Consider the following 288,358-nt stretch of genomic DNA (forward strand, 5'->3'; position numbering starts at 1 on the left):
CATGGCTCTCAGCTCTGCTTCTGATTTGAACCTGGATCCCTCATCGTTCAGGCCCAGTCTGTTGAGTTCACTGCTATACAAAAGCGCGGTAAGATCCACCACAGGCACCCCACCAGCACCTCAACTTATTAATGAAAGCAGGTCTAATGAACATTGTAATCAGCCCTCATGCATAATTTGTATGCAAATGTAAACCTGAGAACATGGCTTCCTGTCCGTGGTGGAAGCTGCAGCCCCCGACGGCATATCAAAGTTTCACGTTCAGCGTGTAACAATGTGGACAAATATTTGATTATTTCTGATATAATTAGAGGTTTTCTCAGGCTGACTGGGCACCACTTTTCTTCTGTCTTGAAAGTGCACAATAGTATCATAAGGACCTTTGCTCGTTTATGAGCACGAGTCTAATTAAAATTGTAATCAGAATCACGCATAATTTCCCAGTAAATGTGGGATGTAAACCTGAGAACATGACTTCCTGTCCTCAGTGGCACCTCCTGAATATTAGCATGATATTAAAGTTTCACACTCAGCTTTTTACCTTGTGAAAATTATTTTATTATTAATGTGATTATATATTTTTCTCAGGATATTGTTCTGCTTCCTTTCCTGTTCTTCTGCCTCAGATTGTTTAGTTTTGCTTTGAGCCTTTCAGACTTGGACTCAGCTTTGTCTCAGTTAATGAGGGGAAGAGGGAAGCTGTCCTTCCAGTCTCTTCACTTATCGCAGGACTACAAAGCCATACACAAATCTTTTATCCTGGTTCTTCCTGGAAGATCCTTTTATACTAAATGAGATTTATAGTATCTCCAGAAAGATCTGTTCCTGCGTCAGAATGCCATCCAGGTAGTCATCCATGGAAAGCTACTGAAGGACCCCAGCTCCTGGAGGAGGAACACACCATCTTATTTGTCTGTTTCATAGATGGTGGCGTCCACACAGTTACCATAGAAACAGGAGCACATAAAACCTTCGCATCAGCTTCATAGATCACAGATCCTGAGAGAAGTCCACAAACAAACACACACACATGATTGGATGTGTGAAGGCTGAAGGCGGGTTGTCGGGCTGAGAGGCACACTGTGTGTCTCAGGAAGCTCTTCACTGTTTTCACACTGATTTAAATGTGTTTATTCTGGGTGGAGGTGGGCTGTTTGTGGGTGTGTTGGCTCTCCTTCAACCCGGACTTCTTCTCCCTGAGCTTACCTGACCTTGTCTGGTGGCTGATGATGGCTGCTCCATCAGGAGCTTGGAGCTCAGCTGACATTAATCATTAGAGTGAATGTCCACACGGTTAAACTCCTACCTCACCCGCCACCAACCTGCCGCAGCAGGGTGGAGCAGCGAGGACGCTGCGCAGCAGCTACAGATGATTGATCTGCAGCTCTTTGGATTCAGGATGAAATATTTCAGTCATTTAGTGTAAAAGACTGAAAAGATCCTGCTGTCCTAGCGTGATGGTTTGAGGCTTTTAATGAAAAGCACAGCCTGACGTAAACCTGGAGGATCTCTGAGTAACTTCGTCTCACCTTGTTGTGTGTAATTGCTTTAATCAGCCAAAACCAGCAACACACACAGACACACACATACACACAGAGCATGTTCTGGTTGTCACGTATGACTTGATGCCCACTGTCACCGGTTTCAATCCCGGCTAGTCCACAGAGTGTTTCACAGCTCCATGCTTAGTTTGACTTTGTTCCTAACTAGATCCACCTGAGACAGACCTGAACACTCTGCAGTGGAAACACAAACTCTGAGTGTCTGCTTCATCTAACAGAGCCAGATATTTTCCTGGTTAGGTATGGCTGAAGGAGGCAGTAAAGCACAGCCAGCGATGAGAGGATAATGAGAGGGAAAGACAAAGTGATGAGGAAAGGGCCGGCAGATGGATCTCAGGAATGAAGACACAAAGGAGGCTGAAGCAGACGTGACAGGCGGATTCGGTGTGGAAATGGAGGGAATGGAGATGGATGGAAGGATGATGATTTCACACAACCTGCTATCAGTGTCGTCTGAATCAAAGTGAGAGAATCAGGATTAGCCGGGAGAGAGGAGGAGATGTGACAGAGCTGAGAGTAAGGCAGAGATAAGAGCAGAGAAGCAAAGACACAAACTCTCACGTGCACATCGTTTCTTTTTATTCTCCCGTCTGCTCACTAATCTGTCTCACGGTGTTTCAATCAGCAGATTCCTCACGCTCAGCTAAAAATACGGAACAGCAAGAGTCAGGTCAAAGTTCACATTTAAAAAGCCTCTTGTGAGTACATCGGGGGAAGGGTGCCTCTCACTCTATTCCTGAGAGCTGAACAACGCAGAGAGGTTCAGCTAAACTGGGAAAGGGTTTCTGATGAGCTGCAGCTCCAAACGAGCGAAACACGTTACATAAAGTCTGCATCACCTCCTCAGACTGTGACCTTCAGACGCATCAGCACAGAAACACTTCATTTACCTCCTGCTAATGCTCAAGTTAAACTGACAGTGTCTAATAAAGAGCGTGGTCAGTAAACACTGTGAGCCTGAAGCTCCAAACACTCCGGCTATCACAGTTTCTTCTGCTTGCACATTTTTATGATGTTAGTGAGGGCGGCTATCCTTATATGACTATGTCAGGGACACAGCATCCCCGTGTGAGCACTGAAACTTTCAAGCCTTGCGTTTATGAGGGACAGCCAATCAGACTAAGGTTGGTTAAAGGGGGAAGAACTAAAACAGCTCATTTCAGGCAGAGGATGAAATAAGGAGCTGCAGGTTCAGGATCACACACCGGGACTAAAAAGTACAGGAAATTAAAAAAACTAAAATAAAATCAAGCTTGATGTCCATCTATAGCTCGTAATCAGGATCATGCAGTAGATGTTAGTGCTAACGTTCGACACTAACATTACAGGTACAAACTGTGAGGCTTTAGTGCAGCTTCACAGCCTCAGACACATCAGATCTGCAGAGCTGTGCTCGAGTCAGAGACCTGAAGAGTTTCCAAAGCTTTCGAATGTTGTTAACAGAGCAACAATTTACAAAATGAGCCACCCCATATGGAAAAGATATATATAAATCCTATAAAGTTTGTATCTGTCTTGTGTGAAACTTGTATAAAAAGCATACAAGAGTGGAAACACATATATGATGCCTTGAAAAATTATATAAATGAAACTTGTATGTTTTGGATACTTACTAAAACAATATATGAAAGTGGCCACTTTTATGAGTAAATCATATAAGCCTAATATGATTTACAATATGAAGGCCACATCTGATGCAAGACTTTTATAAGTTTTTTCTATTTCTTTTTCATATGGGACAGAAAGCCTAAATGTGTAGATTAAAGCCATGTTGACTGTTTCTGAAGAGAGAGTGGTTTTTGAATGAGTCAACAGAAGCCTGAAGAGATGTGTTTGGAGCCAACAGCATGGCTTCACTCTGATTTCAGCCTCCAGCCACCATAGTTCCCTCTCGGCTGCACACATGTAGGTTAGTTTGATGCAGAGGAAACCTTCACCAAACTGTAAGACCACACAGAGGGATTTCATCAGGCTAGGGGCAGCACTTTACTGAACACCTGTGTGACGTGTTTGTGGCCTTAACTCAGCTGTCACGGTCCTGGGTCTTATGACCCAGTGTTTTGAGTTTCAGTTCTTTTGATGTTCATAGTGTATGTTTAAGCTTATCAGGTTTCCTAAGTTTATTTGTTATCATGCCTAAGTGTTTCTAGTTCTTATTATTTCCCCCTTGTGTTCCAACTATGTTAAATCTCCCTTGCCCTTCGTGTGTTTCATGTCTGTTGTCTTATGTTGTTATGTCTGCCTCTCATGTTCCTGTTTCATTTTGGAGAGATCTCGTGTTTTTATATTATGGATTATGTTTTGAGTCCTTTGTGGTACTGTTTCGTGTTTCCCTAGATCTCAGTTATGGTTATCTTAGGTTTTGCTCTTTGGCTTCGTCATATGGCTTCCCTGTGTTCCATGTTATGTCCACTGTGATGTTTTTGTACCATATTTCAGGTTCCTATATTCTGTCTCCCCAGTTGCTGTTAAGTTTGCATGTTTAGAATTCAGTCAGTGTGTTTCCTGTTTTACTTTGAAGGTCCATGTCTCATGTGAGTGTTTCTAGTTTTGCTTCCCTTGCCTCGTCCTGCTTTATTACCCTCAGCTGTTCCTCCATGTGTTCCCACTTCCCCTAATCACCTCCTGTGTATTTAAGTCCTCTGTTTTCAGTGTGTGATTGTCAGGTCGTCTGTTGTCCACGCCATGTTTCCAAGTTTCTTGTCTAGGTTTTTCTTATTGTTTGTTTAGATTTCCCAGTTTAGGTTTGTGTTAATTTTGCTTCAGTTTGCCTTGCCCTTTGTTTGTACCTTTTTTTTTTCCAGCCATATTAAACGGCTCGCTTTTTGTTAACATTCAAGTTTTGTTCCCTGTTCCTTGGAGTCTGCATTTTGGGTCCTTTTTCAATTCATACAGTCTGCCCTCGCCAGACTGTGACATCAGCACCCACAAAGACAAGTGTAGACTGTGTCAGGTACTCAGGCAGAGGTCATCATTCAGAGAGGCTTCAGGAAGACGAAGAACTTAAAGAAGAAATGTTTGTGGACAGCTGTTGTTACAGATGTTACTTTTATTTCCAGACACATATTTCATTACACTGCTGAGCGCTGTTAAGTTTACAAATAGATCAGCAAATTTACAACCTTCCTCACCGTCACCTTTGTCCTCATTTTACTCTTTCCCAACACACGGTCGTACCAGCACAAAGCCCTGTTCAGTCATCCTCAACACCAATGTAAAATCAGACATCCATCCTGAACAAACAGTTCTTTGTTTTCAAATACAATTAGTAATGAATGAATTGTTATGAATCAGATATCATGGTGTTCCACAGGGATCGATCGTTGGACTTAAATTTAAAAAACTTAAATTTTACACTTGCGTCAGTGATTTGTTTTAATTTTAGTTTTTGCTGACGATACCATCCTATTCCTTGGAGATAACCACATTTATACAGGAAGGAAATTAAGTACAAATGTGAAAGATAAACTTGCCTGCCAACATTAACAGAAGTTACTGTAAATATTGCATTGTGACATTTCTGCCATTCATTTCAAATATTTTTCTCCCAAAATTTGAATTCTTCTACCATTAAACAGATAATTTTGTGATTTGTGTGCTGCTGAAATCGAATGTTTTCATGTTGATGGTGCTTGTAAAACAGGGGAACATCAAGCCTGCCAGAGATCATCTTCTGGGGATCATGAAAAGTTACAGTAAAGTTATGGAAATCGATTTTAATATTTTGTTATTTATAAAGTTCTGCACTATCTCAACACTAGCACTTTAATTCTGAAATAAAACCTGAAGCTTCAGCAGCACTAAGGCAGTGGAGGGATGAACTGCCCCTCTGGGGACCATGGATTATCACACTGCTAATGAAACACTCAGGATCCCGATGTGCAGGGCATCATGAACAGTCAGCGTTACGTTAAGTTAACAGCGTTACGCTGAGTTAATGAAAATCACATTTTAATTCACATTTTAAGCGAAAAAAGGTGTCTGGATGATGCCGATGAGAAACTCCAGGGAAAAATGCTCCTGGAATAAAAGTAGATGAAAAAAGCAACATGATTACGGGACAAGAGGAAGGCCGAGGTGATTAGAAATATATGACTTCATCGTCCAATTTCAGACACAAAAACAAATCTGTCCTAATAATGATACTGCTGAAAGCCCAAGGGGAAATATCACAATGTTTACAACAAATTTAATAGCAATCTCACTGATTTGGACAATTGTGTAATGACCCTTCACACGGTAATACGTTTTCCTGACTGCTAGCAGGGATGACAGTAATAATCACACTAAAGTAAGGACGCACCAGCGCCTCTGGAACTGATCTCAGGTTTTCCAGCCCACGGATGGCACAAAGTGACGACTACCTCGAGCTTCAACTGGTGACAACCTTGCAGCACAACAGTTCATTTTCTGCATCCTGGTAGCTTCTATGAAACATAAAAAATACCCCACAGAGTGGCCAGAGGTACTGTACACACTGAGAACCCCACACACACTCACATATTAAACACATTAAGGGAAGCAAACGCAGGAGGAAGTGATCCAAATGTTACAAACAGCTGTTTGCCATCCACCTGTCAGTCAGAAGCCACGCCCCTAATAATGTAAACTTTAATACAATTTAAACAGGTGAATCATAAAGAGTGATTATGAAGGGGAAATTATCTATAGAGACCAAACAGTTTGTGTATCAGGCTGTACATGTGTTTTTTTGGGCTGACTGCAGAAGAACCTGAGCCAGTCTGCTGGAAACAGTGACCCTGCCCTTTAACACGCTAACACTAGTGACAAATCCTTTCCTTGAATTATTGATGTTTTCAGTCACCTAGTTCTCTTGGAACTTTCATTTTCTCAGAAGGGAGTTTTTCTTCCCCACTGTTGCCGAGAGCTTCTGTCTAATTGCAGGGTCTTACAGTATAAACACCCCTGAGGTGACTGCTCTTGGATAGTTGAAGCAGTTTTACATGTTTTTTGTGTTATTAGGCTTAAAAGAGAAAGCCTAAAACCTACAGTGAAATGAAATCAACCAACTTGTAGGGACAATAGAGGAAAAAGCTCCTCGAGGTGAGCTAGTGATAAGTTCAGCTTTTCTCCATTCTAAGTGACTGAAGCCGCTACCAGAGGAAGTGACGACAGCCTGATAGCATCGCCTGCTAACATGGTGCCAAAGAAGTGCACTCGATGTCTGGAAGCTAAACATAGATCCAAAAGAAATGTGGTCTACTTAGAAACACGGTGGCTCTGAAGCAGGTACCACTTCATATGATCGTATTTGAACCGCTGATGATAAGAAGCAGCGTAAGAACACAAACAACTTTTATGCTCTGAACTGAAGAGTCTTTGTCAACAGCCCCAAGAGCTGCCAGGACAGAGGATGGTTTCATACAGGTATGAATATAGTTGAGTCTTTGGTGCATCTTGGAGACGGTACATTTGAAACCAGAAACTCCGCAGACATAAAGCTGCTGTGAATATGTCAGGTGTCAGCTGCCACCCAGCTGCCTGAGACTCTGCAGCTGTAACGGGTGGTGGGAGTCACTTTTTCTGATAGTGCGAGCATAGCTGGTGATCATCCAGAAACTGTGTGAGGAAGCTCAGTAGCTATAAAACAGAGACTCTGGGAGTAAGCAGGGAGTAAACATTTTCCCTGCCCATTCTGCTCTTAATCACCTATTTTAACCGCCCGCTGCGTGTGTGAAGAAGTACAACTCAAATCTCCAAATCTTCTAATGAGCAAGTGAATGTAGGTCCGACTTTCATCACAAAGGACAGACTTTTATTTGTTCCCCTAACCCAAACCAACGGGATCCAAAAACCCATTGGTTTGGGTTCGAAAAAATGCAGTGAAGCGGCGAGCACTGACAAGAAGTCTGGTGGGACACAACCCAACAACTGTGCTTCACCCCAGACTGCAGTCACTCTCACTGTCATTTCTAACCTGAGTCCGTCTGTGCTGAACAGAGTGGCTCGTCTTTGCTTAGCAGACATGACTCGATGGGCAGGTCTCTGGTTCTATCCTTATAGAAAAACCAGTTCTGCAGATTTATCGCTGTTGTGCAGAAATGATGTCACTCTTTATTGAGGAATTTCTGTTTCAGGCCGCTGAGGTTCAGGCTGGACTGTGTGACTGAAGACACCAACATGTTTTTTTGCCGTATTATTAGGAACAGCTTGCATTTAATTGCCAACCTGACCTGTTCAGTCACAGAAGGACAGCAGGCTGTATTGCTGTGTTGGTGCTCCAAAGTTGCTCCAAAGTTGGATCTGATTGTGAGCGGTCACAGCATTGTTCCCCGTCTCAGCGCGCTGATCTCTACAACTTTGGTGGGTCTGTGTCCACCACCACTGTCTGCCCTGCTGTAACTGCAGCACCAGCAGCACCCATTTAAACTGAGACTGTGTTAAACTGACAGGGGCTTGGCGGTCTAATACCATGATAACAGCTGTAGCTTTGTTAGCAATACACCTACAACCAATCAAGACAAGAGGAGGAAAAAACCTAAAACTCCCAAATTTTGTTTGGTTGAGAGTACACACACATCGCTGTGTGTCCTGCAGCTGAGTCCTTCTTCCTTTGTTTGCTTCCACATGTCTGTACATCCACATTCAGCCACCGACACTCATGCACAAACACACACACACACACACTCGCACAATTTTACACTTACATTTGTGAAATATACACTCTTTTTTCATATTCCACATTAAATGAAGTTTTTACAGAATGTTGACAACAAAATGAAGAGAAAGACCTGCGAAAAGCACACTGGTGTACAGCATGAATGTTTGTGTCCTTGTGGGGACCCTGTTTGCCCGCTAACGAGGTCTAAGGGGAGGGTTACAGCGTGTGCGTTTGAATGTATGCAGTATAGCTTTCTTGCCACCAGAGAGGTCCAGGGAAGTGATAAATTGAGCTGACAAACACAGAGGAATGATCCGTCCCATCTGTCCAGCTCTGTCGTCTCTCTCACCATCGCGCTGCCAACTTTAAGACTTGTTCTCCGTGTTTGTGTGTGTGTTTGTGTGCGTGTGTGTGCAGTTCCAAGCTTGAGCCAAAGTCCCTGTGTTTCTGAGCCCAGCTGTCTCGGATCTCAGAAAGCTGGAGGCAGTGAGTCTGAGCCGGGCTGCACACAAACTCTGCAGACACCGAGCTTTGGAAACGAAGTCAATGTGATCGAAAATCCCAGGAGTCTCTCTGTGTCTGCCTCTCTCATTCTCACCCTCGCTCAAACACACAACACACCCTCTCACGGTGTGTGTGCACTGTGTGTGTGGTGCAGAGAGCTGGCTAATCCGAACGTCCTCCAGAATAACTTCCCTCCTCCTCTGAAAGGCAGTTGTTGATGCTGGACGTCTGCTGGCTGACATTTAGTGTGTGTGTGTGTGTGTGTCTGTGTGTATGTGTGTTTGTAAATGTCTGTGTGTGTGTGTGTGTGTGTGTGTGTGTGTAAATCTGTGTGTGGGCATGTATGTGTGTATGCTAGTTCACATTTATGAGACGTGGAACAGGAACGCTGGCAGGATGGACACACACACAGTCACAGGGAGGAGGTGGAGGAGTGGGGCTGATGGCCGGCTGCTGCTTCTTGGCCCTGCAGAGTCCTGAGAGTCTATCGAGCCCTGGGCCAACAGAGCCTGAGCACAGAGGGGGGACAAAGGCACGAGCATTAGTGCACAAGTGTTTGTAATGCCTCATTCTGTGGTGTCCTGAAAATCTTACAAATGATGAAGCTGCTTGTTAGCTGGAAATCAATATACCTGTAAATCTATCCATGAAAGTTTGTATAAAGTCCCTCTGACCAGCTCCCGTTCTAATTACAGACAGCCACATTTCATTCTTCAGTACTAATATTATAAATCCAAAATTCGTGTGTCACTGGTGACTGCAGATTTCTGAAACAAAGCTTTTCTATCGAGCGGGTTCAGTTGTGGGCGGTGTTAGAACGCCTCATACCTCATATCTGGCTTCAGATAAAGTTTTCTGCAATTAAATATTAATTCTTCATCAATATATAATTTCCTACTTTTTCAGATGTGTACCGTTTAATCTTGTCCTGCTATAATAATATAATAATAAATCTACGTACGGCTGTGTTAAAGTCTCTCACCACTGACTGCATGTCAAACTCTCAGATATCCAAAATTGAATTTTGCTATCAATAATTGATTTATTTCTTTTGTAACTGTCAGCTGTAGATGGCGGCGTCACTTAACTAGAGCAAGCAACTCGGAGCGTGAACCTCTGAAAATGAAGCTGAAGAGGAAACATAAAGCGTAAAATCTGTGGTATTGCACATTTGTAACATCGCTTCACTTTTATTCTTTATGTTTATTTTGTTGCAGGAGGAGCAGTATCCTACTGTGGTCGCCGCCCTCAGCACAGATGGTGTGTGGAGGCCGAGCAGGAGAGGTGTCTGCAGGAAGGTAAAGTGAGTCACAGAGCTGAGCTTTTATGGGCTGCTAAATATCTGAGTCTAACTCTCTTGCTTGAGTTTCAGCAGGTAATTCATTTTGTGTCTCTCTGTTTTACAGACAGATCTCCACCGAGGCGCAGCCGCTCCTTTTCTTTGCCGCCACACTCTCTGCAGCTTCTTATTCGTGCATATTTCATGTTGGAAGTTCATCTCCAGCTTCAGGTTTGGCAATAATATATCAATAAATTCAAACAAAGTGCTCCCATGTTCTCCATCTGTCACGTGACTCTCCTCTCCAACCTGGGGTGGTAACAGCTGCTGATGAAGATATTAGTGTGGTGATCAAGTGTTAATACAGAGCAGCTTATTGGAGGGAGCCTCACTTTGTTTCCTCACACTACACTTTACAGTTCAGCTGTGGATCTTTAACCCGAAAACAGATGGAGGACACTCAGTGAACCGGCCACAGGGAGGCTTACACAGGAAGTCTAGCAGCGAACTCTTAGAAATGAGAGTGGGCGAAAACACTGCTCGCTTTTTAATGTGCCAGCTGTGAAACTGAGAGCTGAGTACACACAGCATCCCATCATACACCGTTTCTAAAAGACTACAGACACTACACTCATACGGTCAGTCACAGGTAGCCCCGCCCTAAACCCTTTTCTGGTCCTTTCTGAGCAACAGGACCTGAAACTCCAAAATGGACATGGTGCTTAAATCAGGCCTGAAAGCAGCGACTGACACCATAAGCTCATTGGGAAAGAGTTTCCTGAGCTCAGAGCCAGAGGCAGTTTCACCCATCCTTTAACAGTCTTTCCTGAAGATCACATCTCACCTCAGAATGATCTCCTCATAATCTCACTCGACCAAAAAGCCCATGCTGTAATAAAACACCACTTAAGTTTACTTTTTTCCATTATGTTGACCAATAATAAAAGCTTTCTCTGTGATGTAATAGTGGCCCTCTCAGACACACAATCAGAAGACGTCTAGCAAACAGGTGTCAAACTTCAGTTCTTGAGGGCTGGTGAGGTGGCAATTCAGCCATTTGATTCATGTTACAGCAGCTCATGAGTGAAAGCACAAGGTGCAATAAAAGTACTTTTAGAAGTAAAAATTTCCAAACACTTACATTTACTTACATTTATTTAAAATTACTTGAGAAGGGATAGGGGTTGCCACCTCAGCATGCAGTCAAGTTCTATTGAGTCTCGCTAATGACCTAATTTTATAAAAGGTTGCAGCAGGGACACATTTAAAAGTTTCAGGACACTGGCCATTGAGGACTGGCGTTTGACACCCCTGGTTTAGTATAATCAAGAACTTCCATTGTCTGGACTTGACTTCCTGTTCCATAAGGGGCGCTCTCAGGTCTGTCCAGAATGAACTTGCTCAGATGATTTTAGTGAAAGGGCTCTAAGCTGTCTGTCTCTGATAAAAATCATCTGTTCATTTTTCATCTCATCGTCTGATCTGATGATGCACGTCAGCGTCATATAAACAACCTGAACACCACATCAGCTGGTCCAAGTGATGGGGGAGATGGAGACCCCTCCACCCATTACTTCAACCATCGTTTTTAAAGTTTTGATCAGAGCTGCTCACCTCCTCGCACTCGAAGTCATCAGAGGGGATGCACTTCTGTCCTCCATCCTGTAAAACAAGAGCTCACTGTGAGAAAGTATCAGGCTGAGTATTGAATAAGATCCATCCATCCATCCATTCAGATCAGTAATAAAATGTGTGAGTGAACAAGGTGCTTTCTGATGAGTTTCAATAGAAAAATCAAGCCATGGTGCTGGACTGAGATCTGCAGGAATTTGAAGTGTGATCTCCCTCTGCTGAGAGTCTTCATCTGTAATATTGTGCAGAAGCTTGTCAGCGAAAGCTGAAGGCTTTAGTTGATCTGTAAAAACTCTCAGATTCTCTCATGGTGCACGCAAAGACCTCCACAATATTTTCAATAAATGATGGCGCCATTTTCCACAGAACTGACTGGCCAGTGCATGGGCTTAATCATGCTGTAACCACTGTGAACCCAGAGTTAAACCTCCCTAAATTCCAAACCCTGTATCACAGTACAGACCACAGACTAATAATCATAATGATTTTTGTACTTATACTGAGGTTTTGATGCATATGCTCAATAATCCAGGTAAGTAAATCCCCAAAAGTTGATTCTGTTCATGTGGACGTAGCGCTTTCAGTGGGAGAAACGTTTCGTCACTCATCCGAGTGACTTCTTCAGTCTCAGCTGACTACAGGTTTCCCCAATCTTATAATGATTCACTTGCTTAAATCAAAAGGATTTAGTTCCAAAAAATACTCAGAGTCAGGTCCATAAATACCTGGACCCCACAGAGGTTTGAAATGCAGCATGCACACTTCAGCTTTAATTCAGAGGTAAAAATTACAGTCAGTGTTTTCAAAGGCTCTCGGGTTCTCTGCAGATGTCTGTCAAACTGAGTGGAAACAACAGATTCCTCAGAAACAGATCATCAATAATTAAAGCAGATGGTCAAAACCTGAAGTAAAATGTGGTGTTTGGACCACTGCTTCTGTGAGACCGTTAAAGGAAGCAGCTCCTCCACATTTCAGCCTCCTCGGGTTTTTAAATCGAGCTCCACCTTCATTAAAATGCAGAGTGCTGATGATGACAAGGATGCACACTTATTTGTCCTCAAACACACACATGCCAGCATTTATCTCCGGCCTCCATCAGCTTCTTTGTCAGTGCTTCATTAGCATATCTCCTCCCGCTGCCTGGGTGGGTGAGTCAATCAGATCTTATCGCTCAGCGAGGAGGAAGAAAATTCTTTTCAGCGTCGGGGAAATCATCGCAAGTGGCCAGATCATTATCATTTCCCTGAAATATACATGCGCAGAGCCACAAATAGGCATCCATGTGCACGCGCACAGGCTTATTTAACCTGATCATTAAAGCGTGCAGATGATTTGCTATCATATGGACATCTTCTGACGCCGGACGCCTCTGCATGTCTGCTTCCTTTAAAAGAGCTGAAAATGATCGCTGTATTCACGAGCTTTGGGGAAAAGACACCATTATACAGTATGCATGAGGTGATATACAGCATCAACAGAGACGCAGCGCACAGCAGTATCACATTCCTGCCGATCCCTTTCTCTCTTTATCTGCCTGTTTTTCAGATGTAACTCCATCTGCACTGCCGGCTGTCCACAGAGCATTCAGACCCACTCCAAACATGCACGCTGACATCGCAGGTCTTTAGAAAGAGGCTTTGAAAGTGCTGACAGGTAGCCGTCTGCAGCTCTCTGCACTTGATGGAGGGCTGCAGGGTGAATTCATACTGTCACACTATGTTAAACGTGCAGTACAGGTGCTGTGAAATTGGATCATCTGACTGAGGGTTGGTCTCCTGTGCATTTACAGGTGCTCAGAATGCTTCTGCAGGCACTCTGGCATAAAAGGGTTGGTTGAAGAATGGAGACAGGAAAATAAACCATCCATCCATCGTTCTTCAGCAGTAGCCTTCAGCAGATCGCTGAACTAGAATTTAGTTACAGGTTACAGGAAGCCAGAGGTCACATCCCATTTGGACCTCTGTGATTTGAACATTGTTCCACTTTTTAAAAAAACAAAACAAAAACCCTGTTTCCTCTCACTTCTGCTCAGTGGTTCTCCTTACTGTCAGCTAGTGGGTTAGGTTTAGGTGGGACTCTGCACCTCATGAAACTTGATGAAAACTTGGGTCTGAGCAGACCATCACTGTGACCTGATGTAGTGTTTTCCAACTGAGGTCCAGGGGTTGTGGGAAACACTGAACAGAAATTCAGAAAGACAGATTTTTGATCATGATCTTTGTTTGCGTTGTCGTTTTTAAGTTTGGTTTTCTGACTTTTAGAAGAACTCATCCTTCCTGCGATGATCTGCTTTCACCTCGGCTCTTTATCCTTCCAGCCGGTTTCTCAAAGCCACATTTAACACGCCAGAGTTTACTTTCCATCTGTTTGCCTTCTTAACGCTTCCATCTTGGCAGTCTGTGAACTTCAAATGAAAACACTAAGCTCAGAACACACACGTCTTCATAAAGATGATCCACTGCAGCACTATGCACCCACTCAGACATTACAGCTGAAATGCTGGCCACGATGTGCTGTGCTGTATGTGGACTGGATGCAGACTCATATCTGTGCTACAAGGATGTCTGCAGGCTGGACATAAAGGGAAGCACCATCGACCCTGAGGCCCGGTTGAGTTCAGACGACCATCACAGTGATCAACGCTGCAGCTGGACTGAGAGATGGGAAAACAGACACATGAGCTCCAATTCATCCGAACACTGTGCTCTGTGCAGCAAAAGAATTAAACAGAAAGAAATAAAAATGAATAGAAATGGTCCAAAAAGCAGGGACAATCCTCACGAGGAGGAACAAACTGAGTCATCTGCTCTTTATCTTAAGCCGAACAAATCCAACCCGTAAAGGTCCCAGAATCGCAAACCCTGGTCTTCATTCTTGCTGCACTGAAGAATGAGAATTACAGAAACTGTTTCCATTCCAGGAAAAGAGGACCAGAACTTTGTGCACTTCCTGTCACAGGGACCACCCTAGTGGGACCTTTTTTACCTCACTGTCACCATAAAGCTGCTGATCCTAAAGTTGGAACCACAGTCATCAGAGGCCATGTGAGAAGTAACTGCAACAAATGCAATAACTGGCAGATGCAGCCTTCAATTTCTAACACCAAAATTTATAAACAGTATCATAGGTGGGCGGAGCTTCTGGGTCTGAAGACTGCAGCCACAGGGGGTGATATATGTGGCTGCAAAACAAATCTACACCCTCTGCAAACACTTCTCTGATTTTATGCTCAATACATTATTTTAGGTGATACTGAATAAAACAAAAAGTCACTTTTGTAAATTTTGGTCGTTTGATGTTTCAGAACGGTTTATCTGGGATACACGCACTGGTTAACTGTCAGTCCTAAATCATTAGCCAATGAGAGTTCCCTTTCATAGTCTCCCCCACCCCGTTCTCGTCACATGTCGTTTGAAAACACCAACATGTCAACAGTGGAAACTTTCATCTCGAGCCTTCAAACTGGAACCTCACAAACGAGTAGGTCAACTGAGTACATGATAATGATATGTAATCTCAAATCTGCTAAAAGGGCCTCTGGTTAAACGTCACTAAAGCACGCAGTGCACAGGGAAAAAAAGAGGGTACTCCAGGGTCAGAACTTCTAAGAAACTCTATAAAACTGCAAGGCAGGGTTTCTCCTCTCAAACCAATCACCACCAGTTATTTGACAACAATCAGCAACCACCTGGAAACCACAGTTACTGTCACTAACAGGACAAATCATCCTTCAGTTTCAAAGATCTGTAATAGAGGTAGTAGTAGAGGTATATACTTGCTTGTAGACACTGTGGATGGGCACATTGGTTGGCATGAAGCCATGCTATTCTGACATGGTAGCTGGTACATTGTAGTCTCGGTGAAGTTTGGTAGAAGCTGGAGGCCACATGTCACTCGAAGGTGAACTCACCTTCCAATGACAAAGCTCCAAGCTCACCCAGCCGTAACCAGAACTTCAAAACTTAGCATGGCTTAACTTGCTTCTGCTTCTGTTGTTGGGATTATGTGTGGAATTTACAGTGTGACTGAAGCTGTTACCAGTTATCAGAGCCTTTGAGTCCAGTGCAGTGGAAACAGGCTGAAGAAGTGTCACCTTTACAGGCCTGATCACTATGCTGTACACCGGCCTTTGGTTAGGGTTACCAGACATTGATTATTACAGTCAGGGATGCATGGCTTTGTAATTGGAAGATGGAACAACACTGCTAATTAAAGGTTCGTGGAGCCACCCGTCAACCTGAACCTCCACCTTAGGTGTTCTTTTTTTTACTAAAATATCAGCTGATTTCCTGTTTTTGTCCCATCATGAGAATTCTGACCACTGGAAAGCTGCTGGTGTTTAAGCACAATTTCCAGAAATGCCTGAGATATCTGCACAAAATAGAGCTATTGCTACTTTTAGCTGCTCCCTCCTTCCCAGCGGGGACCTCCATATGTTTGATTTGGCAGAATTTCATATTGGATGCTCTTCCTTCAACCCCAGAGGGATTAGTGTCTCCTCCGCACAAAATATTAACTGTAAAACTCTTTCTCTACTACAAAGACAAAGAGAATAAAAAAAACCCATATGTTTAGGTGTACGAGTGCACCAAAATAAATGAAAGTCTTCACATATTCAAGGCTTACGATCTAAAACAGAATGCCAAAATCCACAAACTGCTCCACAGCAGACAAATAGGAAGAAGACCCCAGTCTGCAGAACTGCAGACTGGAGTTTATTACAGACACATCAGCTTCAGCTCCAGTTTCAGTGATACTAACTCAGTATTTTGTGACTCCAAAACTGAAATGTATTAGAGGTGTTCCGGGATGGCATGAATGCTGGCAATGTGCTTAAAAAATAAGAACATTGCAGCTTTGGCTCAACCTTTAATTTTCCACATTGGCACAAGACTGCCAACACAGAGCTCAGACAGACCGAAAGAAAAAAATCTGTTAGACATTTGGCTGCATGTGAGGAAACCATCACATAGAAACAGCTGAAGCCAAAACCCTCCAACAGAGGATGGCTGGACTTCAAGACTCAACATAAACTCTATAAAAAATCCAGCATTTACATTATAATTATAAATAAACTAATAAAGTAGCCCTCATGTCTGTTTCAAACTAAAGAGAGGTATCAGCTTCTGCAGCTAGTTGAAATCATGGCCCTGGAAATGTGTTGAGGACATTCTGCGGTACCAGTCAGTGTATGCTGGGTTCACTGGTCCACTTGTGTCTCCTGCTTTGCCTCTCCAGTCTAACACAGATAGTTTTACACATTACACGTTTCTGTGTGTACGTGTGTATATGGTTTTAAATATGCATTGCATGTTTTTTAGAGTATTTTTGGAATGGTAAAGTATATGATACCATGTCATAATTGAGAACCAACAGCAGGAAGTGACATTTATGGACTGGTCATTTAGTTCAGTCCTGAGGGTGGTGCAGTCTTTGAGCATGCTGATGTTGTTTAGCTGTCCAGGTTTAAATAAGAAGATTCACTGATTCATTGAGGTGTGTAAATTGTTACACATCTCAGAAACTCATTAAACTCATTGGTTTGTTGCAGAATTCTCTCTTTTCTGTATTTGAGCCCACATTAAATGAAGCTACAAACTCAGTACACACTGACTTGGATAACGTGCACACTCATGATCAGCAAAACTAATGTTGGGTATTTTTTGTAGAGTTTTCATTTCTTTCATCATTAAAAGTTATATGTGTATGCAAGTGGGTTAAAAATGTAAAAGTTCAGTAAAATGTCACATCCATCCCATTATATGATGAAGTTTTCTATAATTCATGCTTTAAATCTCTTTCATAATGCATAGCAATTTAGTTTGGCCTATATAACCTCCAGCCTTGCACCTCTTCTCTGTACATAATGGATGGAATTCCACTTTCCCACAATGCAGGCAGGATGACGCTAATGTGTGTGAAGGTGAAGAAGAGCGACGCACATAAAGCTGCAGTGCTCAGACCTCCTCAGTCATACCTGCTGTCTGCATTTCTCTTTCTATAACCACCCGTTTTTATTATACTGCTATAAAAAAATTAGCTTTTTCAGATTTATCCCTTTAGAACCAAATATTCATATTTTATTTTTTGAGGCGATCCACACAGTTTGACTTTAGTCACAGTGCTCCAAAGGTACGCGTTCTCCTGCTTTCGTGGTTTAATCGTGGCTATGAAACATCTTCAAAAGGAGAAACAAAATGAGGGCAAACATATATGTTTATGTGTTTTTTTATTGCTAATAATGAACAGACTAACTTAAAGAAAGAAAATAACACAAGACCTTCCACGATTCTTGCTTCCTACTAATAGCTGGTTTAATTTTCCAAAAACTGAAAGTTATCTCAAAGATAAAAATATGCTACTGTGGATGGATGAGGTCAGTTAATTCATCCAAACTCGTGGGGCTGATATGAATACTTAGCCAGGAATCTTCATTTGCTTCTTTATCAGCTTTCCTCGCTTAACCACCACCTGATTTACAGATTTATAATCCGCGGTGTGCCAGCAAAACACCTGTGACTGAGCTCCAGATCTCCTCTCCACACAGGAATGTAAGATGCACTGTTTGCCTACCTGCTAGAGTTCTGAGACTGAGCTGAAAACACACAGACAGAGCTATCATGTCCTAAGCTTAAACACATTTTTACTGAGCCCCGGCATGGGAAGTATGAGAGGCATGCTCCTGTGGATTATACTGGACTGAATACAACCTAATATTTGTTTTTAAAGAGAAACTAGATAGTTATATGCTCCTTATATTTGATATAGATTTAAAATGAACAGTAGTGAGCTACCTGGCATGGATTTAGACTACCAGCATGGTACAGCCAACAGGTCTGTAAGAATCACACTACTGAGGTGAAGGTCCACTGGGGTTGGATGGATGGGTGTAAATTTCAGTATCAGAAAGTAAGTTTGAAGCAGGAACTATGCATGCATTCTTGGAGTGGACTGAAAAATACCGTAATGAGAACGGTTTGTCTGTGGTGTCTCAGTCAGCTCTGGAAGTGTTTGGTTAGCTGAGGGTAAACTGCACTAAGCTTTCAATTATTGAAAACTCAAACCAAGTTCACCATGTCCTCTCAGCAGAAACACAACCATTAATAGCACAGCTTCTATAATACATTTGACCACCTCAGCCTCTATACTCCTGCATCCTTCTGTAATTAATAATCCAGCTGAAAAAAAAGGTTAGGTCCTTTGGACTTAAATTTTCAAACATCTGGCAAACATGGTGGCATAATCTCTGCACATACTGCACATACATTTTTATGCAGATTACACTGTTTTATATGCCACTGGCCGTTCCTCGGATCAGGCCACTGCAAATGTACAGTCTGCTTTTGGTACATTTCAAAATTCTCTGATCACACATAATCTTATTTTAAACTCTGATAAAACAAAATGCATGAGTGCATTTAAGGTCAACTAAAAATATCCAGCATACAGTCCATACTAAAACTCATCATGGTCATTAAAATTGTTCTCTGTTATAAATATTTAGGACTATGGCTGGAAGTTAGACTCACTTTTAAAAACCACTATTGAGGAAAATTAAAGATGAAGATTAGAGTTTCACATAGAAACAAATCTTGTTTCTCATTCACAAGCACATTGCCAGTCTTGGTAAATGGACTGCTTCTTACAAAGCGCTTTTCTACTGTACCTGAGCACTCAAGGCACTTTATACAACTTGACTCATTCACCCGTTCACACAAGCACTTTTTCTATGTAAGTGCTTTCTATCTGACATTCACACTCCGATGGATGCATCAAACAGCAACTTGGGTTTAGTACTCTCCACGCAGACTGGAGCACCAGGGCTTGAACCACCAACCTTCCAGTTGGCAGATGACCTGCACTACAGCCATGCCAAAAGGTTTGTGCCTTGGATGGTAATGTGATTGATTTGGTAGATTTTCCATTCCTTCCTGCCCTGTGTCTGTAGAGAACCTGTGACCTTTTGCTTGCCATGCAAATGTGTCAACCATCACATTATAAGCAGAACACTAACGATGATATTGTTCATATGCATGCTTCTATATCCACCTCGACGCCTCTTGATTTTGTGTATTCTGTGCACTGAATCATGTGTCTTTCCAGGCTCTGCTGCTTACCTCTGCGCCTTTGCTGAATTTAAACACAGTACTTACAATGTCAGTTTGCAGGACATTTTATCAATAGCTGTGCCTCTTGAAAACTGCATTTAAATACTTCGCTGCCTATAAATGGAATAAGCTAAAAACAAACCCAAGAATGGTGTTGTCTGATTTCACAGGAACATTTTAAAGGGTTGCATTTGTTTATATGCAACTACTTGAGTAGGTTTTTCTTCATCTGTGATCATGTGTAATGGCTTGTTCTATTGTGTAGCCGACTGTCTAAATTTTTGAATTTTTTTTGTACTGACATTTCTCTTGAAAAAAGATCTCGTTCTCACTGAGCTTACCTGTTGTAAAGAATATAATAAATAAGGCAGCAGCCATGTACTGTAGCTCAGACAGAAACCACAAAAAAACTATATCCAGACCAAGCCTCTCATATATTCATCGAGTAATTTAAATAACTCAATGATAAAAAAATCGTCACAGCAAATTTTTTTCTTCAATGCTTCGTTCCATCATTACCATGTAAATACGAGCGACACATAAACAGGCCAGAGATTTATTCAGGAGTAGTGAGTGAATAAACCACATTAAGAACACACAGGCCCCAGTCTTCAACAAAAACACTGGTAACAGAAGAGCAGCAGAGATGATGACGCAGGCACAGTTTAACATGGAGGAGATTTGTTTCACACAGAGAAATCTGCAGTGAGTCTCTTGAAGTTTATTAAAATCTGCAGATGAAATGTTAACTTAGTCTGATACATGTTTAAATTAAATCATTAAATCATTAAATCATCGCAGCCACCACATTTTATTTGTAAGCCTTTTCTTTAAAGGCTTACAGATACAATCTCACTCACTCTCGTGCATAGTAAAACATGCAGACACACGCGCACAAAAACTCATAAACATAAACACACAGCAAATCCACCTCATCCAGGAGATAAAATGCCGTCACAACTCTTTCTGCCTCCTGTTTTTATTATTGCTCAACAATAAGACAAAAGTACTTCTTATCCAATTGCTTGATTAATCAATGAAATAATCACTAGAATACTCGATTACTAAGGCCTAATCCAAACTCACCTGCAGGTTCGCACAAGTGGAAAACATACAAGCACTGTCCAGGGGTTTGATTGCATTTCCGTGCAGAGAGGGAGCAGGTTTGGCGATGACTGGAGGCCCGGCAGGGGGCAGGAAAGTGGATGACGGCTCGGTTACGAAAAGAGTCCCTCCCTCCGAGCTGTAACCAAACGACTGGATGGCATTTTCTGTGTGGAGATAGAGACGGGCGGTCAGAGAAAGAGCGAGAACTTTCTACACCTGCTGAGAACCACACTGACCTGACAACCAATTACTGTTTTCTCATCAAGAGGCAGCTGCCACCTGGCCTTCCTCCAGGTAGGTAACAAGAATCTGACGCTGGTCTGTATCCTAAATTTAGATCAGCACACATGGTTCACTGTTGGGTCCTAAATTCCCCCCAAAACAAGCCAAACCCTCCAAGCTCAATCAAACTGGTAATTATTAGCGAGTATGTCTGTGAATGTTCTAAGTCAACCAGGTCATCGTAGTCTAAGGAGCTTGGAGAGAAAAGTGTCTGGACTTCTTTAAGTTGCTTGAAGATGTTTCACCTCTCATCCGAGAAGCTTCTTCAGTTCTAGGGTCACATGGTGGAGAGTCCCAGATTTAAACCCTGTGGGAGTTTCCCCCCAAAGAGGGACAAAAGAACCCCCTGATGATCCTCTACCTAATCACATGAGCCAAGGTGTGAAAACTGGTGTGGGTCACAATCAGCCAGGGTTTTGGGTGAGCTCATTGTGAAACCTGGCCCCACCCTATCATGTGATTTCCTGAGGTCAGATGGCCCAGGATGTGAGTGGGCGTTAAGGCGTCTGGGAAGGGATCTCAAAACTGGATTATAGATGGCAGACAGTTGGTGTCGTAGGCCACCACCTCTGTTCAAAGATGGTCGCTCACAGTGGACATAGATGGCTTCTTTCACTCCTCTTTCAAACCATCTGTCCTCTCTGTCCAAAATGTGAACATTGGCATCCTCGAAAGAGTGACCTTTGTCATTTAGATGCAGATGGACTGCTGAGTCTTGTCCTGTCGGTGGTGGCTCTTCTATGTTGTGCCATGCGCTTGTGAAGTGGCTGTTTGGTCTCTCCAATGTAGCTATAATCTGGTATGTTTACATTCATGTAATTTTTTTTACATTTATGTTCATTAACATGCACTGTCCTAAATAAATAAATAAATTTATGTCCACTGTGAGCGACCATCTTTGAACAGAGGCGGTGGCTTACGACACCAACTGTGACCCACACCCGTTTTCACACCTTGGCTCATGTGATTAGGTAGAGGATCATCAGGGGGTCCTTTTGTCCCTCTTTGGGGGGAAACTCCCACGGGGTTTAAATCTGGGACTCTCCACCATTTGACCCTAGAACTGAAGAAGCTTCTCGGATGAGAGGTGAAACGTCTTCAAGCAACTTAAAGAAGTCCAGACGCTTTTCTTTCCAAGCTCCTTAGACAATTATTACTGAGGCACACCTGTCAGAATCCAGCCCAAGTGTGCCCAAGTCTAGCCTGAAGTGACCTAATTCAGCTGGTCACCTGGGTGTCTGGAAACCTTTGCTATATTATATATAATACTTACCTAAAGTCATATTCATAACCAATGAACCCGTTTCTTCCTGCTATCTAATCTAATGCTCAGTTCGAAGAACTACAAATCTAAATAGCTGAAATAACTTTTTATCAACAGAAACAAAAGTCATTGGATTTGTGTCACACTGGAGGATGTGTAGTGTTTCCAGTGTGTGCCATCTTTGTGCCATTGTTTCATCTGAGCATATTGTGAGAGTCTTTGCAGATTCTGCAATCATTTATGGTCATGCTACACTCTTAGCTTATCACCTCTACTGTCTGCAGACGTCAGGCAAACATAGACACAGGTGTGGTGACTGGGAGAAGATTATGATTATGTTGATTATGTTGCTGCTGCTTTGTGAAAGTCTGCAGAAGATCTTCTTCTTCCAGCTGATTCATTTAAGGGTCGCCACAATGGATCATCTGCCTCCATCTATCCCACCATCCTTCTCTGTTACACCAACCTTCCGAATGTCCTCCTTTACAACATCCATGGGCGTTCTCTGAGGTCTTTTCTCTCTGTTTACCATCGTAGTCCCACATTTAGCATCCCTACTCTCACCTCCTCACTCCCGCCTTTCCTTCTCTCTCACTGCCTTCTAATATGCCTTCCCCCTCTGCTCTATGGCCAACAGGAGCACAGTTTCCACCAGCAACCTGTTAGCTAACAGAGGCCGAGGTGGTCATTGTTAACCTGGTATTTGGTATGGGTACAGTTTAGCCAGATACTGGGGCATACTGGGGGATACTGAGGCGGAGCAGCCTCGAATAAAGTCATCTGTCTACCAGTTAGATGTTGACTCACTCCACCTCTCCTTCATTCACAGCCTCCTCCAAATACCTCAGTATCTCACCATCAATTAGAAGGACAGCCATGGCATTTAATGCAGATACCCATGGTTGATGGAGGATGGGGAATTTTGTTGAGCTAACATTTACAGTTTTGGGTGAACTGTTAACTCTGTGTCCACCCAGGATCCCCTGAGGATGATTTGGGATCACTTGGTTATTATCTGCTGTTTCTTCATTTGAAGGAGTCCAAATACTTTGATGTTTACTGCACTGAATAATGGGATTTTTGAGTACTGAACCTGAAAAACCTTCACAGTAATAAGTGACGCTATGGCTTCAGACCAGATTCAGATTCGATGTAAGACTTTTAAGGGTTAAAAATGCAACTCATGATGAAATTCAAGGCCAGCATGACAACTATAAAACTAAAGAAACAAACAGACACAGGGTTGGAGACACAGGTGTTTCTTTCACTGCAAAGACTTTTAAAAGATTGATTTAACCCCAGTTATGTCATTTTTGGTTTAATTAATTAAAGACCTTTTATGGATTGCAGGAATCCTGGTTTATACATATGAATAATGCACATTGAAAATCAAATTTTAACCTTCTTTTATGGCTTTGAGTGTTTTTTCTGGTCTTTTTTACATTCTGGGGATCCACTGGCCTTGGAGATGAAAATATAACCTAACAAACTGAAGACGAATGACTATCGACCATTTTCACGAGGGCTGAATACAGAATAAAGAATATACAAGTTAGTATTTACACCACAGTCTGGCTGAACTGTGTGTGTTTATGGGAATTCATACTGAGACCAGCACAGAGATACACCAACAACTTTTTAAGCCCAACACACTGGTCTGTGGAGTCTGTTGGTAGGATCCATGGTGGTCTGTTTGGAGAATGATTAATGAACACAGTGGTGCAATGCAACCCACTCAACACAAGGCAGAGGTTGCTGCTGCCTCAGTGCAGCAAATCACGTTCAGATAACTGAAGGTTATTCTTGCATCTGAACACAAAACGTGTTTGTCCAGGTCTGACTACACCTCGACTGCAGAGAGCATTCTCCGCCCCTGTTAAACGTTAACGTGCCGCCGCGTCTTCTGACAGACCGGGAGATCATGGAGAGGGTACTCGAGCCCTGACGCTGTGCTCAGGTATCTGCACCAACATGCAGGTGCTTTCAGGCCGTAACCTGGGAGGTGGACCTCCATGGATTGGAATGTGGGTCCGAAGTTCACCTGATCCATGATAACTCCCGCACACTAACAGGAGCCGTGATGAAGAGATAATCAGTGTTATTCCCGTCACCTGACAGAGCTCACAGTTTTGAGCCTGATCAGAGCACAGTCCAGTAATCTGAGTACTTTTGGGTTTGAACATTTGGAGACATGTACATCATAAACAGGCTTCATCCTTCATTAACTGACTGACTTTCACATATACATGAATGCATGAAGTTCAATGTAACGGCATGGTTGTGTTCTTCGCTGCCTGCAGCACATGGATATGTATGTTTGCATCCACAGGAGGAGGAGGAGCGGATGTGTGATGGAGGAGGCGCAGAGGTGATGTTGGAGCTGGGTCAGTGTTATTTAAAGAAGGTATCTGGGGATCTTCAATACATCGGCTCGTACTTCTCTGTTTTTCCTCCTCCACTAACCTTTCCCCTCAATTATCCGCCTCACTCACACCTCTGTTTCTTTAACCATGCCAACGTTTTCAGCATTTCATGTGCTGAGACGACACATTTAACAGTAACATGTATCATGATTTTATTCATTGATTTAACCTCATACTGCAGTTCCACACCTCTGCACAGCTTGGGTTAGAGTTTGATAACATTTCTACATTAAAGTCTGAAAGTCTCATTATTTATGAACCATTTAATGGTTTCCCAAAATGAAGCCTACTTTTAAATGTAATAATTTCTACAATCAATAATTAAGACATTTAAAAATAAGAAATTATTCAGTGTGAATATTTTCTGCTTTTCTATGCTTCATATTTGTAAACTAAATTATAGTGCCCAAATCACTCTCCTTTTATGGAATAATCAATTAACAGTTTTTGGAAAATGCATAACCTAAACAGGCAACATCATTGATAAGCAACATAGAAATGAAAAATTCTGTTCTGAGTTCTGTAATATGATAGAGCTGAAATTTTGAATTTCCATGAATTTCCACCCTTTCAGTGTAAAGGGGGAAGATACATTTCTGTTAGCAGCAGCTTCATAAACTCAGATCCATAAATGACTGAATCCATCAGACAACAAACAGAAAACATGGCATAAAACTACCTGCAGGTATGTTCACATGTTGTTACAGCAGTGTGAAGGCTGATTGGCTTATAACCTGTTTGATTAATAATTTTGTTTTCTGGATTATTTAGGTAAATATTCTCCAGACTAACTGGAGAGGATCAGCACTTTACAGCTCTGACTCTCCTGATCAGGCATGCAGCACTCACTGAGGCAGGTGTTGTGTGTGAAATCGCGGTGGAAAGCTTCACACTCGTGCTCCTGGTGGCCGGTGCCCCTGCAGGTGCACCACAGGCTCATAGTGATGTTGGATGGGCTGCTGTCGCTGTAGTTTGGCGTTACATCCGAGCCTGAGGCAGGGAGGGGGGGGGAGGAGAGGAATAAGAATTAGGGTGGAGATTAGCCGGGAAGAAAGGTAAAGAGGATTTTTGCAAATTGGGAATTGAATCATTGAAAGATTTCCAGAGAAGAAATGAGTCACCAGTAGAATGTTTCTCTGCTCTTAATTCTCAACTGAAAGATTTAAATAACGGTCAAGTGGCTGCTGATCACAGCCATAAACGAACAGGCTGGCTTCACTAAACAGGTCATGTGGTAAAGTTAGAGGAAGGCACAGTTACCTGAACTCATTAGATCTAAACAACTAACTCTGTGCTGGAGGATCTCTGTACCAAACACCTGTCACAGGTTAGGTCAGGTTCTACTATAAACAGGAAGATATTTTGAGAAAGCAGAATTAATTACTAATCTACGGTGGCCCTGAGAGGCCAAACAGACTGCAACTTAAGAAAACACCAGCAATTAGTAAAACGCTCCAAAAGCACACAAAACACAATAGAAATAGGAAAAAACAAAAACAGAAACAGGAAAAATCTGATTTCCAAAAGCACAAGGCAAGTGTTTCTGTGGAGACAATAACCCGACGGACCAGTTGCAGGAATCAAAATGTGCTAAGAATTGCACTGGGAGACACTTAAAAGAAGTGGAGGATCTAATGGTTTTGTGAGGAAAGAAAAGATGAGAGGTAAGTGTGTTAGCCTAACTATTAGCCTAAGAATCTGTCATCAGTATTATATGAATCATGATAAAACACACCTACCATGTTTTGGGTTTCTGCAACTGGTCCGTCGGGTTATTGTCTCCCCAGAAGCACTTCCCTTGTGCTTTTGGAAATCTGTTTTTTCCTATTTCTGTTTTTGTTCTTCCTATTTCTGTTTTGTTTTTTCCTATTTCCGTTGTGTTTTGTGTGCTTTTGCAGCGTTTTTCTTATTGCTGGTGTTTTCTTAAGTTGCAGTCCGTTTGGCCTCTCAGGGCCACCGTACTAATGAAGTCATTCAGATGTCAGTTTTCAGCATGTGTGACCCAAACTGTGATAAAAGGCAAGCAGTATTGTAACGACAGTCTAACCGACTCCATCAAACACTTTAATTCTGTTTCCAGTATTTGGGTTAGGGCCATCACCACTGATGATGTACACATCAGAAGGTTAGCCGAGTTTAGGCTAGACTTACCAATGAGGCCGACATAGGACATGAGGCAGCCGTGGTAGTTATCGTGAGGGCAGGTGGTGACGGTGTGTGGTGTCACCTGGCAGTTCATGTGGAAATCAGCGAGCCGAGACCTGCAACAGGAAGCAACACAACAAAAAACATCAGTAACATGATGTAATTTGGCCAACAGCTACCAGCTGTGTGTGTGTGTGTGTGTGTGTGTGTGTGTGTGTGTGTGTGTGTCGGGGGGGGGGGTGCTGTCAAGCTTGCCTAGAGTGAATGGGGTTCTTTGCCTCTGGAGAATAAACCTCCCCCAAAGGGCTTGAGACAATCGAAACACTTCTATTTTTAGATGTTCATGAAAGACCTTTCTGTCAGTTTACGGAAACGGCGTCCCCCATCTTGAATTGGGGTGTAAAGCAAGCAGCAGCCCCCTGTTAGCATCACCTTCAACCACCACAATCAGCTGCTGCTTCTACACACATGGTAGCTTCTGCTGGGCTTTAACGACGCTGCTAACATCTGCTAGAGTCATCGCTTCGAAACGGACACCATTGAGGGAGGAAGACCTGCCCTAAATCCTGAACCAGCTAATCAGCACACATTAGCAGAGTGCTAGCATTTTATGGCAATCGCTGTGAGAAAAACTAAAGGACAGAAGAGTAGTTTTCCTTCATGCTGGACTTATGGAAGCAAAAATGAAACAGACTTTTGTGTACAATCAGCTGGAAATAACATTTTGTTCTATTCACTCCATCGAGCGCCTCCTGGTGTGCCCCAGCTGAACTAGGGTTGCCAACTCCCTGAAAAATAAATAAGGGACACCTCGTGGCCAGGGCCGGGCAACCTAGTTGTCTTCACCCTTCCCAGTGTGGTAGCTCTTTTTTGTGTGTGTGAAATTATTTTTTAACCATTTGACTTGAACTTGATTTAAGCAGATGCATATTCTTTGTGATATGACCATATGTGAAACAAATGATCATTTAGCCATTTATTTTTAGCTCAAAATGACAACATTAACACAGTAAAACAGGTCTCTTTCTTAAACAGAAGCCTGTCATGCTTAACTTTTGAGAATAAAAGTAAATCTTTCTTTAAAAGAACTCCGTCCTGCTTAACTTAAAATTATATAAATTAATAGAAAGCAATAGAACAAAAATATTCTTGTAACTGTGCACATTTAGTGCATTTAGTACAGTTGGCTTCAGTTGAGGTATTATTTCAGCTTTTCTAATGCTAATCAGCTGCTCCTGTTTGTAAACCCGCTTGTTCCCATGATTACGCATCATAACTCATCATCATTATTCATCTATGTATTACTTTTATGTATTAGTCATCTATTTGTTGTAATCATTTATCCTTGCAGTTGTTTATTACACAAAATAAATTATATTATCACACTTCTGGCCACATAGCGCTGATATTCACTGCACATGCCCATATTAACCTTAACCAGAGGGTTTAAAAAACAAACCAGTGTTTACATACCATATCTGCTTCTGCCGTGGCCTGGTGGACAAGAAATTGGTTAAGGGTTCCCTGAGCTTTCACGCCCCTCATGTTCTTCATGTGCCCACCATTAGAAGCATGCCTATGGAAAAAGTGCGCCAGCACACAGTGCAGTGCGCTTTATAGGTGTTATGGTGACCTTTTCCAGCCAGGTGTTTCCCTTTTCCCATTCCTCCCTGTGCTTTTGCAGCCTTTTTTTCTTTCTCTGAGCGAACAAACATTGCTGCTCTAATTCTGGGCTTACACTGTGCGATTTCTGGCCCATTTTGAGACGATTTTTGAGTCGTGCGACCGATTTGGTGATCGGCCCAATTTTGGCCTTCATCGTGCATCGTGTAGTATACGTGGGGTAACGAGAAGCGATTAACACCTCGAGCAGCTCCCGATCATCAATCGCTCGTGAGCCGCTCACACTGCTCACGCGCAAACACGTAAACGTCGGTGAAAAAGACGGTGCAGCACGGCTGTGCAGCGTGTGATCTGGACACAAGCGATGGAGGCACAACTTGTAGAACTTCGGAAAGCTCATCCGAGCCTTTTCGATGTGGCATCACAAAATTATCACGACCACAACAACCGTGAAAATAGTTGGATTTACACTGCTGCTCATTCACAGCTGCCTGATCAATGTTTTTCATTAGCAATTTAGCAAAGTTGATGGTGGTGGTTTGTGTGTCTGTGTGAGTGAAAGACAGACAGAGAGAGAGAGCGACAGATTTTCTGTTATAACCTTCATGTTATGGAGGCACAGTGTGAGCACTCGGGTCGCATCAGAGCATCGGGCGGTATAGTGTGAGACCTGCATCGTGACCTACCAACTTCTAACCCCTGCGAGTCAATCGTGCAGTTTGAGCAGGAGCTGAATAACGCGACTGAAAAAATCACACAGTGTCTGCCCAGCTTTAGGTGTACTGTCATCCGAGACCGCAGTGTCGGCGTTTGTTTCCCTGTTGGCCATGCTTCTTGTTGTGGTCATCTGTTGTCTTCCGGTATTTTCTCTGCAAGCGACCTTTCCTCGACCAATGAGATGAGCGGTAATCTGAATTGTCATAAGTGTGCTGTCAGCTCATTGGTCACAAAGCAGGAGAGGGGCTGGGAGTTATGCTTTCAAACAAAGTGTTAATTCCATTAACATTTATAGACTACTTTTGATTCTCACTGTATTACGGGACAAAGTGCGTCCCTTATTAGCTCAATACGGGACGTGTACTTTTGTTTCTAAATACGGGACGATTCCGTATTTTAAGGGACGGTTGGCAACCCTAAGCTGAACAGGCACAAGGGACAGGCAGTGTAATGCTGTGGGTGGTTCAATGAGAGTGTGTTTTTAAATCCTGCATGCTGCTCGTCACGTCTGCAGAATCATTCCCGTGAACATTGAAAGCAAACACGTGTCATTTTGGGGGGTTTTGCAGGAAGGACTGATGGTCACATGACACTGAGTGGTCCTTAGTAATTAAGCCTAACAATGGACTGTAATAAGCAGCAGCTGCACAAACAACCTCTGGGGTTGACTTTTTTTTTTATGGGATTTATCATCGGTTGATGGAGCACAACAGCTGGTGGAGGTGATTTAGCAGGTGTCATTAAACCACAGAAGAAGAAAAGAGTGTGGCGAGGTGACGTCAAAGCCCCAGTCAAAGCGCCAACAATGGAGGCGTGTGGGAAACATGACGTTCAGCTCTGTGTAACAGTTTCGATGCTGAGGACACGCCCTGATTATCGCTGAGCTTCACCCTGCATCTCGCTCAGATCAGCAAACTTTTAAAACAGATGGATTTACAGAGTGACTAACATAAAGAAAGTAAGAAAAGAGCAATTTTATTTAGCTGAAAATGATTCACAGATGGCATCATATGCTGTAACAGCTACAGAAATGGAAATGAATGGGAGCCGACTCTCGCAGATGTGAAGGGGACAGTTTTTCCTCTCTACATTTATCATACAGACCTGTCCCACACTCACAGACGAGTGGAAGTAAATCCAACAGATTATGTTTGAAGTCTTTCACACCAAAATTTCCAAAGACAAAAAGTGGCTGATTTGGACTCTTTGGAAAGAAGACGGGTTGTTTTGGCAGCAGCGTGGATGCTAATGAGACACTGGGGGAAAAATATCCTCCCCTCATGAAAGATGGGCGACGGCAGTGCCACAGTTGGCTGCTTATGAGAGATGAACAAACTGTGTTTAATAAGCTTCATGGGCTTGCCTCTCATTGCCTTGCAGTCTGGACCTCACGCTGAGTCCGGTTCGGCCCTCAAAACAAACTGATGAGTCAGCTTTTGTGCATGTGTAAAAAATTCAGACCTGACTGAAGAAAGAGAGAGAAGGGCCAGACTCTGATGGACTCTTTGCAGTAAGTGATGTCACTGTCCATGCATGCATCCACTTCCTGCTATTTATGAGGGCCAAATTAATGTTAAACCACAGTCCACGGCCTCGCCCACAAACCAACCAGTAATTCTCAGTTAAAGGTGCAGTTTATCAACACATGTTTAGTCAAGAGGAAGGGCGGCACACCAAAGATGCATTAAACATGCATCCCTACATGACACCAAACTCCATAACTGACTGAACACAGGGGAAAACAACCGCGGTGAGAGAGCAGCCATTTAAACTACACAATTTAGGTAACGAGCAGGGAGCAGAGCTACTGTTTCTCCATGTAAAACATTGAATTATCAGAGGTTTGGAGATCAGGGACAGGACCAAAACACTGCTGCTGGGAGCAGGCTTTTTAAAATGGCCGGATGTAGACAGGAACCATTTAGCAGCTGACATGTGGACAGACTAGCCCATGGGTTTAACCAATCAGGTGGAGAACACATTCTATCTGTTTTGTCCTCGGTCTGTTCCAGGATCCCATCCCGCTGTCTGGATAGGTGATGAGCCACCTCGGCTGACTCCTTTCGATGTGGAGGAGCCTGCCTCTCAGGCCGAGCACAGACAGCTTTGAAGGAAGCTTTATTTCTTTTGTTTGGATCATCTGATAATGCCACCATCAGGAAAACTGGACCAGACTGTGAATCGAACAAAGGCAGAGGGTCTCCCCAGACAGATGGGCTTATGGCTGAGACCCTGCCTGAAAGAGCCTGCCCTGCAGTGTTCCCACCACCCGGCTGAGGTGCTATAGGGGTCTGATGATTTGTCACTGGGAAGGTAACCAAAACAGCTTGTAAGGACATGATTTACTTTATTTCGATGACAGATTAATCTGCTGATATGCTTCCAGTATTTTCTGATAACAGGGAGAGGATAGAGTCCTGTTTCAAAGAGTCTGCTCTTCTGGATTTAGTTCTTCTTGAGGTAAAAACACAGACATTTCCCAGTCAACCAGTTCAAATCATTCACGCCATGCCCAGTTTATCCACTGAGCAGAGAGATTTCAACACAACGCCTGTGTTAATGCTGTTTAAGTGCTGTGAATGGAGTATAAAGTGGGTATGTAGCACTCAGACTGCCGTTATTTGCACTGTCGAAGTGTAAAGTCCTTCAGAAATGCAAACATTGTTAAAAACAGATCGAACAGATGCCCAGCAAACTCTCCTGAGAGCTGAAAATCCTTGTGGAAATATCCGCCTGATTCATGCAGTAGTTTGGGAGATTATCTGCTGTTCCTGCGTGCATGTCCTGCAGTATCCACTACATCATGCATATGTTAATGCACAAGAAACTGTCACAGGCAATAAGAGTAAAGCTGCTGAGCTTAATCTACTGCCTGTCCTACTTTTGTGTTTCACATCCCGTCTCTCCTCTTGGTTTCCTTTGTCTCGCTCTCCTCTTAAAGCCTCTCACCTGCTTCGTCTCTTTAACGTCGCTCTTCTTCTTCTCTCTTGAAAATTTTTGACAGACAGGTGAGGTGAAAGGTGGCGTGTGGTGACGGAGACGTGTGATCTTGTCGCTGTTTGAGACAGCGTGATGGGCTTTGTGTTTACGCCGAGCTTTAGCTGGCTGCCATCGCAGGACTGCATCATGTCCTCAGAGAGGACACGAGCGCGTGACACGGAAGACATGACTGTGTGGTGGCTGTAGAGAGTGATCAGGTGTGACAGACAGAGGCCACTGAGTGTGTGTCTGTGTGTGGGTCTGCGTGTCTGTGTGTGCGTGTGTGTTTACACAGGCACATTATGACAAAACTCACTCACTTGAACACATCCTCTAAGCATCTCCAAGGAAGGCTGTCACTGATGAAGGTCAAGTGATCTCAGCTTTCTCAGACCTGCTGCTAAACTTCACAAGTTCCCGGGCCTCAGCAGAACCAGACCCTCCAGAACTTGGTGGAGGCTGGACCAAAAAAATAAAATTCACAGGAATGCAGTGCTTCATCCGTCCATCCACTGCAGGCCTGTCTCTGTGAGTGTGTGATGATGTTGCTGTATTTCTGTATTTTGAGTCCCATGTGCTCGTGTCCCGGCCAGTCCAGCTCATAGAAACTATGCGGGGACGTTATACTCTCCAGGAAACTGCTGACATCTGTGAGTCCTTCTGTTGATGATTATGATTATTTTTCTTTATGCTAAGACAATGACCGTTTCTCTCTAACTGATAGAGTTACAGGAGGAACTGTTGGTGCTGAACAGACAGTAGCTGTAGATCTCTAAAAAAGTGAAAGGTCAGATTACACCGCTGGTTATGGCGCAGATTTCCAGCTGAAGCATAAATCCTCAGTAAGCTTGGAGCCTGTATTACAGCTTTATGCTGAAATACAGGCAGAGATCGGTGATGATGGTGCGGACTGGTTAGTGTGGGTCTGTGAGTAACTGCACAAACATGAGACCTTACTGAGACTCAGACTAGTTTATAAGCTTATTTTTGTGTCTTTGTTAAATCTGATCTTTGTGTTTGAATCGCCTGCACATACCAGCACACACACCTGCTCTCACATGAGAGACCAGAGCTGTGTTTATGAGAGGACCATCCTGACCTAAACCAGCCTGCCAGTGACCTGCGGCTAAACTGAGTCTGCACCCTCAAACCTCACCTAACCTTCAAACTGCTCATTCCAGAGACAGAAGTACCATCACTCACACACACACCGTACCATCGCACACACTCACACACACCTGCCCCTTCGCCCTTTGCTGCCTCGTCGTGGCAGATGCCATGTGAGGCATGAGCCAACTGCCGTCGAGCTCTTTGTTAGTTTTAAGGATGCATGAGGAGAGGGTTTACCACACGAGGCTGGTTTTTAAAGGACATCACCACCATCAGCCCATGACCTTCCTGCAGTTTTCCTACTAATAATTACTTCGAGTGACCTGAGGATCAGCTCCATCTGTCTGACTTCAAACCTTCACGTTTACTGGGTGAAAACTTAAAAAGTAGGTCTGCACCTCTATAGTGCCTTTTGCTTTGGGTTTTATGAAGGGCTTTCATTTATGCCTCCTTCTGTCATCACACAGTCACAAACGTGCATGCATGTACGAGGCTTTGGTCGTACATGCACGGGTACAATCGTGTTCTGGAGGCTTAGGAGACCTGGCTGTTGTCAGCTCTGTTACCTGCTCAGTCTTCAGCTCAGTCTTCAGCTCAGGCATCAGCTCTGTTTCCAGTTCACCCATTAGCTCTGTCACCAGCTCAGTCAGTTGCTCAGCCATCTTTTCAGCCACTTCCATCCTCTGCTGGAAGCTCCGGTGAGCTCATTCAGCCAGCAGGGGACTGCATCTCTGGTGTTGGCCAGAGGGGCCGATGGCGCGATATGGCAGCCTTGCTTCTGTCAGTCTGCCCCAGGGCAGCTGTGGCTACAACCGTAGCATGCCTCCACCAGTGTGTGAATGTGAGAGTGAATGAATAGTGGCATTGTAAAGCGCTTTGGGTGCCTTGAAAAGCGCTATATAAATCCAATCCAATAATAATAATAATAATTATTATTATTATTAATAAATCCCGGACAGACTGTTTGCACTGCACTGCCCCAGCCGTTGCATCCTGTGCCGGCTGTGTGCCCCATGCAGCTACAGTTAGCGTCCCTTCTGCTGGAGGTCTCCATACCTGCTGGCCTTGCCTTTGTTCCTGCTGGAGGCCCAGGAGAGCCCCTTTGTTCACCTGGAGTCAGGGTCAGCTCCTGAAATGTTTATTAACTGTTTCCTGGGCTCCTGTGCCTTTCGTGGGCCTTTTGTTTCGGACTGTTTGAGTTCCAGGTTTTCTTGTGAACATTTTTGTTTTATTGATCAGTTTCAGGGTCAGTTTTAGGTTGTTTATTTAGTCTCCTCTTGTTTGCCTTAGTATTTTTCTATCAGTTCATTCGTGTCTGCATTTTGAGTCCACTCCTTACTACATACAGTCTGCCTCAGCCAGACTGTGACAGAATATTTGCTGAAGTTTAGGATGCTCAGTCAAATTAATCAGCTCTTCAAACTTAATACAACACGCATGGAAGCCATGACCCAGAAAAGTGGATTCACATCAAATTTTAAACCTGGCTTTAAACACTGAACATCTTATTAATCTCTTAATTAATATTTTACTCATGAACAGAAAGACTGAGCAGGCACAGGTTTGGTTTTGACTCATCTTTGAGACCGGATGTTTCAGACTCTTTCCTCCACTCTGTGAAACCTGAGAAGACTGATGACAGGAACCTGAGGGCATCAGTAAAGGCATTGACGGGTTCATATCCAGACTCATATCCACCACCACTAAAATAATCAGAGTATTTTACCCTGAAACAAAGCGCTTTACCCGTGCAGGAAGTAGTTAGCATGGTGACAAATGAAGGTCAGAGAGCGATGATGGCAGAGCCAAAGACAGCAGAGGAGTTGGGGCAGATTTAGCTGAGGAGTGCAGTCTGCTGCCTCAGAAACCACTTGATCAAATCCTGCCGAGCACTCATCTCCCTGCAGGGCTCGTTAAAGTTTCATCTCCACTAATCATCAACCGGCAGAGAGATGGAGCAGATGTACTGTACGCTGCCTGACCTAAGATGTTTCCTCTGAATTAGACTCAGACCCTCGTAATACCAGGACTCTGGAACAGCATGCATGAAAAAATATGTTTGAAAAAGTCATGCCTGCAGGTTACCGCGCGGAGGTGTTCGTGTGACAGCGGCAGGAAGTTCCCGAGCGTTCAAGTCTTTCTTTGATTTGATGTGTTTCCATCGTCTCGTTCATTACATTTAGCACGCTCTTTGAATTTTGGTTTAAAGGTACCGGCTTTACAGCCACCGCTCAGACGCTCCAGGCAGCAGCCATCATAGAAGTCCTGGACTCAGCCGTCTACATCAGATGACAACCGAGGCCTCGGTTTGCTGCTCCACTTCGTGGAGATTTATTCCATTAAGGGACCATTTTCAACTCATTAGCCTCTGTTTAGATAACACTTTTATTTGTAACATTAGCTAAAATATTTTTCCATATTTTCTTTAATAAACGTTAATATTTTTATTAGAATTTTAGACAGCAAGTGTTCATGAGTCACGTCTGCCCTGCAATATCTTTAGCTGCACTTGTAGCTAGCCTTTCATACCATCTGTTCAGATTTGTGTTCGATCATTTTATTGTATTACATTGAATTTTTACAGGCTGTGTCCACAGGCAGGGTTTTCTCTTCAACTTCAACTTCATGAACATGAAGCCAATTTTTTGAGTACAATGCAACTGAAGTATATAAAATCAAAGATTTATTTATTTATTCAAACAATTAATCTTTAATTAAAATGTGCTCAGTGAGAAATGAATGTGTAACAGTTGAGTAAATTTAATTAGAGCAGAACATTTTATATTTTACAAAATTATATGGAAAATTTCAAATTAAAAAGTGAGAATTTCAATGTGAAGTTGAAATTCAGAGTCTTTTCAGCACAGAGTTTTTTCCTTGCTAAGGTCACGACACAAACACAAAATATAACCAATCAGGATCGAGAGTGTGCAGACATGACAACATCAACACTGTAAATACCCACGGAGCACGAATGCATCACTTGTTCCCAACTAATAAATAACACATTCACACAGGACACACTATTACACACACACACACATGCACACAAACTCACACATTAATATTTAGTGTTTCTCCGATAAATCAGATCGTCTGTTTTCCTGCTCTCATTTATCGCTGTGCAGTGTGTTTGTGTCTGTGTGTGCATGTGTGTCTGCGGTGGTGTGTGTGTGCAAGTGAAGGTGAAGAATATTAAAATGAAATTACAGCGAGGCTGAGTGAGTCTAAATGCCCTCATTACTGACTGTCAGGCAGCACGATGTATTCGCAGTGACAGACACACACACTCAGGCCCTGCTGGAACGAATGAATCCAATTAGCTCTGCTGTACATCCTGACAAACACACATTAAAATTGTATATGGTGATTTATAAGAGCTTCCATCAGCCGTCCATGCAGAATGTATGTTCCCTTATCCTCCCACTCTGACCCTGACTTGTCAGTCATGGTGTAACAGACTCACAGATCCCTCAAGAGTTATTCAATTATCAGGTCTGCATTAACGGGGATAAACAAAGCACAAACACACACACACAGACACACCTATGTGAATACTCAGCGCACATTAATGCTCACTAAACAGAACTGTGTGGCGTGGCAGAAAAACAGGATACCAGTGGAAATAAACTTCCTCAAACCTGGAGAAGCTTTCGTGAGTGGGGGAACAGAATGTGTATTTAGGCTTTAGGGGGCTCACACTCTTCTACAGTGAGGTGGGTCCATCCTTCAAGAACCCAAGAGGAGCAGTGCAGATCATTGAACCAGCTCCTTGCAGCCTCGAGGGCGTGTGAGTTTTTCCAGACAGTCTGCTTGTGTTTTCTGGACCTGGAGAAGAAATCTGACTGCAGCCCCTGTAGACGTGCTTGGTTTGCATCACCATAATGGACAGACGGGTGGGCCTCACAGCCTGTTTGATGTGTTTCTGTGGGTGTTACCAAGCAATGACTCCACTGCGGCACTTTTGCCGGGGTGAAAATCAGCACCTCCAAGTCTGAGGCCAGGGTTCAGAGAAGCAGAGCGCTGGGGTGAAGACTGAGGAGAGTGTGAAGGATGTTCTGCCCTCACCTGCTGTACCGAGGTGTGGGCGGTGACTGAGGTGGAAATGGGCTTCCACTGAAGGAGTGTGAGGGCTGTCCATAGGAGAAGAGCCATTGCTCCTTCACATCAACAGCCGACCACAGCTGGGCTGGTTTGACAGCTGGGCTGCATGGCGCCTGGGTGACCAGCACCGGGACATTACGTCTCTCTGCTGACTTGGGAACGTCTGGAGAAGGAGTACAGTTTATGACCTTCAGATGAAACTGCTAAGCTGCTGCTAACTTTATAACTCAGCTGAACCTGAATCCTCTCGTTCAGGGACGCCTCGATTGGCTGTGCTAATCCTGTTATTGGAGCCTTTCAGTGTTTTTAACTCAGCCATGTCTCAGACTGATTTTGTGTGCAGAACTGTTTGTTATCAGTTAGAGGATAATCAATGTGACATGTCATAAGCAAGCGATCATGAAGTGATCACAAATCCATGGTTGATGAATATGAAATGCAGATTTTGTGATGGGCCATTTAATTATGATTAGTCATCTACGGTGTGTAAATGCTCCACATGTCGTCATGAGTTAGGCACGCAGTTTGAAACCTGCGAGTGAGTTCATTCATTCACTCATGTGTAATAAATGATTTATGATTTGAGTACTTGTTGGTGCACATGCCTCGACAAACTTTTGATCTGATTATGAGATTTATTGTGCATGAAAAATTAAAGTGCAGACACTCCAAGGAAAATAGACAGGTTAACACGGCGGAGTCACACCTGTTTAAAGAACCACCCCATCAACTCATCAGCACAGAGAAAACACAGGAATAAAAGTTCCACACAACAACAAGACGCAGTGAAGCTCATCGCTCCATCAAGAGCACTGCAATCGCATCATCACACCCATCACTGCTGACATTATAACGAGTTCAGCTTTCAGCAGCTCAACATTACACGTGTGAATACTTCAGGGTCCCTGGACCACTGCAGAACCCCCACATGTTCACTGATGAGAGGATATAAAACTTGAATAAAAGTCTGTGGATGCAGAGTAGTGAAGCTCAACATCAGGTTCCATGTTCAGAAGCAATCAGTAGCGCAATTAGTGCTCACATCAGAAATGTCTGACAGCAGGATGGACTGTCCCTTTAATCCTTCCAGCTGCAGCGTGCTCCTAAATCCAGAAATAATCCAGGACCAACAGAGAGCTCTCGTGTGCACGTTTCCTGTCCCTGCCCTTGTAAAGACCTCAGGACACGAATGCGACACCGCCGGGCGCTGCACGTACGTAGATATAATTAGAAAAAGATTTAGTGCATGAGAAAGTGCAGAGAAAAGCCCCGCAGCATGAGGGTAACTGAAATCAGATAACTATAAAACAAGCAGGATGCTCACATCAGTAACACTGAGCTGTAACAGTGGATCATAAATCCATATATATTATATAAGTGCTTGAGTATATGAGTATCACTTTGCTTTCTACTCATTTAGATGAATAGAGCACCTGAACAGCAGTGTGGTGCTTTGAGCAGAGTCTATTTCACATGAATCTGAGGACGTATATGAGGTAAAGTGTTGTGGGGTTCCACAGGGATCCATTTTGGGTCCCGTGTTAATCACCATGCTAGCCCTAGGGCTAATCGTGCAGAGCGATGGCCTTGGCTGCCTAGTCTCTGTGTCCTGTTAAAGCCCATCAGCTCTGATGACTCACACACTCGCTCTGCTTCATGGTGCAAAATAATCCCACCCAGCCATTGGACCTTTGACTCAGAGCAGGTCATCCACGCTGTCCTTTGTCCTCCACATCAGTCATCCTCTCACACAGTTGAGCTTCACCTGAAATCTGAAGAGCTCAGACAGACGAACTCTGCAGCCTCTTCCTCTTCCTCTCTTCTTCTCTCCTTAAATTTTTTAAAATAATGAAAGCCTTCTAAAAGTTTGACCTCCTTTTTTTCATGTGTGTGATTGTAAGAATACTTGCTTTCTCTCATTTCCACTGAGTTAATAGTGATAACAACTGAAATAGTCACTTAAGGTAACTAAAGGTAAAGTAATAAAGGTCCCGTCTTTGTAAAGTTCCTGCTGATGATTAACTGTGCAGTTCTCTGCAACTCCAACACTACTCAAATTTCATTAGGAGCCATTACTCTGACATTACCATTTGTAAGGCGAGTAACTACAGACTGGGGCAAGGAGGTTCATAAATGATTGGGAGGGTAAGTTAGCTCATGATGTCAGTGTGTTTCCTTCCTGTCCTCCTCAGTATTTGGAGCTGTTATGGGTCTAAAAGCAGAAGAATTCCTTTTTCTAAATTCTGTGAACTGATCCTTTAATAACTTCTAACTTAACTTGTGATAGACTTGTTGGAGCTTTCCGCCGGGACACATCTGGCAAATGTGAGGATTTATGTGCATCAGATTCCTTGTGACCCCCATCAGACTGAGAATGCTCGCTGTAATGACAGCGGGGCGTATGCAAACACATACACACACTCATTTGCCGAGGTGCATGGCACTAAACTGCTTCCCCAAACCCACCAGCAGCGACGGAGGCGGCGGCTCAGTGCTGCTTTAAGGCGAGCGAGCCAATCTAGCAGCGGCAGCGCTCCATTACACGGTCAGTGAGGTGGGGTGGTGCCGTGATGGAAATAGCTGCCTCTTTTCTGTAGGTCACAGAGGACGCCGGTACACGCACCAGGCCCGTCCGCTCGCGCCGACGTGCTTGTGATTCATCTCATTTCCTCTGCACTCGTCTGAAGCCTGCTTTCCAGGTTGGGGGGGGGCAGTAAGACGAGCTCACCCTGTGAAGATGGTGCAGAAAGCAATATAACCATGAGTGTGACCGAGGGCGAGCCATCCTGATGCAGACGCTGGCTCGTCAGCTATGCTAATATGTAAATATGCAAATGAGCATTCACACTCAGGGACTCTTAATTAAAGAAACAGCGAGAGAAAACAAAGCAGCAAGATCACCAGACACAGACAGGAAATTGTGTGCACCCAGGTTAAACATTCAGGAGGAGCGCCACGGTGATGCCACCAATCAGAGAGCAGCCCCTACCTGCCGCTCGCCCTCATATTCAGAACAAACAGCGCCATGTTTGCTCATCGTAATGAGATCCAAACCAGGATCTAAATCACTCCAGAGTGCTGTTTGCAGTTCAGAGCAGCTTCAGTGCCTTGCTTTGTTCTCAGCCCCAGAACCACAGCCGGAACCACAGGCCCAACTAAATACTCACGCCCGAGCCCTCGGACCAAACCGCCACCATGGCCGCCTCAGAGAGACCACACCTCTGATACCGGACGCAAACACCACCTCTGTGGAAGCACTGAAGAGAGAACATCCACCAGGTCACTGCAGCCACGTGCTAAACAAGTTTCTAAAACCCAGTCACGTCAAGTTATTCATGAGCATGGTGGACCAACGTGCCACACAACTAGCTGGAAAAAAGCAAAGCAAGAAAATACTGAAGACTAGAAGAAAGAAAAGTGTCAGAAACTAAAGATGTAAAGACTTCAAACAAAGATTTTAAAGATGAGTGTTGGAGAGGTCATAATTTGAAGAGCCAGACCGCTGAGCTGCTGACCTTAACGAGCTGTTAGCACTGTGCTTAGTTAAAGTTCAGAAAGGTAAGAGTGCTGATCCATGTACTCACTTCAAAACAAACAATAAAATGTTAAAATCAATTCTAAAGCGCACTAAAGTGAAAAAGAGGGAAACACAATCTCGTTTACGAGCGCCTGTCCGGAGAAGAGCTGCAGATGCTGGAATCAATAATCAAGTCTGGACGAAGTGAAAGCATGAATTACTTCATCAAAGTCAGCAGATGAGAGAATGTTTTTAGTCTCTGCAAGTCTAAAAGATGATTCCCTTTCAAGTCAGGTGTTATAAGTACAGTTATGTATACCAGGCATGAACAGGTCCACACCTGTATATGGACAAACCCTCAGCAGCCATGATGGACACAAGGACAGCAAATCATGTAAATTAACAGGTGGTGTATACCAGCGGTCCTCAAACCCCGGGCCTCGGAACGGTACTGGTCCGTGAGTCGTTTGGTACCGGGCCGCGAGAGTTGAGGCTCCGGTGTGAAATGTATGGTTTTCAGGGTTTTTATCGGTTTTCAGCGTTATTTTGTTATCGTTTTTATTGTTAACTCGGTTTTCCTGGGTCTTTTCACGTGTGTTATGAATAAATCTTCTTTTTTTCGGTGCCGGTACTAGTTTTATTTTGTTGTATTTATCCGCGACACATTAAAGGCCGGTCCGTGAAAATATTGTCGGGCATAAACCGGCCCGTGGCGCAAAAAAGGTTGGAGACCGCTGGTGTATACCATGACTCCGTGCAGAGATCTGCAGGTGAAGCCTGAGTGCACACAGGTGAGTGTGTGCACTCAGCGGGAGCTCTGAGAGGTGCCGCCGTCTTTGGCTCAGTGAAAATGAACAGTAGGTCTGACTGTGCTCTTATTTGAAATGCAAATAAAGTCCAAAAACCTTTTAGAGCACCCCGTAGGTTTCTCCTACATTACCTGTGGCAAAGGCCATATTTAATTACTCCTTCTGTCACTCAGAGTCCCTCTCCCAGCAGTCGTTTCATCCCGGCTGCTTTTCAGCCTCAGTGGGAGGCAAGCCACCCTCCGAGGCCGCCGAGACCCGGAGGACCTGCGGGATTCCCATGATTATGCAGCTCTCCGCTCTCCATCCATTAACCCCAATGGAGGCTAAAAGGAAAAGAACGAGCCTGCTCCGGATTCTTTTTACAGGCAATCAAACACGATTCATGCTCCATGTGTGATACCGGTCGTCACCTGCAGTGCACTCTGAGGGGAGGGAGGGGACTCGTTGGGGGGGTCGTGGGGACATTTATTTGGATTTTTGCCTTCTGGCTTTCAGCTTACTCCAACTCCCACTCACTGATGTATCTGCTGCTTCTCCATAGGTCACACTTAGACACCGAAACCACAGAAACCTCCTGCTGCTGTCACCGAGAGGAGCTTGTAAAAACCTGGGAGCTGTCTGCAGGGGCAAAGGATCATCTAAATACTCCACCAATAACCACGTCATGACTTTCGGGCCATGCCGCGCCCACCCAACAGCTGACATAACCTCTCCATATGTGGGCAACCCAACATGAGCCACTGCCCGAACTGGACTCTGGACTTCTCTGCCAGGTTTCTCAGTGAGTCCTAAAAGCAGCCCAGGTTAGGTCCCGAGGAGTCATCGAGGAGTTGAGTTGCTGAATCAGCTGATTGAAGAGTGGAGGAGCTTTCCTGCATCATATGTTGGAAATACACATTCTTAAAAACAACCTTTGCACATGTGGGAGCAATAAGAGCATCAATCTATCACCTTCACAGGTTCTTCACAGTGAAGAGATCCAGCCTGCTGTGGAGGAGCATTGCTGCTGCTGAAGCAACAAGCAACTTTTGATGGGAAGAGAGCTCAGCCCAGCAGGCAGGTCAGCTGTTTACATGCTTCTCTCTAAGCATGCTCAACCCGCTGAACTGATACCCACATGGAGGACAGAATATGTGACTGAAAGCTGACAGCAGGACGGATAGAGACGGTAAACCCCGGAAAACTGGCAGAACAACCTCGGGATGAGTTCTCTCCGGCCACCGTGTGAGAATTAAATATGCCACTGGTGCACTAACAAATGATCTCAGTTCAACCTTCAGGTGTTAGCACCTTTCCTCGAGATTACCAAACCGTCCCACCTGCATCGCTGTTTGTTTCATCCAGATGGTTTGAGGTCTGGATTCTGGGAAAACCTTTAGCTTGGAGCCCCTTCTGGGGATTTTAAAGGTTGCCTGGCATTTACATGTAAACAGCCAAGTGACTTCAATGTGAGTCACTGTGATTCTTACACCTGCTTCAGAGGTTTTCCTCTGTATTTCTATATTTCCTGTATTTTTCAGACTATAAGGCACTTAAAATTCTTTAATTTTCTCAAAAATCGACAGTGCGCCTTATGTATGAATTCTGGTTGAGCTTACTGACCTCAAACCGATTTTTTGTGGTACACGACACTCAAAAATCTGCTTCAACATAATATTATGGTGTGATTATAAGGACCCCAAAATGGCACCTTTTAAGAGACATGCTTACGGGCCGAAATCGCCCACCTGTCAAACTCAGACACTGAAGATCGAGAATTTGATGGATTTCTGGACGAAGAATGAACTGAAAAAGTGAGTGTTTTGTTCTGTATTTTATGTGTTACAACTGAACAATGTTGAGAGTTATCGTGAATGAGTTGATTAAAGTTTGAATTATGTAACAGTTTTGTTTTGCTTAATGCACCTTATAATCCGGTGCGCCTTCTGTAACAAAATAGACCCGTTCATTGATATTGTGCCTTATAATCCGGTACGCCGTATAGTCCAAAAACTACGGTACATTATCAGTTGTAATCACACATAAATAAATCCAGGACCAGGACAAGAGTGGGAGAAGATCCACACAAGGACCCTCTGGCTGTTTGCTGACCACTGTTTCATTATCAGCTCATTTTAAAAAAAGACCTGATCTCCTCTTTAAAGGCTGAAACTGAAGTCCACATGAAGAGGTGGTTGCATGAATCTTATCTGGACCAAAGCTTCACTTTGTTCACTTTACTGTTTCACCATAGGCACCAAGTGTACTAGGGCTGGCATCTGGAACAATACACAGCTAAAAATGTCATATTAAATTAAAATGTAATATATTTCCAAAGCATAAAGAGTACTTTATGAAACGTACCTGTACATAACGTTAACATTCATGTCACAGAGCTTGAATTTCCACCAAACCGCACCAGCGGAGCTCAGGCTGCACTCCCGGTCATCAGATACATGCACGAAACAAACGTTTGACCTTTGAACTGCACCCCGACACTAACACAGAACCAGTGAAAGGACGCTAGCAGTCACAGTGATTGAATGGTTCTGTCTGCTCGAGCAAGTAAGCAGCCTTGGTATTAGCATTCAGAACTACCTGAAAACAATCCAGGGCAGATTTACTAGTTGAGGAAAACAGCGATCGACAGAAATCCATACAGGACAAGACTGAGTACATCAACTTACACCATCTTACACCCCAAAAATCCCTCCATAAGCTTCAACTGGTTCAAAACTCTGCTGTTCGCATTATTATCAGAATCCCCTCCTACCAGCACATCACCCCTGTTCTTCAGGAACTTCACTGGCTCCCAGTGAAATTCAGGATAATATACAAACTTCTTCTGCTCACCTTCAAGACCCTTCATAACCTTGCTCCTCCTTACCTTTTTGACCTGTTAAGCACTACCTACCCGCTACTACTGCCCACTCACTTTGATCTTCTTCTTCTTCTTCTATCTCGTGCCTTCTTTCCACCTCACCACAGTGGGAAGGAGAGCTTTCAGCTGCTCTACTCCCAGGCTGTGGAGCTCTCTACCCCCAGATTTAAGAAACATTGATTCCCTCCCCCTGTTTAAATCTTTAACTCAAAACCTATCTGTTCAAATCTGAATATTCACTGTGAACCCACTGTTTGTTTTTGTTTTTATTGTCCTTCATTTTGTCATCTCTATTATATGTTTTATTCTATTGTTAAGTGTCCTTGGGTGTCTTGAAAGGCGCTTTTAAAATAATTTAAATAATAATAATAATAATAATAATAATAATAATTATTATTATTATTATTATTTTATACTTATTATTTTATACTTATTATTATTAATAATTATTATTATTATCATTATTGTTAATATCTATAGAAACTATATACCCTGGCAGCAGTCAGGGGGCCCGTTAGCATCAATAATAACCCGATCGATATATCAATGACTGATAAACATGTGTCAGAGTTGACTGTATGTCCACTGTGTTCGCTCATTATCTTCGTGCTGCTGTGACGGCTCGCCCTACTCTAACTTCAAGTTCCTCTTCATGTTGTAAGCCTGACTCATGCAGGTAATCAGTCCTTGTTACAGATGTCTGTGTTTATTTGTATGAAACATCTGGAAACACCGGCCTCACTGTGTGACTGCACATCTGATATTTCTGTTTCTCTGCTGAAGCAGCTTCATCACTCAAAACCACGAAGAGACAGCATGTGCTCACTTTAATCAGACAAGTCCATCAAGTGCTTAACCTCCACCCTCAAGGCTGAGTGCGCACACACACATACACACTAACACACACATACACACTAACACACACACTCCCCACTCATACATGAATAAGCTTGATGAGATGAGTCTGACCTCAACTCTGTGCTGAATGTATGAAGGTGCTGGAAGGAAACAGTTTGAATCATTAAATGATGGCAGTGAGCTCTGTGAGCTCAGCCTCAACGGCCAGGCTGAACCAATGAAAATGCTGAAAATGTGTAGCAGGAAATAAAAAACCAAACAGGGACTGACGGACTGAAGGTGGCGATAAAACTGACCTACAGGAACAGGAGGCCTGATTCCAGCCTGAGATCTTCTCCCAGAGCTCGACTAACAGGTTCAGGTTCAAATGGTCATCAATCCAAACAAAGCTCTCGGATATTAATAAAATGACTGACCTGTAGTCTATGAAGAACATCCTCACGTAGCTCTTCCTGTTCTCCAGATGGCTCAGCACTCTCTGTGAAGGGCGATGGACCGATTTGCTCTGTAAGCAAACTACTACCCCTCCGTGGAGGGAGGGGGGTAAAGAGTCTCTGATGTACAGTTTTCGTCATATTTTCTCACCACTCTGGCTCTTTTCTTCTCACATTTTCATATTTGGAACTTTATTATATTAAGATAAACTTGATTTTTCTAACTGAGGGACAGGAACATATGCACTGTGAGTGCTTTTGAGGTGATGATGAGATTAAGCTTGACTGTCTTCAGATGCAGCTACTTCAATGGAGAAGCATAAATCCAGATGTTTAGAAGACCCGACCTGCACATGTGGAAAAATAGAGATTTCTTCTGTTTCAGAGTGTAAATATTTCCTGCAGCTGTGGGTTTGAAACTGTGCATAGCGTTATTTCTGATGATTCCTCTAAGTGTGTGGCACCTTTGCAGTATCAGTCACATGACCTAGCAGCTCTGTCTCAGGTCAGGTGCTGCCTCCATCAGTGGATTCAGCTCATACTCACGCAGATAAAAAAAAAAACATCCAATCATGTGTGAGCATTTTCCCGGCAGTGCTTCCTTCTCAAGGACGCCTGGCCTGTAGTCGCTAAAGGGGGCAGGTGTGTGTGTGTGTGTGTGTGTGTGTGTGTGTGAAATGCTGACTGGCCCACTTTGAGCCTCTCTCACCTTTAAAGCCGGTGCTTACCAATCAAATGTGTAATTTGCACCTGTGCGTCTATGAGATTTCTCCCCATTAAGCTCTTGAGCTGCTGATTTCATTGATTAGCTCCTCCTCTGGCTTGGCGGAAATCATGCTGAGGAGCCCTAACGAGGCCTAACAAGGGTGGCTCACCTGCACAGGGCGTCCGAGCGGCAGGTGCGCCGCAGCTCCAGACAGCTGGCTTTGTGCCTCTCCTGGTGTGAGCAGGACGGGACAATGGTGCGACGGCGACGCTCAGCACACGCCTGGTCCGGGCACGAGCAGAACAGCAGGGGGTAGCTCAGCTCCCATGACACCCGCTCGAAAAACTGTCGCAGGGCCTGAAACACACGACGCGAAGAAAAAGGTAAACAAGACGAGGAATGTGGTACAGGTGATTGAGTGCAGCGAAAAAGCTAAAAGCACTAAACTATTATTCCTTAATATGAGAAAAGAAGCCTGCATTAACAGTATAGCACAGCCTGTTAAATAATAATATCACTTTCCTAAGTGCCGAGGGAGACAACCGCCTGGCCGGGACTGGTGTCTGCATTTATCTGGAATATAAACTAGGAATTCCCAAATTAGGAAAAAATATCTGGAAAGAGAAAAGTGGCAAAGTGGTCTGTTTCACTGAGGAGGGATCTGCAGCATCACTGGTCCCTTTGATTTAATACTCACTAGCTTTACAACAAATCAGTGAGACTGGTGTCCACAGGTATCCACATGGTCGGGATGCTGAGTAAAATGTTAAAAAGAAATCTGAATGATTCAAAATGAGCTTAGATTTTTATTAAAACTGAATTTCCTCAGTTTAAACACGTGACAGGTTTTCTGTTTTATACTGAGAATAAATTCTAGATTTCTGAGATCACTGCATTCTCTATTTATTCACGTTTAATTCAGCATGAAAACTTTGTCAGGATTGGGGTTGTACACGGATAAAAGTTGTTCATGTCACACCTGCAGGAGGCCCTCAGCGTGAACCTCCTGGCACACAGCTTCTGTGCTGATGTTAATGCTGAAGGAGATCTGGAGCGCCGCAGTGACCCCAGTACTAACATAGCGTTCCACACATCTCACGGGTCTGAAACATCTGGGCTCAAAGATCAATAGGTCTAAATGTTTTTGTTAGAATCCCGGTGAAGGCCTAAACTTCTTTGGATGCAGCTCATTTGTTTTGCTTGTTAGACTTGTCAGAATTGTTTGCGGCTAGGGATGGGTACCGGTTCTGACATAAACGGTAGTAACCAGACCGAAAAGCAGCGCACATTTCGGTGCTTTTTTTCCCCTGAGATGTCATACACTTCAGATTCTAGCCAATCATTTTACCTTTGCAAGCGTAGTAGGCAGGCCCAGGTACGTACGTTCTTTTAGAGCAGAGCTACAGATTAAAAATGCCCAAGGTAGGGTTTTTGTTTTTTTTTATACAGCTTGTGAACTCACTGTCTGACCCATACTCCGGAACAGTAGGAGGCGGTAATGCTCCTTTACGTTGGTTGCCAACCGCCGTTAAACACAAAGAAGAAGAAGAAGAAGAAGAAGAAAATGCCCAAGGCGAAGCGGTCAAAAGTCTGGCTGTACTTCACAGCAAAAGATGCAAACTCAGCAGCCTGCAACAAGTGCTTTAAGGTGATACTGTGCAAAGGAGGTAACTCCTCGAATCTGATGAAACACCTGGCGACGTATAGCATTTTGTTAAAAGCAGAGAAATGCACCGTATTTGATAGCTTGCTGCGAGACCTCACATCGAGCACATCTACTGCGGGTGTGGTGCCTGTTATCAGACCGGAGTTAGCAACATCCCCCAAAAACCCGAATAGGAGAGTCCTGGCCCCTAGCCCTGCCAGTGTAGCAGAAATCATGACGGATGATGATGCAGCAGCAGCTGTTCTTCTCTGCGTGAGTAGCTTAATGTTGTTCGTGTGCAAGCTAACCACGTTATTAAATTAATGCATGTAAGGTGAACTAGCAAACACCGTTGTAGTTCCATACGGCTGTCTTCTTGTTTGATGGCAGATACTCCCTTCACCCTGGCCAAAAAGGCTAAAATGACCAAAGGAAAAGTGGGAAACAGCTAAACATGAGAGGTTTTTGGACAAAGTTTGTGTTTTTTTTCCATTGTTTAAGCACTGCTTGCAACCAAGAATGATACCCTATAGCTGCAGAAAAGGCTAACATTGTTATCTTTTTACAAAAAAAACTGCTAAACATGAGAGATTTTTGGACAAAGTCTGTGTTCTCCATTCTTTAAGCACCGGTTCGAGCACTGTTTAAGCACCGTCACCGTTTCAAAAGTACCGGTTTGGTACTGGTATCGGATAAAACCTAAACGATACCCATCCTTAATTGCGGCATCATTTGAAGACATAAACTGTAGATAAAAGATGGACTTTGCCTGCAGTCTTTCTCATGTCCATCAGGGGGTGATTCCTCAGGTCTGATTGGATAGAAGTCTGTTCGAGAAGTCTGAGCGTCCTGTTCAACTGGTCTCTGAGCTCAGTTAACTGTTTCCTGTCAGGTGTGACTGAATCAAACAGGATGTTACCTTTTGCATTATTATAATTGCAGGGTCGTGACCTTACAATATAAAACGCCCTGAGGCAATACTGAAGCCGAAACCTGAGTCTAGAATTACTTCAGCTGTGATGTTTCCTGACACGCTCAGAGAGGCTGCTCTGGATCCTCACAGTAAAATCTGCTGCACTGAATCTGTGTTTGAGCATCTTCAGTGTCACTGACTCACAGTTGGTAAAAACTCCTCACTACTCTGAGCCGGGAGCAAAACTGGCAGTTTTTCTGCAGGTGTTTGGCTGTGGCCCGGTGATGAGGACACACAGACTTATTGGATTTTCCCAGGAGTCTGTGATCCATGGAGCCCAGGGGTGTTCATCTCAGCCTCGGAGCTGTGGAGCTGAATTTAGATGCTTTCTCAGGTGAAATATAACCGTATTAAAAAAGCATTTTAAATGCTGCACTTTTACTTGACTATTTTTAAAGATTTTATTCCAACAAACAGTTTGTGTAATTCTGCCACTGACATAAAAGTGAAACCGAGGAGGAGGAACTTGAAACGTTAATAACCTTTTAGCCTTTAGAAAGCTTTTAGCATCACAGCCTGCGCAGCGCTGATACCATAACACCAGCTCTGCAGTCCAGGCGCTGTCACATCATCACCATCATCACCATCATCAGAGAGACCCTCGGACGGTTTAAACATGGAGGCCGTGAGGTTTGAGCCTCAGGTGCCACAAATGCTGTAAATGATGCTCAATCACTCTGAAGGGCGCTGAGACACGGGCAGCTGTCAGTGCTAGCTGTGTGCTTACTGCACACGTGCATATGTTTGTGCTGGTGGAGCATTTTTTTTAATGACATCATCTGACCAATAATATGGCTGCTATGAGGTTACTGTACTAAAAGCTCATCTGAGAATAATTACATAATTTACACCTGCAGGTATTATGACCTGGTAAACAGATCAGTCTGTGAGTGAGTGCTGCATGCTCTCAATTTACATGAACTAGTTTCAGTCAGAGGCTCAGAAGGAAAAACGGTTATTTATTTAATTTTTATGTTGGCCTTATTGACAGATACAGTGAAGAACTGGCAGGAAAGCAGAGGGAGAGAGGGGAAAACATGCAGCAAAGGGCCGCGGGTCAGATTTGAACCTGGGCCGGCCGCTCTCAGCCGTACAGCACATGGGTGCCTGCTCAACGCACTGAGCTCAACTGCCACCCTGAGCAGTTATTGACGAATCAGAAGGTTGGAGGTTTGACCCCCTGCTACTGCAGTCTGTATGTTGAAGTACCGTTGGGCAAGATACTAAAGCCTGGTGCATCCATCCGAGTGAGTGTGAGTTAAACCACTTGTTTCAATACAGAAAACTGTGCCCGTGTGACCAGGAGGATGAGGCCTGAAGGACCTTCAGCATAAAACAGGGCTTATACTGTTTTATGCTGCCTATACTGAAAAAGGACAATTTTGACAAGACACAAATGAACAACTACAGGCCGATCTCAAATCTCCCATTTTTAAGTAAGATCATTGAAAAAGCAGTTTCTCAACAGCTCAATTACTTCTTAAAACAGAATAACTGCTATGATGCCTTCCAGTCGGGTTTTAGACAGAACCACAGCACTGAAACCGCTCTGACCAAAGTGTTTAATGACAAATGTCTGAATACAGACAGTGGAAAAATGTCAGTCTTAGTTTTACTGGATCTCAGTGCAGCATTTGACACAGTTGACCACAACATATTACTCAAACGACTGGAGAACTGGGCAGGTCTTTCAGGAACTGTACTAAACTGGTTCAAAACATACTTAGAAAACAGGAAATACTTTGTATCAATAGGTAACTTCACATCTGAGCAGACAAGTATCACATGTGGAGTTCCCCAAGGTTCCATCTTGGGACCCCTTCTGTTTAACATTTACATGCTCCCACTGGCACAGATTATAAACAACAACAAAATAAACTACCACAGCTATGCAGATGACACACAAATATATATCACAATGTCACCAGGAGACCGAGACCCTGTACAGGCTCTTGGTAAATGCATTGAGGAAATTAATGACTGGTTGTGTCACAATTTTCTTCAGCTAAACAAAAACAAAACTGAGGTAATAGTCTTTGGAGCCAAAGAAAAACGATTACAGGTCACCAGAGAACTTCAATCTATACATCTAAAAACCACAAACCAGGCGAGAAATTTGGGTGTAGTGATGGATGCAGACCTAAACTTAGAAAAACACATTAAGACAATAACAAAATCAGCTTACTATCACCTCAAGAATACAGTGGGGCAAAAAAGTATTTAGTCAGCCACCGATTGTGCAAGTTCCCCCACTTAAAATGATGACAGAGGTCAGTAATTTGCACCAGAGGTACACTTCAACTGTGAGAGACAGAATGTGAAAAAAAAGAAATCCATGAATTCACATGGTAGGATTTGTAAAGAATTTATTCGTAAATCAGGGTGGAAAATAAGTATTTGGTCAATAACAAAAATACAACTCAATACTTTGTAACATAACCTTTGTTGGCAATAACAGAGGTCAAACGTTTACTATAGGTCTTTACCAGGTTTGCACACACAGTAGCTGGTATTTTGGCCCATTCCTCCATGCAGATCTTCTCGAGAGCAGTGATGTTTTGGGGCTGTCGCCGAGCAACACGGACTTTCAACTCCCGCCACAGATTTTCTATGGGGTTGAGGTCTGGAGACTGGCTAGGCCACTCCAGGACTTTCAAATGCTTCTTACGGAGCCACTCCTTTGTTGCCCGGGCGGTGTGTTTTGGATCATTGTCATGTTGGAAGACCCAGCCTCGTTTCATCTTCAAAGTTCTCACTGATGGAAGGAGGTTTTGGCTCAAAATCTCACGATACATGGCCCCATTCATTCTGTCCTTAACACAGATCAGTCCTCCTGTCCCCTTGGCAGAAAAACAGCCCCATAGCATGATGTTTCCACCCCCATGCTTCACAGTAGGTATGGTGTTCTTGGGATGCAACTCAGTATTCTTCTTCCTCCAAACACGACGAGTTGAGTTTATACCAAAAAGTTCTACTTTGGTTTCATCTGACCACATGACATTCTCCCAATCCTCTGCTGTATCATCCATGTGCTCTCTGGCAAACTTCAGACGGGCCTGGACATGCACTGGCTTCAGCAGCGGAACACGTCTGGCACTGCGGGATTTGATTCCCTGCCGTTGTAGTGTGTTACTGATGGTGACCTTTGTTACTTTGGTCCCAGCTCTATGCAGGTCATTCACCAGGTCCCCCCGTGTGGTTCTGGGATCTTTGCTCACCGTTCTCATGATCATTTTGATCCCACGGGATGAGATCTTGCGTGGAGCCCCAGATCGAGGGAGATTATCAGTGGTCTTGTATGTCTTCCATTTTCTGATGATTGCTCCCACAGTTGATTTTTTCACACCAAGCTGCTTGCCTATTGTAGATTCACTCTTCCCAGTCTGGTGCAGGTCTACAATACTTTTCCTGGTGTCCTTCGAAAGCTCTTTGGTCTTGGCCATGGCGGAGTTTGGAGTCTGACTGTTTGAGGCTGTGGACAGGTGTCTTTTATACAGATGATGAGTTCAAACAGGTGCCATTCATACAGGTAACGAGTGGGGGACAGAAAAGCTTCTTACAGAAGACGTTACAGGTCTGTGAGAGCCAGAGATTTTCCTTGTTTGAGGTGACCAAATACTTATTTTCCACCCTAATTTACGAATAAATTCTTTACAAATCCTACCATGTGAATTCATGGATTTTTTTTTCACATTCTGTCTCTCACAGTTGAAGTGTACCTCTGGTGCAAATTACTGACCTCTGTCATCATTTTAAGTGGGGGAACTTGCACAATCGGTGGCTGACTAAATACTTTTTTGCCCCACTGTATATCAAGGATAAAAGATCTGATGTCTCAACAGGACCTGGAAAAACTAGTCCATGCATTCATCTTTAGTAGGCTTGATTACTGTAACAGCATCTTTACAGGTCTACCTAAAAAATCAGTCAGACAACTACAGCTCATTCAGAACGCTGCTGTTCGAGTCCTCACTAAGACCAAAAAAGTGGACCACATCAGTCCAGCACTGAGGTCTTTACACTGGCTGCCTGTCCATCAGAGGATAGACTTTAAAGTTCTGATGCTGGTCTATAAAGCTCTGAATGGTTTAGGACCAAAATACATCAGTGACCTCCTGACCCAGTATGAACCTTCCAGATCCCTCAGGTCATCTGGATCCGGTCTTTTATCAGTTCCCAGAGTCAGAACCAGACACGGAGAAGCTGCATTCAGCTTTTATGCTCCTTATATCTGGAACAAACTCCCAGAAAGCCTCAGATCAGCTGAAACACTCAATTTATTTAAATCCAGGTTGAAGACTCACCTGTTCTCAGCTGCATTTGAATAAAGCACCAAATCCACACTTTTAAGCTTAAATTTCAAAACTAACATTTTAACTACTGATTTTATCTACTGTTCTGATTTTATCTGTTTTGATTTTATATACTGTTTTTTTTGTTTGTTTGTTAATTAGTTAGTTTGTTTGTTTGCTTGTTTTAATCAATTTTAAATCATGCTTTTCATTTGTTTTTGTTTCTAATGTCTCTGTAAAGCACTTTGAATCACCTTGTTGTTGAATTGTGCTATACAAATAAACTTGCCTTGCCTTGCCTTATTAAGCATCCCCTGCCTGTGACCTGCAGCATGTACCTGCAGTCTGGGTCAGAGCTATGTTCCTTGTCTTTAAACCACCTCCCTGCTACATTTCCCACATTCCCTGCCTTTGACGCTGGAGCAGGATGCTGTTGTGGAGTTTTTTTTTATCTACGCTTTGTGAAAGTGTGAAATTAAGCTGAGCTTCGTGCAGCTGAGCTGAACGCTGGGCAGTTTTCTCACTGCTTCAGGATTTCCCCTCAAACTTGAGGCGCTGCACCCACCTTCTGACATCGCTTCCTGCTACACGGCTCCTGATAGCCCGCAGAGGGCTGCGGGGGCGTGGTCTTGCTGCAGATGGAGTTATAGGCAGATCGGAGACGTTTACACGTCTCGTTAAGGTTACAAGCCTTCGCCGCATCCAGACAGGGGTTACAGGGTTTCCCTGCCTCGGAGCAGGGGCTCATCTTGGTCAGAGATGAATCTGCAGAGAGAGAAGAGATAAAAGATAAATTAAAGAGACTCACACACGTCTTTGTGCCCGAGCTTGCACTAATTTGTGCACTTAATGAAATAATCTGCTGAAAGATAATTGAACGTTTTCAGAGAGCGACTTGACTTTAGCAAGGCTCCAATCAGCAAGGCTGTAATCACTCCACTCGCGGCACTCTCGCGTCTCCCAAAAGACACTTTTAGACTGAAAGCTTCGATTTCTGTTTTTATGATTAACCGTGTTTTTCTGCTTCTCCACTTACTTTGAAAAGTCCGAAGGCCGGAGGTCAAAGAAAAACAAAAACAAAGAGAAACTCAGAGGAGGAACAGAAAGTCACCTTCGACAAAATAATAAGAACACTACTACAGCATGCACCATTAGACAGGTGAATTTGAATAATAACTACAGAGAAGCTTCGCTTGTTGTAGAAAAGTGAACATTTCGCCTCCTGTCTATTCTGGCCGGGCTTGTCCTCCAGAGAGGAGGTTAGCCTGGGAACGCCTTGATGGTTCTGGATAAGCTGGAGGACGTGGTGAGAAGGAGGTCTGGGCTTCCCTGCTGCTGCCCCCGAGACCCAACTTCAGATCAGCAGAAGAAAATAAATGAATGATTTAATGTGTTATTTTAGATTTGAACTTTTATTGAAGTGGATGAACTAGCTTCAATAATGCACGGCGCATTGCTCAGTCACAGTTTTAATAACACGTGAACTTTTGTACTAACATGTTTTCATACAATATTTAACATTAGTTTATTTAAAGTGTTTTTCTGCCTTGCTGTCTGGAGTATAACATGTAATGTTGATAATGAAGCGGCATGGTTCATTGTTGAAGAATCTTTTTTTTAGTAGACGAAGAAATTGGTCGCCAGGAACATCTCTGATTTATCTAACCTGCGATCTTTGTGTAAACCCAGTGACATGTTTGCACTGAATAACATATTAAAATCACACGAACGATGTGTGACTGATTGCTCCGTCAGCCCTCTAGCCTGCACCCGCATGCCCAATAATCACAGGATGAGAGCAGAGTGATCACAGATCACGTCCATCAACGTGATTGGACAGGTTAAAGGTCATCATTGTAACTGTGTTTCTTCCTAAAACAGAAAACTCTAAATACAAAGCTGAGATTTTATAAATGATATTTTTATCAGGATGTCTGAGTTGTTGTGATGAATTCAGATAAACTTAAATGAAGAAGAGCTGTCTTTGGTACGCTGTACGAGCTCATGTGACTAATCCTCTGTAATCCTGCGTAAACCACTTACTGCTTAAGTTTGCTCCATGAGTCAATCAGTCTGCATCCTTCTTCAAATATATAAAACGACTTTTATATATTGGACGTGTTTAATAGAGAGACTCAACATCCACACAGAAACATTTTAACAACTCAGACTGTGAAGAAAGAAAACCACACAAAACAGCAATCAGCGCCGCACACAGACCCACAAACAGACACAGAACATGCCTCCGTCAGTCAGGGCTCCCTGCTCTCAGAGCCAGCTCACTGTGACACAATCCTAAACAGCACAGCTGTCACGGTACTGGGTCGTGTGACCCAGTGTTTGAGTTTTTATGTATTTTTTTGTATTTATTTTCAGTCTAGTTAAATTCTAGGTTGCTGTTCAGGCCTTATTTCTTAGTTATTTCTGTCATCTCCGCCTGTACTCAGTCTCCCTGGTTCCTGCGTCTATGTTTCATGTCTATGCGGTTAAGTTCATGTCATGTTTTATCTCCATGTCTATGTCTCCGTGTTTCCTGTTTTATTTTGTAAGAGTCTGGTGTTCTTTGTTCATTGTAGTTAGTGTTTCTCTCCCCTGTATTGTCATTATGTTTCATTCGAGTCAGCTGTGTTCGCATGTGTCTCCACTTCCCCTGATCACCTCATGTGTGTATTTAAGTCCTCAGTCTTCCTTTGTTCGTTGTCGCGTTGTCTGTGTACTTCCCCTCTGGTCAAGTTAAGTGTTTTTCAGGATTCTGTGCAGTTCAGGTTTGCCATTTGGTTTCTGTTGTTTTTCATGCAGCCGCACGATGAGGTTCTGTGCAGGTCATGTCTGTTTCGTCATGCCATTTGGTTCACAGTTTCCATGCATCTGCACAGCATTCTGTTCACAGTGATCATAGTTATTCCTTACAGTCAGGTTAGTATTTTTCCAGTTTAGGTTTTTGGTTAGTTGCAGTCTGTCCCTGTTATGTTTTGTCTACTCCCTCCTGCATCAGCCCAAATAAAGGCTCTCTTTCAGTTTAAGTTCACTCCTGTCTCCTCGCCTGTGTTCGCGCCTGGGTCCACCACACACTCTCCACACGGTCTGCCCCCGCTGGCCGTGACAACAGCATCCACCTGCTCACATCCACCCAACAAACAGCAGCACAGAAGTCTGTTTTTCCTCCATCAACAACTTCAGCTCCATCAGTGCACTCACCATGTGACCTAATTAGGACTGTAACAGGAGGCAGTGTTTGTGGTTCTGTGTCCTGCAGCTGTGTTAGGGTTTAACAGTGAGCACGCTGCAGGAGCAGTGAAAGTGCTGTAGTCGTGTCCATGTCAGGTCTGAGTGCTGCAATCACATGTACCCACATGTGATTACATGTAATCACCTGCATTCACATGTACAGCGGTGCTGATTAGCATCTCCTGCCTGTGAGGCAGACTGCTCTGACCACCTTCGCTGTGCAGGACGTTTCTGATGAGCGCATGATACACAGGGACACGCCCAGACTGGCTGACCCTGGGTCAGCTGCTAACAGGCAAATAGTCTTAAGTGGAGCAGAAGCAGGCCAAAGGACTGGCGGCATGTCTGACAGGTCTCTGCTCACTGGCTACAGAACATTACAGGGAGAGGGGGTCAGCTGACGGCCTGTGAGGTGCTGATTAAACGATATCATCAGCAACGTGGTAAGACACCATCAGCATCAGTGCAGCTTCTTTGTTAACGAGCTGAGTTTCATTGAGTCTGATCTGTTTTACCTGAGTGCTGATTAAATGTGACTGACAGGCTGAGGTTTCTTCTCATGAGCGGCTTCATCCAAATACTGAACATCCTGAGTTTAATGGGTTTAAATGAAGCGCTCCCTGATCATGACCTGCTCCGTTTTTCACTCATGGAATTTATCAGAGTGGCTTTGCATGATTCACAGTTAAGAATCATCCTTCTGTATCATCCTGTTTCCTGATGGCCAACGTCTGGAAGCCTACTGAGGGACAGGACACAGTGTGTGTGTTCATTTCTTTACATTTACTTTATGCCGCCAATGTGTTCTTAGACTTTAATTAAACACTGGACACTTTATTAGTTACTCCTTGTTAGGATGTGGATGGGCTCTTTTCATTCAGAGCTGCTTTAACTCAACAAGCTGCTGGAAACGTTCCTCAGACTTTGTTCCATGGTATGACATCATCATGACATCATCACACAGTTTCTGCAGGTGTGTTGCTGCCTTTGTGATGAAGGTGAAGGTGCTCTGTTGGACTGAGTGCAGCGAACTTGTCATGTTCAGAAACCAGACTGTGTTGTAAGTCTGAGTTTCTTGTTCTTACTGACAGGAATGACACAATGTGGTCTCCTGCTGCTGCAGCCCATCTGCTTGAAGGTTCTTCTGTAGACGTTGGTTGTAATGAGTACCTTTCTATCAGCAGTCTGCTGTTTCTCTTCTGACCTCTGAGCTCAGCAGGGCGTTTCCTCCCAGAGAGCTGATGTCTGTGATGGTGGTTGGTGGTAAAATCGCAGCAGATTAGCAGATTGTGCAACACTCAGACCAACAACCACGCCGCCCTCAGGCCCTTAAAGCAACTTTCTTATCATTCTGATGCTCAGTTTGAACTCGTGCTGCGCCACTCTGCAGATTGGTGTATATCCAACGCCAGGTAAATACAGGGCCAGTACCACTGATACCGATGCCAATAGTGATATTTTTAACTATTTCTACAGGCAGCTGCTGTCGAGGAGCGCAGTGTGTCCTGATTTATGAGATGAACCATCATCAGGTTGCAAATTCTGAAGGCATTTTAAGTATCACTAAATCACTGTGACTTTTACTTTTAAAATAAGGAGTTAACACAGTAAAACACACCTTCCAGCTTTTATTTTGAAACTGAGCTGAATGTAGCGTTGTCTGGCTCAGCGTCTGTAGTTTAACTGTGCTGCAGGCTGTAAATAAAGCAGACAGTCAGCACAGACATGTTTCATAGCTCATGTTTGGGGTGTAGAATTTTATTTAAAAAATTACTTATTTAACACGCTTCAGTGAGCTGCACATAGAGGATAGAAACAAAGCATCGATCTGATACTATCGATACCTGGACGAGACCACCTCTAGTTTGAATTTCTGCATGTTTGCACACCTAAAGGCTCTGAGCTGCTGCCGTGCGATTGGCTGATTAGACATCAGTGTTAACGAGGGGTTGAACAGGTGTACCTAATAAAATGGGCGGTGATTATGTATTTAATGGTGTGCTCAGAGACTGGGTGGGTGGGTCGTGATGTTTGCGGCTCTACCTGCAGCAGCAGAGCTGAGCACATGTCTGTTGCCCTCCAACATGATCAGGATCTACAGAACAACGACACCTTCTCGTCTCCAGGGCTACGGTGAGATCCAATCAAGCGTGTGAATGTCACACCAGCATGTCGAGTGTGAACACACACGTGTGGACACCATTAAGTCTCAGCCTAACACATCCAATCACACAACTCCAATGGAAAAGACAGCTGTATCTGCGGCTCAGGGACAGATCATGAAGCGTGGCATCATGACATTTCCCTCAGTGTTTTAGCAAATTTACATCAGTGACTGACAACGCCTCCAGTGCTGAGCAGAGAAATCAAAGGCTTCCTGTGAGGCAGAAAACTGGGCACGATCAATGAAACCCCAGAAAAAATAATCTCATGCAGAGAATCCTCGAAGGAGCGGAGCCTCCAAACCTCAGAAATATGACTTAAATTGGCTTTTCCTCGGTGGAGGTATGAGCTCAGTGCGCCAGTTTCTTTGTTTACACAAAAACCATCAAGCTGAACCTCCTCAGGTTGAGAGCAGCACGGGACACCGGATGCAGATTCATCCACTCTGGAAGAGTGGGGGATGATGTCAATACTGCAATCTCAAATACCTAACATGCTGTGCGCTAAACCGAAACCTTTTAAAAGTCACTTCTTTTAAGATGATTCAAATTCATTAGGAAAAGGTGGAGGTGGTGGATTTTTAGGTAACAGCTGGTCCCTGCAGGTCTTCAGCCTCAAAGCTGGGAACATTTATCTATATTACACCTTCAGACAACTTCACCTCCAACTCTGTCAGAGGTCCAGTTCCAGAAGGAAGTGACCTTGGATTTTCATATTTATGCCATCTAGCAAAAACCACTGTCAGTATTTTATACAGCAACAACATGCTTCTGCTTATCGCTGATGTCATTTGCTTCCATGAAGACCCTCAACCTGTGATTGCTGCTCAGATCTGCAGCTATGCAGCAGCATCGTTTCACCCTTTGAACTTCTGCACCGCGTCTGTGTCGATACGGCCGGAGTGAGCCGAGGTGATGGAGAGGACACCGCTGTGAGCTGCCATCACCTCTGACTGACACCTCACTAATTAAATATGAATGTGGTCACCATCAATGCACCTCTGCAGGGTCCTATCAGCATCTTCACACTGCATAAAACACACGCACACAGACGCAAACACACATACACAGACATACACACACGAACACACACACATAGTTACACGCACAGACACACACAAACAGACACACTCAGGCTCTCCGTGTGCTACACATGTAGAAGTTTACAGGATGGGATGCTCTCTGGTGGTTTAAAACATTTTATTATCAGTGACAGAGTCGGCCCTCATGGAACATGTTCTTCTTTGAGCTCAAACATCTACTGACAGAGTACAATACACACACACACACACACACACACACACACACACACACACACACACACACACACACAGACACAGACAGACACACACACACACACACACACACACACACAGACACACAGACAGACACACACACACTAGCCGTTGTGTGTTTCCAAGAAAGCTCGAGCTGTTGAGGTGTTGCTTTGTGGCTCCATGAAAGCAGAAAGTCGAGCCATCGTGAAGACGTCTTCACCACCCACACGTCTTTCAGGAAACATCACTCATACTTTGAGTTTTTTCTCACACTTGTTAAATCTGATGCAGAAAAATAAAAACCAGAAGAAAGGTTAAACCCAGATCTGTTCCAGGTGCTTCCCTAACTCTCCTGTCAAGCCCTAAAGACTGTGGAATCATTCACATGTGAAGGAGTCAGGATGAGTTATTTGGAGCGAGTTGTCGGTTACTTATAAAGACCAATCAAGTTGCATGGGGAAACTGGACATGTTATCCTGCGGGAGTATTGTTTTTTAATTGTTCTCATTGTTCTCTACTCTGCTTCTATTTTGTGCTTTTACTTGCTGGTCAGCTTGTGGTTTTGGTTCTAAGGGTCTTAGCTGAATATTTACCCCGACACCTCCACAGCAGCATGTCAGGCAAACCCAAACCCACAGCAGGCTGTTGCTGGTTTGGGTTTGCAGAGGCTTTAAGGTTTGGGCATTGCCCACCCACAGATGTACTGAAAACTGACTTCTGATGAGGAAAAGAATCAATGATAAGGTCCTTCGACAGAAACTGATAATGTTTGAGAGGGTGAAGAGGCAGAGATGCTGTGACTGAGTGATGCTGCTTCATGCATAAACTGCACAACAGCCAGCGTCCTACATTCCCAGCAGATGTCTCGCTCATGCTAATGATCTGCAGAAAGTTTTTGTTTTAAGCACTTTCCCCAAAAACTTTGTCTGCCCATCATCTGAGTGCAGAGAGTGAGTCGTCTGGAAATGATGGAGCCGTCCACCGTCGAGCACATCCAAACTTTTCACTTTATCTAACTGAGCAGAAAACGTTTGACAGGCAGAGAGAGGAGGTGGAGGTGGAAGAGAAGTACGCTGAATGCAGAGCGATGAGCTGTAACTCTGTTTGTCTCCAACAGCAAACTTTGATCATACTTTTGGGTTGGTAGATCTTTCTACCAGATCAATCATGAATGAGCTGACCGGGCTGGCAGAGCTGATGATGAGGATGTTTCAGAGCCTCCTGAAGGGATCAACGATGTTGGAGAGGGCTGCTGATTCACTCGAAGGCAATTGGGTAGGATGTTGTTGACTGTAGTAGATGATGTTGTGCACGGCCTCAGTGTCTCCAACTCTGTAAATGTCTTACCTCGGAGCAACTCCCTGAGACTCGTTCCTATTCTCATTAAAAATTAACACTTTAATTATCTGGCTGCCCAGTTATTCACACAGCTACATGTCTGACTTATTTTGGAAGGTTGCTGCTTTGCCTGCTGATGGCGCTGAGCTGCAGATGTGACATGAAGTTGCTCTGATGCAAAAATAAACATTTGTATAAATTTGACTTTAATTTTCTCAAAATATTAAACTATACTATATCAATTGCTTTGATTTTGTTATTCATGCAAGTTTTTTGTTTTTTTATTCCATTAGATTCATTTCCTCATGAGGGGGCTTTGTGCTGTTGATAAAATTAGTCTGTCTTTGTCAGACGACATCTGTTCTCTGTTCTCTGTCACTGGTTCTCTTGTGGAAGACATACAGAACTTTTTGCAGTAAAGCAGAAGAAGAGCTGAAAGTTGATTGAAGTTCAGATAAAGGCAGTTAAAGGTACTGGGAGGTGCATGTTATGCAAAAAAACCTCTAAAATAAGTCTTTGTCCTTGAGCTGACAGCCACTTAAGGCCTAAAAGCCACTTCATCAGCGCGACATCAGCACCATTTAATAAGGTGAAAACAGATGACTGAGCCTACAACCAGGTGTTGGTCACACCTACTAGAGATATCCACACCAGTGATGCTGGGCAGCTAATGAGCTGATGAGGTAATCAGGTGCATTAAAGCCAGTATGCAAATATAACTGAGGACAGCGAGGCTGTTTGAACCTTTTTGACTTGCAGCTCATTTTCCAGCTTGAAGTTGCTTCATCACCCTGATCGGCCTGATATCACCTCTGCCTCCACAGCAGCTTTAGCAGCTAAACGCTTGCTGGCCTGGTTGGTTTCATTAAAGTTCAGCAGTTTGGAGTCGTTCTTGCTGAGCTGAATGTGGCGGAAACTCGACATCTTCATCCTTGACAGACAGCACAGATAAAGCCACAATGTGCTTATATTCCTGCAGGACAGCCGGAACATTCTCATTCTCCACATCCAAACAGCGCCGGCTTTGAAGTGGGACAAAACAGCAAGAGAACATGCACGAAGATTTAACAGCTTATGTCCAGAAATCGAAATGAAGGTAGCTCAGCGTCGCTGAGGTTTGTGCTGCGCTCGTTATGCACACTGTTTCACGGCACGTTCAGGGACATACAGAAAACTTGTGCTTCCAGCCCATGAATAATTTCTGAATTTATGCAGCCTTCTCAGTGTTTCCATAGCGCACTTAGTTAAATGGGCGTGTTTGGTCTCTGAGGGGCAGCTAACACCTCCTCACACCTGATTATATTGATTCTGTGAAATGAAGCAGGCTTCCTCCGCTCCACACGCACTCGTCTTAATTTTGTGGCTCTGCACAGCAGAGGCAGCTGCTCCCTCTGTCCAGATTAGAAACAGTCCATCACCTGGTTAGGCTGTCACTGTTAATATGACACTAAATTCTACATCAGCCTGAGGGAATGCATTATTATCAACTGCAGAATCCTCTTTAATGCTCTATAACTGAAGAAACAGTTTGGAAGCACAGAAAAGCTGCATAAAACCAAAAAAAGGCCACATTTGTTTTCAAAGGATGGCACAAAACAGCATAAAGTTGAGCAGAAGTTTTAATGATTAATGACATCACAAATCACTAATCATTAGTGATCTTAATGGGACATCTACGCAGGTGTACAGGAGGATGTTTCCATTTCTTCTCACAAGAACGTCATTATGAGAAAAAAATCATAAAGATCCTTGTTAATGCCTTCGCTGTACTTTTTATGCACTCCCTCTTCATGCTGCTCATTTGTTAAATAAAAGTGTTAGGTATTTTAGTACCATGGTAGCATTTACTGGATATTGTTTTATAGTGACATTATGCAGGAAAACTCTGTCATTCAATAAGGCCCCTTTGTTTTAGTTATTTTTCTCTTTGACCCAAGAATTGATGTGTGAGAATCACAGGCTGGTACAAGGTTGAAATACCACAGAGATCACTCCCTCAGCTACATTAGTTTCTTAATCTTTTAGACGCCTGTTGAAGGCCAAATGGTTTGTTTCAGATTTCACTAATGTAAGAACTCTTCGTTTTGTGCCTTGAAAATATGTCGCTGAGATAATCACAATTGTAGCTGAACTAATAAACTACACAAAGGATGCTTCTTCACCCAAGGGCAGGAAGACGCTGCCTTATCTTGGTCTGTACTGGTTTAAACTGATAATCTGCTGTCTCATGAATTTTACCCTCTATATAAACTGTTGTACTTGTGAATAAAGTTGAGTCACTTTGGGAAGACAATCTAAAGCAGTCTCTGTTTTCTTGTTCTCCCAAGCTGCTCCCGAGCTGCTCGTACTAACACGCTGAATGGCATGCTTGAATATTACTTGAGAATATATTTGACTGTGTTACAGACTAAGGGACATTCTCTGCTGATAGGTGAAGGTACATTCTCTGCTGATAGACGTCCACGCCTCGGAGGAAGTCGATCCACGGATTAGGCCCTGGAAACCGTTTCCTTCAAAAAGTTTGAAAGAAACTTTTCTGGGTCCCCTCAAACTTTTGAGGCATAAAAATAAAAGTTATTTAAAATGAGTAGTATGCACTATTAAAATATAAATTTTGAGACTACAGCAGGGTGCCAGATTTCCACTGACTGTTGTGTAAAAGTGCTTCACATTGTGCATGTTGCACTTGGATGTGATAAAAAAATAGCTGCTGGGATATTTTCATTAACTGTGAAATAACAGCTGCACATTTCAACAGAAACTCTGAGAGCTGCTTTTTTATGACTGACAACAGTTTTTGTTTTTAGGGACTTTTTTTTCTTTTCTTTTCTTTTTAACATGGAAGCTGCAGACACCAGTATTCACAGACTGGGGAGAGGACATGAATATGATGAAAAGCTGTGCATGTGATTTATTATGGAGCAATAACAAAGAAGAAAAACAGAAAAGCAGCAGAGGCAGCAGTGAGCCAGCCCCCATAGACTCCCATGTTAAATCTTTACAGTAAAAATAAACATGTTTACAGCCTGATACACAAACTTCTTGGTCTCTGTGGATAATTCTAACACCTTCATATCACTTGTACAGTGGGAGGATGTTTTTATAACTCACCTGTTAACTTGCACTGTGGTATAATTGCATGAATTTTGGTAAATTATCCAAATATTTGACATGGTGTCAGTGTCAAATACTGAAGGCATCCTTCAGTGTCACACAGAGAAGCAGAAAAGCTGTGGTTAAATGAGCACTAGACCTGCCATATGTATTAAGAGACTGAAGACTTCAAATAGCAGCATTTTTTGTTTTAGGAAACATGAGTCCACATATAAATGAGGGTTTTCTGGAAGCAGTAACCATCAGAGATCACCGTGAGTCACAAGAAAAGGGAACAGGGCATCACAGAGTGTTTTCTTGGGGCCGTGGCGTTCCACGGGGCTCTATTATTGATCCTCTACTTTTTACACATTTAAATCATGTTCTTGTTTGTCACAGCCCAAAACGTTTCCTCCTTTGTAACAATGTTATGGGGCAGAGTGTTTTTATAACTCACCTGTTTTAAGGCTTAAAGTTTGCATTATTAGGGGCGTGGCCTCTTTAACTAACAGGTGGATGGTGACAAAGGTGGCTGTAGCTGCTAGCTGTCTGCTAGGCTTTACCTAAACTGGACCTCTGGACCGTGTTTGTGCTGCTGGAGCCTTTTGGAGTTTTTTTTAATGACATCATGTGACCAATAGTATGACTGCTATGAGGTTACTGTGCTAACAGACCATGCAAGAAGAACTCCAATTTAGGGGGGTGAGGCTTTAATTAGTAGGTATTAGCAGGTGACCACCATGCAAATGTTGAGCATTTAGAACAGATCATCATACACTAGTGTGCAGCAACAGTTCAGTTATGTCTGTCTTTTATATACCATCCATACCATCCATATATACCAGTCAGCAAAGCCTGCCTCCACGTGTCATTCATGAACTGAACTTTCTTGTTAAACTTAACTTTAACATCAGCTTTGAACTAAGAGTAGAGAAAAGCTCCATGAATTAAAGATGTACAGGAAAGCACTTTTCCCACTACTGCAGACGAAAAGATTTCCAAACCTGACTCAGGTACAACGTTTAAATCCTTCCTCACTTCAAACTGCTTCACACCACAGCGCTGCAGAGCACTGATTGTGTGCTAGCACAAGCTGAATACATAACAGAGCCGCTTCCTCCTCCTTCAGAGTGACTGTTTCATTAGAGTCTGTCTCGCTGTTTAACCCTCTCGACCCACGGTGTCTTCCTCCCTCTACCCGGCTCTCTCTACCTTCCAGCAGAGAAGAAGAAGAAGAAGGAATGATATGAGCGCAATGTTTGAAGAGGAGCAGATATATATAGAGAGAAAGAGAGCGAGTATCCAGGGCAGGAGTGCGGGCCAATTAGAGAGTTGCCCTAGGTTGTCCTGTTATCTTCCTCACACACAGTCTCAACAGGATATACACACAGAGCCCCGCTCAGGGCTATACGCGCGCGCGTGCACGCACGCACGCACGCACGCACGCAGACACACACACACACACACACACACACACACACACACACACACATAATGTTTTATTAAAACACTGCTCCAGTGTCCGTTATAGATATATACACACCACGGAGACACGATCTAACGAGGTCAGAAACAGAACTGGAGGGAGGATGTGGGCGTAGGAGAGAGCGAACAAGCGGGGAGATGAAGGGGAAAAGGAAAAGAGGTCGAGCTGTGACAGAGTGAGAAGATGAAGACAAGAAGGGAAGACGTGACTGCAGCAGGATGGAGCACACCCACACCACCTGCAGCTCTGTCAGCTCCACCTTTCACAGGTGACCCCAAACAGCCTGAGGAGCATTTCTGTGGTACACCGGGAGGTTCGCACCTGCATTCAGCTTCATGTGGTGGAAGAATGATCCACCACCCACACAAACAACCTGCAGTCACAGCTACTGAGTCTGACTGGCTTAGCTCTTTGACTTTCTAAACTCGACATGTGACAAGTCTGTACCCCTAATGAAGAGTTCTGACACCTCCACATGTATGAGTGAAGATGTGTTCTGAGCACCATTTGAAGAGTTGCCGGGTTTTTGTGAGTGTAGCTACACTAATTTCTGAACAAACCCAGGCATGTGGTTCTTTAAGCACCCTGAAATACAACAGAAACCTCGCAGCTCAGCAAACAGCTTCAAGGGTTCCTGCTAGCAGGCTCTCAAGACTTAATGAGTTAATCATTTTACATGTGACAGAATATCATACCACAACAAGTTCTCCAAACTTCATACGGACACTACTTACCATGTCCGAGTCTAAATCCTCCTTCACTCCCTAAAAATAACTCAGAGTTAAAAAATAAAATGATGAGTGTCTGTGCTTCCAGCTGTTTCAGTAAAGTTCATTCTGACTGAACTAACAAACAACATACAGCACTGCTGTGCCTAAACTAGATTATATAAGAATGGATTAACTGCTGGCTAGCTACCTGCAAAATGGAGGATGAGGGTTACTCAGTAAAGGGTTAGGGTTCCTGATGGGCAGAGACGAACACCGCCACATGACAGGAAGACAATGCCGAAAACAGAGAAACCAGGTGAGAGAACATACGAGATGATCCATCCACAGCAGAAGGTCTGTCATTAATCTGCTGGATTACTTGCTTTGCAAACGTCCTGATTTTGAGCTGGGCACAGGTGGCAACACGTGGCAGCTGTTAGAGTACAGTCACATGATCATCAGCCAGAGCAGAGTGAAGACACGACAGCAACACACTGGGTCCCCGGTTCAAAGGCAACGGTTGCTATAACTGTGGTCTCCAACCGGTGTTCATATGAGCCTCTCATCTCTCACAGCGAGCATCACTTTGGAGCTGACAGCTCCAAACTGGTTGCCTTGGTGTTCAGTCAGCCTCTCTGAGGCTCTGTGTGACATAACGGGCGACCGTGGCTCAGGGGGTTGGGAAGCGTATCTGTAACCGGAAGGTCGCCGGTTCGATCCCTGGGCTCTCTGTCCTGGTCGTTGTGTCCTTGGGCAAGACACTTTACCCTACTTGCCTACTGGTGCTGACCAGAGGGGCCGATGGCGCGAAATGGCAGCCTCGCTTCTGTCAGTCTGCCCCAGGGCAGCTGTGGCTACAACCGTAGCTTGCCTCCACCAGTGTATGAATGCGAGAGTGAATGAATAGTGGCATTGTAAAGCACTTTGGGTGCCTTGAAAAGCGCTATATAAATCCAATCCATTATTATAACTATGACCAGCAAACTACGAATCACAGAGAATTTCAACAACCATATTTTCGTTGTAAGCCAATGAGTAAAAACTATGTGTGGTTCATTACATAACACTCAGAAAGTCTGTTTTAATTATGGAAGTGTTGAACTCTTAAATGAAGAACACTTTAATTTTGTCTTGTAAATATTTAAATATCACATGTTGTATTTGGGCTGCTGGTCTCCAAAGAGTAGCTGTGCTGCATCGTGTAGCACCGGGCTAATCCTCATCCTAATCCAAATCCTAATGCCAGTGCTAATCCTAATGTCCCCATTAAAGTCAGAATCAAACGGCTTTCTGTAACTATCGTGCTTTTCACACATTTTTCATTAGTTCATGCTGTTGTTGTGTCGACCTGACGGCGGCATGTCCAGCTGCCTGCTGCTGCTACACAGAACGTTCAGTGAGATTAAACCTAATCTGCTAATTTCATTATGACTGTGAAAGAGCAAAACACAGGAAATATGCTTACTCTGGCAAGTTTTTACTAAAAAAAACAAAACGAAGGGGGTTGAAAAATGCACATTAACAGAATTTTTCTGGTGTGTTGGTTTGACAGATGACTGACAAGGTGTGATGCGTCAAACAGGGACGAGTCAGGCAAATTCAACAAAGGGAAGGAAGCTGAAAGAAGCCATTTCATCTCTTTTCCTTAAAAACAACCTGAAGGGGTTTGAAGTGTCAAATGATGTTGGAAATAAACTGAAATGTAACCTCTGAAAGCAGATAAACAACACAGGAGGATAAAAGTTTAGCTGTTAAAGCACTGTGACAGCCAGAAAACTGCTCTTGAATCGAAATGAACTCTAAAACAAACTGTTAAAGACAAGTTTTCTTTCTTCTTAAAAACAGAGGCCGGGGAGGGTGCGAGCACTTAATCACTTAAAGCAGAGGAACTCACAGATTAAAGGACTTAGTGAAAAAGTTGAAATGAAGGTTCAGTTCAGTTCAGTTCAGTTCATTTTTATTTCAAACATTTCAAACATGTGCCTTCACAATCATTACAAAATATCATTCCATTATTTGTTTGAAAAGGAGTAGGCTGAAGTATTTACTTATTTGTCCCTACCCCCTCAAGTTTTACCTCTCATTCATTAAATTTTTTTTTGTCTTAAATTAAACAAACAACATATGAAACATATGAAACATATGAAGTAAAACAAAACATAACATACATAAATCAAAACAAGAAATTAGCAAGCCCCACCACAGTATAGTTTCTTTCATATGAAAAATACAGAATGTGTATATTTGCAGATACACAAGTTATGGAAAAACAACAACCAAAACAAAACAAAAAAAACAAAAAAGAACCGCAACACCATTTCCAGCAAGGTCAAAACAGGGATTCAGAGATAAGTTTAGGTGGAGCAGAAACTAGAAACTGAAACTTAGGCTGAAGTGGAAGAAGAAATCCAGACGCAGTGGAGCGGGAGTCAGCTCATGTCCCAGAGCTGAGGAAGTGATGGTGAAAGGTACAGGTGCAGGTGAGATGTAGCATGCTGCAGGGACTTCAGCGGATAAGCTGTGTGCTGATGGAGTAATGACATGTAAGCAGCTTCCGGTTGCGCCGTAAGATGGCTGCACTGACGAGAGCTCCCAGTCATCTCAGCAAAAATGTTATTATTTATTTTGTACTGCTTTCAATTTCTGTGCGCACAGCGCGATCATACACTCGGTATGACAGACAAACGCTTCTGGAGCTACATTCGTCAGCCAGTTCGGACTTTACAGCAAATCTCCAGTCTCTGGACAAGAAACTTGACGAGCTGCGTGCACGGATTAAACACCAACAAGACATCAGCAACTGCTGCGTTCTGGCCTTCACAGAGACATGGCTGGAGCCCAGCGTCCCCAACTGCGCCATCACGCCGGATGGATTCACTTTTTACCGGGGAGACCGAACGAAGGACTCAGGCAAGAAAAGGGGAGGAGGGGTGTGCTTTATGGTTAACTCCTTGTGGGCTAGAGATGTGTGTATCTTAAAAACTTACTGCTCTCAGAGCCTCGAGCTGCTGACCAAAAAAAAAATTAAAGTCAGGCCTTTTTGCCTCCCAAGGGAGTTCAGCTCAGTTCTCCTCTCAGCTGTTTACATTCCCCCACATGCTGATAAAGCTGCTGCTATGGACGAACTGTATGACATCATTACTGGACTTGAGAACAAAAATCCAGAAGCTGCCTTTATTGTGCTGGGAGACTTCAACAGAGCCAACATGAAGAAGGTTCTCCCCAAATACTATCAGCACATCTCCTTCCCCACAAGAGGTGATCAAACATTGGACCACTGTTACACTCCATTCAAAGAGTGCTACAAACCCCTCCCCCGCCCAGCTTTTGGTAAGGCAGACCATTGTTCCATACTGCTGCTGCCTGCATACAGACAAAGACTGAAACAGGAAAAACCAGCTTCCAGGGTTATTTACAAATGGGACAGTGAGGCTGAGGAGGTCCTGCAGGACTGCTTTGACACAACTGACTGGCAGATATTTGTGGATGCAGCTGATGGCAACATCAATGAACTCACAGACTCTGTCATTGGATATATTGGAAAGTGCATGGATGATACCATCACAAAAACCACTGTCCGCATATATCCAAATCAGAAACCCTGGGTAAATAAAGACGTTCGCACCAAGCTAAAAGTGCGGACCTCTGCCTTTAACTCCGGGGATGCCGATGCATATAAAGCAGCCAGGTACGACCTCCAAAAGTCCATAAAAAAGGCCAGAAAGGACTACAGGGACAAAATGGAGTCCAGCTACCACAGCTTTGACACCAGGCGACTGTGGAATGGACTGCGCAGCATCACTGACTACAAGAAGGTCAACACAGTCAGTGTTCAGCCCACTGCATCTCTTGCAGACGAGCTTAACAACTTCTATGCTCGTTTTGACGCGGACAACAGAGAGCAGATCCTCTACCCTCAGGAGGACAGTGAGGCTGCAACTTTAACTCTAAAAACAGAAGCTGTGAGGTGGACCTTTAAAAAGGTAAATCCTCAAAAAGCTCCAGGACCAGACGGCATCCCAGACCGGCTACTCAGAGTGTGTGCAGGCGAGCTGGCAGAGGTGTTCACCAACATCTTCAACCTCTCCCTGAGGCAGTCAGTGGTCCCCACGTCCCTCAAAGCATCCACCATCATTCCCGTTCCCAAAAAATCAGTGGTCTCCTGTCTGAATGACTACCGTCCTGTTGCACTGACATCCGTCATCATGAAGTGCCTGGAGCGCTTGGTCAAAGGTCACATCTGCTCCTCCCTCCCTGACACACTGGACCCTCTTCAGTTTGCCTATCGGACAAACAGAGCCACAGAGGATGCCATCGCCCTGGCAATGCACACCACCCTCACTCACCTGGAGAAAGGGAATACATATGCAAGGATGCTCTTCATCGACTACAGCTCGGCATTTAACACCATCATCCCCCAAAACTTGCCACGAAGCTCGTCGACCTTGGGCTGGGAACACCGATCTGCAGATGGATTCTAAACTTCCTCACAAACAGGCCCCAGGTGGTGAGAGTTGGTAAACACACCTCCTCATCACTCATCCTAAACACAGGTACGCCACAGGGTTGTGTGCTTAGCCCCCTCCTATATTCCCTGTTCACACACGACTGTGTTGCTAAACACGTGTCCAACATCATCATCAAGTTTGCGGATGACACAACCATCGTAGGCCTCATCACAGGCAATGATGAGACGACCTATAGAGAGGAGGTGATGGCGCTGTACGAGTGGTGTCTGGAAAATAACCTGACTCTCAACATCAGCAAAACTAGAGAGATTTTAGTGGACTACCGGAAACGACCAGTCAGGGAACACCAGCCCAGCCACATCAACGGTGTCAAGGTCGAAAGGGTCAGCAGCTTCAAGTTCCTTGGAGTCAACATCACAGAGGACTTCTCCTGGACCCTTCACACAGACACTGCTATCAGGAAAGCTCGCCAGCGACTTTACTTACTGAGGAGGCTGAGGAAGTTTAGCATGAACGCCAACATCACCTACATTTTTACAGGTGTGCAATTGAGAGCTTGCTGACGAGCTGCATCACAGTTTGGTACGGAAGCTGCTCTGCCAGCAGCCGTAAATCACTACAGAGGGTGGTGAAGGCAGCAGAGCACATCACTGGCACGAGGCTTCCTGCCATTCAGGACATTTATCTCCAGCGATGCCTCCGTAAAGCACACAGCAAGGACCACAGCCACCTCAGCTCTTCTCCTTGTTACCATCTGGCAGACGTTACAGGAGCCTGTCTGCTCGGACTACAAGACTCAAAAACAGTTTTTACCACCAAGCCATACGACACCTCAACCACAACACTTAAACACACACAACACAGTCCACAGGACGCACTCAGAAGCTACACTGCAGCTTCACAAGTACTCTGTTTAATCTGCACTGGTCACTCCACTTCATTGTTATTGATATTTATGTTTAAAAAGTGCAATACTGTAATTTTCTGCTGCTCATTCCTGTGCAATATCCCATCTGCCCCCCGTCATATTTCTTTTCAAGATTTTCTTATTTAATCACTAGTGTACATATATTTATATTTATAGATACATATATATTTAGTCATCTTTTCTCTTTTACCATGTCGCTCTAATATTTTGCTCCTTACTATTTTTCTATTTTCTTTATTATTTTCTTTTATTATATTTTCTCCTACCGTACCATGCTGCTGAGTTACTGCTGCTGTCAAACACATTTCATTGCAATGTTGACCCTGTGCTAACTTGCATATGACAAATAAAACTGAAACTGAACTGAACTGAGATCATGAGTCAGGTGACAGCGATCAGACTCCACTCGAGACTCCACTGGTCTCCATCCAGTGCTGTGGTGCAGACGAGCTCTGTGATCTGGGTCACAGTTGGAGCTTTCAGACGTAGACAGGGGTCAGAGGTGATGCTCTGTGCATCCTATCAGAGTCTGCATAAACGTTTGAGGTCCAACAGCTCGTCTGTTGGATCGGACCACACAGCCAGCCTTCACTCCCTATGTGCATCAGTGAGACGCCCGTGACCCTGGGTCACCGCTGTTCCTTCCTTGAGTCATTCTGATAGATCCCGCCCCTGCAGACCAGGAACGCCAACAGTGATGCAGGTTTGGAGATGTTCTGACCCAAACTGCACCCAAAATCTTCTTCTAATATCAACTCTGAGGACAACATGTTCACCTGCTCTCTGCTAGATCCCGCCCACTACCAATAGCCATGATGGAGAGCAGTCGCAGCGCTAGGCCTGAGGATCCTGCATGCTGACATCCCTGCAGCACCTTACCTGGCTGTCCTCTGACCTCAGCACCGTTCAGTTATATGTTCGGCTAACAGTGAGTGACCCCCTCTATATTAAACATAATTTCTCACTTTACTGTGATGATGAAGTGAACAGCTGCAGGGAAGTGTCTGAAGTCAGAGTGAATCTCAGAAAAACCCACTTACCTCCTCTGAACGTGGAGGACGCTGGGCGGACGGTGTCCTGCGCGAGCGCACAGACGAAGCTGCGTCAGAGGAAACGTCTTCCTCCCCTGTGGTTAAATTATCTGCCCCGCTCTCCATTCTGCTGCCATCAACTCTCCTCACTTTCTGCTTTTCCAAGCTCTCGTCTCACATTTCTCCTCCTCTCTTATCATCTCCACTCCTCTCGGTTTTCTTTCCTCCCGTTGCTCCCTCCGGACCTCTGGCGTCACTGTTTCCATGTCCTTTCCTCTATCTATCCTTTCATATTCTCTTGTCTCACCTCCTTTGTCTTTCTTTCTGTCCCTCTCATATCTCTTCCAGATATAATTGAGCCCAAGCTGAAGTTGAAGTGAGGACAGCTGCATCTTTGCTGTGTCTTTGTATTGTTGTTTCAGATGTAAACGTGGACTCTGAACAGGCTCAGACCTTGATCAGGTCAGACAGCTGAATAAGGGGAAACATCTGGAGCTGTAGAGTCTCTGAAAACATGCAGAGGGGTGTAATGAATGCAGATTAGGGGCTTTAGAGATGAAGATGAAGAAGATGAAGAGCCCTTTATATGGGTGAGTGGTGATGATGAGCCTGGCCATCAGCTGCAGCGTGATTGTGTCTGATTAAGTGAATCATGCAGTCTCTGAATCATCAGCACAAAGAGGAAACAAACAAGCTGTATTTAAACCACACGACCGTATACGGATGCTTTTCAAAGTAAAACATTACAATAAATCCAACATTAAAGTGACCACACAGAGACTCTAACTGCTGCTTTTTAGATTCCACAGTAAGTGCATCTAAACACCATTAAAAGTTGAATACATGCAACACTTTATTTACAACTACAGTATTTCATTTTAAGCTAATTAAAAGAGTTAACTTGAGCTAAAATGTTATCCATGACGCTGAGCTGCACATGTTCAGATGTTCACTGGGAGTCCATCAGAGTCCCAGAGGCTGAGATGGTTTGAAGATGTGCAGAGGAGGGAGGGTAGAGGATTAAGGTGGAGCTGCAGGGAGGAGGAAGGAGTGAAGGAGGACATGAAGAGGGCTGGTGAGACAGAGGAGGATGCTGGGATAGCTAAAGGAGAAGAACTGAAATTTTATAACAGGATGTTATAAAGTTATAAATGTTATAATTTTTAACAGAGTGTTATAAGTTAGTGAAATGCACCCTGGGAGTTGTAGTTGTTCACAGGATTTTTAATTAGAGATTTTCTAAAACACTGAGCTTCGTGCTTGTCTGGTGAGGTGATGTAACGTACAAGTTAAAGGAAGTTTCATTGTTTGAGGGTCAAAGCAAGTTTTGGTAAACTTAAATTCTGCCCTGGGTCCCAACCTGATCAGCCTAACACCAAACTCCTCCATCAGAGTGAACCTAACAGAGTTTGACTCAGACAAACTCTCAAGTTGCTTCTGTTGCATTATAATCACAGCTGCTGCTTCTGTGGGCTTTGCTCTGCACATTTCCATCTATGGGAGGATGAACTCTCAGCTCAGTGGCTGCTGTGTAAACTGAGTCTGACAGCAGCCTCTGGGTCTTTCTGCAGGTCTCTGTCCAGCATCAGCTTCACTTACAACACCTGACAGTGTAACACTACCGGCTGCTCACTAAAGTATTCTCTCATATCAGATCACATACCTGTTACAGCGCCACCTCTCTTGCTGCTTAATGACTGCCTTACTTTGTAAGACACCAGAGCTGCTGTCAGTTTATCACTTTTTGTGTCTGTGAACACAACATTTCATCCAAACTCAAAGTTTACCAACCCATCTATCCACCCACCCACCCGCCCATCCATCTGCACATCCATCTACAAATTAGGGTTGTGCGATATGACCAAAATCTCATATCCCGATATAAGACATTTATTATCCCGACAACAATACATATCACAAAAACTTTACATTTTCTGTAAAGTTTGTGAATCTCGGGTTATTTACCGTAATTGTCGGGCTATAAGCCGCTACTTTTTGCACAAGCTTTGAACCCTGCGGCTTTTAGTCAGGTGCGGCTTTTCTATGGATTGTCCATGATTTTTGTCATATCGTAAGACGATTTGTTTTGTTTGTCCCGCTGTCGTACGGCATTACGTTGCCTGGCGGAAGGGCATGTGATCAGACACACAGCATCGGGGTTCAAGAGTGGTATGTTGGTCACATGTCCATCCGCCAGGCAACATAGTGCCGTACAAAGTAGCGCAAAAAACAAACTTCAAAGTAGCGCTACGCGCTCAGCGGGAGGCGTGGATGATGAGCGGCGATAAACTTGCGAAAAGTACTTATTTAACTCTGTTACTTTTTCTGTCTCAGTAACTTTACCTTACTGGGTTACTTTGTCAGATTCTGTGTTGCTGAGTTTGACCTAAATATTCTGTTATAGGTTGCACATGAATTTTGCAACTTTTAGGAATAAAGTATATCATCACTGCTTTGCTAACACACCCCTCCACCCTGACCTCCACTCTGTGCTGATTTTGTGATTCTGGGGAGCTTTGCTGTCCCATGTTTCAAATGTGATGAATGATGACTGACTGAGGGACACCGCCCTATCGTGCCTCTTTGACTCTCCAGATCTTCAAAATAAGCTTCATGCTTTATTCAGTGAGACCTGAAAGCAGTGACTGAGACCATGAACTCATCAGGATGATGTTCACTGAGCTCAGAGATCAGGGGAGTGGGAGGCTCAATCGCTCAAAGACTTCTATACAATCAGACAGCCAGAGGAGTCGCCCCCTGCTGGCCATCAGAGAAATTGCCACTATAAGACAACTGTGCAGTGGATGGCTACCTACATGCATGTTTCATGTGTTCAGGTTATGGCTGCACTGGACTGATGTAGTGCAGACAGAGGAAAAGGTAGCAGGTAAAGTGGGCTTGGCCTTTATTGGAGGTGACCTCAGGTTGGCCCGAGAACTTGATGGATGGACCACATATCTACATTTGCTGTGGACTGCTGCAAGTACATCAGTTGCTCGCAAAGGACAATTTGACTTCATTCATGTTTCTACTGACATGACAGGAGCTGCCCCGTGCTGGGCATCAGGAGGAACGCAGGTTTAAGGCGCTTCAGTCTGCAGACCCACAAGCTTTGCCCATTTTTTCCGCCTCTGGTGGCGGCGCTCCGAGAATGCAAACAGAGAGTTTGTTTAGAGGAGATAACAATATTTAAATTTTATAATCAGGTTTGCAGCTGCTTGTATGAGCTGAATCATTACAGCTCTAATTCGCTGCACACGCTAAAGTATTCTCACTGCGCCTCGAGTCTGCAAACAGTTAACAAGTTCTCGAGTACACACACTCACACACACACCGTATTCACAAAAACTCTGTCACGCTTAGCCTTTCCCTCCAATCAATTTGCGACACTCTTGTCTGAAACGTACTTTAATGTTCCAGGGCTCTTTCTTCTTGCCACTGCTGTTTAACACACTTCTATATGATCCTCTTATCCCCCCACCCCCGTCGTCTTTTATCAGCATGGAGCATTCGAGCTTCTCTCGCTGCACATCTTCACATCATGCAGTCAGACTCCTGATGACAGGTGATTGGACTGCAAGCCGGCCCCTCCCCCCACGCGCCTGTCCTGCACGCGTGCAAAGGAGCGGCCACAGATTAATGTTGTGTTTGGTGACGTCGTGTTAGAGGAAATAAGGGAAACTTTACACAACACCTGCACCAGTGTCCTCTGTGTGTCTGTGTGTGTGCACCGTGTTTACATGACTTTGTGAGGACCAAAAATTGCTACTATAGTTGCAACTTATGGGGACAAAGTGTTCATCCTCACGAGTCTGAAGACATTTTTGAGACTCAAAATGTGGTTTCAGTGTCAGGGTTACAGGTAGGTTAGGATTATGGTTAGGGTTAGACATTCATTTTTGATGTTTAGGGTAAGCAGCTAAGGAAAGGGTTATGTCATTTAGATGTCCTCACTAAGATATGAAGACAAGTGTGTGTGTGTGTGTGTGTGTGTGTGTGTGTGTGCGTGCGTGTGTGTGTGTGTGTGTGTGTGTGAAAGAGAGTTTGTGAAAGAGAGTGTGAGTGTGTTAGGAACAGAAAGTGCTTTTGAAGCTGTGTTGGTTGCAGCACTCCTGCGTTGACCGTGTTGTTTGGACTCGTGTTAATCTGAGAGAGCAGAAGCCAATTTACAGAGCCGTGAGTCTATTTCACAGATGTTTGACCACACACACACACTAACATACACACACACACACACACACACACACACACAGAAAGAAAGTGTAAATGACGCTGTATCGCTCAGGGCGTCTGACATTTAAACACTCCTCAGAAACGTGTGAGACCGAGACGGAGAGCCATGCACAGCTTTAATGGAGTCCTGCTAACATGCTGACAGAGAGTGAAAAACACATTTTTAATACATCGATTCATTTAAGTGCATCTTTTCATGAAATCCTTCATCGATGGCATCCAAAAACATCCTTTCCATGTTTTATTTTTTGGTGCTGGCTCATTGCATGAGGATAAAGAAGATAACTCTGCAGGGATCCTGTGGTGATGATAACTGAGTCATCAGCAGCCGTGATATCAACAGCGAGGAGGTTCTTTGGAACGTATGAAGGAGAAGACTGAACACACACATCCAACAGTTTCACTCAGTGACTGCAGGGCGTCTGAACCTCACAAGCAGCTTTCAGCACCTTACATGACCCTGGTAGATTTAGTGCCTGAGCCTAACCGCTTCGCTGTTCTCATTTCATCCTTCAAACATTCCTGATGAGCAACTATGCGTTACATATGCCTCAAGAAAAACCAATACTTTACCAAAATCAGTTTATTGAAACTCATTTAAAATTTTTGCCATTTGCACTTCAGGGCATCTGAGAAGCCCAGGTGGTACCAACAGTCATGTGACACATGATACAAAACTAGGATAGGTCCTAAAAACTCCCTGAAAAGCCTTTCAGTTATTCAAAATGCTGCAGCAAGAGCAGATTTCTCCTATATTGGCTTCCCTTCATTGGCTCCCTGTTAAATCCAGAATTCAAAATCCTGCTCCTCACATATAAGGTGCTGAATAATCAGGCTCTGTTTTATTTTAATGACCTTATAGTACCACATAACCCCATTAGAGCGCTTTGCTTTGCTCTCACACTGCAGGCCTACTTGTTGTTCCTAGAATTTTTAAAAGTAGAATGGAACCAGCTTGCAGTTTGGATTCAGGAGACAGACACTATCTCTACTTTTAAGATTAGGCTTCAAACTTTCCTTTTTAATAAAGCATATAGTTAGGACAGGATCAGGTGACCCTGAATCCTCCCTTAGTTATGTTGCAATAGGTGTAGGCTGCTGGGGGATTCCCATGATGCATTGAGTGTTTCTTCTTCACTCAGTATGTGTTTATACATCTCTGCATTTAATCATTAGTTATTATTAATCTCTGGCTCTCTTCCACAGTGTGTCTTTGTCCTGTCTTCCTTCTCTCTCCCCAATCGGTCGCAGCAGATGGACCCGCCCCTCCCTGAGCCTGGTACTGCTGAAGGTTTCTTCCTGTTAAATGGAAGTTTTTCCTTCTCAATGTCACCAAAGTGCTTGCTCATAGTCTGATTGTTGGGTTTTCTCTGTATTATTATAGTGTCTTTATCTCACAACAGAAAGCATCTAGAGGTGACTGCTGTTGTGATTTGGTGCTGTATAAATAAAGTTTAATTATGTTAATAGAGGTGAGGATAAGTGAGATTCATATACCAGGACATGTGAGTATATTTCATTATCCTGCCATGGTCTCACTCTGGATGTTTTATAGTTAGAAACAACACGTAACTCTGCCACTGATCTCACATAACACTATGATTACACACACACAGCAGCACTCTCCACAAAGAGATGTGCTAATCAGAGCTTTTTATTGGCCACTAAACGAGCCACACCACCCACACCTGTGTGCTTTAAACAAAAGACTGCATGACGTTCCAAATCTGTGAATACTTTAAACTTTCCACGGCAGACGTTTCCACAGAGGTGCAGTGAAAAGCAACAGAAACGTAACAGCGGGAAAAAACTTGAAACTCTCCAAAAAATACTTATGAGCAATTTTGCAGCATTTTTTCTGCATTTAATAAACTTAATATTTCATAATTTCATTAAGAGTAATCTGCAGGTTAATCAATAATGAAAATATAATAATTAGCTGCAGCCCTGAGCACATTTCCACCTCCACACTGATCCATGTGGGATGTCAACGATATGTGACAGCCTGTAATGAAAAGGAGCAGAGGTTATCTCTCTGCCCTCTGAATAATGAGCGCAGTATGTAGAGGCACAAACGCATTTTGGACGGAAAATAGGTTTTTATGAAAGAGCTGCTTCAGCTGCACGCTCTCTCACACGTCTGTAATTACAAAGACGCATTCATTCACGCACTCACAGATGGAGCGAGTGGCCCGAGTTTAATCAGCCCCTCCTCCACCCACACCAACCTAGATGAGTGTGTGTCCGTTGCTTCAGTCTGCTCCCACAAACATACACACACACACACACACAAACACACACACACAGTGGCGTTACCTGAGATGATGGAGGCATGTCTGAATTCCTCAGAGAAGTGGATCGGCTCGTATGGAGACGTCTCGTAAAACTCCTCCCCTGAGGAACAGAAAACAGAAACATGTTCAGTGTACAGTCCCAACCGTCTGTATCTACTCGCGCACGACCTTCAAAGGTCTCCTGTCTGTGCATGAAAATGTTTCTCAACCTCCAGAGCCAAAAACCCAAACCTGCAGTTCCTCTAACGACCAGCGCAGGCAGCAGTGAGTCCTCATGGACTCCCATGTTAACTCACCTGTTTAAATTGTATTGTGGTAACTTTGGTAAATCGTCTGAACATTTGACCTGGTGTCAGTGTCAGACAAAATACTCACGATAGCCTTTAGTTTCACACAGAGAAGCAGAAGTGCTGTGGGGGCAGGGATAGCTCAGTAGGTAAAGTGGTCGCCCCATGATCGGAAGGTCGGCGGTTCGAATCCACTTAACGGCTACCCTGAGGTACCCCTGAGCAAGGTACCGTCCCTACACACTGCTCCCCGGGCGCCTGCTTAGTGGGCTGCCCACTGCTTCACTGAGTGAATGGGTCAAATGCAGAGGAAAAAACAAGTAACTTCCCCATGGGGATCAATAAAGTATCCATTATTATTATTTAATGATACTGTATATATATTAAAAATACACAATAAACTTAACAGAAATGTTTGTATTAAGAAACATAAGTCCGCATGTATGATGAGCCTCTGAAGGTCTGACCTGAAGTATTTTACATTCAAACCAGAGTTTTACTGGAAGCAGTAACCATCAGAAATCACTGTGAGCAACAAAAACCACCACAGAGTGCCTTCTTACAGCTCATGGTGTTCCACAGGGCTCTGTCATTGATGTCAGTCAAAGGGGCGTAGCCTCTTTGACTGACAGGTGGATGGTGACACAAGCAGCTGTAGCTGCTAGCTGTCTACTAGGACTCACCTGAACTCAACCTCTGGTCTGTGTTTGTGCTTTTGGAGCCTTTTGGAGCCTTTTTAATGACATCATGTGACCAATAATATGGCTGCTGTGAAGTTACTGTACTAACTTCACAGGCAGGGATAGCTCAGTAGGTAGAGTGGTAGCCCCATGATCAGAAGGTCGGGGGTTCGATTCCCCTGAACAGCTACCCTAAGGTACCCCTGAGCAAGGTACCGTACCCTACACACTGCTCCCCGGGCGCCCAATGGCTGCCCACTGCTTCACTGAGTGAATGGGTTAAATGCAGAGAGGAATTTCCCTACGGGGATCAATAAAGTTCTCCTTCTAACAGAGCATCCACAAAGGCAGAGCTTCAATTTAGATGGTTTTTTTTTTTTATACAATTAGGGGATGCAGACTATTAACCACACAAATATAGTCCAAAAAACCCAAAATGGCGACGGCTGAAACACTAAAACCTATGTGCAAAATTGCGTGCCTTTTTTTTAACACTGAGCCTGTTAAACATTAAAAAAAGCATGATCATTTGTCTCCTTTTTGAACATTGTGTTGTTTCAAGAATGAAAGAGAAATTTAATGTGAGAATTTGTTGTGGGAACAGTAAAAAAAGCTCCTATATGACAGTTATTTTCTCTTCTCGATCTTATCCCCAGTAATTTTTTCCTTTATGGGACTTCCACGCTGAGCCGAACCCGACTGTCATCCTTTCTCATGTTTCTAATTTTATTGGAGCTTTACCGCCAAAGGTTTCTGTTTGTCAGAGAACGCCGTGTTCACACGTCTAAAATGAAGCGAGGACGACAGACAAAAGAAACAGAGCGCTACAGAGAAGCCAGGCCTGCAGCACTGAGTCACACACTCAAACAGGAAAAGAGCTGGATCCGGATCATTCTGGAAACTTATCATCACTGCAGCTCATTTAAATCAGACAGAAAACAAACATGGCTGATTACAAAGCAATCTACATATCACGCTTCCGAGAACATTCAGAGCAATTCAGCAGCAGTTTCAGTCCACAGGAGCACAGAAAACTGTTGACAGCAGCTTTGGTGTACCTGATCTTCTGGAATATAAACAATTTAAGGCTTAAACAAGCTACTGTGACATCATTCCACTTCTTGTTTCAGCTCTACAGCCGTTCACGCAGTCATCGTGCAGTGAAGCATGTGTGGAGCGTAGAGAAGCTTACAAGAATAAAAATAAATTATGTAAAAATAAAGTTGTGACTGATGTGACTCACACTGAAGTTTCTGAATTCAAAAATAAAGAATGAAGATGATGGACATCTTTGCTTTTTCTTCAGATGGTTTGAGCCGTCTTTTGGGAATACCCACAGAATTGGTAACCTGACAGCAGATGGACCGCTTGACAGAGGCACATCTGAACTCTTTCTTGGAAACTGACTGAAAACTACTGAGCACTGCGTCACTATGGTCAGCAGGTAATTGGATGAAACATCTGTCTCTCACAAATCAGTCACCTGGAACTGTTGAAAAGTTTTTTCTGGAGAAAACTATTTGCTGCTGTTCTCTACTCTCAGAAATCTGAAGGAACAGATGTAGTCGATACTGTCATGGTCCGCGGCCCGGCGTCCGAGGTGCTGATGGGATGCCCACTCCCGTGGGCGTGGCTGCTAACTCCACACCTGCATCCCATCCCGGGCGATCACCAGGTGGACTATTTAATCCTGCCCAGCCTGCTGCTCCACGCCAGTTCGTAGTCGTCCTTCTGCGGTAACGTACACCTGCGGGAAAGCCCTTATGTAAACCTATCACTAACACTAACTCTGCCTTGTATACTCAGATCACAGCTCGGCGTGTTTGAGCCACCAGCCTGTCCACCTGCCTGTCCGGAATTTGGATCAAAATCAGCCCCAGCCGCCTCGACCTTTCTGAAGCTTCTCCCCACGGACCCTCACCCCTCCCTCCGGTTCCCTCGGCCCCGCTATCATCGTAAGACGCGTACTCTACTTCCCTTCGTATGCTGCAGTTTTCCCACTCCCCAATAATCCTTTTTTCCTTTTTCTGTTTCAGCCTCCCACAGTCCCGCTCTCGGCGTTCCTGCGCGATTCACCTCCCGGTCCCTCGGTTTTTCTGGTTCCGTGCGTTTTTTCCCTTCTACCCTCCCGGGACACCCTCAGTTATAATAAAGTTTATTTTTTGTTCTCTCGTACCGCTGTGTGTGTGTGTTCTGCTCCTGGGTCCAGCTTGTGCCTGGAACTTCGGTTCATGACAGATACATATGCAAGGATGCTCTTCAACGACTACAGCTCGGCATTTAACACCATCATCCCCTCAAAACTTGCCACGAAGCTCGTCGACCTTGGGCTGGGAACACCGATCTGCAGATGGATTCTAAACTTCCTCACAAACAGGCCCCAGGTGGTGAGAGTTGGTAAACACACCTCCTCATCACTCATCCTAAACACAGGTACGCCACAGGGTTGTGTGCTTAGCCCCCTCCTATATTCCCTGTTCACACACGACTGTGTTGCTAAACACGTGTCCAACATCATCATCAAGTTTGCGGATGACACAACCATCATAGGCCTCATCACAGGCAATGATGAGACGACCTATAGAGAGGAGGTGATGGCGCTGTACGAGTGGTGTCTGGAAAATAACCTGACTCTCAACATCAGCAAAACTAGAGAGATTTTAGTGGACTACCGGAAACGACCAGTCAGGGAACACCAGCCCAGCCACATCAACGGTGTCAAGGTCGAAAGGGTCAGCAGCTTCAAGTTCCTTGGAGTCAACATCACAGAGGACTTCTCCTGGACCCTTCACACAGACACTGCTATCAGGAAAGCTCGCCAGCGGCTTTACTTACTGAGGAGGCTGAGGAAGTTTAGCATGAACGCCAACATCACCTACATTTTTACAGGTGTGCAATTGAGAGCTTGCTGACGAGCTGCATCACAGTTTGGTACGGAAGCTGCTCTGCCAGCAGCCGTAAATCACTACAGAGGGTGTTGAAGGCAGCAGAGCACATCACTGGCACGAGGCTTCCTGCCATTCAGGACATTTATCTCCAGCGATGCCTCCGTAAAGCACACAGCAAGGACCACAGCCACCTCAGCTCTTCTCCTTGTTACCATCTGGCAGACGTTACAGGAGCCTGTCTGCTCGGACTGCAAGACTCAAAAACAGTTTCTACCATCAAGCCATACGACACCTCAACCACAACACTTAAACACACACAACACAGTCCACAGGACGCACTCAGAAGCTACACTGCAGCTTCACAAGTACTCTGTTTAATCTGCACTGGTCACTCCACTTCATTGTTATTGATATTTATGTTTAAAAAGTGCAATACTGTAATTTTCTGCTGCTCATTCCTGTGCAATATCCCATCTGCCCCCCGTCATATTTCTTTTCAAGATTTTCTTATTTAATCACTAGTGTACATATATTTATATTTATAGATACATATATATTTAGTCATCTTTTCTCTTTTACCATGTCGCTCTAATATTTTGCTCCTTACTATTTTTCTATTTTCTTTATTATTTTCTTTTATTATATTTTCTCTAACCTGTAGGTGTTCCTCAAGGGTCCGTTCTCGGGCCTCTTTATCTCCATGCTTGTTGCTTCATAAAGTCTCCTAACATCAGAGCTGAAGATATGACTGATATGGTATATGATATGGTGAACATCTATATATGTGTTGTATATACATGGACAAACTAAAACACAACAATAAGATTCTGTACTCTCTACATCACAAAACTCTGTTTAACCCTTACATACTGTTCAGGTCAGACACATTTTGACCTTTGACAGCAGTAAAATACCCTAAATTTTATTATTTCAACCTGAAGTTTGATCACCTTTCTCATAGTGATCTAAAGGTCATATACATATATAGAGGTTATATACATTGAGCCTGTTCCGAATTGAAATTGACCAGTGTTTACCGAGACGTATTTTAGATCCACCCGTCTGAGTCAAATCAAGGAAAACAGTGATTTGGAATCTTTAATCTTGAGACCGGCACCAGCTGGACACGACCATGGTTACATTCTGCTGCGATATGAAACCCATTACTTCCTGTGGCTTGTGCTTCATATGAAAGGTTTACAGCTGCAGTGCAGATGGACACTCGTATGCCGTGACCATGGCGTGTTGTGGCAGACATTTTTGAGTGTAAAAGCACGCAGTACCCATAAAGACCACGGCTAAGGAAATGACAGAGCAGAGCGTTACAGGCCGCATTCGTCCCCTGTGCACCTGCAAACACAAGCACCATGAGGAGTCACCTGAGCTGCCATTTCAGTGAGTGCAGGAAACACCAGTCAATCTCCCATCACTGCTCTGAGTGCTCAGGAAGCAGTTCGCAGCCAGTGTAAGTGAAAAGTGTTGATTAATGTTAAAGGAATATTGGTAATTATAGCTGGTGGTCATTAGGGTGTTTTGATAATGTAACAGTGAGGATATATATCTATTTATATCTACTGCTATGCTATGCTGATGATATTCAAATCTACCTCCACCTGACTGGGGATGTTTCATCTTCACTACATCCTCTGTTTGATTGTCTGAGCGATGTCAAAGACTGGTTATCACGTAACTTTCTTACTTTAAATGAAAAGAAGACAGAAATTATTGTTTTTGATAGAAATATGCCTCTGGGACAACTGACTGGCACATTCGGGCCTGTTGCTAACCACCTCACTGATGCTGCTAGGAATCTTGGAGTTTTCATGGATAGTTCCTTCAAACTAGATAAACAGGTCTCTACTGTGGTAAAAACCAGCTTTCACCAACTACGCCTAATTTCTAAGGCTAAACCTTACATACCACACAAAGATCTGGAGAAACTCATTCATGCTTTCATCGCTTCAAGACTGGATTATTGTAATTCTCTCTACTTGGGCCTACAATCTTCTCTTCTTCAGCGTTTGCAGCTGGTTCAAAATGCCGCAGCACGTCTCTTGACCGGCACTAGAAAGTACGATTCTATCACCCCTGTTCTGGCAAATTTACACTGGCTTCCTATTAAATACCGAATTGATTTTAAAATTTTATTGTCTACTTATAAAATTCTAAACAATATGGCACCTGACTACCTAGCTGATCTCCTCTGTCTGTATAGCCCTCAGAGAGCATTAAGATCATTGGGCCAACTGCTCTTAGTGCAACCTAGGTCTCGGCTGAAGACCAGAGGAGACCGTGCCTTTGCCGCTGCTGCACCCAGGTTATGGAATACTCTTCCTCTTCATATTCGCGCATCAGATTCCATTCAGTCTTTTAAATCACGTTTAAAAACGTATTTGTTTAACCTGGCATTCAAGGCGAATTAGGGTAATTTACATCTGGCTTTGCATTTAGATTATGTAATTATTTTATATTTTATTTATATCTGTAATTTATATTTTATATTGTGATTTTTATCTGTATCATGATTTTACTGGAAAGCACTTTGGTGTACTTCGGTCTTTAAAAATGTGCTATATAAAAAAATTTTGATTGATTGATTTTGATATTTTGTAACAATGCTTTTAATGGTTATATAATAAATCCCAGCAGATCCAGGGTGTTGTTGCAACTATCAGTGAAATATGCTGAAGTGATTTTTGCTAACACAGGACCTGATATTGTTATTGAAACATGAATCATCAGTTAAAAAAGCCAGGCCTTCGTCAGGAACTGGAATTATTGTTTTTTTATCACTAAACAACAAATTAGAATCAAAAGGTCACTCACTCAAAGTCCAATACACAAAAATCTACACATCAGAGCTGCAGGTGAGCCGATTCATTTAACATCCACTTGAAGTGAAACGGTCCTCCTTCCCCCTTTAGAGCAGAGCAGGAGTGACAGGATTCCTGTCTCAGCCACATATGGAAATAATTTGTGGAATCGTTTATTTTCAGCAGGCGAGACGGTTTTAATTGTGTCTTCACAGGTCTGAGGAAAAAATCACTCAGACAGCTGCAGCTCGTCCACACGGCTGCTGCCAAAGTCATCAAACACACCAAGAAATTGGATCTATCCTTAAATAACTGCGTGTCACAGCACACATTCAAAATCCCTTCACCTCTTCATGCAGAGGCCCCCTCCTCTGCATGAAGAAGCAGGTCGCCCAGGAGAGGTCCGCTCAAGGTGAAGTGAATTTTATCTGCTGAAGCTCTCAGCTCCATTAACCTCTTCAGGCCCAGCAATGAAGTGGCCGTCTACGAGCACCGTCTCAGAAAATGATCGAAGATTTTTTTTTTTTAAATAAGTTTGGCAGATTCCTCAATAATATCACTGAGAATATTTTAGGCCTTTTTAGGCTGAAAGGTGCTGTCTGAGTAGGTGCAGGTACAGCTAACAGCTGATCATGGAGTCTGTCGACCAGCAAAAACCAAAGGAGACTTTCTTGTTTCCACTAAAGCTGATAAAGTTTTTATTGTTTTTTATGGAATGAGCTTTCCCCACCTCACTCCTCTCTCAGTAGTGTCTATACAACCTTCTCAAACTGTCATTTAGATTTTTGTGTGACTCATCCTCCTAGGACACTGTGCACCACTGCACAGCCGGATCCTGGAAAGACAGAGTTTCCCACAGAGATCATCGAGTTTTACATCTGTTTTCATTCCTGAGTTTCTGCATTTGTGAGAATGCTCGGTCTCTCCTGACACGTCACTCCCATGTGCCATGTTTCAGCTGCTGTGAGAGCTTTGAGCAAAACCAGTATCTTTTCCTAAAACTAACGGAGCCATTTTTCATGCCTAACCCTTACTTGCAACAGAACATCCAAAACATGAATGGCACAAACAACCATGTGTGAAGGCTAACCCAGCGATGATCTACGTAAAATTATACTCTCACAGTTACTTTGCATAACTTTCAGATAAATTTACTTCCTGCCATAACTCTGCATCTGCCGTACATCTTTAATTTGCTGTAATGTTGGATAAAAAAATTGGAATTAAAGAAAAAACTTGAGACTTTCTCTGAAGGGACTCCTGTTTCCTTTACAACATCATGACCAGTGCTGTGGTTGTGCTGTGCAGGGTCCATCAGAGATTCCCGTCATACTGTTGGTACAAACTGTCACAGGCTGGGTCTCCGACCCAGCACTTTGAGTTTTCTTTGTATTGTTCTTATTTTTTGAGATGTTGTTAGTTTTGTGTTATTTCCTATTTGCCTTTAGTTTAGGCAGTTATTGTTCCTGGGTTTTCTATGTTTGAGTTCTTGCATTATTCATCACGTATTTGGTATGTTAAGTTTGTATTGTCATGTCTAGTTTTAGTGTTTCCTGTTTTATTCTGACAGTGTCATGTGTTCTTTGGTCATTGTATTTAGTTTCACTCCTCCTGGTCCTGTCATTAGATTCATGTCAGTCAGCTGTTTCCTCATGTGTCTCCACTTCCCCTGATCACCTCATGTGTGTATTTAAGTCTTCTGTTTTCTGCATGTCATGGTCGGGTCGTCTGTTTATCTTACCAGAGTTACAGTTACAGTCATAGTCTTCGCCTGTTTTTCCACCATAGTCATAGTTACAGTCTTTGTCATAGTATGTCATAGTCTTTGTTTCTTAGTGGGTTTTTTTTTGTCAGTTTGCTTTAGGTTCCTGGTTTTAGCCCTGCAATCATCCAAATAAAGGATCGCTTTCTGTTTAAACTTACAACTCCTCGTCTTCATCTGCCTTTGGGTCCTGTTTCCATTCACATCGGCGCACCCCGCCGTGACAGAACGACCCGACCAGTATGGACCCAGCGGATGTCTGCGAGGATTTTTTTGAGTTCAGCACTCGTGTGACCATCCTCCAGGGACAGTGGAGAATCTATTCAGTATGCAGACAGGAGAGTGAGAAGGAGTCAGTTAAAGTTCAGCTACGACAGATCTTGTCTGCTTACCCTGTTTACACGGCGGAATTGTCGGAGGATGTGCAGGATTTCGTTCGCACAGTTTTGCCACCGCAGCAGCATCAAAACCACGAACAGGAATCACTGCCGCTGCCTTGCGAGCCTGAGACGGTTCGTGTCGGTTCGCTGAGACTCGCCGCAGCGGCACCACCTCTCAGCTCATCAGTTTCCACACCCTCGTCACAGTCTTGCCACACTCTTGCCACGGTCCAGTGCGAGGAAGCGCTGGACGCCATAGATTTGAACTACGACGAACGTCAGGCAATATTCAGCGCTCTATTGGAGGAGGAGCTCCGGTGGAAGCCATGGCTCATTCCAGAGCATGAGCACCCTTTCCGGGGAACTCGACTGGCTCTCGGGGGTCCCCGGAGTTACCAGGGACTTCCACCCGTTGCTCCGCCGTCTCCCACTCTCAAGAAAAAGCGGCGTGCGCGCCACCGACGCTCCGCACCACAAACGCAAGGGAGTGACTATGTTTTGGCTCCTCATGTTTTTTCTCCGGAGGTTAGAGAAGCTGACACTGCTTTTCCGGTTCATGAGCCCGGCTGTAAAGAGACTGTTTGCACAGGAAATGCTAGCCATCAGGCTCAGCTAAGCTGTTGTGGGACTGCTATCCAGGTCGTTTTGGAGCCGGGGACGGAGGTGCAGCTTGTGCAGCCTTTTTCAGTGTCAGCCGGAGGGCCCGGGGAGCCCGTCCAGCCTCATGCTTCGTCTGCTGGAGGTTCAGGAGAACCCAGCCAGCCTCATGCTTCGTCTGCTGGAGGTTCGGGAGAACCCAGCCAGCTTCATGCTTCGTTTGCTGGAGGTTCAGGAGAACCCAGCCAGCTTCATGTCTCGTCTGCTGGAGGTTCGGGAGAACCCAGCCAGCTTCATGTTTCGTCTGCTGGAGGTTCGGGAGAACCCAGCCAGCTTCATGCTTCGTCTGCTGGAGGTTCAGGAGAACCCAGCCAGCTTCATGTCTCGTCTGCTGGAGGTTCGGGAGAACCCATTCAGCCACACGCCACGTCAGCTGGAGGGCCCGAGGAGCCCGTTCAGCCACACGCCACGTCAGCTGGAGGGCCCGAGGAGCCCGTTCAGCCACACGCCACGTCAGCTGGAGGGCCCGAGGAGCCCGTTCAGCCACCTTCTGCTTCACCACCTGTGGCTGCAGCGCCACCTCCTGCGGCTCCCGTGCCGCCACCTGCAGGACCACCACCTGCTGCACAACTGCTTGCTGCTTCTACGCCTCAGCCTGAGGACGACGCCTCGCCTGGTTCTGCCACACCTCAGTCTGAGAACACATATAAACTCATTTCACCCAATATAGACTGTGTGTTGCGGCAACTTACACAGCCTCATGCCACGTCAGCTGGAGGGCCCGAGAGTGAGACATGTGCAAAACAGTGGCGTTACTGTCCTGACCCACTTTTAGCTTTTAATGCCTAAACCTAACCAAAGAAGACAAGTAAGGCTTCGCAGGGTCACACAGGCCTACAGGCGACTGAAGACGCCACGCCAACCTCACTTGACTAGGTAAAAGAAGCCTTTTCCAGCCAATGTGCGAGTCCTGCTGGATGTCACTGGGTAAACTGTTTATAAAGAGGACGCTGCATCGGAGGTTCATGGAGCTGGGATGACAGGAAGGACTACAAAGCAGAATGGTGGGTTCCTGGAACGTGTATTCCAGTTTGATCGAATTAAGTGGAACAAATTTCCTCTCAGTGTGAATCTGGTATTCTCATAAAAGATGGAAGAGGATTGCTGACTCCCCGTTTGAAGAATGTGGAGCGTTGCATGCTGCTGCGTGCATTAGCACATCCTATATATTTATACCTGAGCTTTAAGCTGCATGCTCTCTCCCACACAAAACATACAACATGACAGGCAATGAGGCGGGTGGGTTGTAATTATGCAAGCGCCTTTGTTTCCATCTGAACGTGTTGGGCTGTCAGCAAGTCTCCAGCAGCTGTTCCTTCACTGCAGCATATACATAACACTGTGCACTAACACCTCACAGACCGACCACCGCACGTGTCCTCAGTCAGGACAATCCAAACAGGAAGCTGGATCTCTGCTGCATCACAGCGCTGTTCTCCTCACTGCACACCTGTCTTTGTTAAAGAGACGTGTCCACATCAACCGGTGCTCGAAAGCTGAGCTGATTTCTTTATTAATGAGTTAATGATGGAAACGTAATCGGCAACAGAAGCCGTGGTTTCAGGCCTCTGCTAGCAGCTCTCACAGGTTTTTGTCACAGAAATGCTAACTGAAACCAAGAGGAAACAGCTTAAACGTGTGTGTGTGTGTGTGTGTGTGTGTGTGTGATATCAGTGTGCTGCCTTTGACATATTACGTGATGTTTACATCCTGATGTTCCGCTGCTCAGCCTGCAGCAGCTGATATGAGCTCACCGGTGCCTGCAGCACACGGAGGCTGGAAGTCTGAGTGGAACCTGCTGAATTTAGTTATTTCTGTAGCTCAGAGTTGATTCTGAGCTACATAGAGCAGCACCAGCTCCACCTGTGCAGGTTCACACTCTGTTAACCTTAAAGTTGCCCATTCACTTCATACAGGAATCCTTAGGGATGGGAATTAATAACAGTGTAGCAAATCTGATTCTGTTATCAATATCAGTTATCAGTTCAATATCTTATTAAAAATTAATCACATGCCACATGCTCAAATGCACGCATGCTGGAGGTATTTCTCCTCTTTTTTATGATCAGTTTTAGGGTCATTACTCAAAAAAGTAATTATTGCACATATTATACGGAATACTTTTCTTAAAAGTAATGCAGTACATTACTTAATTACACCCAGGATAAAGACATTTGTTACACTACTTGTTACGTTACTTTCATGTTACTCTGTAAAATAATCTGAAACACACTGTCTCATTATCACCAATCAACAATATAAACCTACAGACTACAGCCCCACACACCAACACAAATCCCTGACCTAATGAGGACACACGTGATCTTTCTCTTAGTGTTTAGGTATGAACACAAAGCCGATAACACAAAACAAAGATGAAAAGGCTAAACTCAGCTTCACCATCACTCTGGGTTCTTGGCTAGCTTAGCATTACCATGCTGTCTGTGCAGGTGCTTGCGAAGAGCCGAAGTTGTGCTAACAGTATAATGCAGTCTCCACTTTACAATTGCGCTCTCATTCTTTTGTGCAATAAAAATAAATGTAATGTTCACTATTTTCCTCACACACGAACTGAAATCAGCTGACCGTAGTGAGAGTGCAAGAACGGATAAGTGGGAAAACTGATGATTGCAAGGAATTGGACTACTGGGAACCGTTCGCTACAAGAACCGGTTCTCGATTCCCATCCCTAGGAATTCTTTTACAGACTTAACTGTTCCAGTTTTCACCATCGTCCTCGTTATCATACAAATCAAACTACTTCTATTTAGACTACTCTAAAACAATAAGCATGTCGCGAACTTTGAACTTTAATTGCATTGTGTGGTGGTCCTGATGAGGGAAACTCTGCTTTTTTAATGATGCATGTGTGTTTGAGCAACATTGTCTCAGGACCAACCCTAATCAGGAACCGGTGCCCAGGGCAGCTCCTGATCTCGCCAGGACCTCATCTGGCAGGTGGGCTTAACGAGACTTCCAGTGAGTGACTCATGTGAGGCTGTGTCAGGTGCATCATCCCCTCTTCTACATACAGCAGGTATGATACTCCTCGCATCATGTCGCTTGGGTCACGTGTGCACGTTCTCAGTCCGCAGCAGGACGGTGCTTCCTGCCCTATGATCATTCCTGAAACACTGACCTAACCGCTGCTCGCCACAAACACTGAGTGTGATGTTGACATGCGACCTTAGCAACACAGCCGCCGATCAAAGAGCTTTCATCCTGCAGTTGAAGCGGACAGCGGCTGATTCCGTGAAATGTCATATTCAGCCAGCCCTCAGATGCAGGGCTGGGTGAATGTGACATTTCACGGCGTGCTGAACCAGGACCTCCAAACCACCGGCTCCCGTTCTTCTTCTGCTGCTGTTTTGTTTACAGGTCTGCACTGAGCCCGGAAACCTCAGCGGCTGATTTACTGCCGCATTAATGCTGAATCCCCCCCACAATTGTTTTCCACCCGCGAGCATTCGTCTGGCATTTAGCAGCACCGCGCCCTCCTGCCATGCCGCTGGCACCGCTCCTGCCTGTAGTTACAGAGCTGAGATCATCACATCCCGCCGAGTTTCAACTAATTTACTCTCACAGAGTAAAATGATAGTTTGAGAGAGACAAACCGAGCTGCTGCAACAATAAACAGAGGGAAACACTCCCGCGCCTCACCTGCCCATCTGATCTCGTTTCATGTGCCGAGGCTTTGACACCAGATGCTCGCTGTGTTCATGAGGAAATAAGAGAAATGCTGACTCCCGTACGGGAAGGATTTCTGATCCGGCAGCCTCTGTAAATAAATGCTGCCTATTTCTGTCCACAGATTGGTACTGAGAGCAGATGAAAGGAGAGAGTACCGCTGTGTGTCTGCAATTACTGCCACGAGCGGCTTTTGCATCCTAAAAATGCATTTTTACAAAGAAACAGCAGAGAAAAGGTCACTGTGACCGGATAACCAACTCTGTTAATGATGTGAGGAAGAGAAGCTGGAAACGTAGGGCAAAACCAAAAAATATTCCCATATTTAAATCAACCACCACAAAACTCCAGTTACTCCACCATTGTGGTGTAGCTCACCTCCATCAGGGTGTTGTCATTCTAGAGAAGCTTTGCATGATTCTGGGAGGGGCTGCAGTTCCTCAGAAGCCTCTGTGACATCACACAGACCCGAGCAGAAAAAAAACTTAATAAACGGAGTGTTTAGAGCATTTACATGGATCACTGCACACACACTGAAAACAATTAACTGAATCAATGAAACAAAAAACTCGTTAAACAGTAAAAATATGAGTCTGAATAATTATATTTGGTTTTATGAGCATATCTAAAGCATCACTGAGTTAGCTGATATAATCTCAGAGTGTGCACGGCTCGGTTTGATGTCTTAATGACTCTTTACCAGGTCATAGCTATTGCTCACCTTTAATAAAAGAGGAAAGGAGTTGAGCTCAGGTTTGGACCTTGTAAACAATTTGTCTGTCCTTGCTCTCACACAGCTTTATATATTCTAATTGTCATTCTTCCCATTTTTCACTGGACCTGCTGCAAACAGAGCAACGTACACTGAAATAAAAAGCGAGCTTCCGAGCAAACAGATGCGCAGCAGCCTTAAAGCAAGCCAACAAATACATGCATTGACCTTAAGATTAAAAAGGCGGCGTAATGAGTGGTTACGGAGCGCTGACATCATTTTAATGCACGTCCTCATTTAAATTTTCCACTCAGCCATACGGTTAATGATAACACAGCGACTGTCTCCACCTGAAGGTTAATTATCAGCAACATGTTCCTGAATGATGAGCCACCTCGAAACCAGGAGAGTGTGTCAGGAGCAGAGGAAGTGGAATCATATTCTAATGAAGACAGTGTGTGTGTGTGTGTGTGTGTGTGTGTGTGTGTGTGTGTGTGTGTGTGTGTGTGTGTGTGTGTGTGTGTGTGTGTAAACAGAGCAGCCCACAGGCACACACACCTGCAGTGGCATGCACGTGTCCAATGACTGCCTGTACAGATTATGAATACCTGGTGTGAGCTGCAGTACGTCGTACTGACTAATGTAAATACTCTCATAGGATCAACACCTTGTAGTTTCAAGCAGACGAGACTTTTCGTTTGTGTTACGCTCAGCAGAACTTCCACACGTTTCCTGTGAGTCTTTGTTTCTGCTCGGGTTCTACACAATTCAAATGTCTGTTTTCTTCACTTCAACAAACTGTCAGGGTTCCTGGGTCATTGACCCAGTATTTTCAGTTCATGTTGGCTGTTTATCTTCTGTATGTTCCACTTCCTGTTGTATTGTGTTAGCCTTACTCTGTGTGCATTATGTTCTAGTTCTCTTCCCATTTATCATTAGTTCATTATGTTCAGCTGTTCACTCACCTGTCTCTAATCACTCATCATTCAGCCTGTGTACTTAAGTCCCTCAGTTTCATCAGTTCAGTGTCGTGTCACTGATGCTGTCACTGCTGTCTATTCCACGTGTTTGCCTTTCAGTTCAGTCAGTCAGTCAGTCAGTCAGTCAGTCAGCCAGCCAGCCAGCCAGCCAGCCTGCCTGCCTGCCTTCTTCCCCGTTCTGTTCATCCTGCCACTCCAATAAACACCTTAATTCTCACCACGAGTCCAGCGTTTGGGTCCCTCTTCTCCACATCCACACAGCAACTCCTGACACAAACTACTGCAAAAATGAAGCACGGATTCCTCAAACTACAGCTGTATAATTAAACTCACTGCATAAAAACAGTACTTTTACAATTAGAACAGATATCGCTTGACTGACTCCGCCCCTAATTCCTTAGAGCAACCTAAGATTGCATCAACTCCCTGTTGCTTTACCATTTAATGCTGGAAGGCAACCCGTCTCCCTTAAAGCAGATGACTTGTAAGCTGGAGAGGAAATGGCAAAAAGTCAGAGCTCTGTTGAGCCAACCATTCCTTTATCGTTAACTAGTAAAGACTTCATGAACTTCTTCACAAGTAAAATTGTAACCATTAGAGAACAAATTACAGATGTAACATTATCTAATGATATTCATTTAGTCTTTTTCTCCAACTGATCTTTCTAAGTTTTTTTCAGTAATTAGTTCCTCAAAACCATCAATGTGTCTTTTAGACTAGGGTTGGGGGATTGGACGAATATATCGACTATCGTTTTTACAAGGGCGATTTATTTATTTATTTGCCCATCAGTAAGTTTGCTAACAATGATGGAGCTAATAGAAGCAGTCAACAGAAAAAAAAAAATAGCGCTGTTTTAACAGCACCCTCTTTCATCTGTGAGCAAATGCACCCTCCTCAGATGGAGCTGCAGAAGCTAGTGATCGCCGCATACTCAGCCGGATGGTGGACACGTACATGCTCATGCAAATTAGTTGCGTTTGAGTACTTTGCTCGCACTATACGTCTGGACAAGTGACACAACGCTTTGGTTACATCCTTAGGTTTACCTCTTTCATCTGGTTTAGAGCCAAAGAAATCCCAAAATGGTGACTTCATATTGTTTAGTCAGCGTTAACACACCGTCATCACGACTAGCACGTTTAACAATTAACCCATCTGGAGCGCAGACTGAGTCAAAATCCTTGAAATGTCTCTGTCAACGCATTTCAGGCAGTTTGTCCAAAGTTTGTTCATTCTGCGCTCCAGATGAGATTATTGTACTGACGATTTTCAGTTGGAAAATGTTTACATATCGCCCAACCCTATTTCAGACACCATTCCTACAAGACTGCTCAAAGAAGTCCTACCATTAATTAATGCTTCAATCTTAAATATGATAAATCTATCTCTAATAATCGTACCACAGGCCTTCAAGCTGGCAATAGTACTGGGCGATATGAGGAAAATCTAATATCATGATATGACAGACAAATGTTATTTTCAACCATATAGTGCCTAAAGTTGCACTTATTCAAATTGACCATTCAATGTTTTCGACTTTGTATACTAAAAATCTGAATGAATTGAAATGTTTTATTGAACCATCAGCTGCACACAGAGGTTTTCCACGAATGACAATACTGTGACAGTGAGTCTCTGTCTGTGGTCAACATTAGACCTTCAACAAACACAATATCACAGCGACAAAAAAGGACATTAAGCAAGAATTCACGAGACAAAATAAAACAACTGAAATTGAAAAGGTGCTCTTTGTGCTTATAACATATAAAAATTGTAATATAAAAAATGTGATGACCAAGAACAGTAGAATGGGAGGGAGAGCCTTCAGTTTTCAGGCCCCTCTTCTGTGGAACCAGCTTCCAGTTTGGATTCAGGAGACAGACACTATCTCTACTTTCAAGATTAGGCTTCAAACTTTCCTTTTTAATAAAGCATATAGTTAGGGCTGGATCAGGTGACCGTGAATCCTCCCTTAGTTATGCTGCAATAGGTGTAGGCTGCCGGGGGATACCCATGATGCACTGAGTGTTTCGTTTTCACTCACTATGTGTTTATACATCTCTGCATGTAATTATAAGTTATTATTAATCTCTGGCTCTCTTCCACAGCGTGTCTTTGTCCTGTCTTCTTCCCCCAACTGTCTGCCCCTCCTGAGCCTGGCACTGCTGGAGGTTTCTTGCTGTTAAAAGGGAGTTTTTCCTTCCTACTGTCACCAAAGCGCTTATTCTGTTTGTTGTGGTATCTCTGTATTGGGTATAATGTAAGGGTATTTACCTTACAATATAAAGCATCTTGAGGCAACTGCTGCTGTGATTTGGTGCGATATAAATAAAATTGAATTGAAGTAATGGATGTTTGGATGCAGATGTTTTGAATCACTCTGAGTGCTGAAAGGCTCTAGTGTGAACTGCACTGCTGTTTTCAGATGCATGCGTGTCTAACCCCGCCCCCATAACTTAGTTAGTGACAGCCTGATGATGATGAGGAGTGATGGCGGTACAAGGACTCTGTCAGCAGCTGGTCTGATGAGCTTCGGCTCCTGTGTGAAGCTGCACGCCTGCTTCTTGTCCAGCCTGTGCGTGTGTGTATGTAATACGCTGATTTTGAAGAATCTCAAAGTGCTTAGTTGCACTCCTCCCTGCTACTCCTCTCTCCTTTCACTCCCCGTTTAATTATTCTTGACAAGAGGGAGAGCGTGTCCACCCTCTGCAGCTACCATCGCCGCCACACATCTTCTACTTTCTGTCAAACGCTTCATCTATAGTACTCCGGCATCAACTCGCTGCCTCTTCATTGTGGGTCCTGTCATCAGCTGCTGCATGAAAACACGAATAATTACTATCATTCACAGCTAACGGCCATCTAAACAGCCGCTGGACTCTCAACCCTCAGACTAAACTCTGAGCCTGAAGCTGGAGGGCCCTCACCCTCAGCAGCTGGCGGATGCCCCCTGTCAGTCCGTAAGGTACAGTGGGGCAAAAAAGTATTTAATCAGCCACTGATTGTGCAAGTTCCCCCACTTAAAATGATGACAGAGGTCAGTAATTTGCACCAGAGGTACACGTCAACTGTGAGAGACAGAATGTGAAAAAAAAGAAATCCATGAATCCACATGGTAGGATTTGTAAAGAATTTATTCGTAAATCAGGGTGGAAAATAAGTATTTGGTCAATAACAAAAATACAACTCAATACTTTGTAACATAACCTTTGTTGGCAATAACAGAGGTCAAACGTTTACTATAGGTCTTTACCAGGTTTGCACACACAGTAGCTGGTATTTTGGCCCATTCCTCCATGCAGATCTTCTCGAGAGCAGTGATGTTTTGGGGCTGTCGCCAAGCAACACGGACTTTCAACTCCCGCCACAGATTTTCTATGGGGTTGAGGTCTGGAGACTGGCTAGGCCACTCCAGGACTTTCAAATGCTTCTTACGGAGCCACTCCTTTGTTGCCCGGGCGGTGTGTTTTGGATCATTGTCATGTTGGAAGACCCAGCCTCGTTTCATCTTCAAAGTTCTCACTGATGGAAGGAGGTTTTGGCTCAAAATCTCACGATACATGGCCCCATTCATTCTGTCCTTAACACGGATCAGTCGTCCTGTCCCCTTGGCAGAAAAACAGCCCCATAGCATGATGTTTCCACCCCCATGCTTCACAGTAGGTATGGTGTTCTTGGGATGCAACTCAGTATTCGTCTTCCTCCAAACACGACGAGTTGAGTTTATACCAAAAAGTTCTACTTTGGTTTCATCTGACCACATGACATTCTCCCAATCCTCTGCTGTATCATCCATGTGCTCTCTGGCAAACTTCAGACGGGCCTGGACATGCACTGGCTTCAGCAGCGGAACACGTCTGGCACTGCGGGATTTGATTCCCTGCCGTTGTAGTGTGTTACTGATGGTGACCTTTGTTACTTTGGTCCCAGCTCTCTGCAGGTCATTCACCAGGTCCCCCCGTGTGGTTCTGGGATCTTTGCTCACCGTTCTCATGATCATTTTGACCCCACGGGATGAGATCTTGCGTGGAGCCCCAGATCGAGGGAGATTATCAGTGGTCTTGTATGTCTTCCATTTTCTGATGATTGCTCCCACAGTTGATTTTTTCACACCAAGCTGCTTGCCTATTGTAGATTCACTCTTCCCAGTCTGGTGCAGGTCTACAATACTTTTCCTGGTGTCCTTCGAAAGCTCTTTGGTCTTGGCCATGGCGGAGTTTGGAGTCTGACTGTTTGAGGCTGTGGACAGGTGTCTTTTATACAGATGATGAGTTCAAACAGGTGCCATTCATACAGGTAACGAGTGGGGGACAGAAAAGCGTCTTACAGAAGACGTTACAGGTCTGTGAGAGCCAGAGGTTTTCCTTGTTTGAGGTGACCAAATACTTATTTTCCACCCTAATTTACGAATAAATTCTTTACAAATCCTACCATGTGAATTCATGGATTTTTTTTTTTCACATTCTGTCTCTCACAGTTGAAGTGTACCTCTGGTGCAAATTACTGACCTCTGTCATCATTTTAAGTGGGGGAACTTGCACAATCGGTGGCTGACTAAATACTTTTTTGCCCCACTGTACAGTACGATGTAAGATGAGCGGTGATATTTTAATTCTGGTTCTCCACCTGAATCTGAGTCATGAGCCTGCATGCACGAGAACCCCAAACTCAAAGGATGCTCACGCTTTAACGTCAGCTTGATGAGCTGATGACCTTTTCCTGTTCCAAAGACATTTGACGTGCATCAGACTTCATCTACGACTTCTCCGCTGAGCTACTATTACCCCAATAATAATATGGCCTCAGGCATTACTACAATAACCTGTGGGAATGTAATATTCCCATTACTACATCGTGACTTTATGTTACTTGCAGCTGTAAAAGGAAACTTTGTGAGCTGTTGGACGAGCCCACAGCCTCGTCCACAACGCAGCTTTTCAAATCTGTCGTACGCACTGTGGTCAGGATCTGTTTTGGGGGTCTGAGGAATCATAATCAGACTGCTTGGAGCAATACAACACTAAGACAGAGAAGGAGAATTCTTCTAATAAAAGAGTATTAGTACCATTCAAAGAGTAAGAGAGGAAGGTCATGATATCACTTCCTGTGCAGGCTCTAATATTTGTCTGCAAGTAGAAACTGAAACCTCTGAGTAGAATAACTAAACACGCATATTCACTCAGATGTCTGCAGGTCCTAACAGTGGTTTGGTTGGTTTGAGAAGTCAGATTAATAATAAATCATTTGTGTGGCTTGTTGGTAAGCCATACCAGCAGGATTCAACTTTGCACCCAACCACAAACAAACTTCAGTAAAATGTAGCTGAGGTCAGCGGCTGAATCCCCACGCAGGAGTTATTCATTCATTTGCTGGAACATTTCCACGTGGCATATGTGGATAGTTTTTAAATGTAACCACAGTTTAAACACACTTATCACACTCATGACCCAGCGCGGAGAAAGGTTTGACGGTTTCTGCTTAAATTATTGAAAAGTCAATGAGGTTTTTAAACGCAGCCTGCATCTCCACAGCACTCCCACCTGTGGGCAAACACAGACACACCTGCTGGTGTGGTGATGAGACTGTGGCAGTACTCTGATTGGACGGTCACAGCTCAGGAGAGCTGCAGGTTGATGACTGCAGGTGTTCCTCCAGAGTCCAGTCTGACTCCGCTGCTTTCCAACAACAAATGTTTCAATCGATTAGTGAGCACCTCAAATGCTGTCGTTACTATTCCTGTCGAGTGTGTGTGTGTGTGTGTGTGTGTGTGTGTGTGTGTGTGTGTGTGTGTGTGTGTGTGTCTGTAAATGAGTAAACACAGAGCGAGCGAGTGAGCGCTGCCAAATAAGAAAGTGAGAATCATTTCAGGCCTAATCACTGTAATTACTCTGTGTGTGTGTGTGTGTGTGTGTGTGTGTGTGTGTGTGTGTGTGTGTGTGTGTGTGTGTGTGTGTGTGTGTGTGTGTGTTCCTCATGTTGTGGGGACATAGCTGTGTTTGCTCAGAGGCAATGCGGGGACTCAGTTAAGTCTGGAGTGAGCTCTGGTTTAGATTAAGATTATCTTGCTTCATTCATAGTGCTGCCTTAAACCCATGAGCAAACAGAGACCTGCACATGGCGAACAGCTGTGATTGGTCTGTTCACGCTGCTCTTAGACAAATTTCACGCAAATCAGAGACTTCAGACCTGAACATGGACAGGAGTGGCTGCAGCCAGAAGGGTTCTGGATTAGTTTGGGATATTTTCTTGAAAACATCAAGATGATGATGTTGGACTCTAACCTGCAGCATGAGTTACCATGGTGATATACCTCAGTGAACTACCTTTAGTGCCCAGAGCCCAGGGTTAACCTGAAGTTACCTGGATAGGGCTAAATCCTGGCTTGCAGTGCAGGGCTCTGGTTTCTCATAGACGTCCATACAGTCAGGCTTCATCCAACACCAGAGGAGCGTGCTCAGATCCAGCTTCAGCTTCACTTTTATTCAGTTCATCTTCAGCAGCTAAACTCTTTTTGCCCAACATTAAAGACAAATTACGCCTTTTTGTCAAAGCTGAGCTAAAGCCGGAAAGTCTTGTTAAAACTGTGAGAACTGTAAAATTTTCTGTGGTTCTTTGTTCACTCTGTGTGTGCTGTGAAGCGTAGTTGCTCGATAGCCCCCCCCAACTAAAACGCACACACACGTTAGTTGTCGATTGGGGAAGTTGTGCAGTCAGCAGCATCCCAAGGCAGCCGATAAACGCGGGCGCACTCCTTCTTAACTTTCTGTGCTTTCAGATAATCGATGGCGTGCCGTGTCTGGTACCGCTGTGTGGCATTAGAGCCGGACCATCTACTCATAAATAATTAAGCTTCCAAAGAGCTCTGCTGTTGCTATAAAGCTCCACTAAACTGTCTTCTGTTGTGAAACTGCAGCTTGCAGCTTGCAGCTTGCAGCTTCGATCTTTATGCTCATTGACTGAGCAGTGGAGCGTTTGAAGACTGTGGGACTAATCTATACTGATTCCTGTCATGTGCAAAATCCTGTGTGTGTTATACAGCTGTGAGTTTGCATGTTACAGTTCCAGGTAGGTGTGGGTGTGTGAGGCTTTAGAGAACATTTTTAGGCATTTTTATTGTTTAATGTTTAACAGAATGTGTCTATTTGCTGTTCTGGTTCAGACAAAAAACATCACATCAAACAAATAAAAACAAACACATTGTCATGGTCCTGGGTCTTTTGACCCAGCGTTTTAAGTTTGAGTTTATTTTGTTCATTAGGTTATCTAAGTTCATTTGGTTATTAGACTCCTTGTGTTTTCTTCCCCTGTATTTAAGCTTCCCCTCACCCTTCGTGTTTCATGCTGCGTGTCTTATGTTATCAAGTTTGTATTATTATGCCTAAGTGTTTCTAGTTATTATTTTCCCCTCGTGTTTCCAACCATGTTAAATCTCCCCTGCTCTTCATGCGTTTCATGTCTGTGTCTTACGTTGTCAAGTTCGGGTTGTCATGTCTATGTGTGCCAGCTGTTTCCTCATGTGTCTCCACTTCCCCTAATCACCTCCTGTGTATTTAAGTCCTCTGTTTTCAGTGTGTGATTGTCAGGTCGTCTGTTGTCCACGCCATGTTTCCTATGCCATGCTTCCAAGTTTCTTGTCTAGGTTTTTCTTATTGTTTGTTTAGATTTCCCAGTTTAGGTTTGTGTTAATTTTGCTTCAGTTTGCCTTGCCCTTTGTTTGTACCTTTTTTTTCCAGCCATATTAAACGGCTCGCTTTTTGTTAACATTCAAGTTTTGTTCCCTGTTCCTTGGAGTCTGCATCATCTCTATTAGTATCTGGATGCCACTCATAATGGTAAAGCACTGAGGGTGGAATAATTCTCACAGTCAGCAGGTTATCACAGGTTACTACATCAATGAGTCCTAATCCAGGAAAGTGAAATGCCCACAGCCTTTCCTAAGAGCTCACACCAGAGTGAAAATACACGCTAACCTCCTTGTGAAAAGCAAAAATCAGTTTTTTGCTGTCATAAACCAACTTTGCTGGTTGCCAGCTCTCCCACTGACCAACTGGTTACCCAGACTTCAAGCATGCAACTCCCACAACCTCTGAGGAACCTGGTGGAAGGCAACCCGTGTCTAACGATCACAGTGTGACTTGGACCGACTGTGGCTGCTCTCTGTTTGCTGAAGATTAAATCATTTAAACACACACAGAATGCCAACACGACAGGACCACACTGAGCTGGTCTGCAGCGATGAGCTCAGTTCATCTGTGTTTGTAGCGCTCAGCTCAGCGTCATATTCTGCTGCCATGCCCATATCGCTGTGTAGACACTGCGTCACCGTGTCTGCACCGTTTGGCTGGACTCTTTCTGTGTATAATCCACGACAGCTGATCAAAGTGTCATTAAAAACAGACTGCATGCAGTTACCAACGTAACCCTGTTCGCAGAATGATGACAGACCGACTCAGCCTTAGACAAACCAGTGTCACCTGTCCCCGCCTTCAAAGTGACCATTTAAAAGCCAATGAGATCGCAGCTCCACTGCACACCGTCGTTCTGCAGCACTTTCTTTGAGTGATGGTGTGAAGTTCAGAGTACGACTCAGAGTTAGTGTTAAATTGAGGAAATGAAGCTAGAAAAAGCTGTTTTGTTTGCGGCGTACTTGCTGAAACTTCTGCTGAGATGTGAAACACAACGTCAGGAGGGTTTATGTTGTTGCACACAAACAGGGACATTTTCTGCTGAGACACTGACCGGGGCCCTCAATCTCCTGCAGACATTACAAATTACTGACAGGCTTTTTGTACTCATGCTGCTCAATCACCAGGATTCAGATTACTGCCATCCCAGCATGTTAGCATTAGCTCTCCATGCACTTTTAACTTCTTGGGCTGGGAGGGTCGCCCTGCATAGGTTCACCTACGAATACCTGGCATGATTTTGTCTTCTCAATACTAAACTCGGCTTTTAGGCAGAGGTGGAAATGCACAGCTATACAGAAAAGAGGTGGACTTCATTTACAGCACAAGAAATCTGTGGAAAATTACCTTGTTAAAATGGATGATTTATCCTCTTTATGGTCTCATAATTGGTGAAAGTTAAAATCAAATTAAATTCCGATTAACTGCCCAGCCCTGGTTTTTTCTCACGGTTCCTGTGAGGAGAAGGAATGGGTGTGGATTTAATCTGAGTAAAAACCTCGTTCTTACGTGTGACTGCAGTCGTTCCCTGCTCACGCTCGCCACACACATACACACTCTGACTCTGTGTGTGTGTGTGTGTGTGTGTGTGTGTGTGTGTGTGTGTGTGTGTGTGTGTGTGTGTGTGTGTGTGTGTGTGTGACACGCAGCTGAGAATGAGATGAGTAAACAGCGAACAGTGGTGTCTCTCTGCGGAGCAATACTAATCAGCCTCCAGCTTACTCATTAGCCCGCATGCTAAATACCTCGCTCATTAGCCTGCATGCTAAACACATCAGTCATTAGTCAGACTGGTAAATTAGCCATTTATTGACTACATGCTAAATACCAACGTCAGTGTTAAATGTGTCATTTAGCAGGCTGAACTCCAAGCACCTCTGTGATTAGCTGCTGCTACAAGCCAGTCACTGGACAGAATACTTAAAGCCCGGCACATTAGCATGCATGCTAAATGGCTTCAGTCAATACTAAGTGCCCTGATCTATTAGCTAAAGGATTTGGCAATCTACTCCAAGCAATTACTTAAATACTGTCAGGTCACTGTGTGCCTGAGCCGCAGGAAATCCTGCACTTTCAGCAGCTCGGGCTGCAGCGAGCTGCACGACTCCCAAACACTTTTATTCATATCTACACAAAGGCAGCAGAGGCAGCTCCACAGGAGGTCCCTGCTACAACAAAAAGGATTTTTACTGTGGCCAACAAAACTCTCGTCTTTATGGACAATTCACTCACTCTGAATGCAGACACAAAGACATCAAACCATTAAAATCATTAGAAAAACTGAAACACTGAAGGAGGTTATACAGCGTAAAACATCCCAGTCCCAGCCTGCAGACTGTTTATTCCTCACTGTCGTGTAAAGAAACAACCAGGACAGTAATCCCTGTAACAAAGCTCAGGCTGCTTTCAACAGTGAAGTTATGGCAAGCTCTGGGATTTTTATGATGTCATACAGAGCAAGAGGATGGATTGTGCATTGAATACTTTCTTCGTGTCACCCAGGCCGTCTCCCCCTCTATGCTTCGCCTCCGCCTGTAGAAAGTAAGACGGTTTGCAGATGCAACCTACTTCTGGGACCTGTGTTTGGAATAGTAACTAACTTCTTGTTTTAGTGACTTGAGTTTCACGCTTCCACCCTTTTTCCTCTACCCCTCTTCCCAGGTTCCTGCTCTGGATATTTCCCAGTGTCGGTTCCCAGCCGTGTCCACGACAGCCCCAAGGCTCCCTCATGTACTCCCTCACTGACCACTTAATGATTAATGCGAACCATGTATTCACTGTAAATGTGTACATAGAGTGACTCACATAGTGCCTCTTTCGGTAGGGCAGCGTCTATAGTATTCACCTGGAGTGTTTTTGTATTGAGCTTGTGTAACTTTCCTAGATTCCAGGGAATCTTAGTTTAACCTTCATAGTGTGACTAGTGGCATTCTGTTCTCTGCTGCAGGGATTTATTAGCTCGTTGTGATGATAATCAATCAGATGAGCTAGTTGTGTTTTCATCATTTGAAGTCATAGCTAAATCTGAACTTACCGGGTACAGTGACTGGTCTGAATTTAATTATTCCCCAGGGTTTAGTAAATCACACCAGGTGTCGTGTTTATTTGAGTTGTCACCCTGTCGGTTCTGTTATATGTTGTAAATAAAGTTTCGGATATTTGCATTCGCTTCACGTGCCTCTGAGTGGTGTCTGCACTTGAGTCCTTCCGCCTGTGTCAGCCTGCCGGCCGTGACATTGACCCTTGATTAATTTGGCTCAGATACTTAGCCAAATTAATCAAGGATAGAAAGAGAGAGCCTAGTTCTGCCTAGGTTTCGTCCTGTTAAACATTAGTTTTTCCTTCCCACTGTCACCAAGTGCTGCTTTTAGGGGTCATGTGATTATTGGGGTTTCTTTCTAATACTGTAGGGTCGGTAAGAACTTGACTCGATACCTCCTTATTCCAGTGTGCCTGGCTTTAAGTATTTGTAGGTAAATATAATTACACTGTGATTTAAAATAAAACATGCTGACATGACATGTACTTACAGGGGAATTATACCCTTATTAACAGGCTTCAATATAAAGTGTTATTGTGGGCTCTTTACCTTACATTAAATAGCACCGGAGGACACCACCTGTGTCACTGAAGGACATTACTTTAGCGCTTTAGCGGGAAGGTGAACAGCCTGGAGGCCTCAGTGTCATATTTAAATGAACCTTAGTTGAACAAGGACAATGTGTAAACTCCACAGTGAAGGTTCTCTGCCTTGTTCCACAGCACTGTGGGTTACATCAGTCACTCAGACTCAGTCTGCTCCCAAAATGAACTTTACAACTTTATTGTGAAACAATCAGCTTCTTCTGTTTGTGTGAAAAGGTTAAACATGATCCTGATGTTTGGCTTCATTCAGCTTATATAAGGTCACCTACAACTGAGGAACATGAACTGTCCGAAATATGAGATTAAACGTGTCATCACCCTGTGACCTCAGTCTGTGTACATGGCTGATATCGAGTCATTTCAAGTTTCCCTCGTTAGCTCTTCTACTGAAAGCCTCAGCAGTATTGATTTGATTTGATATACCTTTATTAGTCCCACAAGGGGAAATTTCATAAGGCTGCCAACCTATTGCACGCAATGGCGGCGCCATCTTACCCTCCAACCATACATACATTACACAAAACATCACATGGGGAAGACAGGTCAGAGAGGTATAACAATGGAAAATGCACCACATGAGGAAAAATAAGGAGAAAAAAAAACTCCCCCCAGACTGAGCTCCAACAGGGAGATCAGTTTGAGAACAGAAAAAACACCTCTGCACATAGCACATGAAAAAAACTCTTAATACACCAAAGAAACACATGACAAGCAACAGGGGTGGGTAAAGGGTGCGGCATCGGAAGGGAATAAGCATCGAAGGCGTTTGGAAAGGGAGGGGGGATGAGTGTGTGCATATCAGTCTATATGTATGTGTGTGCGTGTCCAGAGTTCAGCTGAGACAGTGTCCTTCACCCTGCTAGGTAAACAGTCTCCCAGCCAACCCAGGTGGCCTTGCATGGAATGGGAAGGAACAGACTAAACACAGTCGTCATCAGGGTGTTTTAGTCGGCTCCAGCCTTGCGACCTCAGCTGGCGCTGAAGGGGTATCCGCATAAGTGATGGTGCTTTTTTACTTTAGTGCAAACAACTCATATGAATTTTAAAGCAGTTCTACAGTCCAACACTGGTCTCTCAATCTCCCGTTGGAGAGCCGCGAGCTTCGCCATACTTGTGTTCTGTGAAGTTGTCATTTCTTGTGCTCAAGGAGCGGATTTCAGAGAACCCACGGCAGTGTGCCTCCCCGAGATGTCATCCAATTTGCGCCCAGAGACGTTATTCCGGGCTAGCCCTTTCGAGATGTATCCAGTCTGCAGTCAGAGATCTTATTCTAAGTATTCACAGCAGCCGTAGCCTCTCCAAGATCTTATCCGTGCTGACTCAATGAGCCCATTTTGAGAAACTCACGCCTCTTGTGGTAGTGTTGTAGTAGTATTGTAGTATTTTGATTCTGTTATGTGCCTTCTGCAGTTGGTTTTTGCTCATTCGCACTCGCCCTGAGGGGCCTGCCTTCGCTCTTTTTGTCCTGCTCAGCAGAACAGCCGTCATGCCCTGCAGACTGGATGGAAGTGATAGCATCTTCCTTTTTGTTACTTTCCCACGTCCCCGGACTTTCAGGAGAACATAAGAGGTTGATAAAACAGACTAACCAGCTCAGGTGTGAGAACGACGTTATATCAATAGTGTTCCAGTGGATGCGTGATTTAGTAAATGAGACTTGTAGCAAGATAGCCCTTTGAGTGCTCACACTGAGTATAGAGGAACTATATAAGTATATAAGTACCAGTTATCATTTATTTATTAAGCAAAAACAATTTCTACCAAACATCTGACTCTAAACAAATTCAGCTTTATTTCAGTTTGTTCTTTACTTTTGAATGCTCTGAATCTTATTTCAGCATTTTGAATATTTAATTGTTTTTTTTTGGCAGCCTTTTCAAATGTATATTGTACAGTATGTGTACAATATAACAACACATCCTTTTTATCCTCCATTATTCAGTTGACTGTTCATATTGCATGCCCTGTGTTTAGCTATACGTTACTTTTCATAATGATCTGCTCTTTGAAAGATTTTTATTTTGGGGATTTTCTGGCTGCTTGTTAATGAGTTTTCATGGCCGCTCTCTCTGTGGCAGCACATTGTTTTAAGTTTATTTGGATCCATTATTTTCTTCCTAAACTCAGTATGGACATATTTTTAATATTAAATCATAATTTCCATATTTCCACATTAGCTCCTCGTGCCTGCAGGAAACCGCTGAGCCGTCCTCTGGGATTACAGCTCCGCTGGGTGAGAATCACGGGAAGCTGAGGCACTCACATCCTTTATAGTCGACTTTAAATTGTTTCCAGGACAGAAGAGCTCCGTAAATCTGAATATCATTAATGTTCGCAGGCAGATGGGCACAAAAAAAAGATGAAAACAAATTTGGGTAAAATTCAAAGAATGTTAAAAACAGCATCTCTTTATCTGAAAGTCAAATTTCAAGTGTATGGTTTATGCAGCACTGCCAGGCAGTGAAAGAACCTGCACCATGTGTTCAACTCTAAAAACATCTGGCTTTGACGCACATCTGTCACTCTTTATGACTTATGGGTTATTTTCTTGTAATCGTAAGAAAGCAGTGAGACTGAAGCAAACACAAAAGACATAAAACCATTAAAGCTGCACATGCGTTTTACCTTTGTGCACAAAGGTAGAACTCACAGTCAGCTGATACATTTGAGAAAGATGGCTGAGGGGAGAATATCTGTATATCCTCAGTGTTTCTGCCTCCTCTGATCACATTAACATAATGAGAGCGCTGTTTACTCGAGCTCTGCCGTTCCCACATTACTCTCTTAATGACTTTTTAATTGCATTTCCATGTAAACTGTGAAGATCACAGAAAGACAGAACAAAGACAGAGGAAGCAGCGCTCTCAAAGGCTGTTTTGGTCACAGTGTTCAATGATTATAACAGTGGAAATAAGCCTCAGACTGACTTATTTCAAGCAGAGTGCATGCTGAGCCCCGTGTGTAACATTTGTGGTGAGACTACTTCAGACTACTACAGCTGTGACCACACCCACGGGTTCAGTCTTGAAGCCTCAAGCTTCACTGTTAAGAACTGATAGTGATGTCACAAGGAAACATCTGGCCAATACCATTCTTTGATGAGGTGTCAGTCCTTGTTTCTATCTGGCAACCATGGCAATGGTGGCAGTGTGGAGGTGTGGTTCAGGTATGACGCATCCAAACCTGTTCCAATAGAGCACCTGCTACCTCCACAGGTGGCTTCGCCTCACCTACCTCCGCCCCCTCTGCATGTTTCAGCTGCAGGAGATGGAGGTGATCGGTCGCAGTGGGAGCTCGGAGCGGAGCTGAAGGAATCAACTGACAATGCAGAGAGCTGACTAATGCCTCCCATCCTCTATCCAACTCCCTCTGGGGACAGCTTAGACTGGCCAAAACCCTCCACCCTCCACCCTGACTCCACTCCCAGCCACACTCGCTCAGATAAAACAATAACTCTGTTCTTTTGGTCCACTCATATCGTCTCATATCCATTTATGTTTCTTTGTGCTAGTCTGTCACAGTGTGACGAGTCCCAATGTACTTCATCTCTCAGGGACTAGAAATGTGTGGAAGAAGACTGGATTCAAAGCTCATCTTCAGCTCTTGGTTCAGTCTGACAAAGTGAGTTATCCTTTCGCTGTACTTTCACCTGGATGTGCTCCTTCGCGAGAAATGCCAGACGTGTTGATTTCACCCCGATCTGCTGCGACTCTGTGAGAACAAAAGGCTGAATCACACCTCTAACAGCTGTTTGTGCTTCTGTCACTGGCTTCATGCTTTTATTTTCTGTAAAGGTGGCCATCTGTTGTTACTACCCACTCAGCTTTGTTGGCATTTATGTCTCTGTATATTTTCAGGCAGAAGAAGGTGATTTGTTCTTTTAATGGCAGCTCAGCATCCAGTGGGTTAGAACTGGACCTGAGACATGTTGCTACCTGAATCCAATCGCATCCATCCACACAGCAGAACACTTTTCATCTTTAACATCTTAGAAGGCAAAACACCAAAGTCACAGAGTGTGGCAGCTGTGGACCAGCAGCTCCTGTGTCAGATAAAAACAATCCCCACAGCTGGGGGTCACCGTGGACCCTTCGAGTCTCACAGTAGTTCTGATTTTGGTCATTAAAGAGAGGAGGATTATTCGAGATCACACCACATCCACTAAATATGAATCAGTGCAGATGAACATAACGCTCTCCTCTGGATAAAGTAGTCCGGAGCTCTACAAATTGAGTTCAGGGCAAGGATTTCTGTCTCTAGATGTGCAAAGCTGGTAGAGTCATACCCTAAAAGACTGGCAGCTGTAATTGCAGCAAAAGGTGGTTCTACAAAGTATTGACTCAGGGGGCTGAATAATTACGCACACCCCACTTTTCAGTCATTTATTTGTAAAAAATGTTTGGAATCATGTATGATTTTCATTCCACTTCTCACGTGTACACCACTTTGTATTGGTCTTTCACGTGGAATTCCAATAAAATTGATTCATGTTTGTGGCTGTAATGTGACAAAATGTGGAAAAGTTCAAGCGGGCCGAATACTTTTGCAAGCCACTGTATCCCTTTAAATGGAGAAGAGTCTGTGCAGGCCACACTCAACATGGATGAGAGGCAGTGAGCTCCTGTTTCAACAGCACTGAAATATTAAACAGAAATGTTAACCTGGCCAGTGAACACGTTAGCTGTTTAACTATTAGAGGTTACCCGATTAGTGTAGCTGCTAGCAGACTGTAGTTAGATAAAGATGACTAATTATAGAGGCTTAATGAGTCATAGATGGAATACTGAACTGTAACAGAGCGGACTGAGGATATATGAAGCAAGCGAGATCCTGCTGTGCAGAGCAGCGGGGATAACACAGCTGAACAGAGCAGAGAGTCCGGAGCAAATAAAGAGTCAAACCTGGACCAAAGCAGCCAGTCAGCAGAGGCTTCTTTATTTTTTGTGATTAGTTCAATCTTTCACAGAACTGTTTTTATATCTGCTTTGTACTTTATCCAAAGGACATTTGAACTTTTCCACAATCATCCTCTTCTACAATAATTAAATGATTTAGATGTGTTAGTATTGTGTTGTTTGTCTTATTTTATCTTCACACTCTGTGATAAAGCAATCCATCAATGACAATCATTTTAAAAAATACATAAAAACTCTAAATTTATTCTTAATGTATACTTATTTTGTTCAATCTCACTAATAACTGGAAAAATTAAGTGAAAACAAGTTCACTTTTTCGAGATATGAGTTTTTCGACAATTACTCCTGTTGTTGTAGGACGGGGTCGAGATCTTCCCCATGATATCAAAACAATAAACTATCAAGTATTATCAGGGTGTCAGTATTGACCTTGTCAATCCTCAGGGCTCAGAGGAATTAGAGGATTTTCAAGCTGATGGAGGGAAACAGAGACTCGCCTAAGCACTCCTCTGGCAGTGAAACGATCCAGAGCAAAAAAGCCAAAAGCACCAAGACTGGACGAAAAGTCGCTCATTCACCATTAGACTAATACAGCAGGTCATCAGTGACCAGTCTGCCATCAGTAAGACTATTTAAGGTCAAATCAGCTTTACTCCCAAGTGGAAGGGCACCAATAAAAATCATCTGTGAGAACAATGGGATCTGTGTATAGAAATGGCTGTGGTTTCTCTGCAGTGATTAATGCAGCATTTTTTATTCTACCCCTCAAACTGCAGCTCAGCCTCTACCCTTTAACCCCACATTCATCACAGAACTGTAACATGAATGCTTGCCATGAAGATAAACAACACGTTCTCACTCCTTAAGCGTAATATTTTACGTTAGGTGACAAATCGTCAACATTTTACGCTTTCGGGTACCCAACACGTTCCTAAATGACGAGATCGGAAAAATGAGAAAACATGAGAACCGTTTGGACTCAATCTACGGATGTTCGTTCACGCCGAAGGTCACCTTTCGCGTTCCTCAGGAACACCGCGGGACATGACAAAACGTCGGTATGCTACGCCCTGGGAGTGAGAACGGGCTGAGATAAAAACACCAAAAAAAAAACACCCAAGCTGTTTGTCTTCAAGCGTACAGACATTAGTGTACCAAATAATCTTTCTTTATTAGCATTGGATATCCAGGCCCTCTGCGGCTCTTCATCAGCTGCAGATGTTTGTGAATATTTCCATTTTTCTCTGCTTCTGCCTTTAAGTGCTTCTCTTCTCTTTGTTTGTGCTCAAGGACACATAAACGCTGTGATGGTCGTCACTCTCAGTATCGTTTAATGGACCGGCAAGTGGCACAAACACGTGACCGTATGGCGGGCAGGCACCACGCATCGGTGCCACGGTGATGGATCTGCGCAGGCCAATCAGAAATCAAGTCTCCATACATCACCTCAGCAGCTCGACACGCCGTAATCAAACAGCCAGCCACTGATTCATGGAGCGTTTTACAGCTCCTGCCACCAAAAAACAGCAAACCCTCCTCAGAGTGAGCCGTGTAAACAGGAAGACTTAACCTGCACCCAAGCTGCCGGTCCGAATCCTTTAACGACCAGCGGCAGAGAAATAGAGGTTTGTGTCGCCCACCTTCTCGTCTATCTGAACTCCTCCTTCTGATCTCTCCCTGCTCTGCACCATTTCCTCCTCTTTCTGTTCCCTGTCCTCAAATTGCATCTTCGTCTGTCATCTGCTGTCATCACACTTTGATCTGATTCCCGGGGTATCAGTCTTTGATCTGCTGATCCTCTGAGTTACCCTCAGCCCCGCCGTCTTGCTGCTGTTCACACAAACGCTGCAGTTTAATCAGCAGCTTGTTCCTTTCAAACAGCCTGCAGACTCATTCTTTTAACTCCATGACTGCAGACAGCTGTGCACATTAATCTGCTGTCAAACAATATTTGTATGCATTGTGTAAGCAATTAAATAACACTTAATAATGTAGCTGCACAAGATCCACAGTAAGAGTTGGAATTCATCTTCTAATGATCGCAGCTCAAAACCGTGAACTAGCAGCCAATTAAACAGAGAGAAGCATCCAGTGAAAGGAATCGCAAAAATCATAACGTTAAAGAGATCAACAGGAAGTGATACGTGCAATACCCGCTGCAGCTTCATATGCAAAGGATCTGTGCACGCTGCTGAAGAAACATGGGTGGGGGAAATCCATCCAATATTTTGCTTGGTGACATTTTATCAATATCAAGGGCCATCAAAAATGGCAAATGGTCTGATTCTTATATAGCGCTTTATATAACGGATGCAAGAAGAGTGGAAAAACTGGTGAGGAGGGCTGGCTCAGTAATTGGAGCCAGATTGAAAAAAACCAAAACGGGGGGGGCATGATAAAATGATACAGTACAAATAGAAATGTATAAGATATCACTGACTGTCGCTCCTGTAAGAGAAACAAACGTACAGAACTTGGAACACAAAAGTATAAAATACACAGAAACATAATACAGCAATCTCCTTATAGTGTGTGTGTGTGTGTGTGTGTGTGTGTGTGTGTGTGTGTGTGTGTGTGTGTGTGTGTGTGTGTGTGTGTGTGTGTGAGAAAGAGAGACTATAGCTGTGTCCAAAAACGTAGGCTGCATCCTACGGAGGACCCGGCCTTCGCGGTCTACATGGGCCGGGTCCTTCGAAGACCGAGACAGCCGGAAGTGCGAGGCTGTGAAATGGGACGGTCTAGCCTTCAGATTTGCGTCACCGCTGTCTCGGTGGTGTTTAATAAATTCAGCCGTCTGCTCCTTGCTATCTAAAATATAACAAAACACTGGCATAAATTCTCGACCATCTCACACTTCTGTTTAATCAGTTTTCTGCTTGACGTTTATTCAGCTGTGTGAAAATCCCGGAGGAACCCACCCGATGGATTAATAAAGTTTTATTTAATCTAATAATCTAATAACATTGATTTCAGCCAAAACAATTTACTCTGGAACAAATAAAACAAAAGCCAAACAATTACATTTTTAAGTTATCCGAGTGATATATCATGTTTAACCTGAGTAGCAAGTCCGCTGCTCTCGCCGGCTCGAGTGGCCATTGAACCCCCCGGCTTCCTATCGAGCGGGTGGGTAACAGACGTCTTAGAAAACGTTGGCGCACTTTTGCAAATATGCGATGTCTTGATAAACCAAGCAGATATTTAAAGTTTACACAGCTACTTTCTCGTTAAATATGTTAAAAGTTCATTTTGTGACCCAGAAAGATTAATAAGAGTAATTTTAAAACTTAGTAGCGGCCGCCATTGTTGGAAACTGAAATTGGCTAGGCCGCGCTATGAATTCTGGGATATGGTGGGCCACGAAGGACACACCCGACCCATCCTTCAAATGAAGGACGCATTTGTCGGCCACATTTGAAGGAGTCGACGAATTGGGACAGCCTTCGTCGCCTGGCTGTGACGTAATCGGCCTTCAAGTGCGGCCTCCGGAGGATGCAGCCAACGTTTTGGGACACACTCTCAGAAAAAATTTTGGTTCTTAAATGGTTCTTCAGATGTCTTCATGGTTCTTTAAAGAACCATGGTTCTTTAACCCTTTAAGACCTACCATAGAACCAAGTCTGCCAGAGCTTATATTATATTTTTACATGCTGTGGAGCCATTTTTGGGAGCATTTCAAGTTGCTATACATCAATACAACCATTATAGCCCAGATTTTAATAATATGTATTCATTAAGTGCATAGTAATTACATAAATTGCAAAAAAGTGCAATAAACTACAAAAAAATTGAAAATCGTTTTTCATTTTTTGACATATATTTGTAGTTAGAGAAATTTAAGAGTCTTATCCCTCAAAACTGTAAATACAAAAAAGTTGCACAAAATAGTTTCCCACCACAGGAAAATTATTTTGAGTGTCTTCATAGTTTTATTTTTGAAATACACCAATTTTTATACACTGCAGGAAAAACAAAAATAAATATTATACTGCAAATTTGCAAAAAAGCAGCATATGCATCAAAATAAACTATTTCCAGCAGTGCAATATGAGTCCTAAGCATCCCAGAAACGACACAGAAAGTCATAAAGTCAAAGATAACTTTTAAAAAGAGCAGTATAGGCCCTGAGGCCCTGATCGCAAAAAAGACTACATTTCCGCGAAAATGACGTCACTTCCGGTTTCGGGCAGGTAATGGCGGAAATGCAAAAGTTCGCGCTGACGTCGATTCCAACGTAGGAAGTGTTTTGAACAGCTGATCAGATCGGTAAAGCGTGTTTCTGGAATATTATGTTTTTGTTCCTGCAAGCGCTTTTTAAGCAGTTTTTGCAAAGCTTTATGTGGAAGGAAACCGTGACCTAGGACAAGCTGATGGCATCAGATGTAAGTACAACTCCTCCGGTTTCATATGCAAAAAAATTTTTTGCGCTAGCTTACGTGGTTGCAGTGCTACTGGGATTTAAAAATAGTTACGCATAACAGAGCGTTCCCGCTCCGATCGGCTCTAAAGGGTTAAAGAACAAAAGGTTCTTCATCCTTAGCTATCTAAGTTTGATGGTGTAAAATGGCATAAATATTTATTCACTATAATGAATTTTAATAAAGTATTACTAATTTCTGCTTCAAGCCATTACTTTTGAGATTATTATATGTTCTGTTTTCAATATGTTCATATGCTAATGACACAAATAAGTGTAAAGTGTATTTCTATTGTTATACATTGGAAAATTGTGAATCTTTTATTTTGACAACTGGTTAGACAGGAAGGCTTTTATTTTGACATGTGCATAGACAGGAAGCAGGAAATGCAGAGAACAGTGGGAAAAGCATGTCTACACTTTTGTAATCATTCATGTGGAATCCAAAGCAATCCTTCAAAGGAGTCCTTCAGAAAGCAATAGTCTTTCACTCCAGTTCAATGTTGTCAGTTGAAGATGATTGCTATGTTTGGAGTCATTAAAGGAGCAAGTACGTTCACCTTCTTGGCTCTTGAAAAGGAGTTTAACACATAGAGAGAACAGTACAGTGAAAGACTATATTCGTCAGAGGGATTCTCCAGCATAGTTATGGATACCAAAATGGACGACAAAGTGTCATCGCTCTCCAGCTCCAAGCGCACCTCTTCTTCAAAGCATTCAGTAGCCAGCGCCACTGCAAAAGTCAGAGCTATCGCTGAAGCTGCACGCACCAGGGCCACATTTGCACAGAGGGAGCTCGAAATAAAAAAAAAAACAAAAGGCCAAGTTGGATTTAGAAAAGGCTACTCTTGAGGCAGATCTAGAAGCATTGGAACTTGAAAAAGCAGCTGTCGTTGCTGTTGCTGAGGCTGAGGTTTTAGAAGCAGTAACAGCCATAGACTGTGATGATATACAGAGCAACAGGAGTGGCATCTCATCTTTGTCCATAAAACAGCAAACCGAGGCATACCTCGAAGATCAAGCTGGAATCAGTTTTAAACCTGCCATAGATTCTCAAGCCACACTGAGTCCCATCTATGTTAAGAAAGCATCGCTGTCAACAAAACAAGAACTCCCAGAATCCAACGTAGAATATCACACTTTATCCACAAACCCTGGTTACTCACAGCTAAGTGAGCATCAGCCAACTACAGGACAACAGCCATTCTCGCCTCAGTCCACTCCATTAAGCCCTCGCTATTTTTGTAAGGCATCTTCAGAACACAGTCCACACATAAGGCATTCAGATACTTCTCAAAGGATCAGGATACAGCAAAACTCTCAGACTCCATCTACAGGCATGTTAGACTTTGCAAAGTATCTGGCACGCAGGGAATTAGTAACCACAGGTCTCACTAAATTTGATGATCAGCCAGAAGGCTACAGAGCTTGGCAGTCATCCTTCCTCAGCATTTGCTTTTTTTGTGGCAAAAAAGGCAAATGGGGTATGCTTTCCCCCATTTGCCTTTTTTGTGGATTTTGTGAACAGTGAAGCCAAGGCTAGGAACGATCCCAGTTTTGTTTTGACAAACAGCAGCCGTTGTTATAATCGAAATGAAAAACCCATGGCAAATCATGATGGTGGGAGAACTGCCATAGCCGTTTGAAAGACAAATGTCTCTACAGTAGTCAAAGGAGCTTGCAAAGAAAAGCGTCTGGACTTCTTTAAGTTGCTTGAAGACGTTTCACCTCTCATCCGAGAAGCTTCTTCAGTTCTAAGGTCAAATGGTGGAGAGTCCCAGATATAAACCTAGTGGGAGAAACCCCCCACAGAGGGACAAAAGGACCCCCTGATGATCCTCTAATCGTCTAAGCCAAGGTGTGTAACTGGGTGTGGGTCCCAATCAGCCAGAGTTTCGGGTGTGTTCATTGTGAAACCTGGCCCCACCTTATCATGCGAATTCCTGAGGGCAGATGGCCCAGGATGTGAGTGGGCGTTAAGGCGTCTGGGAAGGGATCTCAAAACTGGATTATAGATGGCAGAGAGTTGGTGTCGTAAACCCCCGCCTCTGTTCAAAGATGGTCGCTCACAGTGGACATAGATGGCTTCTTTCACTCCTCTTTCAAACCATCTGTCCTCTCTATCCAAAATGTGAACATTGGCATCCTTGAAAGAGTGTCCTTGTCCCTCTGTGGGGGGTTTCTCCCACTAGGTTTATATCTGGGACTCTCCACCATTTGACCTTAGAACTGAAGAAGCTTCTCGGATGAGAGGTGAAACGTCTTCAAGCAACTTAAAGAAGTCCAGACGCTTTTCTTTGCAAGCTCCTTTGACTACGATGACCTGGATGACTGAGAACCTTCACAGACGTCTCTACAGTAGCTAATCCAAGCTCCAGACATAGAGAAGAAACAGATGGGAGAGGCGCAAATGATCTTGCTAAGTACTGTCCACTTCACAACAAACCCTACCCTCTGGAAAAATGTAGGGTCTTTAAAGCGAAACCACTCATGGAACGGAAGAAGTTATTAAAGGACCACAGGTGCTGCTCAGTTACTCATGTTGCGAGGGAATGTCACATGAAGCTACAGTGCAATGAATGTGAGAGTGATAAGCACTGCACTGCTCTTCATCTGGAGACTGCTCTCCCAGAAGCGTCGCCTCCTGCATCAGTGTCAGATATAGACCAGCGAAACAACTCCACAACAAAAGGTAACCTCAAAGTGCACTGAAGTCTGTGGAGTTGGTCTCCTTGAACAATCTTGCACTAAGATCTGCCTGGTGCGAGTTTTTCCAAAGGGACAACGAGAGCGCTCAGTCAAGATGTATGTCATCCTTGATGACCAGAGCAATCGCTCGCTGGCCAAATCTGAGTTTTTCCAACTCTTTGGGATCAGTAGCAACCTTTCCCTGTACTTGCTGAAGACATGCGCTGGTACTACTGAGATGACAGGGAGAAAGGTAGTCGGTTTCCAGATTGAGGCTTTAGACAGTGAAGTGTGCTTAGACTTACCTCCACTCATTGAATGTAATGACATCATGACCAACAGGTCTGAAATCCCCTCACCAGAGGTTGCGTGTTCCCATGCCCACTTGATGCCCATAGCGCCTTACATTCCTGAGATAGATCCCGAAGCACAGATTTTGATCTTACTGGGAAGAGATCTCATACGTGTGCACAAAGTAAGGCAACAAATTAACAGCCCCCACAATGCTCCCTTTGCCCAGCAATTGGATTTGGGATGGGTGATAGTTGGGGAAGTTTGCATCAACAGGGCACACAAGCCTACTGTAGATGTCTATAAGACTAGTGTCCTGCCGAATGGACGTCCATCTTTCATGGTGCCATGTCAGAATGAAATATCTGTGAAAGAAAAGTTGGCGTATGGCGGGGAGCAAAGACCCGATATTTACCCTTGCCTGTCCAGTTATGGCTCCATCAACATGCCTGCTGAGGAAAAACTTGGGGTAAGCGTATTCACAAGACAGACATGTGATAACGAACCGGCTTTGTCGTTTGAAGACGAGAGCTTTCTGAACATCATGCAGAAGGAGTTCTGTCAGAATGAACAAAACAGCTGGGTTGCTCCTCTGCCATTCAGGTCGCCCAGACCACGCCTACCAAACAACTGTGCTCAAGCCTGGTCTCGTCTCCACTCTCTGGATCGCACATTGGGCAAAAATCCTAAAATGAAAGAGCAGTTCATTGCGTTCATGAAGAAGCTCTTTGAAATGGGCACGCTGAGAAGGCACCTTCTCTCCAAGAACATGAAGAATGTTGGTATTTACCCATTTTTGGGGTCTACCACCCCCAAAAACCCGATCAAATACGTGTGGTATTTGACTCAAGCGCACAAGAAAGTGGCATTTCTCTTAACGGCGTCCTGCTTTCAGGCCCTGACCTAAATAACTCCCTGTTAGGAGTGCTGCTCAGGTTCAGAAAGGACATTGTTGCTGTGACAGCCGACATCCAACAGATGTTCTATGGTTTCATGGTGAGAGAGGACCACAGAAATTATCTAAGATTTCTTTGGCACAAAGATCATGACCTGACAAAGGAAGTAGGGGAATACCGCATGCGCGTGCATGTGTTTGGGAATAGCCCGTCACCTGCAGTCGCTATATATGGACTTCGAAGAGCTTCCCAAGAGGGTGAGCACAAATACGGACCTGACACACGCCAGTTTGTGGAGAGACACTTTTATGTGGACGACGGACTGATCTCTCTCTCGACAGAAGCAGAGGCTATTGACCTTCTCAAGTGCACTCAACCATCACTGGCAGAATCTAATCTTAAACTGCATAAGATTGCCTCCAACAGTATCAGAGTGATGCAGGCTTTCACCCCTGAAGATCTGGCTACAGGTTTAAAAGACTTGGTGCTAAATGAGGAAGTTCTCCCAGCACAAAGAAGCCTTGGTCTGTGCTGGAGGATAGATTCTGACAACTTCACATTCAAGGTTGCAGCTGACGATAAACCCTTCACTCGCCGAGGAGTGCTATCGACAGTTAACAGCCTCTTCGACCCACTGGGCTTGGCTGCTCCAGTGACCATCTGAGGACGAGCACTACTAAGGGAACTTTCAGCTGACATATGCGACTGGGATACAGAACTTCCCACAAACAAGTTAAATGAATGGGAAACATGGAGAAGATCACTACAGGATTTAAGTAATCTTCAGCTTCCTCGTGCCTACATACAACAGTCCCTCTCCACTGCCATGTATACTGAGCTGTGTGTATTTTCTGACACCTCAAACTGGGCCATATGAGCAGTAGCTTACCTGAAAGTCATCACTACAGACGGACAGTGTCGAGTCGGCTTTGTACTTGGAAAAGCCAAGCTAGCTCCTAAACCAGAGCCCACAATCCCTCGCCTGGAACTCTGTGGTGCAGTGCTGGCCGTCAAAGTGGCAGAACTAATCCTCAGGGAACTCGATCTTAAACCTGATACTGTGAAGTTTTTCTGTAACAGCAAGGTGGTTCTTGGATACATCCACAATGATTCTAAATGATTCTATGTGTATGTGCACAATCATGTTCACCGAATTCGACAGACAACTACTTGCCAACAGATCAGAATCCAGCTGACCTAGCCACCAGATCGGTCCAGCATCTCGGCTTGGAGAGACTATGTGGTTTACAGGTCCAGATTTTCTTCACAAGCCTCCTGTGGCTGAAACACATGAGCCCTTTGAGCTGGTGGGACCAGATGCAGATGTGGAGGTAAGACCACAGCTGACATCCTGTGCTACCCATATAACCGAGGGTAAGTTAACTTCAAATAGGTTCCAACGCTTCTCCACCTGGAGGTCTTTACTGAGAGCGATTGCCTTCTTGAGCCACCAGACTCAATCATTCAGTACCAACCCCCCAAATACATGTAGAGGATGGCATATGTGCAACAAACTTCATACTCCAGAAAAACTGGAGGCAGCAAAGCTGACCATACTTAGGTTGGTCCAAAGGGACGCTTATCCAGAAGAGTATGTTGCACTGCAAGAGAATAGAGCAATTTCAAAGACAAGCACAATCCTCAAGCTAGACCCTTTCATGTGCAACAGTCTTTTACGGGTTGGTGGACGTCTGAAACACTCCACTGTTAGTCTTGGAATGAAAAATCCAATCATTCTCCCAAAACAGAATCATGTGACCAAATTGCTAGTGACCCATTACCATCAAAAGATAAAACATCAAGGACGACAGTTTACAGAAGTGGCAATCAGAGCGGAAGGCCTGTGGATTGTTGCTGGCAAAAGGTTGATTAGCTCTGTAATCCATCCCTGTATTGTCTGCCAAAAGCAGAGAGGAAAACTGGAAGTCCAGAAAATGGCCGACCTTCCCCCAGAACGTCTGAGCATGTCTCCTCCCTTTACATATGTAGGGTTGGATGTTTTTGGTCCGTGGGAGGTAATCACCCGAAGAACTCGAGGTGGAGCAGCTCAGAGTAAGCGATGGGCGATCCTTTTCACGTGCATGAGTACTAGGGTTCTGCATATAGAAGTCATTGAGTCCATGGACTCAAGTAGCTGCATCAATGCATTACGCAGACTTTTTGCTTTAAGAGGGCCTGTGAAGCAGCTGAGGTCAGACTGTGGTACAAACTTTGTTGGAGCATGTTCTGAATTAGGAATAAGACAAGATGATCAGAGTCAAGACAAGATCCTGAGATACCTCTACGAACACGGCTGTACATGAGAGTTCAACCCTCCACATGCCTCGCATATGGGAGGTGTGTGGGATTGGTGTAACCAGGAGGATACTGGACTCCATGTTGTCTCACGGTAAACACAGTTCCCTGACTCATGAAGTGCTCTGTACCTTGATGGCAGAGGTGTCTGCTATAATCAATGCAAGGCCATTAATCCCAGTCTCCTCCGATCCTTCTTCACCACTGCTGCTGACTCCTGCTATGATAGTAACGCAGAAACCTGGTGTACCACCTCCAGCTGGCGAGTTTGTTGGAAAAGAACTTTTGAAGTGCCAGTGGAGACGAGTACAGGTACTTGCTGATGAATTCTGGACGCTCACCTTCCTGGCTCTTGAAAAGTAGTTTGGCTGGCTGTTTATCTATGTTCACACTCAGGGAGTTTAACACATAGAGAGAACAGTACATTATATATTTTTGAACATATAGCATAATGATAATACTAGTTATTGTAAACTTTACAAACCACCCAACAGTATTCAAAGGAGCTTGCAAAGCAAAGCGTCTGGACTTCTTTAAGTTGCTTGAAGACGTTTCACCTCTCATCTGAGAAGCTTCTTCAGTTCTAAGGTCAAATGGTATAGTATAGTATAGTATAGTATAGTATAGTATAGTATAGTATAGTATAGCACGTATAGTGCATCTGCAGGTAAATGAACATCAAATCTCTAAGACAGACTGAAATCTGTATATTTATCACCCTTATGATAAAACCCATGTCAGCCATTGGTTTATGGACTTAGTATTTTGAAGCCTCAACATTTGCTTTATTGCTATTGCTACGTTGCTAGAGGAGAACTTTAATAGCAGGCTTGTACAAAGTGAGGCTTTGTGCTCACATTTGCTGCAAACACTTGTTTTACCCTGTTTGATGCAAAATTCACTTGAAATCAGGCAAGAACTGGACTTGTTTTTTATAATGTGTTCTTGTGAATTGATTGTGTATCGCGTATGTTTGATTTGACTTTCTGCAAGACAACAGTCGCCCGCTGGCCAAAAAAGTTTTCCAAATACCTCCACGTGATCTAGCCTGGATTTAGAAAAGAATAGCAAAAAAAATCTGCACCTCCTGCTTCAGATGCAATTTGTGTTTCTGTGTTCAGAGGCAGCGGTGAGAGGAGAGACCTCGGATCATCCAGCTGGAGAGCCTGACCATGAGGAGTCTACCTTAACTCAGCTCTTCCAGGGCACCCTGCAGACTCGGCTGCTGGCATCGGTGAGGGATGACGTGAACGCCAGTGAGCCAGCGAGTCAGACCTTCTGAGGACGGTTTCACTTTTCTCTCTTCCGTATAATTGACTCTTTCCTCTCTCTCTCAGCTCCTTGTCTCAGAGTGGGAGGGATTTGAAGCACAAAGGGAGGATGTCATGGTCCTGGGTCGAGCGACCCAGTGTTTGAGTTTTATGTATCTTTTGTATTCATTTGTGCCCTAGTTTAGCTCATCTAGTTTATTTTGAGATTGCTGTTTAGTCCTTTGTTCCTTAGTTGTTTATGTCATCTCCCCCTGTACTAAGTCTCCCTGGTTCATGCGTCATGTCTGCGTGGTTATGTTTAGTTCATGTCATGTCTAATCTCGATGTTTCCTGTTTTACTTTGAAAGTCTGTATTCAATGTCAGTGTATTCAGTTTCACTTCTCTTGTCCCGTCGTTAAGTTCATGTGTGTCAGCTGTGCTCCCATGTGTGGCCACTTCCCCTGATCATCCCTCATGTGTATTTAGTCTCTGTGTTTCATACAGTCTGTGTCGCGTCGTCTGTGTTTCCACCCTCCATGTCCTCACGGCCAGTCTGTACAATCATCGTCATGGTTTTCTGAGTCTCCTTAGTTTATCAGTATCTGTTTCCCAGTTTAGTTTAGGTTCAGTTTAGTCACGGTGTTTCTGCTTTGTGTTGAGACCTGTCATCAGCCACAATAAAGGCTCGCTTTCAGTTTAAGTTTACTCCGGTCTACTCTCTTGTGTTCGCACCTGGGTCCACCACACACACCACTGCACGGTCTGTCCCCTCAGATCGTGACAGAGGAGCTTGTCATTTGGTTGGCTGATATGGATGTCCGCCTGAGTGAGGTTGACTAGCTGACAGTGTTGGGTGTAACGCGTTACTGTATTTAAATTACTTTTCCACTGAAAAAGTAGAGTAACTAATTACTGTTCATTTTTAGGTATTTTAAATACAGTTACTTACAATGTACTTGCGTTACATTGTAAAATAACTAAACTCGCTGAAAATCATTATTTAATTTCAATAATTTATCTTCTAAAGGTAAAAATAAACTCTGCCGCTTTAACATCGCTGTAGTGCAGCTGTACGTCATTTCGCGCCAGTTTGCCGCATAGTCGTATTCTACAGCCGAAGATGTCGGACTCAGCTGAAGCGAGGGCCTGTTTTATGAAATGGAAATATTCCCGTCACTTCACTTTTCTAAAACAAGCAGACGAGAACATTACGGTAATATGTAAGCTGTGTCCTGGGGAGAAAAAATTATCGGCCGCTGTCAATAGCACGAGTAATCTGCTGAAGCACCTGACACAGAAGGCTTTGTCTGTGCTGCCGAGTGAGCCATCTTCATCATCCATGGATAACACCGCGGCAACTCCTGCTAAGCAGACGAAACTTGATTTCACTTCAGCAACACAGAAAGTGTCTGAAGGTGAGCTTAAGAAAATGATTGCAGGTTATGTTGTGGAAGAGATGCTACCGCTGCGTACTGTAGAGTCTCTGTCTTTTAGGTGCATATTAAACAAAATACCTGTGTGTGGCAAAAAAGCAGCACTGCATGATCGAAAAACGTTTTCTACTTACTTAGATAAGTGTTACTTACTTACTTAGATAAGGGTGGCTGTAGCTCAGGTGGCAGGTCAGCCACTAATCAGAAGGTCGGTGGTTCGATCCCAGGCTGCCTCCTGGCTGCATGCCAAATATCCTTGGGCAAGATACTAACCCCATGTTTGCCTACTGGTGGTGGTCAGAGGGCCCGGTGGCGCCAGTGTCCGGCAGCCTCGCCTCTGTCAGTGCGCCCCAGGGCAGCTGTGGCTACAGTGTAGCTTGCCATCGCCAGTGTGTGAATGTGTGTGCGAATGGGTGGATGACTGAATGTAGTGTGAAGCGCTTTGGGGTCCTTAGGGACTAGAAAAGCGCTATACAAATGCAGGCCATTTACCATTATGCTGACATGGAAATGGAGCTTAAAGAGACATTCGAGAGTTTGGAATATATTTCCACGACTGCTGACATTTAGACGAACCATAACAAAAGTTTTCTCGGAATGACGGCACACTGGATTGATCCTTCTACTTTTGTACGAGGACATGCTGCGCTAGCATGTAAAAGAGTTCGAGGGAGACACACATATGATGTCATCGGCAATGAAATCGAGCAAGTACATTCGGCTTATGGACTGAACTCTAAAGTGACAGCCACCGTGACAGACAACGGGTCCAATTTTATCAAAGCTTTCAGAATGTTCCAAAAATCAGACTCTGATGAGGAATCGGAAGAAGATGAAGAGATGACATTTACTGATGTTGAGCAGACCCTTTCCACAGAATCTGAAGGATAGTTTTCTCTCCCTCCACACTTAAGGTGTGCATCACACACACTGAACTTAATTTTTCATGATGTTGAGAAATGGCTTCAAGAAAATGAGGCAAAATTAATCTACAGAAGTGCAACTTCAAAGTGTTCTGCAATGTGGACAAAAGCAAACCGTTCTTCTGTTGCTTAAGAGTTGGTAGATAATTTTTTCAAGAAAAAACTCATAGTACCTGTTTCAACACGATGGAATTCATTTCACGATGCTCTGTTCAGGATCACTGACATTCCCCTTGCTGAATTAAATACTGTCTGCACTCAGTTTGGAATCAAATGCTTCACTGATCGGGAGTATCTGTTCCTAAAGGAGTATTGTATCGTGTTGAAGCCACTCACTGTTGCACTAGACATATTGCAAGGAGAAGAGAACTGCTATTTTGGAATCCTTCTTCCAACTCTGGAGATTCTAATGTCCAGGACGCTGGCACTGCAGGACGAGCTTAAGCTGACAGCATCCCTCCCTGATATCATTGTTAAGGTAATCTATATATAGCATTACCCTAAAATAAATTTTTGTTTTATTTATCATGCTCTGAAGTGTCTGATGTATTTTTTTCTCATAGGCGATCAAGGTGCGCTTTTCCTCAATGATGGACAATAAAGAAGCTCTCCTGGCTGCAGTCACTTTGCCTAAATTTAAGTTACGCTGGATCAGAGAAGAAGAGAAAAAAGACATGGTTAGGGCAATGCTTACTACAGAGTGCCGTGGGTTGTCTCTTGAAGACCAACAACCTGCTCAAGATCACAAGAACCCTGCTGACTCCACTGATGACTTTTTTTCATTTGAGGAGGACGACTCTACCTACTCTGCTGAAACAGAGGTGATGGAATATTTGAAATCTGCTGGGTCTGAGCTGGGTGTTCTTAGCCAGCTTCCCAGGATTAAGGCCATTTCACTGAGGAACAACACAGCCACACCATCAAGCGCACCAGTCGAAAGGCTTTTTAGTCTCGGCAATCTTGTGCTTACACCCAGAAGGAACAGACTGTCAAGTGAACGCTTTGAGAGACTTACATTAATGAGATACAACAACTTTTTCAAAAACAACACAGCTAAGTAGTACAAAAAATGTTTTGGAAAACATGAGTGCATACAGCATGCAGGAAATATGGTGCTCATTGGTTTGAGGAAGTTTCAGCGGAATTCTGTTTGTTAACCAAAGTTCAGAGTTAACTTCACTTTGTTGAATCGCATGACATGATTACATACATTATGTATGAATATGTTACTCATTGCTTTGAAAATGTAAAAATTTTAATGTTTACTGCGTGAAATATGTCATGTTTAACATTTCTTAAGTTAAGCTTTTTTGTTATTCAGATATGTTGCAGAAAAATATATTTGTTATTCTGAAATTGTGTTTCCTAGCTAAGGAAAGTTACATTCCTTACTAAAAAATGTAAATATTAAAGAATGCTTTTTTTTATAGAATGTAATAAAGATGATTCAGGAAGCGAAAAGGCAAAACTATTTCATGTTGACTCGTATTTTTAAATGATTTATTATTTTAAGAGTTTAATTTATATTGTTTGTCCACTCAAGGTTTATGGGGATTTTAATAAGTATTTAGTTAAATTACTTATTGAGTAATTAAGTTACTTTTCAGACACAGTAATTAGATAAGTATTTTAAATACAATATTGATTGAGTAATTAGTAATAGTAATTAATTACTTTTTTAAAGTAACTTACCCAACACTGCCAGCTGATAGGAAACGCCTGTGAAAAACTGAAACAACTGCAGGTGTGGGCTTGTTTTGATATGACATATATTTGATATGATACATATGTCAGAGACATTGTCCTAAACTGGACTAACAAAGGACCGTGAGTCCAACATGAAACTTACCTTACATAACGTAAGGCTGAAGTTCATTGATAATTTTAATCATAAACTTGTTGAAATATTTTTACTGAACATGCAAACATCTGCTGATGAAAATGTGTTGATTTATTGGTCTGTTTTGAAGGTGTTGCTATTTCTAATGTGTTTTATCACTTTCTGATGTTTTATTAATTAAACAATACATGTATTAATTGTGGTGTTATCTGTAGATATAGTATTTATATATATATTTATTTATAGTATAGCAAATATATTTAATTATTACTGTTTAAATGACTAATATGTGACATGTATTAGTAGTGATGTTGTGCTGAGGGTTAAAATGCCTTTTTGTCTTTTGGTATATTACGAAATGACAATAAACCATTAATATATGTCTATGCTGTGCTCGTATTTATTTTACCCTACTCAAATTCAATTTATGATACATTTTATTTTGAAAGACTTAAAATGGTTCTTTAAAGAACCACTCAAAAAAGGTTCTTTAAAATGCTCTTTTAAAAGAACGATTTGAAGGACCTTTTTAAAAATGGTTCTTTAAAGAACCATTTTAAATCTTTCAAAATAAAATGTATCATAAATTGAATTTGAGTAGGGTAAAATAAATATGAGTACAGTGGTCTGCGCTGACGTGATAAATAACATGACTGCTGCTGCCCTCACCTGCAGGCTGCTGAATAACAACACAAATTAGGATGGATGATGAGCTTTCTGAGCCACCCAAATTGCGAGCGGTATTCAAACACAGCCGTTTTATCAGTGTGAAGTCTAAAGTAGGCCAGCGGAGAGGAGAGCAGAGTGCCTCACGCCTCCTAATTGAGATGTCACAGATTCGGCCTGTTTACCTCAGTGAGCGCGTGCTGCAGAAGGGTGGAAAATCTCTCCGGCACACAGGAGGCCATGAATCCAGAGTTAGGACCAAAATAAAATGTCTGCTGAACAGCAACATGTTTAATAGATCCATCAGACAAACAGCATAGACGTCTGGTCCTGAAGACAGTGTACTGCATGTTTCAGATATTGGCTCTACAGAGCAGCCAGAGCTCAAACTTTAGGTTCTGATCCTGATGACTGTCTCACAGCAGAAAGGTGTGAGAGAGTCTGCACTGTTTTCATCTTCAGACTGCAGTAAATGAAACGCAGCACACTCCGAACTGCAGGTCAGAGGCTGCATTCACACAGACCCTCCAGCCAGGTGTTGTCCATGTTTCAGCCAATGAAAGCTGTAATCTTTGGGGTTCGGGGTTGGTCACAGTCGACCTGTGTTTGTAGAATTTCTGCTTATTTGGAAAAGCCAAATAAAAAAGCTATGGAAGGAAAACTGAGAGGTCAGAATGAATGAAACTTCATTTGACTGGCTCAGGCATCTCCACCAAAGAAGGCTCTTTGGTGTTAAGAAAAAACTTTTAGCCTATGTTAAGAAAAAACAAAAATATTTTATTTAAATAAAAAAACACAATGGTGGTGAAGGAAACAAAGAGAAACTGGCTTCTTTTGTGTTTACAGGCTGTTCTATTGTTTATCTGTCTTACACACTCTGCCAAACAACAAATACAAAATTAAATAAAAAGTCAAAATATCTCTTCCAGTGAACATAAAAAAATTTCTGTGATATAAAGTTAAGTCTTTTGTGCAATTTGGCGCATATCAAACAAATAAATTAATAATCCAAAAAGTAGCTATATTAATACTGAAACAAACAAGAAAAGAAGGTAAAATATTCCCTCCAAACAAAACTTATAAATTATTCCATCCTAGGCATCCAGGTAAGCCTGGTGGGTCGCCGGGAGGCTCCAGTTGAGGGGTGGGTACTGTCATGGTCCCCATTGTTAAGTCAAATTGTTGAATGTGTCATTGTGGTTCTTAAATTTGTAAAGTCTTAGTTCAAGCAGTAGGATCAAAGTCATTCCTTTGTCTCTGACCACCTCTCCAGCCACTCTGTGCTGGGGGAGGTTTTATTGCAGATACATCCTATCTGAAAGATCTGATTCTTGTGTGGTAAGCTTCCTGCCCTTCTGTGGCTTCACTGTGTTGTGCATGGTGAAACAATACAGGAACTGATGATGAGATGAGATGATGAGATAGCCTTTATTTGTCAGTTGCAGGTCTTTTGCCCACAACCGAGATGACAGACCTTGCCGACCGTACATACAATACACAAACATCACATTGGGGAGACAGGTCAGGCTAGGTAGCGAGGAAAAAAAAACATTGAAATGTGTAACACAAAAGGATAATACAGGAATGCACAGATATCAACACACCATAGCACAATAAACACAGACAGCAACATGGGAAAGAGTTCCAGTGTGTACATCTGATCTGGGACTGCTGCAATCTTTCGACTGCGCCTCCAACTGACCCGATGTGTCACGGGTTGCTCTGAGGATCCACTCGCAGGACTCCGGAGTGTGTTGTAACAGAGACAGTTTATTCACAAATATCTTCACCAAGTGTATTTACAGGCAGTGCGAGGACAGTGCTATATACAAGATGTGCGAGGACGGGTTCCAGGGCTCCAGGGAAAACAAGGGGATCACACACACGCTCACGCCAACCTCTCTCCGCTAGTGACCAGCCACCTCATACACGCTCCACACGGGGAAACACGGGGACGGGTCCGGGGAATCTAGAACAGAGAGACAAGTGTTACTTTCTGAGGCGGAAGTGTGGGAAACTAGGGCTCGACGTGTACTGACAGGAGTCTTCACAACAATCCAGCGTTGAACAGCTGATCTCCTCCTTCTGATATACCAGCTGGTCTGATGAGGCCCAGGTGTGCATGATCCGGGAGGGCGTGGGCCGAGGGCGTGAACCCGCCATGAGTTCCGCCCCGGCAAGACAGGGGAGGGGGAGAGAGATTGCTGATCAGTGCCTTGCCGACCCCGCAGGTCGTGACAGTACCCCCCCCCCGCCAACGGGAGCCTCCCGGCGACCCCCAGTCTTCCCAGGGTGAGCCGCATGGAACCGCCGAACCATGGCCCGGTCCAGCAGAGCCGCCCGCGGGACCCAGGAACGCTCCTCAATGCCATAGCCCTCCCAGTCCACAAGATACTGCAGGCCACGGCCCCGGCGCCTGACGTCCATAATCCGAGACACGGAGAAGGCCGGACGGCCAGCGACGACCCGGGCGGGCGGAGGGGGTCCGGAAGGAGGGCACAGAGGACTGGAACAGTGAGGTTTGATCTGCGAGACATGAAACACGTTGTGGATACGCATGGTCCTGGGGAGCTTGAGACGCACAGAAACGGGGTTAACAATGGAGTCCACTTCGAACGGGCCAATGAAGGAGGGGGAGAGCTTTTGCGACTCCGTCCTGAGAGGCACATACCGGGTCGAGAGCCAAACCTTCTGTCCAGGTGAGTAGGCCGGGGCCAGGGACCTGCGGCGATCCGCCTGCCGTTTGTTCCGGCACCGCCGCAGGTGCTGCTGAACAGAGGGCACAAAGTGCTCACCTTCGATGGCAGGGAACAGGGGAGGTTGGTACCCCAGGGAGGCCTCGAACGGGGAGACGCCTGTGGCCGACGAGGCAAGGCTATTGTGAGCGTACTCCACCCACGTCAGTTGCTCACTCCAGGTGGTCTGATTAGTGGACGTCAAGCAACGGAGAGCCGTTTTGAGTTCTTGGTTGGCCCGTTCCGCTTGACCGTTGGTCTGTGGATGAAAACCTGACGAGAGACTAACCTGGGCCCCCAAGGAGGCGCAGAACTCCCTCCAAACACGTGACGTGAACTGTGGGCCTCGGTCCGAGACCACTTCAGCAGGGATCCCGTGGAGGCGAAACACATGAGTTGACAGAAGCCGGGCGGTCTCCAGGGCAGTGGGGAGCTTGGGGAGAGCGACAAAGTGGGCAGCTTTAGAGAAACGGTCGACAACGGTGAGGATGACTGTGTTACCTGATGACGGCGGAAGACCAGTGACAAAGTCAACCGCAATGTGGGACCAGGGGCGGCTTGGCGTAGGCAAGGGATGAAGTAGGCCGGCAGCAGGCTGGTTGACCGGCTTATTCTGGGCACAGGTTGGACAGGCAGCGATGAAGTCTTGGACGTCCTTGGCCAATGTAGGCCACCAGGCGAACCGCTTGATGAAGGTGACGGTGCGATGAACGCCCGGATGACAGGTGAGTTTTCCGCCGTGGGCCCATTGTAGCACTCGTGAGCGAACCAACGTGGGAACAAAGAGCACTCCCGGGGGACCAGTACCTGGATCCGGTTCCGCCCGCTGGGCCTCCCGTATGGCGGACTCGATCTCCCATGACAGGGCCCCGATAACGCACGTGGGAGGGAGAATGGGAGCCTCACGGGTGGGGTCCTCTGAGGTGGTGAATTGGCGGGAAAGGTCATCGGGTTTCACGTTCCGGGAGCCGGGCCTGTAGGTGATGGTGAAGCAGAATCTGGTAAAGAACAGAGCCCACCTGGCTTGTCGAGCATTTAGTCGTTTAGCCGACCGGATGTATTCGAGGTTCCTGTGGTCAGTCCATACCACAAAGGGTTCTGTTGCGCCCTCTAGCCAGTGGCGCCACTCCTCCAGGGCGAGTTTGATTGCCAACAGCTCCCTGTCCCCGATGTCGTAATTCTGCTCTGCAGGAGAGAGACGACGAGAGAAGTAAGCACAAGGGTGGAGCTTACCGTCTAGTTGCTGGGAGAGAACTGCTCCGACCCCTACATCCGAGGCGTCCACCTCCACGATGAACTGCCGCTTGAGATCCGGTTGCCGGAGGATGGGCGCCGACGCGAAACGTTTCTTCACAACAATCCAGCATTGAACAGCTGATCTCCTCCTTCTGATATACCAGCTGGTCTGATGAGGCCCAGGTGTGCATGATCCGGGAGGGCGTGGGCCGAGGGCGTGAACCCGCCATGAGTTCCGCCCCGGCAAAACAGGGGAGGGGGAGAGAGATTGCTGATCAGTGCCTTGCCGACCCCGCAGGTCGTGACACGATGTCCACATCAGAGGGGAGGTAAGCGTTGGAGGTGGCGTTGGATCCGGGGTAGGGAGGGTGATGCGTCAGTGAGTGCTTATCAGTATCAGTATATGTATGTGTGAGCGTGTCCATAGTTCAGCTGAGACAGTGTCCTTCGCCCTGCCAGGCTAAGTAAACAGTCTTCCAGCCAACCCAGGTGGCCTTGCATGGAATGGGAAGGAACAGACTAAACACAGTCGTCATCAGGGTGTTTTGTTCAGCTCCGGCCTTGCAGCTGGCGCCAAAGGGGTATCCGCATAAGTGATGGTATTTTTTACTTTAGTGCGAACAGCTCATATGAATTTCAAAGCAGTTCTACAGTCCAACACTGGTCTCTCAATCTCCCGTTGGAGAGCCGCGAGCTTCGCCATACTTGCGTTCTGTGATGTTGTCATTTCTTGTGCTGAAGGAGCCAATTTCTGAGAACCCACGGCAGTGTGCCTCCCCGAGATGTCATCCAATTTGCGCCCAGAGACGTTATTCTGGGCTAGCCATTCCGAGATTTATCCAGTCTGCAGTCAGAGATCTTATTCTGAGTATTCACAGCAGCCGTAGCCTCTCCAAGATCTTATCCGTGCTGACTCAATGAGCCCATTTTGAGAAACTCACGCCTCCCCCATCGTTCCAATCCCAGCAGGCAGCCTTGTGGGGGTTTGAACAGCCGGTTCCACTTTCTTAATTCTTCAATAAGCCAGGGCCAAGCCAGCTCCGATCAGCCAGAACCCTGCTACCATGGTTCCGAATACAGTGGGGCAAAAAAGTATTTAGTCAGCCACCGATTGTGCAAGTTCCCCCACCTAAAATGATGACAGAGGTCAGTAATTTGCACCAGAGGTACACTTCAACTGTGAGAGACAGAATGTGAAAAAAAAATCCATGAATTCACATGGTAGGATTTGTAAAGAATTTATTCGTAAATCAGGGTGGAAAATAAGTATTTGGTCAATAACAAAAATACAACTCAATACTTTGTAACATATCCTTTGTTGGCAATAACAGAGGTCAAACGTTTACTATAGGTCTTTACCAGGTTTGCACACACAGTAGCTGGTATTTTGGCCCATTCCTCCATGCAGATCTTCTCGAGAGCAGTGATGTTTTGGGGCTGTCGCCGAGCAACACGGACTTTCAACTCCCGCCACAGATTTTCTATGGGGTTGAGGTCTGGAGACTGGCTAGGCCACTCCAGGACTTTCAAATGCTTCTTACGGAGCCACTCCTTTGTTGCCCGGGCGGTGTGTTTTGGATCATTGTCATGTTGGAAGACCCAGCCTCGTTTCATCTTCAAAGTTCTCACTGATGGAAGGAGGTTTTGGCTCAAAATCTCACGATACATGGCCCCATTCATTCTGTCCTTAACACGGATCAGTCGGCCTGTCCCCTTGGCAGAAAAACAGCCCCATAGCATGATGTTTCCACCCCCATGCTTCACAGTAGGTATGGTGTTCTTGGGATGCAACTCAGTATTCTTCTTCCTCCAAACACGACGAGTTGAGTTTATACCAAAAAGTTCTACTTTGGTTTCATCTGACCACATGACATTCTCCCAATCCTCTGCTGTATCATCCATGTGCTCTCTGGCAAACTTCAGACAGGCCTGGACATGCACTGGCTTCAGCAGCGGAACACGTCTGGCACTGCGGGATTTGATTCCCTGCTGTTGTAGTGTGTTACTGATGGTGACCTTTGTTACTTTGGTCCCAGCTCTCTGCAGGTCATTCACCAGGTCCCCCCGTGTGGTTCTGGGATCTTTGCTCACCGTTCTCATGATCATTTTGACCCCACGGGATGAGATCTTGCGTGGAGCCCCAGATCGAGGGAGATTATCAGTGGTCTTGTATGTCTTCCATTTTCTGATGATTGCTCCCACAGTTGATTTTTTCACACCAAGCTGCTTGCCTATTGTAGATTCACTCTTCCCAGTCTGCTGCAGGTCTACAATACTTTTCCTGGTGTCCTTCGAAAGCTCTTTGGTCTTGGCCATGGCGGAGTTTGGAGTCTGACTGTTTGAGGCTGTGGACAGGTGTCTTTTATACAGATGATGAGTTCAAACAGGTGCCATTCATACAGGTAACGAGTGGGGGACAGAAAAGCTTCTTACAGAAGACGTTACAGGTCTGTGAGAGCCAGAGATTTTCCTTGTTTGAGGTGACCAAATACTTATTTTCCACCCTAATTTACGAATAAATTCTTTACAAATTCTACCATGTGAATACATGGATTTTTTTTTCACATTCTGTCTCTCACAGTTGAAGTGTACCTCTGGTGCAAATTACTGACCTCTGTCATCATTTTAAGTGGGGGAACTTGCACAATCGGTTGCTGAATAAATACTTTTTTGCCCCACTATAGGTAGATATCTTCAGCACTCAGGCTCACCCAAGCCCAAACTTCTCGTTGAGAAAGGGGTGTCAATTGCATTTAAGGACCAGTTGATCCAATCCATAATTCCTCTTTTAGGTTTTAGAGAACAGACTGTGAGAGAATGTTCCAGGGAAAATACAAAAAAAACCACGAGACTAGACAAGGACATAAGCAGGGACGATAAGGGAGAGGAGGAAAAGTGCGTCCGCCTCCTCCGAGAGCCAAAGAAGAAACTGAACCATATATTGGGTGTGGGGGAGATTACCATTTTATGACTAAGGATGTTGTTAGAAACAGTTGGAAATCACGCACACAGAGAGACACACATTCTCACACACTCACTCAAACACAAACAGACACACATACACACACATTCTCATATGCATACACACACACACACATACACACACATTCTCACATGCATACACACACACACGTTCTTGCACATGCATATAGATGTTTACACATTCACACACATAGTGCCTTGTCTTAGAACGATTTGGGGTTTTTACGGTGGGAGGTGCTTTTGCTGTGATGTGTATTGTGTGAACTGTTTTCCCAATAAAAGGCAGCAAGCGGAGGCCGGATATGGGGTCATTTTGTGCTAGGATTCGAAGTGCGTTCCTGAGATACCGACGAGGCCTCCCTTGCAAGTAAATCGATCGATCGCTGACTGTCTTGTTTTCTTCATGATGAATAAGTCTCTAGAATTAGCGGGACTTGTGGAAACACTGACCCAACATTTATTTGGTCCTTCCGAGCTGGAACCCAACACATCGCATCCACCGAGGAGAGGGAGATGACGCCGCCGTAGTCTGCTAGTAGCCAGCGTCTGGGACGCCTGACGAAAGCCCTGGTGCTTAACTTTGTCACCAGGCCGGACAGTTTGCGTCTGAACTCCCCTCGGGTTGGATGGCGATTGACGGGATCCAGAGAATTTTCCGATGAACGAAAACAACACGAACAGTGAGTAGAAAAGGCCTTATACGTCACTGAGACTGCGCGTGCAGACGCGGGTCCGGGGGAGCGCTGGTTGCGCGGTTTCACGCAAACCTAAAACAATAGAGAGCGCCTACGTGACCGTGTGGTTAAACGCAGGTACATGAGTGCGCAAGCTGTGCGTGTAGACGCAAGCTACCTGGTTTCTCCACCAGTTTTTTTCTGTAATTTTTTTTAAGGAGGTCTGGCTTCTCCGCCAGTTTCAAGGAGGTCTGGCTTCTCTGCCAGTGTTTTTAATTTTTGTAAGGAGATTTAAGATGGTTTCTCCACCAGTTTTAAGGAGGTCTAAGCAGGTTTCTCCACCGAATAGAAGGAGAGTTAAAAACGTTTTTCTCCGCCGCTGAGGGCGTTGAGTGTTGGTTTTCTCCACCGAAAGGAGGTCAGAGCTCTTGTATGTGTCTATTTTGTGTGTGTGCGGGCCAGACGTGGTCTGCGTGAGTGTGGCTGATTGTTGTCTTGTAATGGAGAATAAACTGAGTAAGTCTCCCTTGAAAGAGGATGAAATACACTGTAAAGTATTTATTGGGCAGCACGTGGTGTGTAGACCGTTGAAGAATGAAGTGAAATTGTGTGCAAAACAAAAGTGAGGGTGAATGTGTCTGACGTCACAGTGTGTGTGAAAAGGTATCCAGCTGGGGCAGACGTGATACTGCAGGTCAACTGCCCAGTGGCCAAAGAAATAAAATATTTGTATGGATGAAATATGAATGATAACATGAAGAGTGTTTGGTGTTTCTCAGCCTGAAACAACTGCAATCCCACTTTCTTTTTTTTTAAGAAAGGAGGGTTAAAAAAAAACAGAGAGAGAAATGTGTGTTGTTTTAAGCAGTGATAAGAATAATGAAAACGTGATGAGAGGTACATAAAACACACACAAACAGAAAATGCATTAACCATACTAACCCTACATGCATATACACATACAACGAAACTCATGAAGACCAGACAGCATCTTCAGCATGAGATTCTGTTTGTCATCTTGTCCAAGTCACTAGTAAGATGAAAGTGATACATAGACTAGTGCAGACCTTCCCAAAGTGTGGGGCCCAGAGCCATTGCCAGAAAAAAAAAACAAAAAAAAACAACGCTGCTAGCATGGGGCGCCTACACAGACGGAAAGCAGGAGATGAAGCATTGCTGAATATGTTTTCAAACCAACTTCATTCTATGCCAAAGACTAGAAAATATGGTGAAGCATATCTTCCCTTTGGTTTCACCTGCACAAGTGCCAAGGTAGGTCTCCCCTGCAAAATTGGTTTTCCCTTAGTCGGGAGCACCGCTGGGCTCTTCAAATCACGGACAAACAGTATCCCACATTCTTGATTTTTAGTTCACAAACACTTGTTGTAATGACTAACTGACTACTCCTGACATTTTGGAGATGTTAGCTCTGTATACAGTAAAGTGCTCTCTCTCTCTCCTTTGCCGCTCTGCCTGGGCGGAGCTCACTGCGGTCTCCCGGTCCTGTCACTGTTATGTTGCCATTATGTCTCTACCATTTAAGGCTGGGACACAGACTTCTCGTCGCTGGATGATTGTGTGAGACACGTTAGTGATCCTCTCTAGCTCTTGTGAACGTTAGCTTGTGTAAGATTCGTGACTTTGTCTAACCTGCCTTTCCTGTGTGATAGTTCTCCCCCCCGGACCCGTGACCTCCCCGCTGTGTGGACGTGTGTGTGTTGGAGTATAGGAGAAGAGAACGAGTGCAAGAGAGTTTTCCCCTGGACCTTTCCCTTGGACCCTCAGAACCCTGGATTTCCCCCACTGTATATATTCTGCACTTGGTGTTTGTAAATAAACTCTGTGTTTGGAACTGACAACCCGCTCTGCGCTCAGCGAGTCCCTGCAACAGTTTGTGACAGAATCATCCAGCCACAAAAATGGACTCAGCAGATTCAGCGACCTCGACCCCCACTCTTGCCACATTGGCAGCGATGCTGGAGCGTCAGGAGCAAATGTTTATCCACATTCGAGGTGAGCTTGCAAACCTCACGCAGGCTGTGGCTCAGCAAACACCTCTGGCGGTGAATCCACCCGCCGCCGCACCCCCCACAGGAGACGCCAGCACCAGTTGTAAGTGCCACACCACCAGCTCCTACACCTGTTCTATTAGACAGATTTCTCCCTACACCTAAAGCTTTTTCTGGAGAACTTGGTAAATGCACTGGTTTGCTCACTCAATGTTTCCTCCAGTTTTGTCAGCAGCCGCAAGTTTTTTCTAGTGATGGTGCTAAAATTGCTTATATTGACCAGTTACTCCAGTATCGCACACTGACCTGGGCGCAAGCAGTGCTTCACGCTACCCCTGAAATGTCCTTTTCTGACTTCCTTGATAAATTTTAAAATGTGTTTGACAAAAAGTCCACTGCAGCCGCCGCTGGCCAACGCTTACTCGCTCTCAAACAAGGTAAGCGGAGCATGGCCAATTTTTCTATGCTCTCTTCCACTTTGGCTGAGCAGATGAAATGGGGGGAAAAGCCACTCAAGAGTGCGTTACTGACTAACATTATTGATGAACTCAAAAATGAACTGATGCTTTGTGAATTGCCTTCCTCCCTAGTTGCTCTCATGACCCTGTGTATTCGAGTGGACAATCGAGTACGCGCGCACTGGAGTTCACACGCACCCTCCCGTTATGAACCTCTGGGGCTTCACGGAGCCTCCACAGCGGCTTGTGGGCTGCGTGAATCTGAGGCCAGTGAAGAGGAGTAGGAGCCCATGGAGCTGGGACGCTCACGGCTTTCGCCCGTGAAACGCCATGGAGCGCTACATCACGGAGTCGCTCGTGGCAGGCTTGATTCGCCCTTCCTCTTCACCTGTCACGGCCAAGTTTTTCTTTGTGGCTATAAAGGATAAGTCTCTGCGGCCATGCATAGATTATCAGGTCCTGAACCAGATCACTGTGAAAAACAAATATCCTTTGCCGTTGCTTTCCTCTGCCTTTGAGCTGCTTCAAGGCATGACTGTTTTTAGCAAGCTGGATTTGCGCAATGCTTACCATCTAAGATAAGATAAGATAATATAAGATAAGCTAAGATAAGATAAGATAATATAAGATAAGATAAGATAAAACTTTATTAATCCCTCGGGCGGGTTCCTCTGGGAAATTCGGTTTCCAAAAGCACAGCACCGACAGAAGTTACAGAGTTACAGAATATTATATACACACACACACACACACACACACACACACACACACACACACACACACACATATATATAAATAAAATATACGAAGGGGATAAATAGAATAAATAGCAATAAAAATAAAAATACAAGTGAATTGCACATTTCAAGTATTGAGGTCTTTTGCACTGTTGACTATTAACAAAAGTATTGCACAAAAGTTATTGCACAGTGAAGTGAAGAGGCACTACAGCTTAGTTGTTCCCCCCTCCTTTGTCCTCCTGTTTCCCCTCCCTCTCCCCTCCAGAGAGAAGTTAAACAGTCTGATGGCGTGTGGGACAAAGGAGTTTTTAAGTCTGTTAGTTCTTGTCTTGGGGAGAAGCAACCTGTCACTGAACAGACTCTTCTGGTTGTTAATGGCCGTGTGCAGAGGATGCCCAGCATTGTTCATAATGTCCAGCAGTTTTTTAGTGTCCTTTTCTCTGCCACTGTCACCAGAGTGTCCAGCTTCATGCCGACCACAGAGCTAGCCTTCCTGATCGGTTTCTCCAGCCTGGATGAGTCCTTCTTTGCTGTGCTGCTCTCCCAGCACACCACAGCATAGAAAAGTACTCCAGCAACCACTGACTGGTAAAACATCCTCAGGAGCTTCCTGCAGACCTCCTGAGGAAGTACAGTCGGCTTTGGGCTTTTTTATACAGGTGCTCTGTGTTGCATGACCAGTCCAGTTTATTGTCCACCCACAGCCCGAGGTACTCCTCCCCCTCTATCTGAACCGGCAGTGGACCTTCTCTGGACCTCCCGAAGTCCACAACCAGTTCCTTAGTCTTTGAGGTGTTGAGTTGCAGGTGGTTTGTGTGACTCCATGCAACAAAGTTCCTCACCAGACTTCTGTACTCCTCTTCCTGATCATCCCAGATACACCCCATGATGGCTGTGTCATCTGCAAACTTCTGAATGTGGCATACTTCAGAGTTGTAGCAGAAGTCAGAGGTGTACAGGTGAAGAGAAGAGGGGACAGCACAGTTCCCTGTGGTGCTCCTGTGCTGCTGACCACAGTGTCAGACGTGATGTCCTTCAGCCTGACGTACTGTGGTCTGTCAGTGAGGTAGTCGGAGATCCAAGCCACCAGGCAGGGGTCCACCTCCATCCTGTTCAGTTTTTCCTGAAGCATACAGGGCCGGATGGTATTAAAGGCACTGGAAAAGTCAAGAAACAGGATCCTGACCGTGCCTTTTCCCCCATCCAGGTGTGAGTGGGCTCTATGCAGGAGGTATCTGGTGCGTATCAGGGAGGGGGATGAGTGGAAAACTGCATTCAACACCCACTTGAGCCACTTTGAATACCTCGTGATGCCTTTTGGTCTAACCAATGCTCCCGCAGTGTTCCAAGCCATGGTTAATGATGTGCTCTGTGACTTTGTCAATCGTTTTTGTGTACCTGGATGACATGCTTTCAAAGGTGCTTGCGGAGCACCAAGTTCACGTGAGGCAGGTCCTCAAATGCCTTCTGGAGAACCGGCTCTTTGTGAAGGGGGAGAAGTGCAAGTTCCACGTGACCTCGGTGGTTTTTCTGGGCTATGTCATCGAGAGGAGGAACTGAAGGACCGACCTTCCAAATCGTCGGCAGCTGCAACGTTTTTTGGGATTTGCAAACTTTTACAGGCAATTCATTCGTGATTTCAGTACAATCACTCTCCCACTCACTAAACTTACTTCTCCCAAAGTTTCTTTCCAGTGGGATTCTGCTGCGCAGCATGCCTTTACCCTGCTCAAGGAGAGGCTTTCTGCAGCGCCCATTCTCCGTCAACCGGACCTCACCCGGCAGTTTATTGTGGAGGTGGATGCATCAGACTCCGGAGTGGGAGCAGTCCTGTCCGAGCAGGAGGATGGCAAGCTCCACCCATGTGCCTTCTACTCTTGCCACCTCTCTCCCGCAGAATGTAATTATGACATCGGAGACTGGGAACTATTGGCCATCAAGCTCGCCCTGGAGGAGTGGAGGCACTGGTTGGAGGGAGCAGCGCAGCCATTCATCATGTGGACGGATCATAAGAACCTGGAGTACCTTCGTTCGGCCAGACGCCTCAACTCCCGGCAGGCCAGGTGGGCTTTGTTTTTTACCCGCTTTGATTTCACTATCACCTACAGGCCGGGGTCACGGAATATGAAGCCAGATGCCCTTTCCCGGCAGTTTGTCAGCACAGAGGAGGAATCGGACCCTGGACCCATCCTCCCGTCCGCCTGTGTTATTGGGGCAGTTTTATGGGAGATCGAGTCGCTCATCCAGGAGGCACAAGAATCTGAGCTGGACCCGGGAACCGGCCCGCCCGGCCGCCTCTTCATTCCTACATCTGTTCACCCTCAAGTTCTCCAGTGGGCTCACACCGCCCATTTCTCGTGCCACCCGGGGGTCCTCCGCACTGTATCCTTCCTCCGAAGCTACTTTTGGTGCCCCTGTATAACAAAGGATACCAGGGAATATGTGTCAGCCTGTTCTACGTGCGCCCAGAATCGTCCTCCCCCGGGCCTTCTTCAGCCTCTCCCCACACCGGCTCGCCCATGGTCACATATCTCCCTGGATTTCATCACTGGATTACCGCCCTCTTCAGGTAACACCGCAATACCATCTGCTCATGTCGACCATTTCTCCAAAACCACTCATTTCGTCGCCCTTCCGAAACTTCCCACGGCCCTGGAGACAGCTCGGCTCCTCACCGCCCAGGTGTTCCGGCTCCACGGGATCCCCGAGGATGTCGTCTCGGACAGAGGGCCGCAGTTTACGTTCCTAGTGTGGAGGGAGTTCTGCTCCGCTCTGGGAGCAAAGGTCAGTCTCTCTTCCGGGTTTCACCTACAGAGTAATGGACAATCTGAGCAGGCTAACCAGGAGCTTGAGGCTGCCCTCTGCTGCGTCGCCTCCCATAACCAATTGACCTGGAGTGAACAGCTTCCGTGGATTGAATACGTGCATAACAGCCACACCTCCACTGCCACGGGCAAGTCTCCTTTTGAAGCATCCCTGGGATACCAACCGCCTTTGCTTCCTGCTATCGAAGGTGAGCACACCGTTCCTTCTGTGCAGGCTCACAGGCCGTAGGTGCCGCCGTGCGACTCGAGCCACCCTACTCCGCACTAAAGAACGGAACAAGGCGCTCACTGACCACCGTCGGATGCCAGCCCCGGCGTATGCTGTGGGACAACAGGTATGGCTGTCTACTCGCTTTGTGCCACTATGGGTCGAATCTAAAAAACTGTCAACCCAGTTCATTGGCCCTTTTGCCATAGACGCCATTGTTAACCCTGTGTCTGTTCGCCTCAAGTTACCGCACAACATGCGCATTCATAACGTGTTTCATGTGTCCCAGGTCAAGCCGGTGCTCTCCAGCCTGTTGTGTCCCCGCAACCGTTTGTGACATATTTGACAGGAAAACAAGCATGTTTACTTTATCAGGTTTTGGCAGTGTGCGCAGGTGGTTAACAATAGGTGGTGTTGAAAGACCTGTTCTGAAGGTTTGCTTGTGGCTGGTATACGCAGATATTTCCGAACCATGTGTGACATCAATGGGAAAGATGGCGGCGCGTGAACAACGCGAGGCTCAGTGTCTCTCCAGTATCTGCTATTTAGCGGTTTTTTATCTACTTTTAACCGGATTATTCGTCCAGAATTGCTGTGCGTTGCTGACCTACAGCAGACAAGAGCTTCTGGACATCTGGACTCACAACTCCAACAGTTTTATCGCCGATCTCCGACTCATCCCAGAGATCTCCAGAACACCGGAGGCTGCCCACTCTCCCCGGCCGGGCGGAAGTGCACGCAGACGGCGCCGAGATCGTAAACAAAGGCGAGGTAGGCGCGGAGGGCTACGGGCTAAGCTAAAGCTAACACCACACCGGCTGCCTTTACCCAGTATTTTCCTCGCCAATGTCCGTTCTCTGGCAAACAAAATGGATGAGATACGGCTCTCCATCACTAACAACAGACGGATTATGGACTCAAATGTCATGTTTTTCACCGAAACATGGTTGAACAACAGCTGCCCGGACAATGCTATCGAGTTAGCAGGACGCCACACACACCGAGCCGACAGGCTAGCAGATGACTCCGGCAAGACCAGAGGTGGAGGTTTGTGCATTTATATTAACAATGCTTGGTGCATGAACTCCACTACTACTGAGAGTCACTGCTCACCTAATGCGGAGTTTTTAATGGTCAAATGCAGACCTTATTATCTCCCCAGAGAACTCACTTCGATCATACTCACTGCCGTGTATATCCCCCCCGACGCTAATGCTAGGTTGGCCATGAAAGAACTTTCTGCAGCCATTAACAAACACCAGAATAAACACCCCGAGGCTGCTTTTATTGTTGCTGGCGACTTCAACCACACTTTAAGGTCAGTCCTCCCCAGATTCCACCAACATGTCTCCTGCCACACCAGAGGAGACAAGACTTTAGACCATGTGTATTCCAACCTGGCTGGAGCCTACAAAGCCACACCCCTCCCCCACATTGGACAATCGGACCATCTCTCCCTGTTCCTTACACCTAGGTATTCACCACTCATCCAACGTGTGAAACCTGCTGTGAGGACAATTAAAGTGTGGCCAGAGGGGACAGAGGCAGTGCTCCAGGACAGATTTAAAAACACAGACTGGAATATGTTCACCCACACAGACCTGGACCAGTACGCCTCATCTGTACTGGATTACATCTCCGAAACCACAGACAGTGTCACCACCCAGAAACGGATCACCATGTACCCCAACCAGAAGCCTTGGATGAACCGGGATGTTCGTCTCCTCCTGAAGGCCCGCAACACTGCCTTTAGGTCAGGAGATGCACACGCCTACAGCACAGCCAGGGCTAATCTAAAGAAGGGCATCAAAAAAGCCAAACACCATTACAAAAAGAAGGTAGAAGAACACTTCTCCAACTCCAACCCCCGACGAATGTGGCAAGGACTCCAGACCATTACAGACTACAGGACCACCAAACCCTCCCCCGCATCCTCTGATGTCTCCTTCCTCAACGAGCTCAACAACTTTTATGCTCGTTTTGAGCGAGGGAACCCCACAACCACAACCAAAGCAGACATGACGCCAGACCACCAACCTCTGACTCTCTCCCCCACCGATGTAGGAGCGGTGCTGAGCAGGATCAATGTCCACAAGGCTGCAGGTCCTGATGGCATCCCCGGGCGTGTTCTCAGAGCGTGTTCTGGGGAGCTTGCAGGAGTGCTCACAGACATATTCAATCTGTCCTTGGCCCACGCTGTGGTACCGGCCTGCTTCAAATCCACCTCCATCGTCCCGATACCCAAAAACTCCAACCCATCTTGCCTCAATGACTACCGCCCAGTAGCACTCACCCCCATCATCACTAAGTGCTTAGAGCAGCTGGTCCTAGCACACTTCAAATCCTGTCTCCCCCCCACCCTGGACCCCCACCAATTCGCATACCGCCAGAACAGGAGCACAGAGGATGCAGTCTCCATCGCACTGCACTCTGTCCTCTCACACCTGGACAACAACAACACCTACGCCAGAATGCTGTTTATAGACTTCAGTTCAGCATTCAATACAATCCACCCCTCACAACTCATCAGGAAACTGACAGACCTGGGCATCAGTTCCCTCATCTGCAAATGGTTACTGGACTTCCTGACCAACCGCCCCCAACATGTCCGGCTGGATAACCACTGCTCATCTACCATCACAATGAACACCGGTGTACCACAAGGCTGTGTGATGAGCCCTTTCCTCTACTCCCTCTTCACCCACGACTGCAGACCTGCTGATGGTTCCAACACCATCATTAAGTTTGCAGATGACACCACGGTGATTGGCCTCATCAGTGACAACGATGAGGCCGCCTACAGGGAGGAGGTGGATCGTCTGGCTGAGTGGTGCGACACAAACAACCTGCTGCTTAACACCGAGAAGACCAAGGAGCTCATCGTGGACTACAGGAGGAATGCTGACCCACATCCACCCATCCACATTAAGGGGACGGCTGTGGAGCGTGTGAGCAGCTTCAAGTTCCTGGGAGTCCACATCTCCGAGGATCTCACCTGGACGACCAACTGCTCCAAGCTGGTCAAGAAGGCTCACCAGCGCCTCTTCTTCTTGAGGACTCTGAGGAAGAACCACCTGTCCTCAGACATCCTGGTGAACTTCTATCGTTGCACCATCGAGAGCATCCTGACCAACTGTATAACAGTCTGGTACGGGAACTGCTCTGCCTCGGACCGGAAGGCGTTGCAGAGGGTCGTGAAAACTGCCCAGCGCATCGCCGGAGCACCACTTCCTGCCATAAAAGACATCTACAGGAAGCGGTGTCTGAAAAGGGCTGGGAAAATCATCAAAGACCCCAGTCACCCATCACATGGACTCTTCACCCTCCTGCCCTCTGGGAGGCGCCACAGGAGCCTCCGGACTAAGACCACCAGGTACCGGAACAGCTTCTTCCCCACAGCTGTCAGACTCCTGAACTCTGCCTCCTGACAGCTGACCCACGTTAAACTCATGGACTGAACATACACACACACAATGGACAACTGTACCCTCAAACACACAATAATAACATGGAGTGAACCACCACTCACAACCACTAGCACTTTATATAGCCTCTGTAGAAACTATCTACACCCTCACTTATCTTAACTGCACTACTGTATAGCTCTGTGTAAATAATCATTCTGTACATTCAATAATCTTTAATCCTACAACTGTTTACAACTTGCATAGTTCCCATTTCTGTATAGCTGTATATCTCAGATTTCTGTAAAGTTATTTATTTCATATTCTGTATAGTTTTTCATATTTATATCCTGTTCATAGCTTGTACTCACTACAGCCTGTACATACTTAGTTATAGAATATTCACAACATACTTCATACCGTGTACATTATAACATACCATAATAGACCCATTTCTGTAATATACTTACATATCTATACTATTGCTAATATATATTGTAATATACCTATATCACTAAAGCACTTCTGGATGGATGCAAACTGCATTTCGTTGCCCTGTACCTGTGCATGTGCAATGACAATAAAGTTGAATTCTATTCTATTCTATTCTAAACATTTTTCATGCCTTTTCCACCAAGCCAGTGGATCGTCTTCTCCGTTTACGACCTCCTCGCTGAGATAACGGTTCATTTCTATCTGAGCCTTTTCCTCCAGTGTGCAATTTGGCAATTAGTTTGTCCAAACACAGAAATCAGTCCGTGCATGATTACATTGCTCCTCCCATCAAAAAGTCTGGACATGCGTGAATATATTGCCTATCGTCGGTTATTGGACTGACAATTGTCGCTTGGAAAATTTTTACATGTTGCCCAACCCTAGTGGGACCTGATGTAAACTTTTCGATACTTTAGCCCAGTGGTTCCCAAACATATTTTGTTAGACCCCCTTTGTATTACAAGAAAAATCTTCGCGCCCCCCCACCACCCAACCACACACACCCATATTTTGAGGTGTGAAATAACCTCCATCGTGGTTTATTTCACACCTCAAACATTTAGTAAACAATTAAGCAAATACAAGTAAACTGCAATAAATTACACGTAGAAATGAAATAAACTTCTAATTCTTTTACACTACGTCCACACCTACATGGTATTTTTGAAAATGCAGCTGATTCTATGCGTTTGGGCCTTTCGTCCACACGTAAACGGCGTTTTGAATAAACGAAAACGGCAATGTTTTAAAACTCAGTTTTTGCGTTACGTGTGGACGAGGAATACAGAGTTTGTCACGCAACGTCAAAGGTATGTGCCTTTTTTCACGCCACGCTGTGCGCCACGTTATTGTTTGCATGAGATTAATTTCTACAATGACAGATAGAGACAAAATACTGTTACTGTTAATCTTACTATCTTCAGTTTTTACACGCTTACAATTACACACACACAGTTACTGTCCCTCCATTTAGAAAGGCAGAGGCGTCACGGCGTCATTATTTTACGTGTAGTTGTTTTTTCGTTTGTAATAATATTCAACATTGCTATCAATAAATTTTTCAAAAATGCCTCTCTGTGCAAAATGGGTTTAAAAACATAAACAACTGTGGGATACTGTGATTTGGACAGGGAGAACAAATTGTGGCAGGATCAGCCTGATATTATTTGTATCCCACTGTAACTTTACTGTATAAAGAGCTAACATCTCCAAAATGTCAGGAGTAGTTATTTATTACAAGAAGTGTTTGTGAACTCCACGCAACATTGTAGAGGCGTGGAGATCAGGGGCAGTACCCCTGGACTGGCAGACCGGGTTGGTGGTCCCCATCTTTAAGAAGGGGGACCGGAGGGTGTGTTCCAACTACAGGGGGATCACACTCCTCAGCCTCCCTGGGAAAGTCTATGCCAGGGTGCTCGAAAGGAGAGTTCGTCCGCTAGTCAAACCTCGGATACTGGAGGAACACTGCTGTTTTCGTTCTGGTCGCGGAACACTGGACCAGCTCTTTATCCTCTCAAGGATACTTGAGGGTGCATGGGAGTTTGCCCAACCAGTCTATATGTGTTTTGTGGACTTGGAGAAGGCATTCGACCGTGTTCCTTGGGGTGTCCTGTGGGAGGTGCTGCGGGAGTATGGGGTGTCTGGCCCATTGCTACGGGCCATTCGATCCCTATACAACTGTTGCAAGAGCTTGGTTCGCATTGCCGACAATAAGTCGGACTCATTCCCGGTGGGTGATGGGCTCGGCCAGGGCTGCCCTTTGTCACCGATTCTGTTCATAATTTTTATGGACAGGATTTCTAGGCACAGCCAAGTGGCGGAGGGCTTTCACTTCGGTGGCCTCAGAATCTCATTTCTGCTTTTCGCAGATGATGTGGTTCTGTTGGCTTCATCAGGTGATGGCCTCCAGCTCGCACTGGAACGGTTCGCACCGAGTGTGAAGCAGCGGGAATGAGGATTAGCACCTCCAAATCTGAGGCCATGGTTCTCAGCCGGAAAACGGTGGAGTGCCCACTCCGGGTCGGGGATGAGTTCCTGCCCCAAGTGGAGGAGTTCAAGTATCTCGGCGTCTTGTTCGCGAGTGATGGGAGAAGGGAGCCAGAGATCAACAGACGGATTGGTGCGGCGGCTGCAGTGATGCGGACGCTGCACCAGTCCGTCGTGGTGAAGAGGGAGCTGAGTGTAAAAGCGAAGCTCTCAATTTACCGGTCGATCTAGGTCCCTACCCTCACCTATGGCCACGAGCTGTGGGTAGTGACCGAAAGAACGAGATCGCGGATACAAGCGGCGAAAATGAGCTTCCTCCGAAGGGTGGCTGGCCTCTCCCTTAGAGATAGGGTGAGAGGTTCGGCCATCCGGGAGGGGCTCAGAGTAGATCCGCTGCTCTTCCACATCGAAAGGAGCCAGCTGAGGTGGTTCGGGCAAGGATGCCTCCTGGGCGCCTCCCGGGGTTGGTGTTCCGGGCATGTCCCACCGGGAGTAGGCCCCGGGGCAGACCCAGGACACGCTGGAGAGATTATATCTCTCGGCTGGCCTGGGAACGCCTTGGTGTTCCCCCGGATAAGCTGGAGGAGGTGGCTGGGGAGAGGGAGGTCTGGGCCTCTCTGCTTAGGCTGCTGCCCCCGCGACCCGGCCTCGGATAAAGCGGATGAAGATGAATGGATGGATGGATGGATGGTGTTTGTGAACTAAAAATAAAAAATGTGGGATACTGTTTGTCTGTGATTTGGAGAGCCCAGCGCGTGCTTCCAATGCAGGGAAAACTAATTGTATTGCAGAGACCTAACTTGGCACTTGTGCAGGTGAAGCCAAAGGGAAGATATGCTTCATCATATTTTCTAGTCTTTGGATTGGAAGGAGGTTGGTTTGGAAACATATTTGGCGATGCTTCATCTCCTGCTTTGCGTTTGTGTGGGAGCCTCGTCAAAAATCTGTTCATTATGCTAGCAGTGTCCAAGCATTCTTTTTTTTTTCTCTTTTCATACCGCGCCCCCCCTGCAATAGCTCTGCGCCTCCCCAGGAGGCGGGCCCCACACCTTGGGAACCTCTGCTTTGGCCAATCCGGTTCAAGCTACTACCAATGAGCAGGACATTATTCTGGGTCAAGCAAAGGTCTGCAGGAAAGAAATCTGTGAACGTCTGGTCCAAGGCAAAAGTGCCATGAGACCCATGAGGGAAGCAAACAAAATAAAATGATGGCGCTCAGACGTGTGTTGTTTTGCAAAGAACTAACCTCCCTGTGTTTTACAGAAAAAAGTAGCTAAGGCCATTTTTCTCTCTGTTCTGGATTATGGCGATATGATTTATGGGCATGCCTCTGCAGCTGCTCTTAAGGCCCTCGATGCTGTTTATCATTCTGCCCTCGGGCCCCGGCTTACAGTCATCATCACTGCATCTCAGATGGAAAAGCTGAATGGTGTTTTCTGTTTAAAGACGTGATGATTGTTTACCATTCTATATTACCTTTATGCTAGAACTGTGGGTCCACTCACTGGTGCCCACCAAGAGGATGCTCTTGTAGCTCTCAGAGAATTAAATAACATTTCACCTTCTAGTCATACCTGACTACCTGAAATAATCCTACTCAGAAATCTGATACCATCAGGCCTCCATAGACTAATGCTTTACACGTTCACCTGACAAGCAAGAGCTCACAGATGGATTTGTGACCCCACCCCCCAAACCCATTCCTGGTAATGGGATTAGCTTTGCCATGGTTTTGTAATGTGTGCAACTATAGCTATGTCTTGCGAACAGATGTGTGTTGCAAGCCAAGTGATGAAATCCTCAATCATCAGTCCACCTTAAGTCCGTGTAAATAAAATAAAGAAATATATTACCGTATTTTCACGACCATAAGGCGCACTGTGCTAAAAGGCGCAGTCTCAGTTATGTGTGCCCTTACTGTATTTAACACACACATAAGGCGCACTGGACCATAGGGCGCATACAAGTACCGTATGCGTATTTAAAAATAAAGCGGGAGCAAACCTGAATTCGGTACCTTATGCCGGTAATCGTCATCATCAACAACACACAAGCATACAAGTGTGCATATTTAAAAATAAAGCAGGAGCAAAACTGAGTTTGGTACTCACATTTTTATTACCAATAATCGTCATCATCAACAACACACAAGCATACAAGTGTGCGTATTTAAAAATAAAGCAGGAGCAAAACAAAGTTTGGTACTCACATTTTTATCATCAATCAAACCCATCGAAGTCCTCATCCTCTGTGTCTGAATTGAACAGCTGCGCTAAATCTCCATCAAACATGCCAGGTTCACTGTCTTCACCGTCAGAGTCACTTTCCGTGCCATGCGGCTCCTCGGAAACAATGCCGGCTTTTGCGAAAGCTCGAACAACAGTGCCAGCAGACATGTTAGCCCAAGCATCTACAATCCATTGGCAAATTGTGGCGTAACTCGCCCAGCGCTGCCTTCCACTCTTAGTGAAACTGTGGTCTCCACCGGTCATCCATCGCTCCCAGGCCGCTCGCAGCCTTACTTTGAACGGGCGGTTCACACCGATGTCCAGCGGTTGGAGTTCCTTTGTCAGGCCTCCCGGAATGACAGCAAGCTCACAGTTCATTTGCTTCACAAGTTTTTTCACATCGGCTGTGAGATGGGCACGCATAGAGTCACAGATCAACAGCGATGGTGATGCGTGGAAAAAACCACCTGGTCTCCTTACATACACCTCCCTCAGCCAGTCTTTCATCATTTCCTCATCCATCCAGCCCTTTTCATTTGCCTTAATGATGATTTCTGCTGGAAACTTCTCTTTAGGCAAAGTCTTTCGCTTAAAAATCACCATAGGCGGCAGTTTCTGTCCATTAGCATGGCAGCCAAGCACAACAGTAAAAGAAGACTTTTCATACCCCGTTGTGCGTATCGCTACCGTGCTGGTCCCCTTCTTCTCCACAGTGTGACTCACCGGGATGTCAAAAGTGAGCGGGACCTCGTCCATGTTTGTGATGTGGCTGGACTGGATGTTTTTGTCGCCGATGTGTTTGCTGCAGTAGGAGCGGAAGATGGCCAGCTTTTCCTTATAATCCGCTGGAAGTTGCTGCGCTACCGTAGTCCTGGTCCGGATGGAAAAATGGCACCGTTTCATAAAAAGTGAAAGTGAAACTGCTTTTAGCCGAATGGTGACCGTCGAAACGCTTCTCCCGCTCGCTCTTTGCTCGATGATCCACCGCTCGAGTCTTTCCTCCAACTCGAGCCACCTCGCCTTATGTCCGCGGAAACTCAGCTGCGTCTTCTTGACCTGCCGGACCTTGTTTTCCAGCTTCCTCCATTTGCGAACCATCGATTCGTTAATCTTAAATTCTCTCGCCGCTGCTCGATTTCCATGTTCCTCCGCGTAGCTGATGGCCTTCAGTTTAAACTGTGCTTCGTAAGCGTGTCTCTTTGCCATTTTCAGGGTTGTTAAAACAACGATGTCCTGCATAATGCACATACCTGTTCTTTTATACAGGTATGTGCGATTGTCCCGGTATATACGATCAACGCCCACACTTCACCCTTTAACGTTCTCATGGTGTTCTCTACTACGTCCTCCTTACAACACATAGGGCGCACCGCGCTATAGGGCGCGCCGCACTTTTTGAAGAAAATCTAAGACTTTTAAGTGCGCCTTATGGTCGTGAAAATACGGTAACAAAATGACAGGCAAAATGTTAAATCAACAGATGATGCAGGTCTTTCCACAGGTGAGTCATGGTGACATCACAGTCGTCATCATCATAGCTACTGTGGTAATAGATTTATTCAGCATCTCTAACCATATCCAGGTTTTTATTCTGTGCCTCACTTTCTGATAATTTGTAAGTTTCCTTCTCCTATTAAGGTGCTTCCACTCACCTCCTTCACATTCACAGTGAACATAATAACAGGTGGGAGGAAACCTCTGAGAGTCTCTGTCACCCCACTTTGTTCCTCCTGGGTGAGTGTTTCTTCTGCAGCCCTCAAAGAACGAATAATGAAAAGAATGCCAGAGGAAAAGCTTTCAGGAAAGACTCCAGTCCTCCATCTCTGGACTCGGCACTCTCCACCCACAACCAATTTTCTGTCCCTCAGCTCATTACTCATTTCCACCCTTCCCTTCAACACCTTCCCGGCAGCTCTCGGAGGATCTGCCGGGCAGAGACACTCACTGGAGAGTCTGCAAAGTGAAACCTGGATGCTGCCGTCAATCACAGCTCTCCTAATTAAGCCACAGGCTGCTGATTTACTCAAGTGACTCACAAAGACCATATTTAAGACTAAGTGAAAGACTCTGTATCAGACTATAAAAGCAGCGTCACGCAGGAGTGAACTACGTGTAATTAGCAATTTAAACACATTTCCAGAGCATGCTGGTATTTCAGAGACCATTTCACTTCTGACTCTTTTCTCTTTCTGTGCTCTGAACAAAAGGATCGACAAAATATTTGCAAGAAAAGAAACGATTACTGGCTGTTGCTGGAATGCAGGTGGGCACGTTACAGAAACCAAAACCAGAGTGAGGCAACAAACTAAACCATAAACCCTCAGAAACACAATGACAAGTAAAGATTTCATCACATATTAAAGACTACATTCAGGAGTGAAGACGCACTTCAGAGGATGTGACAGCATTATTTCTGAAAGTTAGCATCACACAGTGACAGAGTCTTCGCCCATCTACATGAACTTTAATAACAATTAAAGTAAATCTTTGACTAAAAACACACAAATAACCTCCGCGGTGGAAGCATTGCAGTCTCGAGAGGAAAACCCTTCACGAAAATATGTAGAAATGTCTGGAAGGTCTCCTGAACATAGCACTGAGCCCAGCAGTGAGCAGAGATTAGACTGAAATTTACAGAATGAGGCCTAAAGACAAGACTCAGGTCTAAATGTAACACTAAGGACTAGATGATCTATGTGAGGCCCTCAGCGACCCCAACCTCTCATTTCCAAAACAAAAGACATTTCGTTGTGTGTTAGTTTCAAGGTTTATTTTTTATTAGCAGCCAAAAATCCAATAATCTGACAGGACTAATCCTGATTAGGTTGGAATTTACTGATGATTATTTAGGCCAGAATAACACATAAAGACTTGGCTAAAATCTTTAGACTGGATTAAACATGTAAGAATGAAAATCAGACTAAAGACCAAGTTTGAGACCGAGAACTAATTTTAACATGAATCAGATTAAAAACCTAAGAGTAGATTAAAGATCTCAAACTGGATGTCTGCTGCACACTTTAGTTTCACTCCTGTGTTTGTAGATTTTCTGTGTGTGTGTGATGTAACAGTCATTGTAAAATTTGTATTATTATTATTATTACTATCATTATTATCATTATTTCTTAGTGACATTTTTGTTGTTGTTGTTGTTGTTGTTCTTATTATTATTATTATTATCATTATGTAGTTAAAGACTGGCTCCTCTGATGACCACAGCTCTGAGTTTTGAACCTGTCTCCTAAATCAACCTCTCCAGGCACATAAACACAGGCTGAACCTCGTACTGGGAGAAACTTCGGAGTCTTTTCAGTCTCACCTGTTCTTCCTCCTGACTTCTATTATAAGTTTTAAGCTGAAAAGCCAACACATCCCCTCCTGCCCGTCATGCATGAACGAGACAAACAGTGCAAGAGAAAATCTTTTGTTCAGTGTCACATGAAAGAAAAATATAGCTGGAAGCCAGAACTACAGGAGCACAATTTCTATAAACCCATCAGAAGCAGGATGTAATTAAGCGAGCAGCAGATGAACTTTCCTGTGAGAAACCTTTTAAAGCTTCTTTGTAGTCACGCTGACGTTCCTAGCAATCTGCACAGACTGCTGCCATGTTCAAATCATTTTTAAGATTCATGACTCAAGGCTGCGCGCCACATCAAGCCATTTACCTGCACCCTTGAAATCCTGCTCATTAGCTGAAAGTGCACAAACACTGTTTGAGTTTTTAACTTTGAGTTGTCACCTTGTTCAAGGTTTGGAGAGGACTGTAGTCTCTGATGCGACAGCTTTGTAGCACTGATCATCATCCCTCATACCCACTAAAAAAACATAACTATTGATTCAATTCAATTTTATTTTCAATTTTATATATAGCACCAATAAAATAGTCACCTCAAGGTGTTTTAATACTGTAAGGTAAAGACCCTACAGGATTACAGAAAAATCCCAACAATCACATGACCCCATGTGAGGAAGTACTTTGGCAACAACATGAAGGAAAAACTCCCTTTTGACAGGAAGAAACGCGTTAATGCAGCGTTAACATGGTCATCACGATTAAAAATTTTAACGCGCTCAACCCATCTGGAGCGCAGAATGAACAAACTTTTGGACAAACTGCCCGATATGCATTGACAGAGACATTTCAGGGATTTTGACTCAGTAGGGTCGGATTAACAATTAACCCTCCAGATGGGTTAATTGTTAATCGCGTTAGTTAGCACTGACAGCACTAAAAAAATATAAAGTCGCCAATTTGGGATTTCTTTGGCTCTAAACCAGATGAAAGAGGTAAACCTAAGGATGTAACCAAAGTGGTGTGCCACTTGTCCAGACGTATAGTGCGAGCAAAGTACTCAAACGCGACTAATTTGCATGAGCATGTACGTGTCCACCATCCAGCTGAGTATGCGGCGATCACTAGCTTCTGCAGCTCCATCAACAAGCATTTGGGCGCACTCTGAGGAGGGTGCATTTGCTCACAGATGAAAGAGGGTGCTGTTAAAACAGCGCTATTTTTTTTTTTTCTGTTGACTGCTTCTATTAGCTCCATCATTATTAGCAAACTTACTGATGGGCAAATAAATCTCCCCTGTAAAAACGATAGTCAATATATTCGTCCAATCGCCCAACCCTAATTCATCCAGGTGTCCATCATCAGGCTAAGTAACCAGGTAATCCTCAAACATCTCACCAAACCTGGACACCCATCTTCAGTACCTCCCCAAGAGGCTTCCAGCTCTTCTGAAAGAGGACGGCAACTTCTGCCAAATACTTTCAAGTCATTCAGATGCACAGTCGCCTCTACTGAGGCTCTGTGTTGGAAGCTTGATGGTTTCTGAACTCTGCAAGCTTTACCTTTAAGTGTGAAGTCATGGCTCCTGTTTCTTTTTCCTCTGCTTTTGTGCAAGCTGGGCCCAGTTGAGGACTGACTTTCAGTTCCACCTCCTCTCAGGGTCCAAACTGGACATATTCTGTGACAGCTAGCATTGTAATTTTCACGCTCAGGTCCTGTCTTTGAATAAACACAGTGTTTCTGGTCATCAGCCTCTAGCAGGGCTGGAGGATTGATCAGATTATAATTTGGCTTTTAGAGATGATGAAAACAAGGCAAGCTCATTTAATTTTGTCCAATAAACCAAACACTCCCGTTGCCCCTCCCTAAAAGTCATTCACTGTTGGTTTAGCTTGAGCTAAAAGTCACTAAAAGAGAGATTTTAGTGAACAAGATCAGTGCAGAGGAAATAATAAAGGTTTGGAAGATCATTAAGAACTGCACATGACTCTGTCTCTGGATCTCAAAGCGTTTCTCACTGGTCCACCTTCAGCTGTGTGCGACCAAGATGTTTGATCGCCAGGTTAAGATGTGATGCTTTAATGCAAAAAGACTCTGAAACACACTGCAGAGCTCAGACACATAAACACAGCACGAAGGAAAGCCGTGTGAGCACGTGCAGTGTTAGTGGGTATAGATATTTGTTCTGCTGCGTGTCAGACAGCATGTTTGTGTTTCTGTACATTACAACTTTGTCAGGCTTAAACACACGGCCTGTGTGTCTCCGCACAGCATTGTGTGTGTGATGTGGAGACTTTGCTAGCTTTGCTGGCACTACAGAGACATCCTCAATGGAAAGGAGAACAAAGACAAAGGCTCTTAATGAGCTCTGCCACTGCCGAGACCTAAACTAGGCCAGCCAACGGGCTGTGTGCACGTGTGTGTGTGTGGCAGTGGGATGTGAACGAGCCACGGGCGTTATCCAGGTGACTGAGAACGCAGCAGCTCTGCAGCGAGCGAGCGTTTCATGTGAGCGGCTCGTTTGTTGTGCTAAAATTCCCAAAGAAGCATCTCGGAAAGCCGTCAGAGGCTCGTCTGTCGGCGCACCGCTGGAGCGCTCGCGATGGACACTTTAAAAGGATTAAAATCATTTTTAGGTTCCTCTGCAGAAAACCAAACAGCTAAACAAACACGCCGCCCTCCCTTTGTAAAATCACAAAGTCAGAGCTGACAAAGTTTGGAACACAGCCCCGGGTGAACCTCAGCGTTGCTGCAGGTTTATTTGGACTGAGAGTTTTTGGGTTTTGCAGATTTCAGTGAAACATGGCAGAGGAAGGGACGCCTGACACCCACAGCCATCACACTGATGGCTGTGGGGGTCTGTAGGCAGCCTGGGGTACAGTGCTCTGCTGTATGAACTGTGTTTCATATACACCTGACCTGGATGTGATGAAGTCACATGTCGAATACATGCTGTGAAGCTATGCTACAGCTAACTGTCTGTTATTATAGAAACTAAATGGTAGTAAAGCATCTTTACTCTGAGCCTTTACACGAGATTTACCGATAGATAAAATCAACACTCTTTGACTTCATGTATTTACAGCTAACTACCATCTGGATTTTAAAAATCATTAACTGAGTCCAGTCTGGGGGTCCATAAACACCAATCCCACTTTTGTCAACAGCCCAGCTCACACTCCACCCAACCCCAGGCCCTCTGGGGCGGTGGGCTCACTGAGCAGCAGATCCATGTTATTCAGTAGGTGTCCAACCAAGCCTCATGGACCCAAAACCAGGCGCTCGATAGATGGTGGGATGGTTATCAATATCGGCCCTAAAACTCCAGCATCAATAATGAAATAATAGTTTGGTGAAATAAGAGTAATCTTAAAAAAAATAGCACAAATATGAGTCGATCTGAACCAGCAGCTGGCCCAGGTTAAAGGTCACCCACTAATCAACATGATTGCAGCAATTTTGTCAAACAATCAGTAATAACTCCCTCAAACCTGACTGCACAGACACGATCCCATTGTCATTAGATTCAGGGTGGCTCGTGCTGCTGAGAATTTCACTACATCTACTGTCCATCACACATAAACAGCCAGAAAAACAACTCTGCCCAGGATGCAGAACCTGCAGAGATTGAGGGATCAGTGATGCTTCCCTGACAATCCAGAGGAGCATGAAGAATCCAGCCAATTCAAATTATACTGATGAAAAACAGCAGGGCTCGCACTGCAGACACAGTGTAACTCATCCATTCCCCATTCCTGTCAAATCTCTTCATACTCTGGTGATGATGTCTGAGCGTCTCCTGAATAAACACACTTCCTGTCACATCAGACTTCAGGCTGCTCCCCTGCACTCTCTCACGTCTTTAGCTGCTGTTTGCAAGTGCTCACTGAGTAAAACTTTCTCTACTTTCTGTCTGCGCTTCAGGCCAACAGACGACCTCAGCGTGTGAAGAGAAGACCTGACATAAAAACACCAGCAAGCTGCTGTGCTCCATCGGCGGCAGCAGGAGGCTTTATTAGCTCTGGACAGGGCCCAGCATGGGAGGCTTACCCTCAGTCAGGCCCATGTGGATGCTCCAGTAGTTCTGCAGGCACTGCAGCTCCTTCTTCATGCCTCTCTTGCAGCGGCAGTCGTAGAGCGGCGAGTCCTGCAGCACCTCCAGCGCCCCCTGGCACTCCTTGGAGGCCAGCATGGCGCTGCGCTCCTTGTCCCCGCCCGACAGGCACTGGCGCATGATCCGGTAACGCGAGCTGCACTGGCTGTTCTGGTTGCACAGCTCGGAGGCTCGGACACAGTCTAGAGGTTCCCTCCAGCCGGGGGTGCCGAGCTCCGAGTCACAAACGCACACATCTGCAGGAAAACAGGGAGAAGGCGGGAGTTAGACACAGAGGTGTTAGCTTCACTCACTTCCTGTTTACTTTTGTGATCATTTTATCTATTTGCAGTCATTTTGTGTCTCATTAGAGTCACCGTGTGTCTCTGCTCTGCTTTTTGTTAAATTTTTGTGTGTGCGTATGGTCTTTTTAAATATTTTTCCAATATTTTTGTCTCTTTGTAGTTTTTGGCACCTGTTTACTGTCACTTATTGCTTCTTTGTGATCTTTTTCCACCTCTTTAACATAGCAAACTAATCAGTTCAAACAGAGCTCGTTTAAAACTAAATGTAAAAATATTAATGGGGCTGTTGGTCAGATAAATGTGCGTCTCTGCAGACTCAGGCAGGCTTTTCCTCTGGTGCAGGTGGAGGTGTGTCTGTATGCTATGCCTCAGTTTCTCAGCTGTAACTCAGGATTGCAGATTGAAGGCTCAGTGATGGATCTCGGATCGAGATGAGGTGATCTCCTGATAAGAAGCTGAGGATAAAGCCAGCACGTGTTCATAGAGCATCATATCATATATGTCTTCCTGTTGTAGGTTATTGTTGTTCCAGCGGCCGTTAGCTGTGACAGAAACATATGAAACTGAAATAGGAAACATTAGAAGGCATTGCGCGGATGTCCTCAAGAAAATATCCCACACTAATCCGGTTCGACATCTCCTCCAGGGCGCACAGACTCAGCTCCATCTGTGTCGAGCGTGGCCTTTGTCAGGCAGTTCAACAGCTTCCGTCCAGCAGAGACAATAGCATGCGGGTGAATCCAATTAAGCGAGCATCACAGGGACCAGATAAATGAATGTTTACCTGTCGGCAGCCGCAGATAGCAGGTGTGTGCATTTCGTGGGATTTCGAGGGTTTTCAGAAACAGGAAGTGTGTGTGTGAGCTGCTGGAGTCATTATTTTAGAGACATAACATGCTGAACGCCAACAAACAACACGATCTAACGGTTAACCGGCACAAAACCAGGCAGGAGGGTAAAAGTAAACTATTACATTACATGCCGCTGACATTTCACAGTCCCAAAAATTACCTATGATAACCAGAAGCATAATCATATAATAATTCTGTGAATGAATATAAAGGCTGTGTTATAGAGAGGAAACACGATGTGGAACAAACACACATTCAGATCTTTGTCCTTCAGTGCGCAAAGCACCATAGTCCTTCTTCGAAATTAAAAATGTAAAGCGCTGTAGTTCTCCTTCAAAATAAAAGTGCAAAGAGCTGCGGTTCTTCAAAATAAAAGTGCAAAGAGCTGTAGTTCTCCTTCAAAGTAAAAGTGAAAGTGCTGCAGCATGCTCCTCCTTCCATTTTCCTCGTCCCTGGTACAGCTCCTGAAACCTCACATGTGGACCAGAAGCTGGGGATCATGGCTTTCACAGTGAGTAATCCAGACTATGAATGGTTGACCTCATGCTGTGGACAGATCATCTCACCCATTCTCTCGGCTGAAGTTTGATTCGTTTGGCATCTTCTTTGTGCCTTCTGCCCATTGAGGGACCTCAAAGTGAACTTTCATTTAGGAAGATTTTCACCCTTATCCTCCATCTTCTCTGTGTTCATACGAGCCTAACCACAGCTCTGCAGGTAACGACTGATATACCTCAACCTGCCCTCCAAATATTGCTGCTGTTCAGTTTTTTCTTTCTGTCTAAAGTTCTAGCAGGGAAATCCTTCAGTGAGAACATCTGGAGAACATCTTTGGACCATTTCTAACTGTCAGATGTGTTTCAGAGCTTCCTGATTCTGGGATTTGAAGAAGACAATCAGGTGCTTGAGCTGAACTTGTTTTTGTCCTTGCAGATGTTTGAGCTCTCATCTGAAAGGCTTTACAGTTCAGAAAGCTGACGGCCGTCCCAGAGTTTGAGGTGGTGAGATCAGCAATGATGACGTGAAGAGCAGTGCAAACTAAAGCTAAGCCCACCTCTCGAAGAGGCAGCTGTTTCTTACAGGTGAGCTGTCTGTTACAGCCAGGTGGACCGTTAACCCGTTACTCTCAACTAACCATGAACCTAAACTCTTTGTAATCCGTGTGAAAACATTCATGAATGAGGCTGTTACTGTGGGTTCATCCACATCTTTATATGCTTTCTATGGTCTGCAGTGAATACTGATGTCCCACACAGGCTGTGGTCCCTGAAGTCCTCCTTAATCCTCACAATCACTCGAGGAGGCTCTTCCTGTTCACCTGGTCTAAGGAGAGCACTGTGGAACATAGCCACCTCAGAACCGGAGCTAGTGGAGCTGCTGGAGCTGGTGAACAATGCTACACCTTTAAGCTGACTGGACCGGGACTGACGCCTGAGACCTGAGACCTGAGCTGGCCTTCACTGAGTCTCCTATGATGAGTAACTGATGGAAGCTGTGGGACACTCTGCAGGCTCCCCTCATCTCACACTTTATCAGCACCTGACGCGATGCTTGCAGGGGACATCTGCACATTGTATCTGTAAAAAATAAACTGGATGACTCTACAGACTTTCCTGTGGTTAGTGCTAGGTCAGTAGGGCACCAGGCGCCCCCTGCTGGAACAGTGGGACAAAATCCTGTGCTGCTCTCATGAAACGTGCATTTACACTCTGCAGAGACACAAAAAAAAGGTGGCACGAAAAAACACGGCTCCACACTCTGTTTGTTCCACTGCAGACAGAAATGCTCCAGCACCACAAGCTTGTGTCACCCACCCCACAGCTCCACCTCAACAAGCTGCAACACATCAGACCAGTGCTCAGAACCAGGGGCAGAGGAACAGCTCCCACAGGTGAGGGCCACACAAAGAGCTAATTACTGGACCTCGGGGTAACGATGTGACCTTTCAGGGGTACGTGGATGTTTGTGCAGCAGTAAAAAGTTCAGATTAAAATATTCAGGATCAGAACAAATGTTCCCGAGACCTGCTGTCCTCAGTCCTGGTATCAAGCATGGTAAAAGCATCTTTTAGTAGAAGCTCACAGTAAGGCAGAGGTGTAGAAGTAGTCAAACCCCTAGGAGTACAAATAACTACACCCTGTCAGGGATAAAATGGCAGTACCTCAGAGAGTACTTCACCTGAATATATTTCATTTACTGAATGTAACAAAGATGCTCTTTATGGCTCTGATGATCAATAGAAACATAATAGAAATCCAAACAGAATGTACAGCAGAGTACACACAGTACTCTGTACACCAAGTACTCTGTAAACACAGTACTCTGCACACACAGTACTCTGTACTATTCTAACACGTCACGGCTGGTACATGGGCTGAGGGTAAGGGCGCGCGCTATTTGTCTGCGGAGATTTAAAAGTTAACTTCATGCACTGCAACATTTTCACTTGTAATGGAGTATCTCTGTGAGTATCCGAGTACTCCTGCTGACGGTTACTCGGTGTTTCAGAGCACGAGAGCATCTTTAGACCCAGCTGACTGACAGAGGCGCAAACCGAGCCTCTGCCCTCACCTGTGCGCGTGCACGCGGGCAGCGGAGGTGTACTCACCGAGCACGAGCAGCAGGCAGACGACGCCGATTAGGATCATGTCGCGTGCTGCTGTAATCCCACAGGAAGTCATGGTTCTCTCGCTCTGAGCGTCGGGGTCTCTCACTCTCTCTCTCCGCACATCACGCGGACTGCCACCGACATAGTGGCACTAGCACGAACCCCGGACACGGTGGGATCCCCCCCTCCCACCCCGCCGTCCTGGGCTCACAGCAGCCCCGGCAGGGACGCAGAAGAAGACGAAGAAGCGTGGGAGTCTGGGCAGGAGCGCATGCTCCGGAGCGGCTCTCCCGGAGATGGAGCTCTGTCCTCGGTGAAGAACATCAGCTGCCCCCGATCACTCCGCAGCTGTACTCCAACTTTCCGGGCTCAATGTGACTCTGTCCGCTACTCTTCCTCCTCTTTGTCACACACACACACAGTCACACACCGGAGCTGCCCGGTGGGTAACGGCACGCGCGTCTCCCGCCGGTTAGAATCTACTCCAGTAGCAGCCTCGTGCGTCTTTCAGCAAGCCCAGCGCGTGCGAGCACTGAGGAAAACCTCGAAACCTCCTTCTCCTCCTCCTCACCCCCTCCTCACCCAAAACTCAGACTCTCTTTCGCTCTGTCTCTCTCTTTCTCCCTTTCTCCGGGTGTCAAACGCACGCGCGTTTACTCCTTACGTTGACCCGGAGTGTGACCTCAGAGCAACGTCATCTGACTGAAAGACACGATCTGCTATTACTGTAATGACTGTTTATTTATTTATCTTTTATTATTGAAAATGTCCCAGGTATTTTATATTTTAATCATACATTTTATTTATATTCATTTTTTATTTACATATGAATGTATAGTTTTAGTGTAATTATTTTTGTTATTTTACATTTTAATTATTGTCATTATTAATTATTAATTTATTTTTATTCTTCGTTTTATTATTTACCTTTTTGTGCTGTAGTTATATTTTTCCTTATTTCCCTTTTTTAAACTTATATTAAATTAAATTAAAGTTAGAATCACATAACTATAATTAATTTTTTATTATAATTTCATCTTAACATATTTTTTTTGATCTACCTTTATTATTTTAGAATATATCACACCCTGGAGGACGGGGCTGTGGCCCCCCCACACTCCCTAGCAGATCGTTACATGGAGAAACCTTTGGAATACAAGCGCGCTGATCTACACAGGTATGCACACGGGTGTTCACTGCTCGTAGACCCAAATTACACCTTTCTTGGCTGCTACTTCGAAGCACATCTGTCCTGCGTGCTGCACAGCAACATTGAATATTTAGTATTTACTGCTGTTTACACTTAGCTAGATTAATGCGATGGTGTTGTGTTTAGTATGTTGCTTTGTTGTTTTTTTTTTTTTTTGGTCTTTTTTTGCTTGTTTTCTATTCTTCTCTCAACAGGTGATCCAGGAGATTTTTATTTTTTTTTCTCCCCCCCTTTCTCACTGTCCCTCTCCCCTTCTGTTTTTCCTTTCCTTCCTCTTTCTTTCTCCCTTTCCTATCTCTCACTCATGTCTGTCCCGTCTGTAACATCTGAAAATAAAATATAATAAATAATAAAAACAAAGATCGACCAAATGGACCAATACGGCAATGCCACGATGATCCATTTGGCAAAGTAAATCCATTGGGTATCCTTGTTGGTCTTCAGACAACAATTCTGATGGCTAAAGAACCAAATGGGACAGGCGGAAAAAAAAAAAAAAAAAAAAAAGAATATATCACATAGATTTATTATGTCTTTTATTTCTAATTCCTCTCCAACTCCATAATGCTGTTGTAATTTTATTTCTTTTTCAGGATTCTTGTTCTGATTATTGCTTTTTTTTAAAAATCTTTTTAATCTGTGTATGTAATTATTTAATATTGTTTTAATATTTGGGTTTTTTAGGGGGAGTAATCAGATATAATAATTTATTTATATATATACATTTATTATTTTCTGAACTTTTGACTTAGAGAGTTATTTTTATGTGGTCTTGAAGCATTTAGTGAAATGTTTTACATAATATTTTTATTTTAATTATAGTTTTTATCCCAACAATCCATTTGCCTTAATTTTGTAAATAATCGTGTGTGTGTGTGTGTGTGTGTGTGTGTGTGTGAGAGAGGTGTGTGAGAGAGGTGTGTGTGTGTGTGCGTGTGTGTGAGAGGTGTGTGTGTGTGTGAGGTGTGTGCGTGTTTGTGTGTGAGAGAGGTGTGTGTGTGTGTGTGTGCGTGTGTGTGTGAGGTGTGTGCGTGTGAGGTGTGTGGGTGAGGTGTGTGTGTGTGTGTGTGTGTGTGTGTGTGTGTGTGTGTGTGTGTGTGAGGTGTGTGCGTGTTTGTGTGTGAGGTGTGTGTGTGTGTGTGAGGTGTGTGCGTGTTTGTGTGTGAGGTGTGTGTGTGAGGTGTGTGGGTGTGCGTGTGTGTGAGGTGTGTGCGTGTGAGGTGTGTGTGTGGGTGAGGTGTGTGTGTGAGGTGTGTGTGTGTGTGTGAGGTGTGTGCGTGTAAGAGGTGTGTGTGTGTGAGGTGTGTGTGTGTGTGTGTGTGTGTGTGTGTGTGTGAGGTGTGTGTGAGAGAGAGAGGTGTGTGTGTGGTTGACTGATAGTTGCAGATTGTGGACTCTGTGTCTCAGCTCACAGACGTCGCTCTGATACTGGTTCAGGATGTGCTTCTGATTGTGGTCGAGCAACAGCACCAGCAGCAGCAGCAGCAGCACTCGTCCTGCTGAGCAGTGAAGATGGATGGACAGTCGGCCTTTATCATCCCTGGCCGACACATTTAAATTCACCGCCTGTAGGTGCTCATGTCTCCCAGGAAGAAAAAAACAGAGAGGCTCAGAGCTCATGAAGAAGACTTATGAATACACAGACTGAGCTCTCAGAGCGTGCACTGTGATCAGTCATATCAGCAGGAGCTGAAATACACTCCCAATGAGCAGCATCACAGGGCTCACTCCTAACTCCAGCTCATTGTTGATCTCACATTATTTGGCTGTAGAAGCGTGAGGTCAGCATGACTTTAACAAACAACAAATGATAAAATGTGTTTTTGTGCTTCCAGAGATGAGGAAGTGTAACAAAGAAAACACAGGGCAAACTTAAGAGTTCATTCTTACAAAAAGTCATTTTAATTTTACTTTCTGTAGACAAAATCAATTAAAAAACTATTTTCAGTCTAAACCCTGAGTACAGCCTGGAGGCTTCTGGCATCCAGATGTTATACACAGACAGATGTGGTCTCTGTGACATAAACAACAAAGCTTCCTGACTTGTAGCAACCACTATGTTGTTTTTCATTTGTTTTGTTTTTTTTTGGAGCCAGAAGTGACAAATGCTAAAATATCACCTAATGCTGGGTCACTTAGGTCACTTGGTTAGACCAGACCAGGGGTCGGCAACCCTAGGCACGCGTGCCACAGTTGGCACGCGAAGGGTTAACTAATAGCACGACCATAGCTGGATTGGCCATCGGGCATACCGGGCATTTGCTCAGTGGCCCGGTGACTTTTTTCTTCTTTGCAACGGTATAAACAAGGAAAGGTGGTGGATTGGCCAGATCCTGGCCGGTGTGTAAAAATAACTCAGTAGTTTGGTGCTGGCTATGGCGGAGCTTCCACAGATTCAGTAAAATTAACAAGTGGTGGAGGCCAGCAGGTGGATGAGGGAGAGGGGAGGCAGGAGGAGGAGAGACCCGAGGCGGCCGCCGGTCCGAGTGTCAGGTGAACTGAACTTCAGGTAAGAAGTTATGACCTGCAGTCTATCTGGGTCAGATATAAACCAAGTTTAGGTGCAGTTTATTTTTGTTGTGCTGACGTTTTACAGTCAGTTAGAATAACTCGTACTGCGTACTAGCTAGCATGATGGAGTTTCTATACAGCTGGGTCGGTGCTATGATGTAACTGATAATGAACTTTATTTTATTCATAAGGTTAGTTAGTAGAGTTGCCAACCTTCCTGTAAAAAATGGAATCGTCCCGTATTCAGAGAAAATATTACGCATTTTGTGTTGAGCTGAGAAGGGACGCAGTTTGTCCCGGACTTCAGCTAGAATGGAAAAAGACACAAAGCTGGAGTTATTCTGTCGTTACGCTGTCAGCTGCCTCTTCTTCTTCTCTCATTCTCTCCCCTCCCTCTCCTGTTTCTACTTCAATCATGAAACTGATCAATGATCAGCTGATCGGCTTTTCTCTCGTTTGTTTATCGCCCACTTTGCGCCAGAAAGAGGAAACCGCCAGATGTCGCGGTAAACAACAGCAGCACGTTTAAGCTTGATCAGCTGTTGTTAGAATTTATTTAATATTAATTTCTAGTATCAGCTGATGTTTGCTGGAGCCACAGCTGTAAAGCTGCTGGTCATGATATCGGTTTGTATATCTGGTGAGAGGGAAACATGAAGATGAAACCAGGAGATGTCCTTACTGAATCATCAGAGCTGAACAGGTGATGGAGAAACAGGTTTACCTTTTAGTTAACATGAATGAGTTGACAGGAAGTTATGAACTGTTTCTGAGAGACAAATAACACCAGGATCCTTTTCTATGTAGCTGACAGCTGGTAACTGTGCAGGGGCGGGTCTAGCAAAGTTTTGCCAGGGGGGCCAGGTAGGGCATTAACAGGGAAAGGGGGCACAGAGAAATACTTTCTTATTCTCATTTAAAATGTCTTGCTGTTATTAAATAATTATCTGAAACTTACAACCAATGTTTTTATCTGACATAAAATGTATAGAAATCATACATATACCAACAAGATTGTACATCACTGTCACAACAGCATTTGTTTTCATTCAAAGGCTTTATGGCTTTACTACCTGGTGGGTCGGTCTGTAGTAAAAATGCCCGGGGCGATTTTTTGTCTCAGTCCAGCCCTGGGCACGACACGCAGTGAACTAATCTGAGATGGTGCATTAAAAAATAAATGGCTGCGCCAGCGGTGCACATCGCAAATCAGCTTGCATAGACACATTAGTTGTGCCTCTTCTTAATGACGGTATCTTAGCTAACAAACCCAACTACCAGATTCAACTTGTAATTGGCTAAAAATAACTTGGCCTACTGGTGAGAGGGACGTTGTTAACTTTCCACATTCCGACACTTCAAAAGCTTCAGGAGCTTTCTGCTCAGCACAGCATCAGCACCACGGAAACACACGGATACATCCGTAGACTCGAGACACAATGCATTTTTGGGACTTTCAGGTGTATGGACCAATGTTCTATTTTCTGATCAAAGCGGAAATCTTTAATGAGCAGCTAGATTTGTCTCGCATTAACTGGCATTAACTGGCTGAGTTAATGCCAGTTAATGCAACATCGAAGCAGCTGGAATCCACAGCTTTGCGTGTTCATGGAGCTTGCATTTTCACCTGCTGGACATCACTGCCTGACAAGTTTAACTGTCTTCAGAACATTGCAGAGGCCTTATTGACAGTATTTGGCTCTACATGTCTGTGTGAGCAGATTTTCTCTCACATGAGTCCTCAGGTAGCCGTCTGAATGCTGGACATTTGGAGACCTGTGTCTCTGAGTGGGAGACCAGAGATCACATTAACATGTGTGTCTCTGTATTAACAAACATGCCATATTGACTTAGTTTATTTTTCTTATCATTGTTGTGAGGAGACCATAAATAGGATTTGTATTGTCTGTTGTGCAGTTCATTTGCTTTTATGGAGTTGTTATTATGGATTTGTTTCAAAATAGCTGATATTATTCGCTGATAGCTGTCAACATCTGCAAACAAATATAATTCTTTAAAGTGGTTCTATATATTGTGTAACTGTTCATATAGAGCGTTATTAAATTTATTCCTAATGCAATCATATGGCACACTGACTTCTGAGGAAATTTTAAATGGCACTCGCCATCAGAAAGGTTGCCGACCCCTGGACCAGACTATACGAAAGTATCAAACACGTTTTATTGTGTGAATGCATCATTTATTCTCTTTTTTTGTTGTTGTCATATTTCTATTTGGACTGAGGGTGTTGTTCAGTGAGTCAATACCCTAAAAACTTGTTTTAATCGAGCCCGGATCAAGAATTTTAGGTCACACTGACTGACTGAGTTTTTTATGAGTAACTGAATAAATTTGAGTTTGAGTCATTTTGTGTCTGTTTTCTGTCATTTAGCACCAGGGGTGCCACCAGAGATATGGGACATAAATAATAATATCACTTTTGGGCACCACACACAAACACTGTGCAGACATGAAAAATGGATAAATAGAATTAATGATTTCATGCAAGGTTGATGAGATATATGCTTTTAATTATTTTAATGATAACAATACTATAATTTTATTAATTTTTTTAAATTTTATTTCTGTTGATTGGTACCTTACACAAAATACAAATTAAATATACATAAACCTTTGAACAGAAATAATTTTTCATTCTCATCTATAAAATGGTGTAAAGTATTTTTACTGCTAAAACATTGTATTCATAATATTAAGTATTGGGAAATATAACTTAAATAATCCTTTGGATCTTAGTGTTCAAACAAAGTAAATCCGTGTGCAAAATATGTGCAGAGCAACACACACGTCTCCATAACTGCTCTGTTTATGTGGGTTATAGGGATAATGTATTATTATTATGAAATAAATAGCGTGTAGAATAAAAATACATTTCCCACGGGTCCTCCTGCAGTCAGACACACGTTTTAAGTTAAAAGAGCTTCCCTGTTTCTTCAGGTGTCAGTGGGCTGGTTCAGTGTCAGCAGTGTGGCTGTGGGGAGATGTGAGTGGGACAGCTGAGCCTGAGCTAGAGGTGTGATCTGTGTGGCACCACGTAAGTAACGTAGTGCACACGTGTACAAAGGGTCAGGCTTCACCGAGCACATGCTTCCTGTTAGTGAGGAAGTAAGCTAGCTACCACTGGGACACGCGGCAGTTTCTTTCACTTCACTTCACTCCACCTGTCCCTCTTTCATTTTTTTCAAACCCAGCCTTCACTTTTAATGGAGCCATCCTACTGCAGTCCAGGAGCACGTGCACGTGGAACAAACCAAATCATGAAATAAGAGGGGGGTCAAAAACACATCCAACTAGTGATAGGAAACAAACATCTTTATAAGTACCCGAGAAACAAAAATAATTTTATAGCGATAGGTTCATATTTTTTTTTAAAGATTTTTTAAATGAGATTTAAAAGATTAACTGACTGTTTACTGTTTTCGAATGCCCCTGTCAGTTGCTGTCAATCGTGGGCCTTTAATATGGTCATCGCTTTCTTGTGGGAGAAATACCAAATGACACATGGTGAGCGAACACAGGTGTAAAATTTTGCTTTATCTTTAAAAAGCATGGACAGACTCCCCCAAATTGAGGAAGTCTTTGCAAGCTCCTTTGACGAGGAAGTCTGTCCATCACTTTTCATACACCTAGTGACAGAACATAAGGAATTCCTTCCCTATGTTAAACATAGTGAAACTAGTGGGGCTGAATGCGCAATCAACAGGTGTGTGTGTGTGAGCTATGTTTATCATCAAACAAACTTTCTGAAAATCATTTATTGGATAACTCTTCTGGTTTTTTCCCATCATTTATGCTATAAGACAGGGGTGGGGAACTCCAGGCCTCAAGCGCTAGTGTCCTGCACGTTTTAGATATCACCCTAGGTGATAATGATTACTTCATTATCAGGCCTCTGGAGAACTTCAAGACCATTTGAGGAAGTAATTTAGCCATTTAAATCAGCTGTGTTGGATAAAGGACATATCTAAAACCTGCAGGACACCGACCCTTGAGGCCTGGAGTTCCCCCACCCCTGTTATAAGGGGTTCTGCTCTCTCTGCAACAGCAGGTTGATTCATGCACCACAAGCAGAGGTTCCTCTTCATGTGCTGAGAGTCTCACAGATGGAAACATTTCAGCCTCCAGCTCATTGTCCTCTGTCTGAATGTTGGGTGTTCTCTGTATTATAGTAGGGTCTTTATCTTAAAGTATAATACACTTTGAAGTGACTATTGATTTGATGACTGAAAAGCCAGACAGACATGACCAGGCAAGCGAAGAACTGTAGATGTGGTTAACCTGTAAAGGTGAGGTTGGAAACTCAGAGTTTTGGTCATGAGGGTTAGTCTATCATTTCTAAAAGCCTGTTCAAACATCTTCAGTTTTTTTTAGTTCAAACCCCAACAGTCAGACGACTCCCTATGAGCAGCAATTGGTGAAAAAGGCAAGGAAGAACGCTGGGTTCATGGATAACCCTGGGTATCATCTGGTGGGTAATGAAAATTTTTGCAGTGAAAAAAGTATAAGTCTGAGTACACAACCCCAACGAACTCCAGTGTGAAGAAGACTCTTTATATTAACAAAGAATTATACCCTGTTGGATGAAAATGATTCAAACCACTGCAGCACAGTACGCTTAATACATCTAAAAATGAAGAGCATGCAGTAAGCATCAAAAAGCATTCATGAAAAAAAAAAAAAATAAATAAAATAAACACTCTGAATTGTCAACGAAAGGGTTGATGTGTTACAGTGGCATGTCTCTGGGGTACAAACAGAGTCTACAAGAAGCTGGTGTTCATCCAGGGAAAGCAACGTGTCGGTGCGATCTGTAACATTTATACAGGAGTTTTAGGTTTCAGAGAACTGCAGAACATTCGGGGTATTTTATAAAAAGGTTTGGTTCAGCTAATTACACCTCATGGGCCTTTTTTTGGACCACTGTGGTAACAGACCCCCCTCCATCCACCTCCCCAGCACAGGCTGCAAACATTTACAGGCCTACTGGCTGGCAGCACCCACCCGTCCCTATTTAAAAACCTCCACCTCACAGGTAACTTTAGTTCACCTTCAGACACTGAGTACACAGAAATCAGACAGAAACAGGCGAACATCTGTGGCGATGCTGCAAACCTTTGTTTTCTTTGTTATTTGTGACACGCAGTTTGGGTCATCAGTTATCGAGGGCTTTTCTCAGAAGAATTAAGCAACTGGGAGTGTGTTTTGGATGCTAAACAGTGCATGACCAGGCTGTTGCAAAACATGACAATCAATCCCCTCTTGATGTTTGCTTCAATTTATAGTAGACATGTTAGATACAGCCTGTTCCTTGCTAATCGAAAAAGGGAACTAAGATGATGGTGAAAGAGCCTGACAATCACTTTATTTATCCTAAAAAGAGCTTTGATAAATTGGAAGATGGCATAATTTGTATTAAACATATTAGATTCAAAATAAAAATCACAATTTTAAATTAAAAAAAAAAAAAAAAAAAGCATTCATGACAGTCAGCTTATTTCCATAGTGGACACTGAGGGACTTAGCCGGAGAATTTCAATTAGATTAAATTCAATTTCACAACAACAGTCGCCTCAAGGCGCTTTATATTGTACAGTAGATCTTACAATAATAGATAAAGAGAAAAACCCAACAATCATATGACCCCCTATGAGCAAGAACTTTGACAACAGTGGGAAGGAAAACCTCCGGCAGAACCAGGCTCAGGGAGGGGCGGCCATCTGCTGCAACCGGTTGGGGTGAGAGAAGGAAGACAGGATAAAAGACATGCTGTGGAAGAGAGACAGAGATTAATACCAGGTACGATTCAAAGCAGAGAGGTCTATTAACACATAGTGAGTGAGAAAGGTGACTGGAAAGGAAAAACTCAATCATACATGTAATCATAGTGTTGTGTGAGATCAGTGGCAGAGTTATGTTTTGTTTCCAACTATAAAACATCCAGAGTGAGACCATGGCAGGATAATGAAATACACTCACATGTCCTGGTATATGAATCTCACTTATCCTCACCTCTATTAACATAATTAAACTTTATTTATACAGCACCAAATCACAACAGCAGTCACCTCTAGATGCTTTCTGTTGTGAGATAAAGACACTATAATAATACAGAGAAAACCCAACAATCAGACTCTGAGCAAGCACTTTGGTGACATTGAGAAGGAAAAACTCCCTTTTAACAGGAAGAAACCTCCAGCAGAACCAGGCTCAGGGAGGGGCGGGGCCATCTGCTGCGACAGGTTGGGGTGAGAGAAGGAAGACAGGACAAAGACACACTGTGGAAGAGAGCCAGAGATTAATAATAACTAATGATTAAATGCAGAGATGTATAAACACATACTGAGTGAAGAAGAAACACTCAGTCCATCATGGGAATCCCCCGGCAGCCTACGTCTATTGCAGCATAACTAAGGTAGGATTCAGGGTCACCTGGTCCAGCCCTAATTATATGCTTTATTAACCCTTTAAGACCTGCCATAGAACCAAGTCCGCCAGAGCTAATATTATATTTTTACATGTTGTAGTGCCCTTTTTGGGAGCATTTCAAGTTGATATACATCAATACAACCATTATAGCCCAAATTTTAATAATATGTATGCATTAAGTGCATAGTAATTACATAAATTCCAAAAAAGTGCAATAGACTACAAAAAAATTTAAAATCGTTTTTGCTTTTTTAACATATATTTCTAGTTAGAGAAATTTAAGAGGCTTATCCCTCAAAACTGTAAATACAAAAAAGTTGCACAAAATAGTTTCCCACCACATGAAATTTATTTTGAGTGTCTTCATAGTTTTATTTTTGAAATACACTTTTATATACTGCTGGAAAAACGAAAATAAATATTATAATGCAAATTTGCAAAAAAAGCAGCATGTGCATCAAAATAAACTATTTCCAGCAGTGCAACATGAGTCCTAAGCATCCCAGAAACGACACAGAAAATCATAAAGTCAAACATAACACAAGTATAGGCTCAAAAGGCCCTGATGGTAAAAAAAACTACATTTCCGCAAAATGACGCCACTTCCGGTTTCGGCCAGGACATGGCGGACATGCTATAGTTCGTGCTGATGGACGTAGGAAATGTTACGAACGGCTGATCGGATCGGCAAAGCGTGTTTCTGGAATATTATGTTTTTGTTGCTGCAAGTGCTTTTTATGCAGTTTTTGCAAAGCTATATGTGGAAGGAAACTGTGACTTAGGACAAGCTGATGGCATAAGATGTAAGTACAACTCCTCCAGTTTCATATGCAAAAAAAATTATTGCGCTAGCTTACGTGGTTGCAGAGCTACCAGGATTTAAAAACAGTTACGCAAAACGGAGCATGCCCGCTCCGACTGGCTTTAAAGGGTTAAAAAGGAAAGTTTTAAGCCTAATCTGAAAAGTAGAGATAGTGTCTGTCTCCCGAATCCAAACTGGAAGCTGGTTCCACAGAAGAGGGGCCTGAAAGCTGAAGGCTCTGTCTCCCATTCTACAGGGTGGGCCATTTATATGGATACACCGTAATAACATGGGAATGGTTGGTGATATTAAAGTCCTGTTTGTGGCACATTAGTATATGTGAGGGGGCAAACTCCTCAAGATGGGTGGTGACCATGGTGGCCATTTAGAAGTCGGCCATCTTGGATACAACTTTTGTTTTTTCAATAGGAAGAGGGCCATGTGACACATCAAACTTATTGGTAATGTCACAAGAAAAACAACGGTGTGCTTGGTTTCAACGTAACTTCATTCTTTCATGAGATATTTACAAGTTTCTGACCACTTATAAAATGTGTTCAATTGTTGACCATTGTGTTGGATTGTCAATGCAACCCCCTTCTCCCACTCTTCACATACTGATAGCAACACCGCAGCAGAAATGCCAGCACAGGCATCCAGTATCCGTAGTTTCAGGTGCTGCACATTTCGTATCTTCACATCATAGACAATTGCCTTCAGATGACCCCAAAAATAAAAGTCTAAGGGGGTCAGATCGGGAGACCTTGGGGGCCATTCAACTGTCCAACGACGACCAATCCACTTTCCAGAAAACTGTTCATTTAGGAATGCTCGGACCTGGCACCCATAATGTGGTGGTGCACCATCTTGCTGGGAAAACTCAGGAAACGTGCCAGCTTCAGTGCGTAAAGAGGGAAACACATCATCATGTAGCAATTTCAAATATCCAGTGGCCTTGAGGTTTCCATTGATGAAGAATGGACCCACTATCGTTGTACCCCATATACCACACCAAACCATCACTTTTGTTGTTCCAACAGTCTTGGAGGGATCCATCCAGTGTCAGACCAATAGCGGTGGTTTTGTTTGTTAACTTCACCATTCACATAAAAGTTTACCTCTCTGGAAATGAAGCAGTTTCTTCTCTCGTCATATCGACGGAGGTACAAAGAGCTATGAAAATCACAGTGAAAGTTCAAGTCTTTTCAGCAGAATTTTTAGCTTCTTGGCCTGTTTACAGCAGAATTCTCAGTTTCTTCAAGTCTTTTTACCATAAAATTCCACAAGTTCACTTTTTTCAGCAGAATTTTCAGCTTTTTCACCTGTTCTCAGCACAAATCTCAGCCTCTTCTGCTCTTTTCAACAGAATTTTAAGAATCTTCACCTCTTTTAAGGAAAAATTTCAGTTTCATATCGTTTCAGTCACCTGAGAACCAGTTTGGCTCGGTGAGATAAGCAGCCGCCTTGAGACCAAGTGGCGCAGGTTCAAATCCTACCTGTAGCTGATGCCCTAGGTCTTCTCCTCTTGCACTCACTCTACCCTTTCAAATAAAGCAGTTTTCAACAAAGACAAAAGCTTCCACACAGTGTTTTCAGCAGATAGTTCTTCTTCTGCTTTTTTCAGATTCCACTACAAGGCATTCACACAGTATTTTCGCAGGAAATGCAACTTTTTCTAGTTTTTATTCAACAGCTAAATGTATAAAACATATATATTAAACATATAAGGTAAATATGCAATGTCAGATTACATTAAGATAGCTCAGAATCAGTGGCGGTCCTAGCCTGTTTGGCGCCCTGGGCGAACACTCCCTTCCTCTTCTTTTTTATTTTTTCTAAACTGATCACCTGATGGCTTTGAACTTTTTTTGTCCATCTTCCATTGGTTTTAATTTTGCACTCCAGTATGAACACAAATCCCCCAACTCGAGGATTGCCACAACATAACCTAATAGACCTACACCTTAGTTCACAGATATGCTTTGTCTAGGGTTTATTTCTGGGATTTCGCACAACCCAGGATTCAAATCATGAATACATAATGGGCTTGGATTTATAACATTATGAAGGAAATGTGCTCTATTTGGAAGCAGCCGGCCCCCCTCCCCTTTCGACAGGTTGTGTGTGAGACGTTAAATCATCAAACATCAAACCCTGGAGGTTATTAGATGCTGCTCCAGCCAGCCAGAGAATCCCCCGCCGCCCCGCCCTCTCCTCCCTGTGCCGCGAGCAGTAGGCGCACCTCGCAAACGGAGGGCGCCCTTACTCCCAGCAAATGGTTTTCAGTGAGAACACAATTATCTGTAAAAAGGTTTTTTAGCTCCTGTCCATAGTCAGTGGTTTGAGTCAATAGTTCTCGCATTTTTAGTGCATCACTTCAGAATCTAAACAAAGTTCACAAGTCACAGCTCACTTAAAAAAAATAAATAACTGTCAATAATAAAAAGCATCCAGATTTAATTGTAGTGAATCAAAAATCTAGATAAAAAAGATTTACATGATCAAACTCCCTTTTTGCTTGTTTTTCTTCAAAAACATTCATATTATGAAATTATGCAGGTTTCTTCCTCCAGGATGCTCTCTTCATAGTAAAGTTACAGACTACTGGGTAATTTATGCTTTAGTATGAAGTGCATGTAAACACTGGACCAAGCAGCAGTATGAAGCCTGAGCTAAGAACATGTCCAGCTTCTTCTTCCTTATAATAAACTAAATAATGCATTCAATTTGTGATGTGTTCACCCAACCAGCACACTGCCACAAAGGGCAGCATGCAGCCCCCTCATTATGTCAAATTTGCCAAAACAGATCAAAGGAGCTGCAGAGGGAACACGGAGCTCTGCATCAGCCGGTAAAAATACAACTCATTTAGAAATGATTTGTATTTTTACCGGAAAAGGAGCAAACAACCAGCATCGCTTCCTCAGACTAGCCCTTGGTTGGCCTTTCCTTCAGAGCAGGAGCTGAAGCTGCTGTCCTGGTTTTTGTGAACCTCAGGTGACATGGATCAAAACACAAAGACTCCGCATTTATAATTTTACTCTGAAACCTGCAGGGAGGATTACAGCAATTAGCAGACTTCTGTCACAAAATATGAATCTCATCAGGGAAAGTAATTAGTCACAGAACTGTAAAAACTCTGCCTCCAGTGGAGTTTGCTCAGAGTAAGACAGTCTCATCTGTTGAGGGCAGCAAGTCAAAGATCGGAACCAGAGGGAGTGGAATCTGCTGGATGTGAAGTTTCATGGTTGGTGCTCTGTGGCTTGGGCTTGCTTTCCAGCACACTCCACAGATGCCCAGATGAGATTAAGATTTGAAGAAATTTGAAGGATCTGATTTCTTAAAATGTTGCTAAAAATGTCTAAAACACTCCTGATTATCATGCTGAAAGAGGCCCCTGCAGTCACGTTGACCTGTGACCATCAAATCTAATCTGATCATTTCTAAATCCAAGTACGTTACTCCGTTTTGGAGCCAGCCTCAACAGGTAATTTGACAGAGTGCACTTCCAAGTTGGCTTAATTTTTAACCCTGGAGGTTACTTCTTTTTCTGTCTATCTTTCCATGTGAGCTCTTGCTCCAGGACAATGTGTTGCAGCTTTGAACTTTCTGTTTCTTTGAGGTCTGAGTGTAATCATTCAGATGTCCAGAGGGGAGTTCAGAGCTGAGTCTCTTTATGTTAAAAGGACCCTTCTGAGATGGTTCAGGTCCTCCTGAGTCCCCTTCATTGATGCTTTTCCAGACATCGTCTGGACCCAGAACACAGTGAGGAGATTATCCTTTTTGTTTGTACTTGAAATGTCCTGGGTTTTGTTAGGCAGAGGCATGACTGGAGTACCATGACCACAGAGAGGTGGACAGATGCATTTATAAATAGGTGTTTGTGTTGATTAGCAGCCATTAACAGTCTATTATCAGAGATCTCATTGACTTGTTGTGACATTAAAGTAGTGAGCTGGGTTCATTAGAAGTTTTCTGAGCATGCTGTCTGGATGTTCTTGAAATTGCAGCCTGCAGCAGAATGCTGGCCAATGCCAGATTTCACAAACAGTGGAGGAGTTTCTGCAGTGGCACTGGCTTGGCTGCAACACAATCACCCTCACATCACAAGGCACAAGAGGCGTTTGAGATAACAGCTCCTACAAAGAAGCTTTGCATTTTCTTTCTACAACAGACTGAAATAGACTAAGACGAAACCCACAGAATCTATATCATGATGTCTGAACAGGAACTGCTCTGTGCCACAGACTCAAGCAAGAGGCAAATATTGGATGGTAAAAAGAAATATTCCTGTGTGTGAAAATTAAGTGGAGAAAGTGTGACAATTCAAACCAGATGCAGTCTGCTGGGAAATCACTTTTACAACAAGCTCTCAGGATTAGTCTGCCATGATTTCCATTCTCATCACCCTCCCTGTTACATGCCCTCTACTTATCCACGCCTTCATTCCTATTTCTCGTTAAAACGTCATCTCTCTGATTGCTCTTCTCTGCCTCTCTCTCTCTTTTGTTGCTCTTTTTTCCCTCTTGTGCAGCAGCACAAACCCGAACTTGCTGCAACGCTGACCTCTTTTACCTTGGTCTCCTGGCACTAATTCAATTACAACAGCCACTAGAAAAGGCATTTATAATTAACACTGATTAATGAGGTGAAGTCAGAGGATACATCCGAGATAGAGTGATTGGACAACATTAGTGGGGGACAATTACGGAGGCGAGCTATGAAGTGAATCACACCCACAGTCATTAGAGGAGGAATCAGCGCTCACTGTGGGGAAAGCAAGGCCAGAGGTTTACAATGTGATCAACAGCAATCCAAATCTGGCCCAAATCACTCTCCCCTTATCAGAAGCTGTGTGACTCCAGGCCAAAGGTGACTCTGAAAACAGAAAAACTACGTCAACGTTGATAACAGACTGTTGTATTGTATTGTTACCTAATATATGGTGACTATGTCTGCTGAAATACGAATAAAGTCCAAGAAGGCATCCTGCTGCTTCCAGATGCGGAACCACTTTTGATGTGGAGGAGTAGCAGCCATACTCGATTGCCTTCACCCATCAGAGGAAACTCATTTCTGCCACTTGTGTCTTCAGATACATTCTTTTGGTCATTACCCAGAGCTCCATCAGTGAGGGTAAATCAACAGCTTCACCTTCACGCTCAACTCTCTCTTTATCACGTAACTGTAGATGCCCCACCTGCTTTCTTCCCTCACTTGTGAAGAAGACTCTTAGATTCCAGAGTCATGGATGAGGACCAGACTTGGAGCCTCAACACATCCTCACAGCTTCACTGAGCTGTAAATGTCCCCAGTGTGAGCAGCATATCAACACTGAATGAGCAGTAATGGTCATCCCCTGCTGAAGTTAAAATTTCACTCAGAGTTTCATCAATCCTCTCCTATATTAGCCGTCCAGATAAGAAAAAGGCATCGTGTCTCTTTAACGTCTGCTGTGCAGTGCTTGTGGACCACTGTAGAGCCAAACACCCAGCAGCATCATCGCTCTTGGTCTCTGGGAGTTTAAGTGTTAAAAGCTTCATTGAGTCTTACCTTTTTCAGGCTGAAGACATACAGAATGTATTGTAGCTGCACGTTACTCTGTAATTAAACTGTCTGAATGCTTTTGCCTGCACATAGTCATTAGCTTTTTATGAGGAGTCACTTATGGTGCCATACAACAAAATCAGTGAGGAAGTGAAGCAGAAAAGCAGCTAATGGTGTATAAGCTTGTCTTACTGACATGTTGATTCTTAGTGCTGTCAGAACAGGAACAACAGGTTTTCATGCCACTGATAATACAGACATATGATAAGACTCAACAGAGAGGTAGCTTTATCTATTTAAACCCGAAGCATGGCTCTTAGGCTGTTTTCAGATAAATCTGGCTGGGATTACTTACACTAGTTTCTGGAAGATGTAGTGAGAACACACTTTAGATACCATAATTTTCGGTCCACAAAACACACCGAATTATAAGCCGCACTGTCCACGAACAGGTCCGTTTTCATACATAAGGCACACTGGATTATAAAGCGCATTAAGCAAAACAAAATCAGATAAGTCAAACTTTACTCAACTCATTCTGCTTGCTTCCTCCACTTCCGATTCATTAATGTTGAATTCTCTCGCAGCTGCTCTATTCCCATGTTGTTGCAGTATAATAATGACTAACCTCATATTGTTGATGAATTATTTCAGTTTTTCTCCTGACTGAACTTTGGTCCCTTCATAGCATCCTGCCATGCGATTGCATTTGTCCCTAACCATAGGGAACCCTCACATTAACTTTTATGGAGTGGAAAAAAGTTAGTGTTCCTCCTCCAGCTTCACTGTGTTTATGTTATGCTAACATAGCTGTCTTGCTAGTGATCACGTAGCACATTATTATATACCAGCTAGCCCAACTTCAGTAAAAATCAGTTCGAGGGCAGTAAGCATCAGAACTCATACATGAGGCGCACAAGATTATAAGGTGCGAAGGGATAACCAGTGAAGGTGACTAAGGGATGTTGACAATGCCACCTGGGGAGGGAGTTGCACCCCAGGAAATATGTCTGTGAAGGTTCTCAGTCATCCAGGTCATTGTAGTCTAAGGAGCTTGGAAAGAAAAGCGTCTTCAAGCAACTTAAAAAAGTTGCTTGAAGACGTTACACCTCTCATCCAAGAAGCTTCTTCAAATGGTCAAATGGTAGAGAGTCCCAGATTTAAACCCCTGTGGGAGTTTCTCCCCAAAGAGGGACAAAAGGACCCCTGATGATCCTCTACCTAATCACATGAGCCATTGTGTGAAAACGGGAGTAGGTCACAATCAGCCAGGGTTTCGGATGAGCTCATTGTGAAACCTGGACCCACCCTATAATGTGATTTCCTGAGGTCAGATGGCCCAGGGTGTGAGTGGGTGTTAAGGCGTCTGGGAAGGGATCTCAAAACTGGATTATAGATGCATAGTTGATGTCGTAGGCCACCGCCTCTGTTCAAAGATGGTCGCTCACAGTGGACATAAATGACCTCCACTAAAGCAACAAAACAACAAAACATATAAAACATTAAACAAATCAGTAAAAGAGATATAAACGAAACAAATACTCCCTAAGGTACAGTTATGGTTTATAAAAACATGATTAAAATATATCAAACAATTCAGAGTAAAAGACCATAAAACCCGGAGTCAGTTAAGGCCAGTCCATAAACGTTTGCAAAATGACAACATGGCTACAGCAGTGTGGCACAATCCACTCTCTAAAGGGCAATACTGAAATGAGCAGCTTTCCTGGAGAAATCAAACCGCTCTACAATGCTTAACCGCTTAACGCTCTTGGCCACTTTGGATGGGAACGGACTGCCAAATGCCTCCGTGTGGTAGTGAAGCGCAGCCGTTTCTTATAAGGCCTCTAATTATCAGCTGGAAAGGTGCGCTGCATTCAAGGACATCACGTAAAAGTCTACCCCAAAATCTACTTAACTACATTACTTTCAGCTGGGTTTAATTTTTCTGCCATCATCCATGTGTATAAATAGCCCTGTCTTCCTTGTTGTCTCTATTGCATCCTCCTATCTTCTTTTAAGTTTCCTGTGCCTAGTTATTTACTTATCGTTACACTCAATGTAAGAATGAGTGTTGGGGAGTAACGTAATACATGTACCAGCATTACGTATTTAAAATACAAAATATGAGTAACTGTATTCTTACAGTTACCGTTTTAAAAGGTGATATTCAGAATAGTGTTACTTTGTTGAAATAAAGGGATTACACAGCGGTCTTTTCCTGTTTCATATGTTAGGCTATGCTCTCTCTATTTTTCGTAATTGACTATGTGCACGTTAGCATATGCTACTTCCGGGGGGGAAACTCCTGTGGGGAGCTTTGTTTCCGGTGTCCTATTCGTCCCTGTCTACGGTCCAAAACAAGTTAAGCAAATGAATGAATCAAGCGGCGATCTACATTTCTATAGATGTCTTGGGCATTTACCCAATATATCTGTAAATGATGTTCATCGACTTGTCGATATTTTGACTTCAGAGTCACACTGCTAGCGATCGATGCAGCGATTCTGTACTGTACAGGAGAGATGTCATGGAGGAGATCGTCTGCAGTGATCAGGACGCAGGACACAATGTGACTTAAAAAATAAGCATGCAAACTTGCAATAAAAAATCTGCGAAACAGCGAGGTGAAAGGTGAACCGCGTTATAGCGAGGGACCACTGTAATTTTGAAGGTAAGTCACAACATACCCTTCGTAAATACTAATGTATAGAAACCCTTACCAGCAATCATTCATTTTTTTGTGTGGCTTTTTTCACGGTTTGTTAACATGCTGTGTAGATGTGTACTTGACTAGCTGATCTCGACATAAAGGGGGAAACCTCTGGTTTGACTATTCTTCACCTGTAGTTTGAATGCTGAACATTTGCCTGTTTAAATCATAAGACCAGTTATGGGCTCAAAATGTGGTCATAAATATTTTGTACTTGTAAATCAGGATTTGTATGTTTAAAAAAAATTTGTGTGTGCGTAAAAAAGATTTGTATGTGTAAAAAAATTTGTCTGTCATGGGCCGTGGTGCGCGGGCACGAAAGGATCCAGGCGCAGACTCCGAGCTAACAGAAAGACACTTTATTGAAACAACGAAAGGCGACCCGGGGAAATTAGAGAGCAAAACAGAAACTAAAAACCCGGGGAAACAATGACACGAGGAAGCCGGGATCGGGACGGCGGGGGGCTGCAATAGAAAGGGGAGATGATTACTAGGGAGCCAGGAAGCGGGGAAAACATATCAGGACTGAGTTAGAGTAGGGGCTTACGATAGAACGGGACCGTGGGAGCTCGGGAGGGAAGTGTGGCAGTCCGTGGGGGCAGGAAGTCCGTGGGAATGGCGAGTGGGCCGGGTGAGCACCGCGAGATCCAGTCGGAGGACAGGCAGGTAGCAGACGCCGAGTAGAAACCTGGACAGAAGTAGGCAGGTTAAACAAAGTTCCAAGCAGAAGAGAACGCACACTTTTCGTGGAAGTCTGGTTACCACTGTGGGGATGACTAACGGACTGGCGTGGAGCATCCGTCAGCGCCGGATTAAGTGGATCTCCGTGTAATCACCGTGATGGAGAGCAGGCGTGCTGGTGATGGCCCAGCCCGGGGGTGTGGCTACCCGAGCATCACGCATTCCACAGACACAGGACCACGGACCATGACATTGTGTGTGTGTAAAAAAGATTTGTATGTGTAAAAAAATTTGTGTGTGCGTAAAAGAGATTTGTATGTGTAAAAAAAAAAAGATGGGTTTGGCTGTCAGAGGGGCGCTTTTTTGAACTGCAGGTCCTTGAAGGGTAGCAGCTAGGTCGACTAATTTTCAGCAGTTGTTGAAAGGGTAAAGTTGTGGTATATCAGTGGTTAGAAATACCATTATTACTTTAGGATTAGTTTAACACAAAGTCAGGGCTGACCCGGGACCATTGCTGTGAGTCACAGTGCGCAGCATAAAAGTCCTTTCACATGGGACGCAGGATGTGCTGCTAATGCTAACTAAAAGCAAAGGATCCAGAATTTGTTGCACTGGCTGCTGGGCTCTGTGGGTTTTTGCAGCAGCTCTACCTGTACTAGATGCACCTGCTCCTTGTCTTTTCTATCTCTGACTTTATGTCCTCTACAAGAGTTTGGGTTTTTTTGCTGATTCTTCAAATGTTCAATAAAAACATGTATGCTAATTCATAACGAAGAAAGCGGGGGCGGGCAGTGTTTTGTAATGAAGACTGTCATTTCCAAAACACTGCCCGCCCCCACCCCACGGTCCGCAGCGCTGTTGAAAAGGCTGTGGAAGTCCCTGTATTAAACACGTAGACCTGTGACACAAAAATCACCAAACTCGGACGACCACAGACTGTTTTCCTTCGTGGTGATGAAGGAAAACGCTGGGTTGGCATGTAAAAGGGCATTTATTCCCTTCAAAGACCTGCAGTTCAAAAAAAGCGCCCCTCCGACAGCCAAACCCATCTGTTCTCTGATTGGATTGTTACATTTGTGATGTAACAATCCATTGACCAATCAGATGAAAGGAAGAAAACTAGGGTCAAAATTCGTACTTGTAACTTGCAGGGGGTTTTTTTTGGCTAAGTCCACACACAAATTTTTTTACACATACAAAACCGATTTACAAGTACAAAATATTTATGACCACATTTTGGGCCCATAACCAGTCACTATACAGAGATGTGCTTCTGAATGTGGACGATGTGTCTTCTGATTTTGTAATGCAGTTCTGCTTGTGTTGAGTGATGTAAACAACTGATCGATCTAAACTCTTTAAACGTCAAAATTGATCATTAGATTTTTTATGACACAACAGTGGTGAGCGTTTCCACCTTCTGCTCTTTGTAACTTAACGCGATCTTTCCGTTTTCGAGTTTTGGACATGATTTTGGAGTATATCTTCGCAGTAGACTCTCCAGTGAGAGTCCAAGAATGGCCCTGTAGTTGCTTCGAATGAGCTCATATTTTTATTTAAATGGTACATTTTCTCAGTTAAAACATTTGAAATGACTCTTTAAATCCAGAAAACAGTCCAAATATGAACCTTTTACATTTCTAGGTCTTGTAAGGCTATCCTGAGGTCCAGTAACGAGCCTCAGTGGTCAGTTTGTGCAGATTATATGTGTGGAGGACAGAAATGGATCTTTACTGAACTCTGACCATGAAGATCAGACTTAACCCTCTTGCCGTCACCCGAGTCAGGTCTTCTGAGAGGCCTCCCAGGCTGCTTTGCTGTAATCGTCTTCATTACTTTATGGTGACCTGCGTCTGATTCGTCACATCTGAATCCTCGCCACCCCTCCACTCTCACCTTTTCCTTGCTTTTACAGTACCTCACACTCAGCTTTGTTCATTTAATTAAGGTGTAATTATATCTGAAGCTGCAGACATCCAGCGTCAACTTCTCTGCAGGTTTAATATCCACCTTGCACGCTAAATCAATTCTCCTCCAAACTGAATCTGAAATTAAATCTCAGATCATGTTAAATCACATTTGAATCAGAAAATTATGCTACTTTAGCATAAGGACATCACATGGAGCTCAGAAGGATGACTGAAAGAGTAATAATATGTTAATAATTATCATCATCTTCATCATTATGAATCTAAAACACTTCCCTCTGGTTAAGTGTCCTTTGCGGGGAATGTTAAATGTGCTTAGTATCACAAACTGAAACTCGATCAGATTCAGACCACCAAAGGTGCTAGCTTACATAAAGACTGATGACCTTCTTGTTTTAGTTCCTTTAGGCTGACAAACTCTGAGGCCAAAGAGGAGATTTTTCCTCTCAGCTTTGACTGATCTAAATTTGCTGAGAATATGAGCTGAAGAAGAGGTGGACTCCTTTTGTGAAGAGTCCCGTTGATGCAGTGTTGTGTGTTCTGTGTTTGTGATAATGACAGATCTGATTGGGTGAGTGGACAGTGTCTCGTTCAGAGAAAGGCCTTTGCTTTTATTTTCAGGCGATGTGCTTCTGCTGGCTTAGTCAGAATCCACCTCAGTTTGCACCAAGCGTGAAGTGATGTGGATAAAGCTGTGGTTCGCTGGAACACGGTGGAATAAGAGTCGTTGCCCCCAAAGGGAGCAGTTTATGAATTTTGGGATCTGGACAGTGGATCTGCAGGGTCAGTGGTAATGTGAGCGCTGTGCTGGACTAAAGTGAAGCTTAAATGTTACCTCAATTGTCATCCTGAGCTCTCAATAATGACCAAAGTGAACAGATTCAGATACAAGGATTAGGATAAGGATTCAATTTTATTGTCATTACACATGTATAAATACAGGGTAACAAAATACAGTTTGCATCTAATCATAAGTGCAAAAGCAGTAAGTGCAATAAGAGCAGATTATATACAGATAATATACAGATAAGACACAAGTTTCCTGTGAGCCCTACAGACAGGCCGAGGAAATCCTGTAACAGTAAAGTGAGCCTTTGAATCATTCAGTCTTCTGTGTTCATGATATCTCAGTATTGACCAGAAGAACAAGACTGCAGGTAAAAGAGGCCGGCACAGTTTCTGACTGGTCTCAAGCTTTGGTCACCCACACAGGCAAATGCCCCTGGTGGATTTTAAGGCTTACCTGCCACTCACCTGACTGCCCACTCTTCACAGATCTCCACTGCCCACTGGTACCTCCTCCTGAGCTCTGCTTGCTTGGACTCTCAAATAAGACCTCATCCTGCAAACCCTTTCAGTTACTGCCCTTTAATAAACAAAGCATACCTAACCGTCTCCCTCCCACTCTACAGACGCTGCTCATGTTCAGTATGATGAGGACGCGTTTCCCTACAGTCTATCACGGCTCAACACTCAGACAAACAAACCTTTAATGACTCTCTCTATTGTGTGACTTTCTTCTCTCTGCGTCAGAATCTGGCGGGCATGCAAAGCTCAGAGGTAGACTAAGAAACTGCTGGATCTGGTCTGGGAACACCTCAGAATCCCAGGCAAGGGAGTGGAAAACATTCCTGGGGAAAATGATACAAGGAATACACTGCTTAATCACGACCAAATTTCACATAGGTAGAGTAGATGGAGCTCGCCTCTACAGAGACCTTTTTACACCTGTAAGTAGGGATGGGTATCGTTTAGGTTTTATCCGATACCGGTGCCAAACCGGTACTTTTGAAACGGTGCCGGTGCTTAAACGGTGCTCAAACCAGTGCTTAAACAATGGAAAAAACACAAACTTTGTCCTAAACCTCTCATGTTTAACTGTTTCCCACTTTTTCTTTGGTCATTTTAGCCTTTTTGGCCAGGGTGAAGGGAGTATCTGCCATCAAACAAGAAGACAGCTGAATGTAGCTATGATGATGTTTGCTAGTTCACCTTACATGCATTAATTTAATAACGTGGTTAGCCTACTCAACGTAAATTACATACGAATAGGGTTGCCAACTCCCTGAAAAATAAATAAGGGACACCTCGTGGCCAGGGCCGGGCAACCCAGTTGTCTTCACCCTTCCCAGTGTGGTAGCTCTTTTTTTGTGTGTGTGAAATTATTTTTTAACCATTTGACTTGAATTTGATTTAAGCAGATGCATTTTCTTTGTGATATGACCATATGTGAAACAAATGATCATTTAGCCATTTATTTTTAGCTCAAAATGACAACATTAACACAGTAAAACAGGTCTCTTTCTTAAACAGAAGCCTGTCATGCTTAACTTTTGAGAATATAAGTAAATCTTTCTTTAAAAGAACTCTGTCCTGCTTAACTTAAAATTATATAAATTAATAGAAAGCAATAGAACAAAAATATTCTTGTAACAGTGCACATATAGTGCATTTAGTACAATTGGCTTCAGTTGAGCTATTATTTCAGCTTTTCTAATGCTAATCAGCTGCTCCTGTTTGTAAACCCGCTTGTTCCCATGATTACGCATCATAACTCATCATCATTATTCATCTATGTATTACTTTTATGTATTAGTGATCTATTTGTTGTAATCATCTATCCTTGCAGTTGTTTATTACACAAAATAAATTATATTATCACACTTCTGGCCATATAGCGCTGATATTCACTGCACATGCCCATATTAACCTTAACCAGAGGGTTTAAAAAAACAAACCAATGTTTACATACCATATCTGCTTCTGCCGTGGCCTGGTGGACAAAAAATTGGTTAAGGGTTCCCCAAGCTTTCACGCCCCTCATGTTCTTCATGTGCCCACCATTAGAAGCATGCCTATGGAAAAAGTGCGCCGGCACACTGTGCAGTGCGTTTTATAGGTGTTATCGTGCATTTTTCCAGCCAGGTGTTTCCCTTTTCTCATTCCTCCCTGTACTTTTGCAGCCTTTTTTTTCTTTCTCTGAGGGGAACAAACATTGCTGCTCTAATGCTGGGCTTACACTGTGCGATTTTTGGCCCATTTTGAGCTGATTTTTGAGTCGTGCGACCGATTTGGTGATCGGCCCAATTTTGGCCTTCATCGTGCATTGTGTAGTATACGTGGGGTAACGAGAAGCGATTAACACCTCGAGCAGCTCCCGATCATCAATCACTCGTGAGCCGCTCACACTGCTCACGCGCAAACAGGTAAACGTCAGTGAAAAAGACGGTGCAGCACGGCTGTGCAGCGTGTGATCTGGACACAAGCGATGGAGGCACAACTTGTAGAACTTTGGAAAGCTCATCCGAGCCTTTTCGATGTGGCATCACAAAATTATCACGACCACAACAACCGTGAAAATAGTTGGATCTACATTGCTGCTCAATCACAGCTGCCTGATCAATGTTTTTCATTAGCAATTTAGCAAAGTTGATGGTGGTGGTGTGTCTGTGTGAGTGAAAGACAGAGAGAGAGAGAGAGCGACAGATTTTCTGTTATAACCTTCATTTTATGGAGGCATCAGAGCATCGGGTGAGACCCTGCATCGTGACCTACCAACTTCTAACCCCTGCGAGTCAATCGTGCAGTTTGAAAATCGCACAGTGTCTGCCCAGCTTTAGGTTTACTGTCGTCCGAGACTTGCACCGCAGTGTTGGCGTTTGTTTCCCTGTTGGCCATGCTTCTTGTTGTGGTCATCTGTTGTCTTCCAGTATTTTCTCCGTAAGCGACCTTTCCTCGACCAATGAGATAAGCGGTAATCTGACTTGTCATACTCGAATTGTCATAAGTGTGCTGTCAGCTCATTGGTCACAAAGCAGGAGAGGGGCTGGGAATTATGTTTTCAAACAAAGCGTTAATTCCATTAAAAGTTATAGACTACTTTTGATTATCACATTGCTGCTCTAATGCTGGGCTGTAATCAATTTTAAATCATGCTTTTTATTTGTTCTTGTTTCTAATGTCTCTGTAAAGCACTTTGAATCACCTTGTTGTTGAATTGTGCTATACAAATAAACTTGCCTTGCCTTGCCTTGCCTATTACGGGACAAACTGCGTCCCTTATTAGCTCAATACGGGACTTGTACTTTTGTTTCGAAATATGGGACGATTCCGTTTTTTAAGGGACGGTTGGCAACCCTACACACGAACAACATTAAGCTACTCACACAGAGAAGAACGGCTGCTGCTGCCATCATCATCTGTCATCATTTCTGCTACACTGGCAGGGCTAGGGGCCAGGACTCTAATCTTCGGGTTTTTGGGGGATGTTGCTAACATCCAATAACAGGCACCACACCCGCAATAGATGTGCTCGGTGTGAGGTCTCGCAGCAAGCTATCAAATATGGCACATTTCTCTGCTTTTAACCCTTTAAAGCCAGTCGGAGCGGGCATGCTCCATTTTGCGTAACTGTTTTTAAATCCCGGTAGTACTGCAACCACGTAAGCTAGCGCAATAATTTTCTTTTGCATATGAAACCGGAGGAGTTGTACTTACATCTTATGCCATCAGCTTGTCCTTGGTCACAGTTTCCTTCCACATAAAGCTTTGCAAAAACTGCATAAAAAGCGCTTGCAGCAACAAAAACATAATATTCCAGAAACACGCTTTGCCAATCCGATCAGCAGTTTGTAACACTTCCTACGTCCATCGGCATGAACTATCACATGACCGCATGACCTGCCCGAAACCGGAAGTGACGTCATTTTGTGGAAATGTAGTTTTTTACCATCGTGGCCTTATGAGCCTATACTTGTGTTTTTCAAAGTTATGTTTGACTTTATGACTTTCTGTGTCATTTCTGGGATGCTGAGGACTCCTATTGCACTGCTGGAAATAGTTTACTGTGATGCATATGCTGTTATTTTGCAAATTTGCACTATAATATATTTTTTCGTTTTTCCTGCAGTATATGAAAATTGGTGTATCTCAAAAATAAAACTATGAAGACACTTAAAATAAATTTCCTTTGGTGGGAAACTAGTTTGTGCAACTTTTTTGTATTTACAGTTTTGAGGGATAAGCCTCTTAAATTTCTCTAACTAGAAATATGTTAAAAAAAACAAAAACGATTTTCAATTTTTTTGTAGTTTATTGCACTTTTTTGCAATTTAGGTAATTTCTATGCACTTAATGCAGACATATTATTAAAATTTGGGCTATAATGGTTGTATTGATGTATAGCAACTTGAAATGCTCCAAAAAATGGCTCCACAGCATGTAAAAATATACTATAAGCTCTGGCGGACTTGGTTCTATGGTAGGTCTTAAAGGGTTAAAAAAAAACGCTATGCGTTGCCAGGTGTTTCATCGGAATCGAGGTGTTACCTCCTTTGCACAGTATCACAGTATCAGCTTAAAGCACTTGTTGCAGGCTGCTGAGTTTGCATCTTTTGCTGTGAAGTACAGCCAGAATTCGACCGCTTCGCCTTGGGCGTTTTTAAATCTGTAGCTCTGCTCTAAAAGAATGTACGTACCTGGGCCCGCCTACTATCCTCGGAAACATAAAATGATTGGCTAGAATCTAAAGTGTATCACAGCTCAGGAAAAAAAAGCACCGAAATAAAGCACCGAAATGTGCGCTGCTTTTTGGTCTGGTTACTACCGTTTATGTCAGAACCGGTGCCATCATGGCACCGGATACCGGTACCCATCCCTACCTGTAAGTTTTACTGAAATTTACGGGAGACACCAGGCTGAAAAAAAACCCCACAAGCTCATGTCCATGACCTTCTTTATCCTTTGGATTAGCTCAGGCTGTAAGTAGGCAGCAATTTTCCAGGATTTTGCCAAATTTGCAGATAAATAGAGTACGTTGTGTCTTATCCATCAACCTGCTGACATTTCTTCTGTTATTACCTGAACAGCTGATGTTCCAGCTGCACGAGCTCACTGCTCTTCTAAAAGAGAAAAAACGCCTTCTGCACCTTTTCTCAGCAAACTCTTGTTCCTGCTGCTGCTTCGGCATTCTGTTTTATGTTTGTCTTCACACACACACACACACACACACACACACACACACACACACACACACACACACACACACACACACACACACACACACGAAGAAGCACACCTGAGAGGCGGTATCAGTGTGAGACATGTTGGTTAGGTAACAAAGCTCTGAGCTGTAATTGGAGACTTTCTCGCTGCCTCCTCCGAGCTGACATTGATTTAATTTAATTTAATTTCGACTCCCTCCGTGGGGACGCTCAGATAACATTAATTAGGTTTTCTCTTTTAACTTTTTTAATACTACCCTTGTGTCCCTACAGAGTTTATGCAAAGCCAACCTACCTTTCTATCTCGCTGTCTATCTGCCGCTCGTCTTTCTGTCTGTCTTCTAGACTCCCTCCATCCCTGTCTCTACATGCACTTTATTTTTCACCTTTATCTCAACCCACAGCTCTAATAGGAGCTATTTCACCCGCACACATAAATATTTCCTCTGACACACACATAGTCTAGGTGGTAGTTATGGATACAGTCCAGTTTTTAAATGTGTTTCTGAGCGCTCAGGACTGATGCTGTGACTGCTATATAATTACAGTTGACAGGCAGGAGGCAGACAATAAAAGCAATACATCCACTGTGGCTTTTATCTTTGAATACTTAAAATACATGCACTGCATCAGCAGAGACTTCCAGGGTCTGACAAAACTACAGAACTGAGCTGCCACACTTTTATTTGGTTTTTTTGTTTTTGCACCTCCTGGGGACAGACTGTACTTAAACAATGTACATGGCTACCATGATGTAACCCACTGATTGTGGATTTATCATTTGGATTATTTATCGGAATTTCAGGAGCGGGACCACAGCTCCAAATACGCTCCTTCCGGTTCTCATCTATATAGGTTCCCCCAGTTCTGCAAGCTGTTCATTCTCACTTACGTGCCCCACCCTCCCTCTCTCCCCTTTTCAATTCTTTAACTTCTTTACTCCTATTTAGTACATGGGGATCTGCCAGGCCCGGGAGCCATCGCCAGTCTCCTTCGAGGCCTTCCCCAAACCGCAGCTCAATTCATGTCCAAGCATTCACATTTACCTACTGAAACGCTGTCAAACCTAAAATGAGGACGTGGGCCCAGCCAGTGAAATTAGAGTTTTGGTTACCACTATCTTGAATTTTGGGAGTCAGAAATGTGCCATAATGTACCAAATTGTCAGCTGGAATTAACTCCGGCTAATCAACACTCAGTAACATCCAGTTTCTGCTGGACGCTCTGTTAGTACAATGGCCATATACTGTATTGGTATATTGGTCACATGATGTAATCATAAATGCTCCAACAGCACAAACACGGTCCAGAGGTTTATTGTGTTAACTGGCTGCTGATAATAAGATCTTTATTTTATAAATCATAATAATTAATTATTGTCTTCATAATAATCTACATAATCAGTGCACAGTCTTTGGATATTCATGAAATTGACAGAAACAGACTTCAGCAGCTATAAAGCAGAGTTAACTTCGGCACAACAACAAACTGCTGATTCTGTTCAGAGTTTCTCTCTTGGTAAAGATTCCACACTTTACTTTTTCTAATTCAATGAAAAAAAATAAGATTTCTTCCTTTGTTTCTATTCAGGATTTTCAGCTACAAAACGTAAACTTTCCCTTTATGTGAAGATGAATGTATTATTGAATCATCCAAGGCCAGCAGACACTGTGGGAACATTTCACACTGGAGCACTAGTACATGGTGTCAGGTGAAAACCTTGCATTTCCTAATGATTGTAAAGACCATAAAAGCAGAGACAAATAGAGTGAGATTCTTTTTTTTTTTCGGATTCTCAGAACTACAAAGTAAGAAAACTGAGAATCCAGTGTTTTTCATCAGCAGCAGAATGACTTTAAATGGTTGTTCTCTACACCTACACTACATCAACACCAAAGCTGGCAGCCTGTATTGTTCTACTCGCAACAAAAAATTATACAGAAGCAATCAAAGCGATTTCCTTTCATCACCAGGACAGCTACAGCGTGTTTGCATACAGATATGAAAGACAAAATGTGGATGGAGAGCAGTCAGAAAGCATGTGAGTCTGCAGCTGCAGATTTAGCCCTCCCACCTCCACCTCCACCACCAACACCCCCACCTCGTTTTTATCCCCTTATCTTCATTTAGCTCCCAGAGGCTTTGGTGCTGCAAACACTGCCGCATGCACTCGCATTCACACACACCTGCTGCAGTGTGTATAACGCGCACACGCCGTTATAACAGCAGCGTGCAACCTGATGATGATCTTCCTCCACTGTTTAACAAACTGGACCAGATTAAAACACCTTTTCATGGTTTTATGCTGCCGATCTTTTATTCTTTCATGCTATTCTTGTATGCTGACAGACTTGTATGTCTTGCTGCGCTTTGCGTGGACATCCTCACCTTTCTGTGAGTAATTATGCGTTTCTTTCATAAAATTAGTGAAAGTGTTAAATGGAATAATATTACTTCTGCAGGTGTTTAAGCTTCTAACTACTCTGTGGTCAGTGGTTAGCATCGGTTTCTCATCAAAGAACAGACATTTATTCATAAAACATACATGTAAACTAGCCACTGTTAACTGGACACACACGTGCTATCAAAACGACAGATGCTTAACATGGAGCCCTGCTTCCAGAGACAATTTCCAACTGCCGTCACAAGATGGCAGTAATTTAAAGGATGTTAGTTTCCAGTTCATGCTAGCAGGTCAGTCAACATTAGCCAGAAGAAAGTGGATCAGATTCAAATGTCCTGCTGATATCACCCATAGTTTTAACCCAATTATCAACGCCCTGTTTGGTCAGACAGGCTTTATTAGATAAAACTAGACTTCTTCTGGCTAATGTTAGCTGACATTAGCTGCTTCACTAATGATACAGGCTTGAGCTAAGTATTGGCTCTGATGTTAAATGACTGTGTCTGGCTGTTTTCAGTGTTTAGTTACAGGGAACACTAATAACAGGAGAGTCTGTTTGTTTGTTTTTTAAATTTGGGCTTTAATGCATATAAATGAAGTGAAATGAAAATATTCTTTTATAATGGAATTGCATTTCTTATTATTATTTTACTTGAAGTAATAGCTACTGTTTCCCCTGAAGCGAGAGCCAAGGCGGAGGAATGCGGAACACCAGCACAAATTTGATGAAGCTCAGCTTAGAGGTGGAACACAGGTGAAGGGGGACGCTTTTAGCGGTTGGTGCAGATTCACAGCGCTTTCTTTAAAACTGGCTTATGGTGTTTTTGAGTTTCTGTGATCTATTAAATATTACCTCATCAATCAGCAATCATGTAGTATCAATGTGGTGAAATTCCGACTTGCATCACTTGGTTCTCCTCCACCTGTGTCAATGTCATGACACATACAGGTGCGCACGCATCCTGACAAACACTGCAGGCCTTTCTGCCTCCTGCTGTGACTGCAACACATCAAACACTCTTTCTCTCACATACACACACACACATATGCACACGCACAGACACACACTTCATGTATTGCATCATGTGTAAATGTGCATAAACACTCTCTCTGTCAGCGTGTTTGTGCGTTCAGGCGGTGTGAGCGAGCTAAAGCGACAGCCCGCTGACCGAACTCCTGCCGCTGTCGCCATCGCCGCCACTGAATACCAAAGAGCCGCTCCCACTGAGCGTAAACACAGGGCGCAGCAGGGCCGTGACAGATGACGGCAACGCTGCTGCTCCTGAGCACCTCCGGCATCAGACGCTGAACGTCAGTGGAGGGAAGATAATCACAGGCCGACGGCAAGAAAGGAGACAATATGCAGGCAGGAGAAGCAGGGTGAAGCGCTCTAACAGCCTCACCACAGGATGCTGGCCTCGGAGGCGGAGTCAGCCCGACATGCAGAGTTGACTCGCGTGAGTCTGCTGTGGAAGGTGGAGGCAGTCAACTCCTCTCACCTCTTCTTACTGTGGTTTCTAGCTGCTAGGTCGGGTTCCTTCAAGTTTTTTTGGCCAGCAGGGGGCAGAGGCCTTCGTCGGATTTTACACCTCAGGCGCAGCAGCTCCACCACAGAGCTCCTCCATCACTTAGTTTTCACATATGAAGGTATAGATTTGTTCGACTGATAACCTCCTCCAAGAAAAGCTGTTTTTATAAAGAAGCAATGCCTGAGAATCTATCACAAGGTTTTACACCCTAAACACATGTTTAGGGTGTAAAACGCTGTGTAACGTGTAGCGGTGTAACGTGTAGCGGTGTAACGCTCCAATGTTCCTAAACAGCCAATAACACATCAAGATGCGCTCACATCCACAGGGATACTGGCAAGTTCTGTTAACTAAACGTGCGCCGAAATCAGTGCCTTTGTTACACCTGATAATTTTTTGCACTACACTGTCATGCCGTTCGGGTTAAGAAATGCCCCAGTCACATTCCAGCGACTGATGAAAACTGTGTTACGTGGAGTCCGGAATTTTGAAGTGTATTCGGATGATATAGTGGCCTATTCATCCACCTGGACTGAACACCTCAAAACCCTTAGCGAAATATTTGACCACCTGTGTGATCCCTCTCTGACACTAAACTTGGCTAAATGTCAGTTTGGAAAGGCTGTTGTAACCTACCTAGGCAAGCAAGTAGGACAGTGTCGAGTCCAAAATATGACTATCCAGATGTGACGGAGTTACATCGCCCAGCCGCAGACAGCTGATCGGGGCGCATATACGCACCGCCACCATTAGTTCTAACAGACACCAATAAACAAAAAGGGGTGAAGGGGGGGGATTTGGAGCAGCATAGAGGGTGGCCAACTTATTTCCCCTTACCTTGTTAATAAAGTCGGTCGAGGAGACGCGCTGTGATCTCCAATGATGCGGGATGATGCAAGCCGATGGCATGGTGTTCCGGGGTTTAAATAATGGGTTCACGTGGGCTTGGACGATCACGTGAACTGCATCCTTTGTTTGGATTGTTTTAATGTTTTGTGAAACATTGTAGGCTGATTGGAAGTTGCCTAAGAGTCTGTATATACATGTGTGTTGTGAGACTACAGTGGGAAAGAAGCTGAGGGGGGACAGTGAGGATTAAAGTAATAATAAAGAAATGATTGTTACGTCTAGGGGGAGGGGCTACGGGATATAAGAGACAGGTCATACGGGGTGGGAGAGAGAGTCCAGTGAGCTGTTACAAGGAGGGTAACATGCAGGCTGGGTCGGGTATACAGACGTTTTGTTGACACTGACCCAAGTTAATTCTATTTGCTGTAAATAATTTTCTGTGCACTGGGGAGGCCGGCTAAATAAATTATCCACACTAAAAGACCTTACCGACTACGCCTGTGTTTGTTGTCCGGGAGAGGATTAAAAGAGGACCCCGCGACATATGGTGTCAGGAGTGGGATGGCTAGTCGGAAGAGGAAAACACGCCTCCCAGCGAAGTGCACAGGGCTGCGGTCCCAGCAGCATGAGCTTCCGGGGGAGAAGACAGCAGAGGAGCTGGCGTGGGACACAGTGCCGGCGTCGTCTTCTTCAGCAGAGGAGGAGGAGATTTCCGGCAGGATTGGTCCGGAGTTGCCTACAACCTCGACCGCAGCACGTGATGGAGAACTGATTGCGATGATGAGGGACTTCCTGGCGGGACAGCAAAGGAGAGAGACGGTGTTATTGGCAGAACTCAGGGGACTGAGGACCGTTTCCCCTCCTAATGCGCCGCTGCCCGCAGATGTGGCTGGTCAGCAAAGCCCAGGTCCCGCACTAGCTGGAGCTAGCACCACGGCAGCAACGGCTACGCCAAGCACGGCAACAGCAAGCAGCCCCCGAATGGTACTGCCTACACCGGCGCGGCAGAGGGAATACGGGGAGTCGCCAGCGGAGGTTCCCTCTCGTCAGTCCCAAGGAGGGATTAGCAGTATCGACCCGTCAGGGGGAGAGTGGAGGCGATCAGCGGGGCCGAAGATCCCGCCTTATCAGATGGGGGAAGATATTGAGAACTATTTGTTGCGTTTTGAGCGGGTGGCCAGAACATGGAGATGGCCAGAGAGCGAATGGGCCTGTCGGCTAGTTCCACTGCTAGCGGGGAAGGCGTTGGAGGCCTATACTGCAATGGATGAAGAAAGAGCCCATCGGTATGAAGATCTCAAAACTGCCTTGTTAATTAAATTTGACATTTCACCGGAAACGTATCGGCAGCGGTTTCGCTCTAATATAATTCCACCTGGTGAGAGCCCCACCGAGACCTATTATCGCCTGAAAGGACTTTATCGACGCTGGCTCCGACCAGAGCAGCACACGAAGGACGAGATGGGAGAAGCGATCATCTTGGAGCAGTTAATTCGAGTACTGCCAGGGGAGGTGAGGACCTGGGTGAGGGAGCATGAGCCAGCAGATGGACTGGCCGCTGCTAAGCTGGTGTCACAGTACATCAACGCGCGTAAAGGAGCACCACCTGCACGCTCGTCTGGGACGCCACAGCGACCACCACTGCCATCGTCGGGGTTTTTGAAGAGGGAGAGCAACCCCGAGCCACCCGGGATCCCCAAGGTATCTAATCTACGAGGAGCGGGTAAGGACTTTCTTTGTTATTATTGCCAGCAGCCAGGCCATAAAGCCTCGGTGTGCCCTATTCGGAAGGCCAAAGTCACGGGGGCCTGCTATGCACCCCGACTGGAGGCGGAGCCTACAAGGGTCCAGCCAGTGGATGTGCAACGCTATAAAAAAGTGATAGTAAATGGTCAGCAGGTTACTGCTTTGCTGGACACTGGTAGTTTCATGTCATTAATTAAGCAAAGCTTGGTACCAGTGAACTGTGTGGATTACAGCAGACAAGAAGAAGTGTTATGTGTGCATGGTGATAAACACCCATACCCAAAGGTGGAAGTAACAGTGACTATTAATGAACAGCCATACCTATTGTCAGTTGGGGTGGTACAGAATTTGCCGGTAGAGGTTATTCTGGGGATGGACTTGCCTGTGCTTATGGATTTGTTGCAAGAAAAAGAAGAACGGGCCACAGAGACTGAGAGGGGGGAAGCGGGGAAGGTTAAAGTGAATGTGTTAGGCCCGGTGGTCACTAGGGCCCGGGCGAAGGCTGAATGCCAACCCCTGCCAGACTTTGACAGTAGTCTGTGCGATGGTGGCACGAAAGGGCCAGGAAAATCTCACCGCCAACGCCGCTTTGAGAAGCAGCTATGGTCAAAAGAGCCGGACACTAAGAACATGAAATGGGATGTGCCCGAAAATATCTCTGTGTTGCAAAGGGAGGATGAAACGTTAAATGTGTTGTTCGCTAATGTGATTGAAGGGGGAACGGGGAAATGGGGAGGGAAAGAGAAGTTTATTCTTGATAAAAATGTGTTGTATGCAGTTGACGGGGACCACCAACGGCTTGTGATTCCTGCTAGTTGTAAATCCCTCATTTTGCACTTAGCACACACCCTCCCCTGGGCAGGTCATTTGGGTCGCCAAAAAACTTATCTGCGAGTTAGCTCTCGTTTCTTTTGGCCGTCGATGTACACTGATGTCCAAAATTATTGCCGTACATGCCCTGTATGTCAGAAAACATGTCCAGCCCGCAAATCGGACCGGGCCTTGCTACAGCCCCTTCCAATCATATCCACAACCTTCCGTAGGATAGCTATGGATATTGTGGGTCCGCTGGTAAAAAGTAGCCGGGGTCATCAGTACATTTTGGTGGTGTGTGATTATGCGACCCGTTTTCCAGAAGCGGTCCCGTTGCGTGCGCTCACGGCACCTAATGTTCTGCGTGCACTGGTACAGTTGTTTTCCCGGGTGGGGATACCAGATGAGATTTTGACTGACCAAGGGACTAACTTTACCTCTAAGTTGATGCAGCTCTTCCACAAGCAGCTAGGCATTTCTGCCATCAGGACGTCACCTTACCATCCACAGACAGATGGGTTGGTGGAGAGGTTCAACCAAACTTTGAAGAGGATGTTGCAGAAGTTTGTGTCAGACACTGGGAAAGACTGGGACCAGTGGCTACCTTTCCTGCTGTTCGCGTACAGAGAAGTTCCCCAGGCTTCCACTGGTTTCTCACCATTCGAGCTACTCTATGGTTGGGACGTGCAGGGGCCCTTGGATCTCCTCCGGAAGTGTTGGGAGACTCCTGCTTCGGCTCAAAATGAGAAAGGAGTGGTGCAGTTTGTGCTGGAGATGAGAGATCGGTTGGGGAGATACCAGGCAGAGGCCGAAGTCAACCTGCGAGATGCTCAACGAAGCCAGAAGATCTGGTATGACCAACAGGCCCGGCAACGTGAATTCCAGCCCGGTCAAAAAGTGTTGTTACTTCTCCCCTCATCCAACAGTAAACTGCTGGCGAAACGGCAAGGCCCCTACACCATTCTGCGCAGAATGGGACCCGTGACTTATGAGGTTCATCATCCGGAGAGAAGGAAACAGAAGCAAACGTACCATGTGAACCTCCTGAAGGAATGGGCGGAGCGGCCCCATCAGGCCCCAATGGAGGCACTGATGGCCAGGGGAGTGCCCAGAGAAGGACAGCGCGAACCTGAGCAGGGAGTCGATCCAATGTCTCCGGTACTGGCTCATCTGACCTTACAGCAGGCTGCTGAGCTACTGGAAATCTTCCGGGAGACTCCATCGCTGTGTTCAGCTAACCCTGGCAGGACTACCTTGGTGGAACATGTGATACGGCTAAAGGAGAGACATCCCATCCGCCAACGGCCATACCGGGTTCCACAACACTTAGTGGGTAAGCTGCGACAGGAGGTGGAGCAGATGCTGGAGCTGGGAGTGATCGAGCCGTCCTGCTCTGAATGGTGTAGCCCGGTGGTCATTATCTTCAAGAAAGATGGCTCCCTACGTATCTGCATTGACTTCCGGAAGCTTAATGCCATTTCTGAGTTTGATGCTTACCCCATGCCCCGAATCGAGGGGAGGTCCGGTCTTTCCTGGGGCTGGGTGGTTGGTACCGAAGGTTTGTGCCCCAGTTTGCAACCATTGCGGCCCCTCTTACTGCGTTGACCGGTAAGAACCAACGGAATCCGGTCATATGGACCGCAGAATGTGAACAAGCTTTCCAGGGGCTGAAAACCTGCCTGTGTACGACCCCAGTTCTGTGGAGCCCGGACTTCAAAAAGAGGTTTTTGGTCCAGGTGGATGCCTCCAAAAGTGGCCTGGGAGCAGTGCTGGCTCAAGGGGACCCTGGAGAGGAACATCCAGTCCTATACTTAAGCCGCAAGCTGCTGCCACGGGAGACCAACTACTCGACGGTGGAAAAAGAGGCCTTAGCTATTAAGTGGGCGTTGGACAAGCTCAGGTATTATTTACTTGGAAGAGAGTTTGAGCTGGAAACCGATCACCGAGCGCTCACTTGGATCCAGTCCATGAAGGATCATAACAGTCGACTCACCCGCTGGTACCTGTCACTGCAGCCTTTCAGATTCACCATCCGTCATAGACCAGGCAAGCTCAATGTGGTGGCAGATTATCTTTCCAGGTTGCCGCACATCGGCCACCTCCGGGTGGAAGGGGATGATGTGACGGAGTTACATCGCCCAGCCGCAGACAGCTGATCGGGGCGCATATACGCACCGCCACCATTAGTTCTAACAGACACCAATAAACAAAAAGGGGTGAAGGGGGGGGGGGGGGGGGGATTTGGAGCAGCATAGAGGGTGGCCAACTTATTTCCCCTTACCTTGTTAATAAAGTCGGTCGAGGAGACGCGCTGTGATCTCCAATGATGCGGGATGATGCAAGCCGATGGCATGGTGTTCCGGGGTTTAAATAATGGGTTCACGTGGGCTTGGACGATCACGTGAACTGCATCCTTTGTTTGGATTGTTTTAATGTTTTGTGAAACATTGTAGGCTGATTGGAAGTTGCCTAAGAGTCTGTATATACATGTGTGTTGTGAGACTACAGTGGGAAAGAAGCTGAGGGGGGACAGTGAGGATTAAAGTAATAATAAAGAAATGATTGTTACGTCTAGGGGGAGGGGCTACGGGATATAAGAGACAGGTCATACGGGGTGGGAGAGAGAGTCCAGTGAGCTGTTACAAGGAGGATAACATGCAGGCTGGGTCGGGTATACAGACGTTTTGTTGACACTGACCCAAGTTAATTCTATTTGCTGTAAATAATTTTCTGTGCACTGGGGAGGCCGGCTAAATAAATTATCCACACTAAAAGACCTTACCGACTACGCCTGTGTTTGTTGTCCGGGAGAGGATTAAAAGAGGACCCCGCGACACAGAGTTGGGACCAGGAAGCAGAGTTGCAGTCTTGCACGCCTCTCTGCAGCTTCTCTCCTCCTGCTACCCCCCCCCCCCCCCAAAAAAAACCCCATCTCCATAGAGACTGTCAAAAAAGGACAAAAAACAAACTAAAAACCAGCAACAAACAACTTAAAAATAAACAATTACAAAGAAAGAACAATACAGTATCCACATCTGAACCAAAGAGTAAAACAGTGAAATGTGGATTATTAAATATTAGGTCTCTCTCCTCCAAGTCTCTGTTAGTACATGACTTAATAATTGATCAACAAATTGATTTACTCTGCCTTACAGGAACCTGGTTGCAGCAGGATGATTATGTTAGTTTAAATGAATCAACACCCCCGAGTCATTCTAACTAGCACAGGCCGAGGGGGCGGTGTGGCAGCAATTTTTCACACCAGCCTATTAATTAATGAAAGACCAAGACAGACTTTTAATTCATTTGAAAGCCTGATGCTTAACATTGTCCACCCCAGCTATGAAACTCAGAAACCAGTCTTACTTGTTATCATCTATCGTCCACCTGGGCCTTACACAGAGTTTCTGTCTGATTTCTCAGACTTTATATCTAATTTAGTTCTGAGCTCAGATAAAATAATTATTGTGGGTAATTTTAACATCCATGTAGACGCTAAAAATGACAGCCTCAACATGGCATTTAATCTGTTATTAGACTCAATTGGTTTCTCTCAAAATGTAAAAGAACCCACCCACCACTTTAATCACACTCTAGATCTTGTTTTAACATATGGCATAGAAACTGAACATTTAACAGTGTTTCCTGCAAACCCTCTCCTGTCTGATCATTTCCTGATAACATTTACATTTACAATAATGGATTACACAGAATTGGAGAGTAGACTTCATCACAGTAGATGTCTTTCTGAAAGCGCTGTAACTAAGTTTAAGAATATAATCCGCCCACTGTTATCATCTTCAATGCCCTGTTCCAACACAGAGCAGAGCAGCTATCTGAACGCTACTCCAACAGAGGTCGATTATCTTGTTAATAATTTCACCTCCTCACTACGTACGACTCTGGATACTGTAGCTCCAGTGAAAACTAAGGTCTCTAATCAGAAGTACCTGACTCCGTGGTATAATTCTCAAACACGTAGCCTAAAGCAGTTGACTCGTAATCTGGAGAGGAAATGGCGTGTCACAAATTTAGAGGATCATCATTTAGCCTGGAGAAATAGTTTGCTGCTTTATAAGAAAGCCCTCCGCAAAGCCAGAACATCTTGCTATTCATCACTGATTGAAGAAAATAAGAACAACCCCAGGTTTCTCTTCAGCACTGTAGCCAGGCTGACAAAAAGTCAGAGCTCTACTGAGCCAACCATCCCTTTAAAGTTAACTAGTAATGACTTCATGAACTTCTTCACAAATAAAATTTTTATCATTAGAGAAAAAATTACCAATAATCATCCCACAGATGTAATATTATCTACAGCTACTCTTAGTACCATTGATGTTAAGTTAGACTCTTTTTCTCCAATTGATCTTTCTGAGTAACTTCAATAATTACTTCCTCCAAACCATCAACGTGTCTTTTAGACCCCATTCCTACAAAACTGCTCAAAGAAGTCCTGCCATTAATTAATTCTTCGATCATGATCAACCTATCTCTAATAATTGGCTATGTACCACAGGCCTTCAAGCTGGCTGTAGTTAAACCTTTACTCAAAAAGCCACCTCTAGACCCAGCAGTCTTAGCTAATTATAGGCCAATCTCCAACCTTCCTTTCATATCAAAAATCCTTGAAAGAGTAGTTGTCAAACAGCTAACAGATCATCTGCAGAGGAATGGCTTATTTGAAGAGTTTCAGTCAGGTTTCAGAGCTCATCACAGCACAGAAACAGCTTTAGTGAAGGTTACAAATGATCTTGTAATCGGAAGGTTGCCGGTTCGAGCCCCGGCTCGGACAGTCTCGGTCGTTGTGTCCTTGGGCAAGACACTTCACCCGTTGCCTACTGGTGGTGGTCAGAGGGCTCGGTGGCGCCAGTGTCCGGCAGCCTCGCCTCTGTCAGTGCGCCCCAGGGTGGCTGTGGCTACAATGTAGCTTGCCATCACCAGTGTGTGAATATGTGTGTGAATGGGTGGATGACTGGATATGTAAAGCGCTTTGGGGTCCTTAGGGACTAGTAAAAGCGCTATATAAATACAGGCCATTTACCATTTACCATTTACCATCTTCTTATGGCCTCAGATAGTGGACTCATCTCTGTGCTTGTCCTGCTAGACCACAGTGCAGTGTTCGATACTGTCGATCATAATATCCTATTAGAGCGATTAGAACATGCTGTAGGTATTACAGGTACTGCACTGCAGTGGTTTGTATCATATCTATCTAACAGACTCCAATTTGTGCATGTAAATGGAGAGTCCTCTTCACACACTGAGGTTAATTATTGAGTTCCACAGGGTTCAGTGCTAGGACCAATTCTGTTTACATTATACATGCTTCCCTTAGGCAGCATCATTAGAAGACATAGTATACATTTTCACTGCTATGCAGATGACACCCAGCTCTATCTGTCCATGAAGCCAGACAACACAGGCCAATTTGTTAAACTGCAGAAATGTCTTAAAGACATAAAGACCTGGATGGCCGCTAACTTTCTGCTTCTTACTTCAGATAAAACTGAGATTATTGTACTCGGCCCTGAAAAGCTTAGAAATATGGTATCTAACCAGATTCTTACTCTGGATGGCATTACCTTGGCCTCCAGTAATGCTGTGAGGAACCTTGGAGTCATTTTTGACCAGGATATGTCCTTCAACGCACATATTAAACAAATATGTAAGACTGCGTTCTTCCATTTGCGCAACATCTCTAAAGTTAGAAATATCCTGTCTCTTAGTGACGCTGAAAAACTAGATCATGCATTTATTATTTCCAGGCTGGACTACTGTAATTCATTATTATCAGGATGTCCTAAAAACTCACTGAAAAGCCTTCAGTTAATCCAAAATGCTGCAGCAAGAGTCCTGACAGGGACTAGAAAGAGAGAGCATATTTCTCCTGTTTTGGCTTCCCTTCATTGGCTTCCTGTTAAATCCAGAATTGAATTCAAAATCCTGCTCCTCACATACAAGATCTTAAATAATCAGGCCCCATCTTATCTTAATGACCTTGTAGTACCATATCACCCTATTAGAGCACTTCGCTCTCGCTCTGCAGGCCTACTTGTTGTTCCTAGAGTATTTAAAAGTAGAATGGGAGGCAGAGCCTTCAGTTTTCAGGCCCCTCTTCTGTGGAACCAGCTTCCAGTTTGGATTCGGGAGACAGACACTATCTCTACTTTCAAGATTAGGCTTCAAACTTTCCTTTTTGCTAAAGCATATAGTTAGGGCTGGACCAGGTGACCCTGAATCCTCCCTTAGTTATGCTGCAATAGACGTAGGCTGCCGGGGGATTCCCACGATGCATTGAGTTTTTCCTTTCCAGTCACCTTTCTCACTCACTATGTATTAATAGACCTCTCTGCATTGAATCATATCTGTTATCAACCTCTGTCTCTCTTCCACAGCATGTCTTTTATCCTGTCTTCCTTCTCTCACCCCAACCGGTCACAGCAGATGGCCGCCCCTCCCTGAGCCTGGTTCTGCCGGAGGTTTCTTCCTGTTAAAAGGGAGTTTTTCCTTCCCACTGTCGCCAAAGTGCTTGCTTATAGGGGGTCATATGATTGTTGGGTTTTTCTCTGTATCTATGAAGCGCCTTGAGGCGCCTTTTGTTGTGATTTGGCGCTATATAAATAAATTTGAATTGAATTGAACTGAATTGAGTCCTCCCTTTTGCCGCGAAAGTGCGGGCAATATTAGACTTCCCAGCTCCTCAAATGCGTTGAGAGCTGCATTGTTTTTTAGGCATGGCCGGTTACTACCGTAGTTTCTGCAAAAACTTCTCTGAGGTAGTAACCCCGTTTACCAGCCTTGCCAGTCCTAAGTCACTGTTCGTGTGGTCAGAGACATGTCAGTTTCCTCGGGTTTGATCCTGTACTTACTGACCCTGACTCTACATGTTCATTCAAGCTCGAGGTGGACGCCAGCGCTTTGGGGGCTGGCGCCATGCTCCTGTAGGAGGATGAACATGGCGTTGATCATCCTGTCTGTTTTTTTGTTTTTTTTTTAATTCATAAAACACCAGCTACATTATAGCATGATTGAAAAGGAGGCTTAGAGCTTTGCTGCTCGCCTTGCAGCATTTCGAAGTGTACCTTGGGTCCAATCCTCTACTAACCATTGTATTTTCCAACCATAACCCCCTCGTGTTCTTATCTCAGATGCAGAACAGCAACCAATGGCTCATGCTCTGGTCTTTACTCCTCCAAGACTTTAACATTGAAATCTGTTAAAAGAAGGGCTTAGATAATGTCATGGCTGATGCGCTGTCTAGATCATGAATCAAACTTCCCGTTGAGGACGAAAAGTTTGATCTTGGATAGGGGGGTATATTATGATTCAGTGTTATGGATGTTTTGCACACCAGAGGGCGGCCACACCAGAGGGCGGCATAGTTTGTGTCCTGTGTCATTGATGTTATGTGGGTTTTGGGTGTAGGCTGACCATTGATGGAGGACTGGGAGAGGCCGGCTATAAATGAGGACCCTTCTGAACCGGGACACGCCTCACAACTACTTCCTGTTCCCAACGAACTGTGCATGTGGCTGCATATGAATCTGTATTCTGGAATGAGAAGCTTTTGCTGTGTTGTAAATAGTTTTGTTGTAAATAGTTGTAAATACTTTTACTCAGTAGATTTAGAGGTGAGAAGCCATTTTCTTTTGGAACCTTTTCTCCTGTTTTTGGTTAGGGAGGCAGGTGGGGGTTTTTCCGTGTAAGTAAGCCAGTTGCACTTCATTTCTAGAGAGTTTTGTTTGTTGTTTTGGCCATGCTCACCCTGACGCCCGCTACCTTTTGGGACTTAATAAACTGACTGGTTGTTGTAAATCTGTGGCAGTTTTTGGTTCGTCTTCCTTGAGAGCAGGGAGTGTGGGGGCACTTTCCTTTCTTTTCTTTTTTTTAATTTTCCTTGTGTTGCACACCGGTTTCCCCTGGGCTGGGGTGTAAGTTTAGCCTCCACACTCTAAGAAATAAAACGTTGGATTTAATTGACAAAGTTAAGGCAATCTTTTCCACAAAACCTGGTCAATTAAACATAAATCAATATGGTTGTTATCTGCAATTTCAATGGTGATGTATATCAGAAGTGAAATTGTTGTATAAAAGCAACAGCTTTCCTTTCATTGTTACTATTTAACACCATGTCCATTTGCACTATTTGCCTATTTTGCACCACTATGCCTTCTTACTTGAATATTGTATATTGTATATTGCATAGCTTTTTTTTTGTTATACGTAAAATTGTATTGTATTTATTTAAATTTTTACTTTTTAATTATTTTATTTGCATTTTTCTAATCACTAGGGTTTGAGAGTAACGCAATTTCTATTCTGTGTATGTCCTGTACATGTGGCAGAATTGACAAATAAAGTTGACTTGACTTGACTTGACTTGACCATTAATTAGAATTTAAACACTTTGTTCATTTTATTAACTGTATTGCTTTAGGTTCAATTGACAATATTAATTTGAATTTAATGGCACCATTTAGATTGCGTTTTGGACCTAATTAATTTGATTAATTATGATTTAATTAATAGTTTCATCTATATGCTAAATGTTTAGGTATCAACAAAACAAGTCTAGAAAGGTTCCTGAGTTGTCATCTATACATTGTAATTAGGTGTTTGGACCTTTCAGAGGTCTTCAGCAAAGGTCTGACACTTAACTACAGAGTACAGGTGACAACTCAAGAACCTTTTTACACTTGCTCACACGTTACCATTTATAACATTCAAGATCCTTGCACTTCAATAGAAAACTCTTACGCCAAAGCTTACATAAAGTGTAAATGCAAAAAAAGGGTGCTGCATCAACAACTTTATTTACTGTGAGCCTTGACAAGGCAAAGCTTCTACAGGGAACAACACCGCATAAGGCAATATTAAATGCTTAAAGTTCATGAACAAAATTTAAACATTGGAAATAACTTTCCGAGTTTCAACAAAGTGACATTGTAAATCACTTAAATCACTGTATGTAATGCAATTACAGAAAATATTTAAGTGACACAAAAAGGTCAAAACGATTTAGTCCCCAGTTACAAAAATCTGATTCAGAATTTTAAGTTTTCTATTATATAATAAATTTTACAATAAAAAATGCGTATAGCAAATCTCAAAATATTCTTAATTAAATGCTAAGACCAAAAATCCAGTACTTAACTTGAGTACAGGTGACAACCTTAGAACCTTTTCACATTTGTTTGCACATACACTTTAACATTTATAACACTCAAGATCTTTGACCTGCAATGGAAACCTGGTACACGAGAACTAATATGAAGTGTAAATACAAAATAAATTGTGTTGCTTTAACAACTTGAACAAAAGCCTTCAATGAGGCAAAGCTTAAACAGGGAAACAACACTGCATAATGCAACATTAAATGGTGTGTAAAATAAAATGTAAACATCTGAAACAACTTTCCAGTTTCAACTAAGTGACAGTGCAGTGTAGTACAGTTGTAGGTCTGCAATGGCTACAGTCTGCAGAATTACCACAGCAACTCAAACTAAAGAAAATGTTGTGAAACAAGAAAATATATCCATCTGGGTAATTTTGTCCCCAGTTCAAAAAACTCAGTTTCTGAATTATGTTTTCTTTTCCACAATCAAAAAAAAAAAAAAAAAAAAAGCATTCAGTAAATCTCTTAAATATTAAAAGCTATGACAAAATATTTACAAACAAGGATCAACATATATACAATTTATAAACTTTTAAACAGTGAAACAGAGCACTTATTTTGGGGGACATTTTGATCTAGAAGAGTCATTGCGTCTCCTTTTGGCAGAGTTTGTTCTTCAGCACTTGTATTTTGTTAGACAGTTTTTTGTCTTCCAGTCCCATGAGCACCTTCTGGAAGAACTCAAATGTGTAGCGAAGTGGCTTTGGGTAACTCAGATTGAGGCAGTAAATTAGCCCAAACAAAAGTGCACACCCGCTCGCCACATCGTGAAGATCCTGCAAGACGGTGCATCTCTCGATAATGATGCCAACATCTTCAAGGGAGTCATCAGGCTGTGCTCCTTCATGGATTATTTTATAAACACCCAAATCCATCCTCTCGAGCTCTTCAGCTTCCGTCACGTTGAAAGCCTGAAAAGGACAGAAATATTTTAAATCAGTTGTATTTTGGTCATCGCATCATCTATCTATTCACTCCATTTTAGTTAAAATGGTCCACACTACCCTAATTACACATATCCCTGAATGAGACTGAGGAGAACAGACCAAAGAAAAATGTGGATTTAAGACTATCAAATAAAGACCAAGAAGAAGATACATGAAACATGGACAGAGGGCAGAAGGAGTATGCATTAATAATATTATCAATATTCTGCTGACCAGGGTCATTTTCTTTAGTTTCGCATAAAACAATGTAAGTGAATGGAAACAAAATCCTAGTATTTCCCATGCACTTTATTGTTGTAAGCTAATTTAAAGAAAACTGATTGCTGCCAGATCAGGAGAATGCCTGGGGCCTGTTTAGAAAATACATTTTTCAACTTACAAAACTCTGGGAATTATGACAGTCAAAATTTTACTGAGGGGTGGAATATCCCTTTAAAAATAAACTTACCATGTACTCTTTGATGAGATTTTCAGGGTTCTCATTCAGGTATATAATCACAGCTTTAAGGATGCATTCACGCTTCACTTCGATTCGGGAACTCTAAACAAAACAACACATGCAGCGCAATTACTTTTTTGAAGTTTTTAGAGACCCCCACAGAACTTAAGTCAATTTTTATTGTTGTTTAACCAATTCATAATTGTTTCTAAGTAAATTTTAAACATGCTTTTTGCAAGCAAGTAGTATTTTGTGTTAGAGAATGAGAAGCTTACCAATTCATACCCATAAAGATTATAAGTTATGAGTCCAATTACACTGATTGCGATACATTGGGTCGTGGAAAATGCAGCTTTAGCGTGGTGTACCACCCGAAAGAAGGAAGAAAAGTGTTGTTGCATAGGAGTGCTGTTCAAAGGAATCAAAAACATTTTGATAGAGATTTCCAAAAATTAATGACAAAAACTACACACTGTCACGTTAATATGAGGTATGCGGGCTACCACCACATTTGCAGTATTTATACCAAGAGTGAAAAAAAATAATCTATTGTGTCACTGAGTTGTGGCGAAATGTGAAATGTTGTCTGCCTTTGTCTTTTCTCAGTGTAGCTAATTATTCCTTTGGACAATTAATGAGTAACAAAAAAAAGAAAAGAAAAAAGCTACAATGCCAGCAGCGGCACTTATGGCCTCTAGGGGCATGAGTTACTTAGTTCTGCTTTGTGTCAGGACCAAATCCAGAATATAAGCCAAAAGCGAGATGAAAAGTATAACGCAGGAGAGAACAAGCATGAAATGACCCAAGAAAGTTAAAAATACAGGTTAATAACCAGACCTGAGATCAACCTGCAACTAATCTATTAGTTACAGAACATTTTAACAAGACAGAATACCTGTGAAATTGCAGACAACGCTGCTGTGATCCGCCACACTGTTTCCCCTCCTTTTTTTTCGTAGAATCTTCATCAACTGGTCAGAGTACTGGTCAAGACTGCTCATGAATGTGGACAGCAGTGGAACTGTGGTGATTCGGGTGAACTCCGCATTGATCTACAAAGTTCAAAAATAAATTTTTTAAATAGTTCAGCTCAAAACGGGACTAAATCCAGACCAAACCTGATCTAATCCCAGACAAAAAGTTCTGGTGCTGTCCAGGTTTGATTTAAAGAAAAAAAAAAAAAAAGGGGGGGGGGGGGGGGGGGGGAATTGGTTAATCAGATGGGAATGTGCAAAATCGATTACGATTACAAAAAAGGAAAAAAAAAGATTTTTAAATCGACATAAGTTATTCCAACATGCCACCCAAAACATTTATAGATGGACCGGCAGAATCAGGTGGCTGCAAAAGAGTGCCTCACCCATGCAGTACAAAAAAAAAAAAAAAAAAAAAAAAAAAATATCACAAAATGCACAAATTTTGCACTTTAGTTGTAAAAGGAAACTGACGTGTATCATGTTAGCAACGTCCTGTTTTCCCAAAATTTTTCATTCTATTGGAGCTGCCCTTCTCACAACACAATTTAGCTGCACTAAGCTGAAAAGACATCAGCTCGGTGACATCAGCTTTGTAGCAGTACTTTTCTGTTCACGGCCAGTTTTTAACCAAGACTCAAACTCATACCTCAGGTACTTTGAAGAGGGCCGGCCATCTGCTCTTGAACTCTGCGATGAATGGCATCTCTTCAATCACCTCTCTTCTTCTGTGTGCAAATGTCTTATCCATCTTTGTTTTGATTATTTGATCGTTGTTTGTTTAAAGAGCAAAGCTTACAACACCACATTCATAACCTAAAAGACCAAATAAGAGAGTTCAAAATCTAAAATTGCGTATTAAGGAAAAAGTAAATAATATGAAAGCATTAGGTACCTTCAACATGCACTTTTGGAGCACAGCTCAAATCTCTGCAGCTCCAAATTCCACAACCAGCAACCTGAGAGAAAAAGAAAACCAGAAAAAATGAATCGTGTACAGTGAGACACATGCAAAGGGGTAGCACAGAGATGGTCTAAACTTAAGAACACTCCTGTTTCTTTTAAAATGTATTAAAATGTATTAATAATACAAGTTAAATTTCAAATTTCAAACGTTTGAAAATGTCATCGTTGTCCAAACAGGAACTTTAGAGTCTTGAGGTTTGTTGATAAAAAGATTTTAAAATGGCAGAGCTGATCCAAAAGTGTTTGTGTGGGAAGCTAACATGAAGGTGTTTAAAAGAAAACACACACACAAAAAAAATTAAGAACACAAAAAAACAAGAACGCACACAAACACAAAGAGCACACAAACACAAAGAACACAGAAACACCAATGTCCCAGGCAGGATGTAGACCCAAACGCAGGACTCGAACTGAAAGAGGCTACTTTATTGCAGTAGAAAGAATTCCACAAAAACATAAAGTTGCAAAAAACAAAACCACATTAGAAACTAAAAACTATTAATAAAAACTCTGGGAAACCTGGAAACTCAAGGAGCACGGAAGCCAGCACAGCATGGTGAGGGAACAACACAACAGAGAGCAAAGGAGAACACAGGGCTTATATACACAGGGGAGTAATCAGGGAATGGGAAACAGGAGACACAACTGTGAGAAATTAGACTAACGAGACAGGGGAGACGTAAAACTGAACACACTGACATCAGACTGGGATTATCAAAATAAAACAAAACACAAAACAAAGCACAAAGATGTAGACTTGACACTGAGAGGCAGGCTGAAAGAATATAACACATGGAACGCAGAGATGACAGAGACTTAAAGAAGAATTAACATCAAATTAAACTCATGACCAGAGCAAAACTGAAACATCGATTTCGATTAGTACTCGTCAAAACAGGATAGCTAAAGAATCAGACATAAATCATAATTGAGAAAAACACAAAAACATAAGAAATGATGGGTCAAAATGACCCAGAACCATGACAAACAAGATCACAAAAAACATCAAGAACACAAAAACACCAAGAACACAAAAAACATCAAGAACACACAAGCACCAAGAACACACAAACACCAAGAACACATAAACACCAAGAACACAAAAAACACCAAGAAATCACAAACATCAAGAACACAAAAACATCAAGAACACACGAACACCAAAAACACAAAAAACATCTAGAACACAAAAACACCAAGAACACCAAAAACATCAAGAACACAAAAACACCAAGAACACACAAACACCAAGAACACAAAAACATCAAGAACACACAAAAACCAAGAACACACAAACACTAAGAGCACAAAAAACATCGAGACCATGAAGACCTTCAGTAATAGTAATAAATCACATAGCAATAGTACAATAGTACACCCAAGTAGTTGTAAAAAGCATGATAATATATTAAGCAATCCAAAGTATTCAGAATACGTTACTCTCATTCAGTAACGTAACGGAATACGTTACAAAATACATTTTGGGGCATGCATTCTGTAATCTGAAGAAAAAACACCAAGAACACAAAAAACATCAAGAACACAAACACACCAAGAACACACAAACACCAAGAACACACAAACATCAAGAACACAAAAACATCAAGAACACACAAGCATCAAGAACACAAACACACCAAGAACACAAAAAACATCAAGAAAACACAAACATCAAGAACACAAAAAACATCAAGAACACAAAAACATAAAGAACACAAAAATACCAAGAACACAAAAAACACCAAGAACACAAAAAACATCAAGAACACACAAACACACCATGAACACACGAACATCAAAAACACACAAACATCAAGAACACAAAAACACCAAGAACACAAAAAAACATCAAGAACACAAACACCCAGACCACAAAAAATAAAGAACACAAAAACACGAAGAACAAAAAAAACATCAAGAACACACAAACATCAACAGCATAAAAAAAAGAACACAAAGACATCAAGAACACAAAAACATCAAGAACACACAAACACCAAGAACACAAAACACCAAGAACACAAAAACGCCAAGAACACAAAAAACATCAAGAACACACAAACACCAAGAACACAAAAAACATCAAGAACACACAAATATCTTACTTACTTACTACTTAGACTTAGTTCCTCCTACGCCGGGCGGCGCATCGGGCAGCTAGTGATCTCCATCGATGTCGGTCAGCAGCGACTGTTTCAGCTTCGTCACAGGCAATGTCGACAGTTCTCAGATCGTCCATAAATGTTCGACGCCATTGCCGGTCCCAAGCCCGGATGAGAAAGGAGGAGGGTTGGGCGTGGGGCTAGCAACCCCACCCTGTAAAAACTCCAAATGCTACGGAAACAGCAAGTGAACCTCAGTATCGACTGAATCAGGGCGAAGATGATCGGTAACCCTTAATGACGGCAGTGGAGAAAAGCCCTCGGGTCATCCACTGCCCGATGCGTCGACCAATTTTCGACCCAAAAGAAACAACACACAAACATCAAGAACACAAAAACACCAAGAACAGACAAACATCAAAAACACAAAAACACCAAGAACAGACAAACATCAAAAACACAAAAGCACCAAGAACATAAAAAAACATCAAGAAAACACAAACATCAAGAAGACAAAAACATAAAGAACACAAAAACACCAAGAACACAAAAACACGAAGAACAAAAAAAACATCAAGAACACACAAACATCAAGAACACAAAAACATAAAGAACACACAAACACCAAGAACACAAAAACACCAAGAACATAAAAAAAATCAAGAACACATAAGCATCAAGAACACAAAAACACCAAGGGCACACGAACACCAAGAACACAAACACACCAAGAACACAAAAAACATCAAGAAAACACAAACATCAAGAACACAAAAACATAAAGAACACAAAAACACCAAGAACACAAAAACACCAAGAACACAAAATAGTAATAGTAATAGTAATAAATCACATAGCAATAGTACAATAGTACACCCAAGTAGTTGTAAAAAGCATGATAATATATTAAGTTATCCAAAGTATTAAGAATACGTTACTCTCATTCAGTAACGTAACGGAATACGTTACAAAATACATTTTGGGGCATGCATTCTGGAATCTGAAGAAAAAACACCAAGAACACAAAAAACATCAAGAACACAAACACACCAAGAACACACAAACACCAAGAACACACAAACATCAAGAACACAAAAACATCAAGAACACACAAGCATCAAGAACACAAACACACCAAGAACACAAACATCAAGAACACAAACACACCAAGAACACAAAAAACATCAAGAAAACACAAACATCAAGAACACAAAAACATAAAGAACACAAAAACACCAAGAACACAAAAAACATCAAGAACACACAAACACACCATGAACACACGAACATCAAAAACACACAAACATCAAGAACACAAAAACACGAAGAACACAAAAAAACATCAAGAACACAAACACCCAGACCACAAAAGATAAAGAACACAAATACACGAAGAACACAAAAACACGAAGAACAAAAAAAACATCAAGAACACACAAACATCAACAGCATAAAAAAAAGAACACAAAGACATCAAGAACACAAAAACATCAAGAACACACAAACACCAAGAACACAAAACACCAAGAACACAAAAACACCAAGAACACAAAAAACATCAAGAACACACAAACACCAAGAACACAAAAAACATCAAGAACACACAAATATCTTACTTACTTACTACTTAGACTTAGTTACTCCTACGCCGGGCGGCGCATCGGGCAGCTAGTGATCTCCATCGATGTCGGTCAGCAGCGACTGTTTCAGCTTCGTCACAGGCAATGTCGACAGTTCTCAGATCGTCCATAAATGTTCGACGCCATTGCCGGTCCCAAGCCCGGATGAGAAAGGAGGAGGGTTGGGCGTGGGGCTAGCAACCCCACCCTGTAAAAACTCCAAATGCTACGGAAACAGCAAGTGAACCTCAGTATCGACTGAATCAGGGCGAAGATGATCAGTAATAAAGTATCCATAACCCTTAATGACGGCAGTGGAGAAAAGCCCTCGGGTCGTCCACTGCCCGATGCGTCGACCAATTTTCGACCCAAAAGAAACAACACACAAACATCAAGAACACAAAAACATCAAGAACAGAAAAACATCAAGAAAACAAAAGCATAAAGAACACAAAAACACCAAGAACAGACAAACATCAAAAACACAAAAGCACCAAGAACATAAAAAAACATCAAGAAAACACAAACATCAAGAAGACAAAAACATAAAGAACACAAAAACACCAAGAACACCAAGAACAAAAAAACATCAAGAACACAAACATCAAGAACACAAAAACATAAAGAACACAAAAACACCAAGAACACAAAAACACCAAGAACATAAAAAAAATCAAGAACACATAAGCATCAAGAACACAAAAACACCAAGGGCACAAAAAAAATCAAGATCACAAAAACACCAAAAACACACAAACATCAAGACCACAAAAAACATTTACAACACACAAAATCACCAAGAACATAAAAACACCAAGAACACATAAACACCAAGAACACACAAAAACCAAGAACACAAAAACACCAAGAACACAAAAAGCATCAAGATCACAAAAACACCAAGAACACAAAAAACATCAAGAACACACAAACACCAAGAACAAAAAAACATCAAGAACACACAAACATCAAGAACACACAAACACCAAGAACACAAAAAACATCAAGTACACAAAAACTCCAAGAACACACGAACACCAAGAAGAATTGAACACCAAGAACACACAAACACCAAGAACAAAAAAACCCACCAAGAACACAAAAACATCAAGAAAACACAAACACCAAGATCACAAAAACATGAAGAACACACAAACATGAAGAACAAACAAACACCAACAACACACAAACACCAAGAACACAAAAAACATCAAGACCATGAAGACCTTCAGTAATAGTAATAAATCACACAGCAATAGTACTATAGTACACCCATGTAGTTGTAAAAAGCATGATAATATCTTAAGTAATCCAAAGTATTCAGACTACGTTACTCTCATTCAGTAACGTAACGGAATACGTTACAAAATACATTTTGGGGCATGCATTCTGTAATCTGAAGAACACACATATACCAAGAACACAAAAACACCAAGAACACACAAATATCAAGAACACAAACACACCATGAACACACAAAAACCAAGAACACGTGAACACCAAAAACACAAAAACATCAAGAACACACAAACATCAAGAACATCAAGAACACAACACACCAAGAACACACAAACACCAAGAACCCACAAACATCAAGAACACAAAAACACCAAGAACACAAAAAAACATCAAAAACAAACACACAGACCACAAAAAATCAAGAACACAAAAACACCAAGAACACAAAAACACCAAGAACACACAAACATCAAGAACACAAACACACCATGAACACAAAAACATCAAGAACACACGAACATCACAAACACAAAAACATCAAGGACACAAAAACGAAGAACACAAAAAACATCAAGAACACAAACACACCAAGAACACAAAATCACCAAGAACACAAAAACATAAAGAACACATAAACACCAAGAACACACAAACACCAAGAACACACAAACATCAAGAACACAAAAACACCAAGAACACACAAACACCAAGAACACAAAAACATCAAGAACACACAAACATCAAGAACACACAAACATCAAGAACACAAAAAACCTCAAGACCATGAAGACCTTCAGTAATAGTGATAAATCACACAGCAATACTACAATAGTACACCCATGTAGTTGTAAAAAGCATGATAATATCTTAAGTAATCCAAAGTATTCAGAATACGTTACTCTCATTCAGTAACGTAACGGAATACGTTACAAAATACATTTTGGGGCATGCATTTTGTAATCTGAAGAACACACAAACACCAAGAACTCAAAAACACCAATAACACAAACACACCAAGGACACACAAACATCAAGAACACACAAACACCAAGAACACACAAACATCAAGAACACACAAACACCAAGAACACACAAACATGAAGAACACAAAAACACCAAGAACACACAAACATCAAGAACACACAAACATCAAGAACACAAATACATCAAGACCATGAAGACCTTCAGTAATAGTAATAAATCACACAGCAATCGTACAATAGTACACCACACAACACACAAACACTAGTGATGGGATTTCCGGCTCTTTTTAGAGAACCAGCTCTTTCGGCTCGGCTCACTAAAAAGAGCCGGCTCTTTCAGCTCCAAACCGGCTCTTCGGGTTGATTTTTTTTTTTTGCTTTAATTTATTATTAACAATAATATAAAATTATGCACAAAAGGAATTATTAATTGTAAAAAAAAAAGTGGTTTTATTTATCAATGTTTATATATAAATATATGCGGTGGCCCCTAGAGACAAAGTACGTACAATTTCAAAGCATGTACAAACTCCAAAACACATTTCTAGCGGTAACTGAACTTCCAAAACAGAGCTACCTAGATCACTTAAATTACACAATTGAAAGCATATGTGTATTGCTTGTGTATTTATACACAAGCACTCATATATATTCAAATAATTAAAAAAAAAAAGTTCATTTACCTGTTACTACCACACACAAAATCTGGTCGTTGGTACTTGCTGGCTTGTGTAGCCACTAGGTAACAAAAGCTCAACACTCCGCCTAGCAACCTGGAGCACTTCTGTTGTGTTTTGTACATGTTTTGAGTTTTTATGTGCTTCTGAGTTTTTACGTGTTTTGGAGTTTGTACGTGCTTCAGAGTTCGAACGTGTTTGTACGTGCTTTGTCTCTTGGGGCCACTGTAAACATACTTTTATTTATTCACTCCGCATAAAATGTAATAAATAAATCATATTGTGGCATGCAGAGGAATCTTAACAAAGAAGCTTACAGAGAGAGATTGAACTTGTTATTCAACCCCAAGCTCGTAGGGGGAGCTCTTTATTAAAACACTTGCCGGTGCTACAATGTGCCTCAAGGTTCAACAACAGCACAACAGAAGTCACTCATGGTACAGCACTCTCTCTACAAAACAACAACTGTCAGTGGCTCTGCACCACAGCGTAAACACAACATTCAAGATAACAGTTAAAAGTAACGTAACCATAAACAATAAAACAAGAACATTTAAACAGCAGCACATGTCCCAAGGCCATTACATCCTCACCTGATCTAGTCCCCCATTAGATCCCCCCCCCCCCCGCAGTTACCCTGTACCACATATCTAGCCCCTTCTGAAGAAGAGCAATTTGGATTGTAATGATTTTAATAACTACAGACCTGTATCCAACTTACCATTTTTAAGTAAAGTCTTAGAAAAACTTGTTTTTACTCAGATTACTGATTTTCTCAATGATAGACAGATCCTGGAGATATTCCAGTCTGGATTTAGGGTGAACCACAGCACAGAGACTGCTCTCCTAAAGGTTTTAAATGATCTTAGATGTAACTGGGACGCCCAAAAGCTCTCAGTCCTGGTGCTACTGGATCTAAGCGCAGCCTTTGATACAGTAGACCACGCTATTCTTTTAAACAGACTAAAACACATGGTGGGCCTCTCTGGTGCTGTACACAACTGGTTCACTTCCTATCTCTCTGACAGAACTTTTATGGTGAGTATGGATACATGCTCCTCTAAGATCCATGAAATGACATGTGGTGTGCCTCAAGGGTCGGTTCTAGGCCCTGTACTTTTTAATTTGTATATGTTGCCTCTCGGCAGTGTCATCAGGAGGCATGGAGTGAACTTCCACAGTTACGCTGATGACATGCAGCTGTACATCTCCGTGTCTCCTGATGACACCAGACCAATGGATGCCCTTTTTAACTGTATCTTGGATATAAGATCTTTGATGGCAGAAAACTTTTTACAGCTTAACCAGGACAAGACTGAAGTTTTAATTGTCGGTCCTGAGGCTCAGAGAGAGAAACTCTTGTCTAAATTAGAGGCATTTTCACTATGTCCTTCGCTACAAGTGAAAAACCTGGGTGTTATTTTTGACTCTGAGCTTGGTTTTATCCCACATGTTAAACATGTAACCAAAATTGGATTTTATCATCTAAAAAATATAGCCAGAGTCCGCCCTATTCTCTCTCGGGCCAACACGGAGATGCTGATGCATGCTTTTATTACCAGTCGCATTGATTACTGTAATGCCCTGCTCTCTGGTCTTCCTAAGAAGAATATTTCAACTTTACAACTCTTGCAAAACTCGGCAGCTCGTGTGCTGACGAAGACCAGAGGGCGGGCCCACATTACACCGGTTTTAGAATCGCTGCACTGGCTCCCCGTGTGTTTCAGGATCGATTTTAAAGTTCTTTTATTGGTTTTTAAATGTCTTAATGGTCTTGGGCCTTCTTATCTCTCAGATCTGCTTTTACCATACGGACCCTGAGGTCCTCTGGCACTGGCCTTTTGATTGTCCCTAAAGTCAGGACACATACTCACGGAGAGGCAGCTTTTCAGTGGTATGGTCCTCGTCTGTGGAACAGCCTGCCGGAGGAGCTCAGGGCCGCAGAGAACGTACATGTTTTTAAGAACAGGCTCAAGACCCACCTTTTTAATTTAGCTTTTACTTAGCGTTTATTTATTTTTTATGCTTATTTATTCTATCCTGTTATTCTATTATTAATTTAGGATTTACCTAATATTTTTTGATTTTATTCTTATTCATTTTTTAATCTTCTTACTCTATTTATATTTATATTTATATTGTATCCTGTTCTTATTTATTTTATCATTTTACCCTGTATATATCGTATTGCGTCATATCTCCAGTGTTTCCTCGGAGGGCGCTCTCTGCACCGGGGCTGTTATTGACCGTGGCTGCTGGTCTCTGGGGTCCTCTCAGCCTGGTTGGGGGGCTCCTTGGCCTCCCTCCTGCTGTGTGCCCAGCCCGGAGGCTGCGGTCTGTGACCGGCTCCCGGTGCAGACAGCTCTCTGTTATAATGTTTCCTCACTTGGCTCATGCGAGCCCAGCCCAATTTTTACTCTTTAAGTGTGCGCGTGTGTGTATGTGTGTGTGGGTGGGGGTGGGGGGATATATGTGTATTGAGAGTGTGGGGAGTGAGTTGGAGGGTGGGGTGGGCTGCTTTTAACTATGTAAAGCACTTTGTGCTACATTTTTTCTGTATGAAAAGTGCTTTATAAATAAAGATTGATTGATTGATTGATTGATAATGGGAGAGAACTAGCTGCTCCCCAACACGCCACAATATAATACAAAAACCAACTATTCAACACAACTTTTAACTATTTAAATTTTCAGCTTTTTCCTTTTAAACAAATTTAAAGTGAAACAACACAAAACACTGCAAACCACAATGCAATTAAATATAAATTAAAATATGAAAACAAAAAGAAGATGCATATTCTCTGTCATATGGGCCTGCATGAATAAACTTTCTGAATCCTTTATCATCTGCAACTGAAAATAGTTGTGGATGATTACTATACCTTTCTAATGTGACGTTGTTTCCCTGGCTCTCTTTCTCTGTCTCTCCCTCCCGCTCTGTTCCTGCGCTACTGCAAGTGTAACTACCGCCCTTCCCCCCTCTTCCCAGCGCAAAACACAAGGGTCGCGTGCAGAGTGAAGCGGAAAAAAAGTGCGAGAGAGAGAGAGGGTGAGAGAAAGAAAAAAACCCCCACGGTTCGCGATAAGGAGCCGGCTCGCGTTGTTCACGTCAAAGATCCGGCTCTAAGAGCCATTTTGTTCGCGACCGACACATCACTAACAAACCCAAAGGATACAGAGATACACCGAGCAGGACTTCTGGTAAATCTGTCAGTGGTAAATAATATTATTATTATTTACCACTATTATTATTTACCACTGGTAAATATTAATATAATATTATCTAAATAATTTTGTTTAGATAATAGAGAGATGCTATTTTGGTCGTCCCTGGTTCATGCTCCGCAGAGTGACTGACTAACCTTCAACAGAGTCCCTTTGAAAGACACAGATACGATTCTTCTGATCCAGCGCTGAGCGCACATGTTAAACTCAAATGACCGCGTGTGAGTGTGTGTGTGTGTGTGTGTGTGTGCACTGATCCCTGTGAGTTCACAGCTTGGGCTGCTATGAACACTCACTTGATCAGTTTTTTTACTCTTGGATCGATCTGATGTCTGCATATGGTCACAGAAATGGCTGTGTTTGGAATACAGCACCCATTTCACTAGTCTCACTGGTCGTGTCACGGACAAACAACCTGCTGCTTAACACCGAGAAGACCAAGGAGCTCATCGTGGACTACAGGAGGAATGCTGACCCACATCCACCCATCCACATTAAGGGGACGGCTGTGGAGCGTGTGAGCAGCTTCAAGTTCCTGGGAGTCCACATCTCCGAGGATCTCACCTAGACGACCAACTGCTCCAAGCTGGTCAAGAAGGCTCACCAGCGCCTCTTCTTCTTGAGGACTCTGAGGAAGAACCACCTGTCCTCAGACATCCTGGTGAACTTCTATCGCTGCACCATCGAGAGCATCCTGACCAACTGTATAACAGTCTGGTACGGGAACTGCTTTGCCTCGGACCGGAAGGCGTTGCAGAGGGTCGTGAAAACTGCCCAGCGCATCGCCGGAGCACCACTTCCTGCCATAAAAGACATCTACAGGAAGCGGTGTCTGAAAAGGGCTGGGAAAATCATCAAAGACCCCAGTCACCCATCACATGGACTCTTTACCCTCCTTCCCTCTGGGAGGCGCCACAGGAGCCTCCGGACTAAGACCACCAGCTTCTTCCCCACAGCTGTCAGACTCCTGAACTCTGCCTCCTGACATCTGACCCACGTTAAACTCATGGACTGAACATACACACACACAATGGACAACTGTACCCTCAAACACACAATAATAACATGGAGTGAACCACCACTCACAACCACTAGCACTTTATATAGCCTCTGTAGAAACTATCTACACCCTCACTTATCTTAACTGCACTACTGTATAGCTCTGTGTAAATAATCATTCTGTACATTCGATAATCTTTAATCCTACAACTGTTTACAACTTGCATAGTTCCCATTTCTGTATAGCTGTATATCTCAGATTCTGTAAAGTTATTTATTTCATATTCTGTATAGTTTTTCATATTTATATCCTGTTCATAGCCTGTACATAGCTTGTACTCACTACAGCCTGTACATACTTATAGTTATAGAATATTCACAACATACTTCATACCGTGTACATTATAACATACCATAATAGACCCATTTCTGTAATATACTTACATATCTATACCATTGCTAATATATATTGTAATATATCTATATCACTAAAGCACTTCTGGATGGATGCAAACTGCATTTCATTGCCCTGTACCTGTGCATGTGCAATGACAATAAAGTTGAATTCTATTCTATTCTATTCTATTCTCTTCTATTCTAAACAGTGACATCACCACAATCCTGGCAATTTTATTTATAAAGCACATTAACTCAATGTGCTTAAGACATAAAACCATTAAAAACAGGCTTATACTTGAACAGTCATTCAGTGTAAGCCTGCGGGACCACTGAGCTGAAAGCGCACTCTGATCTGATTCTACATCAGTTCAAAGAGGTCTAATGGGGTTAAAGATGCCCAGTTAGACCAAACAGTCGACGGCCTTCAGCTTCCCATTGCTGTTTTATTTGCAAAACTGAGTTATATGTTTTAACCAACAGGGTCTAAGTCACAGAGTAAACATCATGGTGCATTCATTAAGACTTCAAACTAATTAACCCACAGGCTTCTGTCCAAGATTCAACAAGTTTATTGTCATATACACTGCGTGTGTCCAATCACATTTCCTTGAGCAGTCTCCCCCTGCTGGCCATTACAGAGAATATAGATTTAATATAAATTTAATACATAGAGACTTAAATAATTAGATCTTTCAGAGGCAGTCCTGGAATGTCGTCCTGTACTGGTGCAGCTCCTTTAACTTGATGGTCGTCTCCAGGTGTTGGAAGAAGCTGCAGGCAGGTAAACCTGGTGCATCGTTCAGGTGAAAGCGTTCAGGTTTGCGTGGGCAAGAAACAAACCTCTGTTTTCAGTCTGAGGCTGGCAGAGTTCATTCTGTTTCCTTTGAGTGTTTTCCCTCAGATGCCCTAGGATGTTACAGTAGAAGAATGCACTGACAGTCTCACCCTGGGAGACAAATAAACACTGCACAACACAATGAATGTAAAGAAAAAGAATAATAGAAGACGAGCACTGCAGTCTCAGTCCTCACCTCACCTGCTGCCTTCAGGTTTGGAAGCACTGAAAACTATTAGGTCCCAGCTGGAGATCAGCAGCAGCCACCAGCCGGCATCTCGCCCTCGTAGGTGGGTCCAACTCCAACTGAAAACAGTGTGCTAATACATGAAACTGATTGTGTTCATAGTCAACGCATACTTCACTGAAAGGGTCACTGGAACTATTTTATCTGCTTTATGTTTCAGACTGAAGCTCTGAGAGTGACACTCTCTGTATGTGACCCACATGTTACCTTCAGCTTGTCTCTTTCTTTCTGACTTGTTTGGCAGGCCTGACGTGGTAACAAACACCCAGAGCCAAAAACACAAAACAGAGTGACACCCCAATACTTCAGCGAGATATGAATCAATATGGATGGAGACAGCCCAAATCTGGCTCCAGCCCTTCCCCGGGCTTACAGGCACCGATACAAGAACACAAAATCAATACTCACTCTGAAGCTCTTTCAGAGGAATCTCATCTGCCAGTAACAAGCCTCCAGTCTACTGCTCGACACTCAGTTATCCTTGTTTAAATCAAGTTTAATGCATAATAAGGGTCTTTGTAGCAGCTGTAACAAGCTCGTATAATCAGCGAACAAAGACTGGAAATACTGTTAAAGGAAAATGTGAAGACAGAAACTCGAATTTGCCCTCAGCTAAATGGAATATCCTGAAACAAAGAATAGTTTTACACTCTGAGAAAAACAACACCGATATACATCAGCTACAGATACATCAGAGCCAGCAGCAAGTCCCAGAGTTACCCACAGAAACAAGCTGGCCAACCCTGCAGTTTCTCTACCGTCCAGCAGAGGCAGCAGTGAGTCAGTTCCCATAGACTCCCATGTTAAAACTTTCCAGCAGAAATAAACGTGTTTACAGCCAATTAGCTCAGTTGTACAGCGGTCCTTCTTCAAACTGAGGCTTTTATCTAAGGTGAGATCATTTTTATCTTTTAAAAACTTCGAACGGGCGATTCATGCTTTTATTATATCCCAGCTGGACTATTCTAACTCCTTATATGCTGGAGTTAGCCAGACCTTCCTGGCAAGGCTGCAGTTGGTCCAGAATGCTGCAGCTCGTCTTCTGACACGTACTAAAGGATGTGAACACATTTCCCCGGTGCTCGCCTCTCTTCATTGGCTCCCTGTCCACTTCAGAATTAACTTTAAAATTATATTGTTGACCTACAAAGCCCTGAATGGACAGACTCCCGGGTATTTGTTTGACCTCTTGCAGACTTATACCCCCTTTAGATCTCTTAGATCAAGTGATCTTTTGCTTTTAGCTGTACCAAGGTCGAGGCTGGTTCATAGAGGCGATCGAGCATTTGCAGTCGTAGCGCCTAAGCTGTGGAATAATTTACCCCTATACATCAGACAGGCTCCCACTGTCAATCTTTTTAAATCTTATCTTAAAACGCATTTTTATTTACTGTCTTTTAATACAGCATGAGAGTTATTTATTATTTTATTAGGTATGTTGTATTCTTGTACAGTTTTTTTATTATGTATGTTGTATTCTTGTACAGCACTTTGGTCAACGCTCCTGTTGTAATTAAATGTGCTATATAAATAATTAAACCATTAAACCATTACAGCCTGATACACAAACTGTTTGGTCTCTGTGGACAATTTGCTTGTTTATAACAACATGTGTTTATAACTCACCTGTTTAAACTATATTAAGCTATTCTCTGCTAGTCTTCACCCCAGCTAACTGGAGTCCCTGAACTGGACCTCTGGACCATATTTGTGCTGTTGGAGCTTTTTTGAGCATTTTTAATGATATCATCTGACCAATAATATGGCTGCTGTGAGGTTGATGTACTAACAGACGTCCAAGAAGGCTGAGCTTCAGTTTTGGTGTTAGAAATTCTCTGTGATCATGGCAGTCATGAAGCTACAATCTAGGCGTCAGTGGGTAATGGTCTAGCGACTATGCCAGTCTTGATCTGAAGTTTACAGCTAGGTTTTTTTGTCTTTTAAAGCAAATGTTAATTCAAAAGTCAATGAATGGCGAGTCCACATCCAGAAGCAAAAGAAAGCCTGCATGTGCAAAAGGAATATTCCAATATTCCAAACCGGCTCTGAATCCAACCAATCTGCTGAGTGACATTTCACATTGTATTTGGGACTTTGATGTGGACGGTTTACGTCAGATGGTTGTTGTAGGTCAGACTCCTGCCGACCCAACTGGTTTGATCCCTGCATTCTTCTGCTGGAGTAAATAAGACGTTCAGTAAAATCCTTCAGTGCCGATGATTAGCCTGTTAGCACCATCTGAAACATCTCTTTGTGATAAATGTGACAAAATGTCAGATGCTTTCTGCCCGTAAAGGTCAGAGTCAAGCTGTTTGAACTGGTTCTTGACAGGTTTAGGACGGTTTAGTTTAGGCCAGGTCTAACACACTTTAGAAGCTTGTCAAAACCAGCTGTTGACCTATACACACACACACACACACACACACACACACACACACACACACACACACACACACACACACACACACACACACACACACACACGTGTATATGTACAGGGTGGGCCATTTATATGGATACACCGTAATAACATGGGAATGGTTGGTGATATTAAAGTCCTGTTTGTGGCACATTAGTATATGTGAGGGGACAAACTCCTCAAGATGGGTGGTGACCATGGTGGCCATTTAGAAGTCGGCCATCTTGGATACAACTTTTGTTTTTTCAATAGGAAGAGGGCCATGTGACACATCAAACTTATTGGTAATGTCACAAGAAAAACAATGGTGTGCTTGGTTTCAACATAACTTTATTCTTTCATGAGTTATTTACAGGTTTCTCCTTGTTCACATGTCGAAGAGGTTAACACGTGAGGAGCGGATCGAAATTGTGTTGATATCTCGTGAACGCAGTAAACAGGTCATTGCAGCAGATTTCAATGCAAGACACCCTACGAGACCACCCATCTCCCATGCTACAGTTAGCAAACTGTGTCGTGAAACTGGTTCAGTGTTGGATTTGCCAAAATGTGGACACAAGAAAACTGTCACTAATGAAGAAACATCAGTGGCTGTTCTAGCTTCATTCAGCAAGAGCCCACAGTGTAGCACTCGCCGCATGTCACTGGAGAGTGGCATTAGTCGAACATCCCTTCGGCGGATATTAGCTACTCACAAATGGCACCCTTACAAACTCCAGCTACTGCAGCATCTCAACGAGGATGACCCAGATCGGCGCACAGAATTTGCAGAATGGGCAAAACAAAAATTGGAACAGGACCCTCAGTTCACGCAGAAGATTTTGTTCAGTGATGAGGCAAACTTTTATGTGAATGGTGAAGTTAACAAACAAAACCACTGCTATTGGTCTGACACTAACCCACATTGGATGGATCCCTCCAAGACTGTTGGAACAACAAAAGTGATGGTTTGGTGTGGTATATGGGGTACAACGATAGTGGGTCCATTCTTCATCAATGGAAACCTCAAGGCCACTGGATATTTGAAATTGCTACATGATGATGTGTTTCCCTCTTTATGCACTGAAGCTGGCACGTTCCCTGAGTTTTTCCAGCAAGATGGTGCACCACCACATTATGGGTGCCAGGTCCGAGCATTCCTAGATGAACAGTTTTCTGGAAAGGTCGTCGTGGGCCAGTTGAATGGCCCCCAAGGTCTCCCGATCTGACCCCCTTAGACTTTTATTTTTGGGGTCATCTGAAGGCAATTGTCTATGGTGTGAAGATACAAGATGTGCAGCACCTGAAACTACGGATACTGGATGCCTGTGCTGGCATTTCTCCTGCGGTGTTGCTATCAGTGTGTGAAGAGTGGGAGAAGAGGGTTGCATTGACAATCCAACACAATGGGCAGCACATTGAACACATTTTATAAGTGGTCAGAAACTTGTAAATATCTCATGAAAGAATGAAGTTACGTTGAAACCAAGCACACCATTGTTTTTCTTGTGACATTACCAATAAGTTTGATGTGTCACATGGCCCTCTTCCTATTGAAAAAACAAAAGTTGTATCCAAGATGGCCGACTTCTAAATGGCCACCATGGTCACCACCCATCTTGAGGAGTTTGTCCCCTCACATATACTAATGTGCCACAAACAGGACTTTAATATCACCAACCATTCCCGTGTTATTACAGTGTATCCATATAAATGGCCCACCCTCTATATCTATCTCTATATATATGCAATTCACACAAAATGACCTGATTGTATTAAAGACAAACAGAAAGAGAGGTTCCACCTCGACAAATGCCGTGTGAAGATTCATATGACGAAGAAGTATTTGATGATATTTCGAGGAAATCAGAGTCCTCAGGTAACAAGAAGAAGCATCCACTGAGTGCATTTCAACTGTTTTGCAGCCATTTCTCTCTGGAAGTGTTACCTGTATTTCTTTCCTGTTTTGTATTAAGATGAGCAGATTTGCGTGAAAACTTTACCAGTGGTGTTGAATGGCCTAACTGATTAATTTTGGGAGGTTTTTTCCATCAAAGGTGTGGTTGGTCGGGGTCAGAGTCATTGTCATCTTTGTTCCACCAACCATTCATGTTCTGTGAAGGCTTCTTATTTCTCTGAGGAGGTCCCATCTTTTAATAGCAGCGGTTTCTCAGACGAGCGTGCAATCGATGGCATGATCTGACTCCGTCTCGGGATCAGTAATTGTGTTCAAATATTTTGCACTTGTCTTTGTCTTTGCTCTCTCTGCAGCTGAAGTGTCCATGTGTAATTTGTCTGCATCTGTGAATGTCAGCTGCTGTCTGCACTCGTCTCTGAGCAATCTGGCATCTTAAAAAGCTTGGCCTGACAAGTAAATAGCTGAAAATTGCCTCAGACAAGATTTGTTTTGGCTTTTTGTTTTGATTTTTGCAGAAATTACATTCCTTTTAGGAAATGGCAAGAAGATAGCTGCGGGTGAAGTCGGCGGCATGCAAGGCCATCCTCATTTAAACTTTGGACATTTCAGCAGTGCGTCTTTGTCTTTGGCATAATGTCAGCTGTGCAGGATGCACAGACAGAGGTCCGATGATGACGATAACACCTGAGAATATTAACAACATCCCACGGTCCTGCGGACAGTTTATCCTCTGAACTCGGGAGGTTGAGAGGCTGTCAATTCGGAAAAACATTGTTTTCACAATCCATCTGCGAAATGTTAGAGGCATTTATTCTGGACGTGGACCCAAACCTGCTCTATGTTAACACATTTATGTGGAGTTTACCTGCAAAGAGGAACTGTTCTGTTTATTATGATTGTTTTATGTTGTGAATTCAACTGAGTAGATCTGCATGAGTCATACTCAGGTTTTAATTCATGCTTCCTCTTATGCATCGGCCTCAAACGGTCTTTTTCTTTTGCATTTCTAAATATTTGTGGCCAGTGTCTTTCCTGCCACCAGCATGAATCAGTAAGCATGTCACTTGTCCATTTGTGTTTTATTCAGTTTAGGAGACTCAGAAAGGTCAGCTGAGTTTTGTACAAAAAAGAAATTAGAGCTAGATTAGGTCAGATTACTGCAGTTCTTCATTCAGCTGATCCAAACTGCCGCAGCCAGACTTCTTCCTGAAACCTGAAAAAGGAAACAATTAATTTAAGATTTCAATGTTGACTTTTAATCTCCTTTAAGTGCCACTCTGAGCACAGCCCCTGGCTGTAACAACAGGTTCTCAGCTGAGGCTCTGCTGGTCATCCAACAATCTTGGCTGAGAACTAGAGCAGAGCACTCCAGTATCAATAGTATCGATACCAATTGTATGATACTGTAGCAAATGTACGATGATCCAGCTCATAAATCATGAATCATAAATCATACCTAACAAAAGTTAGGTATCAATCTCTTTAATGATCCCACCGAGGAGATTTGAGCTATTTCTATGATGCCCTTCATTTGTTTAATCACACTCTCCTTTAATGTATATTAATTGTTTTATGTTTGCTTTTAATTAATCTGTCTAGGTTTAATTTTATTTATTGATCACTTGGAATCTCTTTGAATCCTGTACCTACAGCTGATCACCTGAATCTCCTCTATAAAGTTTGATTTGCAGTTTGTTTGCTTCTTATTCCTGAAGCACTTTGAAAGGTGACATGAAAGTAAAGTTTGTTATTATTTATTAGGACCTGCAGCGCTTTTTTTAAACTCTGCATTCTGAATTTAGAATTAGAATTTAACTTTATTGTCATTGCACAGGTACAGGGCAACGAAATGCAGTTGCCCTGCATTTAGTGGTGAGACAAACTAAATTCTGTTGTGGATACAAATTTTGGTGGTATATAGCAACTTCTGCTGAATGTGACAAACAAACACAAACGAAGAGCATAACATCGCATTCGCGGCATGATGATGAATCCAAACATCCAAAGAACTGGAGTTTATAGTAAATGTTTTTTAAACTTGCAGATGTTAATAATCGCTGCAGGAGTGACGGTGTTTGTGCAGTTCAGCCAAGCCTCTGAGGAGATAGGGTACATACAACTTGCAAAAACAAAATGTGTTCAGCATCATCACCGAGCACTCAGATCATAATTCTGATTGCAAAAGCTGCCAGACAGGACAAGATTTTTTTTTTTTAAACGAACAAACAGAGCTCTTTGGGTCACAAAACTGAAGTGAACAATACGGAAATTTCAAAAAACAAAACACCAATAAACTGAGCTGTCCTACATGGCAATAAAACCTCCTGCTTAAACGTTTTGTGGTCTATACCTCCAGCACCTTACTCGTCTGTTCATGATAACTTTATTGGTCTTTTAAATGAAATGTTTAAATTAAACTTATATCAGAGAGAAAAAAATGATTTGAATGCAATAAAGAATGCGGTTTCCTTTTTTGGAAACATATTTTTAAGCGATATAGTTGATTTTTACCTGAAAAGAAAGAAGAAATAAGGAACTCAGGGATCACTGATGACTCAGTTCAGCAACAGATATTATTTTCACTATGATGGAAAAATGGAGCTACAGCATTCAATCAGCACTGCAGTAGCACAAACACAGAGGGCAAGCACAGCAAAAAGTACTCCGAATGCAATTTATCCACATTCTGGAATCTACCACCAAATGCAACAGTCATGTGCTCAGAGAATAAGCTCTCTATCCTTAAAATACTATGATTTTATAAGCCAGCATTAATAACTGTCTCTACATAAGATGCAATTTGACATTTCGTTCTCCTTCAGTAATACTGATTATAAGAGAATGACACACACATTTTACAGTATGATCGCATATTTTATAACGTTTGCTAACATATAAATTGTGTTTTTCTTCTTTTTTCAGCTGCTCCCTTTAGGGGTCGTCACACCAGCTTATCTGCCTTCATTTCTATCCCAGCATCCTCCTCTAATCACAAACCCTCTGCAAGTCCTCCTTCACTGAATCCATGAATTTTCTCTGAGGTCTTTTCTCTCTCTTTACCAATCATAGTCCCGATATTTAAAGTCTATACTCTTACTTTAAAACTCTTGCCTTTCCTTCTCTCTCACTGCCTTGTAACATGCTTTCCCCCTCTCCTCTTCCTTTGTCTTTGGCCAGCAGTAGTACAGTTTCCACCCTGTTGACCAATACTGAAGGTGGTTACTGAAATCCAGTATTGAAATCTCATTCTTTACTATCCACATGTTTGACTTGGCCAAAAATTTAAGTGGATTGTCCTTCCAGACGTGACCTTCTCCATGGCTGGGTTAGAGGTATACTCATCTTCTGTTAGGAAGCTTTGCTCGCTAAACATAATTTAAAATGCCACTGCACCAACTAAGTGGGCTATAAAACGCTCACCAAAAACAACTTGTTGCATAGTTGACGTCAACAACCAAGCAAGGTCAGAAAGTACAGATAATATATTTCCCGGCATGCCTCTCTGCAATCACAGCATTTGAGAAAAATGCCTAAATAACTAAAAAATTACAGCTTAATTCATAAAGAAAATTCAGTTTATGCAGTTTTGCTAGTTTATTGTCTCCTGTACCTGTGTAAACAAAGTCTGTTTAACTGATTGTGGTCTCAGTCTGGTGTCTACACTTGGGTCCATCTCTTGTACTTTCCTCCAGGCCTTGTGACATCTTTTTTAGCTGTTTATCCAGTATGTTAAATATTTTCTTGTTTTTATTTATATACTGTTAGCGAACAAGCTAGTACTGCCACTTAAACCTACTGGTTAAACAATTAGAGTTGTTAGCTACCAATTCAATACATTTTGTTAATACAGCAGCATTTAGTCAGGATAAGCAAGGAAAGCAGTGCTTGCCCAAAGAAGTCTAAGTTACAGTGATTTCTCTACTGTCCCATTTCTCTCATCATTTGTGTGCATTCATTCTTTAAATTATACAATCTTGTGGAAGTAGTACCAGCATTAACTCAGGGTGCACTTGTAGAGTATCTCAAATTCCTCTAGAAGAACATCCTGGAGGACTTGCATCCTTGGTTGGAATCAAAAACTTTAAATAGAGGTTTGGATGAAATGCACTAAAGCTTTTGCTACAGAAACCACAGTCCTGAGACTCGACTCTGATCTGTATCTGCTCTCCACACACCTCATAATTCCCTCTAAAATGTCTTTTTTATTCAATTATCCATGCAAAGATTTTCAATTTGGATCAGAATAAATTCCTCCGCTATGTTCGAAGCCATATTGGCCAATTTAACCCATTTGTTTGGTTCAGAACAGCTTTGATCACTTTCCTGTTTCCGTGCCGCGAGTGTTCGGCCCTCTGCTGCCAAACGCTAACTAAAAAAACAGAAAAAGTAGCTGCAGAAACAAAAATCGACTTGAACTCTCTGATCCTTTTAACCGCACTTTGTGTTTTGTCAAACGGAGATCTCAGTGTGAGGAGGAAACTGGAAACAGCACTGTGCTTTCATCTTTTCCAGCTCCCCACTGACTCAAATTAGGAACATACTGACTCACTGTTACCTACACAAAAACTAGCCATTTCTCCTCTGCATCACATCTTTCCTCGAGCAGATCCCAGTTTGATCATCCAGGTCTGGATTCACACACTGTGCTGTGTGGCTTTAAACGCCATCAATCACACCAAACATGCAAATCAGAGTGTGATTATTGGTGTTTGCGTGGAGAAAAATGAAAGAATTCACGCTTGTTAAGGGATGTGTTCGTGTTTATACTGAATGTGTGTTTCTGTTCAAAGCCTTCCTGCCTCAGCCGCCTGTTAAAGGACGAGGCAGGGGGATTTGGAGGCGGGCGTCTCCTCAGCTCATGAAAGCATAACTTGAGGCGACACAGACCAAACAATGAAGAATACCTCCCCTGTGTGAGAGCCACACTCAGCACAAATCAAAGCAGAAAACAAAGGAGCTGACAACCTGGTGAATTTTAATAGGATTTGAGTCAGCAGCTTTACGCAAATTCTTTTCTTTCTCAATGTCATTGACGCAGATGTGGCAAAGGGGGGAGGTCGTCCTGCATTAACCTGCATGGAAGCACCTGCATGGAGTAAATTTAACCATTTTCAGCTTCAGAGGGAAAGATTACTGCGTTACCTTATCTGACAGCTGAAGTTAGTATTCAGGCCTCTCAGTAAGACTTCACAGAAAAACAAAACAATGATAGCGCATTAATCAGCCAGAAAATTTAAATGATTGACAGGTGAGAACATTGATTACTTTATTATAATGGCACCTGTATGCGGGGAAAACGAGGATCTGCAGTTATTTTTCTCTTCTAACCTTCTAAATGAATAAAATCCATCCACTTAATGATTAAAAGGAAACGTCCTGTTGCTGTGCTGCAAATGAGTTTATTAAACAGAATGTTTTCATGGTTAGAGAAGTCTCGGTGAGAGCTTTCTTTTTTTTTTTTTTTTTTTTTTTTTTGAGCTTTCAAAAAAATGACCTTCTAGGTTTTTCCGAACACCGCTGGCTAATTAACTTCGAGAAGACCAACGGTTAGCTCCTTGTGATGCCGACACGAGAGGAGCAAACTGGGAGTGTGTTGTTAAATATATTATTGACTTTGAAACTTAAAAAGAGGTGGATTATGAATAATGGATTTATTCTCTCCCGTTTCAGTGCTGTGGAAAGCTTAGGGACAAAATGAGAATGACTAGCATGAATTATTTCAGTTACAGCTTTTACAACTGGAAATCTGAAAGCTTCAGCTCAGATTTTCATACAGAGCAGAGCACTAATGTACAGATTCATGTTTGGGTGATGTTTATTCAAATCTTCATAAAAACTACAAACTATACCATATAATTACTACAGAACAACACTGAGAGTAGGTAACAGACAACAAGAGCACGGATCATGTTTGAAGCCTGTTCAGCTGTTTATTTCTGCTGAACAGAAAAATGAGTTTACAGCCAAGAGAACTACAACCAGACATTTGGAGGGTTGGTGAAGTCTGCGTGGTTGATGGAAACACATGATGATGGAGGATAAGGGTTCACGTTGATGCCATAAACAGACCATGTGTCATGGTCCTGGGCAATGTTGGCCCAGTATTCTTAGTTTTTGTGTGTTTTGTATTTTGTTCTTTAGTTATGCCTTGGTTCCTAGGTTGTTTAGTTAAGATGTTCCTTATTTGGTTACCCCCTGTGTGCCCCTCTGTGAACCTTTGTTTTCCCCTCCTTGTGTTTTATTCCATGTTTTCCCCAGCCCGTTATATCCGTGCTCTCTCTCCTCCTGTCTGAACCGCTGTGTACTTCCTGTTTTACTTTGACAGTCTCCCGTCAGTTTTGCATTTACTCCTGCTGTGTCTTGTTATGATTATCAGTGTCAGCTGTGTTCCCCGTGTGCTCCCACTTCCCTCATTAACCCTCTGTGTATTTATGTCTGCGTCTCCCTCAGTTCTGTGTCGCGTTCTCCCACATGACTGTGTGCCCCTCCGTGTCTTTCCTCGTGAGTCAGTTCCTTAGTACTTCCCAGTTTAGTTTCATGTTATTTTGTATCGCCTTTATCCTCTGTCAGCAATAAAGCTGTATTTTGAATTCAGTCCTGTTTTCCCGTGAGTTTGCGTTTGGGTCCTCTCCTGCCTGCACACAGCCTGATCATGACACCATGAGATGATCCGTCCACAGTACGATCTTAGTCATTAATCCACTGCTGCGTGTTTTGGTTTACTCTGCAAAAACTCCTGATCCGCAGCTTCATGTCCACACTGAGAGGGATTTTTCTCTTCAAATAGTCACTGTGGGACACCTGATCCCAGAGGCTGCAGTCCAACCATTACTTCTTTACCCTGGATGGCTTTACCCTGACCTCCAGTAACACTGTGAGGAATCTTGGTGTCATGTTTGCTGTGTGGCAGGAAGGATGTAGGACCCAAACGCAGGACTCATACGCAGAGAATAAACTCAAAACGGCGCCTTTATTGCTGGAAAAACTCTAACATCAAATACAAAACTAAACTGGAAACAAGAAACTCAAACTAGAAAACGAACCAAAAAAGGTTGTGACGATGTGTGAGGCTGATGTTTCTGGCTGAGAAGTGAAAGCAGCGATGACACTCGTTATCAGAGGCTAACGTACAGAGCAGAGTTCACTTCTAGTCTCAGTTCTTGTTCTGCTCTGTGGAAAAGTCAGAGGTGAGAGCAGGTGTGGGTGTTGTCTCCATGAGACAAGGCTGTTGTTCTGTTTCCTCCTGTAATTATATATTTTTTTCACTCTTTACGCTGTTTTATTTCAGGCCTCTTATTAATCACAGCTGATCGGCGATCCACTAAGAACCGTTTGTATCTATGTAGATGCAGCATACCTGCGCTTCCGGATAATAACTGTAATTAATGGGATGGCATCACGGCTGACATTGCTATCCACTGTAATTACTCACAGGCGTTTAAAGTGCAGATCTATACATGTAAAGATTATTTAAATGGATTCACACAGTCATGGAAACAGCTTAAAGTTAATCTGCACTGAAGGGCAAAACAAATGGAAACTCAGACAGAAACAAACATCTGCCAAGGAGGCGAAATCCTCCCAGAAACACGCTGAAAATAGGACAGTGTGTGAAAGGAGGCGTGCAGTGCAGCACCTTCACTCAAGAAGTTCAGGCTTAAAGTACGTGAACTTTTCTCGAGTGTCCTCACAGATTTTATGGCACCTCAGATAAAATTATTAGTCACAGGTGACTCTGCTGTGAAGGTGCACTCGGCTGAAGTGGGAAGTTTAAGAACCCTCGATTTATTTTTTAAGTATTTCTGCGTGAATATCCTAAAACACATCTTCACATGTACTACAAGTACTTAATGAGATCTCAGGATAAAAATGAGACAAAGCCTTCATTTATTGAGGAAAATTATCTAAATTAGCATCAGTGAAGGGTGGACCTTTGCTTCTGGTGTCCTGTGTGACCCCCCGTGTGCAGAAATAACTGCATGATAATAATAATTTGGGGGATTTTTAGCCACTCCTCTACATGTGGGTGGGATTTACTTCATAGATGTTTATAAGAAACAAGGTGAACCCGATGCTGAAGAGTTTTAAACTGCCTTCTTTCCTCAAACCAGGAGAACTCCTCTAAAATATGATTGGATGGAAATCTGTCAGGAAATGAGCCCACCTGATCTCTGACCACAGTAAAGCCATTTCTGAGGCGTTCATGGTCCCTGCAGGACTGCAGGATTTGGAGTATCATTTCCACCCATCTGTCCATTAAAACAAGGTGCAGATTTTAACATTTACAAACATATAATGAGCCTCTTTTAACAACATATGTTTCTGGGAAATGTCCAGAAGTTATTATGAGATCTATGCCTCTATCTGTCAAATCTATACCAGCCTCTCGAATTATATGATCCAGCATACTTTGAGTTTTTGCTGAAGTTCTATTCTGAACAGTATTTATGAGAGTCTGGGTCTGAGTTTCAGATGGCATGAAACGAAGCTCATTTAAGGAGAAAACAATGATCCTGCAGCTAAATATATCTGAAAAGCCACAGAAATGCTTGCATGCTCATCAGCTAAATAACATAAAAGCATGCTGTTATCATGTATCATCACATTTATTTCATAGCGTGACCTTTTTGAGAACAGGAAGATTTCTGCAGGCGCACAAATATTATTTTGTGAAGCGAATATCATCATGCAAAGACTAATTAAATTTGAGCAAAGGGAAAACTCACACTCAGTTCTCATTCTGTCCACATGCACAATAATAATCTGCGCGGTTTGCCTGCACACTCAATCACAGAGTCATATCCTCGCAGCGTGGCGGGTGGTGCTGGAGGCTCGTTCTAATGTTTCTGGGAATTACAGAGACACAGAAACACCCAGAACTGCACAATCATGCAGAGGAGGTCCTGCTCGCAGGCCGGGTGGTCTGCAGGTGACAGTCATACAAAATTCTTCTGGCTCAGAATCACATAAACAATATTATTGTTCCTCATGTCTTACTGCAGCGATCTGATCCCAACGCAGAGCACCTGAGCTTTGTGCTTGATGGCCTGCATCCAAGTGTCTCCTCCTCTTGACCGATGAACATCAGCGGATCTGCAGCCGAACAATAGAAAGTGTTTTAATGACCATGCAGCTGTAACTCCAGTCACACCCTCCCCGTCTTAATGACAGAACTGTGGTAGTCTGTTAACAGTTTTCATTTTTAAAACTCTTTTTAAATATTAAACCTGCACCCTTTCTAATGACCATCAAGGGGAGACACTTGTTGTGGTCTTATTGAGGTTTCTCATATAACCTTAGAGTTGTCTTCCATATTAGATGTAACAGAAACATGTTTTTCTGACTGCTGGCGAACACGGCAACATGTTTCCCTGCTACCCGGTGGTTTCAGTTGGGTCTGCAGGTCTGTGTGTCTGGGGTCTCATTTACATGACTGTCAGCCCAATAAGGCGAACAAGCTAACGTTGTGTCTGCAAAACCTCAAGTCTGTGAATCGGCCATGACCTCAATAGCACTTTCCTGGGGGGTTTTGGGTCAGGCGCTTGTTTTTGTTCTGAATAAAAAAAACATTCAAAAGTTAATTTTGTAGATTTTGGTCATTCTGAGTTTTGCAAAGGAGAATTTTCTAGGATATTCTGATTGGCTACCAGCTGATTAGGTACCAGCTAATGATTGACAGGACGTCAGGGTGGCTACGTCCACATTTTTTACTGTCTGTGCGCTCAGCCTGTATGATGTTGTGATGTTTCCTGTTTGTGATTGGTCAGATGTGGCTGACTCGTGTGTCACGTGACCATCCTTAGACTATCATCACGTTCAGGCAGAAAAGGGAAAGACATCCCGGCTGTGCTGAACTGCCTTTAGGCCGGAGGCCTCTGGACGACCTCACAATGAGAAGCTGAGGATGAAGCTGGTGAGATGCAGAGATGGAGAGAAGTGAAAACACAGAAACAGGCAAAGTTCAACAGGATTTAACCCAAAGAAGGATGAGAAAATGGCTCAGATAAACAGGAAGCCATGGGACAATGAATAACAGAAAACACAAATATCACGGAGCGTAACCAAAAAACATGACATCTGTCATCACATGTAAAGCAACTTCATGCAGTGCTCGACACTCACGGAAACATAAAAATATGAATACTTTTCTATTTTCTGCCAAGCATCGGTGTAGGCCAGCAAACAATGGTGTCCTTCCAGTGCCTCCTGGGTGGTTAGGGTGGAGCAGCGGGACTCTTGCTCGGCTCCATCCTGCAAAGGAGAATCTCATGTCTCATGTGGAGAGCCATCTCGTGCTCCTGTATTTCAATGAATAAATACAGGAGCACGAGATTTATTTACTTGAATATTTCCAGGAATGAAAGGCTTCACCTCTGAGAGAAGAAGGTGGTGTGAAAGTCTCACTGTGAAACTTGAAAAGTGTCATTATTTGAAGCGGGCTCTTTATTCAGCCGAGCGTCCCCGCAGCCAACACGATTAGTGGAAACATAACCTTGCATTAAATAAATATTCAAGTAAAAATACTTTATAGTAGTCAAAGTAGTTTAGTCCTCTGATGGCACCCGTGCCTTTCGAGTTTTTATAAGTGAGCGCTGCAGGTGGAGGCAAGCTGAGAGGGGCTGGTGTGAGCTGCTGTGACTGTGCAGCTGAAACAAATCCTCACTTTCACACAGGATCCCAGTAATCACGGCCCTCTTTCCCCAGCAGAACGGCTCCAGTACAAACCTCTCGGGCACTTTGTGTCCTTGGTTGTTGTTTCTAAAAATAAGTGAGCGGTCTGCACCGAGGCGAGCGGCGGCGTTTTTTCCAGCAGGAGCGAAAACATTCAGCCGGGGAATCGATTGTGCAGCAGACAGATGACAGGAGGTGAAGCTCAGCTCTCACAGCTGATCCAGGAATAATGATGTGATCGGAATGTCACGATTCCCAGGAGATGATCTGTAAAATATCAGCTTCTGCTCGGGCAGTCTTTGGGAAATAGCATGGCAGCCCCAGAGGTTGATCGTCGGGATGATTGCAGATGGATGTCGCAGAGCAGCAGGGGTCCGAGTTTCTGACAGCTGCCATCACGGAGCAAATACAGACTTTAAAGCCACAACATAACAAATATATTTGTCCTGAAATCGCCCAGAAATCATCAGACTGTTTGAGTTTGTGCTGACTAAAATGATCTCTCTGTTTAAAGACACAGCAGTGAGCTGATTAGAAAGTCATCAGTTGAAAATTTTAATTAGAGCTGCTTCACTCCTTCTGTAGGAGTGTTATTTAAAGAGAGTGTTCAAACTGAAATGTCAGTCAGTGCTCTGTCAGGGCAGCATTCACAGGATCCTCAGATGATGTCATCCACACTCTGCTCGAGAGTCGTCCATCATATCAGGTGTGATGCGACCCTCGGTACGAGGGACAAATGCGTCTTATTCACCTTTTTGGTTGCTGGCTTTGTCAAGTGAACTCATTCATAGACACCCAAACACCTTAATGTGATGGCTTTAGTTGTTAGCAGCAGTTTATTAGCAGGTTACCATGGTTACCTGCAGTTTGCATGTCGACTTGTCTGCAAACACTTGGGGATTTCTATGTGATGCGCCTCCTCGTCTCTGAGTGGGTCTCCTCCAGGCGATCTGGACTGGAGGTGAGTCTATCTTCCCATGTTAGCTCTGCGACAGATTGGACACCTGTTCAGGGTGCTCTCTTATGAATTGAGTTATGACCCAGCCCAGCTAAAAATCCTCATTTTATTCACATAGTAGTTCCAGTTATCTGTATAAAGTACTGCTCCTGGTTATGCAGGTAATATTACTCATGTCTGTATTATATAAAAATGTCAGGGCTCTGTGTGAGAGCAGGCAGAAGTGAGGATCCAAATGCAGGACTTGGAGACTGAATGCAACTCAAAAACCACAGCTTTATTGCTGGCAGAAAACAAAAACATAAACCAAACCAGGGAAAACACAAACTGGAACACACAGGTACAATCTGAGGGTACGACGCAACACTGACACAAAGAAACATGGGGCATAAATACACTGAAGAAGTCATCAAGGAATTAGAGACAGAAGGTTAACACAGCTGGGAGGAATGAGACCTAACGAGACAGAGGAAGCGAAACTAGAAACACTGACATGAGACATAGTCCTTCAAAATAAAACAGGAATGGTAAATGGGATGCATTTGTATAGCGCTTTACTTAGTCCCTAAGGTACGGTGGCCCCTAGAGACAAAGCACATACAAATTCCAAAACACTTGCAAACTAAAAAAACACATACAAACTCCAAAACACGTACAAACTCCAAAACACTTGCAAAATCCAAAACACTTGCAAACAAAAAAACACATGAAAAACCCAAAACACGTACAAACTCCAAAACACTTGCAAAATCCAAAACACTTGCAAACTAAAAAACACATGCAAACTCCAAAACACGTACAAACTCCAAAACACTTGCAAAATCCAAAACACTTGCAAACTCCAAAAACACTTGCAAACTCCAAAACACTTGCAAACTCCAAAACACTTGCAAAATCCAAAACACTTGCAAACTCCAAAACACTTGCAAAATCCCAAACACTTGCAAACTCCAAAACACGTACAAACTCCAAAACACGTACAAACTCCAAAACACTTGCAAAATCCAAAACACGTACAAACTCCAAAACACTTGCAAAATCCAAAACACGTACAAACTCCAAAACACTTGCAAAATCCAAAACACTTGCAAAATCCAAAACACGTACAAACTCCAAAACACTTGCAAACTCCAAAACACTTGCAAACTCCAAAACACTTGCAAAATCCAAAACACGTGCAAAATCCAAAACACTTGCAAACTCCAAAACACGTACAAACTCCAAAACACTTGCAAAATCCAAAACACTTGCAAACTAAAAAACACATGCAAACTCCAAAACACGTACAAACTCCAAAACACTTGCAAACTCCAAAACACTTGCAAAATCTAAAACACTTGCAAAAGCCAAAACACGTACAAACTCCAAAACACGTACAAACTCCAAAACACTTGCAAAACCCAAAACACTTGCAAACTCAAAAACACGTGCAAATTCCAAAACACAACGGAAGTGCTCCAGGACGCTAGGGGCAGTGTTGAGCTTTTGTTACCTAGTAACTACACAAGCCAGGAAGTACCAATGACCGGATTTAGGGTTTGCAGCCTTAAAGGCCGCATTTTAAGGCCGATTATGTCACAGCGACAAGAGAAGGCTGTCCCAATTCAAAGGCTGTTCTACATGCGGCCCTCAAATGCGTCCTTAATTTCCCTGAATTTTAAGGATGGGTCGGTGTAGCCTTCATGGCCCAACATATCCCAGACTTCATAGTGCGGTGGTGGTGTGGATAATTTTGCCGAAAAAAAACGGTGGAAGCGGAGCGGAGGAAGAGTAAACTTTCAGAAGTAAGTACTGAATATTAAGTCACTTATTTATGCGCAAATATTTTTTTAATGAAGAACATTAAACCATTATTGTTGGCCACATGTCGGGAAAGTTATGTGACATTAGCGATGTCTGTACTTTCAGAATTAACTTGGTTTTAAAGCCTTTACTTTAAAAGATATATATATAAAGTCGACCTTAGTCTTACAGAGATTGTGATGATTTTGTGGATAATTAAAGTCAGTCGTATATCCACAAACACCACAAGCTGAAAGTCAGTGATGTTGCTCGGTTTGCAGTCCTGAATATCACGGCACAAGCAGGATCCACTGCACTGTTAATGTTAGCTATGTTATATTGCTGCCTCTGTTCGGTGGTGTCGAGCCAAACTGACTTTAACGTGTGTTTGAACGAGCTGACGGTTTACTCGTTAAGCTGAAAGAAAGATGCTTTAATCGCAGGAGTCACACATGTGTTCACTGTACCATCTGGGAACTCTTCTTGTTTCGTAATAACACAAACACTAAATCCTCCTTCTTTTGTGCTGTTGTGTAGCAGTGTATACACCTGAGACACCTGTCTGTCTGTCCTGCACTCGCTCTCTGTTTCTTTCTCTCTGATTGTGTAATAAAAGTATGAACATGTGTTTATAAGTCACACTTGTGTTTGAATCCTGCAGCTTATCACACATTTGATTTCCATGTGTGACAACTGCAAGTGTCCAGAGTGAGGACAGACTGAGGGACCCACTGCTGCACATCACGTGTGAGGCTTTGCACCCCTGATGATCCACCAGGACAAAGCAGTGTGTGAGGAAGAGGAGGAGGAAGAGCCAGCAGCAGCTGACAGATGGAGAGAATAGACAGACTGTTCCCTGTTTGTGAAGGACTGCTAGAAAAGTTTAAAATAACTAATTGTCTGTCCTGAATCAGTCTTATTAGGTAATGTTCAAATAATTTGATCATTCCAGTGTTTTCAGTGTGGGAGAAAGTACTCAGGGCCTTCAAGTTACACACTATGAAAGGCAGCAACAAGTTTAATATTCAGAAACCTAAAGTATGTATCAGCAGCACAATGGACCTAAAAATAAATGTTTGTTCCAGTTCTATGAAGCTTTGAGTATTTTGGGTTAGTAGCACTGCTGTGTTTGTTGCATCATATTGCTGTAATTGTTTATATGCTTTATATCATAGGTGTCAAACTCTGGCTCGCGGGCCAAATTTGGCCCACAGCCTAATTACATTTGGCCCGTGAAGCCATACCAAATTACTATCAGAGCTGGCCTACTGGTATTATACAGCTAATATATATATTGTTTAGTATTAAGCTTTGCTTGTTCCATATTCAGTTTTTTAGCAAAATGTGTTTGAGTCCATAAGAAAAGATTCATTCTTATATCTGGAGGAATAAATATATTTCAATAAATATTAACGTTAGCCCGCGACTTTGTTCCAGTTTTGAATTTTGGCCCACTGCGTATTTGAGTTTGACACCCCTGCTTTATATATTCTGAGGTAAGTTGATCTATAGTGTTACATCATATTCTATAAGGATGTTATGTGTTTGTATACTTTCTGCCCAGTTTGACCCATTTAGCAGAAGCCAGCCTGTTTAAGGCTCTGATATCTATTCTGTATGACTTAAAGCAGTTATGACATGGTCTGATTTTCTCACCCAATAAAGGAATATTTCATATATCAGTCTACTCTTCATTTTATCAGAAACAGTTATCACAGCTTGTACATTTTCTTTTTATAAATATATGTAAGCAATGAGCCAAATTTAGTAATGCCAAAATACTGAAGGAACAACATTTGTCTCTTATATATGATACACCTATATATGCACTGTCAAAGATACTTGTCTTTGAGTGAAGATTTACGGTGATAAGACATATAAATAACTGAATAACTGAACAACTTGAATCTGTACTGAAGCTCAGTATTTGACACAGAGTTCATGTTCACTGCTGTAATAGCTAATAATGATTAATATAATAACTATAATATTGCCATATTATATTTACATTACCAAAGTGATATGACTTTAGTCTCATGAACAACATCAGCTAATTCTTATTTACTAATTAATCTTGAAAAAACTGTTCAGTACAGAAATGAAGCCCAAAAATCATGTTTTACTGTCCTGTGGTCTCAGCCTCAGATACTTATCAAATCACACAAAGCTCTTGTACAAACAAACAAACAAATGAACAAAATATGTTCTCCCTCATTTCTGTCAAACAAAGTTGTATGACACGTTTCCAGCAGTTAGTATCATGGTTGCTAGGCAACCTGGGAAGCGCGACGGAGACTAGACTGTCCCATACAGACAAACTTGCCGTTTATTTTGCAAATCGAGCTCAACACAAAGTGTTTTGGAGTTTGTACGTGTTTTGGAGTTTGTACGTGCTTTGTCTCTAGGGGCCACCGTACTAAGGACCCCAAAGCGCTTTACACTACATTCAGTCATTCACCCATTCACACACACATTCACACACTGGTGGTGGCAAGCTACATTGTAGCCACAGCTGCCCTGGGGCGCACTGACAGAGGTGAGGAAACAAGAGACAATTCACAAGACACAGACTTGACACTGGACTAAAAGAGACACATGGAAAACCTAAGAACTAGAAAACACATGAGAGCTAGAGGAGGAGAAATACAGAGAAAGAAGCTTAAACACTAGTAGTGATAACAATGATGAAAACCAAATATCAGATCAGAACACAAGTCACAGCAAAGAAATTATAGAACAATAATAATAAACAAAACACTGGGTCATCGATCCAGGACCGTGACAAAAAAACTTCCATGCAAACTGCAGGCGCTGAAAGCAATCATAAGAAGGTTTTCAAGCAACTTGTTGGGGAATACACAATTCTCCCTAGTGACTGGTTAGCCCGTTCTCACATGTTGGACTGGTGGTTGCCAGGGGACCAGTGAGTGATCCCTCACAGGCCAACTTCACCTCTAGCTTGTGCAGGTTTTATTCTTAATCAGTGTCTGGAAGCTTCACTGAGTTCCTTGAACTCTATATCATCTTTTTTGGTCTTTGTGCTGATTTTGTCATGAACATTTTCCTGCTTTGTGTTTGAAGCTGTAGAGCTCTGGCTGCCTTTTGCTGAATTTCACTGCATTAAGCTGGGCATACACTGCGATTTTTGGCCCATTTTGAGCCGATTTTTCAGTCGTGCAACCGTTTTGGCGATCGGCCCGATTTTGGCCTTCATCGTGTAGTATATATAGTATATATAGTAGATTTCGTTTGAAATCCTCACGACCGTGGTGACACCCTCACCGTCGTGAGGGTGTCACCACAGCTTCACACACTGCGCACGCGCAAATACATAAACGTCAGCGAAAAAGACGGAGTAGCATGGCAGTGCAGCGTTTTGTCTGGACACAAGCGATAGAGGCACAACTGGTTGAACTTTGGCAAGCTCATCTGAGCCTTTTTGATGTGGCTTTAAAAAATTACCATGACCACAACAAACGTGACAGGAGTTAGATGGAGATTGCTGCCCAATTGCAGCTTCCTGGTAATTTTTTGTCATTAGCAATTTAGCAAAGTTGATGGTGGTAGTGGTGTTTGTGACTGAGTGAAAGAGAGGGAGAGAAAGAGACAGATGTAAAACCCTATAAATCGACTTTCAGAAATATTTTTTTTTATAATTAATTTCCAAGTGAACACTCCCTCAAACTGCAGTTTTAACTTTAGTATGAGGAGAGTTTTGAATCTGAACTATTTAAATAAAAAGTACATGTTAATTTAAATTTTTCAGTGAATGAGGTGAAAACCCAGGTTGCATCACTTCGGACGCAGTATGGCAAACAAGGCGATTTAAACAAAAAAACCCTTCTGTCTTCCTACACCATGTCTTCTTGCCATGAAACACTCCCTGCAGGTGAGACAAAGTACTCGCAAAGGACATCTCGTTGTTTCTTTGCTTCCACTGAGGGGTTCCATGCAAGGCCCATTGAAACTGACTGAAGCTCTCCCTCCCTTCTCCATGCACCTTTGACCAGCTGGTGGTTGGCATCCTCAGAATCCACATAGCCAGGTGGTACATAGGCGTCAGATCTGTGGTCCCGGAGATAGTTGTGCAGACAAAGACACGCAAAGATAATGGTGACAACCTTGTCTGTGTCCAGGCAAATTGTTGTTCTGAACACTCTGAAGCGATTCGCCAAAATTCCAAAAGCGTTCTCCACAACGCGACGTGCTCTGGACAGACGGTAGTTGTATATTCTCTGATCGGTGTTAAGGTTTCGAAGTGGATATGGTTTCATGAGATCTGGTCGGAGGGGATAAGCATCATCTCCAATTAGCATGTGTGGCATCATAGTATCAGTGCCTGGCAGGGTATCAGCAGGGGGAAGGTCAGTGTGCCTGTGTCCATTGCTTCTTTCAGGTCTGAATGGGCAAACACTCCTTTTTTTTTTCTTTTTTTGCCTGTCCCGTTTGGCTCTTTTGCCATCAGAATTATTGTCTAAAGGCAAAGAAAGATGCCCAACGGATTTACTTTACCAAACTGACCACCCCAGCCTTGCCGTAATGGTCCATTTGATTCACCTTTTATTGTTTATTTTATTTTCACTTACTGAATACGGGACAGACTTGACTGGGGGAAAGAAGGGGAGAAAGAAAGAGGGAAAGAGAAACAGCTGAGAAGAGGGACGGGGGAGAAGGGCAAAAGACAAAAACCAACAGAACGGGCAGAGAAAAAAAATGCACATATCAATCACCTGGGTCACCTGCTGAGAAAGAAAAAAGAAAACAAGCAGAAGAGAACAAGAGTAATAGAATAAACAACATCACAATGATATATGGGAATATGACAGTAAATACTAAATATTAAACATTATTGTGCAGCACATAAGATCAACAGAACACAGTGTGCTTTGAGGTAGGAGCCAAAAAGGGTGTAGTTTGTGGGTGTGATCACCCGTGTGTACACCTGTGAGCATGGACGCGCTTGTTTTTTTTTAAAAGGTTCCTTCATGTAATGATCTGCTAGAGGGTGTGGGGGGGCCACAGCCCCATCCTCCAGGGCATGAAGCAGGTATGGAGGAGATCAAAACTCCAGACATCCAGAGGCCCCCAGAACACAAGAGACCAAGGAAGACCAACAGAGGGGCAGCCGCGCCACTGTCCCAGAAAGAGCTGAGGAGAGTCCCAGATGAGGGCTCACTCAGCAGCCGCGGAGCAGAAGCCAGGGGGAGTTGCAGTGACGCGCCCGTGAGCTCCGCCGGCAGCCAGCCGCGCCTGAGTGACCCACCTCCGAAGTGGCCCGAGCAAGCCCCAGGCTCCAGGCCCCGATAAGCGGCTGCCAAGGAGTGAGCCGGTGTGTACCTGGACGCCCATCCCCGGACACAAAGAACCACCAATGCACCGATGTCTGAGGGGGTCCGCCACTGGCAGGGGAAGTGGTGGTAGGGGGAGATAGGCCTCCAAACCTTGGAGGGCCTGAGATGTCCCCAGAGATGGGCAAACACTCCTGCATCAGAGACCCTACCTTGTGTCCCTGCGCTTGCATACACAAACTTGTAATTGGCATCAACAACAGCCATAAGCATTATGGAAAACCTGGACTTGTAGTTAAAATACATGCTGCCACTCTTGGGAGGGGGTTGGATGAAGATGTGTTTACCATCTATAGCTCCCAGGCAGTGTGGAAATTGCCACTTGTTTGCAAAGTCTCTGGCAATGGCCTTCCACTCAGACTCGGTTGATGGTGTCTGTGAAAGACAAGTAGAAAGTGATACAGCAAAAGAATCTCTGGTGAATTCCTTTCCTAACCATACATTCAGATCACTGTCACACTAGGAGTTCACTTTACTTTTTTATATACACATGTAACAAAGACTGAACAAATACATTTGTGACTTTGTGTTTTTGGTGAAAACTTGCTGTATTAACTGATGGGACATTTTTGACAATGTGTAAATCAATCTTTCAATAGTGTGAGCATGGGTAATTTCTTTTCTGTCAAAATTACCTTCAAGTAATCTTCATGTAGTGCACAGGTAAGAGCTGTGCATGTTTCCATGACAATCCTGCTCAGTGTGGTGCTTCCAATCCTATACTGGAAACTTAATGAGTTGAAGGTTTCACCTGTCAAATAGAACAAAGTGTCTTAAATTGTGTCAGGTGGATAGTGGACATGGATGGAGCTTTGTAGAGTGACAGATTTTAGGTGACAGATGTAGAATATAATGCAGTAGTAGCAGCTTATGTAGTATGAACGTATTCCTAGTGTATAGGTGGATAGATAGACTTGCAGTTACAGGGCCAGTGTAACTGGTGTAGAAGAGCAAAAATATGTATGTACTTGCATGGGTGAACTGATTTCTTCATGTGATATAGATAGATGACCTTGCCTCATGCCCATCATTCTATAGTTTAAGGGAGTTTATAGGGAGCATTACAGAATTTTCATGTCCACACACTTGCCTGTTGCCAAAAATCATAGGGTAACTGAAAGCCTTTCCCTGGGGCTGATGGCCTTCCTGGGGTGTGTATCCTTCTTGATGATAGCAGGACTAACCCTCTCCAGTAGATAGTTAAAGTCCTCCACAGACATTCTGAGAAGGTCCCGAAAACCCCTCATATCATCTACCTGTTTACACAGAGCAAAGTCAAAGTCAAGAACACACACAATAACAAAGCGACATAATAGTGGTTGAATGTTATTGATAATTAAAGAGTCGGACTGATATTTAACCAATGTTGTATAAAGCAGAAAGATGTCCCAAAAATCACTTTGGTAGATGTTCAAGTCATTCACTAGAATGCTACTCAAGTAAAATGTAAAAGTACTGTAGTTAATGGCCAGTAATCCAATTAAATAAAATACTAATAGGCTAAAAGTAAATGTTGCCTACTGAAAGTAGAAGCGTCAGATGTCTTCAAACATTTACCCATCATCATGCAGATAAAGTCCTGTAGGTAAGTGCAATTTAGCTGTTGCTGCTTACCTCCAGTTCTCGTTGTATAATTGACAGATCGTACTCATACTGCAAACGTTTTCCTAGCCATTTCCTTGTCCATACACGCAGTCGCTTTTTCTTTTTAGATCTTTCTGCACACAGAATGGCACACATTGCTAAGGCAGCGCGTTTGTCTTTGGTGAGCATTTTCAAATTTCCCAGATTACAGTTTCCCCAGTTCCGGATTCTTCTTCTTATTATTGTTTATTGGCGGTTGACTTCTTCCGGAAACAACAACACAACGTGTTGTGGATGTACGCACAGTGTGAGCACTCAGGTCACATTAGAGCATCGGGCCGTATAGTGTGAGACCCTGCATCGTGACCTATGAACTTCTAACCCTGCGAGTCAATTGTACAGTTTGAGCAGCAGCTGAATCGCACGACTGAAAAAATCGCACAGTTTATGCCCAGCATTAGATGGTAGAGGTGTTCCTAATAAAGCGCTCAGAGTGCATGCTTTCAGCAGCTCGGTGTAAGAAAAAAAGGAAACAGTATTTTCCAGTAATTTCTCATCTTCTCCTGTGGGACGTAGGTTCCTGAGATTACCCCACACTGCATGCAGCCGGTATCAGCGTTGTTCCATCTGGCTGTTTGTGAATATATTTTGTGTATACCATACAGAAAGAAGATGAATCCGTCTCCTAGCAACTGCTTTAATAGCTGTGAAACTGGCGTATGGTGTTTAGTGAGCAAAGCTTTTGAAGACATCACTTTAAGGTTGTTGAAGAAACATAAAAACAAATCTGCAGTCTGTGAGTGGAGCGTGATCCCTCGGAGGTCTGAAGACGATGCTGCTCAGTAAACATTTACTCTACCTGTGTGATAACTGTGAGCAGCGCAGATCCACGGGGAGCTCACATCCAGCAGAGTGGGTAACTACAGCCGAGGAGGGGGGAGGAAGACGGGCCAGCAGGAGGACAAAAAGACTAAGAAGCTGAACAACCAATTAACTCAGACTTTCTCTTAAATACACACTGAAAACAGAGCGGTGACAGTCCCATTACACTCTGCAGACCAAACACCAGCATCTTTGCAAAGCACAAACTCCTGAAGCCTGACGAGTACTTTAATTAACATCGGGTCCAGAACTTCACACACTTTTATCTGAGTGAACATCCCTGCAGTCAGTCAGCAGCAGCTCACACCTGAAGGCCACACAAGGAACCGCCGGCCCGATCGATCAGAAACTGAAATATAACAAGTGTCAGGACAACATGAAGAAAGCAAAAAATGAACAGGATGAAAAAATCTGAGAGAAACACGGAAAACACACAGAGGACAGTCGAGTGATAAAACACAGGAGGAGGACAAGACAATCAAATAAAAACAGAAGAACACAAGGGACTGCTCATTACCAAATTAAAACAGGAAGTGGATAACCATAACTGATAACAGGAAACTCAGACACATTTAACATGGCTGACTCAGGAGGAAAGCACAGAGAGAAATTATGAGGAGACTAAGAAATACATGAGGATGAAAATGGTCATTGACACAAAAACAAATCAAGAATATGTAAGAAATTTAAAAAAAAAAATCACAGTTCTTAAAGTCAAAACCCCAGGTACAATACCCAGGACATGACAGGAAGTCTGCGTTACTAGGCTGTACTACAATCTGAAAACTCCAGTTTAAAACTGCTCAATATTGTTTATTATTTAGTATCTACTGTTATCTACTGCTAGCTAGTTTATTGTGATGGTGCAGTTTTTTTATTATGTTGCTCTTTGTTGTTTGCTTTCTCTTCTGTTTTTTTTCTCCATACAGGTGATCCAGGTGTTTTGTTTGTTTTTCCTTTTTTTTTTTTTTCTTTCTTCCCCCCCTTCTCATCGTCTCTTCTCCCCTTTGGTTTTCTTTCTCTCCCTCTCTTTCTTTCATTCTTTCTCCCTGTCCTATCCCCCAGTCATGTCTGTCCCGTTTGTAGCAACTGAAAATAAAATAAATTCATAATTATAATAAAGGTCAATCAAATGGACCAATATGGCAATGCCATGATGATCCACTTGGTAAAATAAATCCGCTTGGGATCTTTCTTGGCCTGAAGACAACAATTCTGATGGCTAAAGATCCAAACAGGACACAAAAACAAATAAATAAATAAAACTGCTCTTCTCCATCTAATTAAAAGTGTAAATCAGTGAGTCGACCACACTGAAGTTTGAATTTGCTTCAGCAGAAATGAAGCACAACACAACCTTTTGCAAGACCAGAGAAACCTCAAAATGTTTATGAAAGAGTGTCACTGTCATGGTCTCCGTGCCTGCCTGGCCGGCACCACAAGGCTACATTTGCTGTTTCGGTTCTCTCCCTCTCTGCCTGGGCGGAGCTCACTGTGGGCTCCCGCCCTTGGCCCACACACCTGACAACAATCACCTGTCATCACCGGGAGCACTATTTGAGGCTGGAACACAGATGCTCTCGTCGCTGGATGATTGTACTACTGACGTTAGTGTTCTCACAGCTGCTGTGGACTTGTGCTTTGTGATTAGTTTGTGACTTCCCTTCTCTTCTGCTTCAGACCTTCCCCCCCGGACCTGCGACCTCCCTGCCGTGTGAACGTGTGTGAGTGTGGGCAAGAAGACGTGAGCGAGTGTGAGAGAGCTACCCTGTGATTCCCTGGAGCAGGGCTGCCCAATCCCAGTCCTCGAGAGCTACTATCCTGCAGCTTTTAGATGCATCCCTACTCCAACACAGCTGAATCAAATGAATGGCTTGTTATCAGGCCTTTGCCAAACACGATGGCATGCTGAAGAGGTAATCAAACCATTTGATTCAGCTGTGTTGGAGTAGGGATGCATCTAAAAGCTGCAGGACGGTAGCTCTCGAGGACCGGGATTGGGCACCCCTGCCCTGGAGTTTTGGATTCCCTTCACTGTATATATATTGTGCACTGGAGCCATAAATAAACTGTATTTTGGAGACATCTAACCGCTCTGCGCTTGAGTCCCTACAACCAGATCGTGACAGTCACAGTATTTTGGTTCGAAAAATCAAATACCTGTTTTCTGTCTAATGACCAGCAGGGGGCGACTCCTCTGGCGGTACTGAGCTTCATGCTCAGCTGATCACTGAGCTCAGTGAACTATTTCCTGATGAGTTTATGGTCTCAATCGCTGCTTTTCGAACTGACTGAATCAAATATTTAAGTTCATTTTGAAAGTGAAGGTCCTGTTAAGAGTCAAAAAGGAGGATGAAACAGGTGCAATCTTAATTTCCCTGCTACTGTCATGAGTTAATGTAAAAGTGACGTGCCAAAGCGGTTCAAACCTGCTTTCTTTCTGATGGCCAACAGGGGTGACTCCTGTGGTTGTACAGATGTTGATGAAAAACAACATCATGAGCCAATGAGCATGCAGTTTTACAGTCAGATGCACGCTTTGCTTGTCACTTCAGATTAAAGAAGATAAGTGTGGCAACAACGATAGCACTTGGCTCGAAGCTTTATAACGAGACATGAACCAATGGGTGGTGTGACGGTAGCCACGCCCGTCTTTCATACTACCTGGATTAATCATGACCAGAATCAGAAGAGTTTGACCTGATAAAACTGGCCTTCTCTCTTTTTCTCTTGAGTTGATCAGAGAAACAGTGTCTAAGCTAACGTATCCAGCGTCGCTAACTACTGCAGATGTAAACAGAAGCTTTGAAGCATCAATGACAAATTCTTTGTATTTTTGTGACTCTTTCTGAGTCTTTCACACAGAAATCAGCTCACTGGCTGCAATGGCGTGTCCAGCGGGGTGGCCTGGGGGGGCACAGGCCACCCCCCCCCCCCCCAACCAGACTGGCCACCCCAAAGGTAAAACAATAAAATTCAATCAAATGTACGATTATGTTTTCACGGTGAAGCTCAGATATCAGAGTGTAAGTGAATGCAGCATCGGCTTCTGCGCTATGTGCATCACATTAGCAAAGGTAGGAGAGCCAAGCACGAAAGACGGCACTGCAGGAAACAATTTTTCGGTGAAAGAAAATGAGGACAAAATAAATGTCCCGGTAAGTAATATTAAGTTTGTTGAGTTTAGTAAACTTCGGTGAAATTAGAATACCAAGGAAAAAATAACACTTAAAGAATTATTGCAGCCGTCGAATATTTCAGACAGTATGCTACTGAGGGCAGCTAACATAAGAGTTATGAGTTATAAGATATAATCTAAGTCGTAACATTACTGTATGGAACTGCAGATTTGGTTGCAGGTTAACATAGCTGGACTGGCCATCGGGCATACCGGGCATATTTTTTATTTATTTTTTTTGTAATGGCATGAACAATGAGAGGTGGTGGATTGGCCAGATGCAGGTCGATGTGTAAAAATAACTCAGTTGTTTGGTGGTGGCTATGGCGGGGCTTCCACAGAGGCCAGCAGGTGGATGAGGGAAGGGGAGGCAGGAGGAGAGCCCCGAGGCAGCCGCCAGTCCGAGTGTCAGGTGAACTGAACTTCAGGTAAGAAGTTATGACCTGCAGTCTATCTGGGTCAGATATAAACCAAATTTAGCTGGAGTTTATTTTTGTTGTGCTGACTTTTTACCGTCAGTTGCAATAACTCGTACTGCGTTCTAGCCACCTTGATGGAGTTTTTAGGTGGGTGGGTGCTATGATGTTACTGATAGTGAACTTTATTTTATTCATAAGGTTAGTTAGTAGAGTTGCCAACGGCTCCTTAAAAAAATGGGATGGTCCCTCATTCAGAGAAAATATTACACGTTTCGTATTGAGCTGAGAAGAGACGCAGTTTGTCCCGGACTTTAGTTAGAATGGAAAAAAGACACAAAGCTGGAGTTATTCTGTCGTTACGCTGCACTGCTGCCTCTTCTCTCATTCTCTCCCCCTCCCTCTCCTGTTGCTACTTCAATCATGAAACTGATCAATGATCAGCTTTTCTCTCTCATTTATTTATCGTCCACTTTGCGCCAGAAAGAGGAAACCAGCGGATGTCGCGCTAAACAGCAGCAGCACGTTTAAGCTTGATCAGCTGTTGTTAGAATGTATTTAATATTAATTTCTAGTATCAGCTGATGTTTGCTGGAGCCACAGCTGTAAAACTGCTGGTCATGATGTCGGTTTGTATATGTGGTGAGAGGGAAACATGAAGATGAAACCAGGAGATGTCCTTACTGAATCATCAGAGCTGAACAGGTGATGGAGAAACAGGTTTACCTTTTAGGTGACATGAATGAGTTGAAGGGAAGTTATGAACTGTTTCTGAGAGACAAATAACACCAGGATCCTTTTTTATGTAGCTGACAGCTGGTAACTGTGCAGGGGTGGATCTAGGAAATTTTTGCCAGGGGGCCAGGTAGGGCATTAACAGGGAAAGGGGGCACAAAGAAATACTTTTCTTTCTTATTCTCATTTAAAATGTCTAGCTTTTATTAAATAATTATCTAAATCTTATAACCAAAGTTTTTATCTGACGTAAAATGTATAGAAATCATACATATACCAACAAGACTGTACATCACTGTCACAACAGCATTTGTTTTCATTCAAAGTCTTTATGGCTTTAATACCTGGTGGGCCGGTCTGTAGTCAAAATGCCCGATTTTCTGTCCCAGTCCAGCCCTGCAGGTTAATACTGGCAGTGTCACCATGCCAGCTGACTGTATTTCATCATCAGCCAGTGTTGTTCTTTATCAATATTACCAAAGTTTACCATAAGGCAGCATAGAAAGTATTTACTTGCTTTCAGGTTTTATTCAAATGTTAGTCTTTTCAGTTGTTTCCCCACTTTTTTCCTGTTTCAAAACCAAACACCAGTTTGTGAGAAGATTATCTTCTTTTTTTAACAGGCAGATAAAGTTTTGCATTGGCATTGGCTAATTTGTCAATTGTTTGTTACAAATGTTCGTATTTTAATATTCAAAAATGTTTTTGCCCAAAACATATGTGCACTATATGTCAGTAAAAATACCATGCAAATATTGCTGTCCTTGAATGCTGAGTAAACACTGACAAAGCACTGATTGTATCTCTTGTACTTTATCAACGCAGTATCTAAAAACTTTGCACCGTAGTGGTTAAAATCTCATTCTAATAAGAGTTAAAAGCGCATTCGGTTATTAGGTTTATAGGATTATTGAATTATGGTTAATGGTTGGTAGAATTTTTTTTAAACATTATCTGCCAATTACATCTGCCACCCTTCTCCAAATCTGTGCCCCTACCTGGCCCCCCCAACAAAAATTTTCTAGACACGCCACTGACTGGCTGTGCCCCACGCTGCTGACAGTAGAAGCTATAGCTTTTGTTTGTAGCTAAAACATAAAACATTTGGGTTTCTTTCTGTACTCTATGCATGTGTGTGGTGTGCAATCCAAAGTGACCTCTGCTGTCAGTGCTGATGTCTGACCGCAGCCTCCTGTGGTTCACCTGATGCCTGACATCGATCCGTGCTCTTCGGCACACAGCAGCGACTCCACTCGTCCATTGCAGCTTCAGGAAGCTTTGCCAAGAGGCTGAGTGAGAATCAGCTCGGGCAGAGACAGCTTCAGCTGTTAAAGGACCATGTCACCATGCTTTAACCAGCTGGGTTCCAGAACAGGAATTGTCTCAGTGATGACACAGTAGACTGTGATGAAATTTGGTTGTTTACACGAAGTGTATGAATTAATTGGACAGGAAAGATGATGAAGAGAGAGGCATTTGTTGTTGTCAGACACATTGCTCACAGCAGACTTTATTGGAATAATAAATTCATATTCCAATTCAGCGTCTGCTACTCTATCTGCAATTCATTGCAGCTCTCCTGAGCCCAACACATAAAAAAAAGAGTACAGACTATTAAAGGAACTGTAGCTCATGCTAATATAACAGCTAGCAAACAAAGCTCCAGTCCTCCTTTCTTCAGGGACATCAGCCACTCTTTGAAGCCTTTAGAGTCACTTTTCCTTCATGTTTGAGTCCATTTTGCCAACTCCAGTTTTCCTCTGTGATGTTTTAGTCTAATTTTCCTTCTTCTCAGATTTTTATTCCAATATTTTCTGTTATTTCATATTTCAGTCCACTTTCTGCTTTCATGGTTTAGGGGTGTTTTACTCACTCAGTACTTTTCCATCAGTAACATTTTATTGTCATTTTTCTTTGTGACATTGTACTTTAAAACTGGAATAAAATGTTTCCTCACTAATGTTCATTTTTGATTATTTTTGTCACCTTTTATATTTCCTCCTGCAGCTCTCCTTGACCTTATTTTAGTCTTGTTTACCTGAATAAGGTTTAGTCCTTTTCTCTCCTCGTTTAGTCTTCCTTTTTGATAATTTGCTTTAAAGCTGGAAAGTGTTGCTGCTATTGGAGTCCTCCATTTTTTATTATTTAAACTTGTAACAAATATTTTTTTTATAAACAAACCTGACTTTTAACACTTTTCTTATCAGCTGCAATCTTATCTCTTCAGGCCTTTCTTTAAATTGGCTATTGTCCCACACTTCCTTATCCCTACTTATAATTAGTCATGTAAGTCAGTTTATTTGGTTTCAGGTCTCATTTTTAATGAATGAATGAATTATTTTACAGAAGAAAATAAAATTTAAAAAAAAACTTATAACTGCAGTTATGTGGAAAAAGAGAACATCCCAAGTTACTTTAATTCCCAGTTAAGGCCCGAAAATGCTGCATAATATCAAGAATTTGTGGGGTCTTTATATGATGGACTGATAGCTGTTAATATTATGTCATGCATAGAACAGAATGCGTAAACAGGCTTAGAGGACCACATAAATAAATAACGGTTGTTGTACCAATAACTCACAAACACTAGTACCAGAGGCGTTGCACTCAGAGTGCAAGGGAGGCTGTGCTATGCTGATGGTTGTGTGACTTGGGGTTCTATAAATGACCACTGCAGAGTTTTGCCTACAGCGAGCTGTAGATTTTCACCTTTGCCTAAAGCAGAGGATCACTCTGTCGCTACCACTGAATGATTTTTTTAATCTCAGCTTCAGTCAGGTGTCAGTGAGGTGGTAAATGACATCACTGAGATGTCAGATGGTTCTATTGACGTTTTGAAGGATTTTGACACAGTGGACTTTGTCGCCTCGCTCAATAGACTTCACATTATTGGCTTATCGGGTCATGCTGTAAATTGCTTTGAAAATTACTTGTCAGGGATTGCAGGTAATCCTTTACTTTTCTCACAGTATTGAACGATGTGCCCCATGGTTCAATACCGGGGCCACTTTTGTTCCCTATCAGTGGTCATTTTCCTGCATTCGGTTTCACTTTTAGATTTTTTTTGGCATAAAGGCATTTCAATAGTTTTTTTTCTTCCTGATTCAAATTTTAGTTCAGCTTCTTTTCCGCTCTGTTCAGTCCAGTTTTCCTTGCAGTGATATTTTTCTGCTGTATTCCTTGGCAAAATATATTTTAGTCCTGCTTTGGCCTTGGTCACATTTCAGTCCCCTTTTTGTTACAGTTTATTTTTTCTGTTATATTTTATTCCAATTTTGAGGGCTTATATTTGAGTCCAGGTTTTTTCAGACACATTGTACTCCAGTTTCATCGTTTTCTTTCTCATTAACATTTTATTCTAGTTTTCCTTGCAGACATTGTAGTCCAGATTGAGTCATTGAATTTTTGCCCACGTTTCTTCCTGACCAACACGTTAAGTTTTCCCTCAGTGATCTGTTAGCCTGGGTTTCCTTTCTGATGTTTTACTCCATTTTTCTCATTGACACTAAATATGTATTAATCCAGTGAATGAATCGGAAGAGATCCCAACTTTTTAACTGAGTCATTGAAGATTTTCTGTTTTTTTCCAGAATATAGTGAGAAATTTTCTCATGAAACATGATGGCATCCATAGCTAAAATCTCTTTCTCTCATCTCAGGAACTGTCTTTGGTTTTTATTTAAAGTTTCTTTGAGAATTTCAGAGAAAAACTGTAAAAGGGAAACTTAATGAAAACCTTTACTGCCGTTTAAAAGAACTTGTGATGGGTAGATAAGATGCTTTATGATTTCAGCCCCTGGCTCTGGCATCTTTCAAGGTAACAACAGATTAACACAAAACCAGCCAAACGGTTTAAACGCTGCCCAGAATCATTAGCACCGATCCTCTTCTTCAAACTGTCAGCGTAATGAAGGTGCTTGGTTACCTGATCCATCTGTCTTCAGCCTCCGACTCCCACACTGCTCCCAAGGTTAACATCTGAGTTAAATATGCAAGCCTTGATGTCAAAAACCGTAAAGAAGACGTCCATCATTGTGATGTTTGAACACAGCGTAACAAAGGGATTCACAGAGTTAATCTGCATTCAAGGCTTCACTGGGAAAATGGGCCATTTTAAGTCTTTTGTTTTGATTCTTGGTTTTCTGGCAATTTTAATTAGCATGACTTTCCCAAAGCAAATGTTGCTCTTAGAGGCCAGCTGTGCATGAATTACATCCAAAGCAGGACGGAGGAAACGTTGAATGAAGAGGAACCTTTTGGAGTTTTAAACCCACACTGGCCTATACTGTTTGTCTTATCTCACCTCACCTGCTAAGCCCATATTTTTAAGAACATCGTTCTCCACCTTTTGACACATCCTACAACAAATCAGAGTTTGTGTGTTTCTGTGCCTGTGCACACAGACTGTGTGCATAAGCTATTTATACTGCAGTGCGTTTGATTATATTCGATAGAGTAGCGTCACAATTTGCAGCTCCACTGTGAAAGTACCTGTCAGACTCAGATAAGCATTAAAAAAAAGAAGCGAGGCAGAAGATTGAGGAAAATACCTGGGGAGAGAAAGAGGTGGAGAGAGGGAGAAATAATAAAGACAACTGGAGACGAACAAGTTCTCCATTAACAGCAACAGCATCATTTAATGATCAGTGAAAGCAAATGCATGGAAATGGATGTTTTAATGGAGGCTAATATTTGTGGTCTGAAGAACAAGCATCAAACCAGTCTGACATTTTTACAAATAAACATCACTTCTGGATGAAGCTGAGAATATCGATCCCCATGTGTAGCTTAACTTAGCATAAACAACCAAACCAATACGAATCATGCAAACCCCTGGTCCCAGCACTCAATACCTCTCACCATAATAAATTCTTACAGCAACAAGAGGAAGTTGCAGGTATTAAAGTGTAAGTTAGGACTGGATCAGGTGACCCTGCTCACAAGGGATCGTGTGATTGGGTTTTTTATTCTAACATTGTAGTTTTTTAAAACTTTATTTAAAGAAAGAGTGCCACATAGAGAACAGACCTGCCGATGATGGATGGCAGTAAGTTAATGAAATGCTGCAGGTCAGAGGAAGGAGGATGTTTGTTTTCAGCCTCATTAAAGATGCAGTCACATCTTCAACCCAACGACAGCAACAGCAGAGATGAAAGTGATCATCACAGAACTGAAATGTGGATAAAATAGAAAAATGAAGCAGTGATGAGCTGGGTCTGTGTAATCTTAATCAGCAAAGTGATCACAGGAACGATTACAGCTCATTCAGTTCCACAAGGCGGCACATTTCCCTCCAGTTCTCCGAAGGCACCACTGACAGAGACCAGCCAGCTGCCGTGGATGGAACTGATAAAAGGGGAGTAGTTCCTTCTGGTCATCTGAAATAGGTGAAGTAAATATACCAGTAGGCAGCTTATTAATGTAAGCCACAATATGACAGATATGATCTTCAGTTAATGCACACATCTTACATACATAAGACAAAAGATCATATGAGGAGCTAAAGTCGATCCCTGGCTGCCTGCCCACATGCCAAAGTGTCCATGCACCAGGGTCCTACTGCATGCCTCAGAGTGTGTGTGTGTGTTGTCTAAAGCTCTGTGTGAATGGTTGAAATAAAATGAGTGTTATTTTAGAGCTGAAAAGTACTTTTAATTACTCATCCATTTAAGAATTTATGAAACACCACCATGTCTAAACACAGTAAATACTATGATCACTTTCAATCACCACTCTGCCCGATAACATCAACATTCTTTCTTCTTCTTCAAAATCAGAAGCTGGGAGTCGTTGCTTATGTTTGCCAATGCAGGCCCTAATTTTTCCTCTTATACCAGCTTCACACGTGAACAGTCTAATACAGTCAAACCAGTATGACACAATTAACCCTTCATGAATGTGGCTGAGTTCTTACAAATGGGGACAGGTAAGGTCACACTTCTGTCAGAGGACCTAGAATGAAAGCACTGAAACATTACAGGCAGGCACGTGTGTTATTTAAGCTGCTTTGACATATGCTGTACGTCTGTGAAGCATCAACCTGACCTACCTGATGAGGTGTCCCACAGGAAACTGCTGCTCTGGTATTATTCTGAGCTCCTTAAAGGCCACAAATCATTTTCTATCATAACAATCCTAATTCCCCCCCAAAAAACTGCATTAGTGCTTTGATGTGCTCGTGCATGTGCACTGACGTTCACGTGAGACGATATAAAGCTGCTGTGTCTGTCGCTCATTCAGCTCCTGCAAACAAAATCCCCAAACCTTCGTTTGTCCTTGTAGTCGACATAAGTTTGTTCCACCAGTGTGTGTCCTTTTCCTCCACACACACACACACACACACACACACTTGTGGCTGTCAAATGTCAGCAGTTACAGCGCAGCGACACGGTGTGTGGAGGCTTCACAGAGAGAGATGATTGCTTGTGTTATCAGTGTTGAAACAGACAAATCAATCCCGCCCTGACAACCACACAATTAGCCGCTTTATTAGCCCGCTTGTAGACCAGCTCCTCTGGAGGGGGGAGTCAAGTGCCCGCAAATAAATGCTTGAACACACGGCGGCAAGGCGAGGAGGTGGAGGACAAGAAGTATGTGTTTAATATGGAGAGCAGGGACAGGGGTGAAGATTGATTGGACTGATTCACACACACACACACTGACGTACACACACACACACACACACACACACACATACACACACACACACTGACGTACACACACACACACACACTGACGTACACACACACACACACACACACAATTTGTTTAAACAATTTGTTATTAAACTAGGCAGTTATAAGTGTTTTTAGAGGGGGTCTCAAATATTCGCGGGCGGTTATGGTCCCAAACTCCTGTGAATCCTGGGGCTCAGCTGTATCTCATTGTAAAGAGTTTAGAGAGTTTCCCTTCAGTGTGAGGGACAGGAAATACCTGGGTTTACCTGCTCTGGGTCTGGTTCTTTGTGGTGTGTCAGTGCTGCTGAAGGACAAATCCAGCCTGTAGAGCTCAGGAAGTTTTGAGTGACTGTGTGGAGAGAGCGAGCCTGTCAACTCACCAAATGTGATTCAACATCTGGGCTACCTGTCAGTCAGACTCATACGAGCTTGTGCAGCATTCAGTTACAGTCAAGCTTGTTTAGCACAATGCTTCACCTCATTTTAAAGCCACCGAACTACATTTGTGTGTCCCAGTGATCTCGGGGCCTGTGCTGTGCAGGCTTTTGGCCCTTGCAGGGACTCCCAAGTACAGTTGGTCCTGGTTAGAGCCATTCAGACGACACCTATGAGAGAATAGAGACAGATCACCTGCCTGTGATAGGGAGCTCCAGGGAGAGCACCTGGTAGCTGGGCACAAAAATGAGATACAGACCTGCCTACCTGCAGGAAGTGCAGGTGGCGGTTGGGTGCAGTGTGCGTCAGGTTACTAAGGTTACTGAGACTGACTATGGGGAAATGGAAGTCACCTCTCTGGTGGGGAAGGAGACTGAACTTGATCACCAGTTAGATATAATTGGGGTCTCCTGGAGAGGTCCTGGACTCTGTTCCAGCACAGACCCCAAGACTCTGTTCCAGTCTGGAGTTGGTGAGAGTCAGCGGGCATGGTGGGTAACCTTGTATCCTCCTGGCTTCCTGCCTTTATGCTTGGTGTTTCCTGGTGGATGAGAGGGTTGCTTCACTGCACCCTCAGGTCAGGGAACAGGTCCTGACTGCACCCAGAGTAGCCTTCTTTGTGCTGGAGACCTGCCGACTCTATCTTCTACACATGTGGACCCTTTCACTGCTCCTGCTGGTAACACCAGGCCGCCTACTCATCCCTCACTGTGCTACAAACAGACCAGTTTCTATACCTGACCCCACAAAGTTCCTCAAAGGATCCATCTGAGCTTGTTAACAGTGTGTAAATAATGCTCTCTCCGTGTGTCTGTGATCTCGATCGTGTTCAGACGCTGCTTGAACGCTAAGACCGCTCAGCGAGCGTGCCCGAAAACCTGAAGTGCAGCAGCCATAAATCTTTAACCACCGACAGGGAGCGAAAACACGAGCAGTGAGCATCCTCGAGTCTGCAAACCAATACAAAACCCGGTCTGTGTGCGTGGGTGTGGACAGTCATTGATTTCCCGTCTGCAGGCTAACTCAGTTGGCCCAGAGAGGGGGTGACGGGATGGATGAGGATTATTTGTCGGATCCACATACGCTAAAAACACAGAAACACAGCGCAGTGCGCACACACACACACACACACACACACACACACACACACACATACACACACATCAGATCAATGAGGGCGAGAGGAACATCACCCTGAAGACTGATTGTTTCCAGCCCGGATGCAGAAGGAGAGAAAATAGCTTTGTTATTGAATCAGCACCAACCTGCTGCTCCCTTATCACACACCCTGTATGCTGCCTCACACACCTGTGTGTGTGTGTGTGTGTGTGTGTGTGTGTGTGTGTGTGTGTGTGTGTGTGTGTGTGTGTGTGTGTGTGTGTGTCAGGGAGGAAATTATCCATCAAAAGCATCAGACACGATCAGATGAGCCTGAAGCCAGACGCTGGCTGTTTTCTTCTGCTGTCAGTCTCACTTCCTCTTGCTGTTTGTTCACACCCAGCTCAGCGAGCAACAGTTTACCGATGAACGAGCGCCACAATCTGCTTTGTCCGGCCTTGTCACTCACTCACACTCGTTAGCAAACACTTCCTACTGCTTCAGCTTGCTCTTTTCACTGCGCCGGTTGGAAATCCGGAAGTGGTCTCTACGTTGGGACTTCATTAGTGGCTCGTTTCACAGACCTGCCCGCTGCTGATTCAGGTGGAGGTGGAGGTTCAAAGGGCAGCAGGCACACCAACCGTGGAGGTGAAAACATTCAATGCATGCAGATGTTTGAAGTGATTCAAACTATGAATCAAACCAATGAATCCAGGTGACACTTTAGTTACATGACCCCTGACACCTTCTGCAGTGTCACACATAGTTTCCAGGCCTGAAAAATTAAGATGTCATATTGTGTCTCCTGGTAGTTACCATGGAAACAAAAACATGCCGACTGGATGGAAAGGTGGCCTATGATATGTTAAGTCTCATTTTCCACTTTTCCAGAGGACATGAGGTCATCAGAGAGGTGGCATCGTTTACTGTAAAATGTGAACGATGGACCGTGCAAGCGATCCAGAGACAAAGCAGCTGTTAATATAAATAAATGTTTACATTTTTACATGCTGGTTTTTTTTTACTTGCTATACATAAATACAAACTGTATACCCCAAATTTCAATCATATTTAAGTCCACAGTATAGGGATGAATTGATAAAAATGCTACAAACCACAAAGAAATTTAAAATTGTTCTTGATACAGAAATGTCACTGCTGAATCCCTCAAAACCATAAATGAAAGAAGTCAAACAAAATCTTTTCAAACAACAGGAAATTTATTTTGAGTGTGTTCATTTTTCAGATACTCTAATTTTTATTAACTATAGCAAAAACAAAAATGGATATGATTACGCATAATTTGCAACAAAAACAGCATGTACATCAAAATAAACAATTTCCAATCAAGTGTGCACAAACATTTGTCCACTTGTGGACAAATGTGACAGGCTCTGAAAAAGTCCAGGAAAATGAATAGAATAGAATAGAATAGAATAGAATAGAATAGAATAGCCTTTTATTGTCATTGTGTGCAGGAATAAATAACAATCAGGAAAAATATAGACAAAAATAAAAGGCACAAATTAGAGAACAAGTTGCAAAGGACACACAGTGACATCACTCCCTGTTGTCACAGCTGATCAGGTCAATGAAGAACATGTGACTGGATTCTAATGTTTTAGTTACGTGATTTCTGCAAACCCATCAGTGGAAGGAAACAGTTTCCCATGTTAACATTGTTAAGTTATTAATAAAGGATTCTGATCATTTTCTTTATGCTTTTTTTCTTTTCCTTGTTGTTGTTGCTGTATTATTTTAACATGTTCAGAATAAAGACACACAAACACAACTCAATGATCACTGTGCCACTGAGTGATGCTGAGGTCCATCGTGCTCTCTGCTCGGGACACGTGTCACCAGACCTTGTCCCAGTTTGTACAACAGGCTGCAGGATGTCTGAACATGCTGGCAAAGGTTCAAAGATTTTAATAAACACTTCAGAGTAAGACTGCAGATCTTTAGGGCGCTACAGGGTGGTGGGGCAGGTACATTCTCACAGGTCCTTTCACAGGTGTATTTGCAGACAGTGTTGGGCATTGACATATTTAAAGTACAGTATGAATAAAAATACAGTATGACTTTGAAAAAAAGAATCCTTGTCCACTTGAACAGGATTTTTGATGGGGCTCCCACACAAACACAAAGCAGAGGATGAAGCATCACCAAATATGCTTCCAAGCCAACTTGGAAAATATGATGAAGCACATCTTGCCTTTTGCTTCACCTGCACACTGGTGGTGCCAAGGTAGGTATCCCTGACAGAATTTGTTTCCCCAGCGTCAGCAGCACATGCTGGGCTTTCCAAATCACGAACAAACGGTATCCCACATTATTGATTTTTAGTTCACAAACACTACTTATAATGACATTTTGGTGATGTTAGCTCTTTATACATGTAAAACTACAGTGGGATACAAATAATATCAGGCTGATCCTGCCGCAATTTGTTCCCCGGTTCAAATCACAGACAAATAGTATCCCACGGCTGTTTATGTTTTTAAACCCATTTAGCACAGAAAGACATTTTTGGAAAAATGTATTGACAGCAGTGCTGAATATTCTTACACAGTAAAAAAAAAAAACAACAGAAAAACAAAGCAACTATATGTAAAATTTTCTTTTATTTGTTAAATTTTTTTAGAAAAGGTTTGAGGTGAATCGCTACCATGAATCGCTACCTTATCGTGGTCGAGGGGTTTGGGTGTCCCAGGGATCCCAGGGGCTATGTTGTCTGGGGGCTTTTGCCCCCTGGTAGGGTTTCCCATGGCAAATTGGTCCTGTGTGAGGGACCAGACGAGCGATTCAGAAGACCCCTATGAAAAGATCATCGAGGGAACAGTTCCCCCTGCCCAGGATAGGGTTACCGGGGCCCTGCCCTGGAGCCAGGCCTGGGGAGGGTGCCCAAGGGCGAGCATCTGGTGGCCGGGCCTTAGTCCATGGGGCCCGGCCGGGCACAGCCCGATAAAAGGATATGGGCCCATCTTCCTGCAGGTCCACCACCCACAGGAGGCACCGTAGGGGTCGGGTGCAATGTGAGTTGGGCAGCAGCCAGGAGTGGAGGTCCTGGTGGACCGATCCCTGGCTACCAAGACTGGCAATTGGGACTTAGAATGTCACCTCTGTGGTGGGGAAGGAGCCTCATCTAGTGCGTGAGGTTGAGAGGTACCGGCTTAATATAGTCGGGCTCACCTCAACGCATGGCCTGGGCTCTGGAACCAGTCTCCTGGAGAGGGGCTGGACTCTGTCTCAGTCTGGAGTTGCCCCTAGCGTCAGGTTGGAGTGGGTATCTTGGTATCCCCTCAGCTTGCTGTTGGTATGTTGGGGTTTCTCCCAGTGGACGAGAGGGTTTGTTCCCTCAGGGAACGGGTCCTAACTGTCGTCTGTGCTTATGCACCGAGCGGCAGTTCAGAGTACCCAGCTTTCGTGGAGTCCCTGAGTGGGGCTCTGGAGGGTGTTCCTCCTGGGGACTCTGTTGTTCTACTGGGAGACTTCAATGCTCACGTGGGCAATTACAGTGAGACCTGGAAGAGCGTGATTGGGAGGAACGACCTCCCGGATCTGAACCCGAGCTGTGTTTTGTTATTGGGCTTTTGTGCAAACCACAGTTTGGCCATAACAAACACCATGTTTGAACATACAAGTGTCCATAAGTGCACGTGGCACCAGGAAACTCTAGGCCACAGGTCGATGTAATCATATCACCCGACCTAAGGCCATATGTTTTGGAAACTTGGGTAAAGAGAGGGGCTGAGCTGTCAACTGATCACCACCTGGTGGTGAGTTGGATCAGGTGGCGAGGGAGGATGCTGGACAGACCTGGCACACCCAAACATACAGTGAGGGTGTGCTGGGAATGTCTAGCAGAGGCCCCGGTCCGTGAGATCTTCAACGCACACCTCCGGCAGAGCTTCAACAGCATTCAGAGGGAGACTGGGGACAGACTGACAGAGCTGCGGCCGCAAGGTAGTTGGTGCCTGTCGTGGTGGTGACCCCCGAACCAAATGGTGGACACCTGAGGTGAGGGCAGCCACCAAGCTGAAGAAGGAGTCCTACCAGTAATGGTTAGCCTGTGGGACTCCGGAGGCAGCTGATAGGTACCAACAGGCCAAGTGGAATGCGGCTCGGGCGGTGGCGGAAGCAAAAACTCAGGTGTGGGAGGAGTTCGGAGAGGCAATGGAAAAAGACTTCCAGACTGCCTCGAAGTGATTCTGGCAAACCGTCAGGCGAATCAGGAGGGGATAGCAGTGTTCTACCTGCACTGTGTATAGTACAGGTGCTGCTGACTTCGACTGAGAAAATCATCAGGCGGTGGTGAATACTTCGAGGACCTCCTCAGTCCCACTGGCACATCTTCCGTGGCGGGAGCAGAGTCTGGGGATGAAGGGGATGACCCGCTAATCTCTGGGGGCAAGGTCACTGAGGCAGTTAAACAACTCCTTGGTGTCAGAGCCCCTGGGGTGGACGAGGTCCGCCCTGAGTTCCTGAAGGCTCTGGATGTTGTAGGGCTGTCTTGATTGACACGTCTGACACGCAATGTTGCGTGGAGATCAGGGGCAGTACCCCTGGACTGGCAGACCGGGGTGGTGGTCCCCATCTTTAAGAAAGGGGACCACCACCGAAGGGTGTGTTCAACTACAGGGGAATCACAGTGCTCAGCCTCCCTGGGAAAGTCTATGGGGGCGTGCTGGAGAGGAGAGTTCGTCCGTTAGTCAAACCTCGGATACAGGAGGAACAATGCGGATTTCGTCCTGGTTGTGGAACACTGGACCCTTGAGGATACTCGAGGGCACATGGGAGTTTGCCCAACTAGTCTACATGTGTTTTTTAGACTTGGAGAAGGCATTCGACCATGTCCCTCGGGGGGTCCTGTGGGGGGTGCTCCAGGAGTATGGGGTGTCTGGCCCATCAAGAATTTACCAAGATTTTCTTGTAAAACAAAAGGGGGGCTAGCACAAACGTTTGGGAACCACTGGCCTAGTGCAACTACCTTGTTTTAGTTGTGGCAGCTACCTGGGTTATGCACCACTTCGATATCTTTGATGTGCTATAGCTGTGTGTGTAATTACTATTAATGCAGGCTGCATTACAACCTGCTAGCTGCAATGCTAGCTGCTATGAGCAGTTCTGAAAGCACACAGAAAGAAAACATATTAGTGATACAGAAATAGTTTTCTTTATGAGGTCACTGCAAAAAGTGCAGCCTTACCAAATATCCACCCTACTGTTACTCATTTTATATTACAATTTAAAAGTCTAGTTGGTATTGCTTTCAGAACTGCACATGAATATTTGCAGCAAACAGGTTGTTAATAGTATCCATCAAGTCTAACGGTCTGCGGTCCATGAACTAACCTTAGCTAACGCCAGCTAACAATGTTAGCTCAGCAGTGAGTAGCCTTCAGTATTAGTATATAAATTACACAGCAATAGTACATTCATGTAGTTGTAAAAAGCACGGTACTATATCAAATAATCCAAAGTATTCAGAATACATTACTCACACTGAGTAACATAACAGAATACGTTACAAAATACATCTTGGGCCATGTTTTCTGTAATCTGTAGTGGAATACATTTTAAAAGTAGTCTTCTCAACACTGTTTGCAGATAAGTCTTGTCATCAGGCTTGGATGCAGGTAAGTACTCTTTAAATCCACAGGTGTGAACTCGAGTCAGGATTTCTTTGTGACTGGGAGTAGGTCAGGCAGGTTTCGCCAGAGGTTAGGTGAGCAGGTCAGGTAAGTACACAGGTAACAGATAGCAAACAAACAAAGCATCAAACTGGGAGGTCTGAATCTCTCCACACACTGTAGTTTAGCAATCCAGCGAGGGATGGAGAGAAGCACCAGGATTAAACACTGCTGGGGATGGTAGGTGGGGATCAGGTGTGCAAGCTGGGGCAGCCACACCTGCTTCTGGGAGGGGTAAGCAGGTGTTATGAGTTATCACTGTGGGCATGAAGGCTGGCTCATCTCAGGCCTGTTCATGGGAATCACTGATGGAGTGCCATTACACCTGCAACGTTTCCTTTCACTCATTCAGACACATTCATGACATAATGATAGCTGCTGTCATTCATTCATTATTCATTTAGACGGAGCTCTTCAAGATGAACCGTCCTCAACTTTTTTTTCCAACAATATCTTTATTATTTTTTTACATTGACTTACAAACAGTCCAACATTCTAAATACTACATGAACATACACTCCTCTCAGACAGCAAAAAGAAAACAAAAAAGTAATCAGATTTATCACTCTGTTAAAGGCCTAAATTTATCATTATCCCAAATCAAATGTCATTGCCCTCAGTCCTCGTCCTCCTCAGATAATACAAATCCTTCTACAAAATTCACAAATGGTCTCCACACCTTCTCCAAAACATCCAATTTCCTTTTCAGTATACATGTTATCCGCTCCAATGGCAAAGCCACCATCATTTGTTTTATCCACTGTGTGATACTCGGTTCCCTTGTTCTTTTCCATTTTAGTGCGATTAATCTTTTTGCTTGTAACAAACCCATATCAATAAACATTCTGTCACTTTTTGTGTACCTCATGTTTTCTGGGTACAAACCCAGAATAAGGAAGCCAGGATCCAAAACAACCTCTTTGGATAATATTTGTTTCATAGTTTGTGTTACTGCAACCCAAAAAGAGCCTATCTTCCTGCAATCCCAAATACAATGCCAAAAGTTACCTTTATCTTCATTACATTTATTACAAGTGTCTGGAATATTAGAGTTGTACTTATTTATTTTTTCCAGAGTAACATATATTCGCATTAACCATTTGTATTGCAACAACCTTAGTCTAGAATTAATAGTTTGTTTATGAGCTTTTGCGCAAACCAATGCCCATTGTTCCATGGATATGTCCTTACCGTCCTCAACTTTTAATGTCGTGTCACATGTTTTTCTCCACAATCAGTGCACTCTGTCCTGATTAATCAGTGAAATTATAGTGTACTGCAAAGTGTGAAGATGAAGGAGTTTGTCCCTTGGCCTCAGAGTCACTCCAGAGCCATCGTCAGTCCAAGAGTGCCGGCGATAATGAAGCCTCACAAAGTTAAATGGAATCCAACTGATTTTTCTGGAAGCTGAGACACGGCCCACATATAAAGGTTTATATTTTAACATCATCAGAAATATGAGCAGACATAAGAACAGTTATTGTTCAACAGGAAAAGAACACTCCTGATATCGGAGGAAAGTATAACCACCTTTAGCAGGAGTAACTTCCAGTAGGCGTATCCCACTATTCTTAAACACTCTCAGCTTGTTAGTGTGGGGAATATTCACTGCCCACTCGTGCAGCTGACTAAACCTCCTTGTGAAAGTTCCCACATTTAATTTTTTTCACATCTGGCGACTAACTGTTTGCCCAGAGGAGCGTCTGGCACCCTCCACCTCTCAGCCACCATCTTTGATCACAAGGCAACTGCACAGGTCGCCTGGCAAGAGAACACCTGTCTGACTCAGATTCACTGGTCTAATTTATAAGAGGACGGATGGACGAACGGATGGATGGGTGAATTGCTATTAAGATGGAGACCTCATGGTGCCCCGGTTGTGTGTGCTGCAGACGAGGCAGCTGGACTTTGTGTCAGCTCCTGAGAGCGTCTCCTCCCACCACAAATGTTTGATTCATCACAAGAAATAAAGCTGATCGCTGTGACTGCTCGAAGCTCCACTGATGGGATATCAGAGAAAACAAGTTTGATGAAGAGCCGTTTCATTTTAACAAGTGGCTGAAATGGCCCGCTGGGGTAGCCGATAGCAAAGAGTAAGGATGAAAGCTTTCCTCCATAACACCTGTGTGCGTGCGTGTGTGTGTGTCTCACCTGTGGGAAGTTTTTTGAGAGCATCCTTCATGTTCTCTTTAGCTGCAGTCCCCACAGAGCAGCACAAGGCAGTTAAAAGAGAAGAAGAAGAAGTAAGTGGAGTTAGTTTAGGTAAACAACCTTTCTGCAGCGATACTGTTCCCACATCGTTTCCTCCTTTTTGAAATCATAACCTCTGACTTTGCACACATTTGTAGGCACACAGGCAGGAAGCACACACGTGCCCACAAGATCAAAACCCAGTTTGAAATGACTCCAATGGGTTGTGTTGAGATTAAGAGGATTAAAAGTCATGGAGCCCTGGCAGCGGTGAGAAAGGAGACAGTTGTTCCCAAGGTAACAGTGCTCGCAGCCTCCCTCCACCTGACACCCTTAATCTGCGTCTGTGAATCAACACGGTAAACTCCCTCCCTGATTTCTCTTTTATAACTGTCTGTCACTTTAGTGCTTCAGTTTGTCTCAACATACTTTTGTCTTCTTCCCATCCAGCTTGACCTCAGAGTTTCTGCTCCCTCCATGCATTCATCCAAGCCCCCTCTCAGTCCCAGGACATCAGATACTCCCTTTATTCAAAGCCACACCAGGTTTATGTTAATAGTTTCCACTCTAAGTTTATACTCAAGTATAAACTTCAAAGGCTGAAAAACTGAAGCTAATCCAGAAGTGCCAAACCTTCAGTTCCTCTACTGCACAGCAGAGGCAGCAGTGAGTCAGTCCCCATAGACTCCCATGTCAAAGCTTTCCAGCAGAAATCAACATGTTTACAGCTTAATACACACACTGCTTGGTCTCTAAAGATACTTAACACACAAGAAGTCTGAGCTTTACTAAGCACTGATGGATGTTATGGTTGTTAGCATTACCTAATAACATCACAACCAGAAGTGACCATCAAACGTGGTCACTTCTGGTTCCCAAAAATCCCACAGTGGTGAACAAAATCTAGAATTACAGGCATTTCCTAAATCTAAAAAAAATATTCTTGGTCCCTAAAAAGTCCAGAGAGTGGATGCAAGAGTAAAGCAGCTGAAAACAAAGGAAAAGCAGTGTGGAGCCCAGCAGCTGTTAATGGTCAGCAAAAAAAGAACAGGGTAATAACAGCGATACAGAGGGGAGATGGCAACAGTAGCACGATATCTTCTATCCCAGCTTTGAAGTAAGCAACTCAAGTAACTACCAGTGAGAGTGAAGAAGACCTCTGAAACTCTCTGACTGTCATATGTCCAGGAGAAAAGGGCTTAAAGGTTCATCTATTGTAATGAACCGCTGATCTGTACCATAAGTCATCCTTGCGGGGGTTGTCGGAACTGTATGCGCAGTCGCACTAAGGACAGATGTGCTCAGAGGCATGCCCCGTAACGTGTATGGAGCAGTCTGTCGCGGCAGGAATAAGTTGTACAAAGTCCATGTAAGTTACGATAATACTTTGATAAGTATGATAAGTGTGTTTCTAATGTAAGGTATGTTGCTGCGTTTGTATTGTGAGCTATCTGAAAACCTTTTTATTCTGTATTTACGTTACTTACATCCATGTGCTATTTTTTAGCTAGACATGTGTGTCATGCAAGCTAGCAGCACCCCATGAGAAACGGGCCGAAGTGTTTAAGTGTTTACCGGAGTTTTGCACCCTTGGCAAGCGGACTGAGGTATGTGGTGAGAGGTGATCTGTTGTTATATTTTATTTAACTGAACTGTGTAATCCCTTGATGCTGTTTGAAGTAACCCCTTTTGTTTTATTTAATCTGTGACTCTATATCTCAGAATTACTTGTTTGAACTTGCCTGAATTAACTTAAGCTCATTGTTGTTATTGCTCATTGCTATAGTTCAAAAAGTACTGTATGGGTATCAATTTTTTCTTATTTTATCGTTTTCACGGTGCTCAACGTCCAGAGAATGAGCCGTGTGTGGTGAGGAAATAAATGGCTGCACCCGTTAGAGACTCTTCTGTCATTCTTGATGCCAAGGGCTGCTACATCTATGCTAGTGCAATGTCCACCAGCAACACACCAACAGCTAAATATGGTGCAAAACTTATTTGACCCCCAGAGGACATTGACCCATCTACCCATTTGGAACCATGATTAGAGACTTCTGGTTGATCGGAGCTGGCTTGGATCAGGTCTTGGAGAAGCTTACAGCTCTGCAACAGGAAATTGATACCAGCGTGCAGCCTGTTACAGTCGCTCCTGCTTTTCTCTTAGTTTAGCTCTTTTTTCTTACGTATTCTTTTTTTTTCTGACTTGTATTTTCCTCCGTTTTCTATCTCTTACTCAATCATGTGGATTGAGAGAGTTTTTGTTCTTCTGGTGGCCGTGGAACTGTTACTTTTATCATGGAACGGGACCGCGGCACATCTCCTACACGCACGGACTGTTTACTCCAGAGATCAGCTGATCGCCCTGATGCCGGCCGGCTCGCTGGCCAGGCCCGCAGAAGTGCCCGCAGAAGTACCAGCTGAAATTTGGAGGAAAACACATCGGGGATGCAGAGGTCAAGGACAGAAGAGAAGAAAAAAGGTGACGGTGAGACAGCGGAGGCTCGAAGCGAGGAGGAGGTTTAAACCGTGTCTGCCGTCTATCGTGATGGGAAATGTGCGATCGTTGGCAAGTAAAATCGACGAGCTCTCAGCACTGGTACGGAGTCAGAGGGAATACCGAGAGTGTAGCCTGATGTGTTTCACCGAATCATGGCTGCACCAGGTCATTCCCGATGAGAATGCTTCCGTGGAAGGCTTCCACACTGTTCGGGCGGACAGGGACAGCATCGCTAGCGGTAAGCGTAAAGGAGGTGGGCTTGCTGTTTTAGTTAACAACCGGTGGTGTAACCCTGCCAACATAACAATCAAAGAAAGGATTTGTTGCCCGGACACTGAACTGTGTGCTGTTGGACTCAGGCCGTATTATTTACCCAGGGAATTCTCTCACGTCATCTTGGTGGCTGTTTATGTTCCCCCCTCTGCTAACCCCACAGCTGCATGTGACACTATCCACTCTGCCATAGCTCGGCTACAGACTCAGCACCCGAGTGCCTTTATTGTGATCTCGGGTGACTTCAACCATGTATCACTGGACAATACACTACCAACATTCAAACAATATGTGGACTGTCCCACCAGGGGAGAGAAAACTTTAGACTTACTGTATGCTAACGTCAAGGATACATACAGCTCCTCCTCCCTCCCCCCACTTGGTAGGTCAGATCATAACCTGATTCACCTCACCCCCCGCTATGTGCCAATTGTGAGGAGGGAACCTGTGACCACCAGGACTGTTAGGAGGTGGTCAGAGGAGGCAATAGCGGAACTACAGGGCTGTTTCGAGGTGACCGACTGGGAAACACTCTGTGAGCCTCACGCCGAGGACATCAATGGGCTTACTGAGTGTATCACAGACTACATAACTTTCTGCACCGACTCCATTGTTCCAGCTCAGACTGTTCATTGTTACCCAAATAACAAGCCGTGGGTGACTAAGGACATCAAAGCCCTCCTCAACAACAAGAAGAGGGCTTTCAGAGGGGGCAACAAAGAGGAGGTGAGGAAGGTCCAGGTGTTACTAAAGGACAAGATCAGAGAGGCTAAGGACAATTACAGGAGGAAGCTGGAGTGGAAACTCCAGCAGAACAGCATGAGAGAGGTGTGGAGGGGCATGAAGACCATCACTGGATTCAGGCCAACCAACAGCAGGGGAGCTGAGGGAGGTGAGAATAGAGCCGACGAGTTGAATCTGTTTTTCAATAGATTCGACACCACAGTGTCTGCTCCCACCCCCACAACCTCACCTGCAGTCAGCCTGGAATCCAGAGCCACACCACTGTGCCAGCCTCTCTCTTCACATGTTGCCTCCTGTGAGATTCCTGACACCCCTCCCCCACCCATCACCTTCACTCAATACCAGGTTGAGATGCAAATGAGGAGACTTCACTCAGGCAAGTCTGCTGGACCAGACGGAGTGAGTCCCCTTGTCCTCAAGGCCTGTGCCCCCCAGCTGTGTGGAGTCTTTCATAAACTGTTTATGCTGAGTCTGAGTCTGCAGAGGGTCCCGGTGATGTGGAAGACATCATGCCTCGTCCCTGTACCAAAGACGCCTCGTCCCAGTGGCCCCCAGGATTACAGGCCCGTGGCACTGACCTCCCACATCATGAAGACCCTGGAAAGGCTCATCCTGGACCAGCTGCGACCCATAGTAAGACCACATCTGGATCCCCTTCAGTTCGCTTATCAGCCTCGTCTCGGAACAGAGGACGCCATCATCTACCTGCTCAATCGTGTCTACACCCATCTGGACCAGCCGGCGAGCACTGTGAGGGTCATGTTTTTTGACTTTTCCAGTGCTTTCAACACCATCAGGCCGACCCTCCTGGGTGATAAGTTAGCAGCGATGCAGGTGGATGCTTCTCTGGTGTCCTGGATTGTTGATTACCTGACAGGAAGACCACAATATGTACGTCTCCCACAGTGTGTGTCTGACAAGGTGATTAGCAACACAGGGGCACCACAGGGGACTGTCCTCTCCCCCTTCCTCTTCACCCTCTACACCACAGACTTCAGCCACTGCACAGAGACCTGCCATCTTCAGAAGTTTTCTGATGACTCTGCGGTGGTTGGATGCATCAGCAGGGATGATGAGACAGAGTACCGGGCTGTGGTCGACTCCTTTGTCACGTGGTGTGAGCAGAATCATCTGCAGCTCAACGTGGCAAAGACCAAGGAACTGATCGTGGACTTCAGGAAGACCAGGAAACACTTGACCCCTGTTTCAATCCAGGGGGTCAGTGTTGACATTGTGGAGGACTATAAATACCTTGGAGTACACATTGACAATAAACTGGACTGGGCTAAAAACACCACAGCACTTTACAGGAAGGGCCAGAGTCGTCTCTATTTTTTGAGGCGACTGAGGTCCTTCAACATCTGCCAGAAAATGCTGAGGATTTTCTATGAGTCTGTGGTGGCCAGTGCGATCCTCTATGCTGTTGCATGCTGGGGGAGCAGGCTGAGGGTCGCAGATGCCAACAGACTTAATAAACTGATCCGTAAGGCCAGCAATGTTGTGGGGATGGAGCTGGACTCCCTCAAGGTGGTGTCGGAGAGGCGGATGCTGTCCAAGATAAAGACAATGTTGGATAACACCTCCCACCCACTCCATGACATGTTGGTCAGTCACAGGAGCTCGTTCAGTGAGAGACTGAGATTACCGAAAAGCACCACTGAACGACACAGGAAATCATTCCTGCCTGTGGCCATCTCCCTGTACAACACATCCACTTAACACACTGTTTGCTGCTACAACTACACATGTTTCTTTTCCAAATATTTATTTATAAGTGACTTATGTATGTATGTATGTATATATATGTATATATTGTACTATTCTTAGTTAGCGTATTGTCTGTCTTGTCTTAATGTTGGTTTAAAATGGAGCACTGTAACAAAAAATAATTTCCCCCAGGGATCAATAAAGTATTCTGATTCTGATTCTGATTCTGATTCTGATTACCAGTGATGGTAATGGTGATTAGATCAGCTGCGGAGTTGGATGCAGTTGTTCGCATTAACCCAAACAACCCTCTCTCCTCACTCATGTGGCTCCAGAACAACAAATTCTTTCTTGATAACGGGACTCTGGCCCTATCCTTCAAGGACACCTGCACCAGCTGAGGACTGGTGACTTTTGCTTAACCGGGTGAAAGGACACTCTCTCTCAAGTTGTCATGGTCCTGGGCCATGTGGGCCCAGTATTCTTAGTTTTCATGTATTTTTGTATTTTGTTCTTTATTTAGGCCATGCTTCCTGGGTTGATCTGTTACGTTGTTCCTTATGTGTTTTCCCTTCGTGACTCTTACCCCCTGTGTGCCCCTCTGTGTATTTATGAGCCCTCGTCTCTCTTTGTGCTTTATTCTATGTTTTCCCCAGCCCGTTATGTCTGCGTTCTCCCCGTGCTCTCTCTCCTCCTGTTTGAACCTCTGTGTACTTCCTGCTTTACTTTGCCCATCTCCCATCAGGGTTACGTTCACTCCTGCCGTGTCTTGTTATGATTATCAGTGTCACCTGTGTTCCCCGTGTGCATCCACTTCCCCTGATCATCCCTCATGTGTATTTAGTCTCTGTGTTTCGTACAGTCTGTGTCGCGTCGTCTGTGTTCTCACCCCCATGTTTTCACGATCAGTCTTTTGTGATCATCTTCGTCTCAGAGTTCTCTTAGTTTGTCACAGTATTAGTTTTCCCAGTTTAGTTATAGTTTAGCCACGCTATCCCTGCTGTGTTTGTATTCCTGGTCTTCAGTCATATTAAAGGCTCGCTTTCTGTTAAACTCACTCCCGTCTACTCACTTGTGTACGCTCCTGGGTCCATTACACACACCACCGCACGACCTGCCTCTGCAGACCGTGACACAAGTTGAACAAAGGATACACACACTGCCCTAATTCAGTTCACACGCACACATACGCCTGTACACTGACACAGATGTACACTCACCCCCCTCCCCCCTCCAAACGCTTCCGATGCTTGCCCCTTCCTGATGCAGATCAACTGGGCCAGCGCAGAATCATGCTGCTGCTGGATGCTGCTGTCTACACTGGCAAACTCTCACCTCATTTACTCACAAATAACTTCATAGAGACAACACATCAACAAACGAAGTTCAGTGAGTTGCACAATGACCACACAGAGACCCGAGGTCATGTTCCTGGGGCAGATGACACGTATAGTCTGTAGGTATGCATCCATGCCATCATCCGAATTAGCTCTTAGTTTGTGTGTTCATAATCACCAAACCTCTCCAATACCACATTATTTATGAAAACTATATGAAAACCACGTGATAACGAAGGTCCAGTGTGTGTGTGTATGTGTGTTTCTACATTTCTGTAAGGGAAAGAAGAGGAGCTGGTGTGCAGGTTTCTCTGCACAGCTGTGTAACAGTGTGTGAGACTCTCAGAGATAATTGAATGTGGATGCACATTGAGTCTTATGGCATGGAGAGGAAGGGGAGCAGGAGGCAGACCTCCCCTGCAGCTGTCCTAGAGGTTTAAGGGCCTCATTAGCCCACCATCACAAGCAGTAACTCACACAGGGGGACATCAGTGGGGGGGGGTCCTCGCAACTTAACCCAAAGCCCCCGAGTGTCCTCCTGATCAGCTTGAGTCACATGTTCTCCTGCGCCCTCCTGTGTCCTCACACTAATGGAACTGCAGGCCTTCATTCAGAGCACACAGACACACTCTATCAGGAGTGTGTCTGTATGTCTCTGCACGGATGAGGACACAAAATTAAAAAAAAAAAACAGCTGCAACTAAGACACAGTGATTAAAATGACATGATCACAAAGATGTGTGAAATGACCATGAAGAGATACAAAGTTATATTTATGGTAAATAAACTGGTTCTTGTATCACAATTTTCTACACTGAGCACTCAAAGTTCTTTATACAAGTCCACACATTCACACAAGCATTTTTTCTCTGCTTTTACAACTGACGTGCTTGCTATCTAACAATCACACATTCATACTCAGATGGATCCATCATCCAAAGCTTGGAGTTAGTATATTGCCCAAGGATGTTTGGCATGGAGACTGGAGCAGACGGGAATCGATCCATTAACCTTCCAATTAGTAAGTGACCTGCATCAGCCACTGTGTTTTATACCTACTCATTTTACTTGTCTAATACTGCAATATAACTCATCAGTGTACGTAGCAGGGTAACTTGCACATGTGTGACGGCCTCAGTGATGATGAATGTTTTCTACAGGTTTACAGGAGCAACACCTGCTGCTGTTTCAGGGTCTTCCTTATTTTAGCCACAGAAAGTGAAATGTCATTGTTCATGTTTTCTAACAGCATGACGTCACACCTGTCCTGCGTGTCATCCTTTATAAACATTCTGATCATTATGTTGTTAAAACTATGACAAAGGAGGTTGTGAACTTAACTCAACTACTCGCTGCAGCTTTAGTCTCCATACAAGTTAACCACAACTAGAGAGATGAAGGACAGCCTGAGCTCCAGCAGGAAAACAGGTCTGACAACACACACACACACCAGCACACACCAGCACACACTTGCACAGGAGCATGCCCAGTGGAGTCTGGTGTCACATGGGGGCACAGAGTTTTATTGTTGGTGCTTTTGCTAAAAGACATGTCAGAACTCCTTTGCTTCCTCTAAATCCCTGCATGAACACACACACACACACACACACACACACACACATTCTGTAACATGCACTCTTCAACCTCGTGGCTGTAATCAGGGAAATGTTCTAGCAAATTTGTTGTGCAGCAGCAGCCTGAGAGGAGGCTGAGTAATGAAGCCCTACAACAAACACACAGCTTCTGTGTGTGTGTGTGTGTGTGTGTGTGTGTGTGTGTGTGTGTGTGTGTGTGTGTGTGTGTGTGTGTGTGTGTGTGTGTGTGTGTCATACAGACAAGAGAAAGTACACAGCGTATTAATCTGCAGAGGATGCTTTGTTTGGGTGCTTAAAGAAATAAATGAGCGCAGAGCAGATGACACAACACGGTTTGTTTTTTAAATCGGTCACACACGCAAACACACAAACCAGTCACAAAGGGCTTTCTTTATTTTTTGCATTTTCTTCTGAGCAGAAGTAAAGTGAGGACATCAGGGCTCTGAAATGTCATGCTTTATGTTTCAGATTGTTCACGAGGAGCTTCGGTTTGTGATGTCAAGATAATCCCGGGTTCAGGGTTCATAAAGTGAATGCGACCACTCTGATTTTACAAAGCAGAAAAACAGGGACAGGTTCAGGAGAGCACAATAGAAATATGACCAGGAGAACTGATGGTGCTGCTGGAAGAGAAGGTCAGCATCAAAGTTGGTCAGCAGATGGAAGCTCCAACATGTCCTGGTGGATGCTGTGTTCAGTTTGGATCAAATACTGCAGACCAACGACCACCAACAGCAGCAAATGACCTGGACCCCAGACCATCGCAGACTGCAGGAACTCCTCTCTGATTTTCAGACATTCAGTGTGTCTTCTCCCAGACTGCAGGAGCTCGATTTCCATATGAGAAGCAATATTTACTTTTATCTGATATAGTCCAGTCTGCTTCTCCTCACGAGGGGTTTGATATTAGGACTGTGACAGCTGAAGCTGCTTTCCTGAAGACATCTGCGGGTGGAGGCTCTTTGATGCAGTAACACCAGCCTCAATCAGCTCACTGTGAAGATCTCCAAAGTACTGATTTTCCCACTCAGGTCTGCGGTGATTGCAGTTACCTGTGCTTCTTTATTTGTTTAACATGCTTCCATGCAGCCTGCAGAGAGCACCCAGCGGCTGCAGCAGCGACCTGCTGTGGCTGAGAAGATCACCGTGGTGGTGTACTGAACTACACCAGGAAACACAGTTTTAATGTTTGCTTTCTGATTTTCATGAGATATAAGCCACATTCACCATAATTAAGATTAAAAAAGGCTTTAAATGTTTCACTTAGAACACATGGAACCTGCAACCCTTCCTCCCAAAATACTGAGCTTTAATAAAACTAACTGAGCTTTGCAGAAAGACTTAACGTAATCATTTTAAAGTTCTGCCTTTAGTTAGGAAAATAGCAAACTTTAGGAAGTAAACTCTGTAAACTTCAGTCACAGAGACCTATCAGTGGCTCAAACACACACCGAGTCCCAGGGTCTCCATTCAACTCTGTATTACTCTCCTGTCTTTGGGTCAATTCCAGCCGGACTTAGCTGCTCATAAATTGGCTGTGGTACACACACACACACAAAAATAAACACACACACACTCACACACATACAAACACACACAGACTCCACTGGTGCCAGTTTCAGATATAACCGTGTTTATTCAATTCAATTTAGGGCTGTCAGCGTTAACACGTTAACGCATCATCCCGATTAATGCAATTAAAAGTTTTAACGCATTTAACCCTTCTGGAGAGCAAAATGGACAAGCTTTGGACAAACTGCCCAAAATACACTGACAGAGACATTTAAGGAATTTTGAGTTATTCTGCGCTCCAGATGGGTTAAATGTGTTAAAAAAGTTTTAATCACGTTGATCATGATGACACGTTAACGTGTTAACGCTGACAGCCCCAATTCAATTCAATTCAGTTCAATTCAATTTATACAGTGCCAACAACAGTCGCCTTTAGATGCTTTACATGGCCAGCTGCCACGACCAACCCTGGAATAATTCACAGAAAAGACAGAAAATCATATTGGGGGGGGGGGGGGTCATATGATTGCACTGAATTGAATTGAATCTAATTAACTATGACCCCCTATGAGCAAGCACTTTGGCGACAGTGGAAAGGAAAAACTCCCTTTTAACTGGAAGAAATCTCCAGCAGAACAGGTTCAGGGAGGGACGGCCAGCTGCCACGACCAGTTGGAGTGAGAGAAGGTAGACAGGACAAAAGGGTCACCTGATCCAGCCCTAACTATATACTTTATCAAAAACAAAGTTTCAAGCCTAAACTTAAAAGTAGCACAATCAGGAATCCCATCAGCACGTCTGCAGGGAAAATACTGCTAAAGAGACAGACAGTGAAAGTTTGGGCATAAAGGGATAACTTAAGGACAATTAAGGATATATATCCTTGATTTTAACATAAACTCATTGTTGCAGCCAGGGACAGCATAATGTGACCCCTTAAACTAATTTTTAGTCTTGGTGTCCTTATTTTTCCCTGAGTTATTGGATCTGTTACTACTGCATCTGTTTCATTAGTAACATAAACTAATGTAAGTCTACTGACCGCAGCCAACCAACCAACCAACCAACCATACGATGTCATGTTCTGTACTGACAGAAGATGTTTTAAAAACTTTAAGCACTCAATTCTTAAATCCAGCTTCACAGACATGTATCTGTTTCTCTTTATTTTGTGTCTTTTTCTTGTACACAGTGTTTCTGTTGTCATTTTGTCTCAGCCAAGTGCAAACTGTGTGTGTAATAGAAAATATGCATGAAAAGCATGTGGAAACCCACAGACTCACATCCTTCAGCAGAATTAGACAGACATTTTCTCACACAAACATCCTTCCCATGCACACATACACAAACAGCAGATTCCTTCACAATGTGAGAGCGGATGGTGATTCGATGCCTGTATATTCCTGACTGGGTCGGACTCAGGATCAGGTCTTCATGCTTCCGTTCTGAAACTGTGTTGTTTGTATTTGGAGGTGCAGCTTCTCCTCTGCATGAGACGGAGCTCCCTGCATGAGACGGAGCTGTGTGAAACATTCAGCAGGGAGCACAATGTAACTACCTGAACAGCAGAACCCAGCTGCTTCATAAATGAGCTATTGAATGCAGAGGATGAACTCAACAGGCAAGCCCACAGAGAAACAATGGCAGCGTATCGATGTGTGTGCAGGAAGTAGAGCTGGAGGAGAGAGTAACTGGACACATTATTAAAGCTTCAGAGTATGCGGTTTATTTTGGATGTGATGGCAGATGTGGCAGTGAATGAACCGCAGACGACTGTAACTGTAACAAAATAATAAAATACAAACCCTCACCTATATTCCGTTTTATTTATAAAGCACCCAATCACAGCAACATTTGACTCAGAGCACTACAACAGACCCTACAACATTAGAGGGAAAACCTTAAGAATCAAACCATCTCCTATAAGCAGCAGTTGGTGACAGTGGGAAGGTAAAACTCCTGTTTAACACGACGAAATCAGAAGAATTAGGATCAGGGAGGGGCAGCCATCTACCATAACTAGGACAGCACTGGGAGGCAGGACATGTGACACAATGTTGGAGAGAGAAGATAAATGTGATTACCTGCAGCAGTGGCTCAGTGCATGATGGGAAATTCCTCAACAGACTGAGCCTATAACAGCATAAGTATTTGAACTATGACTGAAACAATATGCTAGTGACCAAGCAATCTCAGGAGGTTTCTACCAACTATTCTGAGAATACCCAGTTTTTCCCCAGTGACAGGTGATTACCAGAGCCATCTGTAGGCATGTGACTGCTGTGTGACAGCAACCTCTCACAACCAATGGGGAAATACAAAATTTTCCTGACCGATGGTTGCCAGATAAGATGGGCGGGTCTGTAGGTCTGTATGCCTGGGGTCTTGTTCAGTTAATTCCACATCCTCATCATGACTGTCACATGTCCAAAATTGCAGAAAAGTTAACATCAAGTGATTAGTGGTCACATGTCTGCAAAACCTCAATACACTTTATCAAATGAAAAATCTTAAAAGTAGGTGGTCTGTCACCTGAACCAAACTGGGAGTTAACTGTTTTGTGGCTTCATTGATAGATAAAGCTGCAGAAAAGAAAATCTACACAGTCTCTTTTAAAGGGACTTAAATGGGAAACATGTGTAATGTAAAAAGTATTGGTCCCAAAACAGAACCCTGTGGAACTCCATCACTAACTTTTATGTATGAGGGATCCTCGTTTACATGAATGTAAATAATTCTGACCACACACAGTGTTCTGATAGCTTTTTGTGACACACACAATGCACTTCAGTTCGGCACCATTATTCCAGCGTGGTCAGCTTTCCAGCTGGTCTCACACACACCTCCTCTTCTGGTCTCTGACCTCACTACAAAAAGGAAAAGACCTTGTTCAATGTATCACCCTCACCTGTTCCTCCAACCTCTCTGGCACCGCCCCCTTGAGCTCACTGCACCACCCCTCCTCTGCAGCTGAGCCAGGGACCACCTTTGCCACAATGAACAAACTGGAATCTCTCAGATAGATAAGATTCAAACCACTGCAGCGCACTTCCTTTAATACCAACAGTATTATCAAGTCTCTGTAGATCAGGTGAGGTATTGGTTGGTGTAACATTCAGTTTTTCGCACTGGGTACATTCAGTGACTACCACTGGTTTCATTACATCAAGAACCACAAGAACAGTATGACTGACAATGACCTTCAGACAGTTAATCTTGCCACTTCCTGTTTACCTGTATTTTAGAGGTCAAAGGAGCTTGCAAAGAAAAGCGTCTGGACTTCTTTAAGTTACTTGAAGACGTTTCACCTCTCATCCGAGGTGGGAGTAACCCCCCCCCCCCCCCCCCCCCCCACAGAGGGACAAAAGGACCCCCTGATGATCCTCTAATCGCCTGAGCCAAGGTGTGAAACTGGGCGTGGGTCCCAATCAGCCAGAGTTTCGGGTGAGTTCATTGTGAAACCTGGCCCCACCTTATCATGCGAATTCCTGAGATCAGATGGCCCAGGATGTGAGTGGGCGTTAAGGCGTCTGGGAAGGGATCTCAAAACTGGATTATAGATGGCAGAGAGTTGGTGTCGTAAACCACCACCTCTGTTCAAAGATGGTCGCTCACAGTGGACATAGATGGCTTCTTTCACTCCTCTTTCAAACCATCTGTCCTCTCTGTCCAAAATGTGAACATTGGCATCCTCGAAAGAGTGACCTTTATCCTTAAGATGCAGATGGACTGCTGAGTCTTGTCCTGTGGAGGTGGCTCTTCTGTGTTGTGCCATGCGCTTGTGAAGTGGCTGTTTGGTCTCTCCAATGTAGAGGTCTGGGCATTCCTCGCTGCACTGTACAGTACACACCATTGTTAAGTTTGTGTTTTGGCGTTTTGTCTTTCGGGTCAACCAGTTTTTGTCTGAGCGTGTTGCTGGGTCTGAAATGCACCGGGATGTCATGCTTGGAGAAAACTCTCCTGAGTTTTTCTGATACACATAGGGGATGACAATGTTGTTGCATCTGTCCTTCTTATCCTCCCTCGCTGGTGTCTGGTCTTCTTTTCGATGCCTCTTTGCTGACTTTAAGAACGCCCATTTAGGATAGCTGCACGTTTTGAGTGCTTTCTTTACATGTGTGTGTTCCTTCTTTTTCCCTTCAGGCTTAGAGGGAACATGTTCTGCCCGGTGGTGTAGGGTCCTAATTACTCCAAGTTTGTGTTCCAGAGGGTGATGGGAGTCAAAGAGGAGGTACTGGTCCGTGTGTGTGGGCTTCTGGTAAACTTCGATGTTGAGGTTGCCATTCTCTTCAATGTGCTCAGCACAGTCCAGGAAAGGCAAACAGTTGTCCTTCATGTCTTCCCTGGTGAACTTGATGTTCTTATCCACAGCGTTAATGTGCGCAGTGAAGGATTCCACTTCTTGTGTCTTGATTTTGACCCAGGTGTCGTCCACATATCTGTACCAGTGGCTGGGTACTCTTCCTTTGAAAGAGCCAAGAGCCTTCCTTTCCACTTCCTCCATGTAAAGGTTGGCTACAATAGGTGACATGGGGGAGCCCATGGCACAGCCATGTTTTTGTCTGTAAAAGCCTTCGTTGTACTTGAAATATGTAGTGGTGAGGCAGAGGTCTAACAGTGTGCAGATCTGATCGGGTGTGAAGTTGGTCCTGTCCTCCAAGGAGCTGTCTTCTTGTAGTCGTTTTCTGACAGTCTCCACGGCCTCTGTGGTGGGTATGCAAGTGAAGAGAGAGACTACATCAAAGGACACCATGGTTTCATCTGGATCCAGGGTAAGTTTCTGGACCTTGTCAGTGAAGTCGGTGGAGTTCTTGATGTGGTGTGGGGTGTTCCCCACGAGAGGAGCAAGGATGGTAGCAAGGTGTTTTGCAATGTTATAAGTGGATGAGTTTATGCTACTGCCTATGCGTCTGAGTGGGACAGCTTCCTTGTGGATTTTAGGAAGTCCATAGATGCAGGGTATGGCCTTACATATCCCCCAGGCGGTGATATGTAAGGCGGTCATTGATTTTGTCCCTTTCAAAGTCTTGAAGGCAAGCTATAACTTTCTTTTTGTAGCTGCTTGTGGGGTCTCGCTTTAGGGCTTCGTAGGTATTGTTGTCACTGAGGAGAGTAGTGATCTTTGTATGGTAATCTGTAGTGTTTAGGACCACGGTGCATCTTCCCTTATCAGCTGGTAAAACAGTGATGTTGTGATCTTTGCTCAGGGAAGCGACGGCCTTCTTTTCCTGTATTGTGAGGTTGGATGGAGGGACTTTGGCACTGGAGAGCGTGGCTGAGACTTTCATCCTGATTTGCTCTGCTTCTGTCTGTGATAATTTATTAATCCGTATGGCAGATTCTTCTTCTCACCCGAGAAGAAGCTTCTCGGATGGGAGGTGAAACGTCTTCAAGTAACTTAAAGAAGTCCAGACGCTTTTCTTTGCAAGCTCCTTTGACTACGATGACCTGGATGACTGAGAACCTTCACAGACATACTGTATTTTAGAGGTAAATAAAACAGGAATTGAAACTGATGTGCGCTCCTTGCAGTGTGCAGTAATACAAAACACTGCTGCTCTCAGGTGGCATTAGTTCCTTGTCTTGTCTTTGGTTGAGTCCACCTCATAATCAGTACCTGCAGGTGGAGGTCAGCAGGGGGGACAGGCGGCACGCGGCCATTAACCAGCGTTGTCACTGGCAAGTGTGTTTTCAGTGTGTTCAGTGTGTGTGGAGACATGCTGGGACACAAACTGTATGAAAGAACGGCAGCTGTGCAGTGCTCCCATTGGTTTCCATTTCCTCTGAATGAGAATCAGTGGAGCAATAGGAGTCTCATTTTCTAGAAATAAACAGCAGCATGTGCATTTAAGTGCACGCAGGCAGATTTCAAAATTCAAGGTACTGCTTCTGAGTTACTGCCGCACGGAAATTATATCACAGGGTTATCAGCAGATGGGGGAATGTGAAATAAGAGAAATCGGTGGATGTGAGAGTGATTTCTGCTTTTATTTGAGCTTTAATTAACTGTTTTGTCACCAGCATGAAAAATATCACCTTGACCTGAAAATTCATCCAATTTAAACACCTCAGTTTACTTCCTGATAATAACGGCAGAGACATTTTCCCGGCTGTTTGTACTCATTTTGCATCCGTTTCATCAGTGTGCAGGGCTTACATCGCATCATTTCCTGCATTCAGGTGAATTTTTAAGCATTAATTTGTGCCTTTGCTGACTTTAAAAGCTCATGATTTTGAAACAGATTTTTTCTGCTCATGTTTTTTTTTAAAAATCACATACACTGGATTATTTAACTCGTCATCTTCAACCCAGCTGTTCACTTTACTGTATCTATCTTACCTTAAGATTAGTGAGAATCATAGCAAACAGTACTGAACTTAAGAACATCACCTCTGACTCATAAATCTGTTGGTTTTAAGGCTTTTTGAAAGACTCTAGAGGAGAGGAGGATTCTGTGTCACTGAACAAGTTTTCACAATGTGGCTTTGAAAAATTCCTGTATATGTGTTTACATCTTCCTCTGCAGTCAGTTTGTGTGTTTCCAATAGTTTGCATCTTTCTAGGATTTTTCAGGTTCATTGGTCGTTGCTTTGAGCCTCTGAGTGGGCTGTGGGGAATTGTTGCTTCTTTATACAAGGGGCCTGGACCCAGAGACCTGGAACCCAAGTTGGCTCCTACAATAATTGTTGATTGAAAAAGGTTTCGGGCAGACTTCAGGTTCGAGTTTAAAGGAATCAGCCTGATAAAGAACCGCTGCTGCAAAAGTCGATGCTGGAGGTCATGACAAATTTTCATTTTGATGGACGATGAGATAAATGCACGCAGACTGTGGCAGTTTATACACACTGACCTCTATGACTGTTTGTGTGTATCCTGCAAAATGTCCATCATTTTTTTCCAATAAATCATTAATGTGCTGCTGCTGGAGGCTGTTTTCATAGCAGTCTAATTACGAGCAGGCAGAAATCCAGTCAGGTCGACTGGGATGGATTTCAAACGTGAAATCCATCAATCAGTTTGCCCTTCAACTCACTCTGAAAACACCCTAAAGAAGAAAAGAGGTCAAAGTTCAGAACCAGACTGACAGCTTCAGATGACAAATTTCAGTCAGTGATAATGATGTCACACTGATGTCACAGGTGACATCTGAAGATTGATAAACTTTACACTGTCCTGAGACCATCCACAGAACACCTGTCAGTCTGTGGTCATCAGGAAAATGTTTATCTTCTGATGATGTCATTAGGAGAAATAAATCACAAAGAGGGTGCTGCTCTGAAATCATTCTGAATGCTTCAGTTGGCCCTCGCTAGAATGCAAGACGCCGCCTTATCGGCAATCAGTCGCTAACTAGCCACCAAGTGCTAATGAAAGGAATCCCATGGGGGTTTTTCTTGGTGCATCCTAGATCTCTTTGCAGCCACTTTCACTTAATGACAGCAAGCGATCTTCAGAAACCTTTGGCCACCTATCAGCTAATATTCACGTTTTTCCAGTGGGTCTTAATCAAGTTATTTTAGTTCCAGGTTCATTAAGGCTACCCTCCCTTAAAGTCCACTGTCTTCTGATTGGACGCTTTCCGGAAGCTTGCCGAAATACTGCCTACACTTTGGAGACATGACTGCAAATGTGTGCGTATACACTTCAAATTAAATCAGCTGAAAAGATGAGCAAACCAGCTGGAGAATATGTTTATCTCCTACATTTATGTCTCACCATGTCAACCATCCCAAAGTCACTTTTTCTGAAATATCAACTTCTAAAGTTTGACACAAATCAGAAGCTGTAATTTCTGAAAGTTCACTGAGATTTTAAATTAGCAAGAACAATAAATGTGTACATGTGATCATTTATTTTCTTATAAAGCTCTAAAATGTTTCAAAAGAAGAAAGAAAACACAGGATCTCATCAGTGACCACTAGAACCTCACAGCCTGATGGAGAACCTCTTTATTCACCCCTAGAACCATGTGAAGTTCACTGTTCTAGGACTCCGTGTGTGTGTTCTTTAACCTTTTTCTTTCAACCTTAAGGTAAATATTTGCAAGTCTAAATAGGTCAAATCAAGTGTGTGGATGTTCTCGCCACAAGGGAGCCAAACTCGTTTCCTCTTTTTTTATCCGTACTAATGAAAACAGCATACCAAGGGGCCATGCCTGCAGACTTCAGGCTTCACTTCAGCTGACAACAAAGTAAAAGGTTTGTGATATAGCTAGGAGCCAGACCCTGTGCTGCCTCACATGTAGCAAATGATTTTTAAAACTGCAGCTTAAAATAACCGTGAAGGAGGCTGGAACACATAATTGGCTGCATGTTTTATTTTAGCATGTTGAAACAGAAAAAATAAATAAATAAATAAGTCATATTTTCACTTGTTCCAATCTGCAATTTTAATTAATGAGGCTTTGGACAGCAGTGTCTCATTAGTCAGATGTTAGGCTTGTCTGTCCTGGCTGAGCCACATAATCAGAGGCCTTCAGGCTTCACACATTAATGTCAGAATCAAAAACTAAATATAAAACAACTAATAAGCTGCATTCAATACAGGTGTTGTTTTATATAAATAACACCTGTATTCCAGCAAACTGCAGCCATGCTGCAGCTCTGCCAGGTTTACAGTGTCAACATGCTGACAGTCAACAGACTTCATCTTCATCATCATTAGTTTCATTAAATGCGAGGCTTTTCCAGATATTCACAAAAAGTACATCTGTACATCTTTTAGGATCTTTCCAAATCCTTAAAGGATGTATGGGACCTCTTTACTAATGATTGCAACCCCCAAAATCCCAGGAACCCACCCAGTTCTCACAAATATCCAAATGGCCATTACAATATGTTGAAAGAACTAAAGTCTCGGTGAGAATTCCTGACTGGACCCAATAAAATCTGACAAGCCGTCAGGAACCCCACGGGCCACAGAAACAGCCCAGATGGTACCTCAGCAACCTCTGTGACATAAAAGACCTTTACAAACTACTGAAGGATGTTTGGTTCTGACGATTAGAACCTCCCAAAGGATCAACAGCCTCATTAAGGAAAGCAGACAATTAGCTCAAGAATTTCTGAAAAAGCCCATTCAGATTCATGCCAATGACCAAAAACAAAACTTTTATGAAGTCTTAAAAAAACCTTTTGACCAACATTATTAATAACTACAAACACTTGTAGGTTTAACCCTTTTAAATCCCGGTATCACTGCAACCACGTAAGCTAGCGCAATAATTTTTTTTGCATATGAAACCAGAGGAGTTGTACTTACATCTTATGCCATCAGCTTGTCCTAGGTCACGGTTTCCTTCCACATATAGCTTTGCAAAAACTGCATAAAAAGCACTTGCAGCAACAAAACATAACATTCCAGAAACACGCTTTACCGATCCAATCAGCTGTTTGTAACATTTCCTACATTGGAACAGACGTCAGCGCGAACTTTCGCATGCCCGCCATTACCTGCCCGAAACCGGAAGTGACGTCATTTTCACGGAAATGTAGTTTTTTACCATCAGGGCCTTATGAGCCTATACTGGTGTTTTTTAAAAGTTATGTTTGACTTTATGACTTTCTGTGTCGTTTCTGGGATGCTTAGGACTCATATTGCACTGCTGGAAATAGTTTATTTTTGATGCATATGCTGCTTTTTTGCAAATTTACACTATAATATTTATTTTCGTTTTTCCTGCAGTATATAAAAATTGGTGTATTTCAAAAATAAAACTATGAAGACACTCAAAATAAATTTCCTGTGGTGGAAACTATTTTGTGCAACTTTTTTGTATTTACAGTTTTGAGGGATAAGCCTCTTAAATTTCTCTAACTAGAAATATATGTTAAAAAAAACAAAAACAATTTTCAATTTTTTGTAGTTTATTGCACTTTTTGCAATTTATGTAATTACTATGCACATAATGCATACATATTATTACAATTTGGGCTATAATGGTTGTATTGATGTATAGCAACTTGAAATGCTCCCAAAAATGGCACTACAACATGTAAAAATATAATATAAGCTCTGGCGGACTTGGTTCTATGGTAGGTCTTAAAGGGTTAAAGCCCTCATATGTAGAATGTCCTCAGTGGCCTCGCAAACATCATAAATGATAGAAACTTCCTGATCATTAAATATGTACAATTTCAAAATATACTTTAAGGTTTTAAGAGTGTCCCCAAGAACTTCTAAATAACCTTTATGAAATAAAATATATTAAGGACTCCCTAAAGGTCAAATAAAATCTCTTTGTACGTGGCTACAACCTCTAAAAACTTTATGTAGAAAGACCTTAGTGAGCTCTATAACATCATAAATTGCATAATACCCTCCAATGACCAAAACCTTTAGAACATCTGTAACTTCTAGAAATTATCAATGAACAACATCAATGACCTCTACATCCCTGCAAATGATACAGAACCTTTCCATTGACCAATCTTGCAAAGGTTCAGAGTGGAAAAACATCTCGAGTCGGCCCATCTAGAACTTTATCAGTGACCATTAAAATCACAAAAAGATCAACCTCCTCAGTAGCCTGAAGAAACAAAAAAGCTAAAGTAAGACTTCCAGAAAGTCTTAAAGAACCAGAAAGTCCATCAGGACTTAGATAAGAACTTTTTCAACCCCCCTGGGGGATTTCTATTCGCACAAACAGTGCTGTCACACTGGTGGGATCACGAAAATAAAACCAGCAGCAAATAACAGAGTAATACATATGTATGTGGAAGGCCATGATGCCTCTCAGAGTCACTACCAGGATAAAACTCTGAAGTTAGATTAGTTACTCAGACAATAATTCACTGTGAATAAATATTACCTCTGTGCTTTAGGAAAGAGACTGTGTCTTAATTGAATCATTTGCAGCCAATTAGAGGACATTAGTGGGAACACAGGCATAGGCCCAGTGGAGCCATCAGCAGCGCTCCGCCTTCGCTCTGACTGTGGTGTTACAGCGCTGGCAGCTCGCCTGGAGCTATATCCACAAAGCCTGAACATTTGTGTCCGGGCTGCCACATGGTGCATGTTGTCTTATTCACTCATTCCAAGGTGCTGCCTATAGCAGCTTGGCACCTTTTATTCTGAAAGGCTGCCATTTATTGCAGCCTGGGATCGATTAAAGAGACAACAAAGGCGCTGAGATTCAGAATAATAAAAACCAAAATAATGATTTGTGGTTTGATGAAGCTATATGTTGTTGTTTTATAAAGCATGAACCTTTGGATGTTTTCAGGTAATCATTTTTAACTCTATGATTCATAGTAAAAACCATAATTCATCTGTGTGTCCACATGAGAACAGTGGGACGGATATGATACATAACTTCCAGCAAAATGTATAATCCAATATTCTCCGAGACTCTTTCAGTTTCATCATTTATCATGAATTAGTTTTTTTGTTGTTCACCTAGTCCATCAGTTTCAACACCCCTGAATGACATTGATGATCAGCAATCCTGAGTGTATCTCTGTGTTTCAGACACACTCTGATACCACAGGGCCAGGAGAAGATGGTGCATCGGCAAAAAGGAAAAAAAATCAGTTTAACTGAGACACTCAGTGAGGAAAAGCCAGAAAACCTCCCTCCACTCTCAGGCATCAACCATCACTAAGGCCTCTCTGATGGCTCACCACGTCCCAACACACAGCCTCCCCTGTCAGAGATTTTTACCGTCTCCTTCCTCAGCTGACCGCTGGAGCACCAGAAACGTTATTCAAATTTCACTTTTTAACCAAATCTCCACACGTTTTGCATGTCTGACAGGACAGTGTGACATGGTGATGTGACTAACTAAAGTGCAGATCGGAGCTCTTTGTTTGATTTTATTTCACCATCAAACTGTCCTGACCTTATCTCAGTACAGACAAACCCAGCGTCAAACACACAGACCGCGTGAAACCAAACAAATCTCAGTCAACACAAAGTTGAGGCTTGTCCACATCAGGCAATTACATTTAACCCTGAAAGACACACACAACCAAAACGCAATGAAGCGC

At 43.7% G+C, this 288,358-nt stretch overlaps 3 protein-coding genes and 1 long non-coding RNA gene across 4 annotated transcripts; 2 read left to right on the forward strand and 2 right to left on the reverse strand.

Annotated features, from left to right (window-relative positions):
• Positions 1-4,588: 4,588 nt before the first annotated feature.
• Positions 4,589-161,331, reverse strand: gfra2b (GDNF family receptor alpha 2b). Its single transcript, XM_086299895.1, has 10 exons — positions 160,732-161,331; positions 156,925-157,224; positions 79,827-79,904; positions 54,121-54,320; positions 46,815-47,002; positions 26,935-27,044; positions 25,633-25,773; positions 20,794-20,978; positions 11,582-11,629; positions 4,589-9,197 (listed from the first exon to the last, which is right to left on the reverse strand). The coding sequence occupies exons 1-10, from the start codon at positions 160,802-160,804 to the stop codon at positions 9,054-9,056; spliced, it is 1,467 nt and encodes a 488-aa protein (XP_086156021.1). The 5' UTR covers positions 160,805-161,331; the 3' UTR covers positions 4,589-9,053.
• Positions 69,406-72,945, forward strand: LOC147325378 (uncharacterized). The gene has a single exon (XM_086299894.1). It carries the CDS (start codon positions 69,420-69,422, stop codon positions 71,328-71,330), a length of 1,911 nt encoding a protein of 636 aa, XP_086156020.1. The 5' UTR covers positions 69,406-69,419; the 3' UTR covers positions 71,331-72,945.
• On the forward strand, positions 125,388-126,193 carry LOC147325379 (uncharacterized). The gene is made up of 2 exons (XM_086299896.1): positions 125,388-125,571; positions 125,657-126,193. The coding sequence occupies exons 1-2, from the start codon at positions 125,503-125,505 to the stop codon at positions 126,152-126,154; spliced, it is 567 nt and encodes a 188-aa protein (XP_086156022.1). The 5' UTR covers positions 125,388-125,502; the 3' UTR covers positions 126,155-126,193.
• A 43,447-nt stretch (positions 161,332-204,778) lies between the features above and the next one.
• Positions 204,779-210,550, reverse strand: LOC147325380 (uncharacterized). The gene is made up of 6 exons (XR_015130318.1): positions 210,527-210,550; positions 208,347-208,410; positions 208,101-208,267; positions 207,373-207,529; positions 206,487-206,579; positions 204,779-206,002 (listed from the first exon to the last, which is right to left on the reverse strand). It is a non-coding gene; the product is annotated as an uncharacterized LOC147325380 (long non-coding RNA).
• Between the last annotated feature and the right edge of the window lie 77,808 nt (positions 210,551-288,358).

The sequence above is a fragment of the Aulonocara sp. 'chitande type north' Nkhata Bay genome, linkage group LG7, assembly GCF_057382095.1.
Source record: "Aulonocara sp. 'chitande type north' Nkhata Bay isolate Kocher_YH1m ecotype deep benthic linkage group LG7, A_spYH_male_GT1.1, whole genome shotgun sequence".
NCBI lineage: Eukaryota > Metazoa > Chordata > Actinopteri > Cichliformes > Cichlidae > Aulonocara > Aulonocara sp. 'chitande type north' Nkhata Bay.

What these genes read in the sequence shown, in the direction of transcription:
- gfra2b (XM_086299895.1), bottom strand. Translation starts at nt 160,804, where the DNA reads ATGACTTCCTGTGGGATTACAGCAGCACGCGACATGATCCTAATCGGC. An exon ending in GCAGGAAGCGATGTCAGAAG is followed by an intron (nt 47,003 to 54,120) that starts GTGGGTGCAGCG and finishes CGTGTGTTTCAG; the next exon opens with GCCCTGCGACAGTTTTTCGA. An exon ending in CCACTTGTGCGAACCTGCAG is followed by an intron (nt 11,630 to 20,793) that starts GTGAGTTTGGAT and finishes CTTGTTTTACAG; the next exon opens with GATGGAGGACAGAAGTGCAT.
- LOC147325379 (XM_086299896.1), top strand. Translation starts at nt 125,503, where the DNA reads ATGTCCAGGACGCTGGCACTGCAGGACGAGCTTAAGCTGACAGCATCC. An exon ending in TCCCTGATATCATTGTTAAG is followed by an intron (nt 125,572 to 125,656) that starts GTAATCTATATA and finishes TTTTTCTCATAG; the next exon opens with GCGATCAAGGTGCGCTTTTC.
- LOC147325378 (XM_086299894.1), top strand. Translation starts at nt 69,420, where the DNA reads ATGGCTGCACTGACGAGAGCTCCCAGTCATCTCAGCAAAAATGTTATT.